Source organism: Crinia signifera, chromosome 2, assembly GCF_055691185.1.
Source record: "Crinia signifera chromosome 2, ASM5569118v1, whole genome shotgun sequence".
Taxonomy (NCBI): Eukaryota; Metazoa; Chordata; class Amphibia; order Anura; family Myobatrachidae; genus Crinia; species Crinia signifera.
In genome coordinates this window covers 153,479,933-153,746,445 of record NC_139218.1, presented here as the reverse complement: position 1 = coordinate 153,746,445, position 266,513 = coordinate 153,479,933, and the positions used below count along the sequence as shown (strand labels likewise).

Here is a 266,513-nt window from a genome sequence, read left to right as displayed (position 1 = left end):
TGTCAGGTCATGTGACAATAAAGCGTCCCAACAAATCTGTCGGTGTTATTAATGCAGCTGTAGTAGTATTAATGCCTGCGCCTTTTGTGGCACCCCAGCCACTAGGATATGGTAGTGGCTAGATCCCCTTTGCCGGGAGGACCTTTCTCATCATGAACTGGGGCCACATCTTTTTGGCATGGGGAATTTTAATAATTGTAACAGTGCCCCAAGCGTGGTGAGCACTGCAGCTAAAATAAAAAAAACCTACACCAAACCTGGATTATAGCAGGGTTGCCTAACCTTTCGCAATGTCCAGGAGGCTCCCCAAAATCAAGTCCACCTCATGGCCCCCCAGAAAGTGGGTCAAGTCCCCACATTGCTGCCAGTCTCCCACAATCCGCTGGGCGACAATGACCCGTTACGTCTGGGATTGCAAGGTGGTCTTAGTGGCCACAATAACATGATCGCACTGGCCACGCTACCAAACTGCAGCCATGCCCCCACATTTTGATTGGCCCATGCTCCAGTCAGTCAATTAAAACATAGTTTGTTACCATTGATGGTTGGGTGCAGTATCGCCATCTATGGCAACCATTGATGGTAACTTCACAGATGCCCATCCCTACACCATGTTACCATCATAGCTCCGCCCCACCCCATTCTCATCACCATCATGGATCTGCCCCATTCAACATCCACCATCACCTGACAACACATCAAGGCATACCTCCCAACTTTTGAAGTTGGGAGGTCGGGACGTTCGCGCGGCAAAGCCGCGCGCGCTCCCGAAAAGGGGGCGTGGCCTCAAGAAAAGGGAGCGTGTCCTCACGGGGTGACGCGGACTCCGGCCACGCCCCCGTTTTCGCCGGCGCTGAATAGACGCTGTGCGCATGCGCACAGCGTCTATTCTCGGCAAGCTGGGAAGCCGGGACTGCGGTAAGCAGTACCGGGACGGAGGGACATCGGCCGTAAATCGGGAATGTCCCGCCGAATCCGGGACGGTTGGGAGGTATGCATCAAGGTCCTTTGGGCGAAGAGTAGGGTGACCAACTCATACCTTTAATCCGGGACACATAATAATTACACAGGTTCTGTGGCTGGCTTTCACCTGGTTTTAAACTGCCACACCTCAAGACTCCATTTCACCTGGTTTTAAACTGCCACAGAACCTGTGTAATTAATATGTGTCCCGGATTAAAGGGATGAGTTGGTCACCCTAGCGAAGAGGAACTAATTTCAGTCCAGTACTGGGGCACAAAAGGGTTGAATGTGACTTATAACTTCATTGTCTTTTTTATTATTATTATTATTATTATTATTTATAATAATAATAAAGAGTTTCCATGTATTTATAGATAGATTCGAAACATCAAAAATGTTTATTTTCTTTTTTTTGGGTTGATATGGTAAACATTTCATCTTTGTGTGCAAAGGGGTACATTTACTAAAGCCCTGTACACACACACATCGATTTGCTTTTGATTCGATGTTGAGTCGATTTTCTATTAGATCTGGCATTAGATCTTTCCATTCGATTTGGCATTAGATCTGTATTAGATATCGAATTCGATATACATTCATGGTACATTGTACACATTCGATTTACTCGATCGAATCGATATTTCCTTGGCTGCACAGTAAATTTTTCTGTTCGATTTTGTTAAAACGGAAGCGCGCATCGATTCGAATGTAGATCGAACCTGACACAAAAAACATTTGATTTTGCTTCTATAAGCAAAATCGAATCGAAAATTGTGAAAAATCGATGCAAGTGTTCAGGGCTTAAGATGTGAGTTCTATTGGAGATGGGATGTTGTCCATAGCAATAGGGGTTTCATGTGCCTTGCAAGGGGTTATGGTGTCATTGCCAGGGGGTTTACTTGATTGTTGCCAGGGGGCTTACATCCTCGTTGCCAGAGGGTTATGGGGGGATTCTCTAAAACAGAAATGTTGGTAAAAACCCCGTTATCAGGGTTTTTATCGCATTTCTGTATGCTCTGTGCCTCCTCCCCGGTGTAACCGCTGCGGAAGGAATCGCCAGCAAAAGCTGGCAATTCCCTACAGAAGCCTATGGGCTTCTTACCGCATGCCCTGCGGCCGCATCGCAATGGACAGCTCTTATCGCAAAAGCTGTCCCTTGTGTTAATGATTGCATATGTTAGAGCAGTGGTAGCCAACCCTAGCCCTCGAAAGTTACCAACAGTTCACATTTTCCAGACAACCTAGCTGCTGCACAGCTGCACTCATTAACCACTGACACATTTTAAAAGATCCACAGGTGGAGCTAATTAGCTCCCTTGTGATTCTGTGAGGAGACTGTTGGTAGCTCTCGAGTACTAGGGTTGGCTACCCCAGTATTAGAGCATATGCGGTCATTAAGAATGTGGTGGCCAGCAAAGGGGGGCAAACAGGGCTGTGGATGTTAGAACATCCCGCCCTATGTCCTTTTTGCCATTGGTTACATGCTCATTGCCAGATATGTACTTGTTGCCAGGGGGTTTATGTGGTCATTGCCAGAGGAGTTTAAATGCTCGTTGTCAGGGGAGTTTACATGCTCATTCCTTGGGGTTGCAGGGCCACAGTCTCCTAGAATCTGCCCTTCCAAGTAGCACTGGGCACTCTACACTTCCTTGACAGACGATAGAGGTGATGGAACACCTCTACCATCTGTCTCCTTTACTGCAGCGGCCATTTTTGGAGGGGCACAGGTCTCCGTCTGCATGTGAATAGAGACTTTGCACCCCTGCGGCACAGATTCCCCTGCCAGCCGCGTCTCTGGTCGCAGCGGAGGATAGTGGCAAAGATCCTTCTGTAAGGCAAGCTATCTAATCATCAGCTAGGTAAAAGAAAAATTGACTGACATCTGGAATTTCTGGATAGATGCTTACCTTGGTTGCAACATACAGTACATATTTTTGGAACCACCATCAATCTTCTGCACTGCAAGAGGTACAAAAAACTGCATCTGCTTGTTGCAAAATGTGGATGAACAGACCCGCTCATTACATATGCGCATATGTAACGAGTGGACCCGCTCATTAAATATGCACTGCGCTGTCTCAGTGCTACTGTCTGTCCTGTTCTCCACTGATTTCACACTGCAAACCTGCTTGAGACCCGGTATTTACTGCAGTGTGAAAGGGGTTTAAAACGGTAATATACCGTTTTTCACCTGAAATGTGAAAGGGGTCAAGTGGCTCAGACCCGGTTTAATTACTGTTTTAAAATACCGGGTCTTAAACGTTTTGGCAATGTGAAAGCAGCATTATACGGATTCAGTATGAAATCCCGACGGTCGGGATCCCGGCGTTCAAAATCCCGACCCCGGAATCCCGACCGCCGAAATCCCGACAAGGGGGGGACGTGCATCGTCCCCCCTTGCGGGCTCGATGCGCTCGCCACACAGCGGGCCCGGTGCCTCGCTACGCTCGGCACGCTAATTTTTTCTCCCTCCAGGGGTGTCGTGGACACCCACGGAGGGAGAAACTATCGGGATTTCGGCGGTCGGGATTCCGCCGTTGGGATTCTGGACGCCGGGATTTAAACTGCATCCCCATTATACTAATCTCAGCACCCTGTTTTGTTTTTATTTTGTTTTTTTTATTAGTTTATGTGGGTTTTATTACAGACAAAAAAAGTAAATATATTGGGGGGAAATTTACTAAGATGGGAGTTCTATTTCACATGGAATGTTGCTATGGACACCCAATCAGAATAGATAATATCTGATTGGTTGCCCAGAGTAACATCCCATGTGAAATAAAGAAATAAAACTCCCATCTTAGTAAATTCCCCCCACTGTGTCATTCATGAACAGGTAAGGAGTTCATGGTTGACAATGGTCATTTTAATACAAGCAAGGAAAAGCATGGAAAGTACTGCTGTATGACTACTGGTTGACTAGCTCGGATGCAAACTCGTACCCCTTTCGAGTCCACCAGAGTCCACCCTGCAAGTGGCAGGCCGCCCCCCCCCCCCCCATTCGCATTGCCTGCGAATGGATGCTTTACATAAACATCCATTTGCAGGCCGAGGGGGGGGGGGGGGGGGGGGGGGGACTCCCACATCTTTCGATGATCTCCGACCGTCGAAAGATGTGGTGCTTGCACGCATATATATATAAAGTGACTCTCAGGTCACTTATATATGCCAAAACAAAAACACAAGCACTGAGCTGAAATAGTAAAGAACAAGTTTATTCAAACCGTCCTCAGGATACAGTGAAAATATGTACAATGTCCTCCTTAAATACCAGTACACCCAGTGACTGAGTGCACGTAATGACAGTTGTCATTTGCCTTTCTTATGAAGACACGTGAGTGCCGCATCTCCTGATTATATATATATATATATATATATATATGTGTCCAGAGTCTGCCGGCACTCTATTGTACTTGAAACAGCATGCCCCCGGTGCCAGAGATGAGGCACATGTAGTAATCCAATACACCCGGTGGGGTGAAGAAACGGCACTCAGGAGACGGTTTTAATTGCATTTCAAAACCGTCTCCTGAGTGCCGTTTCTTCACCCCACCGGGTGTATTGGACTACTCTATATATATATATATATATATATATATATATATATATATATATATATATCAGTAGAATGAAGGCGGCACTCACACAGTCTCTTTGAAGAAATAAAAATCCTTTATTCAGCGGTCCTACGCCGTTACGGAATCACCTCCGTCATCAGGGACACAAAGCATGTACATATACATAGGCAATAAATACCCAACAATCCAACATTAACCCGCCCCCCATGTCCCACCCGATTGGCTGATCCAACAGCCTCCCCGGCACGAAGCGCGCCACACACACCTGTCAACGCAAATCACATCAGACGCAGGACACCCGGATCACAGCAGGCAGCGCGCAAGACTCTCACACTGACCTGCGCTTCCGCCCACGTGACCGGAGCGTCCCCCCATCAGATAGGCTTGACAGGCTGCGTGTCATCACCCCGCAACAGGAAGCTGAAGTCCCAGATCAAAACGGTTTCTATGGAAACAACAAACAATAATAAAACATCGTAAAAAACATGTTTAAAACCATCTAAAATGATTTGAAAGAAAACACGCAGCATCACAGTAACACAATAATCTCTGGTAATGTAGTACGGTATCCAATATTAGATTATACCTTCATAGTAATCAATACATAATACGATCACTGAAAGTCAGCGGTCTGACAATATCCCAGAACAACCATAAAGCATATACCATGGTATGACAAATGATCTTATGACAAATCATCAAATTTGGCTATGCTGATAAATAAATAAATAAATATGTACAGGAAAAACATAAAAAGAAGTTAGATTAGAGAAATAGAAAAACCTATGTACCATCCAGGAGAGTCAAAGAAAACACTGGAGCCCCAGCGTTTCATTTAGACCCCCCGGGGACATGGTTCCTAATGCAAAAATCCAACGACTCTCCTTTTGAAGTAAGATCTTGTTCCTATTACCCCCTATTATCAGCTGTTAAATCCCAAAACGGTTCCCGCCAATAATAAACTGGATAAACGGGTACCTTGGGTTAATCGCTATACCATCGGCTCTGAGAAGAAAACTAAGAGGGTTAAAAATTTATGGCCATTGGTGTCTTCTGACAGTGATTTACCCCTGTTACAGAAATCCAAGATACTCCCTAGTTATACTAGGGGTCGGAGTATCAAGGACAGGGTAGTTAAATATGACATAACTGGTTGGGACAAAGCCCCCCCTGCCCAGAATTTTCTCTCTAGAAAAAATGGTTGTTTCAGGTGCTTGGGTTGCACCACGTGCAGGTCCATGTCAGTTGGGAGTTTTTTTACCCATCCGCACAAAGGGAATAAAATCTTCATCAAATTTCCCCTGACGTGTTCTTCTGTTTACATTATCTACACTTTGACCTGCCCTTGTGGACTGACCTATGTTGGGAAGACCCAACGCTCCTTTAAAGAGCGTATGGCCCAACATAGGTCAGCCATACAACAAGCCCTGGCTAGTGGCCACAGTGATCAGCCTGTGGCCAGGCATTGTTCGATTTTTAAACATAATGTTGCTAGTATTCGTACTATGATTATAGATCATGTTCCATCACCAATCAGAGGGGGTAATAGGAACAAGATCTTACTTCAAAAGGAGAGTCGTTGGATTTTTGCATTAGGAACCATGTCCCCGGGGGGTCTAAATGAAACGCTGGGGCTCCAGTGTTTTCTTTGACTCTCCTGGATGGTACATAGGTTTTTCTATTTCTCTAATCTAACTTCTTTTTATGTTTTTCCTGTACATATTTATTTATTTATTTATCAGCATAGCCAAATTTGATGATTTGTCATAAGATCATTTGTCATACCATGGTATATGCTTTATGGTTGTTCTGGGATATTGTCAGACCGCTGACTTTCAGTGATCGTATTATGTATTGATTACTATGAAGGTATAATCTAATATTGGATACCGTACTACATTACCAGAGATTATTGTGTTACTGTGATGCTGCGTGTTTTCTTTCAAATCATTTTAGATGGTTTTAAACATGTTTTTTACGATGTTTTATTATTGTTTGTTGTTTCCATAGAAACCGTTTTGATCTGGGACTTCAGCTTCCTGTTGCGGGGTGATGACACGCAGCCTGTCAAGCCTATCTGATGGGGGGACGCTCCGGTCACGTGGGCGGAAGCGCAGGTCAGTGTGAGAGTCTTGCGCGCTGCCTGCTGTGATCCGGGTGTCCTGCGTCTGATGTGATTTGCGTTGACAGGTGTGTGTGGCGCGCTTCGTGCCGGGGAGGCTGTTGGATCAGCCAATCGGGTGGGACATGGGGGGCGGGTTAATGTTGGATTGTTGGGTATTTATTGCCTATGTATATGTACATGCTTTGTGTCCCTGATGACGGAGGTGATTCCGTAACGGCGTAGGACCGCTGAATAAAGGATTTTTATTTCTTCAAAGAGACTGTGTGAGTGCCGCCTTCATTCTACTGATATACAATAGGATTCTGTGGAGTTCTCGTGGATGGCACCGCAGCAAGCTACTTTTCTAACAAGTTGAGTGCCGGGTGTTCCTGTGTCTACATATGACAGTCTGTGGCTCCTTTATACCACGGATGTCTCTCCAAGGCACCTATAATTGAATACTTGTTTGAATAACAAGTCTCCCTGTGTCCGGGACTGTTTTATGGGAATAAGTGGATTGTGACGTTCATTGCAAGCACTTTCCTGTTTTTGATTGTGAAACCAGCATCCACACTATAAGATGTCTGCAAGTCAGCGGTTGGACGAGGCCCTGGACTTCATGAGGCTCAATCTGAGTGAAACTGTAAGTCTTAGTGACATTGATGCAGAAGCAATATTGTCCAAACAACAATTTGAGGATGTGTCATTACCATTAACCCCTGAAGTTCTGTATAGCCAATTATTACGGCTTAAACAAAAGGAATGTGACTTTATGTGCCACAGTGTCAGTTTATCTGATTATTACCGACGGAAACAGATTCCCAGGGGTTTTAGAATTAAAAATACTCCAACGATAGGCAGATACAACATCGCCTTTTGCCGTCGCTGGATAGGTGTGTTAAACAAATGTTCGCATGATTTACTCCTGCTGGTGATTGAAGAAGCTACCAGGGAGCAAAAAGATCTGCAGCAGCAAATTACCACCTTTGAAACGGCACATTCCATTACATTATCACAGGACTCTCAGACTAATTGGCTTGACAAGATCAATGTACAGTTGGAAAAATATAAGTATGATCTGATTGCTTTTAAAAAGGAAAAAGTTAAAAAAGTACAGCTGGACTATGATCAGAGAAGGGTCTACCCATGGTTAAATGCCGGGAACCAGCAGGATGGTACAAGGGCTCAGTATGGCCGTAGAAAACCGTATAGGTTCCAGCAGTCTAACTACGGATCCAGTACCTCCCAAAGTGAGGGTGAATCATCTTGCTCTAATTCCAATGCCGCAGGGATCCCTTTAGGGGTACCCAACCCGGCCGCAGCCAACAAACGCGGCGGAAGAGGACGCGGCGGGCAGGGCAAAACTGCCGCCAGAGCAAGCACTCGCCCTCCGAGAAAAGTGAATGCCTAGTCTTCAATCTCTCAAGCAGCCCATTATCAGCAACTGAGACCGAAGTCCTGACAAAAGGGTTGTCGTTTGTCCCAACAGTCAAGCCCGATCCCTTCCAGTGGAAGGTTGATACCTACAAGCTGCATCGGACTTTACGACTAAAGGACCATTTTGGGAAAACCACCCCTTCAGCCCAGGTTGTGAAAAAAGTGGTTCTACCTGAGCAGCTGAAAAAAATTGCACCCCGTTCAAGATTCGATCCCCCCTCTATTAATCCCTCTATAAGGACATTTACAAGGATGGTGGACCAGCTGGGAAAAGAGGAGTCGGTTCCAGTTGGCATAAGGTATAACCTTTCACTTACCCAACAACTAGCCTTAGACAGTTTGTCTAAGAGGAGGGACATTATTATTCGTAATGCGGATAAGGGGGGTGCGGTGATTGTTCAGGACTTAACTGATTATAGAACTGAATGCATAAAACAACTTAGTGATGTTAGAACTTACTTACCACTTAGTAATAATCCAACAGTAAAGTTTAAACATGAACTTGATTGCATTCTGAAATTGGCTGTTGATGATGGGGTTATTGATGTTGAATTGAAACAGGCATTAATGGTAGAGTATCCTGTAGTGCCTTTGTTTTACACCCTACCGAAGGTGCACAAGGACCCTGCGCACCCCCCTGGGCGTCCAATTATATCATCTAGGGGGTCCTTGATGCACCCGGTAGCGGTGTATTTGGATTCTATTTTAAATCCTTGCATACAGAGATTGAGTACCTACCTAAGAGATACTACGTCCTTGTTATCCATCCTTGCTGGTCTCTCAGGTCACGATACCCTTGAGGGTGATTGGGTGATGTGTACGGCGGACGTTACAAGCCTCTACACCTGTATCCCCCATGATGCAGGTGTGGAGGCTGTGCGTGCGCTAATCACTAATGATGAGGAGTATGATGGCCCACCTGTGGAATTTTTCATATGTCTGCTGACTTTTATTTTGACCAAAAATTACTTTCTTTTTGAAGGAAAATACTATTTACAGGTGGCTGGCTGTGCCATGGGGTCCGCTGTGGCCCCGGCATATGCCAACGCCTTTATGCATCATATCGAACAAAGCCTTTTCTTTAAAGATGGTACCCTGAGGTCTGAAGTACTGTTGTATAAGCGGTACATTGACGATCTGCTGATCTTCTGGGGTAGTGACAAATCTGACCTTGAACAGTTGTTTTCTGACCACAACCACAGTGGCAGTGTGGTTGGGTTCACCTACACTATGAGTACTGAGCGTGTGGAATTCCTGGATGTCGCAATCGCAAGGAGGGGTGCTGTTATTGGCACTTCTCTCTTTGTGAAGGCGACAGACAGGAATACCCTTCTGAGGAATGAAAGCTTCCATCCTACTCCATTGCGCAAGGGGCTCCCGTATTCCCAATTATTACGTGTGCGGAGAATTACATCTGATTTAGAGGAATTACCGGGTGCCCTTCAAGCAATGGTAGACAAGTTTGTGTCGAGGGGATACCCCAGAACTGAAATGGAGGTCCTCAAAAACAAGGTTATGCACATACCCAGGGATCAGCTGTTAAATCCCAAAACGGTTCCCGCCAATAATAAACTGGATAAACGGGTACCTTGGGTTAATCGCTATACCATCGGCTCTGAGAAGAAAACTAAGAGGGTTACAAATTTATGGCCATTGGTGTCTTCTGACAGTGATTTACCCCTGTTACAGAAATCCAAGATACTCCCTAGTTATACTAGGGGTCGGAGTATCAAGGACAGGGTAGTTAAATATGACATAACTGGTTGGGACAAAGCCCCCCCTGCCCAGAATTTTCTCTCTAGAAAAAATGGTTGTTTCAGGTGCTTGGGTTGCACCACGTGCAGGTCCATGTCAGTTGGGAGTTTTTTTACCCATCCGCACAAAGGGAATAAAATCTTCATCAAATTTCCCCTGACGTGTTCTTCTGTTTACATTATCTACACTTTGACCTGCCCTTGTGGACTGACCTATGTTGGGAAGACCCAACGCTCCTTTAAAGAGCGTATGGCCCAACATAGGTCAGCCATACAACAAGCCCTGGCTAGTGGCCACAGTGATCAGCCTGTGGCCAGGCATTGTTCGATTTTTAAACATAATGTTGCTAGTATTCGTACTATGATTATAGATCATGTTCCATCACTAATCAGAGGGGGTAATAGGAACAAGATCTTACTTCAAAAGGAGAGTCGTTGGATTTTTGCATTAAGAACCATGTCCCCGGGGGGTCTAAATGAAACGCTGGGGCTCCAGTGTTTTCTTTGACTCTCCTGGATGGTACATAGGTTTTTCTATTTCTCTAATCTAACTTCTTTTTATGTTTTTCCTGTACATATTTATTTATTTATTTATCAGCATAGCCAAATTTGATGATTTGTCATAAGATCATTTGTCATACCATGGTATATGCTTTATGGTTGTTCTGGGATATTGTCAGACCGCTGACTTTCAGTGATCGTATTATGTATTGATTACTATGAAGGTATAATCTAATATTGGATACCGTACTACATTACCAGAGATTATTGTGTTACTGTGATGCTGCGTGTTTTCTTTCAAATCATTTTAGATGGTTTTAAACATGTTTTTTACGATGTTTTATTATTGTTTGTTGTTTCCATAGAAACCGTTTTGATCTGGGACTTCAGCTTCCTGTTGCGGGGTGATGACACGCAGCCTGTCAAGCCTATCTGATGGGGGGACGCTCCGGTCACGTGGGCGGAAGCGCAGGTCAGTGTGAGAGTCTTGCGCGCTGCCTGCTGTGATCCGGGTGTCCTGCGTCTGATGTGATTTGCGTTGACAGGTGTGTGTGGCGCGCTTCGTGCCGGGGAGGCTGTTGGATCAGCCAATCGGGTGGGACATGGGGGGCGGGTTAATGTTGGATTGTTGGGTATTTATTGCCTATGTATATGTACATGCTTTGTGTCCCTGATGACGGAGGTGATTCCGTAACGGCGTAGGACCGCTGAATAAAGGATTTTTATTTCTTCAAAGAGACTGTGTGAGTGCCGCCTTCATTCTACTGATATACAATAGGATTCTGTGGAGTTCTCGTGGATGGCACCGCAGCAAGCTACTTTTCTAACAAGTTGAGTGCAGGGTGTTCCTGTGTCTATATATATATATATATATAATATCTCATGGCTATAGTGACAAGCGGGGCCCCACATCGCTATGGGGCCTACACATACACACAGTGATGTGTGCTTATTTTCTAAGCAATCTACTCAAATCTCTTAGAAAATAGGCTAAATTCACTACGTGTTTAGGCCCTATTCTGATACAGTGCCCATACAGGGTGTGATGATCACACCCGTTATGGGCTGGATCGCATCGAAACGCATGCAATTCGATCAGAAGACAGTACAAAAAGTATGTGCAGCACATACTTTTTGTACTGTGCGATGAGATGCCCATGGGAGCACGCATTGCACAGTGCATGGGCACCTTAAGAACATTTACTGTAAAGAAGCTGAATAGGGAAATGAAACAGCCAATTCAGCAAGAGCCAAGATAAGGGAGACAAAGTTCAAAAAATAAAGAATAACTCATTGGGCGGGATTCTCTTATAACCCTGGCTGCACATCACCGGCACTCGCAGTGTTAATAATCGCATATTCAGTAACATAGGCGATTATTAATGCAAAAGCGATGGCCGGCGATGTGCTGTGGGTCCCCCTCCTTCCCTGAACCCTTACCCACTGTTGCCAGAGGGTTATGGGGGGATTCTCTAAAACAGAAATGTTGGTAAAAACCCCGTTATCAGGGTTTTTACCGCATTTCTGTATGCTCTGTGCCCCCTCCGCAGTGTAACCGATGCGGAGGGAATCGCCAGCAAAAGCTGGCAATTCCCTACAGAAGCCTATGGGCTTCTTACCGCATGCCCTGCGGCCGCATCGCAATGGACAGCTCTTATCGCAAGAGCTGTCCCTTGCGTTAATGATTGCATATGTTAGAGCAGTGGTAGCCAACCCTAGCCCTCGAAAGTTACCAACAGTTCACATTTTCCAGACAACCTAGCTGCTGCACAGCTGCACTCATTAACCACTGACACATTTTAAAAGATCCACAGGTGGAGCTAATTAGCTCCCTTGTGATTCTGTGAGGAGACTGTTGGTAGCTCTCGAGTACTAGGGTTGGCTACCCCAGTATTAGAGCATATGCGGTCATTAAGAATGTGGTGGCCGGCAAAGGGGGGCAAACAGGGCTGTGGATGTTAGAACATCCCGCCCTATGTCCTTTTTGCCATTGGTTACATGCTCATTGCCAGATATGTGCTTGTTGCCAGGGGGTTTATGTGGTCATTGCCAGAGGAGTTTAAATGCTCGTTGTCAGGGGAGTTTACATGCTCATTCCTTGGGGTTGCAGGGCCACAGTCTCCCAGAATCTGCCCTTCCAAGTAGCACTGGGCACTCTACACTTCCTTGACAGACGATAGAGGTGATGGAACACCTCTACCATCTGTCTCCTTTACTGCAGCGGCCATTTTTGGAGGGGCACAGGGTCTCCGTCTGCATGTGAATAGAGACTTTGCACCCCTGCGGCACAGATTCCCCTGCCAGCCGCGTCTCTGGTCGCAGCGGAGGAGAGTGGCAAAGATCCTTCTGTAAGGCAAGCTATCTAATCATCAGCTAGGTAAAAGAAAAATTGGGAAAAAGGAATGTTATTCACTAGGAATAGTCAGGCGCCTTGCAATGAGCTGGTTCTCCGAGTAGAGCAGCTGCTTGGTTGTGGGGGTAGTCACTCCCCACTTGAGAATGCAAAGGGACGGAAAGACTCACACTAGGTGAGTCAAGCAGCGCTCAAATCAATGAAATGATACCAGAAATTTAAAAAGGTATAACAATTTTTTACTGTTTCTTTAAAAACACATGTAAATACAATACACAAATAAAATCAATTTATAATGACATAATGGATAAAGGGGGGGAATAAAAGTAAATTGGAATGAATGTAAAAAATGCAAATGAATTTGAACGAAAGTCCCGCCTCAATGGACACAAAAGAGTATACTGTGTCGACACTTTTGAAGAAACAATGGGTAAGTGCACGTTACCAACAATGAGTAGTAGATCCCTTGGATGAGGGTGGTACTGGGGGTCCTCTCGATGTTTGCGGAGATGTTAGATGCCGCTGGAGGTTACCGCTTGATGTTAACCAGACCTTTTTGTAGTTGGGGTGAGAGACTGGTGTGTTTGTCTCAATCACCAAGGTTGTCTGGAGCGATTCCACCCAGATAGTATTTCAAATAGTGGGATGAGGAAGTGGCTTCCGTGCCGGGTAGCAGTCCACGCTGGTGTAGATGTTGTTAACCAGGGGTTTGACATGCACGGTGTCCGCCAAATAATAAGTGCCAATTGGAGTGAACAACAGAAGTGATGTCCAGGTCTGTCAAAGTGTCACAGTGGTGTCCAGAGGTGGGGGGCAATCACCTAACGGGTTTCACTGCGTCCTGCAGCTTTATCAAAAGCTTTGATAACCTCCAGCGGCATCTAACATCTCCGCAAACATCGAGAGGACCCCCAGTACCACCCTCATCCAAGGGATCTACTACTCATTGTTGGTAACGTGCACTTACCCATTGTTTCTTCAAAAGTGTCGACACAGTATACTCTTTTGTGTCCATTGAGGCAGGACTTTTGTTCAAATTCATTTGCATTTTTTACATTCATTCCAATTTACTTTTATTCCCCCCCTTTATCCATTATGTCATTATAAATTGATTTTATTTGTGTATTGTATTTACATGTGTTTTTAAAGAAACAGTAAAAAATTGTTATACCTTTTTAAATTTCTGGTATCATTTCATTGATTTGAGCGCTGCTTGACTCACCTAGTGTGAGTCTTTCCGTCCCTTTGCGTAAAAGAAAAATTGACTGACATCTGGAATTTCTGGATAGATGCTTACCTTGGTTGCAACATACAGTACATATTTTTGGAACCACCATCAATCTTCTGCACTGCAAGAGGTACAAAAAACTGCATCTGCTTTTTGCAAAATGTGGATGAACAGACCCGCTCATTACATATGCGCATATGTAACGAGTGGACCCGCTCATTAAATATGCACTGCGCTGTCTCAGTGCTACTGTCTGTCCTGTTCTCCACTGATTTCACACTGCAAACCTGCTTGAGACCCGGTATTTACTGCAGTGTGAAAGGGGTTTAAAACGGTAATATACCGTTTTTCACCTGAAATGTGAAAGGGGTCAAGTGGCTCAGACCCGGTTTAATTTCTGTTTTAAAATACCGGGTCTTAAACGTTTTGGCAATGTGAAAGCAGCATTATACGGATTCAGTATGAAATCCCGGCGGTCGGGATCCCGGCGTTCAAAATCCCGACCCCGGAATCCCGACCGCCGAAATCCCGACAAGGGGGGGGACGTGGATCGTCCCCCCTTGCGGGCTCGCTGCGCTCGCCACACAGCGGGCCCGCTGCGCTCGCCACACAGCGGGCCCGGTGCCTCGCTACGCTCGGCACGCTAATTTTTTCTCCCTCCAGGGGTGTCGTGGACACCCACGGAGGGAGAAACTGTCGGGATTTCGGCGGTTGGGATTCTGGACGCCGGGATTTAAACTGCATCCCCAATATACTAATCTCAGCACCCTGTTTTGTTTTTATTTTGTTTTTTTTATTAGTTTATGTGGGTTTTATTACAGACAAAAAAAGTAAATATATTGGGGGGAAATTTACTAAGATGGGAGTTCAATTTCACATGGAATGTTGCTATGGACACCCAATCAGAATAGATAATATCTGATTGGTTGCCCAGAGTAACATCCTATGTGAAATAAAGAAATAAAACTCCCATCTTAGTAAATTTCCCCCACTGTGTCATTCATGAACAGATAAGGAGTTCATGGTTGACAATGGTCATTTTAATACAAGCAAGGAAAAGCATGGAAAGTACTGCTGTATGACTACTGGTTGACTAGCTCGGATGCAAATTCGTACCCCTTTCGAGTCCACCAGAGTCCACCCTGCAAGTGGCAGGCCGCCCCCCCCCCCCCATTCGCATTGCCTGCGAATGGATGCTTTACATAAACATCCATTCGCAGGCCGGGGGGGGGGAACTCCCACATCTTTCGATGATCTCCGACCGTCGAAAGATGTGGTGCTTGCACGCATATATAAAGTGACTCTCAGGTCACTTATATATGCCAAAACAAAAACACAAGCACTGAGCTGAAATAGTAAAGAACAAGTTAATATAAAATTCATTATAAATTATATTCATAATAAAAAGCAAATGCATGCAATCTGATATATAGTAAAATGACAAGATAGATCCTCTCAAGGGGATATTTATGTTAATGCAGGTAAGATATCTCCTGGGGAAAATTATACCCCTTCTTGGTAAAACTGAAGTCCCAATAAGATGTTTAGCAGATACTGTAGTTAGATAATGAATATGAAGCAGTTCATGCACAAGCTTAGGAGTTGTTAATAAGCACAGAAAAACAGCTGTTAGTTGTTAGTTTAGCCTGCATGGGCTATAGTAATTGCGGTACTCTTTACCTAGAAGGGCGCCCACGATGTTCATCGCAATTGTCGGGTGTAAAATTGCGCTCATCGCGGTGATTGAGGCATCGCGGGTACTATTTGCGGGCCAAGATCACCGCGATGCCTCAACTTTCTAATCGGCAGCATGTAAAATCGCGGTGATTGAGGCATCGCGGGTGTTATTTTGGTGGACAAGATGCCCGCGATCACCGCGATGGCAGTGATTCCTCAACTTTTTCGTCGGCCCCATTGTAAAATCGCGGTGATTGAGGCATCGCGGGTGTTATTTTGTGCACAAGATGCCCGCGATGACCGCGATTTCCAGCCACACTCACATCTGTAATGGGTTCAAATGACCCTTTAATGACCCTAATTCTGCATGGTAACATCTGTAATAGGTGGAATGGCCCTTAGTCTGCCTAGCTACATCTGCCCTAGGTCCGTCTGCCTAGTTACTCATGTTGACACCATCCTCCTGTCTGAGGCCAACCCCCTGTGTCTGCATAGTGACAGATGTTTATAGGACAATAACAACAAAGGGTACATCCCACTGCCTCAGACCGCCCCCCTGTGACAGTTTAAAAGACCTTGATTTTGTGGGGAATTTTGGGTACTTATGTAGTATCTGGGCTGCCGATTTTTTGATTGTATGCCTTAAGTTAAGGCATACAATCAGATGCGATGCGATGCGATATCGCATCGCATCGCATCCGATATCGGATGCGATATCGGATGCGATGACCCGATTTTTCCATAGGAATCAATGTTAAAATGATTCCTATGGAAAAATGGGTCCTTTTCATACCCCTACTATCCAAGTGGGCATGGAGTTGGATATAAACCTGTGGCGAGCGTAGCGAGCCACCGAGCCCGAAGCGTGGCGAGCGAAGCGAGCCCCGCGAGGGGACGGTATTCGTCCCCTCGCGGGGCTCGCTTCGCTCGCCACGCTTCGGGCTCGGTGGCTCGCTACGCTCGCCACAGGTTTATATCCAACTCCATGCCCACTTGGATAGTAGGGGTATGAAAAGGACCCATTTTTCCCATTGAATTCCATGTTAAAATGGACTCAGTCCATTTTAACATTGATTCCTATGGAAAAATCGGGTCATCGCATCGCATCGCATCGCATCGAATCGCATGGTCGCATGCGATGCGATGCGATCTCCCGATCCGACCCGATTTAGAAATCGGCAGCCCAGATACTACATAAGTACCGAATTTTGTTGGTTGAGAGGAGCTGTGGTTTGAGAGAGAGAGATTTGCGTTTTGATTGATTATTACTGATTCCTGAGAGCCTGCTGCTGATTCCAGTGTTGCTGCTGCTGTTCATTCTGCTGCTGAGTCACCGTGATTACAGAGACTGTGCTGCTGTTTCTATTGGTGACTGAGGCCCTGCTGCTAATTCGGCCTTCTGCTGTTTCTGTCATGGCCATGGCATCTGGATCTGGAGTGAACATGTACTCCCTGCCTCAGACGGAGGCTATCCGATTCCTCCAGGAGCATCACCTGTTGCCCAAGGAAGCTACCTGCAGCAATGGGCATGCCATGAAGCTAAGCGAGAAGGAGGTGATGTGGCGCTGCCACGTGAGAGCCTGCCGCCAGAAGATCAGTCTCTGCGCTGGCCTCTTCATTCCTGGGTGCCGGATGTCGCTTGTGAACATCATCAGGTTCATCTTCAACTGGTCCGAGGAGTTGACTTCCGGCGACTACTGTGAGCGGCACCTTGGCATCTCCCCCAAGACAACGGTACTGTACAATAAGTACATGAGGGAGGCGTGCCTCATGGACTTGATGGCTCAGCCCCAGCGCCGCATTGGAGGGCCCGACAAAATAGTCGAGGTCGACGAGACTCTGTTTGTCCGCCGCAAGTCCCATGTCGGCCGTGTGCTACCCCAGCAGTGGGTGTTTGGGGGCATCTGCCGGGAAACTGGGCAGTGCTTTGCCACAAAAGTGGCCACCCAGGACGCCCCCACTTTATTGGCTGCCATTGTGGAGCATGTGGAGCCGGGCTCCACCATATACAGTGATTGCTGGAGGGCCTATAATACAGAACAGCTGGAGGCGGCAGGCTTCCAGCACGCTCAAGTTAATCATAGGTTTAACTTTGTGGACCCCACAACAGGGGTGCACACCCAGAACATTGAGCGCATGTGGGGGGCGGCGAAATGGCGCAATAAACGCCACCGGGGTACTGCCAGACATTTGCTGGAAGGCTATCTACAAGAATTTATGTGGAGAAAGAGCATAGGTATGAACCAAACTTTTGAGCGTATTTTACACGCCTTAACATTGTTAGAGAAAGATGACTGAAAAACTATGGACTTTAAACTTGTAAAGCTGTTTTTTTTATGCTACTGTTTGTTTGCATTTCAATGTTATCTATTTTTTATTCAAGTAAATTACTGCCTTTTATTCAAACTTGTCTTTACTGAGTCAGTTGAGTGATTTTGCATGTATGAGTGAATTTGCACACACACCTGAATTAGGCCCATTTCCTGCTCTCACCCCCAAAAAAGTAGTTAGATTCCCTGGTATCTTAAGCAGTGTTCACCCATAATGTTGCACCCCTTAGCCATATTTTGTCCCTGTAATTAATCATGTATCACCCCCTTAGCCGTATTGGGTCCCTAAAATAGTTCATGAATCACCCCTAGCTGTATTGGGTCCCTGTAATTTTTTGCTAATTGTACATTTGGCCCAAATCATTTGCTGACACCTCTCACACTGCTTATGTGTGACAGAGGATCACAGCAATCTCATTTTAGTATATCACCACTTGCCTTATAGTGGCCCTGTAATTATTGTCCTGTAATTATTGCCCCCCTCGAAATTACACCTGCTGTCACCTCTCACACTGTTTCTGTGTGACAGAGGTTCACAGAAATGTGATTCCATCATCATTTTAGGCCAGTTAACATTGAAATCGCGGTCATCGCGGGCATCTCGGGCATTGAGCTGTGTAATGTACACCACAATGCCTGGGATGCCCGCGATGACCGCGATTTCATGCACTTTTAGCACTAGTAAAGTAACATTGAAATCGCGGGCATCGCGGGTATTGAGTTGTGCATTGTACACCTCAATGCCCGCGATTCCCGCGATGCCCGCGATTTCATCCAGTAATGTCACTCAAACTGAAAAAATGCATGTAGGGAAGGCAGGAAGTGTCCCAGCATGCATTTCACTCACTACAGAGCGCGCAATCGCTTCCACACCCTGCCCCTGAGCACATGTAAGTGGCCTGTGGCGTTTTTGGATAAATTTTGGGGGGGGAGAGGGGGACAGGGGGGGAGAGGAGGGGGGAGAGGGAGGGGGGGAGAGGGGGGGGAGAGGGAGGGGGGGAGAGGGGGGAGGGGGTGGGAGGGGGCAGATGGCTTGTGTGGAAGAAGGGTAGAAGGGGGTCCCAGTGGCAGTTGGAGGGGTGTGGATCATTGGAACTAATGTCATTTGGTCGACCCCAGTAGGTCGAATGTGTGAAAAGGTTGACATGGGTTTATGTCGACCTTCCGACTATGTCGACTGCCATTAGGTCGACTGGGGTTAGGTCGAATTGCTCTTTTTGGGGTTTTTTGGGCCGAAATGTCAACAGTGTTGACATGGACACTGTTGACATAGTGAATCGGACCCTCGCATCGCTCGCTTTGCTCGCCACATCTTTAATAACCTCCTCCACGCCCTAGTGGATGGTAGGGCATGAACCACCTCCTGTCGGCACATGTCAGCACCAAAAAAACCCAAAAAGAGCAATTCCACCTAAGCCCAGTCGACCTAATGGCAGTCGACATAAACCCATGTCAACCTTTTCACACATTCGACCTAGTGGGGTCGACCAAATGACATTCGAACTAATGTCATTCGATAAAATGACCGCATCCCATATTATCAGTGAGTGACTTATGTTGCTATATGGTATTGCACATAGCAACCAATGTAAGTCTGTTAAAATTACAGTGGATAACACTGGTTGCTATGCGAAATAGCGCATAGCAACATACGTCACCTGCATATATTATGTTTGTGACAATTGTTGCTATGCACGCTTGCACATAGCAACCAGCATTTTACACTGTGATTTAACATTGAAACGGTGGTTGCTATGTGTAAAAAGCCATAGCAACATATGTCACCGACTGATTATAAGTCGGTGACATATGTTGCTATGGCTTTTTACACATAGCAACCACCGTTTCAATGTTAATTTACAGTGTAAAATGCTGGTTGCTATGTGCAAGCGTGCATAGCAACACTTGTCACAGACATAATATATGCAGGTGACGTATGTTGCTATGCGCTATTTCGCATAGCAACCAGTGTTATCCACTGTAATTTTAACAGACTTACATTGGTTGCTATGTGCAATACCATATAGCAACATAAGTCACTCACCGATAATATGGTGACGTACATTGCCATGTGCTAGTGCACATCGCAAGCGGTGTTAAAAACGGTGGTTGCTATGTGTAAAAAGCCATAGCAACATATGTCACCGACTTATAATCAGTCGGTGACATATGTTGCTATGGCTTTTTACACATAGCAACCACCATTTTTAACACCGCTTGCGATGTGCACTAGCACATGGCAATGTACGTCACCATATTATCGGTGAGTGACTTATGTTGCTATATGGTATTGCACATAGCAACCAATGTAAGTCTGTTAAAATTACAGTGGATACACTGTAAATTAACATTGAAACGGTGGTTGCTATGTGTAAAAAAGCCATAGCAACATATGTCACCGACTGATAATCAGTGGATTTCTATGTCATTGGATTTTGATTAATGAAGTTTTTTTTATTTTTTTGGGGAATTGCAGTTGCTGTTATTGCTGGATTTTAGAAAAAAAAGAAAAATAAACCCTGTTATCGCCCTAATAAGGTAAGTCGTGCTTAAATTGTTCTTCTAATTAATTTGTAAATGTAACCCAAATGCCTTTTTTCCCCAGTGTACCACCCCCACTATCCACGCGGACCCGAAGCGTGGCGAGCGCAGCGAGCCCCGCGTCCTCCGACCTTTTCATACCCCCACTATCCACGTCGGCGTGGAGTTGAGAATAGAATAGTGTGGCGAGCGCAGCGAGCCCGAAGCGTGGCGAGCGCAGCGAGCCCCGCGAGGGGACGCGGATACCTTCACAGGTAAGCGCGTCCCTCCGCGGGCTTCACTGGTATCTGTGGTCGTATTGCAGTGAAGCCCGCGAAGGGACGCGCTTACCTGTGAAGGTATCCGCGTGCGCTCGCCACGCTTCGGGCTCGGTGGCTCGCTGCGCTCGCCACACTATTCTATTCTCAACTCCACGCCGACGTGGATAGTGGGGGTATGAAAAGGTCGGAGGACGCGTACCGCCGCCGCTCGCCACGCTTCGGGTCCGCGTGGATAGTGGCTGTGGATTTTTATGTCATTGAATTTGGATTATTGATGGTTTTTTTTGGGGGGTTTGTTATTGCAGTTGCTGTCAATCGCCAGCTTCTGGCTTTTGGAATTTGCCCTGTGGCCAATTCAACGCCCCGAAATAAGGTAAATTGTGCTTCTAATTAAATTGTAAATGTGTCCTAAATGCCTTTTTTCCCCAGTGTACCACGCCCACTATCCACACGGACCCGAAGCATGGCGAGCGCAGCGAGCCCCGCGATGGGTGGCGGTACGCGTCCTCCGACCTTTTCATACCCCCACTATCCACGTCGGCGTGGAGTTGAGAATAGAATAGTGTGGCGAGCGCAGCGAGCCACCGAGCCCGAAGAGTGGCGAGCGCAGCGAGCCCCGCGAGGGGACGCGGATACCTTCACAGGTAAGCGCGTCCCTTCGCTGGTATCTGTGGTCGTATTGCAGTGAAGCCCGCGAAGGGACGCGCTTACCTGTGAAGGTATCCGCTGCGCTCGCCACGCTTCGGGCTCGGTGGCTCGCTGCGCTCGCCACACTATTCTATTCTCAACTCCACACCGACGTGGATAGTGGGGGTATGAAAAGGTCGGAGGACGCGTACCGCCGCCGCTCGCCACGCTTCGGGTCCGCGTGGATAGTGGCTGTGGATTTTTATGTCATTGAATTTGGATTAATGATGGGGTTTTGTTTGGGGTTTGTTATTGCAGTTGCTGTCAATCGCCAGCTTCTGGCTTTTGGAATTTGCCCTGTGGCCAATTCAACGCCCCGAAATAAGGTAAATTGTGCTTCTAATTAAATTGTAAATGTGTCCTAAATGCCTTTTTTCCCCAGTGTACCACGCCCACTATCCACGCGGACCCGAAGCGTGGCGAGCCCCGCGAGGGGCGGCGGTACGCGTCCTCCGACCTTTTCATACCCCCACTATCCACGTCGGCGTGGAGTTGAGAATAGAATAGTGTGGCGAGCGTAGCGAGCCACTGAGCCCGAAGCGTGGCGAGCGCAGCGAGCCCCGCGAGGGGACGTGGATACCTTCACAGGTAAGCGCGTCCCTTCGCGGGCTTCACTGGTATCTGTGGTCGTATTGCAGTGAAGCCCGCGAAGGGACGCGCTTACCTGTGAAGGTATCCGCGTCCCCTCGCGGGGCTCGCTGCGCTCGCCACGCTTCGGGCTCGGTGGCTCGCTGCGCTCGCCACACTATTCTATTCTCAACTCCACGCCAACGTGGATAGTGGGTGTATGAAAAGGTCGGAGGACGCGTACCGCCGCCGCTCGCCACGCTTCGGGTCCGCGTGGATAGTGGCTGTGGATTTTTATGTCATTGAATTTGGATTAATGATGGGGTTTTGTTTGGGGTTTGTTATTGCAGTTGCTGTCAATCGCCAGCTTCTGGCTTTTGGAATTTGCCCTGTGGCCAATTCAACGCCCCGAAATAAGGTAAATTGTGCTTCTAATTAACTTGTAAATGTGTCCTAAATGCCTTTTTTCCCCAGTGTACCACTCCCACTATCCACGCGGACCCGAAGCGTGGCGAGCGCAGCGAGCCCCGCGAGGGGCGGCGGTACGCGTCCTCCGACCTTTTCATACCCCCACTATCCACGTCGGCGTGGAGTTGAGAATAGAATAGTGTGGCGAGCGCAGCGAGCCACCGAGCCCGAAAAGTGGCGAGCGCAGCGAGCCCCGCGAGGGGACGCGGATACCTTCACAGGTAAGCGCGTCCCTTCGCGGGCTTCACTGGTATCTGTGGTCGTATTGCAGTGAAGCCCGCGAAGGGACGCGCTTACCTGTGAAGGTATCCGCGTGCGCTCGCCACGCTTCGGGCTCGGTGGCTTGCTGCGCTCGCCACACTATTCTATTCTCAACTCCACGCCGACGTGGATAGTGGGGGTATGAAAAGGTCGGAGGACGCGTACCGCCGCCGCTCGCCACGCTTCGGGTCCGCGTGGATAGTGGCTGTGGATTTTTATGTAATTGAATTTGGATTATTGATGGGGTTTTTTTGGGTTTGTTATTGCAGTTGCTGTCAATCGCCAGCTTTTGCCATTGACATTTGGCCTGTGGCCAATTGAACGCCCCGAAATAAGGTAAATTGTGCTTCTAATTAACTTGTAAATGTGTCCTAAATGCCTTTTTTCCCCAGTGTACCACGCCCACTATCCACACGGACCTCGGGGGGAGGGGGAGAGGGGGGCATATGGTTTGTGGGGAACAAGGGTAGGAGGGGGTCCTAGGGGCAGTTGGAGTGGGCCAGAGGAGTAGGAGAGATGGCCAGGGGTAATCAATGTCAGTATAATAAAAATTGCACATAACACTGCTTGCGATGTGCAGTAGCACATGGCAATGTACGTCACCATATTATCGGTGAGTGACTTATGTTGCTATATGGTATTGCACATAGCAACCAATGTAAGTCTGTTAAAATTACAGTGGATAACACTGGTTGCTATGCGAAATAGCGCATAGCAACATACGTCACCTGCATATATTATGTTTGTGACAAGTGTTGCTATGCACGCTTGCACATAGCAACCAGCATTTTACACTGTGAATTAACATTGAAACGGTGGTTGCTATGTGTAAAAAGCCATAGCAACATATGTCACCGACTGATAATCAGTGGATTTCTATGTCATTTGATTTTGATTAATGATGTTTTTTTTATTTTTTTGGGGAATTGAAGTTGCTGTAATCGGTGGAATTGAAGAAAAAAAAAGACAAATAAACGCCGTTATCCCCCGAATAAGGTAAGTCGTGCTTAAATTGTTCTTCTAATTAATTTGTAAATGTAACCCAAATGCCTTTTTTTCCCAGGGTACCACCCCCACTATCCACGCGCACCCGAAGCGTGGTGAGCGCAGGGAGCCCGCGAGGGGCGACGGTACGCGTCCTCCGACCTTTTCATGCCCTACTATCCACGTCGGCGTGGAGTTGAGAATATAATAGTGTGGCGAGCGCAGCGAGCCACCGAGGCCCGAAGCGTGGCGAGCGCAGCGAGCCCCGTGAGGGGACGCGGATACCTTTACAGGTAAGCGCGTCCCTTCAACGGCTTCACTGGTAACTGTGCTCGTATTGCAGTGAAGCCCGCGAAGGGACGCGCTTACCTGTGAAGGTATCTGCGTCCCCTCGCGGGGCTCGCTGCGCTCGCCACGCTTCGGGCCTTGGTGGCTCGCTGCGCTCGCCACACTATTCTATTCTCAACTCCACGCCGACGTGGATAGTAGGGGTATGAAAAGGTAGGAGGACGCGTACCGCCGCCGCTCGCCACGCTTCGGGTGCGCGTGGATAGTGGGGGTGGTATACTAGAAAATGTGAATGATTTTTGGTGAAAATGGTATCGCCTCACATCAGATGCCATGGGAGTTGTGCCATTTGATGTGATGCGATACCATTTTGACATACCGTATAGACATCAATTACTTATAGATGGTTTTGTTTGTGTTTTTGTTTTACAGCAATGTCTCAGCGAGAACTAACCAACGGTTTCATGGCGAAGGTCATTGATTTGTATAAGGAGAATAGGTGCCTCTGGGAGATGAAACATCCGGATTACTACAACAAGGCGAAGAGGAATGAGGCGTATCGGAAAATGGTGGCTCTTGTACGCAAACGGGTACCTAATGCAGACGTCGCCTGGGTACAGAAGAGGATGACGAATATGCGGACAGTTATGGTGAAGGAGATGAAGCGAGTACGGCAGTCTCAGAGTTCCGGAGCCGATGCTGATGACGTCTACGTGCCGAAATTATGGTACTACGAGCGGATGAAGTTTATCTTGGAGCAGAGAGAACAGAGTGGAACAGGGGGAAGTGATACGGAGGACACCTCTTCGTCCGTTGCAGCGGAGAGTGTGGACGTTGTAAGTATTTCCTGAAAAATGTCTTGCATGTAAGTGACTGTGAAATGTCATGTTATTAACATTTTCCCTTTTTTTCCCCTTTCTAGGAAGTTCCCCCTGAGACAGAGCAGGAGCCTGTGGCAGTTGCAGAGGGGGACAGTACTCCAATGACGGAGAGCACTGCACCTGCTATCCCGAGGAGGCGTCCCAGAAGACAGCTGTCCAGCACTGCTCGTAATGTCCAAGGGCATGCTAGCACGTCGGCACCGGAGGCACCGCAAATTGACGATTGCCAAATTTTTAGTAATAACCTTGCCGTGGAAATGCGGGGCATGGCGCCAGACCAGCTCCATGAGTGTAAGAGGTTGGTATATGAGAAGTCTCTCTAGTGCATGCAATATAGAGCCAACTGCCAACGTCGTATGGCAAGCAGCCCAAATGCCCAATTACCCCTATCACTACCCTTCGTACAGTGCGTCGGGTTATGCTCCGCCTCCTCCTGCCCCTGTTATGTACGCGCCGAGGCCCCCTTTGCCACCAGTCACAGACCCTTCGTCTTTGCCTGGGACTATTTCAAGTGCTCTGTTGAGCACACAAAGTCCCCACCCAGGTGAAGAGCGCCATTAATTAGTGATTTGGTTTTAATTGGTTTTTAAATTATTGTGCCTTGCAGCAATGCCCTTGTTCCACTCTGTTTGTTATTTGCTCCATGATGAACTTTGTTGCTCGTAGGCCATAATTTCGGTTACTGATGGTCGCAGTATCGGACTCCTGGACTTTGAGCTGTCCGTACTTGTTTTGCACCTTCACCATGGACTGTTCCGCATATTTGCATTTTCTTCTGTACCCAGTGCATGTTTGCATTAGGGTGCCTTTTTGCGTATTGAGCCCCATTTTTTGTATGCCTCATTCCGATTTGCCTTGTTGTAATCCAGTTCCTCCCAAGAGGCATCTATTCTCCTATACTTTCAATGACCTTCGCCCAGACCTTCCCCCCCCCCCATTCTTAAAAAAAAAAAAAAAAAAGTATTTTATACTAAATTAAGAAAATAATATATTTTATTTAAAAATAAAAAAATAAGTCATAATTTGAAATTCTTAACCTGTGTCGTGTCTTATTTCATTGTGTTATAATTAAGGAATGCCAATTAATTTGATTTGTTTTTTTATTGTATTTTGTTGATTTTTTGCGCACCCATCGCGGTGATTGCAGGCACATGATGGCCGTGGTCACCCGTGATGCAACCGGCCGCCATGTCCCCGCAATCACGGTGATATGTGCGCAGTTTGCCATGTAATTTGATGTGTTTTTTTATTGTATTTTGGTGCTTTTTTGCGCACCCATTGCGGTGATTGCAGGCACATGATGGCCGTGGTCACCCGTGATGCAACCGGCCGCCATGTCCCCGCAATCACAGTGATATGTGCGCGGTTTGCCAAGTAATTTGATGTGTTTTTTTATTGTATTTTGGTGCTTTTTTGCGCACCCATTGCGGTGATTGCAGGCACATGACGGCCGTGGTCACCCGTGATGCAACCGGACGCCATGTGCCCGCAATCACGGCGATATGTGCGCGGTTTGCCATGTAATTTGATGTGTTTTTTTATAGAATTTTGTTGCTTTTTCCGCAACTATCGCGGTGATTGCAGGCACATGACGGCCATGGTCACCCATGATGCAACCAGCCGCCATGTGCCCGCAATCACCGCGATATCTGCGCAGTTCTAATGTTAAATCATCGCGATATGTGTGCGTTTTTACTGTACAATCACCGCAACAGGTGTGCGGTTTGATTGTTATCTATGACATTTAAGTGTTAGGTGGAATTTTCATGTATTTTTGTATTTTTCACACTTTTTCAATTGAGGGATGCCATGTCATTTGCTGTTTTTTTCCTTTTTTTCACTTGTCTTTTTCCCACAGCCAGAAATCGCGGTCATCGCGGGTACATTATTGTGCGCCCTCGATGCGAGCGACATCGCGATGACCGCGATGATTGATCAATCGCGGTCGTCGCGGGTACATTGTTGTCCACCCGCGATGCTAGCGACATCGCGACCGACGCGATAATTGATCGCGTCGTTAGCATCGCGGGTGGCCACTAATGTACCCGCGACGACCGCGATGGGCGCCCTTCTAGGTAAAGAGTACCGTAATTGCTTCTTTGGACTAAATGCCAGCACATAGGTATAGATGTTTATAATTACCACTGCTTGTATGAAGTTTAGTGGTCACAGCAATATTCAGGCACTGCTATGTGGTAGGTACAGGTGGCCACCTGTTATTTTGGAGATGGTGGTGGGCTCCTGGCTACTCCTGGTTAGCACTCAAAACTGGCCTTATCAGGGCCCGCCCATCGAAAGGGATTCTCCAACACAACTGACAAACTGGTACCAAAAAAGAGCAATATAACCAACACGTTTCTCCACCTTTTTAACGTCAGCGGCTTCCTCAGAGATTGGTATGTATGTGTCCACATTCGGGAGGAACTGGGCAGGCAGCTGACATCCGGTGATATCAGCTGCCCGCCACAGGCACTAAAGTCACCCGGTGATTTCCATGGGATGCTGGGTGTTCCCATGGGCAAGTACCCTGGCCTGCCACCCGCAATGCACTCAGCTCATGCATATTGCAAAAACATCGGACATGTGCGATTGCATACCCACAGCCAAACGGACATGAATAAGGTCCGTAATGTGTTATTATTCCAAAAAATTATTAGTCCTTTGTGGCACTACATTTACAAAAGTTTGTGTTGTGTTGAAAGTTTTGCATTACGTTTAATCGATTACATACAAATCTGTAAATAATTAGACATAGATATGTGTTTGGAATAGTCTCAGATTAGCCCAGTGAGATAATGGAAATATATATGGGAATATATGGGGCCACCAGTATGGATAAGCTCGAGAGTCTTGAGAACTCTGGGCTGACCAGAGAAGGAGAAGCAGGAGCCCAGGACAGTAACTTTGGCCGAAGCTCCGGTGACACTAAAATTTTGTTAATGGTGACACAAGGGTCACATGGGTGGCCGCAAAGGCACTGATGATTTGACGTTGGTCATAAATCATCGATGGACCAGGACAGTGCATCTGCCTTCACATTATGGGAGCCAGGATGGAAAAGAATCTTGAAATTAAAACATAAAAAGAATAAGGACCAACGAACTTGGCATGGATTTAAGCACTGGGCTGCTACATGATCCATGTAGATGGTCACTGGGAAATTGCTCCCTCCAACAGATATCTCCACTCTTCTAATACTAACTTGGTTGTCAATAGCTCTTGGTAACCAGTGGAATAATTCTTCTCAGCAGGGAGGAATTTTCGCGAGTAGAAACTGCTAGGAAGCGGTTTCCCATTATTGGTGGTTTGGGAGAATACAGCACCAACACCAACATTAAAGGCATCAACTTCGAGAGAGGAAAGGCCTATCAAAGTAAGGCTTCTTTAGACCAAACTGCAGGGTTGGCACCTTTCCTGGGTGAGGGCTGTAATCGGAGAGATCAGTGTGGAGAATCCTTTAATACATTTTCTATAATAATTGGCAAAGTCAATAAATGGGAATGCATGCATAGACCAGCTAGCAGGAAGGGGAAGATTGGGCAGCGCGAACACTATATACCTGGGCGCAGGCTGTAGTTTGGTCGTAGCTAGACAGAGCAAATGAAAGTCCAGTAGGGATGGATACATACCATAAGTACAGCCTGAGATGGGGCGTTTGATGACATGGAGGAGGTGACACAGGATGCTTAGAGGTTTCTAGGTGATGAATTAGAATGCGTATAAGAGTGCGCATAAGGTGTTAAAATGGGTATGCTAAAATTGTGAATATTCCTGATTATAATATAACAAGGCGATGAGAGACTGATTGTGGGGAAGGGTCAATTTGACAAGAGGGAAGGTGGTAATAACTGGTGGATTTGAAAGGGGTCAAAAGATGAGTATTATGTAATAGTCCACCTGAATGTGTAAAACAAGATTAGAGCTGTACAGAAAAGAACTGCGAGGATGTGGTGGATGGTAGTTTGTAGCTAATGGGTATAGAGGTGTCACGGACCAGTCTTGCTGTATTCCCGGTAATGACCTGGGTGACCCAGTGGAGGGAGCAGGGAACTGGAAGCTAGGTGGACTTAGGTATCGGTAACTCATGAAATGGGATCTTCTGCTGGTGACAAAGAGAATTGGCGAGACCCATGGCAGAGGTGCAGAGTCTAACTTGCCAGTGGTTTTAACCAGTGATCCCTGCAGGGTATATCTTGCCATGCCTGACAGGCAGCTCGTGACCCTCTGCCCGGGATTCTTAGTGACAGACTGGGATGGCGCTCAGGGAAACACGTAGTGAAGATGCTTGTGGAGTACTTTAACCATCGATGGTGGGTCGATGGCTCTAAATGCTGTATAACAATGCTGGGAGTAACTGGGATACACATAGGGATAACTGAAGGGAGACAACAATGGAGTGGAGCTGGGTACCAATGATGTGGCCTAAAAGCCAGTCGATAGCAATCTATGATGTGGCCTGGGAGATGACCGATGGTATCCGGTGATGCTGGCTGGGAGCCGACCAACGGTATTCAGTGATGTGGCCTGGGAGCTGACCGATGGTACTCGGACTGGGATCCAAATGCATGGTCTGGGAGCCAGGAAGGACACTCGGTATGGGAACCGATAGGTATCCAGAGACTACTGTGCTGAGAGTCCTGAGATGTACTCAGAGGGCTGGATACCACCAGAGATGGCAGTAGTGGAGTCTTCTGGTAGCAGTGTAATAACCAGGTAAGCAGGCAGGTAAACAGCAGGACAGAGGTAACTGGATCTCTATAGAAGCCTGGAGCCTTGGAAGCAAATGCTGGAGAACTTGCAGGGGAATGGACAAGGCAAGGAGGACTCTGGGAGGCTTGCTTACATCCCTTCAGGTGGCTGCTGAACCAGGAAATACACCTGGGGTTTTCCTGGATCATGTGACTAGGCTGGAGACAGTGGACAGGTTTTGTGACACAGAGACAACATGCCAGTAAATGCAGAGTCCACCAGCAGCCGATCTGCAGCGCACCGTTAAGTGGTGCACACAAGCAGCACAAGAACTGGGTTAATTGTGGAAGATGCAGCCAGCACCAATGCAGATAACTCCTCGAAGTTAGGCAGATGGGGATGTTGACCATACATAAGTTAAAACAGAGTAGCTGGTAGCTATGTGATACCTAAAATTATGGGCAAGCTAACCCAATTGTCTTGTGAAGAAGAGACATACAAGAGGAGGAATGCTTCAAGGTCTTGGTTGACCCTCTTCGTTTGCCTGTTGGACTGAGTGTGGTACGATATGGAGAAATTCCAGATGCCAATGGAAGGCATTCCATCTTAGCTGCGGCCAGGGCAACTATTTTGTTTTGTTCCTGCCCAAAGAGGACGTCCCCAGCAAAGGCTAAATCATCCAGAGCTCATTTGGACTCTATAACAGAGTATGTGTCTGGATAACACTGAGACCGCAGAGATCGTTGCTGACAATTGGCCCGCATCCATCATGGCTTCTGTGAGATAAACACAGTGCAATCATCTGAAACGTCTGTTGGGAGGTTCAGCTTCAATCACTTTTAGCAAGTCCTGAACTGCCCTAGCTGTCCAGGTTGTTGCAATTGTAGGTCTATTAATCGCACCTGCCAAGCTAAAGATTGACTTTAGACACTGTTCCAACCGTCTGTCTGTGACATCCTTTAACAAAGTTGCAGAAGTGACTGGCAGCACTGAAGGCTTAACCAGTCGAGTCATGTGGGAGTCCACCCGTGGTGGGTTTTCCCATAATTTGTAATCCTTGACCAGTACGGGATACCTGACAGTTACTCTTTTCGGGATTGGGCATTTTTTCCCCGGTGTTTTACATAATCCTGTTCTGATCTCCATTAGGTGATCAGTGTGAGGGAACTCTGCCCTGATAACCCTGCGGGACTTAAAAAAAGCCACCTTTTGTGCTACCGGTACTGGTCCATCCTCCTCTGAGAGGAGGACCCTCTTATGGCTGTTATAAACTCTGAGACATTAACTGTGTCGGTAGTTACCTCCCCAGTGTCGGGTTACCTGTCTGAGGATTCTGCCCCATCATCATCAGCTTCCCCCTCTGACGACTCTGTGGTATCTATCATCAGGGTTTACGGAGAAGGCCTTTTTGAACCCTGAGCCTGTGCAGGCAGCATTTTTTGAGCTGCTAAGGACTGTCAGGGACAGCATGGTGTCCAACAGGGAATTGACCCATGGCAGGGTACCTTGCACTATCGGTGCAGGCGGTGGTGGTTCTGGACCCGCAACGAGTGTCAGCCTGTCCAATAAAGTACTCAGTAACTGAGTAAAAGCCACCAAGGAGACTGTTGGGCCTGGGGGACTGATAATGGTGGTACCGGAATTTGGCATTTAGCACACAGGCCATCCTGCTCCCCCTCCTTGTCAGAAACTCCTGCTGCGCATGAAGTGCATGAACGCATTAATGGAGATTCTGCTGGCTGGAGTTCCTAACTAGCCATGTTTAGCAGCTAACACTTGGAACCCCCGGGAAAGAAAATACAGTAGAAATCAGCACATTAGGTCACACACACATTAAGTAGAAGTTAGACCACACAAACTACTGTAAATTGCACTATGTCCAATACGCTATGAACCAGAGGCAGTGTAGGACAGTGAGCACTTTAAAAACCTGTCAGCAGGTGATGTTTTTACAGGGTAGGGGCGCACAGCAATCCAGGAGTCTGCACAGCAGTGAAGATGTCTGCCAACTTATGTGAGGAGACTGATGGAGCAAATCTGCAGCTACTGGCACTCAGCATTGAGGTGAACTGGCACCTAAAGCTGGGAGGAGGGGTTACAGGCCACACCGCCTACCCTATGCTGGACTTCCCCCACCGGTACAATGGAGCTTGATTTTAAAATGGAGGACAGTATCCCCTATGGGTGTTGTCTCCAGCCTGTGCCCCTTTATGCGGGTGGGCTAGTGGAATCCCCGTTGTTGTGGGCAGTGTCCACGCCAGCGCTGTGACCTGCTCCCACAGAGTACATAGCAAGAACAGCTTACCCTCCCACGGTCCAGCCACTAAGGTATACCTGGAAGGTATGGAGTCCAGCGGTGCTGCGCTGGGACCTTCTTCCTTCCACTCTGCCTGTATATGCCCCACAAGGTGACAGGAGGTAATGGAAGCAGGCGGTGGTGCTGGAGCGACAGCGCTGCAGTCATGCTGACTATGGTGCTATATCGCTCAGTCTAAAAAATAAAAAAAAAATTTAAATAAAAGAAAAAAGCTTGGGATTGCATACTAGCAATCCCTGGAAAGAAAAACTGGTGCACCTGCTTCCTGCAGGCCCCAACAAAAAAACCTGACTAATACCCCTTTTACCTTACATGTATTCCGCGTCCGCTCGCCACGCTTCGGGCTCGGTGGCTCGCTGCGCTCGTCACACTATATAAATTCATCTCCACGCCAACGTGGATAGTGGGGGTATGAAAAGGTTGGGAGGACGCGTTCTGCCGCCGCTCGCCACGCTTCGGGGGTGCCTAAATCTCACTGCACCTCATACAAATGTATAGCAAAGTCAATGGCATCGCATCCTATAAAATCGCATGCGATTTTGCGATGCATCGCACCCGCGGCCAGAGTGAAGTGAATAAATTACATGGCGAAATCACGTTGCATGCGATGCGATTTCTTACGCAAAATCGCCTGCTAAGCAATTTGCCGGGTCACACCCTTGTTTTGGACACAGGTCTGTCCCTGGAGCAACCGGGCATTTGCGATGACCTCAGGAAGGGGGCAGGGTGGAGCATCATCAGGGGGTAGAGGGGGAGGCAGTGATTGGAGCAGACACTACCTCCTTTCTATAGTGTAAACAGGACCTGGGTTGCTCGACCCAGGTCACCTGTTCACACTGCACATCAACCGAGGATCAACCCTTTTTTTTTTTTAAGAGATGAGCGGGTTCGGATCCTAGAGATCCGAACTCCCACAAACTTACCTGATCCGAGGCTGGATCCCACCATCTTTCAGAGTCCAAATCGAGGATAAACGGTCATCACCCCGCGTCGGATTCTCACGAGACCTGGGGATATATAGTTCCCAGCAGTCAGCGCCATTTTCAAACAGGCTGGTGATTTCAGACAGCACGGATGTGAGGGGGAAACCTGCTGGGGGGGGGTGGGGGGGAATGATTAATGCATAGAGGGGGGTGCATTATTTTAATAAAAAAAAAAATCAAAGCAAAAATAAATGTTTTTTAATTACTGCTGCCAGTGCCCAGGGTGCCCGCATGTGTGCTGCATCAGTCCAGGGGTGCCCACATGTGTACTGTATCCATCCAGGGGTGCCCACATGTGCTGTATTTGTCCAAGGGTGCCCACATTTGTGCTATATCAGTCCAGGGGTGCCCGCATATGTACTGTATCCATCTAGGGGTGCCCGCATTTGTACTGTATTCGTCCAGGGGTGCCCGCATTTGTACTGTATTCGTCCAGGGGTGCCCACATGTGTGCTGTGTCAGTCCAGGGGTGCCCGCATGTGTACTGTATCCACCCAGGGGTGCCCACATGTGTGCTGTATTTGTCCATGGGTGCCCACATTTGTGCTGTATCAGTCCAGGGGTGCCATTATGTGTACTGTATCCATCGAGGGGTTGCCACATGTGTGGTGTATTTGTCCAGGGGTGCCCACATGTGTGCTATATCAGTCCAGGGGTGCCCGCATGTGTGCCGTATAATTCCAGGGGTGCCACCATGTGTCCCGTATCAGACCAGGGGAGCTGCCCTTTTTTTTTAATGAAAATTAAAATAAGGTATTTTTTTGTTTTTGTTACTGCAAGGGCTGTAAAATGCGCTGTAGTCCAAGAGTGCTGTATAATTCATGGGGTGTTGCTAAGTCTGCCGTATAATTCCAGGTGTGCTGCTCTTTTTTATAATTAAAAGAAATTACTGCAGGAATTTGTCTGCCATATAATTCCATGCCTGCCGCCATGTGTGCCGTATTAGTCCAGGGGTACCGCCATCTGTGCCGTATAATTCCATGTGTGCTGTATCAGGTCAGGTATGCCCGCATGTGTGACGCATAATTCCTAGGGTGAGCCAAGTGTGTCATATAATTCATGGGTTGCTGCAAAGTCTGCTGTATAATTCATGGGGTGCTGCTAAGTGTGCTGTCACAGTCCAGGGGTGATGCTAAGTGTGCCGTATCAGTCCAGGGGTGAGCCAAGTGTGCTGTATAATTTATGGGGTGCTGCTAAGTCTGCTGTATCAATCCAGGGGTGCTGCCATTTTTTTATTAAAAGAATAACTTTTTACTGCAGAAGTGTCACTATATGTACCGTATAATTCCATGTGTGCTGTGTCAGTCCAGGGGTTCCGCCATCTGTGCCGTATAATACAATGTGCGCCCATCATGTGTGCTGTATCAGGTCAGGGGTGCCACCATCTGTGCCGTATAATTCCTGGGGTAAGCCAAGTCTGCCGTATAATTCATGGGGTGCTGCCAAGTGTGCTGTATTAGTCCAGGGGTGATGCTAAGTGTGCCATATCAGTCCAGGGGTGATGCAAAGTGTGCCATATCAGTCCAGGGGTGAGCCAAGTCTGCCAAATAATTCCTGGGGTGAGCCAAGTCTGCCGTATAATTCATGGGGTGCTGCTAAGTGTGCCATATCAGTCCAGGGGTATTGCTAAGTGTGCCATATCAGTCCTGGGGTGCTATTAAGTGTGCCGTATCAGTCTAGTGTTTGTGCCGCCCACTTGTGTCGCTTATCATAGTTATCCAACTACTTCTGTGCAACCTTTTGGCCTAAAAATAATATTGTGAGGTGTTCAGAATAGACTGGAAATGAGTGGAGATGAATGCTATTTAGGTTAATAATGGCGTAGGAGCAAAAAAAAAATCAGAACCCAAAACCCAAAAACAAAACGTTTAGGGGGTGTTTTGGCAAAACCCATTAGAACCCAAAACCTGAAGGGGTACTTGTTTCCTAGCACGGCCACAATCGCGGCCATCGGGTGTCATTTTTAGTGGTCTGCGACGCGACCGACGCGATGCCCCCGATTTTCCCATTGAAATGCATTAAAAAAAGGCAAAATCGCGTCGGTCGCGTCGTATGTGGCTAAAAAAGGCTTAAATGGTCCAGATGCGATGCCCCCGATTTCCCCATAGGGAACAATGTTAAATGCCTCAATTTAGCCGCGATGCCCCTGATTTCCCATAGGAAACAATGATAAATGACTCAATTTCACAAAATCATCATAGGGAACAAAGGTAAATGGGCCAGAAACCCCCCAAAACACCCGTGAACAGTGAAATGTCCCCACAAAAGTAGTTGACGTCACCCCACGATCAACGCGAACCCGAAGCGTGGCAAGCGCAGCGAGCCCGCGAGGGGCGGCGGTACGCGTCCTCCGACCTTTTCATACCCCCACTATCCACGTCGGCGTGGAGTTGAGAATAGAATAGTGTGGCGAGCGCAGCGAGCCACCGAGCCCGAAGCGTGGCGAGCGTAGCGAGCCCCGAGAGGGGACGCGGATACCTTCACAGGTAAACGCGTCCCTTCGCGGGCTTCACAGGTATCCGCGTCCGCTCGCCACGCTTCGGGTTCGGTGGCTCGCTGCGCTCGCCACACTTTTCTATTCTCAACTCCACGACGACGTGGATAGTGGGGGTATGAAAAGGTCGGAGGACGCGTACCGCCGCCCCTCGCGGGCTCGCTGCGCTCGCCACGCTTCGGGTTCACGTTGATCGTGGGGTGGTGTCAACTACTTTTGGGGGGACATTTCACTGTTCAGGGGTGTTTTTGGGGTTTTCTGGCCCCTTTACCATTGTTCCCTATGATGATTTGGGTAAATTGAGCCATTTAACATTTATTCCTATGGGAAATAGGGGGCATCGCGGCTAAATTGAGGCATTTAACATTGTTCACTATGGGGAAATCGCGGGCATCGCGTCGGTACCATCGTATGCACTAAAAAATCGGGTGCGATGGTACCGACGCGATGCCATTACCATTGTTCCCTATGATGATTTGGGTAAATTGAGCCATTTAACATTGATTCCTATGGGAAATCGGGGGCATCGCGGCTAAATTGAGGCATTTAACATTGTTCACTATGGGGAAATCATGATCGTGGGCATCGTGAGGAAAAATCGGGGGGCATCGCGGCCATCGCATGTACTAAAAAATCGGGTGCGATGGTACCGACGCGATGCCCCCCGATTTTTCCTCACGATGCCCACGATCAAGATCGTTGTGGCCGTGCTAGGAAACAAGTACCCCTGAAGATAATCAGAACCCAAAACCCGAAAAGTGGCCGGGTTTCTGGACCTGGGTAATCTGAAAAGGTCCTTTCATACCACACGTCGACCTGGCAACAACCTGGCTCAGACTCGGTTTATTTGTGTGATGCGAAAGGGTATTATATATGATAACATGCTAAGACAAACATTCGTAATGCCAGTGCTGACTTCTCAATTATAAAGAAGGTTTTCCTTTCTATGAAATAAATTAACTTTAATAAATAATATAATGTTTTACAAGCAAAATTCTGTGGACATTAAACTGGCCCAGTGTTGTTAATATACTTTTAGAGTTGTTTGTTTATACTGATGTACATATATTATAGTGCATTAAATTATTTGTTGTAAAGACCAGGAAAGCCAATACTACTCATATTTTATGACTCTGCTGTACAAATCTATCCTTCTTCCCCTCCTCTGCCTCCTCTTTTTTCTTTCTCCCTCATAACCCTCTGGTATTCCTCTCCCTTCTCCACTTACCATATCCACACAGCAGGGTACAGAAGGGGCTTCTCTTGTTGATGGGCATTTTGGGCCAAATTAACTAAGCTTCAAAATGAATAAAATGGAGAGTGATAAACAACCAATCAACTCCTTTCATTTTTTCAAACATAGTCTGTGACATGGCAGGTAGGAGCTGATCGGCTGGCTGTTTTTCACTCTCCATTTTATCACTTTTGAAGCTTAGAGCATCTGGCCCTTGGCTGGTCCTCGAACAGTCTCAACTGCAGCAAAAGAGCTAGAGTCCTGAAATGCAGCTTCTTTTTGTCAGTGACTGGCTGGGAGCATGCCACAGTAATGTCACCTTGCAGCGAATGAGTGAAACTCAATCCATGCACAGCTGGAACAGTTTCACAGGACTGGATATGCAATTGGATCCAAGGAGTTAAGTATTATCCAAGGATTGGATCCAATTATCCATTGGATCCAAGGAGTTAAGTATTGGCCCAGCCCAATCCAAACTGTATTGAATTTCATGACTGAGATTTAATGATTAGAATGATAACATCGGATATTTTTGAGACTCAAAAACATCCTGGATTTACTAGTGTATTTAAATTCAGGCGAGATGCATAAAACATTGCATTTTGCATTCCATACATCCAGCCACTCTTCACATTCATATATGCCCTATATTCAAGAAACTAATCAGAAAATATCCGCTTTAGTTATACTTCCATTCAAGTAACTGTGGGAATCAGATAAGGAAACCTTATATAAATATGTGAGACAAACTGGATCACACTTCACCTGTCAAAAGCTTAACACTTTACAAGCAAAAACAAAAAATATAAATTAATTACCCTACAAATAATAGGAAAAAATGGAAATTCTATTAATGCCATAGAGTTCTCTACCTCACGTTGCTCAAGTTCTTACATCATTTTCCAGTAAGACAAATGTTCAAACATACCATGGAACATGATAACATGTCCATTTTCTTTTCTTGCAACACACAAAACATCAGCAGATCAGACTACCATAATGGCAATAAACATTAAAAACATACGTATACTTTTAGACAATAAAACTTTCTCAAAAGTATGATTGATTTACTCTATACATGTATATTAAACAAAATGTCAAAATAACATCACAAAAATATTTGTGGAGTATCCAAATGCTTTCTTGAATGGATAATACAAGCTACAAGCAATTGTGTCTGTATTATTGTTCTTGTTGAATGGTTGATGTCAGGATCCTCCAGTCCTTGGTGGGTTGTTCCGGAGATCATGCCACATTTTGACTAAAGGCTCCCTCTTCTTCCATACAAGTTCATGGCCATATAAGGCATACCAACTGCAACATATTTCAGGGAAAACATGCATGTTATAAAAAAAATAATAATTAAATTCTAATAATTATAACTCAGAATATATTTACAACTTTATCTGTAATTGACTAATGTTCTTAGGCAACTTAATTTTTAACACACACATATATATATATATATATATATATATATATACTGTATATGTTGTTCATTCTAGCACCCGCTATCTTTGAAAACCCATGTAGTGTCACTGTCTATTGTGGTGTTTCTAGCAAAGGTCCGGTTTGCATATCAGTGCTGATATACAGACCACACTGTGCTAGAAGCACTACAGAAGACAGTGACACCCCAGGCAGGGAAGAGGAACTGCATGGGTTTCAAATATGGCGGGTGCTAGAATGAACACTATATATATATATATACACATATATATATACACATATATATATATATATATATATATATATATGTCGGTAAGTTCTGGCACTCACTAATAAAGTTTATCTGCGTCCGTTGCCTTCCGTTCAATTAGGAGTGTAGGACCTCCACAGGTAGCAGCAAGGGCACGGCGGCACTCGGACAATGAAACAGTCAGACACAGAGTGTAGATGCCAACGTTTCAAAGAGGTTTACTCTTTTTCATCAGGGCAATGCATACAAAAATAACTCACCATTTTATGTGTTCCCCATCACCACGTTTCCTGTCTGCGCCGCGCGGCTACACGCCGGTCACGGCCCACTTTGATGACGTCACCCAGTGCCCGTCACCAGATTAAAAAACTTTATGCGGCTGTCAGAATGTAAACAATATACATAATCAAGATGCATGAATACTTTGTTCATAAGCCAAAAACACATTGTATGATTCGATAAGGAACAGCAATAAAACTATATAGGCGTCAATTATAAAAAAGCATGATTATAAAAGCACATTAATGAAAAGGCACAATCACAACCAGCGCAATCATAAAAAACAGCTTAAACCCAGGGTTTCATTTAACCCCTTAGGGCTGAGTGAATCTAACTTAAAGATCCACTCTGCCTCCCTCTGCAGAAGGATCTGGGATATGTTACCACCTCTATCAAGTGGAGGGATGTGGTCTATTATTTTTTGTTTAAATGCAGTAGGTGAATGCCCCATGAGTGCATAATGCCTGGCGACGGGCTGTTCACTACTGCCAGTAAGCACAGCTGAACGTAAGGCTTGCCTGTGTTGTGCCATCCGTGTCTTAAATTGGCAGTCGGTTTTGCCGACATAAAACTTACCACACGGGCAAAAAAAAACGTAGACCACGTATTTTGTAGAACAGGTAAGTCTGTGCTTAATGGGAAAAACTTCATTTTTAAAAGGATGCTTGATACTGTCACCAGTCCACATATACCCACACGTAACGCAACCTGTGCATTTTACACATCCTAATTTAGCTGTGCCAAAGAAAGGATTAGTAACTTGTTTGTCAAAATTGGTAATGTCACTGTGGACTAAGAAATTTCGGAGGTTGCGCCCCCGAGAATAACTGGTGACAAGTTTTTTGTCAGACAGACCAGGGAGTTCACTATCTGAGGAGACTATTGGCCAATATGATTTAATGGCCCCATGTGCCAGACTACTACCAGTGTTGAACCGATTGGCCCAAAATATTCTGTTATTATTCTTTTTAAGGGTTTTAGCCCGAGGGATTTTTAAAACTCTATTTTTAGTGGCCAGAAGTGCATTATAGTCCTAACCCCTATCAAGGAACTTTTGAATCATGATATCCAATTGTCTATTTAAATCATGATCATCGCTACAGATCCGACGGACCCGCAACATCTGGGAATACGGTAATCCTTTAGCTACAGATGCTGGATGAAAACTATTCGGGGATAATAACATATTCCTGTCTGTCGGTTTGACAAAAAGTGATGTGCTCAAACATCCATCCTTAATAGAAATGCGCACATCCAAAAAATCGATAGAGCTATAAGAATGGTTACAAGTGAGCTTGATTGGACTAGTACTAGCATTCTGTCGGTTTATCACATCAAGGAGGGCCTCTTCTGTGCCTTTCCATAATAAAATCATATCATCGATATATCGAGAATAATATACGATGTTGTCACTAACCGATGTATCGGTGAAAAAAATGTCCCTTTCAACAGCCATCATATAGGCGTTCGCATACGATGGGGCCACTGAGGACCCCATCGCACACCCAGAGACTTGGAGGAAAAATCGATTATCAAAAAAGAAATAGTTTTTGGTTAAAACCATTTCTAAAAGGTCACAGAAGAAGCTCACCTCAGGTCCATTCCCTGATTTGTGGCTGTCGACACACACTCTGTCTACACAATGGACAACACGTTTGAGAGAGTGACGCTGGATGCAGCTGATTCGCATTCTTATTCTGATTTGGACGCTGACAAAATTATATTCAAAGAAAAAGTGTTTTCAGCCCCGGAAAATACCTCTGCAGCAGACCTGTATCATGAGCTGATTAAGCTCAGGAAACGTGAACTTGATTTCTATTACCACGCTGCTACACTGTCAGAGTACTTTACTGAAAAGAAAATCCCGAGAGGGTTCCGCATTGCAAACATCCCTACAATCGGGAGGCACAATGTTCAATTCTGCAGGAAATGGTGTGCCATTTTAAATAAGTGCTCGTTCGACTTGCTCTTATTGGTGGTGGAAGAATCCACGAGAGAGCTTAACGCCACTAAGGAGAAGATTGTGAGCTTTGAGGGCACACATAAGAACACTTTGGCAAGCGACCCCTCTGAAAAATGGCTTGAGAAATTACAGGCCCAAATTGATATCTATAAACGGGACTTACTCAAATATAAAAGAGAAAAATTCAGTAAAGTAAAAAATGACTATGAGACACAGAATGTATACGGGTGGTTAACTGGCAATTCGAGTCATGGGAATTCCAATCGTTTTAGGAATCGACGCAGAGCCAGAAGAGGACCGTATTCTGGATCCTCCGTAGAATCGGCTGACTCTGCCAGTGAGATTGATCAACGCCGCAGGGGTGCCTCAAATAAAAAGAGAGTGATCCCTTTAGCGGTACGTACCCGAGCACAAGTGTCCGGAGACGGGGACCCTGTCGGAGGGGAGGACAGTGGAAGCGCATCCAGGGCTCGCAAACCCCCTGTGAACAAGAAGTGATCTTTAACCTGTCCTCCACCCCTCTGACTCAGGTAGAGAAAGATGTTCTACAGCGAGGATTGACATTTGTTCCTACCACGAGATTTGATCCTTTCCTGTGGAAAACAGAGACGTTTAAACTGAACAGACAATTAAAACTCCAGGAATATTATGGATCTCGGGACACTACTCCATCAGCTGAACGCCTACCTGTAGAACTTTCTAAATTGGCCCCTAAGTCTAAGTTTGATCCTCCCTCACTTAATAATTCAATTAAAACCTTTGTACGCATGGTAGAATCTTCCATTGATCCGTTGGATGAGGTCATTGTCTCACGACATCCCAATTTAAACAAGGATGAATTTTCTGCTTTAAAATCCCTCAGTAACAGGCGTGACATAGTTATTCGAGCCGCAGATAAAGGCGGCTCGATTGTTATACAAGATTTATCTGATTATAGGTTGGAGATACAGCGTCAACTCGCTGATTCTGCAACCTATAAACCTTTGTCCGCCGATCCCACTCCCGTTTTTAAAAGAGAGTTGGATACATATTTGTCAGCAGTTGTTGATTCTGGGGTGATAAACAAGAAAGTGAAGGCTTTATTGACATGTGACTTCCCACTCAAACCACTGTTATACACACTCCCAAAGGTGCACAAGCGGCTGGAGCACCCCCCTGGTAGACCCATCATTTCTGCCAGGGGGTCACTGTTTCAGACCGTATCTGCATACTTGGATGTGTATTTACAGCCGGTTGTTCAAGGCTCCGCCTTTTCATTGAAAGATACCACTGCATTACTTACTGCATTGAATTCTTTACCCATGATTCCATCTAATTGTATACTTTGCAGCATCGATGTTAATGCACTATATACAAGTATCCCCCATGTAGAAGGGATAGCTGCCACGCGTCAGTTAATTACCTGTGATTCATTGTACTCTGGACCTGAGGTGAGCTTCTTCTGTGACCTTTTAGAAATGGTTTTAACCAAAAACTATTTCTTTTTTGATAATCGATTTTTCCTCCAAGTCTCTGGGTGTGCGATGGGGTCCTCAGTGGCCCCATCGTATGCGAACGCCTATATGATGGCTGTTGAAAGGGACATTTTTTTCACCGATACATCGGTTAGTGACAACATCGTATATTATTCTCGATATATCGATGATATGATTTTATTATGGAAAGGCACAGAAGAGGCCCTCCTTGATGTGATAAACCGACAGAATGCTAGTACTAGTCCAATCAAGCTCACTTGTAACCATTCTTATAGCTCTATCGATTTTTTGGATGTGCGCATTTCTATTAAGGATGGATGTTTGAGCACATCACTTTTTGTCAAACCGACAGACAGGAATATGTTATTATCCCCGAATAGTTTTCATCCAGCATCTGTAGCTAAAGGATTACCGTATTCCCAGATGTTGCGGGTCCGTCGGATCTGTAGCGATGATCATGATTTAAATAGACAATTGGATATCATGATTCAAAAGTTCCTTGATAGGGGTTATGACTATAATGCACTTCTGGCCACTAAAAATAGAGTTTTAAAAATCCCTCGGGCTAAAACCCTTAGAAACAAAAATGAAAAGAATAATAACAACAGAATATTTTGGGCCAATCGGTTCAACACTGGTAGTAGTCTGGCACATGGGGCCATTAAATCATATTGGCCAATAGTCTCCTCAGATAGTGAACTCCCTGGTCTGTCTGACAAAAAACTTGTCACCAGTTATTCTCGGGGGCGCAACCTCCGAGATTTCTTAGTCCACAGTTAAAATTACCAATTTTGACAAACAAGTTACTAATCCTTTCTTTGGCACAGCTAAATTAGGATGTATAAAATGCACAGGTTGCATTACGTGTGGGTATATGTGGACTGGTGACAGTATCAAGCATCCTTTTAAAAATGAAGTTTTTCCCATTAAGCACAGACTTACCTGTTCTACAAAATACGTGGTCTACGTTTTGGTTTGCCCGTGTGGTAAGTTTTATGTCGGCAAAACCGACTGCCAATTTAAGACACGGATGGCACAACACAGGCAAGCCTTACGTTTAGCTGTGCTTACTGGCAGTAGTGAACAGCCCGTCGCCAGGCATTATGCACTCATGGGGCATTCACCTACTGCATTTAAACACAAAATAATAGACCACATCCCTCCACTTGATAGAGGTGGTAACAGATCCCAGATCCTTCTGCAGAGGGAGGCAGAGTGGATCTTTAAGTTAGATTCACTCAGCCCTAAGGGGTTAAATGAAACCCTGGGTTTAAGCTGTTTTTTATGATTGCGCTGGTTGTGATTGTGCCTTTTCATTAATGTGCTCTTATAATCATGCTTTTTTATAATTGACGCCTATATAGTTTTATTGCTGTTCCTTATCGAATCATACAATGTGTTTTTGGCTTATGAACAAAGTATTCATGCATCTTGATTATGTATATTGTTTACATTCTGACAGCCGCATAAAGTTTTTTAATCTGGTGACGGGCACTGGGTGACGTCATCAAAGTGGGCCGTGACCGGCGTGTAGCCGCACGGCGCAGACAGGAAACGTGGTGATGGGGAACACATAAAATGGTGAGTTATTTTTGTATGCATTGCCCTGATGAAAAAGAGTAAACCTCTTTGAAACGTTGGCATCTACACTCTGTGTCTGACTGTTTCATTGTCCGAGTGCCGCCGTGCCCTTGCTGCTATATATATATATATATATATATATATATATATATATATATATATATATATATATATATATATATATATATATATATATATATATATATATATATATATTACAGAAAATCCTGGCACTCAAAAGTTTAACGGACAGCGACTTGGGTTGCCTCTCCAATCCAAAAAAGGATGAATGTAGCAAACGGGCAGGATGGCACTCCCAAGATTGAGCAATATAATTGCTCAATCTTGGGAGTGCCATCCTGCCCGTTTGCTATATATATATATATATATATATATATATATATATATATATATATATATATATATATATATATATATATGTCACTCTGAGATTTAAAAAAACTGATAAAGGCTTTATTCACCAAAAGGCAATCCGACAATTGTTTTCGAGCGTTACTGCTCGTCCTCAGGGATAACCACACAATCAAACAGTGCATGTATTTATACCCACAAATATCAACTCCTCCTCCACCTTCGATTAAGAGAATCTGTCTCACCTGTGTACGCCGCTCCGGACAGCCACGTTCTGTACCAGCGAGCGGTAGACGAGCGGCGCGTGACGTCATCAGGCACTCGCCGTGTATCGGCATTGCCTGGTGACCACCACGCCGGACTCGTTCCGTCCACTTTGCTGTATTAGAGACGTGCGCCGTGTCAGAGTCAGCGCTAGTGGACAATTCATTGTATACTATACAGAAACACAAAAGTGACTATACAAAAAATTTAGATATTACATTAAAAACATACATACAATACAGGACAAGGTTACTTATATACATTACAAGGGCTTGGTCCGATATGATTAACAATAAGCAGTACTTATTTTCTAGTGTCATAACATCCATTAAGCTGCAGTAAATGCTATATTTAATTTTAGGTATAATGAAAGAACATTACAGTACTGTCATATAGGGAGAGAGAGGAATAAGATAAACGGTTGTATGCACGCTACTTATGCTATAGTCTCAAAGAGTAGTTAGTGAAACAATATTAATATAATTTAGCTTCTACACATATATTGTTAACCGCTATATTACTAATGCCTCACTACTCGTAAATACATCATTCATTAGCATTAGACTACAAAAAGCAATGTAATCCTCACATCTCGTTGAGTTCCCACTCTACCTGTAGGAGGCGCTTCCCCCGATCTCCACCCCTATTGAATACAGGGATGTGATCTACTATTTTAGATCTGATGCTGGAAATGCTGTGACCAAACTGGGCACAGTGTCTGGCCACTGGTTGGTCACTTGTGCCAGACTCTATAGCTGCTTGTATCGCTGAGCGATGGTTCGCCATCCTTTCTTTAAATTGACTCTCTGTCTTGCCCACGTAGAATAAACCACATGGACAAGACAGAACATATACAACAAAGCGAGTGGTGCAAGTGACAGAGTTTCTGATGGACAGTTTTTTACATGTGTATGGATGTGAGATGGTATTGCCAGTAAGCATGGCACTACAGGTAGTGCGGCCAATACATTTGTGACACCCAGCCGGGCGAGACATTAAATGCTTGGGTACAGTAGGTTTAGTTCGTTCTGATACATCTAGTCTAACCAATAAATCCTTAAGGTTTCTATCACGGGAATAGGTGGGCATAACGCTGCTATTCATTAGTCCAGTTAGTTCTTTATCGGTATTGATGATAGGCCAATATTTCTTTACCTGTTTGGTGATATTATTGCTAGACAAGGAGTATCTATTAACCCAAGGTAATCTTACAGGAGTTCTTATTTCATCTTTTCTGTTCTTAGATTTCAAGGCCTCCTCCCTTGAAGTGGCCTTAACCCTTTCCTTTGCTATCTGCAATTCACCAATGGGGTACCCTCTTTCTAAAAATTTGGACACCATGAGGTCAAGGTCCTGTTCTAATTGACCCGGGTCACTCGTTATTCTCTTGACCCTCAACATCTGGGAATAGGGTAACCCACGACGAAGAGGGACAGGGTGGAAGCTGTCGTGTTACGATCAGTGTCCTTCACAAAAATAGAAGTTGATATGTCCCCCTCCATCCAACTTGATCTTCACGTCCAGGAAGTTCACCTCCTCACTGCTGAGTACATATGTGAACTTTACTGGACTATCCGACCCGTTGTGTGAGGTGAGCATTTCAACTAGTTCGCTTGCCTGACCAGACCAAAAAATGAGTAAGTCGTCAATATAGTGTAAATACAGCAGGACCTTGCCCGCCACTGGTTCCTGCTGTAGTAGGCCACTCTCTACCTGGCACATGTAGGCATTGGCGTACGATGGGGCCACATTGGACCCCATCACACAGCCAAGGCGCTGTAGGTACATGCGGCTGTCGAATAGGAAATCATTTCTGGTCAGAACAAGCATCAACAATTTAATGAACAAGTCAACAGGAGGGCCAGCATACATGCTGCTGGAAGAAATCAGCCTTTCTACTGCAGATATGCCTTCAACATGCGGAATGCACGTATACAGACTTGTAACATCAGTACTGCACATAATGGTATGTGCAGGTAATGTCCCCAAGTCTGTCAACCGCTTAATCAACATGGTGGTATCCTTCAAATAAGATTGGGTGTGTTGTATACATGGATTTAGATAGGCATCAAAAAAGTTGAAATAGGTTGATAGAGCGACGCCCTGGCAGATATGATAGGTCTGCCAGGGGGGTCTACCAGCCTTTTATGTCTTTTCGGCAATGTGTAATATAGAGGTATCACAGGATATTTAACACATAAGGCTTTGCATAATTCATGGAAAATAATACCATCAGCTACTGCAAGTGATAATACTTTATCTAATTCAGATTTGTAATTTACAGTAGGATCACCATCCAACAATTCATAAACCATAGCATCATTTAGTTGACGTTTGCATTCGATTACATAGGCAGATAGGTCTTGGGACTACAACAGCCCCACCCTTATCCGCACTACTAATGATAATATCTTTACGCTTATGAAGGGAATTTAGAGTCTCTTTCTTCAAGGGATAAGTTATGGTATTTAGAGTCCATTTTACCACACCTATTTCCTGTCTGTTCCATAATGAGCATAAAGGATTTAATTGATGCATTTTTTGTCTTGGGATCGAACGCTGATTTAGGTTGTAGTCTCCTTAGTTGGATGGGGATGTCTGTATTTGTGGTACTCATAGATTGTTGTTGGGAGAAATGTTCTTTAATCCGTAGTGACCGTCCAAATTTGAAACAGTCAACTTGCCACTGAAAGTCATCATGCTTGGTACTAGGTACAAAGGACAAACCTTTTGCCAATAATTGTGTCTCAATTTGGGTCAGTGCTGTACTTGATAAATTGAATACCAGGTCATCCGCTATGATTTGGCTTTGCGACCTCTTTTGCCTTTGGTTTTGCTTGCTACGTCTGGTGCGTTTATAGGAGGTTTTTTGTGTGAAGCCCTTGTGTTTACTCCTAAAGGGTGGGCACCCGAGGTAGTGGGAGTTTGTGCATCAGATTCGCTAGCGGAGGTACTGGTACCCTCATAATCAGTGTATGGGCGTCTAAATTTACGTTGACCAAAGGGGGCTCTCTTGTATGTATTATCAGGATTAGAGGTACTTAACCAAGTATACACATGGTTTTGCTCATAGTCCAACTGTACCTTTCTCCTCTTCTCCCTTTTAAATTTTACCAGATCTTTTCTATATTGGTCTAGGTCTTTCTCCAATTTAGCACACCAATTAACTTGTGTATCTTGAGCTAGCACAGGTTTATGCATATTCTCAAATTCAAGCACTTTACTTCTAATATTGCCAAGTTATTTAGTAGATTCATCAATTACACGCAAGAGTAAGTCCATAGCACACTTATTCAAGATACTTACCCACCTTTTGCAAAAGGCGGGATTTTGACAGCCAATAGTTGGGGTATTCCTCACCCGGAAGCCTCGGGGTATCTGCTTGTCTTTAAAGTATTCGGATAAGGTGGAAGCATGATAAGTGTAATCCAATTCTCTTTTTTTCATAAAGTACCAGTCTCTGTATAAATCACCATTCTCAATGATAGCCACATGAGTTTGGGTAGTAACTGCTTGCAGGATTAATTCTGCGTCGGCGTCAGAGAAGCTAATACAGTCACCAGTGTCAATTTGACTGAATATGACACCTGGCTTGACACTAGAAAATAAGTACTGTTGCACGCCGCCGTCCGGGCTGCGATGCACCCGGAGAGACGGCGGATGGACGGCGGATGCTGCACTCAAGCCTCCTTCTGACGCGGAGCGTCGGGACGTTGCTAGGCAACGTCCTCGAGCTTTCGCCCGGCGGCAGATGACGCGCGCGCCTGACGTCAGTCAGGCGGTGCGAAATTCAAATAAATAGCCGGCGTCTGCTGGGCACAGACGCCGGTTATAGCTTGAGCTTTCCTAAGCCCATTGCTTTCTGCCCAGTTGCAGACAGCACTGCTTTCCGGTCCTGGTGTCTTCAGTGTCTGCTTCTCCCAGCCTTCCCTGGAGCGTCCTGTCAGTATCCTGCTTCTACCAGAAGACCTGCTTCAGCCTGAGCCTGCGTTTGGCCCACTGTCTCCATCTTCTCGTGGGTCACGTAAGTGCTCCAGTGGAGCCTCGGTCTATCTTTCTTTCTCCAGTGGCCGTGCCCCTCCGTGGGTTCATTCTTTTCTCTTTACATAAACCTCCCGTGGCCGTCGTGGCCGTGCCCCTCCGTGGGTTCAGTATTCTCTTTCCATTTACCTCCTGTGGCCCGCCGTGGCCGTGTCCTTCAGTGGGTTTATTCTTTTACCGTCTTTATTGTACCCTTCTTGTCTTTATTAGCATCTTTCAGGTAGGGAGTATCCTCTACTGCCATCCTGGTTTTGAGGAGTCGCCGTTCCTGGGGCGACTCCTCTTCCCATTTAATTGTGTCTGCGACTTGGTCGCATCCCAGTTTGGCCTGGTGCCGGCAGTCAGGGGTCAACTCCCAGCTAGGCCCTGTAGTTAGCAGTCCTCTTGGGTACCCTGTGGCGATCGTTTACCCCTTGTCCATACATAAGACCTGGCTGCATCGGGGTCGGAGCGGGCCTAACTCGCTCCTTCGGACGCGGCGGCCACAGGTGAAGCCTAGCTCTGCAGGGGTTTACCATCTGCCTCAGGGACTCAATAGAGTTAGAGTAGCTTCCGCTGTGGCCGTCCTAACCGGCGGTCCCGGCTACGGGCTCACGCCTGACCACCTGCATACATCCGCCAACCGTTGCTCCTTGTGCCATAGTAGGCATCGTAACATTATAACCGGCCTTAAAAATAAAAGACAGGCTATATTTGGTCTTATATCTCCTTCTGTTATTTCTTGGGTGATTTTGTATTATGAGTACCACTCCCTTGACTTTTTCTGATCAGCTCCAGGGGCTTACTCAGATGGTGCGAGAATTATCTTTAAAAGTAGCATCTCAAGAGCAAAGGATGCGGCCCCCAGAGTCAGGAGGTTCAGACCCCAAAATGAACCTACCAGATCGGTTCTCTGGGGATCGCAAGACCTTCTTTAATTTCAGAGAGAGCTGTAAACTGTATTTTAGGCTCAAACAGCGTTCTTTCACGTCTGAGGCCCAGCGTATTGGTCTAGTAATATCTTTACTCCAGGGTGACCCCCAGACCTGGGCCTTTAGACTGCCTTCTGACAGCCCAGCTTTGACCTCGCTAGACAGTTTTTTTAGTTCTCTTGGGTTCTTATATGATGACCCCGACCGTGAAGCCTCAGCAGAAACTCATCTTAGGGCCCTTAAACAAGGGAAAGACCCAGCTGAGGCTTACTGTACAGAGTTCCGCCGATGGGCAAATGACTGCGGATGGAACGATCCAGCTTTACGCAGCCAATTTCGTTGTGGTCTGGCCGACAAAATAAAGGATTGCCTCATTCAATACCCAGCGCCTAAAACTCTGGATAAATTAATGGAATTAGCCATTAAAATTGACCGTCGCTTCCGTGAGCAGAGGTCTGAACGGGGCTTTCTCACCCGGGTGGTTCCCTATGTCCCGGTGACCCCTGAGGAAAGCGAGGAACCCATGCAACTTGGGGCAGCTCGCATTTCCCCGGATTTCCCCGGAGGAAAGAGCTCGCTGACTGAGTTCAGGACTTTGCCTATACTGTGGGTGCAAGGGTCACATTCTGAGAAATTGTCCCAATAGGCCAGTAAAAGGCCGGGCCAAGTGAACGAAGAGAGGGTTCACTTCGGCCTTCAGCTATTTTCCTCTCTAGATTCATTATTAGTACCTGGGTGTATATCCTTTCAAGGATACAATTTTTCTGGGTCTGTTTTCATTGATAGTGGTGCGGCTGGTAACTTCCTAGACGCTGCCATCGCCCAGAGTTTGGGGATTCCCCAACTTCGGCTTCCTGTTCCCATCACCCTACGGGGTTTAGATGGTGGAGTGCTCTCCAATGGGGCCATCTTATTTCAGACTCCTCCTCTGCAGTTGACCATTGGTCTTTTTCACCAGGAGGAGATTACTTTCCTTCTGTGCCCATCGTGTTGGGTTTCCCCTGGTTGAAAAAACACAATCCCATCATTGATTGGCACCTGGGAGAAATTGCCCATTGGAGTCCCACTTGTCAGCAACAGTGCCTTCAGATTTAACTCCCCGTAAATTCCACTTCTTTAGCAGGGGTCCCCGTCCCCTACCAAGATTTTTTAGATGTTTTTTCAAAGGGCAAGGCCGACAGTTTGCCGCCACACCGGCCATACGACTGTGCCATCCAGTTGGTTCCCAACGCTCCACTACCCAAGTGCAGGCTTTATGCCTTATCTGTCCCGGAGACTAAGGCTATGGATGAGTACATCCAAGAGAGTCTTTCAAAGGGTTTTATTCGGCCCTCTAAATCACCTCTCAGTGCCGGTTTCTTTTTTGTGGCAAAAAAGACGGTTCTTTGAGGCCATGCATAGATTTCCGTGCCCTCAACAAGATTACGGTGAAGAACACCTATCCCCTTCCTTTGATTACAGTTCTATTTGACCAACTTCGATCTGCTAACATTTTTTCCAAAATCGATCTTAGGGGGGCTTATAACCTCATTAGAATCAAGGAAGGGGACGAATGGAAAACGGCATTCAGTACTCAGACGGGGCACTACGAGTACCTGGTAATGCCGTTCGGCCTCTCCAATGCCCCAGCCGTTTTCCAGGATTTTATCAATGACGTCCTTCGGGAATTCTTGGGTAAATTTGTAGTTGTTTATTTGGACGATATCTTTATTTTTTCCCGGGACTTGGACTCGCATAGGGCACAACTGCGCCAGGTTTTGCAGAAGTTACGGGAAAACCAGTTATTCGCGAAGCTTGAAAAATGCGCATTTGTGGTGACCCAGGTTTCTTTTTTGGGGTATATAATCTCCTCCCGAGGGTTCCAAATGGACCCCAAGAAATTACAAGCCATTGTGGATTGGGTTCGGCCCACTAATTTAAAAGCGGTCCAGCGGTTCCTTGGGTTCGCTAATTATTATAGGCGTTTTATTCATGCCTTTTCGTCCATTGTGGCACCCTTGGTGGCTCTGACCAAAAAAGGGGCGGATCCATCAGTATGGAGTCCTCAAGTAGAACAGGCTTTTGAGACTTTGAAGCAGGCCTTCATTTCTGCCCCAGTTCTTAAGCACCCCAATCCCGATCTACCATTTGTGGTAGAAGTCGACGCCTCTGAAGTAGGGGCTGGGGCGGTTCTCTCGCAGAGAGATCCTGCAACACTACAGTTCCACCCTTGTGCCTATATGTCCCGAAAATTTTGTCAGGCAGAGTCCAATTATGACGTAGGCAACAGAGAATTACTCGCCATTAAGTGGGCATTCGACGAATGGCGACAGTGGCTGGAAGGAGCGGCCCATCAGATTCTTGTCTTGACTGACCATAAGAACCTGCAATACATTGAGTCAGCCAAAAGACTGAACTCTCGCCAAGCCCGGTGGGCTCTCTTCTTTATGCGGTTTCATTTCATTATCTCATATAGACCTGGATCTAAAAACATCAGAGCAGACGCTCTTTCTAGATGTTTCCTCCCTCAACAGGAGAGTAGAGTTAAGTTGGGCCCATCATTCCCACATCCTGTATTCATGCTGGAGTGAGTCAAACCTTGGAGCGAGGGTCTTCTCCGCCAAGCTCCAGCCCAAACTCCAGAGAACAAGTTGTTCGTTCCTCCATCTCTAAGACGCAGAGTCCTGGCTGAATGCCATAACTCCAAAATTGCGGGTCATCCAGGAGTATTTAAGACACTTGCTCTTCTGTCTCGTGTAGTCTGGTGGAAAGGGACGGCCAGGGACAGCAAGGATTTTGTACTGTCTTGTCTGGATTGTGCCCAACACAAGGTCCCGCGTTCTCGACCCTTAGGAGAATTGTTGCCTCTGTCCGTTGCCTGCAGGCCTTGGTCTCATCTGGCCATGGATTTTATTGTTGGTCTTCCGATCTCTTCCCAGTGTCAGGTCATCTGGGTAGTCATCGATAGATTTTCCAAGATGGCACACTTTGTGGCCTTGAGACAATTACCTTTGGCTAGGGAATTGGCCACTTTGTTTCTCCAGCACATTTTTCGTTTGCATGGATTTCCCAGTGATATAGTTTCTGACCGTGGTCCACAGTTTGTGGCACAGTTCTGGAGACTGTTCTGTGCAGCCTTAAAAGTAAAAACCAGTCTCACTTCCGCATTTCATCCACAGGCCAATGGGCAAACGGAACGTCTCAATCAGTCTCTTAAACAGTACTTGAGGGTCTTTGTTTCCAAGCTGCAAAATGATTGGGTCAGTTTCCTGCCATTAGCTGAATTTGCGTATAATAACGCATATCATTCAGCCTCTAAAAACTTACCCTTCTTTACGGTCTATGGATTCCATCCACGAGCCAACTCCTTGGGACCTGATAACCCCGGTTCTTCTTCATCAGCTGCCTCTCGACTTAGAGTCATATGGAAAAAGGTCCATTTGGCTCTTAAGGAAGCCTCTTTCAGAGAGAAGGTATTTTCTGACAAATCTAGACGTCCTTGCCGTTTTAAAGTTGGTGACTGGGTGTGGCTATCCACCCGTAATATAAAGCTTCACCAACCATCAGCAAGATTAGGGCCTCGGTTCATTGGTCCTTTCCAGATTGTCAGGAGGGTTAATCCGGTAGCGTTCCGTCTTTCCATACCTAAGTCCCTCAAAATTGCAAGTACCTTCCATGCTTCGCTTCTCAAGCCAGTGGTCTTTTCTCAAAAATTTCCACGCAGACTGAGGAATGGCTCCGCTCCGGTGATGGTGATGATGCAGGGGCAACAGGAGTTCTGTGTGAAGAAAATCCTCGATCCCAGACTCATGAGAGGTTCTCTGCAGTTTCTTGTACACTGGAGGGGGTTCGGTCCCGAGGAAAGGTCTTGGGTTTCCGGTAGGGATTTGCATTCACCCAACCTGAAAAGGGTTTTTTTCCGGCAATTTCCCAATAAACCCGGTGGTAAAGGGTTGTTAACCCTTCCTCAAGGGGGGGGGGTACTGTTGCACGCCGCCGTCCGGGCTGCGATGGCCCGGACGGACGGTGGATGCTGCACTCAGTGACGCGGCCGGGGACGTTGCCCGGCAGCGTCCCAAGCCTCCTTCTGACGCGGAGCGTCGGGACGTTGCTAGGCAACGTCCTCGAGCTTCCGCCCGGCGGCAGATGACGCGCGCGCCTGATGTTAGTCAGGCGGCGTGAAATTCAAATAAATAGCCGGCGTCTGCTGGGCACAGACGCCGGTTATAGCTTGAGCTTTCCTAAGCCCATTGCTTTCTGCCCAGTTGCAGACAGCACTGCTTTCCGGTCCCCGTGGCTTCCCAGCCCACAAGTCCTGTGTCCAGCTCCTGGTGTCTTCAGTGTCTGCTTCTCCCAGCCTTCCCTGGAGCGTCCTGTCAGTATCCTGCTTCTACCAGAAGACCTGCTTCAGCCTGAGCCTGCGTTTGGCCCACTGTCTCCATCTTCTCGTGGGTCACGTAAGTGCTCCAGTGGAGCCTCGGTCTATCTTTCTTTCTCCAGTGGCCATGCCCCTCCGTGGGTTCAGTATTCTCTTTCCATTTACCTCCTGTGGCCCGCCGTGGCCGTGTCCTTCAGTGGGTTTATTCTTTTACCGTCTTTATTGTACCCTTCTTGTCTTTATTAGCATCTTTCAGGTAGGGAGTATCCTCTATTGCCATCCTGGTTTTGAGGAGTCGCCGTTCCTGGGGCGTAGCCTGCTGGGGACTCCTCTTCCCATTTAATTGTTTTTGCGACTTGGTCGCATCCCGGTTTGGCCTGGTGCCGGCAGTCAGGGGTCAACTCCCAGCTAGACCCTGTAGTTAGCAGTCCTCTTGGGTACCCTGTGGCGATCGTTTACCCCTTGTCCATACATAAGACCTGGCTGCATTGGGGTCGGAGCGGGCCTAACTCGCTCCTTCGGACGCGGCAGCCACAGGTGAAGCCTAGCTCTGCAGGGGTTTACCATCTGCCTCAGGGACTCAATAGAGTTAGAGTGCGCTCATTGATGACAGACTGAGGTTTTAAAAATATATATAATATTTAATTATACAAATAGCATGCTGTAATAAACATATAAAAATACAAGGAACAAGGTACACAATATAAAAGAAGGGGAAGGGGGAGGGCAAGAATATTTGAAAATAGCTGCGTCCACTGTTAGAGTGATATCACCTGAGTTAGAGTCCACAGTCCAGTGGGTAACCGTTGAAATGAGGAGCGAATAGATGTATCAAAAAACTGGCCGCAGCGGTACTCGAATAGGATTTTCTTCCGATTGCAGTAGGGGGTAGCGATCCTCCCAACTTGGATAAGAAATATTGGTTGAGTGTCCGCTGTTGGACCCTGGGTGGGTATTAGACAGGCGGCTTGCCTTCAAGAGGTGAGTGCCTCACTCCAGGTCGATAGGGCCAGTGGTGGTAGGCAGGTGAAAAACTCCAAACGGTTCTCAGTGGAAATGGGTAGTAGTGGCAGGCAGCGTTTTGTGGTGGGCAGTTAGTAGCCTGGGCCAACGCGTTTCACTGCACAGAGCAGCTTTTTCAAGGTGGTTTGAGACAGGCAGGGATGGGGGTATTTATACCTGAAGTACTCAGGTGAATCATGTGCACCTGTGTGCAAAACAATCAATTAAGCATAGTATAAAAACAGTTAATAACATACCTCATGATGAGCAGGAGACAGACCCAAACGAAAAGGCAGTACATAGGTCTGTCTCCTGCTCATCATGAGGTATGTTATTAACTGTTTTTATACTATGCTTAATTGATTGTTTTGCACACAGGTGCACATGATTCACCTGAGTACTTCAGGTATAAATACCCCCATCCCTGCCTGTCTCAAACCACCTTGAAAAAGCTGCTCTGTGCAGTGAAACGCGTTGGCCCAGGCTCCTAACTGCCCACCACAAAACGCTGCCTGCCACTACTACCCATTTCCACTGAGAACCGTTTGGAGTTTTTCACCTGCCTACCACCACTGGCCCTATTGACCTGGAGTGAGGCACTCACCTCTTGAAGGCAAGCCGCCTGTCTAATACCCACCCAGGGTCCAACAGCGGACACTCAACCAATATTTCTTATCCAAGTTGGGAGGATCGCTACCCCCTACTGCAATCGGAAGAAAATCCTATTCGAGTACCGCCGCGGCCAGTTTTTTTATACATCTATTCGCTCCTCATTTCAACGGTTACCCACTGGACTGTGGACTCTAACTCAGGTGATATCACTCTAACAGTGGACGCAGCTATTTTCAAATATTCTTGCCCTCCCCCTTCCCCTTCTTTTATATTGTGTACCTTGTACCTTGTATTTTTATATGTTTATTACAGCATGCTATTTGTATAATTAAATATTATATATATTTTTAAAACCTCAGTCTGTCATCAATGAGCGCAGTCTACCACCTTTTCTCTGCATATTTTCCATAGGGATTGACACCCCCTTTTTTTTGACAGCCGCTAGCAGAAGCCACTCATACAGGCGCCCCTACAGTTACCCCGGTAACTGATACCCCAATTTTTTCAATAGAGTTAGAGTAGCTTCCGGTGTGTCCGTCCTAACCGGCAGTCCCGGCTACGGGCTCACGCCAGACCACCTGCATACATCCACCAACCGTTGCTCCTTGTGCCATAGTAGGCATAGTAACAAGTACTGCTTATTGTTAATCATATCGGACCAAGCCCTTGTAATGTATATATGTAACCTTGTCCTGTATTATATGTATGTTTTTAATGTAATATCTAAATTTTTTGTATGTTTCTGTATACTGTAGTATACAATGAATTGTCCACTAGCGCTGACTCTGACACGGCGCACGTCTCTAATACAGCAGAGTGGACGGAACGAGTCCCGCGTGGTGGTCGCCAGGCAACACCGATACATGGTGAGTGCCTGATGACGTCACACGTCGCTCGTCTACCGCTTGCTGGTACAGAACATGGCTGTCTGGAGCGGCGTACACAGGTGAGACAGATTCTCTTAATCGAAGGTGGAGTTGATATTTGTGGGTATAAATACATGCACTGTTTGATTATGTGGTTATCCCTGAGGACGAGCAGTAACGCTCGAAACAATTGTCGGATTGCCTGTTGGTGAATAAAGCCTTTATCTGTTTTTGAAAATCTCTGAGTGACGCCTCTGCTTCGAGCTACACGATATCTATTGGGTTTTTACATCCTAGGAAGGCACCGGTGTGAGTTTGGCAAGTACAAGTGGGGAGTGCCGGTTTTCCTGTTTCTGTGTGTATATATATATATATATATATATATATATATATATATATAAATACATATATATATATCTCCAATGTACCCCCCCTGTGCTGGAGGAACAGCAGACGGCACTCAGCGGGCTTTCAGTGAAATAAACAGGTGTCTTTATTCAGATCGACGTTTGCCATCCTTAAGGAAAAAGCCATGGGGCTTTGAAACGTCGATCTGAATAAAGACACCTGTTTATTTCACTGAAAGCCCGCTGAGTACCGCCTGCTGTTCCTTCTGCACAGGGGGGTACATTGGTTATATGTTATACTGAGGAAGGCACCGGTGGCAGCATTGGTCATGCACATTGGAGTGCCGGGCATACAAGCAATATATATATATATATATATATATATATATATATATATATAATTTTTTTTTTATAGGAACAAATGTCAAAAGTGAAATTTTCTTTACACAAAATTACGTTGCCACCAAATGTTACCGTCAGGTAGGATAATTTTGGTATGGAGTATTTGCTTAAGTCAATTTGGAGGAGGAAAAAAATCAAAGAACTTCATTAAATCTATTGGTTTTCTTTTACAAATTAAGCAAATGATAGAAGGCTTACTTTCAAATCTTACTGAGACATGCCAAAAGCCATGGAACAGCGGTATATAATGGTAGGTGATGCAAGCATACTGCAATACCCAGACCTGCATCTGTCATAACCTGATATCTCAGGTATCAGTTTGACCACCAACTAGTCTACTGTGGCAAGGTAATGTTAATTATCGGTGTTCAAACAGGGTATGATAGGGGGCTTCAGATGAATGGGATATTCCATTTCCAAAGTTGTGCCTACATTCAACTTATTCAAACTATGGTGTCATGTATACTGAGAGCACACCGAGAAAGACATTACTACTCATCATAAACAGACCAAGAGTGCTTAATAATCATGACCTGCAGCATCTGGCCAGAACTGCCTGTGGTAACAGGCTCAAACCAATATCCAGCAGGTCAGTGCATATCCCACAGGTCTAGGCAGCGTTCTTTAGCTTCCATGGGATATGGGAGCAGAAGACTTAACACTACAACATCGGGTACATCCCTTTATCTGGGCTTATAATGTCGCTAATTGGACCCTGGAGGACTGGTAACATGACGCTAGGTCCAATGAGTCACGGTTTCAATTGATGCAGGCTGATGGTTATAAATAAGGCACCATGTAGACTGGTGGCAACTCCATAAAGGTGTGTTATTACGTTATTTATGTAGAAGGGGTTGGGTCCGCTGGTTCATCAGAATACATAGTTTATTGGTAAATACTACTTTGCATTGCTTGATGACACAGATACAGCCTTTAATGGACTTCATGTCCCCTTACAAGGATGGACAATTTCAACAAGATTATGTCAACAGTCCCAAATTGTTCAGAAGGGAGCTGTGGAATCTATCCAGACGGCATGGTTCAACAATGCTCAGTTGTCTTTAATTCACTTTGCGAAGTTGAGTTGCTGCACTTCACCGGACGTGCATGATACTAGGCATCTATCCCATGACTTTTGGCCCTTCAGATTATATTACCTCATTTGTTTCAGCCATGGATTAAACAGTTTTGTTTTTGATTATTTTCATCTATTTGACATGAATGAAAATAAACCTTTTATCATGGGTTTTTGTCAATGGAGCTACCTCTGACCGTATTTGGGTTGCTAAAGGTACCGGCATCGATGTCCTTTTCCAAACTCATGTTTGCACTTGTCATGGAGCCTCTGGCAAGGACATTACATAACATGTAACATGTCCATGGGACTCATACAGGTTTATATAAATCCCCCTTTACAACCTGGTTTCTGCGGAATACCATTACCTTAATGATATCACAAGTGATACCAGTTTTCCTCAATTTTCAGACATTCGCGATGCAATGGCAATTCCATCCACAGAATTCTTTTGATACGTGCAAATTTGGCACTCTGATTAAAAAATTACCTCAGTCCTCACTACTAAACCTTTAGCATCCTTTGATTACGTTTGCTGGAAACAATCATCCACAAAGGGTCTGATTTAGAATATTTATAGATTTTTTGGCGAGGAATCAGGTTCTACTCAATATCCACAGAATGTTCTAGGACAGGATCCCGAGGATTGGGACCAAATTTGGGACAATGCTTCCACCTCTATATGTGTGAAGATGAAGGAAAATGTATATAAATTGCTGTATTGGTGGTATTATTTAACTTCCCAATTAAAAACCATGAAAACTTCGGATAGGTGCTTGAGGGGTTGCATGAATGAGGGTACCTTTTACATATCTTGTGGCCCTGTCCCGAAACGTGCCAATATTTAACGAGAAATGATCTTACTCTCTCGCCTATTCTACAAAACAATTCCTTCTGATCACAAATACTTCCTACTTCCCTTAATGCCCACCACTCTCACCCAGCACCAAAATTAACTGTTCCATCATATAAGTTCTCTTTGACTTGTCAATCCACCGGCAGAGAGGCACTCCATCTGACTGGAATATGCAAGCGTCTTACACGCACGTCTTAGTCACTCGGCAGCGTGGATGGAAACCCTGCCTGTCTCTGCTTCAGGGAGACAAGCAAGGTTAGGGGGGTGCAGGAAGGCATCTGGGACCAATGTATAGCGTCAGTGAGTGACAGGGAAGTGGCAGAGAGCTCCATTGGAACGTGGTGCGCACGCGCCCCCTTCAGGTGGATGGCAGAGGCTGGCAGCCCCCGGTTGAATGAGTCATCCTCCATCTGTAGTTTTAAATGTATGATTGTACCTTTCCACAAAGCTATCCATTTCTTTACAACTTTCAGACCCCTTGCATTAAGTTGGTGGTAAAGTTTGTCCCTTGGACAGTAAGACTCTTTATTTTAGACCTCTTTGTTAATACTACTTAACTGGACCTTAGAATTATTCCTTGTGCCACCAGGATTAGACATGTCAGCGATTCTAACCCTCTCAGCATTACTATGGCCATCAGCATGCAGTGTCACATTAGTACTGACAGGTACATCAGGATTAGTAGGCACATTAGTATAAGAAGGATCAACAACATTAGCATGAGTTCGAACATCAACACATTAGGAACAGTATTATGAAAAGATATTTTCCCACCAAAGTATTACAAGCAAGTCAGTCTCTGTGATTTTAGTCTTTACCCGAGACAGAAACAAATCTGGGGAGAAGAGGGTTGCTACAGGCAACAGTTCCTCCAGCACAACAAGAGACTGGAAATGGTGCCAGTCCCAACCTATTAGCACAGGGGGCATTAAGCATGGACACACACCCAAATGTAGTTTGGCAGTCTTTCCCCTAATTATCAAAGGGACCATGGCAACAGGAAAAGCTTAAACATCTCCACACAGACAGATGTGGACTAGTTTGTTGGGAAACAACAACTCAGTGGACAATACATTCCTTTGTGTCAGGGTTGTAACAGAGCCAGGGTCCACCAAGCTCTTAACCAGTCTCAGGCCTCAGCTTAACTACATACTGGACAAAATATAGTAATTTTTTAAGTATTTACTGTAGGTCTGATTTAATTTTCTTTTTAAAATAAATATTTCAATAATTTCTGTAATGGATTTTGTTTCAAATCAAACAAGATTTATCACATTTTAGCATTTAATTTTTTATTAAGAAAGTCAACAAAGCTAATAAAACACAGAAAATTGTACAATTTACTGGAAAAAAATATTTCTTACATTCCAAAGAGAGCTCCTCCTAGATGAGCTGCATGGTCAAACAATTTCCATCCCAGGAACAGACCAGCAGAATCCAAAGCAATGATTACTTTGATAGCCTAGAAAAGAAAGACATACAGAGTAAGAATTTACTAAAGCACATAACTTTAAATACTCAAAAACTCCCTAAAGGCCATTACACACTGGGCGACTTTGAGCTGAAAGTCGCTTAAAACAGCAGGTTTGAGCGGCTTTCAGCTCAAAGCCGCCCAGTGTGTATGCCCCGGCAATGAGTGGCGAGCGCTGCTGCATCATTGACGGGAAAGCCGCTCTTCTGCTGGTTATACCAGCAGATTAGCGGCTTTGAGGAGGGATATGCAAAGCCATCCTCCCCCCTCCGTTGGCGCCGGGCAGGGGGAAAGCCGCTCAGCGTGTATGCACCGAGCGGCTTTCCCCAGCAATGAACGCGATCATCGCTGTCCATACACGCTGGGCACCCAGTGTGTATGGACCTTAAAAAAATGTTTTAAAGTAGTAATTATTATTTAATATTATGGTCAAGTCTACCTCTAAAGAACATACACTGCAAAAATATATCAAAATGCAAGCATTCAAAATACAGATGTGTAATAAAAGTAGAATCTCCACTGGTGGTGGACAGAATATGGGTAAGAAGAGTGTAGTGTGACTACTGTAGGTATAGTGTCTATGGATATCAACCCTTAGAGAGTGTGGGGAAATTGCCCATACAGTACCTACTAGATTGTGTTAAATTATAACTAAAGGCTGATTGGTTGCTGTGGACAACTTCACTTCATATAATTTCTAAGGTTTGATACCTTTCCCTCTATAAAGCTTTTGAAAGCTATGCGTAGGTGGCAGGAGTTATTAATTTTTTTTTTTTAAATCATAAGGTTGCTTTAGAAATGCTTGATTGTAAACTCTCGCTATATGACCCTATATGACCTTGAAGTAACAAGTTATCGTGAATCATCTGGGTTTCTTTTATCTCATGTAATGAAAACATTTATCCGCTATTAGCTGTAGCTTTTATTGGTAACATATGCCCATCCATGTATGTGTCACCGTACTTACAGTAGTTGTATTAATGTTATTCTGCTTATGGCATTAATGCAAGACATCTCTATAATTTCATACAAAAAAATTCCAGATTATGAATGCTCCTGTTATAAAGTCTGTCACTCAAAAGTAATCAAATAAAAAGAAATAACAGCGCTTATCGTAGTGACTGGTTTAAAAAAACAAAACAAAAAAAACATGACTTTAATCTAAGCAATTTGTCAAGTCTGTGGTTTGTGTCTGGCTCTGATCAGCAAGAAACAGTGAGGCTGGAGTAAAACTAAACTGCGGAGGTTTAATGTAGTTTTTCCACATATACAGATATGCACAAATAATTATGAATGGAAACTGAAGGCGTATATAGAAATTAGAGTTCAATTAGATCAGTCACTGGAATAGATGAATAGCGCAGAAGATGACCAGGGTACTTGCGTGTGTGGTAGTAACTGATCGTGGGGATCCGAATCATCAGGAAACGATGCAGAGTATCAGAATTGGCTGGAACCTGATAGAGAATAGCAGAACTCAGCTGGAGCAACAGGTGATAGTAGGAACTAGCGCAGTTAAAACATGTTGTCAGCAATCGATGGTGGTATGCAGGCTTGGCAACGGAGTGCACAGCTGGTCAGGGTTCTAAGGATAATTCTAGAGGATGATGAACTCAATTCCAATGGTGATCAATAAAAGTTGGAAATCCCAGAGTGGGATACTGATGGGAACACCAGAAAAGGGGGATCCCAATGTGCCAGGAAGCATGGTGTCAGAAGCAAATGCAGCAGGGAGATGCTGATATTGATTCCGGCAATCAGTGGAGATATCACAGGTGAGGAATACTGGAGACAGGATTCAGCTGGAACTTAATGATGCCCGGCGATGCAGGTGTAACTTTGATCACAGGATTTCATTGAAGAGATGAAAATTAGTCTGGATACAACAAAGCACTGATGATTTTCCCTGAAGAGTTTTACAGGACTCGGTGTGCTCTGATAGCTTGTTGTGGTTGCTAGGTTACAGTCTGCAGCGGATAGGCTAAGAACCCACATGTGACTAGAATCAACATGGCCGCACCCACAATTGAATCTGGTGGGAAGACTTTGAGGTCCAAACAGGCCTGCGGCTTGTGACAATGGGATGCTGCTACAATGGAGAGTTGCAAGAGACATCTGTCTGGGAGTGTGGAGCATGCTGTGCCACTGCCAGGACAGCGGCAGCAGTTGACCTTGATGAATGGGGTTCTGGCTTCACAGGAAAGCCAAAATCACACTTCCCATTTCATAATTGTACTGGCATGCGCCTGGTCCCTCTGTCTCCTGGGGATAGATGTTATGCCATCATATTAACAGCTCTTCTGTGAATTCCCCCTTATCACACACACACACGGCAGGACACTGCTGCCCACAGTTGACGCAGCGGAGACAGTGCCAAAAAATTGGACTGCCCTGCGAAAATCAGGACAGTTGGGAGGTGTTAAAAGGATAATTGGAGATATTGCATACAGCAGCCACTCATATTCTAACTATTTATATAGACATTCTATAAAATAATAGACCAAATCTGATTGCTTTTACTCTATAGAAAGTTTGATCCATAACCTTCATGATGATAAAGAAAATTGCAAACTCCAATTTGGACGTTATACAGAAATAACAAGATGTATTTGAGGGTAAGGTAATGTATAAAAGATTTTAACTAAATATAAAACCGAAAGAAACCGATTTTCATTTATAGCACTATAAGAAAATGGCAACTTTAGTAAAAGATTTATTAAACCCCTGAGAGAACTTCAAATAGCCAGCACTTAACCGCCAAGTTACAGGCTGTGTTTAAAAAATGCAAAACAAGTATACAAGCCAATTGATCGTGCGCTAAATAAAGCAGCTTAGGGTTAACAGACAATGGAGAACCACTCCACATACAAATACAAGGTACTTGTTTCCTATCTGGGCACCCAGGTTTTCTACGTACGGCACCGTAATGAAATCGGATCGCATCGCATCGTACACATACACGATATTGAACGATGCGATGCGATGCGATTCGATTTCCCATAGGAAACAATGTGAAATGGCTCAATTTAGCCAAATTCTCATAGGAACAATAGTAAATGGGCCAAAAACACCCCTGAACATTGAAATGTCCCCCCAAAAGTAGTTTACGCCACCCCGCCATCAACGTGAACCCGAAGCGTGGCGAGCGCAGCGAGCCCGCGAGGGGCAGCGGTACGCGTCCTCCGACCTTTTCATGCCCTACTATCCACTAGGGCGTGGAGTGAGAATAGAATAGTGTGGCGAGCGCAGCGAGCCACCGAGCCCGAAGCGTGGCGAGCGCAGCGAGCCCCGCGAGGGGACGCGGATACCTTCACAGTTACGCGCGTCCCCTCGCGGGCGACGCGGACACCTGGGAAGCCCGCGAAGGGACGCGTTTACCTGTGAAGGTATCCGCGTGCGCTCGCCACGCTTCGGGCTCGCTGCGCTCGCCACACTATTCTATTCTCACTCCACGCCGACGTGGATAGTAGGGCATGAAAAGGTCGGAGGACGCGTACCGCCGCCCCTCGCGGGCTCGCTGCGCTCGCCACGCTTCGGGTTCACGTTGATGGCAGGGTGGCGTCAACTACTTTTCGCCACGCTTCGGGTTCACGTTGATGGCGGGGTGGCGTCAACTACTTTTGGGGGGACATTTCAATGTTCAGGGGTGTTTTTGGCCCATTTACTATTGTTCCTATGATAATTTGGCTAAATTGAGCCATTTAACATTGTTTCCTATGGGAAATCGAATCGTATCGCATCGAATAGTATCGCATCGCATCGTTCAATATCGTGTATGTGTACGATGCGATGCGATCCGATTTCTCTACGGAGAATAGCATGGTGCGCAATTAACTTAGTGGGCGCCCAGATAGGAAACAAGTACCAAATACAATACCAACGGATGTCTGATTGTTCCCAGAGCGCTTAGAAATTATGACTTTTCTCTCAAGTGAGTGGAATGACCCCCAAAAAAGAAAAAGAGCAGAATAGTGTGATATTGTTACACTTCCATCAATACATATAGGATAAAGTGATTTTCAACTCGTACCAAATGTGTATGTCTACTCTGGTTATAGACAAAAATGCTTGAAGGTGGGGAATATATGTTCCACAATGGATCCTCCTCCTCTTATTTGCCCAGTGAAGTGGATATACACTCAAATGAATAAGAGAAACAATTTATGGGGCAGCATGTTTTAATAAGAACAAGTTAAAACAGAGTGACACTGGTGGATATAATCAAAGGACTCTCACCATGATATGAAAGAAAGCTTCATTAACAGTGGGTACGATGGAAAAATTTTAGAACAAACCATCACAGATGTAGAGCAACTCAAAAGAGAGGAATTATTGGTAACTAAAAACAAAAAGAGAGATAACAGAATAACCACATGGATCGGTTCAAATGGTCTTTCACTACCAATTTCACATCTCAACACCAAAAAGTGAAAATAATTTTTAAAAAACACTGGGGCCTCCTCAAAAAGGAACCCATAATAGGAGACAAAATTCCAAAAGAGCCCAGCCTCATTTTTAGACGTGCCCCTAATCTAAAGAAAAAATTCGTACAAAGCATGTGTCCCAACTCCCCCAAAAAATCATCAGTCACTTCAAGGGGTTTTTACCGTTGTGGAAATTGCATGGGGTGTAAAAACATTCCGAAAACGTTCGGTATGAAACTTGAGAACCTTGACATTAACGGGAAACCATTTAAAATTAAAGATTTTCTGACATGTCACTCATCGAATGTGATTTATGCAGTGGAGTGTAGTGTTCAAAATTCTATATTGGGAGGACCACCCGTCCATTCAAGGTTAGATTAGGTAAGCACCTAAGGAATGTACGCAAAGGCTTAGAGACACATGCTCTCTCAGCCCATTTTAAATCTTGCCATCAATGTGACATAAGAGGTATTAAAATTTTTATGTGTTACAGAAAGTTGTTCCAAATATAAGAGGAGACGATTTTATAAAAAAATTAGCAAAGTGTGAGATGTCCTCAATTTTTAACTATAAAACTCTTATACCGAATGGGTTAAATAAGGACTTTGAGACCAAATGGTTCTTGTAATTTGCTTTTTATTAAAATGCATTTTATTACATTGTGTTTAAGGTATAATAGTATTGTTTCTATGCACTTATTTTTAATTCTTTATTTTTTGAGGGAAATGTCGTCTTCTTATACCTTCAAAAATAATCCCTCCCACTATGGGTTGTGACGCAAGCAAAAAAATTACCATGCTAATACCATTCCCCATTGAATGAAGGAGGTGGATAATGGACAATATTCTTAATGGAACGCAAGCGCCACCTTGCTAAACATCTTCCGGTATACAAGTTGGAAACTACTGCATGGAACACAAACATCATATCCTCTTCCGGCGTCAGGCAGGAAACCGGAAGTACGGCGCTTCCGAGACGCGGACACAGACGGTCTTAATCGGAGACAGCTGGCATAAGGAGACGCCAAAAAATATGACATGGGTTATGACTGCACTTAAGTCTTCTCCCCTTAATAGTGTGTGAGGTTTTAGCCGGTAGGAAGTCTATGTCTGGAAATAGTTTTTTTCTTTGTCTCCCGGAAGGGGGTATTTATACCAGTGCTGCATCACTGGCCAACACACGCCTTGAGAAAGTATTGAAACCGGTCGGCCTGTGACTTGTGGACACGTAGGAGGATTTCAAGGGACTCAGCTCTGGCAACCAGCATCCAGGGATGCCTGTCTAAACATCTTATGCAATATTTGTCTGCATTTTAGCTGTAGACAAATTGTCATGGTGAGAGTCCTTTGATTATATCCACCAGTCACTCTGTTTTAACTTGTTCTTATTAAAACATACTGCACCATAAATCGTTTCTCTTATCCATTTGAGTGTATATCACCTTCATTGGGCAAATAAGAGGAGGATCCCTTGGTGGAACATATATTCCCCTCAATCAAGCGTTTTAGTCTACAATCAGATTAGACATACACATTTGGTACGAGTTGAAAATCACTTTATCCTATATGTATTGATGGAAGTTTAACAATATCACACTATTCTGCTCTTTTTCTTTTTTGGGGGTCATTCCACTCACTTGAGAGAAAAGTCATCATTTCTAAGCGCTCTGGGAACAATCAGACATCTGTTGGTATTGTGTTTAAAAAATGACAGTAAGTAGCTAGTTGCTTGGTACTTAATCTGGCAGCCATATTCAGCATTGGACTTGAAGGTGCCAGTCCAGCTTATCCTAAAACCATTGGTAAAGGAGTTAAAAACAATAGCATTAGTATATGATTGGTGTCTGTGTAGAAGATGGAGAAATTTCTGTGGAGGAAGCAAGGTAATTTTGCAAGAAACTGAATAACAACTATAACTAAATAAAATATTAAAATGTTCCATGGCTGTAACACTACAGACTTAGCATCCCTATGGGTTGATCAGATGTCTCCTGGCTCATCCTCAACTTCTGTTGCTACTTGATGGTGACATGTCCCATAGTTGGCCTCCTCTTATCAAAGAAGCTCTGCTCATCTACTTGGAAGTCAGGGTTGGGACTCGGATATTCTCCTATGTAGCTCCCATAAACTCCCTGAACAGGTGGACCTACAATTTAGGAGGTCATGGAGCATTTTAGGCGTGCTGAAAATCGCCCATGTCTATAATACTGAGGACCTTAAGTCACTTCTGCAGCTACAGTAGGACTTCCCAATACACAACTTTTTAGATACTTTCAGCTCCGCCATGCCCTAGCGGCACAATTTGAGGGAGCCCTGCCGGTCTTACAGGATTATTTGACCAAAAAAATTGGTCCTTATGCTTGGACAGAGACACCATGTCTCCAGAGTTTTACTCAAACCTGGTCAAGGTGTTTCACAATACAGCCTTACCTAGACTGAGGACCCTATGGGTGGCAGATCTGGGGGATATCTTGGAAGAGAAATAGCAAGAGGCACTAGGCACATGAAAATACATACTTATGTACTTATCTCCACTAGCCTCCAAACTTTCAAGCGTTCCCTGAAAACTCACCTCTTCAGGCAAGCCTATCATATTTAAATTCTACACACATAACCCTCTGGGGCAGTTATGTATTATATAGCTTCCCTTCTGGACTTGTAACTTGGTGGGACTGCTATGCCATTACTGATGCCTGTCCTTGTGTTTCCCTCCTATATCTCTTTAGATTGTAAGCTTGCAGTAGGGCCCTCTAAAGTCTAAAGGGCCCCCAAGTCTGTCTGTTGTTACCCAGTTTGTTTTATCACTTTGTTTTTTCACTGTCACTTGTTTTTTCACTGTCTACTATTGTAAAGCGCAACGGAATCTGCTGCGCTATATAAGAAACTGTAAATAAATAATCTAGAAATGGCGAACGTAGCTTTCATAATATTTGGGACCGTTGGCTCGACTCTCTGTATGTCATTTAACCAGAAACCCATGCCCAGTAAGTCACACATAGAGTTTATATAATCAAAAGGCTGCCATTAGATCCATGCCATTTTTAAAATATAATTTAATAAATTATTTTTTATGGTATGTATTATGTCTTTTTACCTTTGGAATATGTGATTTCTCCCTGGCGCATTCAACTGAGACAATGACCACTATAAGTATATAATGTCTAAATGTTTTATTTTTCTTTATGCATGTCCATTTTCTTTTTTGTTGTACTTATTTCTATAAACTCAATAAAAAACTACTGAATACAAAAAAAAAAAAAACGATTCATATGTGTCCTAAAGCAGGGGTAGGGAACCTTTTTTGTGCCAAGGGCCGTTTGTATGTGAAAAAATCGTTCGGGGGCCATATGTAAAAATGTATCTTACTAATTGTCCTCCTGAAGCCATCCCACGCTCCGGCGGCTGCCGCTGAATAGGACCGACAGTCTCCTGCTTCTTTTGATTAAGAGGAATCTCGCAAGAACTACCGATCTCTCTCGAGAATTCCCCTGCTCTTGACTCCCGGCAGAGCCGCCAGGCGGGTCAACCAGACCGGCTACGGTGGCCGCAGCAAGCAGGTATGCATTGATGGAGAAAAATGCCTACAAAAAAGTTTCAAAGCTACGCTAATGATGTACTGTGCACTAATTAAACAAATTTATAGAGATTGATTTCCCCAGCATTCTACAAACATCTTATTGTAAAAACACAAGATAGATATACAGTGCTTTGCAAAAGTTTTAGGTAGGTGTGAAAAAATGTAAGAATCAATTACAAAAATCATAGTGAATGAGAAGAGATGGTAACAGAATATAAATCTAAATAAAATAAATATTTGGTGTGTCCACCATTAGTATTCAAAATAGCATCCATTCTTCAGGCACACTTGTACACAGTTTATGAAGGAATTCGGCAGGAGATTGTTCAAAACATCTTCTGCGGATGTAGGCTTGCTGAAATACTTTTCTCTTTATGTAAACCCAGACTTGATGATGTCAAGATCAGGGCTCAATGGTGGCCATATTATTACTTCCAAAACTATTTGTTCTTTATACTGATGATAGTTCTTAATGACATTGACTGTATGTTTGGGGTTACCTTGCTGCAGAATACATTTTGAGTTGATCAGATGCCTCCCTGATGGTATTGCATGTGGATAAGGACCTGCCTGTATTTTTCAGAATTAAGAACACTATTTATCCTGACCAGATTCTCAACTTAACCCTTTGAGGGCCAAGTGAATTTGTCAAAATAGATGTGAAAATGGACAAGCTTTTTATTAATCATAATGACCTGTAATCTATACCTTACTGTATATAGGAAATACGTTTTTTTCACATTTTTTATTTGAATTTATATAACAAATGTGAGCGATATTGGCATTTTTAGCAGATATTTACACATATCTTACAGAGATATTAGCACTCAAAGGGTTAAGTTGCTGAAATGTATCCCCTCCACCACGAATCAATGTTACCTGCAGTCACTCATTATTGTTCCTCTCTACAAACCCCTTCTGTTAAAGACACCTGCTGCCATTTTTCTGTAACCCAGTTCTTGTTTACTTGCATAGTTGGCTCAATTGACCTTGTTTCCATTTCTAACATTCAGCTTTTTGGCTGCAATTCTTCCATGAAGATCACTTCTGACCAGACTTCTTTGACCAGTAGACAGAGTAATAATAATTACCCACTTTCATGGGGACTTTAATGGGGGCATTCTCCAATTGCTTTATCAATTTACACCTACTGTATTTGTGGGAAACTGACTCTGGATCTATCCTAGCCTATCACAATCAAGATCTACATTCTCCTAACCATCTGGGAACTACAGGGAGTGCTAACCATTGGAGCACTGCTAGAGGATGACAGGCATATTGCCTATAAGGTCTTCAATAGGAAACCAGGTCTTCAATAGGATTGTAATCTTACCTGGAGTCTGATCCTCAAAGGACTGAGCAAGTGAGCTTATACACTTGCTGATATATTATAAGTAGATCAGCTGTACCATCAGCTGGTGTGTACACCTGAGATATCCATGAACCATGTCGTTCACAGATATATCACATCAGTCGTTCAGCACGGCAGACGCAGACATATCATTGCATCTGCAGATGTTACAGGTGTCCTATCAACTAAATGATATATCAACTGCAAAATTCATTAAATATGATACAAGTCTGTTGGTCACACGTATCAGGCAGACAATTAATAAGGGTCTATGAACAAGATTGTTTGTACATAAAGCTAATATATTTTTAGATCAATATGCGAGTTAGACGTTCAACATAACATTAGAAGCAACAGCTAAACAAATGTTGTTATTTCTACTGTACACGGTTCAGGTGGTGAACATCTATGTCTATCACAGTATTTCACATGTGCATAGAGTAGTAGTTTTTAGTGTTTTAAAATGCATAATGTACAAAAATTCCTACCCAAACGCTTAAGCTTTATTGTACTATGTATAACAACACAGTAAAAAGAGCTTTCAGAATGTATACTTACATTTCCTGCAGTAAATGTGAGCATGGGGAGGAAAATAATGGCTAATTTAGCCTCAGGCATCTTGGTACACACCATCGCCAGGATCGTCATGATTGCTCCAGACTGAGAACACAGAAAGAGGTTTCGTAAGAATAAGTAGAGATTATTATCACTCCAAATTTATGGTCATTTTTTTGTCTAACAGCATATATACCCATGGCACAATGTTAAAACTTCTTTCATTCAATCCTAGGTATACTGATAATTTTGTGAAATGACCCACAGGAATAAAAATTCCTTACCTATGCAAGGGTATCACTTATGAAAGTCCATACAGTTGGCTGTGCATGTAAATATCCAAACAATAAAAATTATACTCTTGAGAACTCTGTTTCTTATAAATACACAATGCCAGCCCTTACAGTAGGTTAGTGCACAAATCCTCTAGAGAAAGACAGTTTATTTTTCACAGAGACCACACACTTACTGTATGTAAGCTAGATCCTCCATCTTCCCTGTCATTTGAGTTTCTGTCCATTTTTGAGCTAAATGGAAGTGTGAGCCAGTTCAGAAAATACTGGGATGGTCACAAGCCACTTTGGGGTCAAGATCCACAGTTTGAGAACCTCTGATCTAGTACCTGGAGCATTGGCTCTTTTGTGACAAGAGTCTCTGCAGCATCTTCTAACTTGTTCTATTTACTGGAGCCCTCTAATTCTAGTACACTGTTTGGTCATTATCCTACAAAACACAAGTATGGCAAATAAGGAGTGGACTTTAACCTAATGAGGCTATTTTTATTCTATATGTTACCGGCAACATGTGAAGGTCGGCAATGTATACAATGCCAAAAAAGCAGTCGGTAAAGTATGAAATGATGCTTATTAAACACATGTCCTAGGCATTCTGTACTTGTCATTCTTTACAATGCCTGGGTATTGTACAGTATGTAATGCCTAGGAAAAGTGTTTAATAAGCATCATTTCATACTTTACCGACTGCTTTTTTGGCATTGTGTACAATGCCTAGGTATTGTATACATTGCCGACCTTCACATATTGCCGGTAACATATAGAATAAAAATAGCCTCATTAGGTTAAAGTCCACTCCTTATTTGCCATACTTGTGTTTTAAGGAATGGGCCAAAAACCCAAGTTTCACACTTTGCCTGAAAACCTTCGGCATTCGATACAATACCTAGGGATTCTATACATTGCCGAAGTTAAACAACTTTGCCGATAACATATATATGCACAGTAGTATTATTGATATTTTTTATGTTATTTCTATTTGTCAATGTTTGTTTTGTGTATGTGCTTATTATTATTATTATTATTATATGTTATGTGCATTAAATGTTTTTATATTATTGCTTACAGTGTCTATGATGCATTGGTAGCTCTCCCATTTCCATTTTTTACAGATGTAACATGTGCAGAGAGAATTAGATTTGGGTGGGGGTTTTACTTCAAAGTGAGATCTATATTGCAGTGTAAAAATAAAGCAGCCAGTATTTACCCTGCACAGAAACAAAATAACTCACCCAAATCTAATTCTCTCTGCACATTTGTCATCTGCCCCCCTGCAACTAGAATAAGGCCCATTATGCCAAACCAGCAATACCCCTGACACATTATGCCACACAATGCATTGCCAGTGCTAAAATATGCTGCAAACCCTGACAATATGTCACACACTGTAATGCCCATGACACAATATTCTACCCATTGCAATGCCCCTAACATATGCCATACACAGCAATGCCCCAGACACAATATGCCACACACAGCAACACCCCTGACACATTATGCCACACAATGCATTGCCAGTGCTAAAATATGCTGCAAACCGGAATGACCCTGACAATATGCCACACACTGTAATGCTCCTGACACAATATGCTGCACACTGTAATGCCCATGACACAATATTCTACCCATTGCAATGCCCCTAACATATGCCATACACAGCAATGCCCCAGACACAATATGCCACACACAGCAACACCCCTGACACATTATGCCACACAATGCAATGCTTGTGCCAAAATATGCCAAACATGACACAATATGCTGCAAACTGGAATGCCCCTGAAAATATGCTGCACACTAATTTTATTTATTTACAGTTTCTTAAATAGCACAGCAGATTCTGTTACGATTTACAATAGTAGACAGTGAAAAAACAAACTGGGTAACAACAGACAGACTTGGAGGTAGGAGGGCCCTGCTGCAAGCTTACAATCTATAGGAATATAGGACCGAAACACAAGGACAGGCACCAGTAATAGCATAGCAGTCCCACCAAGTCCAGAAGGGAAGCTAAATAATACATAAGTGCATCAGAGGGTTATGCGTGTAGAACTTAAATATGATAGGCTTGCATGAAGAGGTGAGTGTTCAGGGAACACTTGAAAGTTTGGACATAACTGTTGCTGTCGACACTCCTCAAATGAGTTTGTGTTGATTTCCACTTGATTACCCCTTACACAATATGCTGAACACTGTAATGCCCATGACACAACATGCCACACACTGCAATGCTCATGACAAAATATGCCACAAACTGCAATGTTCATGACCAGTGGCGTAGTTTTGGGCGCCTCCCCTGCCGTTATCGGGGGGCGCCCCCCCCCCGCGCCGCCGCGCCGCCAAGCACCCCCACCCCCCGCCACCCATGCAAATCACCCCCCCAATCCCCCGCAGCCTTACCTATTGCGCTGGTCCCGGCGGCTCCGTACAGCAGACAGTTTCAGAGAACTGTGTGCTATATGTGGGCGGCTATTTTGTGGTGGTCCTCAGCAGAAGAACGGAGCCGCTGGGTCCAGCGAGATAGGTAAGTCTTCGGGGGATTGGGGGGGTGTCACTATAGCACCGCAGCCCCAGCCGCCACCACCTGCACAGCGCCCCCCCCCCCCCCCCCGCGGTGGCAGGGGCTGCGGTGCTATAGTTACGCCGCTGCTCTTGACACAATATGTCGCAATGCCCCTGACATAATACTCCACACACTGTAATGCCCTTAACACAATATACCACACACCACAATGCCCCTGACACAATATGCTGCACAGTGTAATGCCCGACACAATATGCTGCACACTGCAATGCCCTTGACACATTATGCCCCACAGTAAGGCTGCTAATCAATTATTAATTACCGTCTCTTTGCCAGGGGTACAATGCTTGTTGCCAGGGGGTTACATTGTATAAGATGCAGCTTACACATGAAGCCACCTGAATAGCCACTTAAACATAAAGCTCCCTGTAGTGCCACTTACACATTATGTCACCTACAGTGCCACTTACACATAATATCGCCTACAGTGCCACTTACACATGATGGCTCTTGTAGTGAATGACCCCTGCAGTGCTTACAAATAATGCACCCCGTAGTGCCACTTCATAAAGCCCCTTGTTGTGCAGCTTCATAAGGCCCCCTCTTAGGTTCACTCTGATGTTGACGCTGGCCAATGAGAGGAGGAGGAGAGAGGAGCACAGGCTACTCCTTTCCATCGGGCGGCCAATTGAACTATGGCACCTGCTCTTGAGCCAATCGGAGCTTGCGACCCGGCAGCACAATCACAATCACAGTGGCTGTTGGTACACGAGTTCTGAATGGCTCATGATGTAGTGCCACATTTTGAACTGACCACTTCTCGCTGAATGCCGGAGAAGCCTTCGCTCCTTTGCATGGTGCTCCATGGTGGCACCCCATTGAAGGGTGACAGCTGGTGCTACAGGCTTTAGAGGTATGGGGGGGCTATCCAGGTCACTGTGGTGATCTACCAGTAGCTCACAACTAATGGATTGGCGACCACTGCTTTAGTGTGTATGCACTATAACTTTAACAATGCAGAACAATCCTGACTATCTGTTTAACGCCAGCATGTTCCTAGATGTGGTTGCTGAAAGTGTGTTCAGTATCGTTCAGTGTGTATGCATTATATAGTTTATCAAGGCTATTCCGGCAGTTCAATGGAAAATAGTTAACGATATTGTTCATGAGCTATATTATTTAAGGTGTAATGCTTTAGTAATGCCTGTTAAATTGAGTCTCTACTTTTGTATGAAGTAGTGGCTCCCAATTCAGAAGATCTGCCCTGAATGGTATTATCAAGGGTTCTTCGATTGCCATTTCTGGGGGTTAAAAAGGACTTAGTCCATCTGGGTGCAATGCAGCTGTTAAGGCGGAAGTTCACTGTCTACACAAGTAGTCTGATGCAGCTTGGCAGACAAGTGGAAATCAATAGCAGCTTCTTTACTTAGTGGGTGGCACCATCTTTAAAACCCTCTGGCCTAAGATTAGAAGAGGTGCAGTACTAATCGCAATACATGCTGAACTGGTAAGTAATTCATTTCCCCGGCATCCCTGTTCATATTACTGGCACTATATGCTTTATCCATACGGAGGGAGCCGTATTTACTGATCAGCCCTTCCACTGCACCAGGATATATGTCCTCTCACTTACTAAGCTTCCTGTGCAGCCTGTCAACTGCATTTTTCCAGGGGTTCCACCAAAATTTCCTTAAATCCCAGATATAATTAAGCTTCCCTAGTTTATAGGAAATAAACGATATAGTTTAATTATAAACTTTATAGTTTATAATTAAACTTCCCTACTCTACCTGGAGACATTTTGTAGATAACCATAATAGTCAAGGGTTAGCTTTGTTACAAACAGTAATTCTTTTAGGTTGAATGTGGCATGGTGTGTGGTAAGGAATAGTATGGATGCCTGTTAATGCAATGGTTACAGTTGCCATTACTTTAGTCACATTAATGCAAAGCATAATAATTCATAAAAATACATACAGCTCCAAGAGATGGGCCGAAGCGTCCTGTGGCTATTTTGCAGACATAGCTTACAAATGATGACACTACTCCTTTAAAACAAAATGAAAAAATTAACCAATGAAAAACACAAACTGCATTAATGGAGCAATATAAATAGAATATTGAATACAGTGAAAACAAAGCTTGTTTTTAAAAATGTTCATGGGAACTAAATTATCTCATACAGTATAGGATATAAGATAAAAAAAAACATTTCTATAAACATAATACAGTATGGCAAAACTAAACCATTGCGTATTGTGACAAGGATCACATACAGTTAGCAGGTGATTGGCTGGACGTTTATCTCTCCTTATCAGCCTTGGATTTATCTCTTGTTAACCCCTTGAGTGGTGGGTTTTGCTGGGGCAGGACAAACCTACCAGGGCAGGTTTGTCCTGCCCCAGCAAAAACCACCACAGGAATTTGGAAGCCCCCCTCCCTCACCTCTGCTCCGGCATTAGTACACCGGAGGTGCCGCTGCTGCCCGCGCTTCCTTAGCCGGCCACCTGTCACATTCAGCAGTGACGTCGGCGGCAGGCTGGGGGATGTTCGCGGCGGCTCGGGAGGACTTGGATGTCTGAGCGCTCCCGAGTCCCCCCGACCATACCCGAGCCTGCCGCCGACGTCACTGTAAAATGAGTGACGGGCGGCTGGTGGGCGGGTCAGGAGAGCTCCGGCATTCCGATCGCCGGGGCAAAGGTGATGGGGGGGGGGGGGGGGGGGGGGCGCGCGAGGGGACTGCAGGTTTGTGGCGGGGGGTGGGCTCTAGAGGTGCTGTGCCAGTGGTGCACACCTGGACACCACTGGCGCGCACCTATTGTATATTAGTGGTATGCCCGGAGATTTTCCAGGACAGCCCGCTGCAGCAGCGCAGCTGAGCCCGGAAAATCTCCGGGCGTACCACTCAAGGGGTTAAAGCTTAATACATCTGCCTCTTTGATCTTTATTTTATTAGGCAGGTCAAAGCATACCAGATGAATTCCATAGGCAAGCATACAGGTAATCACAGCATAAACAGACTCTTTCAAATGCTCTAGTTGTCCCTACCATAGCCCACACCCCGGGCCTATCGCTTGGGCAGCTAATCCACCATCAAGAGCATTTTCACTCTGCCCTTGAAACACTTATATCAGGAAATCACAGTATTCTCATGTGGAGATATATTGTCTCTGGCAAATATGTAGTGTCTTACTTGCCATGAAAATTGTACATACTGTACATACCTACAGTGTGAAAATGGGATTTTTGTACTTACATCCTATTCTTGCAGTCTATTGGGCCAACCCTGGAATTATATTGTGGTATAGTGTGTGGTGACAAGATCTTGGGCACTTGGGCTGAAAGGCTGAGACCTAAAACTTGAGAGTTTAGGTATAAACTCCCTATAAGACTGTCACAGACAAATAACAACCTACTCAAGATAAAAAAAGGTGCACTGTAGAAAACAACTTCACTCAAGATCAGCCAATGTAAGTCTTCCAAACTGAGTGGTGATTATTGGCCAATATTGGTTGTTCATTTAAGATAATGGACTTAACCATATGGTCAGAAAACAAGTAACTAAAACGATCATGGCTTTAACAGCCATACCATTAACACCAGCTGAGTAAAAGGCATTGAATGTTCCATACATAAAACTCAAAAAGTGGAGTCAAGTTTACTAGGGCCAAAAAGAAAATTTGGACAGATACTTGTTTGTGGGTTTACCATGACCACTACGGATCCTCTATAGAGAGTTTTGCACCATTGTAAAAACATAGTAGTTGTTCATTTCTGGCATTGAACAATAAAAAAAAAAAAAAGATTCCAGCATCATCATCCACTGAGCCGGTTTACTGATTATACAAAATTATATATCTGCTTAAGAATTCTGGACTTTTATTTCAATCCAATCCTTCCAATTTCCACGCACAGCGCTCTTTATTGAGAGGACCCCCACGCAAAAGTAGTCCAATTGGACTGGGACACCTCCAGCGGATACAAGGAACCTTCCACCATATTGCACCAAGCTCTTTTTGCATTCAGAGAGGATCCCCACGATTCAGCCAATCCATAAGGGACAGGGACACCTCCAGCAATCATCTTGGTTTTCAAATTCGGTTCCACCAACTTGGATACATATTGGACTTGGACAGCTATCGTCCGGAGCAGATTTACATTTCACTGACAGGTCCCACTGAGTGTTTTTAACCATTTTTTTATTCATCAATTTCTGAATTATATTCATATTTATTTATTTATTATTCATGCGATATTGTACTTTTTCTTTATTAAATAATGTTATTTTGTATATGATTCACTCATCATTGAAATACGAGCGCTGCACAATCCAACCTTTTTTCTCCGTATAATCTTGTGGGATCTGACTAATCCCCATTGCAGCAGCTCTTTTGAGGTCAAACAGCCCTGGTAAGCGCTCTATACAGTTTTTTTACTGTTCCTTACATTCCACAGCATGCCCTGCAACAGTTTAAGCATGGGTAAATATCAAAATAAAGGTAGAGCATGTTGGTATGTGTAGTTCTACAGCTGGAGGGACACCTATTGCATACCCCTGATCTAGAGCCTGGCCATCTGCAGTCTGTTTAGAAAAGTTTCAGGTTCAGCATGGATCAAAAGAAACAGCCCAGATTCTGCAACTAGAAAAAAAGAGAGAGTCACATCTCTTTCTAAAGCTACCAGGACTAGCTCCACATACTGTAAATGCAGAGAGCCCATGAGATATCCAATGAGGCCTCCTCTGGAGAAAAGTCCGGTACCTGAAAAGAAGGGACCATGGACTCCTGGTGAAACTTCGAATGCCAACTTAGAAAAGTAGTTCAAACATGTCCCATGAATAACCCTGTCCACATGGAAAACCAGGAAAGAGGAGCAATAAAACAAAAAGCTCAAGTCTAGCACTCACCAGGCCAATGCTATGGCAAGAAGGAAGACAGACTTCCACATAATACAACAAATGTCCAAGGAGTTTAAGGGCTCAAAGGTAGCTTTAAGAACCAAGGACAGGTTCTATGGAACCACTGGAAGTACAAACAGAGGCTGCACGTGCAGGACACCCTGTATGAAAGGCCAAACATCAGGCACCATTGCAATTTGTCTCTGGAAGAGAAAAGAAAGGGCTGAAACCTGAACTTGCAAAATGTAACACATGGTCCCATATACAGACACACCTTCATAAATGACAGGACTAACAAGGAGTTAAAATATCTGTGGTTAAACACTCTAGCCAAACACCAGTTGAAGTCCTTCAAACCCAGTGACAAATTCTGGTAGAAAGTGTATGTGGAGAGCTCCTTAGCTCTCAGGACAGACGTCTCATGAGCCACCCAGTCAAACCACAACAGGCCAGATCCAAAAGGAAACAAGAGCCCGGAGACAGAAGATCTGGCCAAAGCGGAAGATGCAGATGGTTAAGCCAAGAATATCTGTGTACTAATCCCTTTGTAGCCAATTGGGAGATATGAAAATAACAGTGCAGCCTTCCAACTTCAATTTATGAAAGTCCTGCGGAATCATTGAGATTGGGGGTGGCATATATACATGAGTGAGAATGCCCTTTGAACAACTTAGGTGTTTACCAGAAGAGCTCCCAAATCCCTTATGCATGAGAAGTACCTTGGCAGCTTGTGATTGTATTAAGACATTATCATTGATATCAGGCAAGCCCTAACAAAGAAACAGGAGCTTGAAAGGCATCTAGATGTAGAGTCCAGTCGCCCGAGTGAATGTCCCAGTTTCAGACCACAGGGAGAATGTCTCCTTCACGGCGTTGCAACTGCTGCCCTGATAATTTACATAAATGATGGCTGATGCAATATCGGACTGCAGACACGAGGAGTGTCAGAGAGCTTGAAGACTGCTCTAAGTTCCAGAATGTTGATTGGTAGCAGATCTAATAAGCTAACCACCACACCCTGAAAAGTCTGTTCACAGGTCAATGTCTCACACCTTAAATGGCAATAAGGACCCAGACCTGTCTCCAAGAAGGAATAGCCACTATCCAGGTGGGATCCTTAGAGACACAAGAGGCAGTGACTGACCTTAAGAGAGGATGATCATCTATCAGATAGGATAATCCATCTAGAGAGCAGATCAGTAAAACTGGGCATACTCCCCATGTCGAGACTATATAACGACGACGATTTGCAAGCAACAGTGTATGATACTCCGTGATGAGGCAGAAATAATCAAATTTGACCCAATATGCTAAATTAGTATTTGAGTTTCTGTGCCATCGGCCGCAGGAGTGTTGGAGAAGTGTAAAAGAGACAAATACCAACATGACTAATACCAAGTGGGGGGGGGGGGGGGGGGGGGGGAGGGGGTGAGATGACTTGGCCCGAGGTAAAAACCTGAAAAACCTGATAAACCTGCACGGAGAACACGAGCCAATAGTGTCACCGTGTATTCAGGCAAAAACAGGACAAAATCCCTCGGGACCCTCACCACAACAGTGTATGATACTCCGTGATGAGGCAGAAATAATCAAATTTGACCCAAAGTTTGTCTGCATGAAGGAGATGAGTTCTGGGCCAGGTGAAGCCTTTCGACCAGATATTGCAGAATTTGGACTGCGACATCAAGACAACATGATCCATGGAAAGTCCCAATGGTAATGCCCAAACCTCGAATTGGTCCTTTTGAACAGCAAACCTGACAAAGTGTTGATAAATGAACTTGATGGTAACAAGTTAATAGGCATCCTGGATGTCTAAAGAGGACGTGAAGTCCCCCCCGGCTGCAAAACTAGAATGTTGTAGTGAATACTAACCAAAATTAAGGACCTGCAAGTACCTGTTGAGTGATTTAAGGTTAAGGATTGGTCAAAATCATATACTCATAATTAATGATTCCTTTTCTTCAAGAGACTCCCTGGCAGCAATTACTGTGGAATTACTTCCCATACTCCTATATCTGGACAGGAAGATTTTTTTCCAATGGACTGCCCATCTGGTGTATATAGTCCAGCTATTAAGGGAGGGTATTTTAAAGGTTGCCATGGAGCCAACAGTATTACCGTTGAGCATAATTTCCAGTTTTCCTCTTCATTCACCAATGACAGACACTACTATAGGATATACCAAAACAGTACAAAGGGAAAGAAAATCCCCAGTCAAGACTTCAAGGTACATACTTATGCAAGTGCAATTGAATATTAAAATACAACATGCAGTACTTGATTTCCAAGTGGGTGTTCATATTTAAAGCATAAAGGACTCCAAGCTGTTGATGGACAGATGACTTACAGACACTTGAGCCTTATTTGCTGCATGAAATCAATACTGTCATAGTTGAGAGTAGCTTCAGGACTTCTGGTACCTTTCTCATAATGCAGATAAATAATATACTAATCCATCCACCACCAATGGTTTGTTCAGTTTCTACACCAACTTACTTTATTCCTGCTGGAAAAAAAAAATGAACGAACGAACATGTGATCCATTTCCAGCAATTCTCTCATTATCATCAGATATTGGTATGACAACAACTGGCATAAACAAGTTATATTTTTTTTCCCCATCAAAGTTAGGTTGGAGAAAAAAAAATGGAAGGCAATGTGATTTCCCAATTCAGATAGAATGAGGATACTAATTTCTGCAAATAGGCTGAATCGGTTTTGATCATAAACCCTGGCCTGAGCTTGCAATTTACTCTCCTAGCTGAGCTAATTTTAATAAAAAAAAAACACTTTCCAGATCAGGAATACGGTGTCCATGTCAACATACCGTAGGTCAAAAGACCCAATAAAACATGAAAACCTCATGTCGACCATAAGCTTGTGTTGACCTTCTGTCAATGTCGACCTAGGGTATGTCGACCATTCTTAGGTGTCTACCTAGTCAATTTCGACCAATCGTGGTCAAGCCAGTGACTTTGAACCTAGGCATTGTCTACAATCTATACCGCAACCGTGTTTTTTTTTTTTTTTTAGAGCTTGGGGGTTATAAATGATTTGTGCAAAGTTTCCTTCACAGCTAGACAGAATCTTGCAACAAAGCCATCTTTCGCTAGCTTTTGTCCAGGAAGATGCACAGAGTGTACACTTGAATTATTATTGTTGACAACACTAGCCCTTTTATCAAGTCATCTTGCAGAAGTGCTAAACCTGTGACATTTCATAAAATGGAGTTTAGAATTTGTACATGGACAGCATGGATGGTGTAACGTTTAGCATTGCTGACTCACAACACTGATGTCATGGGTTTGATTCCCACCATGGCCCTATATTATCCATGTGCTTGAGTGGGTTTACTCCGGGTACTCCGGTTTCCTCCCACAATCCAAAAATATACTGGTAGGTTAATTGGCTCCCAACCAAGTTAATCCTAGAATGCATGTGTGTGCTTTTACAAGTGGTAGGTAATATGGATTGTAAGCTCCACTGGGGCAGGGACTGATGTGAATGTTCAAATATTTTCTGTAAAGTGCTGTGAAATATGTGTGCGCCACATAAATAACTGGTTATAAATAAATAACATTTACCATATTTGATATTACGCTTATGAGGAGGCTTTGCCTGTATAGAGAGTGGAATTACTTGATCAAAGCATCCTTTTTATTTCAACAATTTCTTCTCAATCTCCATACTAGTAGGTGAAGCTCAGTAGACTTGAACAGAACAATGGCCACTGTAATAATATCCTGGAAAATTCTAAAATGGAAGATAATCCTGATTTTTTGCCCAGTAAGGTAGAATTGTTGCTACCTCCACATGCTTTGATTTTCTACAGACTTCTTGTTATTACAGGGAATAGTTAGGACACGCAGATGTAAACAGGCACCTTAATGAGAAACCATCTAATTCTTTTGTCTCTGGCAGCAGAGGCGGAAATACCATTGGTGCAGCAGGTGCATTGCACCAGGGCCCCTGAAGACTAAGGGGCCCGCTGCTGCCGCCAACTGCTGTGTGGCATATTGTGAACTTCAGTTGGAGAAGAAAAGGAGAGCCCAAAAATGTAGTTTTGCACCTGGGCCAAACACTCATAAGTTCCGACACATAAGTTCTGTCTGGCAGGCACGTTTGGAGAAAAAGCAAAGCAACATTATACCTCAAGTGTGTTACCAACAGATCTATCTCTGGGCAATCAAATTCCTATCAGGGTCTTGAACATTTAACCATTTTCCTGGAGGGACCCAATTTCTGTTGAACAAATATGCTGTAATCTTTTCTTCCACCACGCACAGACGGCTGACAGGAAATTCATGTGGTTTCTGCCCATACCATGATTTTGGTATTGTAAGGGTTAAGTAATCCAACACTTCCTTTTCTAGAAAAGGTTATTGGGAAAGAGGTTGCAACTCAAATAAAAACCTGAATGGCAACCCATGATATTTATGATTCCATTTAAGACTTCTGGATTCAGGAGAAGACATAGCACGTAAACACAAAAAAGTTTATCTCCCCAAGGTGTTCTCCGGCACCCAGAATTTCAAAACCATATAAAAAAAAAGTGGGATAATCCCACTTTTTGTTGTATATAGCACAGAATCAGCCCTGGTAGGTGTGCTGAATTATCTTCTCATGGCAGGAGACAGAGATGAGTGTTCAATCTTAATCCTTCTATCTCCTTGAAGCATTTGACATCATGGACCACATGATTCTAACTGAGCTCCTGAAGAAAAACTGTGGACTGAATGGTACAGTCCTTCATTGGTTCAAAACATTTCTCGCTAACAAGTCACAGAAAGCCTTTGGAACAACAACAGTTCAGTTGATTTTGATATGTGTAAAAGTTCTGTATCTTGACACCTACAGTAGCACCGCAAGCTCAGTATAAATAAACAAAAACAAACAAACAAACAATAGTTAAAGAAAGAAAATAAGAAAAAGCAACAAAGCTGCAGCCCCATTAAATGAAAACTGGATGCCTGTGGCTGGGGGTGGGGTATAGGGGAGAGGGAGAATAGGCTGCTGGGAAAGAAATGTTAGCCATTTTTTGTCCAGACTCCTACTCACTAGCCTACACACAGCACATAGCCTCTGTTCTCTATGGAAGAAAAAAAAGTTTAATTGTCTTGTAATGCAAAAAAAGAAAATAAAAATGTCTCAAAAGTGTATGGAAGGTATAAAAGTCTCAGTCACAAGGCATCAGTGTAGGAGAAAATCTTGCTAAGCATCCTAACAAAATTTCTGCTGATACTTCACCCAATCAAATTCAACTATTTTATTGCAGACTGGACTTTAATCTTACATTCTGCATTTGGCTCAAGAAAATATATTGCGTACAGTAGGTTTCATTGCAGTCCTATCCCTGGGTATACCCAATTAGTATAACAACAAGGGAATAGAGAGAGGTGGTCCTGTATGATTGCTCACAGTTCTCCCTTAGAATATGTGGTGGAACTGGTACCATTATACAAAACAGGATTGTTGCCCCAATTTCATAGACTAGCAATTCCCAAGATCTGCATCTTTGGGCACAAACTTCCTAGATGTGGTAGATGGGGTTCAACTGCCATTCTTAGTAAGCTTCATGTTATACAGATAGGCCGAATGCTGCGACCAATATTGATCGGATGGTGCAACAGGATCACAGATACATTCAGGAGACATCTATCTCCTACAAGATGCCCCTTGCTACATTAATGCAGAGCTACTTCCTTGAGGGTGTACAATACTGACCACATTGGTATCAGCCCCACAGTTCAACAATTGCTTCCTCACCCAAGGACAGGAACAATTATAACTTTTCTGGCCTTCTGAGGCCATGGAATACTATTATTGCAGATGATAATGAGCAAAACAAATACTGTTGGTATACATGATGTGTAATCTGGGCACTGCTGGTATAGAATGGGTAGTTCAAGTATAATTGAGTTGATACTGGTGGATTAGTTATTTGTGTTAAATAAATTGTTTAAGGGAACTATAATCTGGTAATTTTTAGCATCCTTTCAAAAATCTAAATTTTCATTCTCCCCTTCAATTAATTGATTTTCTCAAAGCTTGTCTGTACTTACTTTTGGTCATCAGCGACAACTACTGAACAAATGAGTCATGTTAAGAGAACTAATCGTTTTTTTTTTATTTTTATTTTTTTTGTGAAAGAATAAATTAATTTCTGAGAAGATGCCGATGCATGCTCACCTGCTGACATGTAGACCGCCAAAAACTGCTCCTGGCCAAGAAAAGAAACAATACTCGAGGAAAATGTCCATAGAACATACATATTTGCCGCCATATGGAAAAGAGAAAAGTGGCTAAATGTGGACAGAATCATAGGTAGACAGAGGTACTCTGTAAAGAAAAGAAATTTAAATGAAGCAAGTATACAAATAAACAAAAAAACAGACAATAAGGGGTATGTTCAATGCTGATCAGTCGAGAAGTGCCTATTGCTTGCCATCATAGCCTTAGTATTCAACTGACCCCCTGCACTCACCGTTTCCACCTCACTATTTCTAAAAAGCGAGGTGGAAACGGCATGTGTGGTTGTCAACACGACGAGGCTCACGCTATATGCAGCGGGTTAACTGCATTAACTGCGAACCTCACCATTCAGGGGGAATCCTCACCATTCTCTGATGGAGAGTATTTCCCCGGAACATAGAATAGGGAGAGCGGCCGGCAAGGGGGTTAAATGACGAGGATGGCTTGTTTTTAACAATCCTCACCAAAAACAAGCTATCCTTGCCATAAAAACTCCCTTGCCGGCCGCATTGAATACATGCCTATGAGGTAAATTCAATAAGATGTTTTTTTTTTTTTAATTCTTTTTATTGGATTTTCCTTCAACATAGAATTATGTATAGTGCTTGTCATATGAACATCAGACAGTTATGTCAGTGGGCAACACACCCGTCTAAATGAACCGACATATCAATTGTACTTTCATGAGTACAAGTGCATTGTATTATATGAAAAGGCTACAAAGCAGACTTAAATGCAAAACATAAGATTTTGTAAAATCTTCTTAATTAAACTGAATAACTGAATAACATCCAGAAAGTGTAACATAAAAACACAAAGACAAAACATGTAAGTGTTAGAGGCCACCTAAGCGGCGCTTGCCTGGCGCAGCCGGGTCCTGCAGTGCTGGTCCTGGCCGTTGCTAAGCAGCCAGGATGACGAGTCAATGCCGGTCCCGAACTTCCGGCCTGGTGTCACGGCAACAGTTGCTAGATGCTCAGCGCGTCTCTCCCTGCCAGCAGCACCTCTTCCCCAGTGGTTGCCTTGGCGACGGGGAAGCCAGGCAGCAGCAGGGAGGTAATTAGCAAGTACACCTGTGGCAGCATGCAGCTGCTCTCTGTTACTAATGGACACACAGGAAGCAGCCTTTATAAGGGATTCATTTGGGCTGCTCCAATGCCGGTTATAGAAGTGTTTGGAGACTGCTCTGATCTTGTGGTTATATCCGGTCCTGCTGGTTAACCTCTTGATACCTGAATCCCGGGAAGCTACCTCTGGCTACCTCCATGCTGCTCATTCCCTTCTCCCTTGCAAGCAAGCATCATCTAGCTTTTATTATATGGTTAATTGGCAGGGAGTTTAGCAGACATTCATAGTTAGCTGTGTGAGGTCAGCTTCTCAGTTTGGGCCTGTGCTTAGGCCATGGCTTTAGGCCACACAGTCCAGTGCATGTATATAGTTATTACTGATTGTCCGTGTCTCTATAGTCTGTTTGCATTTATTCTTGTTATCAGTCATTGCACCTTCCTTGTCTAAGTATTGCTCACTTTGTCATTGTGCAGTGCTCTGTCTCAGTTAGCCTGAGTTTATGTATCACAGTCCTTGCTTCTTGTACCCCTTCTTGTATCTAAGTCCATTCGTTTAGTTTAAAGTTAATTTCTGTAGGCAGTGTAGTTCCATGCTTGCAGCTCCCTACCGATAGCTGCCCGGGGGCCCTTGCGGTTAAGTCTACACTGCCACTTGCCGACGTAAGACCAGGTGGCATACAAGTACCGGTAGACGTATACAGTCTTATGGGGAAAGGGCTGTTATTGGCATGAGGGCTCGCTTGTGTGCTCTGTGGACCTAGGTGTCCTGGGTGGCTACCCAGAAGACATCCAGAGGCCCCTCGGCTGAAGACCTGCAGTCCAGTATCCAAAGTGGTCCTGCCCTTTCATCTGTTCCTTCACCCTCCAGGCGTTCCCCAGGAAAACCCTGCTAGGGTTCACCAACACTCCCTGGTGAGTGTACCAGTAAGAGAAAAAGAGAAGGAAAAGGGGGAGAGATGAGGTACTAACCAGTGAAGCCCAGATAACCAGCATATTAGTTGTCTACACAATATTTCTACACATAGCAATAGGTCAACTTGTAGCTGAAATGATCAACGTTTCAGATAACAGTTGTTTCATAAGGAACCATTCGGTGTGTTGAAATATCTTAAAAATATGAGTCTGAACATCAGGGTTAAGGTTGTCAATGTACATTCCCCATTTTTTTATAAAATGAGATAACCCCATTTTTCTGAGTTAGCGGAATCGGAAGCTGTTTTCAGTATAGTATTTGCAATAATTCACTCTGGACTTCCTCTATAGACGGCACCGAGGAAGATAACCAGTGTGATAAAATTAACTTTTTTTGCGACTGTTATTATGATTGTTGGTACAGGTATAAGCATAGTTTTCCCAGTTCACATTCATTAAAGTTAACCAATAGACAAGCCATATAGTTCAGGGAAACCTGTATGTGGAGAGAGCGATTAATATATGTTCCAAAAATGTTTGATGAAACCACATTCCCAAAAACAGTGAAAATATGAGGCCGAAGATATATGACACTTGGGGCATTGTCCAGAGTTGTTGGTGGAGAAATGTACATATCCTGCTGGGAATATATAGGCCATCTGGATAGAGCACAAATGTACTTCTTGTAGATACGCAGAACTGAGAATTTTCATGGTAAAACGTGAGCTTAATATTTTGCATGAAGGGAGTAGCGGAAAATTAGTCTGTTATATAGGCTATCCCATCTTGAATCCACTGTTATATTGGTCAGGATTGTATACAAAAATGTTATGTGGTATGGTTGCTTTGTGCAGGAAACCAATAGTTTGTGTAGTGATTTCAAGGGGTTGGGGGTTGTTTTGCATAGTATGCATCTCAGTAAGGGAAAGGAGATAATGGCGAAGTTGGAGGTACATGTAGAAATGCTTGGACTGTAGCCCATAGTCATCCTTTAATTTATTAAAGGAGAGGATCGTGCCGCCTGGGTCAAATACCTTTGAGGAGGCAGTTATGCCCTTGTCATGCCAAAGCTTAGTGAGAGACGAGGGAAAAGCCGGGCTCCCCCAAATTGGTATAAATTTGGAAGCTAAGGGGTTGCTGCGTAATGATTTGTTGACAAAAATCCATGAGAAGTATATATCATGGAATAGAGGGTTGTTTCGAATTTTAGGGGGTATGTCTGACGCTTTAGAGTGGAGGAGAGCACCTGGAGAGAAGGGGGCAGTAGTGCTTCGTCAAGTTTTATATCAGTGAAGAAACTAGTGCCGAGCAGCCAGTCAGCAATACATCTAAATTGTACCGCATGGTTATAAAATGAGAAGTCAGAGAGGCCGAGTAACAGGGTCGGAAATATCGGTCCCCCTTTCTGGGGACCGATAATTTTTTAAAAGCTAGTTTCGGTCTTTTTCCCCACCAGAGAAAGTTGGAGATCAATTTGTTCAGCTTCTTTACGTCCACTTTGATCAGACTAAGGGGCAGTTTTTGCATTAAGTAAAAGATTTTGGGGAAAACTATGGAGGGGAGGGACCAAATTATTATAGTTCGTATTAGCAAATGGCATACATCAAAGATTTTTGTTCAAACATCAGTAGTGCATGTTTCAAATAATTTATAAATATCATTCTTTAGAGACGGGGTTCGACTTTCAATGAATGGACCCCAAACCGCATAAAAGCGAGTGGAGTATTGGTGTGGCGGAGGACATCATAGCGATCAAAATACATATATTTTAAAAGTAAAGTCTCCACCTCCAAGATAGTGGGTATATGAGCTGTGATCCAGGCATTAAGAATTATCTTTTTAGCTACCGTGACCACTGGGGTCAGGATGGGAATCAAGTGCCGTTGGGGTGGGGTGAGGGACCACTCATCGAAATTTGCGAAAAGAAGAGGGATCGGATGCAAATGGAACTGTAGGTGGAAGTTACGGTTGAGAAAAAAGATAAGTTTAAACCAGAATTTCTTGATATACAGTATCTACAGCTCCAAAAGTTATGTAGGTAAGTTGCTGTTTGGTGTTTACACTTAGGGCACATTCCCATTTCTTCCAGTACATAATGGCTCCTTTGTTGCTGAGTAATGCAAGCCCTATGGAGCGTTTTAATATGTACCTCTTGCAGAATTGAGGCTTTCAGTATACGTACAGTATTATGATAATATTTATACAAGAGGGTATCATCCCCCACTGAAGGGATATCTTGCACCCATTTATGTGAAATCTTCTCCCATATGGCCCGACCGGCTTTTCAGACAGGGAGTTTTATAGGATTTTGGTTTTGTATTTGCCATTCTGAAATTTTGAAACCATGCTATATAATAGCTGATCTGCCTGGTCAGGGGAGCATAGTGCGGGAAGAGACTTGGCATAGTACGTTAGCTGGAAAAGAGCAAAGGAGCTGTCAATAGGGAGACCAAACTTATCCTGGATTGCAGAGGTTGCCAATAACCACCCCCAGGGTCAAATACCTGGGAAATGGCCTTGAGGCCCTTATATCGAAAACAGTGGAAAATGGAGCTGTCAATTCCTGGTGAGAACATCGGGTTTCCCCAAATGGGAAGCCAAGGTGATGTGCGAGGGTCGTGGCCCAGAGCAGTAAAGACCAACTACCAAGCTGTATGAATGTCTTTGAAAAGAAAGTTGTTGTAGATGTGTGTGGGAATATGGGTTTTAGGGGTGTGCAAAAGTGCACCTGGGGAGTATGGAGTAAACATTGCACTATCCACGTGGAAATCGGAGTAGTCACTTTTCTCCAGTAGCCATCCCAATGCGAATCTGCATAGGAGTGTTTTGGAATATTGTTTTAAATTTGGGATATTCAGACCTCCCATGGGTTTGGGAAAATATAATTTGTGCAGTGCTATTTTGTTTTTTTTTTGCCATTCCAGAGAAAGCGAGTTAGTAAAGAGTTTATCTTGAGAATGTCCCTTTTCTTCAATGGAGCATTTGCATGATGTAAATCAGCTTTGGTAGTATCATAGATTTTATGACTTCTGTTCTGCCTAACATTGATAATGGCAGATCTTTCCACGTAGTTAGTGATTTTGTTATGGATTGAATAATGGGATCATAGTTGAAAGGGTAAATTTGGCGTGGTGTCACAGCAATGTAAATCCCGAAGTATTTTAACTGTGGTTTCTGGATTTTTATGTTACATAGATTTACGTCGTCTGGGAAGGAAGGAGGCGTGCCTCTCAAGGTCATTAATTCTGATTTGTGAATATTTATTTTGTAACCAGAAAAGGAACCAAACTGTTGAATAATGTGGTAAGCATTGGATAAGGAGTGTTGTGGGGCTGTAAGTAATAATAACATATCGTCCGCAAACAGAGATACCCGCAGGTCAATAGATCCGATTTGAATTCCCTGGAATGTCGGCGACTGTCTGAGGGCAATCGCCACCGGCTCCAATGGCAGAGCAAATAGGAGGGGGGACAGGGGGCATCCCTGGCGAGTGCCTCTTAAAATTGGAAATGGATCTGAAAGAATACCATTGTAGAAAATCCTGGAAGCAGAGTTGTTATATAATGTATTTAGAGAGATTCATTTTTCTGGCAATGAGAATTTGCGTAGGGTGGTATAGAGGTGGTCCCAGTGGTTTTGGCCAACTGTTACCACTGACAAGGATCTGTCCAGTTTAACAAATGCCCAACTTATGCCTGCATATACTAGAAACAAGAACCTCAAAGATATTTTGGTAAAGTTAGATGTTAGATGTTACAGAAATAACTAAAAAAGTGACACCAGCCCACTTCATGACCAGACAACCAGGTTGTTACAAGTGTGTGGGGTGTACTACATGTAGTTCGATGATTACAGGTAGTTACATCACACACCCATACACAGGTAAAAAATTGAAAATTCATCATCCTGTCACTTGCACTAGTAAATTCGTTGTATATGTTCTGTCTTGCCCATGTGGCTTATACTATCAGAGCTGCCATCCGCACAGGTTCCAGTGAACAGCCAATGGCACGGCACTGTGCGCTGAAAGGCCACAGTGTCGCGAGCATTAGGTCCAAAATCATAGACCATGTGCCCCCTTCCATCAGAGGTGGCAATCGTGGTAAACGTCTGCTACAAATGGAGTGCAGATGGATCTTTAAATTAGAGACCCTTGCACCAAAAGGGTTAAATGAACAACTTGGACTGCACTGTTTCCTGTGAGATTTAATCAGTATATATTCATTGTGCAATGCTTTGTTTTTCAGCTTGCATGGATGCATTAATTCAATGTATGAAAATATTGTATATAAAAACATCGCGTAAGAATTTGTTTACTATAGTAGAATTTGAATGCATTGATTACCCGACATAGGGTGAATAGATAAATTGTATCTTAAATATATTAATGTATTGCGATGATTGTTCCAGAGTTTTGCTATGTTTTTAATGATGTTTGTATTGTATTGTTTCTTTGTATCATCTCTATTATGACACTGCACTTGGCACTTTAAATTACGTATCTACCTCCAATAGCGCACACAGGGGGGGGGGGTTCTGAGTTGCTGCTGCTGCCAGGCGGGGAGAGGACAGTCTGGTGTCCCCCTGCAGTCCTCCTGTTATGTCACCTATGGTAGGAGAGCACAGTACTCCTTCCCCCTCACTTCCCTGTGACTGGGCCGCCCACCAATCAAAGCTCGCTGGCCGGCTCCTGATTGGCTGCTGGCCCACGAGCTCTGATTGGCAGATGGCCCAGTCGCAAGAATGCACAATAAGGGGTAGGAGAGATGCGCGATGTGCGCTCTCCTCCCCTCAGAAGGAGAAGGGATTCAGGGAACTTGCAGCAGGGGGGACTGGGACAGACGGTGGATGGCGGGCAGCAGTGGGAGCAGGAGCCGCACTTTACAAGGGGGAGAGCCGCATGAGGCTCAAGAGCCACAGGTTGGCCACCACTGTTCTAGACCATCATAGGGAATATGCTATCTAAATTCTGAGCAATATAGGAATAAGCGGGAGTCCATCAATTAATTATATACTTCATTCAGTACTTGTTTCCTAGCACGGCGCCACCGATTTTAATTGTATGCAATCGGGTTGCAAAAATCGAGTCAATCGCATCGCATGCAACCAAACTGCATGCGATGCAATTGACCCGACCGACCAGATTGACCCATTTTTCATTGTATGCCCCCCCATTGTTAACGCCACGATCAACGTGAACCCGAAGCGTGGCGAGCGGCTGCGAGCCCGCGAGGGGCAGCAGTACGCGTCCTCCGACCTTTTCATACCCCCACTATCCACGGCGGCGTGGAGTTGATATTATATAGTGTGGCGAGCGCATCGAGCCACCGAGCCTGAAGTGTGGCAAGCCCCGCGATGCCCCGGGGATGCGCATTACTTCAGACGTATTACGCGTGCACTTGCCACGCTTCGGGCTCAGTGGCTCGCTGCGCTCGCCACACTATCCGATGTGGATAGTGGGGGGGTGAAAAGGTTGGAAAACGCGTACCGCTGCGCTCGCCACGCTTCGGGTTGGCGTTCATCATGGGGTGGCGTTAACAATGGGGGGGGGAGGGGGCATTTGGCATAGAAATTACCCATCAGGGTGGGTATATTATAATGGCATACAATGGACCCGATTTTACATAGGAATTTATGGACCTGATTTTACATTTGTCGGGAAACCTCAAAAAAAGCCAGAAAATCTGGTCCGTTGTGTCCCATCGCATACCTTAAGTTAAGGTATGCGTTGGGACCCGATGGGCGCCATGCTAGGAAACAAGTACCCTTCATTCTTTATTATCCATCAAAGAGCACAATTTTTATTATTCCGTTTTATTGTGTTCTCGTATTTAAACGGTTTGTGGAATTATTAATTTAATGATAAGTAAATATATTAATGTTATTATTCCCATTAATCCAAACTTTTCAGTGCTCCACCTTGTTTATCGACAAAACATGCCTAGATTTACAATCTTTTGAGCAGAGTTCAAGTTTTCCTTAGACACACAAAACACCACAAAAAAACTCTATAGCTCTAAAGACTGTAAATTTGTTAAAATTGTTTAAAGAAGATGTAAATTCATCTTGGAAGTAAACCAACTTTAACTAATTTTGGATCTCAGCTTGACAAATGACCCAATACACATAGCAAAAGCACTTCAGAATTTCTAAAAGTTGACACACAAGCACAAAAATAATTATCATAGCCACATACATTATACCAGGGGACCATCAATAGTTGTCGACCTAAGTACTGTCAACCTATCTACATGATACCACTGTGACATAATAAAAATACCTTATTTATTTATAACAAAATGATGCTTACGAGATGCAGGATTTGATGTGAAATATCGGATCATTGTGCGCTGCATAGCAGGGACTCTCCAGAGACAGAACACTAGTACGTTAGCTGCAATTAGGCCTGTGTAAAGATAAAGAAGATACAGCAAACACAAAAAGTAAAAAAAAAAGTCTTATACATTTGTCACAGGAGCTTGGTCTAGAAGAACAATTACCTGAAACAGTTCTCTGGCCATCGCTAAGCCCGTTCCACCACTCGTTCACCTACAGAGACATATGCATAGTCCATTATATCTGGTTCTGTTAGAAGATTCTTGCATCACAAAGCCTGGGAAATATTTACACAGATGGCTTTGTACTGCAGCGAGTTCAACAGACACAGGTAAGGCTTCCCAGCGTGTGCAGTCTCTCACACTGCACACTCAGCCAGTGCCAGTGCCAGCCAGTGCCAGTCACTGTCCGCCTGATAGCAGATGCCGTCACCAAGTCCTCTGTACTTGCTACGCCTGACCGGTTTCGTCACAATGTAGGACTTAGTCACCTCCTGACTGGCGGCGGAGCTGAGTGTGCAGTGTGAGAGACTGCACACGCTGGGAAGCCTTACCTGTGTCTGTTGGACTCGCTGCAGTACAAAGCCATCTTTGTCCTACCTGATGCCAATAAGCCGAGAAATTTTAACCCCCATGTATGTGAGCATTTATAACAGTAAAGAATTGTTGTACATCGTTTGTTGATGGTGCGCTTTCTCTTTTTTTCTTCTAAATATATATATATTATATATATATATATTACACTAAACATTGGCATTCACCTTCCCTAGTTTTGGGGTGCCCTATGGCTTGTGGTCACATTGTTTGAAATTGCAGGGGCTCTGCACTTACTAAATTAACTAGTATTAATAAATAGTGCAGATTTAGTTTATGTATTGGTTAATGCATTTAAGCCTGCAGCCCCCTTCACAGGACCCCACTTTTCTGCAGGTCCTAAAACTAGTGCTCAAAATTATTACAATAAACATAGCTATCACATTAATGTTTGATTTCAGACTTGCTATCTGGTGTCAGCAGACTATGCTTTTAAAGGTGAGGCAATTGCCAGAAGTATATATATAGACTGTGGCGGGTGTGGACGTAGCACTCCAGACATTGTAGTAATCCAAAAAAGTTTATTTGCAGACAAGCAACGTTTCAATGCATGTGCATTTTCGTCAGGCTCCTGACGAAATGCACAAATAAACTTTTTTGGATTACTACAATGTCTGGAGTGCTACGTCCACACCCGCCACAGTCTACATAACCTTTGACGGGGCACCCGACCAGCTACAGCAACAGGGCAGTGTGCTTGGCCACACCAAACAAGTATATATATATATATATATATATATATATATATATATATATATATATATATATATATATATAGCAGCGGGGAACCTGCTCTCGGTTATAATTTTGTATAAGGCTCCGATGCCTCTCTTGGACGGTTGGTCCCAATATAGTATTGAGGAAAGATGGCACTCATCAGACTTCCAGAAAGGTAAAACAGCAAGTTTTTATTCCGACATGTTTCGGCAAGACGCCGTCATCTGCGAACAATTGGAACACACTGGGGGAAATTTACTAAAGGAAATTTGTAAAAAAATCGGTGTATTTGTATCCAGAAATACACTTATTTTTTACATTTAATATCCCGAAAATATGTCAATTCGTATTCGTATTGATGTGCTATCAATACGAATTGCCGTATTTTCGGGACAGTAAATCTCAAAAATAACGGTATTTCTGGATACAAATACACCTATTTTTTACAAGTTTCCTTTAGTAAATTTCCCCCTATGCGGGAAATTTACAAAAAAAAATTTGGGTACTTGTTTCCTAGCACGGCCACAACGATCTTGATCTGGGGCATCGCAGGTAAAAAGAATTGCGTCGGTCGCATCGCATGCGGGCTAAAAAAATCGCATACGATGCGACCGACGCGATGCCCGCGATTTCCCATAGGGAACAATGTAAAATGCCTCAATTTAACCAAATCAACATAGAGAACAATGTCAAATGGGCCAGAGACCCCAAAAAACCCCCCTGACCAGTGAAATGCCCCCCCAAAAATAGTTAACGCCACCCCACGATCAACGTGAGCCCGAAGCATGGCGAGCGCAGCGAGCCCGCGAGGGGCGGCGGTATGCGTCCTCCGACCTTTTCATACCCCCACTATCCACATTGGCGTGGAGTTGAGAATAGATAGTGTGGCGAGCGCAGTGAGCCACCGAGCCTGAAGCGTGGCGAGCGCACGCGGATACTTTCACCGGTAAACGCGTTCCTTCGCGGGCTTCACAGGTATCCGCGTCCGCTCGCCACACTTCGGGCTCGGTGTCTCGCTGCGCTCGCCACACTATCTATTCTCAACTCCACGCCGACGTGGATAGTGGGGGTATGATAAGGTCGGAGGATGCATACCGCTGCGCTCGCCACGCTTCGGGTTCAACTTGATCGTGGGGTGGTGTTAACTATTTTTGGGGGGCCATTTCACTGGTCAGGGGGGTTTTTGGGGGTCTCTGGCCCATTTAACATTGTTCCCTATGTTGATTTGGTTAAATTGAGGCATTTTACATTGTTCCCTATGGGAAATCGCGGGCATCGCGTCGGTACCATCTTATGCTTTTTTTGGCCGCATAACCAACGCGATTTTGACTTTTTCAATGCATTTCAATGGGAAATCGCGGGCATCGCGTCGGTCGCATCGTAGACCATTAAAAATTACCCGCGATGCCCGAGATTGTGGCCGTGCTAGGAAACAAGTAACGAAATTTGTAAAAAAATAGGTGTATTTGTATCCAGAAATACACTTATTTTTGACATTTACTATCCCGAAAATACGGCAATTCGTATTCATATTGATAGCACATCAATACGAATTGCTGTATTTTCGCGATAGTAAATGTCAAAAATAAGTGTATTTCTGGATACAAATACACCTATTTTTTTACAAATTTCCTTTAGTAAATTTCCCCCTTACTATCCCGAAAATACGGCAATTCGTAGTCGTATTGATGTGCTATCAATACGACTACGAATTGCCGTATTTTCGGGATAGTAAATGTCAAAAATAAGTGTATTTCTGAATACAAATACACCTATTTTTTACAAATTTCCTTTAGTAAATTTCCCCCACTGAGTTGCACAAATTTATTCACATACAAAGACACCTTCACCAATCAGAGATTGGAAGAGCCTCCCCACGTCTCTCACCGCCCACCTGTGGATTAGTAGTAATCAGCACGTTCACAGGTGTCAGCCGTGAAGCAGCCCATGGGCTCAAACCAATATCTGTTACAAACAAAACAAATATGACCATTTAAAATAAAACAGTTGCATTGGATGATCTCAACTAATGACACAATAATGATTTATTAAAGATACAGCATACGGTCATATATCATTTGTCTAATTTATTATATCAAAAAACATTTACTTTATAATCACATCATGCCTGTTATCATAGTTCCGTTAGAGTAGAAATAAAGGCTATAGGGTGCGTGGCCTAGCAGCTATCTCGGACGGCCGCACGGTTTCCTGCTCCGGCCATCACTGCGGTTTTTGTTCTCTTGGGAGCCCATCCTGCGCCACCACAGTTGGGACTCCCCAGCTGTCCCCCGGATCCCGCTGTCTGCGGCCGCGGAGTCTAGCGGCTTCTGCGGCCGTTCTAATTGCTTCTGCGGCCTAGGCCCGTCCCCAAGCCGGGGCCTAAAGTTATCAGCGCTCCCCTGGGGCCTAAAGTTATCAGCGCTCCCCCGGCGCCAATCTCTGTGCAGCCGGAGCCCTCCGGTCCGGCGATCTTCCATACGGAGACCCCCCTGCCCAGCGGGGGCTCTGTTCCACCCGGGGGACCTCTCCTAACCTCCAGAGGCCACCCAGCGCTGCATCAACGTGGAGGCCTGGCTCTGCTGGGAGCAGTGGTGCGCCGGCGTCATGGGTCTACCTGCTGCCTCCCTTGGACCTGACATCCCCGTGGTGAGTCACATACCCCTGTGTTATGACCTGCTAGTTCCCTTGCATGGAGGAGTGAAGCACTTCTGGGACCTGTAGTGCGCACCTTGGGGTTAGATGCCCTGGGCGCGCTGTTGCGCCCCCCTGTGCCAGTAATAAGAGGCTTGCCCCAACTGGGGACCTTGGTGGAGCCCAAGACCTTGTAGTGCACAGGAGTTGGTGGTGCAAGTTGGCATTGGTAACCCCCCCCCCCCAGGGCTGTTAATATTCACCGGCCTGCCCAGGTGCTACTGACCCCTCCTCCATACTGCCCTCTACCATTCCTGCACCTTGCTATAATTATCTGAAGACCAATATACGTTTGGTCATCCACCAGTGTACAGGTATATCCTCTACATTACTGATTCCACCGGCCCCCCCGGACGCGGAAATTGGAGATTTCACTCGTACTTATTTCTACTCAAACCTCACTGATGTAATCGACGAGATGTAATCTTCAAACTACGCTTTCACCCGCCATGACTTTATTGCTTACTTAACTAATCAGCGTAAACTCTCAAGCTACTATCTAGCCCTTCCCCCGACTTGACCGCTGGGACCCGTCAAGGTATCCTCCCTCCAAAAGTATCCTTTCCTGCTAGGAATCCCACATCCGATTCCGCTAAAGCAGCCGGTAAATCCCCGCTGCAAACCCCCTTGGCGCCCTCCTCCCAATCTTCCCTCCTCCCATTGGAGCTTAACCCTGACTCCGATGCCTCCCTTACAGTGAAGACACTCTATCAAGCTCTATACGCGTTGAAGACCGAGCTGTCACAAGATCTCTCAGCCGCTCTCTGCGAAATCAAGACCGATGTCAGAGCTATCACAGAGCGCACCGACCACTTGGAAAAGAAACTAGAAGAGCTAGTTTCCACTCAAAATGACATTACAGCCCATGACCAACAACAAAGCGATCTGGAGGCCTTTAAAGATAAAATTGCAGATCTGGAGGATCGCTCCAGATGGAATATCATCAAAATCCGCGGGATTCCTGATTCAGTGTCAAATCCTGAACTTGAGGACTATGCCCTTTCTCTTTTCAGCAAGCTCCTACCTGATTTGGACCGCAAAGAGATGATGATCGATAGAATCCACCGACTGCCTCGACATTGCTCCATCCCCTCTTCGCTCCCCAGAGACACCCTTCTCAGAGTCCACTTCTTCGAAATGAAATAAACTATCCTGAAGGCAGCGAGAGAAGTTGCCGGCTCAGACACCCTCGGCTGTCTCCAGCTCTTCCCGGACTTTTCTGCTCTGACCCTAGCCAAACAAAGAGCCCTAATGTCACACGTAGCCGCGACGGAGCGCGGCGGGTACAGTACTCACCCGTCCGCGCCCGCCGCCGGCTAGCGTGTGCAGGCTCCGGTCTGCGGTGTGCGGGTAGCGGCAGCTCTGGGTAGGGATGGCAGCAGTAGTGGTGCCGGGAGGCCGGCGTCGCCATCTTGGTTGAGGGCAGGAGACAGATTGGCCCAGAGTGGAGGTTCCCTCCTCATCCTGTGCTGACAGCCAATGGCAGCCATCCCCTGGGGATATAGGGGATCTGCCTAGGCTGTTCAGTGTCAGTGCAATGAGTCTTTGGAGTCATTCACAACTCCTAGCTGATTCCCGGATCCTGGCTCTTTCTCTCCTGACTCTGGTGCCTTGCTCCCTGCATCTTGCTACAAGGAAGTTTTCTCCTGACACCAATGCTGCAAGTCCTACCCAGTGCTTGTTCCTGCTTGTGTCCCAGAATTACCCTGCACAGCTTCCCGCTGTCCTCCTTCATACAACTCATTCATTCCATCATCTTTCAGTCATCCGGATCCATTTCTTCTGTCATCAAATCAACCTCCTTCCGGATCCTCATCTATGTACTCTGGCTCACCAAGTATACGTTTCCAGATTTCCCTGCCCGTTATTAGTATTGTGCTGGACTCTATTTAATTTATTCCAACTGTCACTTAAAGAAGTATTTGAGTGAAGTTTATCATTTATGAAATCCGTTATTAAACCTGCACGTTTCAATCCTACTCCTCCTGGTCCGTCTCCGGTTCCTGTGCACCACACGACTCCATCCAGCCCTTTAGCCGTGACAGTTTGCACTGACCCGATGGAATCGGGTGAAGCACAGGCCTCCATGACGGATGTTCTTCAAGGCATCATGGCTCGATTGGAACAAGTAGAGACTACCCAGCGTCAAGTGGCTCAATTTCTCCAGACCTTGTCATCACCTCAGGCGGCCCCCTCAGTTTCAGCAGCACCAACCTCCGGAGCTTCGGCCCCTGCTGCTCCCCCTGGGCCAGCTGCTCCTCACCAGCTACACCTGTCAACCCCCAGTAAATATGACGGGTCCCCGAGGGGGTGTCGAGGATTCCTGAATCAATGTGACGTCCATTTTACCCTCCAGCCTTCCAATTTCCCCTCTCCCAAGACTCGGGTGGCTTACATCGTGTCCCTACTGGCGGGTCCAGCCCTGGAGTGGGTGTCCCCCCTTTGGGAGCGTGCGGATCCCATCCTTAATAACTATGAAGAATTTGTGGCCTCCTTCCGTCGCATCTTCGACGAGCCTGGCAGAGTGTCCTCCGCAGCCACGGAGATCCTAAGGATTCGTCAGGGCAGTCGCCCAGTGGGACAATATGTCGTACAATTTCAAACCCTGGCTTCCGAACTCAGATGGAACGAAGAGGCTCTCGTTTCTGCCTTCTGGAACGGCCTAGCCGGGCGCATCAAGGACGAGTTAGCAACTCGCGATTCTCCTTCCACCCTGGCTGAACTCATTTCATTATGTAACAAAGTCGATCTGCGACTCCAAGAACGCCAACTTGAGAGGAATCGCTCTGATCGCCTTCGCCCTCGATTTCCTTCCAATGTCGCACCAGCCTCCAAACCAACCCCGCCTCCTGCGGTGTCAACAGATGAGCCCATGCAAATCAACCGCTCCCGTCTCTCTCTCGAAGAGAAGTCCCGAAGACGGCGAGAGAATCTATGCATGTACTGTGGCTCCTCAGCTCACTTATTGGCTTCCTGCCCGCTGCGGCCGGGAAACGACCGCTCCTAATCTCCCCGAGGGAGGTCCGATTAGGAGTCTTGCTTCCATCTCCCTCTTCTTCTGATTCCACCATTCCGGTTACCCTTGTGTGTCCCCAAGGGAGAAAAAGAGTTCAGGCCCTATTGGACTCTGGAGCAGCGGGAAACTTCCTTTCTTCTTCTTTTGTTACCCAACATGCCCTGCCTGTGCAACCCCTGGATCACTCGCTGGTCCTCACTGCAGTGGATGGGAGTCGAATTCGTAGTGGACAAATCACCCATCAGACCACCCCGGTGACACTGCTCATAGGAGCTCTACATCAAGAGACCCTCGAATTCTTCATTCTTCCACAGTCCTCACACCAAATGGTCCTGGGCCTTCCCTGGCTCTCCAAACATAACCCACACATCGATTGGACCAATATGGAGGTCAAGGCCTGGGGAACAGATTGCCAGTCTACTTGCATTCCTCAGATCCTTCCGGTCTACCAGACCCATCCACAACGTGAGGGTAACTGTCCTTCATCCTCTTCAGCTCCACCCTTGTCGATACCCGCACCATATCGTTCATTTACAGATGTATTCAGTAAAGGTGGTGCCGACACCCTGCCTCCTCACCGTCCTTGGGACTGCCCGATAGAGCTGGTGGCCGGGAAATTCCCTTCTCGTGGCCGCATCTATCCCCTGTCGCTACCTGAGACTGAGGCCATGTCCTCGTACATTCAAGAGAACTTAAACAAAGGTTTCATTCGACCATCTACTTCTCCGGCCGGGGCCGGGTTTTTCTTTGTGAAAAAGAAAGATGGCGGTCTTCGGCCATGTATCGACTATAGGGGCCTGAACGACATCACCATTAAAAACCGCTATCCCTTACCCCTTATCGCAGAACTATTCGACAAGATCAGAGGGGCAGCAATCTTTACTAAATTGGACCTGCGAGGGGCCTACAATTTGATCCGGATCCGTCCAGGTGACGAGTGGAAGACGGCTTTTAACACGCGCGACGGCCACTATGAATACCTGGTGATGCCCTTCGGCCTTTGTAACGCCCCCGCTGTCTTCCAACAGTTTGTAAATGATATCTTTCGGGACTTGCTGTACCACTCCATCGTAGTCTATCTAGACGATATACTCATCTTCTCTCCAAATCTCCAACTTCACAGACAGACAGTGTCCGAAGTCCTACGACGTCTTCGCCAAAATCAACTGTTCTGCAAGTTGGAGAAGTGCGTTTTTGAGGTCACGTCCATTCCATTCTTGGGTCACATTCTCTCCGCCACTGGACCCAGAGAAGGTGAGAGCCATCCAAGACTGGGCAGCCCCCACAACACTCAAAGGAATTCAGAGATTCCTAGGGTTCTCAAACTATTACCGGCGATTTATCCGGAACTTCTCTACTATCGCTGCTCCCCTCACTGCTCTCACTTGCAAGGGAGCTGATCCAAGCGGATGGTCGCCAGAAGCATCCTCTGCCTTCCAGCAGTTAAAGAGAGCATTCATGACGGCACCAATCCTCCTCCAACCAGACCTCGACAGGCCCTTCATTCTCGAGGTGGACGCATCCTCGGAAGGGATCGGGGCCATCTTGTCACAAAAAGGTGAGGATCAAGAATTACACCCTTGTGCCTTCCTCTCCAAAAAATTCCTCCCAGCAGAGAAGAATTACCCCATCGGGGAACAGGAGTTGCTTGCAGTCAAAACTGCGTTAGAGGAGTGGCGATACCTTCTGGAGGGGGCACGACATAAGATCACCGTGTATTCAGACCACAAAAATCTGTCCTTTCTTAAACAGGCTCAGTGCCTTACTGCCCGCCAAGCCCGTTGGGCCATGTTTTTTGAACGCTTTGATTTCCAAATTAAATTCCGACCTGGAACCACGAATACTAAGGCAGACGCTCTATCCCGCTCCTTTGAGACGACCTCTGACCTAGAGACACCTCCTCGTCCAATCCTCGATCCGCTGGTCTTCGCCCAAGTAACCGTACAGCCATCTCCTCCTCCAGGTAAAACGTTCGTTCCCCCCGAACTTCGCAAGAAAATATTGTCATGGGCACATTCTTCCCGCTTCGCAGGGCACGCAGGAGCACAAAAGACCTTGATGTTCCTGTCACGTTCTTATTGGAGGCCTTTATCCGACTGTTTGTCTCGTCTTCCCAAGATGACTGGGTGGATCTTCTCCCGTGGGCAGAATATATGCATAACAACTCCTATCACTCTTCCTCCGGAACCACCCCCTTCTTTACAGTATTCGGCAAACATCCACGATCTCCGGATTTCTCAGAATTATCCTCTTCCGAAGTTCCTGCAGCAACCACTTCATTACAACGCTTTGCTAAAATCTGGTCGGATGTCCACACCGCTCTTCTTAAATCTTCCGCCCGATACAAGAGGATGGCAGACAGGAAAAGAAGGGCAGCGCCCAGATTGAAAGTCGGAGACCGGGTATGGCTGTCTACCCGCCATATACGCCTCCGTCTGCCCTCTATGAAGCTGGCTCCCCGGTTCATTGGGCCATACCCTATCATCCAAGTCATTAATCCTGTCGCTTATAGACTTCAACTTCCTCCTTCCCTAAGGATTTCGAATTCCTTCCATGTGTCCCTCCTCAAGCCTTTAAGGTTGAACTCTTATCAAAAGAAGATTCCCAAACCGCCCAAGATTAACTCCGAAAGTGGGGCTGAATTCGAGGTAAGACGCATTATAGACTCTCGTTGCCGCAATTCTCGTACCCAGTATCTGGTGGAATGGGTTGGGTTTGGTCCCGAAGAGAACTCTTGGGTGGATTCCATTGATTTGCACGCTCCAAAACTGGTAAAGCAATTTCTCCAGAGAAATCCGCACAAGGCCCATAGGCGCCCTGGGGTCACCCTGAAAAGGGGGGGTACTGTCACACGTAGCCGCGACGGAGCGCGGCGGGTACAGTACTCACCCGTCCGCGCCCGCCGCCGGCTAGCGTGTGCAGGCTCCGGTCTGCGGTGTGCGGGTAGCGGCAGCTCTGGGTAGGGATGGCAGCAGTAGTGGTGCCGGGAGGCCGGCGTCGCCATCTTGGTTGAGGGCAGGAGACAGATTGGCCCAGAGTGGAGGTTCCCTCCTCATCCTGTGCTGACAGCCAATGGCAGCCATCCCCTGGGGATATAGGGGATCTGCCTAGGCTGTTCAGTGTCAGTGCAATGAGTCTTTGGAGTCATTCACAACTCCTAGCTGATTCCCGGATCCTGGCTCTTTCTCTCCTGACTCTGGTGCCTTGCTCCCTGCATCTTGCTACAAGGAAGTTTTCTCCTGACACCAATGCTGCAAGTCCTACCTAGTGCTTGTTCCTGCTTGTGTCCCAGAATTACCCTGCACAGCTTCCCGCTGTCCTCCTTCATACAACTCATTCATTCCATCATCTTTCAGTCATCCGGATCCATTTCTTCTGTCATCAAATCAACCTCCTTCCGGATCCTCATCTATGTACTCTGGCTCACCAAGTATACGTTTCCAGATTTCCCTGCCCGTTATTAGTATTGTGCTGGACTCTATTTAATTTATTCCAACTGTCACTTAAAGAAGTATTTGAGTGAAGTTTATCATTTATGAAATCCGTTATTAAACCTGCACGTTTCAATCCTACTCCTCCTGGTCCGTCTCCGGTTCCTGTGCACCACACGACTCCATCCAGCCCTTTAGCCGTGACACCTAACTCCCATCACTGTGGATTTACGATCCCACGATATCCCATACAAGTGGCTCTTTCCTGTGAAGTTGATCATCTCCTATGAAGGCTCATCCTACACAGTCTCCTCACTAGATGCAGGTGCCAAGCTTCTTATGGACTGTTGAACCCCATCCAGGCTAAAAGAAGCGCGCCCCTCCTAAACCAGAATGGTCGCCACCTGAACTCTGGCGGATGTAATACCTCCATGCCATTGGATCTGTAGTCGACCCTCCCTACACTTCTTTACACTGTTGGTTCACCATTTTACTATGGTCCGTGAGTTGCTTTGTCTTTATGTCCTCAATTCATAGCTTGAGAACCCTTTTCCTCTTTCGCTTTCTCGAATATTTGTAACTTTTACGCTGAAGTTTATACACTCTCTCTCCCTCTAAAAGTTCATAAGTTCATGTTTGATTTTGACTTGTCTGCCTTGATTTTTGACTTGTCTTTTACTGTAATATTCACGGGTGGTGGCGCTAGGCCACATGGTTTCCCAATCCACCGTACTACTGCAAGTTCCTTTTCCCCCTGCAGTAGTCATCCTATCCCGATGTTTTTTTTTTCTTCCCTTCTTAAATGCCTTTTCTCACCCCCTCCCCTCAATCACCTCCTTTACTACCCCAATAAGGAAAGGCACACGGCCTCTCCCCAACTGTCACACACCCCATCCATCTCATCTCTTACACTCTATCGCCCTACAATTCTTCCTGATTGGTACAGTTAATGTCCCTCAAAGTTAAGGGGTTGAACTCCCCCAATAAAAGGCGATTAGCGCTTAGATACTTTGCTAAACAGAAGGCTGACATTATCTCACTTCAAGAGACCCATTTCTCCTCCCTACACCCCCCCCCCTCCGGTACTTAAAGATTCCCTTTACCCTACCAGATATTTTGCTAATGGCCCCTTCAAAAGGAACAGAGTTACAATCCCTGATAGCAGATAAGAACGGATGATATCTTATTCTAGTTGGAACCCTAGAGGGTAAACCCGTCACTTTAGTCTCCATCTATGCCCCCAATTTGAATCAGATCTCATTTCTCTGTAAACTCTGTACAGAATTTCAGAAGGTCCGCAAAGGCTCATTCTTCCTAATGGGTAACTTTAATTTAGTTTTAGACCCTAAACTTGATAAGTCCTCCAATCCCCCCGACCTCCTCCATCTCCTTTACTTTCCTGGCATTCCAGAACTCGTTGTCAGAATATGACTTATATGACATATGGTGCACGCATAACCCGTTGAGCCGTGAATATACTTACCACTCCCCAGTGCCCAATACATATTCCAGAATCGACTATATCCTATCAGACAAATGGTCCCTACAATTAGCCAAAATTAGTGATATCCTTCCCATTACCTGGTCAGACCATGGTCCGATCACCGTCAAATGGAACATATCCCACCAATTACCTTCCTCTCACCCCTGGAGACTCTCCCCCTATCTACTAACTGAACCTACCTCCAAAAACATTATTGCGGACACTATTCAACTTGTTCCAACATTGCAATTCCCCCTCAGACACATCCACCCTAACTTACTGGTGTTCTTTAAAAGCAGTAACTAGAGGAGCAGCCATCCAGGCAGGCACTTGCCTTAAGAAAGTTCAGCAACAAAAGTTAGATGAACTTGATTCCAAAATAAGAGATCTGAAAACTCAAATTAAAACTAGACCCTCAAAAACCCTCCAGAAACAATTCGCTATGGTCAGGTCCAACCTTCAGAAACTCCTCCTGGCCCATACACAAGCTGCCCTAAGCAGGCTTAAACAGAAGTTTTACCTGCTGGGCAACAGATCTGGCAAACTCCTTGCCTGTAAGCTCCGTGTTCAACAAGCCAGAAATAGAATCCAATATCTTAGGATGCCCTCAAACTCAAAGATCACAACCCGTCCGACATATCTAACCAATTTGCCTCATTCTACTCCCAATTCTATAATCTTTCTGCTGACACCTCCACTCCCCAACCCACTCTTTCGTCGATCAACTCCTTCCTAGCCAACCTGAACCTTCCCTCCATTAATGAAGAACAGCTCCAAACTGTAAATGCCCCATGGTCCCTAACAGAAATCCTCAATACCATTAAATTCCTTCCCAAGAACAAGACCCCTGGCCCCCACTGCTTCACCAATGACTTTTACACCTAGTTCCCTGATCTTCTGGCCCCTGACCTTCTCCTGGTATACAATAGCATTACTGCTTGTGGCACTATACCAGAGGAAATGTTGAATCTCCTAGGCTAAGCACCAAACAGTCTATTCTCTGACCCCACAGACAGACAGGACATGTGTTTCGCTTAGTTTAGCTTCTTCAAGTTGACCAGTCAGCTTGAAGAAGCTAAACTAAGCGAAACACGTGTTCTGTCTGTCTGTAGGGTCAGAATAGACTGTTTGGTGCTTAGCCTAGGAGATTCATTTTCCATATGTAATATTGTGTTACCAGATGTTTGTGTGTTCCCACCTGAGCAACTGACACGTGGCGTACCTACCAATACAGGGCATACCTGATCTATGAACCTCAGCATATACCCCATACCAGTTATATCCTAAATATCAGATTGGTGTAGCCATACATGACAAATGAGGTGTCATATTTAATGTGTCCACCGGAGGGCACTGCTGCTCCATACTGCAATCTCTAGAGATATTATACAATAATAGGTGTATGTTTTAACCTCCAGTCACAGTGCTAATGGGGTTTAAATAGACAAATGTGGTGAATTCAGGCAACAACCTGAGACTGTATTTTGATAAACACACAGTACCTATCCCAGAAAGGGAGCCGCTCTACACTATTAAAATCCAATCAAAGGCAACTCTATTTGAAGTGTGATTTGGCTAAGATCACCATTGTAATATCCAAATTACTGTTTTAATAACTTATAAATTGGGGTACAACATATATCACCCACCTTAAAGGTGTGATCTTGACGTGGCAATACATAGAATTAATTGAGTGTCATTTATTGCCCTGTCCAGCAGAGGACACTGTTGTTCTACCCTCCCAACTCTTGACATATATCAGCAGATACTATAAATGCGACCAGTGTCTAAAGTGTAATATCGGAAACAACAAGCATTTTCTTACACATTAAATTGTTGAAGATCATAAGTGTGATATTATAACACTGTTAGGAACACACCCTGGTGGGGAATATACCCCTGTATGTATCTAGGCACCGGCAGTCTATGGCTCTCTCTACCTACATTTTAAATCTTTAAAATCACAGATCTTTTCTTTCAAAAACACCATTGTTTGTGTGTCAATGTGTATTTTTAACCCCTTATTTTCGCTTCATGTGCTTCTCTCCTTATCCTGTATTTACCTAATAAAGATAAAAGGAGCCGCCACTTTTTAAACAAAAAAGGAATTTTGCCAAGAAATATTCTATCACTGTAAGGAGTGCATCCAATACAAACCTTTTTTCTTCTTCTTTCCTCCGAACTAGATATTGGGCAAGTATTACCGGAGGCCCAGTGGAAACATATCTATGCCTCTTCATACTCCATGTCCAGATGTTTAAACTACTCCGAGATGCACGTTAAGCTTCTACATAGGTTATATCTCACTTTGGACAGATTACGTACCATCTGGCCCTCCTGCTCGAACTTCCGTTGGCGCCAATGTGGTGAGGTTGGCCATCAGTTCCACTTTTTTTGGTACTGCCCGAAGATTCTCCTCTTCTGAAAAGCAGTCTTTGACCTCATTAACAAAGTGCTACTTATATCTCTCTCGCCCTCACCCCTTATAGCTCTCCTAAACTGTTTCGTCTTCTCAGTTCCCTCTCCCCTCCACTACGGCTTAGGCCATATTTGCTTCGCTGCCCGAACAGTGCTTGCACAGCATTGGAAACGAGACCCCCCCTTCCATCCCCCTAGTGGTGCGGAAAGCCCACTCACACTTTCTACTCGAGACGGGCCTCTCCCTCACCCATTCTCCTATGACCTCCTCCTAACCCGCTGGAACCCCTGGAAGGTTTTCACCATGGCCGGTGAAGGGGCTGATATTATAATTCAAGAACAGACCGATTCTCCCTCAGTTCCCTGAATTTAGTATTCTAGTCCTTTCTCTCCTGAATACTCAAGTTGCACATGGTCAATTAATTTAATCCATAGACTAGCAACTGTGCTAGTCTACGGACTAAATTAATTGACCACGTCCCTCCGCTTAAGAGGGGTGGCGAGAGGGGTAAAGCTCTATTGAGATTATAAAGCAGATGGATACTTACTCTAGATGCACTGGCACCTAAAGGTCTTAATGAAAAGCCAGGATTGCATTGCTTCCTATAGCCTTTATTTCTACTCTAACGGAACGATGTTAATTTCATGTATGTCTCTTTTTGGTAGTAATTCTTGACAACAGGCATGATGTGATTATAAAGTAAATGTTTTTTCATACAATAAATTAGACAAATGATATATGACAGTATGCTGTATCTTTAATAATTCATTATTGTGTCATTAGTTGAGATTCATCCAATGCAACGGTTTTATTTTAAACGGTTATATTTGTTTTGTTTGTAACAGATATTGGTTGGAGCCCACGGGCTACTTCAACAGCTGACACCTGTGAACGTGCTGATTTGTACTAATCCATAGGTGGGCGTCGTTGTGAATAAAGACCTGTTGATTTTATCAAATTTAATCCTTTTTGATAAAGTGGCGAGTGCACATATCTCTATTTAACCTGTTTGTATAAACAAACTTTTGTTTAAAAAGAAAAAAAGAAAACAAATTTGCTCCTATGCAAATACCATTGTATTTAAGCTAGTGGAAAAGTGGTATTTGTCTGATCAATACGGTGTATATCTATCTATCTATCTATATACATATATAGATATATATATATATATATATATATATAGATATATCTATATCCGTAGGGGGAATATCCAGAGAGCGCACTCACCAGACTTGAAAAAGTTAAAACTCCAATACTTTAATTCATCCTGTTAAAAATGCATCACAATAGTCGACGTTTCGGGTCCTTGCACGACCCTTTTTCAAGACCTCGAAGTAGTCAGGTTCACTCGCTCGCCATGCTTCGGGCTCAGTGCCTCGATGCGCTCGGCACACTATTATATTCTCCCTCCAGGCCGTAGTGGAGGGTAGGGAATGAAATACCACCTGTTGATACGTCAGCTCAAACTTTGGTAAAAATAAATAAAATAAAAGTCATGTCGACCTTTTGACCATGTCAACCGTTTGGATGTTGACCTATTGACCCTGTCGACCTTTAAACCCTGTCAACCTATTGTCTGTCGACCTTTGAACCCTGTCAACCTTTTGACTGTCGACCTTTGAACCTAGTCAACCTTTTGACTGTCGACCAATTGTGGTCGATCTAGTATCAATCTATGTTCAGTCCGGATACTGAAAAGGCTAAAGAAGTCCACAATTCAGATTCTCTTTGACCTGTATAATCACAAGTGGGGCTGGCCTGCTTCAAATCATTCTTGGGTCTGGCGGTTCCACTTGACTATGTAACAAGCTTACTCTGCAATAGCTTTTCCTGCCTTTGTCGAGGGATGGCTCATTTCACTGGTAGGTGGGGGATTCTTGGGTATCTCAGTGTGGTACTTTAACAAAGCAGCTTTAAATCGGCAGCTACGTGGTTCTCTGCCCATACTTAGTTTTTATGCATTTCACAGCTTTGCACCTTCAGACGCAGCCTCAGAAGTGTCCCCACCCTTTAGGTAACAGCTTGAAATGTCTCAATGTTCCCTCTGTCTCCTAGTGGATGGAAGAAAAAGGGATTTAGGTTCTTACCTTATTAAATCCTTTTCTTCTAGTCCATAGGGGGGAACTCGCAGTGTATAGTTTCTAATGTACCGGTTATCTGGACAGGACACCTTTCCTGTGAGTATGTTTGCATACATCCTTCTCCCTCTACATTTCCTCGCTCCTGCCATGGACTTGCTAACTTAATTGGCTGGTGGCAGAATATAGTGGATGGAGGCTGCTGGGAAAAATATTGTAACCAGTTGGTGACCAGACCCTCTCCAGGCTATACTCAATGTTCCCTGTGTCCCCATGTAAAAGGATTTAACAAGGTAAGAACATAAATCCTCTTATAACAAAGCTGTTTAGTTAATGTATGCATGCAACAAAAAGTATATTAAGCAACTACTGTACCCGCTTCCTTAGGTCTCCATGTTTTGGAGGCTGTAACTTCTCCAGCCAATCTGCTTGAATTTCATCTAGATAACTCTTCATCCGATTTTTTAATGTCTCATACTGCCAAATAGCAGCAACTCCAAAAGAGCAACCTGAAAACTGATCATTCATATTCTGTATAAAACAGTATACCAATTAACTTAAAACCTACTCAAAATGTGTCTTGTACATTAAAGAAGCATAAAAGTAAACATACATTAGACAGATAAATTATGGTACTAATTTCTATTAACATTTAGAGCATTTAAGCCACATTTTTTTCATAAATCACTTGTCAGGTTATCAATTACACACGTGTATAGGACCATTATATATAAATGGAAGTCTAGGCTATAAATCCATAACAATATAGTAAATTGTCATAGGAAACTAAAGTAACTGCAGTTTATAGCTGGGTACACTATGTGATATCATCTAATAAAGCAGATTGGCCCAAAATATCAAGCACATGGTCTAATGTGTTTCCCCTACTGCGTGCTCTCTCAGCTCATTTCCCTGATCGTCTCCTTGGGCGTGCAGCATGGTTCAATGTGAAAACCCAGGCAAACAATAGCATACATGGAAAAAATATATCTTTCAGTGCGTACAGGACGGCTGATGTATCTTTACATCGGCCGTCCCATCCGCTGGGTACACACATTGTGAAGTGTGTATCCAGCTTGATGTTTGAGAGCTGTACTTCAGATAAACACAATGCATATAAAACAAAGCTGTAGACAGATTATTATTAAATTATATAAAATACAACTAAGAAATTACACTGTTTTGCTAAACTGCACTAAGTTTGTAATGTAAGCAGTTACATACTTTTTACATTTTTGCTTCCAGTACTACAGCCATCTATGAGGGTTATTCAAAACAGATCACTGTTGTGCGAATGTGCAAGATGATGGATTAAAAAAATGGGTACTTGTTTCCTAGCACAGCGTCAGCGATAAAAATTGTATCCATCGGGACCTAAAAAAATCACATGCGATGGACGCGATTTTTACATTGGAACCAATGTAAAATGTCCCTGACACCCGATTTTACATTGGCCCCGATGTTAAATGCCCCCCAGACCCCAATTTTCATTGTATCCCCACCCTTATGGGTCAAATGCCCCCCCATTGTTAACGCCACCCCACGATTAACGTCAACCCAAAGCGTAGCGAGTGCACCGAGCCCGCGAGGGGCGGCGGTATGCGTCCTCCGACCTTTTCATACCCCCACTATCCACGTCGGTGTGGAGTTGATTTTATATAGTGTGGCGAGCGCAGCGAGCCACCGAACCCGAAGCGTGGCGAGTGTAGCGAGCCCCGCGAGGGGACGCGCAGAACTTCACAGGTATTACGCGTCGCCACGCTTCCGGCTCGGTGGCTCGCCACACTATATAAAATCAACTCCGACGTAGATAGTGGGGGTATGAAAAGGTCGGAGGACGGGTACCGCTGCGCTCGCCATGCTTCGGGTGGGGTGGTGTTAACGATGGGGGGCATTTTACATACAAATTAACCATCAGGGTGGGTATACAATCAAAAATCGGTCCATTGGGCCATTTAACATTGTTCCCTATGTAAAATCGGATCCATCGCATCGGTCACATTGTACGCAGAATTTTACAGCCGGTGTACTGTGGTCCTCAATAAATGTTCCCATGGACTTAATGTTAAAGCTTGCTGAAAAAAACAAACAACAAAAAAACCCTTTGACACAAAATTATTGGACAATGTAAAAAGTAGTGTACACACGGTGTGATTCAGGGTCAATTTCTATCCGATTTAGACTATAGTCTAAATCGAACAGAAAGTTAGTCTGAATCACAAATGTACAGCCACATTTAATGCCTATGTGATCCTGATGCATGTCACTGCGCTCAAAATCGAAACGTAAAAAGTTAAGAGTGATTATGCGAAGTATAAAGTATACAGTTGGGCCTACAGAATCAGACTGTGCAAGGGATCAGTCATCCAGCAGTACACAAAGGTCCACTTTAAGAGTAGTTACAAGGGCTAGAAGGGCCCCACCAGGAGAAAGGCCACCCGCTGAGTAATAAGTACCTGTGTTGAAGAATGAAGACGAAAATTTTTCACACAAATATTTATTTGTTTTTCAACATAATACACTTTTCCCAATGTCCCTGCCATTTCTTTAAACCCTCTAAAAAATACAATTTGTCAAACTGATTTTCCCGCGAGCCACGTTTTCAGGACAGGGAACAAAAAGAAGTCACATGGACAAGGCAACAATTGATAGTGCAGTTTATGCTATTTGGCCGCAACAATTCCAGATGAGGGAGCTGGTGCATTTTCGTGGTGGGAAAAAAAACTAACCTATGATCAATCTGAAATTTGGTATAGCGTTGTTTGAAAGATGGTAGTACACGATAGTAATACCAACTTTTCTCAGCAACGCCACCTGTCTTCAAACACAGGTACTTATTGATCCACACATATATATCCACTCTCCTTTCCATATAGATGTTAGCCAGGCTCGGGTCACAAGTTGTCCTCATCGCAGTCACGCATATCTGCAGAAACCCCTTGTTATAGTTACATAGGGGCAGATGTATTAAGCCTTAACAAGAGATAAATGCAAGGGTGATAAGGAGAGATAAACATCCAGCCAATCAGCTCCTTACAGACTTTTTTCAAACACAGGTGGTAACATGGCAGTTAGCAGGTAATTGGCTGGATGTTTATCTCTCCTCATCACCCTTGGATTTATCTCTTGTTAAAGCTTAATACATCTGCCCCATAGTATTTTAAGGCTGAATAAATACTCATGTCCATCCAGTTCAACCTTGGTGTATTAGCTTCATCCCTTGCTATATATGTAATGTATACCGATGTGATTTAAGGACAGATTCTGATTATTGTTTGCACCCCTGTATGTTTTTAACCAATAGATGTTTGTCCAACCTTATTTTAAATGTATTTATTGTGTCTGCCGACATCACATCTCCCAGAAGAGAGTTCCATAGTTTGGCTGCCCTGACTAACAAAATGTTTTTGTCTAGCGGAACAAAATCTTCTTTCCTCTAATCTAAACTCGTGTCCCTGTGTCCTTGAGTCCTTCCTTACAGTAAAAAGTGCATCTGACTGTTCCTTATATTGGCCTCTGATATATTTGTACATGTTTAGCATGTCCCCCCTTAAACGCCCCTTTCTAGCATAAACAATTCTAAATGGTTCAATCTCACTTCATAGCTTAAATTATCTAATCCCTTTATTAGTTTTGTTGCTCTTCTTTGGACTTTTTCCAGTTCTAGGATGTCCTTTTTATAGTGCGGGGCCCAGAATTGTACTATATATTCTAGATGTGGTCTAACCAATGCTTTGTACAGTGGCATAATTGCATTTGAGTTCCTAGTCTCCATACCCCTTTTTTATGCATGCTAGTATCCTGTTCGAATTATTTGTTGCTATATGACAAGGATGGGGAACCTTCGGCCCTCCAGCTGTTGTTGAACTACACATCCCAGAATGCTTTGCTACTGTTTTAGCATGGCCAAATAGCAAAGATGAAGCAGTGCATACTGGGATGTGTAGTTAAGTAACAGCTGGAGGGCCAAAGGTTCCCCATCCCTGCTATATGACATTGAGCCCTACACCCCAGCTTGTTATCTATTTGGACTCCTAGGTCTTTTTCAAGTTCTGAACTACCCAGTGCCTCCCCGCTTAGGTTATACTTAGCACATTGGTTATGTTTCCCTAGACGCATAATCTTGCATTTATTAGACAAAGATGGAAACATTGCTGAGTATACGCACCCCAATATCATTAATAAATATATTAAATAAAAGGGGCCCTAGCACCGACCCCTGTGGCACTCCACTTAATATTGGTATCATATTTGATACTGTGCCATTTACGACCACCCTCTGTTCTCTATTACTCAGCCAGTTCCTTACCCATCTACAAATGCTTTCCGCTAGTCCCAGATTTTCCATTTTATTTATCAATCTCTCACGTGGAACCGTGTCAAAAGCCATAGCAAAATCTAGGAAGACCACGTCTACTGCATTTCCATTATCAATGTTGTTGCTGACATCCTCATAAAAGCCTAGTAAATTTGTTTGTAATGAACGATTCTTCACAAACCCATGTTGGTTAATACTAATTAGCTTGTGAAGCCCTAAATATTTTTGAAAACCATGCCTTATAAATCCCACAAATATTTTACCCACTATTTATGTTAAGCTCAGAAGTCTGTAGTTAGCTGGGTCATCCCATTTTCCTTTTTTAAATATTGATACTACCTCTGCTATTCTCCAGTCTTTTGGTACCATACAGATGATAATGAGTTCTCAAAAACCTAATACAGTGGTGTTTCTAATTCCTCCCTTAATTCCATTAATACCCTAGGATGAATCCCGTCAGGGCCTGGGGATTTGTTTGTTTTGATTTTACTGAGCCGTAATGTCATCTTATCTGTCGTGAAATTTATTTTAAGATCTGGTTTGCTCGTCCCATTTGTGGTACCTGTATGCTCCACTGTCTGCTCTTCCCTAGTAAACACTGATGAGAAAAACTCATTTAACAATTCTGCTTTTCCCTTATCCTCTGTAAAGCTATTACCGTTAATACTGGTTAATGGGCCTATGTTCTCTTTGATTACTCGTTTACTATTGATGTATTTAAAAAAAACGTCTTGGGATTGGTTTTGCTGTATGTGGCTATGTGCTCTTCGCTTTACCTTTTAGCTATTTTGATTACCCCTTTACAAATTTTGTTTGATTCTTTGTACTTGCTGAACGTCTCCTCATTCATGTTATCCTTGTAAAATGTAAATGCTCTTGTCTTATTGTTAATTGCTCTCCTTACTTTTTTGTCCAACCATGGTGGCTTTTTCTTATTGAATTTGCCCTTATTGCCTTTAGTGACATATTATTAAGCACATTTTTTAGTGTATCCCACTTTTCTTCTGCATTTCCCCCCTCAAATAACACTTCCCAATCTATTTATTTTAAAGAGTCCCTGAATAAATCAAAGTTAGCTTTTCTAAAATTTTATATTTTAGCTGGTCCTGTATGCTGTAGTTTACAGAAGTTGATTTCCAGTGAAACCATATTATGGTCACGGTTACTCAGAAGTCCTATTACTTTGGTATTTGAAACTAAATCTACATTGTTCATGAATACTAAATCCAAAAACGTCCCATTATGAATTGGTTATAAACTGATCCTTGAGTAAGTTTAGGAACCCACTGCTTTTTGCTGACTTAAATGTCCCATTTGTCCAGTCAATTTCTGGAAGGTTAAAATCCCCCAGAAATGTCTAGGAAATCTCTTGGTCTCCATTTTCAACATTCCCCTTTTCTACCGCTAGTTGGCAATTTAGAATTTCAACGGGGAACCGCTGCACTACCTTTCACTGCTTGGCGCTCACACAGTATTTTGAATATCCGTAACCACCTAAACTCTAATACACCACTTTCATTTGATGGGGCGAAGGAAAAATTTAACATTAGCCCTACCCATGGTTTTTTCTATGCCCAAGCTGTTCATTATATACAGACAGTACTACCTAAATTACAAGACGCTGATTATACCAACCCTATGGACTCACTTATACGTATAGGCTCCTACTCTACGTCTTTAATTTATTCACGAATCCGAGTTGAGATAGATCCTGAGACTGAATTACCACAAATCGACAGATGGGCTTCCCAGATTGCTTCCATTTCATCTGAACAGATAGTTGAAACCTTTAGTGCATCTTTGAGGCTTATTCCAGCAAGTTCTTATCAGGAAATGACATATAAGATGTTCCACCGGGCATATCTATCCCCCAAAAGGAGACATTTAATGGGTATATCTGACACTGCAGGTTGCACCAAATGTCTTGCCACAGAGGCCGACATAATGCATTGCTTTTGGGAATGCCCTCCTATTCGACAATTCTGGTCCGACCTACACATATATGGCATCACAGTCCTAGGCATCCCATTTAGCTGCACGGCTCCTTGGGCAATCTTTGGCTATCTAGCAGATCAATCAGGCATACCCAAAAAGGAAAAAAATAATAATAATGATCCTGTCAGCCTTAAGCCGTAAAGCAATCCTGCAACAATGGATCCATGATGTGGGAGCCACTCTACCCATGGCTACCTCCCATTTAATCTTTTTGTTTACAATGGATTGGCTTGAGACCTCCCAGTACAAAGAAACCTTAACACCTGCTCTGTTTTGATGCTGGAATAAATTTATCCAGACCCTACCCCCTGCAACTAAACTTGCTCTAAGGCAATGTTTTCAATCTACAATCTGGTACTCCAATCAACTCCTTGGCAATAAAGACCTTATTCCCATATAAGACTATTTTAATTCCCTTACTCTACGACTCCGATACCCCCCCCTCTTTCCTTATTTCTCTTTCTTCACCCTTTCCCTCCTCTTCTTCTTACTCGAGCCTCTTCTATGGATGGATTGCCCCATGGATGGATCGGCGGCCTTAGGAACCGGGTAGTCGGCAGTGGTTTGTTTTATTGAAGTTGTCTATATTGTTTGTCCTCTGTTTTGGACAAAAGCCAGTTTGGCTACACTACTACACACACACACACACATCTTTCTAGGTGAAACACAGAATATGACAAATTATTGTTATAAGGTTATACGATATACGCATAAACTAAATCTGTTGTGAGCCGCACAGCCTACTTCTCACAAGATAGATCATCACTCTAGATGTGTGTGGGTTGCCCTCATGATTCGAGCTGTTATATTAAGTTAGAAAAAAGTTACTTGAAGCTTCTCATTGCTTTAGACCATTACAAGACATACATGTACAATTTATTGTTTGACCACTCTTGTGCATTATATGTGTATACACTTTCATTGTATATTGTCTCATTACTTTAGCTTCAATAAAATATATATTGAAAAAAAAAAATCCCCCAGAAATAATACCTGCCCCTGATCTGCCGATTTCTTTATTTGGTTTAAAAGTAGAGACTCATCCCTTTCATTAATGTTCGGCGGTCTATAGCATACTTCAATTAAAATGTTATTAGATTTTGTATTATTTTCGGTTAACTCTACCCACACGGCCTCAGTATTATCTTCATCTATCCCCGAGCTCATCACCTTCTCAGATGGTTTTAAGTTAGTTCTTACATAAAAGCAACCCCCCCCCCCGCCCCTTTTTATTTTCCCTGTCTTTTCTGAAAAGGGTATATCCCTCCATGTTTAAAGCCCAATTGTGTCAATTCTATTGAGGGGTGATTTTGTTCAAGATGTGCTAATGATTTCTTACTAAATCTAGTTCTTCTTCCCAACCCCCCCTTCTCCAACCTCCAATCTCTTGCTTAACCGTTCCTTATTACTTTGTCTTTCACACCCATAGTTTCTATTTGAACCCACCTCCTTAAGTCTAGTCTGAGCTGACAATGTAGCAGCAGCGGCGTCGCAGCAGAGTGCCAGTGCCCAGGGTTGTGGGGCGCATGTGGCACTGCCGCCCTGTGGTGCCAGGTCCCGCGCGTCATTTCCGCCCCGGTGGGCGACATCAGTTCTGCCCCGCGGCATTCCCCTGCAGCCACCTGGCAGTTGCTATATCTACAGGAGACACCGAGCAGTGTGCGCTCGTCCCCCTCATGTTATTAGGGTTGGGGGGCTGGTGCTTGTGGCAGCAGATGATTGGCTACAGCATCCCTTTTAAGGGATACGGCCTCTCAGCCCTGCCGGTGATATTGCCTAGTTTAGGTAATGACTTGCCCCTCTGCAGGTCCCTGTCTGTGGCAGTCAGTTCCTGTGCCCTGTCAGCCAGTTACTGCCCTTCCCAGGCTGCCTCTTTCCACCTGCAGCTGCTAAAAGTCTGCTGGTCCCTTTATTCCAATGTGAGGTCATGAAAGTGCTCCATTGTAGCCTGGTTCTGTATTATCTTTATTCTCAGTATCTTGCAATTACTTAGTTATTTTTGTTATTCTCATTCGCTTGGGATTCTCTTTGTTCTGTTCTTCCATGGCGTGGCGAGGCACTCAGAACGTTATGTTGGATCTAGGGGGTAGGTGTGTACTTGCACTGCTGACAATTTATTTGATGAATTTAACACTCTATTTTGCCAGACAATTGTGCAGAGAAATGAATGAAGGACACACTGCTTGAATAGTACAAAATTTATATGTAAAAGGATAAAAAAGCTTACAATACACAATACATAAATAATTACACATATAGAAATAAGCAAAAATAAGAAAATAAAAATATATAAAGGTAACAATAGGATTAATATCAATATAGTGGGCTTGTTGGAGTAAATACCATATGATATGGTTTTGAGAATTGGACTGGACGTATAGTTTGGGAGCTCCGCTTTTTAAATATATTTCAAGTGCGTTTATAGCAGCAATTGTAAAAGTCCAAAAAGTTTATTGTATGGTGATGAATTAGTGGATTAGTATCCAGATAGAGTTATTGTTAGTAGTATGAGTAGTTGAAACGCTGGATGTATGGACGAATTTAGCATGTGAATTTACATGCATCCAGAGATAAGTAACCAAGTAATGCTGGTAATTGCGATGGTATAGTAATACAGAGCGGGGCTCTGGTTGTATCTCACCCCTTATAGACACGTTGTCAGCTGGTTGCTCCTGATCGAGGGGGCGGCTGGAGTAGGTATCGTGCGGGGCGCTTCAATGCGCCGTCAGCCAGCGCTCACTCCTCCGGCAGCAGGAGCGTCCAAGTAGTGCAGACGCTGTGGATGATGTTAGGGTGAGAGCCCTGCAGGATGAACGGGGTGAACGAGAGCTGGAAATGCACAGCGGTCTCGTATGCGGTAGCCTGTAGCCCAGGTGCGTCCGTGGTCTGGTGACGTCAACGCGTTTCGTCTCCCGAATCAAATGGAGACTTTCTCAAGACGGATCCGATCCGTCTTGAGAAAGTCTCCATTTGATTCGGGAGACGAAACGCGTTGACGTCACCAGACCACGGACGCACCTGGGCTACAGGCTACCGCATACGAGACCGCTGTGCATTTCCAGCTCTCGTTCACCCCGTTCATCCTGCAGGGCTCTCACCCTAACATCATCCACAGCGTCTGCACTACTTGGACGCTCCTGCTGCCGGAGGAGTGAGCGCTGGCTGACGGCGCATTGAAGCACCCCGCACGATACCTACTCCAGCCGCCCCCTCGATCAGGAGCAACCAGCTGACAACGTGTCTATAAGGGGTGAGATACAACCAGAGCCCCGCTCTGTATTACTATACCATCGCAATTACCAGCATTACTTGGTTACTTATCTCTGGATGCATGTAAATTCACATGCTAAATTCGTCCATACATCCAGCGTTTCAACTACTCATACTACTAACAATAACTCTATCTGGATACTAATCCACTAATTCATCACCATACAATAAACTTTTTGGACTTTTACAATTGCTGCTATAAACGCACTTGAAATATATTTAAAAAGCGGAGCTCCCAAACTATACGTCCAGTCCAATTCTCAAAACCATATCATATGGTATTTACTCCAACAAGCCCACTATATTGATATTAATCCTATTGTTACCTTTATATATTTTTATTTTCTTATTTTTGCTTATTTCTATATGTGTAATTATTTATGTATTGTGTATTGTAAGCTTTTTTATCCTTTTACATATACATTTTTTACTATTCAAGCAGTGTGTCCTTCATTCATTTCTCTGCACAATTGTCTGGCAAAATAGAGTGTTAAATTCATCAAATAAATTGTCAGCAGTGCAAGTACACACCTACCCCCTAGATCCAACTTTGCTACTTTCTATTGTGGGTTGAGGCAATCCCACAGGTGTTGTGTGCAGCAGCAGCAGACAATTGAGCAATTAAGCACTATAGCGTGATTATATTAACTCTTTATAAAGCGCCGGGGACCTTGCTAAACTGGGATTTGGCTGTTTAGCCACTCACAGCAAGTAAGGAAACATTTTTTTGTTCTACTCAGAACGTTATATCTTTGGTCGTTTTGGGTACCGTTGTTTGTACTCCTGTTTACGCTATCCCGTTACTATTCAGTATTCTCAGAGTAGGTGTTGTTGGACGTACCCCAGTTCTTGTGTCTTTTGTGTCTGAGACTAGGTCGCCTTTCCCCGTTCTTGGCCTGGTGCTGTTAGGTAGGTTGTTTTTTCCAGGCATGCCCCTGTAGTTAGATCTCCTTTTGATCCCTTGCCTCTGACGATCGCTGATTCCTTGTCCCCTCCTAAGACCTGGTTGCACCGGAGTTGGGGCGGACCTAATTCGCCCCTTTAAATGTGGCGATTATAGGTGAAGCCTTAGTTCCTGCAGGTATCAGCTATCAGTCAGAGGGGGTCAACAGGGATAGTGCAGGGTGCCTTAGTTGTGACCATTCTAAACAGCAGTTCTGCTGTGGGTTCACGCCCCAAATCAAAAACATTACTCGTATTTGTTACATCACTCCTCAAAAAACTCACATAAACAAAATATTTGTGTATAAGTACAAAACAAACATTTACGAAAACTTCAAACTTCTTCTTGGAGGCATGTTTCCACCATCTGAATACCTTTCCCATGCGGTATCGAGGTGTATAAATCTTTAACATCAATCGAAACTAAAATGTTCCTCCGACTCAAGTGTTTTTAACAGTTGTACAAGGTGCATGGAGTCCCTTATGTACGTTTCTAATAGTGGAATATAGTTTTTAATAAACGTATCCACATACGATTTCACCCACACAATTTCACTTAAAAGAAACTTTTTTATAATTTTATAAAACCCCAGCTGTTTTGCTCTTTATTTACAGACCTATAGGCGACCTTACTTGTAAACAGTCAGTGTCAAAACAGCACTATTGAAAGTGATATGATTATTCGTGATAAACTGGTGTCTTGGCTAGTACAATAAATATTATACCTAATTAGGGAATTTCAGAGGGTTGGGTCACACTGAGTGAGGATTCCTTATCCTTTTTAATACACTGTCTGTGTTTTATGTTTATCACTGCGTGTCTATATTTCGCTACATTTTAAAATATTCCCAATAAAGGTTACATTGTATCTTAATATGTTCTCTAGTGCACCACAAAGAGACATACTTTTCTTTTCCCTGCAAGTTAATGTATGGATCTTATTTTTGGTTCCCTTCTGGGAAGTCCCATTTCCCCTCCTTCTCCAGGTCTTCTTTTTAGACTTATTGGGGTCTTTTGAGCAGTACTTTGTGTGGCATGGCCATACTCTAAAAATCACTACTGCTACCAATTTTAATTCTGAGATCGCCGCAGTTTGAATCTATTATTATGAACCCACCCTCTGGGTTCATGTTGGGTCTGTTTCAATAACTCATTGGGGCTAGTATACCCGGAGGGTTTTGATTTCTATAAACTTTACGCCATTTTGTATCAACTCTCGGGCTGTTATTTCCCCTATTATCATAATTGTATGTTCTATCTATGGCGATTATCATAAGATGCCATTTTTTATGTGGCAGTGCTTCTTGTTTACGGGTCACATTCCAAGACCGGGTTTGATTATTATCAATTATCATAATCATTTTGATCAATTTCTGTTCTTGCGCATGCCAAGAATTCTTTACCATTGTTTGATGAAATGTCAGTAGAAGTGAGGGTTTTTGTCTACTCGTTGTCGTTCCCGTAATCAGGAATACAGACATACGGTTCAAAGTGCTTTTATATACAGTGTGCAACTCGTGGGAAAAAGGGGGGGGGGGTTTGTCCCGCCAGGTGAGGACGTCATTGGCTGTGAGCCGCCTCACTGGTGAAACATTATCTTTACTAGCCACCACAAAGTGTTAAACAGTGACCTACTGTGAGGGTCAAATACAAAAAATGAATATATACATGTGCCGTTTCAATAAGTTAAAGAAAGTCAATTAATGTATGCATATTTTACATATATATTCAAACTTAGAGTGCAGTTTTTACAAAAACGAAAAAGAAAATACATGTATTGCACGGCATAATTGTTGTCAAACTCCCGGCCGGGATTACGTAACAAGCTTACATTTAATTAAATCAATTTGTTTCAATCATGTTAATTAGTATCAAGTAACTAGTAACATTTTGGCATAGCAACTATTCAGATACATATTGTAGCGGTTACTAACAACAATGATCTTGTTAAAAGAACAGGAGCAGTAAGATCCATATTAGATTGAGAGTTTAGAGAAAGCATGTTAAGGATAAATGTTCATTGAGACCTCTAGGGTGTACTGTATTAAGCTGAAAAATCCACCTTGTTTCTCTTTGTAGAAGCATTTTATTCCTGTCCCCCCCTCTGAGACTAGGGGGGATATGATCGATCATTTTGTAGCGAAGTTGCGCTAATGAGTGGCCTCTCTTTCTAAAAAAATATTTTACCTGTATGGGGGTGGTAGAAGCTGTCACCCATTTCAAGGTGTGTGCAGTGCCAGATTAAGTCTTTGGGGGCCAGGGGTACTTTAGCCAGGTGGGTCTCCTTGCACTTGTCTTACTGGCCGCACACTGTCAAAACACAGAGTAAAGGCAGTATAAACTTGGTCAATGGGTAACTGCATATATATATATATATATATATATATATATAGGGGTGCGCTTAATGAACCACTTAGTGGCTATACATACAATAAGTAAAAAACGTGTTTTTCATAAAAGCAGAACAGCATTTATTATGGGTTCATCCAACATTAAAAGACTCTTTCATTTGTTCAGAATTTTTCAGATGTGTGCCACATACACTGTAAATCCGCGGCCCAACGCGTTTCGTCCCTTAGGACTTCATCAGGGGCAGTGAATCAATCTATGTAAGTGGTAAAACATGCCGTTACATATAGATAAAAAACATAGTAAAGTTTACACAAATGGTAATCCATAAACAGAAATTCAGAAGAATATTTTAAAAAAATTCACATAAAAAAATATAATATCTCTAGAGAGGGGTATAGTTCATTCCAGAAGGTGTGGGGGAGGAAATGGAGTTTATTCAAGAGGATGAGGAGGAGGAGGAGATGGACAAATAGGTAGGTTGAGCATTTACAATAATAAATGTCACATACCTATTTTAGGAGAGATCACCAACTTTATTTGTGGGTGAGATTTAGATTTCTTTTTATGAGAGGCTTTGACTGAAATTGCCTATACAAACAGACATAAATATATTTAATATTTGATATTCTAATAAATGGTTTAATACCACATCAGTCGTAAAAACAATTAGCCTACCAATTAGAATGAATAAGGATCTTCCGGCTTAGACAACTTTGTTCCAATAAGGAAGGTTAAGTACCGCTTCTAAAATAAAAAGGGCCTTACGTTGAAAAATTCCTCTTAGCTACCGATGAAAATATGTAAGATATATACTATAAATATGTAAGATATAAAGGATGGATAGCCTACCGGGATAGGTGTGGACTTCTTTGACCAAAGAGCAGGGTTTACACAGATCAATACATAAATGATAGTGTAGGTTTCTTCAGGTTTCTAGCGGGTGTGTTAATAACCTTTAAAGTGAGATAAAATAGACACCTAACTATTGTTCCTTAAATGAGGGCAAAAATAAGCCTACAGTGTATGTATAAAATTGAATTGACATACCCTTTAGGGTGGATGGATGAATTTCAACACCAGCAGTGGGATCACATATACAAAGACATTAGGGTATCCCTCCGTTCACAGAAGGATGCAATTTCTATGATGTAACCAAATTCAAACATTACAATGACATATTGGGATAGGTATAAGTCAACAATGTGTATAAATCACAAAATTAACGTACCCTTTAGGGTGGGCAGAAGGACTTCAGCACCAATACAAAGGAAAATTAGGTATCCCTCTGTTCACAAATAAATGCAATTTCTATGGTGCAACCAAAATTACATGTTACAATAACATATTTAGTTTCCTACGTTACAATGACATATTTAGTCTCCTACATATATGGAGTCTCAGGGAGCGCAACCTTACCTAAAAGCGTATAGACCAAGTATCACAGGGTCTCCAGAGGTAAATGCACAAAAGGCTGGATAGGGCACCTTAATAGACCAAATATAAATTTAGTAAATAGCAATAATCATCACCATCTCCTGTATAAGGGGTCTCAAGGAGTGTGACCTTACCAAAAAAGACGTGTCAACCGAGTATCACGGAGTCTCCAGGAGCCTGTGTACTCATGGCTGAATGGAGCCCCTTAATATACCTCTCTGATCGTGACCTCACTTCCTGTCAGGAAAAAAGGGGGCCCCTTTTTTCCTGACAGGAAGTGAGGTCACGATCAGAGAGGTATGTGACATTTATTATTGTAAATGCTCAACCTAACTATTTGTCCATCTCCTCCTCCTCCTCTTGAATAAACTCCATTTCCTCCCCCACACCTTCTGGAATGAACTATAACCCTCTCTAGAGATATTATATTTTTTTATGTGAATTTTTTTAAAATATTCTTCTGAATTTCTGTTTATGGATTACCATTTGTGTAAACTTTACTATGTTTTTTATCTATATGTAACGGCATGTTTTACCACTTACATAGATTGATTCACTGCCCCTGATGAAGTCCTAAGGGACGAAACGCGTTGGACCGCGGATTTACAGTGTATGTGGCACACATCTGAAAAATTCTGAACAAATGAAAGAGTCTTTTAATGTTGGATGAACCCATAATAAATGCTGTTCTGCTTTTATGAAAAACACGTTTTTTACTTATGGTATGTATAGCCAGTGGTTCATTAAGCGCACCCCTATTTCTTCTTTTTCTATTTCTTCCCCCTTGTACCTTCACTGACAGCAGGGTACTATAGAGGTGCTGCTCGTCGAAGCGCATTATAGGGGCCACTACTTTTTCTCTATATATATATATTGGGTGATTAAATATATATATATATATATATATATATATGCAATCACCCAATAGTTATTTGGCGCCTTTAACAATTTCAAAGGGATTGTCCGTAATCTCCGACTCAATTAGGAAGAGGCTTTGTTCATCCACAAGATGTGTTTTTATTAAAAATGTTTTTTCGGATGTCAACAGTACATATAAATTCCAACGCGATCGTCAGAAATGACTTCATCAGGGGAATAATAACAGGTCTATTTTTTCAGTTGGAATAAGACTCCATATTCTTTATCTGAAACCATTCAGATATCCAGCACTGCAGGAGACAGAGCTCCAGGCTTAAGGCTTGTCATTTCTGAAGCCACATATCGGGATTGGCATCACCACACAATTGATTGGTAATTTTATACAATTGTGTAGTTTCTGGAAGGATATCCAAATCTTTGCAATTTTTTTTTAAAGAATATGGAGTCTTATTCCAACTGAAAAAATAGACCTGTTATTATACCCCTGATGAAGTCATTTCTGACGAAACGCGTTGGGTTTATATGTACTGTTGACATCCGAAAAAACTTTTTTTTTATATAAAAATACATCTTGTGGATGAACAAAGCCTCTTCCTAATTAAAAAGTCGGAGATTACGGACAATCCCTTTAAAATTGTTAAAGGAACCAAATCACTATTGGGTGGTATGTTTTTGTGTTAATTCCCTAACCCTCTGGGAATTTAGTGATTGGGATGCCTCATTTATTTGTGTATAATCTATCAATTAATAACAGCGCGTAGTGGAATATTATATATATATCTATATATATCTATATATATCTATATATATATCTATATATATATATATATATATATATATATATATATATATATATATATATATAATGTCGGTGAATAATAGGCGTCACTCCGGGGCTTAGTATCAACCAAATTTTATGTGAAAAAGCGGTGTCACGGTCAACGCCGTTTCGGATAAACCGTCATCAGGACCATACCACTCCTTGTGATACAGGAGTGCCGGACATTGCATCATATCATTATATATATATATATATATATATATATATATATATATATATATATATATATATATATATATATATATATATATATATATATATATATATATATATATAGTCCAGGAATCTGCACACTGTGGAGCAGAACGGCGAGCACTCGCCAATCACAAAAATCAGATGGTTTGTGAAATCCAAGATAATAAATAATCAGTTTATTAAGGAGTCAACAGATTCCAGCAAAGACACAAAGGTATATTTGTGTGACAGCTCCGACGTTTCGGTCCAAATCATGGACCATTATCAAGGAGCCTAAGGCACACAAAAAGAAAATACACATGGCATAAATACACTTCAGTATAAAACAGACAGTGCATTAAGTACAATAGGATATAAGTAGGAGCTTACATAGTCATCATAGGAGCATGGTAGTCAGCGTTGAAGAAAAGGTCTGCCAGGTAAGTCAGATCCAGAGTCAGCTACCAACTAAGCGCTGTCCAGGTCCCGCTATTTATGTGTTTAAAAAAATGGGTGGGAGGCATGCAGCGTGCGCGCCGAATTAGCCTGTGTGACAGGCTGCTGGTACGCGCGCTGATTTCCGGAAAAACCGGAAGCTGTCAGTGGAACGCATATGGAACGCACAGCTTCCGGGTAGTCCGGGGCTGTGTGGCCAATGCGTGCATGCATAGAGAAATGCGCTGTGGTAAAATATTAATAATGCGATTGCCAGTATTGGACCGGTGGCTGTATAATTGCCACTGTGACTGGCGGAGTATAGAGGATAAAACAGATAACGCGCAATATGTAGATAGCGGGGGCTGATTATGGGTAAAGGCAGTGGAAAGAGGTAAAGTAAGGAGTGCTAAACGGAAAGAGATATATACAAAAAAAACGGCAAATGAAAGCCGGTGTGCAGGACCAGGGGTGCAAAACCCAAGGGATATAAGGGTGAGACCAAGCAATGCGGGGTGATAGAGAATGAGGTCACCCAGTTAATAAAATGTCGCTGTGTGTCAGCGGTGATCTGTCTACTGAGGTCATATGTCGACAGCTGTGATGGTGACATAATATACACAAATGATATGCAACAATAATAATGACCAAGTAGGAGGACAGGAGCGTACCAATATTCAGATATAATGATAGTATATTAAACGATCGCACCGGGTCAATGGAAGGATATACATATATATGTATATATATATATACATATAAGTATATACATGCAAATATAAACATATATATACACCCACACATCCATCACGATGTGTGCATCAGTGTATACATCAGATCAAGCGAAGTAGCTCAGAGGAGTAGAGAGATACATGCATAAAAGAGTATACATATAAAGGTCCATAATAAAATGAAATAAATAGAATGTAAAAGGGGAACACAAAGGGGAACATATATACTTAGAGAATAGGAATAATCATGATTGTTTTAGAAAAATCGACAGTGGGTTGTTCTCGTTAAGTCCACGGGGTGCAATAGTGTCCAATCGATAGATCCAGCGGCTCTCAAGTTTGCGCAGTTGGAGTCCCCTGTCGCCACCTCGGGGTGAGGGTGGTACCCAGTCTATGAGTCGGCAGCGTAGGTTTGAGTTTTGGTGGCCTGCCGCGAGGAAATGGCGTGGTATGGGCAAATCAGCTTTTTTAGTCTCGAGGGCAGAGCGAATAGAGTTCCTGTGGTTCGCCATCCTTTCTCGGAATTTCCTGGTGGTCATTCCTACGTAAGCCAAACCACAGGGGCAATTCAACAAATAAATGATGTGGTCCATCTGGCAGTGGAGGCGGTATTTGATTTTGATGGGCTTACCGGAATGGGGATGCGGAAAAGTTGGGCCGGGGGTCATGCTGCTGCAGGTTGTACATCCAGTGCAGCGGAAGCATCCAGGGCGTTTGGAGTGGAGCCAGGTCGGGTTGCTCTCGGGTGAGGGGCTCAACATTGGACGCATGAGAAGTTGTTTTAGATTGGGTCCTCGTTTGTGGGCAATCATTGGTGGACCGAATTGTTGAAGTTTCAGGGTTTTGTCAGACGAGATGATGGGCCAATGTTTCTTCAGACTTCGCTGAACATTGGAGGAGACATGGTCATATTGGTTCACAAATACCATCCTTGATGGGCTCTTATCTGTAGTGGGTGTGTTGGGTCGTGGAGAAAGCATATTCGTCCTGGCCTTACCAAGGCACCGACCCAGGGTGGTTGCTGAGTATCCTCGCTGGGTGAATCGATCGGTCATCTCTTGGAGTTGTACTTCCATGGTGTCATGGTTGGAGTTATTTCGGATAACCCGCATGTACTGGGAGATGGGTAGGTGCTCCTTCAGAGCTGGGGGGTGCTGGCTCGTGGTTGATAGCAGCGTGTTCCGGTCAGTGGGCTTTCTGAACAGGCTGGTTTGAAGGGTGCCTTCATTTATGCAGATGTTGATATCAAGAAAATTGATGGATTGGTTGTCGGCAAGATGAGTGAATTTGATGGGGCTGTTGAGTAAATTCAACGAGTTCACCATCTGGTGGAATGCTTCAGTGGTGTCAGACCATATCAGGAACACATCGTCGATGAAGCGTTTGTAGAAAAGGATCTGGTGGCCATAGTGTGGCATGATGTGGGTGTCCTCATAGTCAGACATATATAGACAGGCATATGACGGAGCCAGGTTAGAACCCATTGCGGTCCCGGATACCTGTATGTAATACTTTTTCTGGTAGAGGAAGTGGTTACACTTGAGTATAGCTTCTGCCAAATCAACCAAGAAGTTGGTGGGGGGATCCAGTGTTGGTCTCGCCTCGAGTCTGTTTCTCAATACTCTCAGGCCATCAGTGTGTGGTATAACAGTGTAAAGCGAACACACATCCATAGTTGCTAGTAAGATCGGGCTGGTTGAGAAGTTGATGGATTTAAGTTTCTCGATAAAGTCGGAGGTGTCTCTCACATACGTAGTGCCAGCGGTGACCATCGGTTGCAGGAAGCTGTCTACAAAAATTGCTAGAGGCTGTAGAAGTGAGAGTCTGGCAGAGATAATTGGTCTGCCTGGTGGGTGAGAGTGAGACTTATGGATCTTTGGCAGGGTGTATATTATGGGACACACCGGGAAGTCTACCGTCAAGTAGTCGTGGGTTTCTTTGGTGATCCATTTATTATTCAGCGCATCGAGAAGGAGTTTGTCAATTCTCCTTTTAAACTCAGGGATGGGGTTCTGGGGTACCAGTTGGTAGGTCTCAGTGTCGGTCAGTTGGCGTTGTACCTCAGCATGGTAGTCAGACCAGTTTTGTACCACCACCGCCCCACCCTTGTCGGCTGGGCGAATCACCAAGTCAGGGTCATTTTTCAGGGCCTTTAGTGCTGCCCGTTCGGCTTGGGTCAAGTTGTCATATTTAGGCTTGAGAGGTGACCGTAAGATGTCGTTTTCAACAAGTCTGGTGAAGGTCTTAATGCTGGGGTTGAGGGAGGTGGGATCAAACACTGATGGTTTATGAAAGGTTGATCTGGGGGTAGTAGAGGTGGTGCCAGCGAATTGCTCATGGAGCCGTAATTTCCGGCTGAATTTGTACATATCAATGGTCGTTTCGAAATTGTCGTGGGGACAAGTAGGGACGAATGACAAGCCCTTGGCTAGTAGCGAGGTCATGGCTGGGGTCAGGGGAGTGTCAGATAGATTGAATACTAGGTCAGTACTGGTTTCCTGACCCGTTTTCCCAATTCTGCCGCACCGGGGGTGAGGTCTATGCCCCTTCCTCGTCCTTTTGGTGGTTTGCGAGCTTTGGAGGTGTTGCCAGGGTCTGACCCTAAAAAATCAGACTGTGTGCCAGATTGCTCAGTGTCTGAGGCCGATGTGGAGGAGCCCGTATTAAAGCGATATGGGTTGGGTTGGCGCCTGGGTCTATAGGGTCTCTGCGTGCGACCACTACCGGAGTCTCCAGCTAGCCACCTGTATACGGAGTGGTTCTGGTAGTCGGAGGTTACCACAGTTAATTTATTGCGCTTAAATGAGATCAATTCTTGTTTTAAACAAGAAATTGATGAATTTGGTGTGGCACACTTACCAGCCATCAAAAGCGACAAATCTTGCAATCTGTTAGAAAAAATACGAACCCAGGTGGACACTTACAAACAAGAATTGATCTCATTTAAGCGCAATAAATTAACTGTGGTAACCTCCGACTACCAGAACCACTCCGTATACAGGTGGCTAGCTGGAGACTCCGGTAGTGGTCGCACGCAGAGACCCTATAGACCCAGGCGCCAACCCAACCCATATCGCTTTAATACGGGCTCCTCCACATCGGCCTCAGACACTGAGCAATCTGGCACACAGTCTGATTTTTTAGGGTCAGACCCTGGCAACACCTCCAAAGCTCGCAAACCACCAAGAGGACGAGGAAGGGGCATAGACCTCACCCCCGGTGCGGCAGAATTGGGAAAACGGGTCAGGAAACCAGTACTGACCTAGTATTCAATCTATCTGACACTCCCCTGACCCCAGCCATGACCTCGCTACTAGCCAAGGGCTTGTCATTCGTCCCTACTTGTCCCCACGACAATTTCGAAACGACCATTGATATGTACAAATTCAGCCGGAAATTACGGCTCCATGAGCAATTCGCTGGCACCACCTCTACTACCCCCAGATCAACCTTTCATAAACCATCAGTGTTTGATCCCACCTCCCTCAACCCCAGCATTAAGACCTTCACCAGACTTGTTGAAAACGACATCTTACGGTCACCTCTCAAGCCTAAATATGACAACTTGACCCAAGCCGAACGGGCAGCACTAAAGGCCCTGAAAAATGACCCTGACTTGGTGATTCGCCCAGCCGACAAGGGTGGGGCGGTGGTGGTACAAAACTGGTCTGACTACCATGCTGAGGTACAACGCCAACTGACCGACACTGAGACCTACCAACTGGTACCCCAGAACCCCATCCCTGAGTTTAAAAGGAGAATTGACAAACTCCTTCTCGATGCGCTGAATAATAAATGGATCACCAAAGAAACCCACGACTACTTGACGGTAGACTTCCCGGTGTGTCCCATAATATACACCCTGCCAAAGATCCATAAGTCTCACTCTCACCCACCAGGCAGACCAATTATCTCTGCCAGACTCTCACTTCTACAGCCTCTAGCAATTTTTGTAGACAGCTTCCTGCAACCGATGGTCACCGCTGGCACTACGTATGTGAGAGACACCTCCGACTTTATCGAGAAACTTAAATCCATCAACTTCTCAACCAGCCCGATCTTACTAGCAACTATGGATGTGTGTTCGCTTTACACTGTTATACCACACACTGATGGCCTGAGAGTATTGAGAAACAGACTCGAGGCGAGACCAACACTGGATCCCCCCACCAACTTCTTGGTTGATTTGGCAGAAGCTATACTCAAGTGTAACCACTTCCTCTACCAGAAAAAGTATTACATACAGGTATCCGGGACCGCAATGGGTTCTAACCTGGCTCCGTCATATGCCTGTCTATATATGTCTGACTATGAGGACACCCACATCATGCCACACTATGGCCACCAGATCCTTTTCTACAAACGCTTCATCGACGATGTGTTCCTGATATGGTCTGACACCACTGAAGCATTCCACCAGATGGTGAACTCGTTGAATTTACTCAACAGCCCCATCAAATTCACTCATCTTGCCGACAACCAATCCATCAATTTTCTTGATATCAACATCTGCATAAATGAAGGCACCCTTCAAACCAGCCTGTTCAGAAAGCCCACTGACCGGAACACGCTGCTATCAACCACGAGCCAGCACCCCCCAGCTCTGAAGGAGCACCTACCCATCTCCCAGTACATGCGGGTTATCCGAAATAACTCCAACCATGACACCATGGAAGTACAACTCCAAGAGATGACCGATCGATTCACCCAGCGAGGATACTCAGCAACCACCCTGGGTCGGTGCCTTGGTAAGGCCAGGACGAATATGCTTTCTCCACGACCCAACACACCCACTACAGATAAGAGCCCATCAAGGATGGTATTTGTGAACCAATATGACCATGTCTCCTCCAATGTTCAGCGAAGTCTGAAGAAACATTGGCCCATCATCTCGTCTGACAAAACCCTGAAACTTCAACAATTCGGTCCACCAATGATTGCCCACAAACGAGGACCCAATCTAAAACAACTTCTCATGCGTCCAATGTTGAGCCCCTCACCCGAGAGCAACCCGACCTGGCTCCACTCCAAACGCCCTGGATGCTTCCGCTGCACTGGATGTACAACCTGCAGCAGCATGACCCCCGGCCCAACTTTTCCGCATCCCCATTCCGGTAAGCCCATCAAAATCAAATACCGCCTCCACTGCCAGATGGACCACATCATTTATTTGTTGAATTGCCCCTGTGGTTTGGCTTACGTAGGAATGACCACCAGGAAATTCCGAGAAAGGATGGCGAACCACAGGAACTCTATTCGCTCTGCCCTCGAGACTAAAAAAGCTGATTTGCCCATACCACGCCATTTCCTCGCGGCAGGCCACCAAAACTCAAACCTACGCTGCCGACTCATAGACTGGGTACCACCCTCACCCCGAGGTGGCGACAGGGGACTCCAACTGCGCAAACTTGAGAGCCGCTGGATCTATCGATTGGACACTATTGCACCCCGTGGACTTAACGAGAACAACCCACTGTCGATTTTTCTAAAACAATCATGATTATTCCTATTCTCTAAGTATATATGTTCCCCTTTTACATTCTATTTATTTCATTTTATTATGGACCTTTATATGTATACTCTTTTATGCATGTATCTCTCTACTCCTCTGAGCTACTTCGCTTGATCTGATGTATACACTGATGCACACATCGTGATGGATGTGTGGGTGTATATATATGTTTATATTTGCATGTATATACTTATATGTATATATATATATACATATATATGTATATCCTTCCATTGACCCGGTGCGATCGTTTAATATACTATCATTATATCTGAATATTGGTACGCTCCTGTCCTCCTACTTGGTCATTATTATTGTTGCATATCATTTGTGTATATTATGTCACCATCACAGCTGTCGACATATGACCTCAGTAGACAGATCACCGCTGACACACAGCGACATTTTATTAACTGGGTGACCTCATTCTCTATCACCCCGCATTGCTTGGTCTCACCCTTATATCCCTTGGGTTTTGCACCCCTGGTCCTGCACACCGGCTTTCATTTGCCGTTTTTTTTTTTTTTTTTGTATATATCTCTTTCCGTTTAGCACTCCTTACTTTACCTCTTTCCACTGCCTTTACCCATAATCAGCCCCCGCTATCTACATATTGCGCGTTATCTGTTTTATCCTCTATACTCCGCCAGTCACAGTGGCAATTATACAGCCACCGGTCCAATACTGGCAATCGCATTATTAATATTTTACCACAGCGCATTTCTCTATGTATGCACGCATTGGCCACACAGCCCCGGACTACCCGGAAGCTGTGCGTTCCATATGCGTTCCACTGACAGCTTCCGGTTTTTCCGGAAATCAGCGCGCGTACCAGCAGCCTGTCACACAGGCTAATTCGGCGCGCACGCTGCATGCCTCCCACCCATTTTTTTAAACACATAAATAGCGGGACCTGGACAGCGCTTAGTTGGTAGCTGACTCTGGATCTGACTTACCTGGCAGACCTTTTCTTCAACGCTGACTACCATGCTCCTATGATGACTATGTAAGCTCCTACTTATATCCTATTGTACTTAATGCACTGTCTGTTTTATACTGAAGTGTATTTATGCCATGTGTATTTTCTTTTTGTGTGCCTTAGGCTCCTTGATAATGGTCCATGATTTGGACCGAAACGTCGGAGCTGTCACACAAATATACCTTTGTGTCTTTGCTGGAATCTGTTGACTCCTTAATAAACTGATTATTTATTATCTTGGATTTCACAAACCATCTGATTTTTGTGATTGGCGAGTGCTCGCCGTTCTGCTCCACAGTGTGCAGATTCCTGGACTATTTTTTGAGTGTACACCCTCCCGGGTTTACACTTTTGGTTGGGCACCCCATTGTTGTTTCCTTCTGGGTGAGAGTGCGGTCTTTACCTGTATTTATATATATATATATATATATATATATACACACACACACACACACACACACCATATGAAAAGCCTGTTTGTCCCTCTGCACCTTGCTCTGTAGGAGACCTCACAGTCCTAGTGCTGCCTTTGATTAAAAACCCACCCATGACTAAGCTGCTGCTGCTGTTCTCCATGGGCATGTAATGAGCTCCATCAAATAGAGCTCAGCACAAACCTCTCAGCCTCTGCCCTCTGGTTTAAAGTATCAAGTATTTAAAGTATCTGGTTTAAAGACTTAGTCAACTCCCAGTAATGCACTGCACACTTGTGCAATCAGTGTGCCTTGGCTCCCGATGCTCAGCACCATTAATCATTGTCACATTGGCAGATAGGTGAAGCTGCAGCACTACCCCACTCCCATGCACAAAACCTTAAGCTAGGAAAAAACAACATTTTTTTTAAATACATGCCAACCCCAGGGGGCCCCTAGCTAGTGGGCGGCCCTGGGGCACTGACCCCTTGTGCCTCCATTATAATCCGGCCCTGGGTATGTACATGCTGTACATTTGTAAACCACCATTTTTCTAGTTAGAAAATGCTGGTCTGGTGTCGGTTTATATCCAGTTATATCCGTGTGCATGATGTAATGTTTTATGTTTATGCCCCTCTTGAAGCACGACATGAGAGGTCTGCTACTGAGAGAGGACAGATTGGGGTCTTTTTGTATTAACGACCAATGCTTCTTAGCTATTTTATTCAGTGTGGTACTCGCTGATGTGTAGGCGTTAACCCACACTACTGGTTCCGTGGCCGTATCAGGTATAGTTTTAGGCTTAGAACTTCTAGGCGCTGTTAACACTTTCTGCATATCCTGCATAAGGGTTTTAGGTACTTGTGAGTTATCTGGGCGCCCGATTTCTAAATCGGGTCGGATCGGGCACATCGCATCGCATCGCATGCGACCATCGGATGCGATGCGATGACCCGATTTTTCCATAGGAATCAATGTTAAAATGGACTGAGTCCATTTTAACATGGAATTCAATGGGAAAAAGGGGTTCTTTTCATACCCCTACTATCCAAGTGGGCATGGAGTTGGATATAAACCTGTGGCGAGCGTAGCGAGCCACCGAGCCCGAAGCGTGGCGAGCGTAGCGAGCCCCGCGAGGGGACACAGAATACCGTACGCTCGCCACGCTTCGGGCTCGGTGGCTCGCTACGCTCGCCACAGGTTTATATCCAACTCCATGCCCACTTGGATAGTAGGGGTATGAAAAGGACCCCTTTTTCCATAGGAATCATTTTAACATTGATTCCTATGGAAAAATCGGGTCATCGCATCCGATGGTCGCATGCGATGCGATGCGATATCGCATCGCATCTGATTGTATGCCTTAACTTAAGGCATACAATCAAAAAATCGGGCGCCCAGATAACTCACAAGTACCGGGTTTTATTTTGGTATCCCCGTTGCAGGATTTTTTGTTTCATTTTACACATCTGTTGTTGCTCATCTATTGGGTCGCTACAGATTCTATGTACTCGCAAGAATTGCAAGTAGGGCAGGTCTCTTAAGAGAGCGAGGGTGGAAGCTGCTAGCTTCTAGAAGTGTTACAATCAGTGGGTTTGGTATAATGGCTGGTATTCAGTTCTGTATTATTTTTAGTTACAGTGACATCAAGGAAATGGATGGATTTATCATTTATTTTAAAAGGTAAATTTTATATTCTCATCCTAAGTGTTCATTTCATTTATCATTTTAGTGAACTCATTTTTACCACCCACCCAAATGATGAACACATCATCTATATAGCATGTGTAAAAGTATTTTTCTTGTGCAAAAGAGACATTTTTCCACCTGAAACATAAAATAATTTGCATAGGCCAGTGCCACACAACTGCCCATGGCACAGCCCTGTACCTGTTTAAAGAAGAGACCATCATATAGAAAATAGTTTTTGTCCAATGCCATATATAACAATTGAATAAAGAATGGGATATGCGGTCCTTTATACACATTTGAGGATTCAAGGAGTTGTTGCACTGCCTGTGTGCCACGATCTATGGGAATGTTAGTGGGATTCATCTAATCTGCTCAGAGTGCTTATATTAAAAACATACCAATAGAAGGACCGTGTTAGCGCCGCTGTCTACGCCCACCACATGCAGGGGGATAGACACAGAGCGCACCATCGGTGTTCACGGCGCTTGCCCCTGCCAGCCCAGTGGACAACGCATCACTTCCGGTCATTGGACCACACAGAGTCTGGCCGTGGAGCACACGTCCATGACTACTGTAAGAGCCTTCCCAAAGTACAACTAAAGCGGCAGACCGATAACAATATCATGATGCACAAATCAAAGTAACCACTAATATATGTTGCTGTATATCTGACATACTGATGGCGGGTGAAAGGAGCTCCACATTTTAAGAAAATCCAAGCTGGAATAAGTCCCAACACCACAGCCTCCATAATAAACAGTGAATAAATATAAAAGGAGTTTTTTTTATGAAAAAAGAAGAAAGAAAGAAAAGGGTACAAGGGATAAGTAAGATAATAATGTGTGATGTCTTACATACCAAAACACCCCCAATTTTTTTTTTTTGCTTAAACCAGAAATAAGGAATTTGGTACTCACCGATAATTCCCTTTCTCCAAGGCAGCAGGGGACACTGCAGTCATCATGTGTGGGATAGTATGGTGTACTGGAGGAGTCGGCACTTTAAAAAAATTTGTGGCTGGCTCCTCCCCCCTCTATCCCCAACCAGACCTCAGTCTTAAAAAACTGTGTCCTGAGAGAGGAAGATGATAGGGCAAGCACCCGACAGGAGGAGGATACTTTCACTCAAAGAGAAAACAGAGATTAGAATCCAACACACATTTCAAAACAGTAAATAGGTATCAAAAGACACACATATACATATAAGAATATAGAAGTAGAGTGAGCTTCTAAGAAGACATACAACAGGCATGTTCACTCTTTTGGTCAAAAAAACAGAAACCAGGAATGGCAGGAAGACTAGCGCTGGGAGGGCGTGCAGTGTCCCCTGCTGCCTTGGAGAAAGGGAATTATCGGTGAGTACCAAATTCCTTATTTCTCCCTCGGCCAGCAGGGGACACTGCAGTCATCACGTGTGGGAATAATACCCAAGCACTACTCCCGGGTGGGAGAGCCCTGGGATTCCCACTGCCCTTCCAAAGGATGTCTCAGAGCTGGCGAAGGTATCAAACCTATAAAACCGAGCAAAAGTATTTGCACCGGCCCAAGTGGCCGCCCTGCACACCTGTGCCAGGGAAACACCCCTAGCCAGGGCCCAGGACGTGCTGACCGACCTTGTGGAATGAGCAGATATGCCAGGCGGAGCCTGTCTTTGTGCCTGTACATAAGCTTCCTTAATGGTCAAGCAAAGCCAACGGGCCAGCGTCTGTTTAGAGGCTGACCATCCTCTTTTTTCAGCTCCATAAAGAACAAAGAGATTTTCTGATTTTCGTAAATCAGCCGTACGTTTCAGATAGATTCGTAGAGCACGGACTACATCCAGCAACTTAGATTCTCCAGAGAGAACTGGAATTACAATAGGTTCATTCACGTGAAAAGCCGAAACCACCTTCGGCAAAAAATCCTTGCAGGTCCTCAGTTCAGCTCTATCTTCATGGAAGATCAAGAAGGGGGCCCGGCAAGATAGAGCCCCCAACTCTGATACCCGACGCGCAGGTACAAAAAGCATGTCGCGCCCGAAAGGAAGGCCTTCCACAGCTTTTTTGATCTCTGGTTCCGCCTGCCATGAACGCAGCCACACTGAGCGCCTGGCCACCACCGCAGAGGCCGAAGCCTTAGCTCCCAAAATAGAAATATCAGAGGCTGCCTCACCTATGTAGGATGAAGCATCCCTGATGCACTCTGCTAAGGGGAGAAGTTCATCTCGAGGGGTGTTCTGTTCTAAACCAGTAATAAGATCAGAGGCCCATTCTCCATTACTCTCGCTACCCAAGCGGATGCCAGAGAAGGGCGTAACAGAACTGCTACATTTGTATAAATGTTCTTAAGAGAACTATCCAAACGCCTATCCTGTGATTCTTTTAGGGATACTGCTCCAGGAATAGGGAGCGTAGTTTTCTTAGATAGGCGGGAAAGGGACACATCTGGAGTGGGAGGTGTCTCCCATTTTTCCCTGGATACATCAGAGAAGGGGAAAAGGACCTTCAATCTCCTAGACATCTGAAACTTTTTGTCAGGAGACTTCCAGACTTTTAAAAGAGGATCATCTAACTCCTCTGAGTCTGGGAAAGTTAGGGGCTGCTTTTGAACCCTGCCAAAAATGGACACCTGAGGGGGTGCCGAGGTATCGGCAATGTGAAAAGTGTCACGGATCTCCCTGATCAGACCTCCTCTGGAAGGTCATCCCCAGCGGGGTCCTGAACCAGATCTGGAGGCAATTTCCCCTCTTCTAAGGGGATATAATCATCTGTGTCGTCTGCAACGACTATGGCCGGCAGCGCCCTTCTCTTTACCTGAGGTGAAGAGGGTCTAGCCTGGGAGTAGGACGACACAGACTGTTTTAGGGAGTCAACGGACTGAATAAGGGATGAAGCCCATAGGGGTTCAGATGTAGCTAGTTGAGACAGATGAGAGTGAAACACTTCCCTGTCCTTTCTAGAAGCTTAGTATACAGTAGATTGTGTGGTGCGCTATCATACAGCAGCTGGCACAAGGTTTTGTCAGGCCCAATGCTAAGTATAAGGAAAAAGAGAATATGTGCCAGCGCTGGCTGTAATAATTCAATAGTACACGGTTCTCAAAAAGGTATAACAATTTATTATGACATAAAAACAATAATAATGATAAAAGAGATGAATCACTTTAAGCGCAACAGTCCAAAGCAGTGGGTATAATACCTCAATAGATAAATGAATATCTTGATGATTGTAGCTGCTTGGATGATATAAAAATAAAAATAATGCTGTATATTACCATCCCATTTGTGCCTGGTCAATGGTGGGAGCCAGGATCTGTGACGCAGTGTCCATAGAGAGTGTCCTATAATTTCAAGGACTCAGGATATCCCAGTGTGGTGTCCTCTTGAATGGTAACTGGATGATTAGGAATAGAGCTGTATCCCATAAGAATTTTGAATCCAGAAGATTTTGAAGAGGACCAACTGTGCTACCCATGCTGCTTGTGCTACCCATGCTGCTGTGAAAACCTCCATCCACCTATACCAAGTGACAAGTCCGCTCTCCCACAGTTGGTCCTCTTCAAAATCTTCTGGATTCAAAATTCTTATGGGATACAGCTCTATTCCTAATCATCCAGTTACCATTCAAGAGGACACCACACTGGGATATCCTGAGTCCTTGAAATTATAGGACACTTTCTATGGACACTGCGTCACAGATCCTGGCTCCCACCATTGACCAGGCACAAATGGGATGGTAATATACAGCATTATTTTTATTTTTATATCATCCAAGCAGCTACAATCATCAAGATATTCATTTATCTATTGAGGTATTATACCCACTGCTTTGGACTGTTGCGCTTAAAGTGATTCATCTCTTTTATCTTATATATTATTATTGTTTTTATGTCATAATAAATTGTTATACCTTTTTGAGAACCGTGTACTATTGAATTATTACAGCCAGCGCTGGCACATATTCTCTTTCCTTTCTAGAAGCTTCCATTTCAGCAGTAAAGCTAGAAAGGAGAGTCTGTAAAACATCCCCGGGGCTCGGAGGGGTAGGCTGAGACCCAGGGGATCTTGGAGCTACAGCAATCTGCACCCTTGCAGAAGCCTGTATTCTTGTATATCAAGGGCCGCACAAGGAAACACACTTGATATGCGGCGTGTACTGCTCCTTGCACTCTTTGCAAGTGTACACCTTTTTTTGCAGCCTTTGAAGAGGTAGCCCTTCCTGCCATACTGACTCAGTAAAGAAGTCCAAAAACAACAGAAAACCCCCTTAAACCAACACACAGTTTACAGACACAGGCACTCCTAGTACAGATTTTATAGTAAAAGGTAAGCCAGAGGCCTGAGTGTCGACAGGGAGAGGAGGAGCCAATCCTCCCCCCAATGTGTATTGTATAAGGGGACACCCCCGCTGACTGGTCCCAGGGGAAGTGCTGACGTCCGAGCAGGAGCCGGTACACCAGGTCTGCGGGGTCTGAAACTGCTGGAGCAGTGGAGAGAAGCTGCGCTCCGGACAATGGCGGCCGCCTTCAGGAGAAGCAGATGGGAAGCTCCGCCTCCCTGACGCGGACACTTCCCACGCCGATCTGTGGGCGGGAAATTTGAAGCCACAGCCGCGTCAGCGCTGCCAGCAACCGAAGATGGATGCGGCAGACTGACAGACTCTCCCCAGCCAGTGCGCTCTATTTCTGGCTGGCCCCCTTTGTTACTTTGTTCCTGAAGGAGGCAGGGGGAACGTAGCCCTGGACCCGAAAAACATGCCGCGTGCATCTGCAGCGGGTCCCCGGAGCGGGTGCTCCGGTGGCTTGGGTAGCAGAGGAACACTGCGTGCAGTGTCGACTGTACCCCTTCAGGATCCTCATCGCAGGCAGACCCGTCCTGTCTGCCTGTTCACTAAAATAAAGTCAATAAATAAATAAAAAAGAAATAAAAACCTAATCTCCCTAAGGAGACACTTGCCCAGGAGTCCGTCTCCTCCAGGCACTTTTTTAAGACTGAGGTATGGGTGGGGATAGAGGGGGAGGAGCCAGCGACATTAAAATTTTCTTAAAGTGCCGACTCCTCCAGTACACCATACTATCCCACACGTGATGACTGCAGTGTCCCCTGCTAGCCGAGGGAGAAAAAAGGCTATGGTTTTGAATATCGATAGTATCTTGAAAGATACAACTGATTTTTTAAAACAAATTGAAAAATTGGACATTGTACCTCCAAAATGTTTCCAATATTGACCATGTAGCAGGGGTTGAGGTGATCACATCGAATCCAACCTACAAGGGTCCTCCCACTGAATTTTTTTGTTGTTGATTGATTTCATACTTCGTAAAAAATATTTTTTGTTTGACAATTCTTTTTATTTGAGGTTAAAGGGCACGGCCATGGGCTTGAACATGGCCCAGGCCTATGCAAATTTATTTATGTATGATTATGAAATTTCTTATATTTTGAACACCTTTAGAATATTGTATGTGGTCTTATGTTAGATTTATAGATTATATATTTTTTTCCTTTGGATGGGGGCCCTGACCGGTTGAACTCGTTTATTACATTATCTTAATGGATTAACAAGTACCATTACATATAGGTTTAAATTTTTTGGGATGTAGATGTTAAGATTGTACAGAACAAACTTGGTACATCTATTTTTAAAAAAGTAACCAACACCAATTCAGTTCTACGGGCTGAGAGCTTCCCTCCAGCACCCTTGAAGCACGGATTACAATACTCCCAATTATTGAGGGTGGTAAGAATCACCTCTGACAGGATCCAACTTCCGCAAGCCTTACGTACGTACGTACGTTCATTCAACGAGGATATGACCGTACAGAGGTAGAATAATCCATAGCCAGATGTCTAACCTTGGATAGAGATGTTGTTGACACAACCAAAAAGAGACAAAAAATTGAGCAGGATCATTTTTCCGACGACTTTTTCCATTGCATCTCCAAAACTTATATAACTCATGTTACAGCACTGGCACATATTGGCTACCGATCCTGTGAGGAGTCAATTCTGTCAAGAAAAAACGCTTTTTGCATATAAACGCAGTAATAAACAAGTGAATTATACTTACCGATAATTCCATTTCTTCGTAGAGACCCATGGCAGCCATACTTAGGGATATTCCCCGTATTCCTAGGATTAGACAGGGTGATTTTTTTGAATAGGCTCCGCCCACCTGGGGTATATAGGTCGACCTCCTTCCCTTCCTCTGTGTCTTTTGAGTGTCTCCTTTAATAGTCTGGAGAAAAAAAAATCACAATTTTAGTAAGGGAGGGATCTTTCTTGTGGCTGCCAGGGGTCTCTACGAAGAAATGGAATTATCGGTAAGTATAATTCGTTTGTTTCTTCTACGATCCCATGGCAACCATACTTAGGGACATACCAAAGCAAGAAAGGGAGGGAGACTTATTTAATGCAACTTATTTATTTAAAGCACTCTTTAACACATTTTCCCCAAAGTGGGCTGAAGGAATGTCCAAAGCATAATGCTTTGTGAAGGTGTGTATCGATGACCAGGTAGCAGCCTGACATATTTCTGTCATAGATGCTTGAGCCTTCCTAGCCCATGATACTGCCATGGCTCTTGTCGAGTGTGCTTTGACGACTTGAGGAGCTGGCTTTCCTTCTTGTTCATAAATGAAAGTAATGAGACTTCTTATCCATCTGGCAAGTGTCTGTTTAGATGGAACCATTCCTTTTCTTGGACCCTCTGTTATTATAAATAGATGTTTTGATTTTCTAATACCTTGTACTCTTTAAAGATATATAGAAATGGCCCTGACCAAATCTAGTGAGTGTAATTCTTCTTCTTCAGGAGTAGAAGGATCCGCATAGAACGCTGGTAGAATGATTTCTTGATTGAGATGGAACTTTGATACGACCTTTGGTAAGAAGTCTGGATGTGTTCTCAACAATACTCTGTTTGGAAAACAAATCAAGTACGGTTCTTCTGACCATAACGCCTGAATTTCACTAACTCTTCTGGCAAAGGTAATTGCGATTAAGAATAATAATTTCCAAGAAAGAAACTTCCAATCTGCTAATGACAATGGTTCAAAGGGTGGTCTCATCAAGAAAATGAGAACCACATTCAGATCCCAAGGCGCCACCATGGATTTCCTTGTGGGTCTGATCTTCTTAATAGCCTTACAGAATCTGATTACCAGGTCTTCTTTGGCTAATCTTCTGTCAAGTAAAACACTAAAGGCCCCCATACACTATGCGATTTTGGGACGATTTCATCCGATTTCGGCACTTTGTGCCGATAATCGGATGAAATCGGCCCAAAATCGTAGGTATGTGACATTTGATCCGATCCGATGCGCGGTCCCGTGCGCATCGAACCGGATCAGGGAGGTCGGACGGTCTGTACATACGATCACGTCCGACCTCCCTGTATGCATATGCCTGCCACCTGACAGGCATATGCATACAGACACCGGGGGAGTAGTGGGGGCGGCCAGCGGCAGCGGTGGCGGCCAGCGGTAGCGGCGGTGGGGACGGGAGGCGTGTGCGGTGAGCGCAGTGTACTTACACATAGCAGCAGCGGCGGGGACGGGACGCGCAGTGGCGGCTATTATATTTTTAAAATACTTGTCAAATGACCGGCCTCTCTCTGATTGGCCGGAGAGCTCTCAGCCAATCAGAGAGCGGCCGGTCATTTGACAAGTATTTTAAAAATATAATAGCCGCCACTGCGCGTCCCGTCCCCGCCGCTGCTGCTATGTGTAAGTACACTGCGCTCACCGCAAACGCCGCCCGCTGCCGCTGCCCGCCCCCACTACCGCCGCTGGCCGCTCCCACCACCGCTGCCCGTCCCCACTACTGCTCACCGCCCTGCAGCTCCCCGGGTTTTTTTTTACATGGGATAAATCGCATGCGATTTATCCCATGTAAAAATGGCACATCAAGTGCCAAATTGTATGTAAGCCTCCCGGGGAGCTGCCGGGCGGCTCGCAGGTAAATTGGGTCCAACTTGTCCCTAGGACAAGTCGGCCTAATGTATGGGGGCCTTAAGAGCTGCTATTTGACATTTTATAGTAGAAACTGCTAGTCCCATATGAAATTCTTCATAAAGGAATTGAAGTATTTTAGGAGTAGAGACCTCTGCCATTGGGACCGAGACTCCATTTCAGGATAAGAACTTACACCAAGTTCTATAGTAAGCCATAGACGATACTTTCTTTCTAGTTCTCAATAGTATTGCTATTACTTGTTCCGATACACCAGTCTGTCTTAGATGTTTCCTCTCAACTTCCAAGCCCTGAGACCAAATACGCCGGGATTGGGATGACATATTGGACCCTGTATCAGTAGATTCGATCTTATCGGTAATATCATAGGTTCTTCCACTGCCAACTTCAGGATCATCGGGAACCACGGCCTCCTGGGCCAGAATGGCAAGATTGCTATAACTGTTACTTTGTCTTCCAATATCTTCTTGAGTACTCTTCCTATCAGTGGGGTTGGAGGAAACAGATAACCTAGATGACAATCCCATTTGACTGAGAAGGCATCTGTCACTAGGGCTCCAGGTAGTTAGAATCTGCCATAGAATTTTTGTACCTTGCAGTTCATGTGGGTAGCCATGAAGTCTATTTCTGGTCTCCCCAACTTCTTTGTTACCATCTGGAAAACTGCTGGATTGAGTGCCCACTCTCCTGGCAGAATCTCTCTCCTGCTTAGGTAATCTTCAATTTCGTTCTCCTTTCCTGGAACATATATTGCTGAGAGTGACTTCAGATTCTTTTCCGCCCAAGGAATAATCTGCTTCATTACTTCCATGATGGAGCTGCTCTTGGTACCCCCTAGATGGTTCAGGTGTGCTACAACTGAGATATTGTCTGAGAAGACTTTTAATTGTTGGTTCTTCAAGTTTACTTTGAAGTGGCAAATTGCTCGCCACACTGCCAATGCTTCTCTGACATTTGAAGTTAGCTCGCTCTCTTCTTCTGACCATCTTCCTTGTATTGTGAGTTCTCCCATATGAGCACCCCACCCTGATAGACTTGCATCGGTGGTAAGGTTGACATATTGGAACAGCTGCAGACTTATCGACTTGACTTCTAGTTCTTGAGACCACAATCTCAACGACTCCTTCACTTCTCGTCCCAGAAACACTTTTACCTGATGTGTTCTTGACTTCTTCATATAAGGTAACATTTTCCATTGGAACACTCGCATCCTCCATTGTGCCCATGGTATTATTCCAATTGTTGATGACATCATTCCCAGCAATTGTAACGCATCCCTGACCACTGTCTTTTGGTCTTGAATCGTCTTCTGTACCAATTCTTGAATCCTTACACTCCTTTCTGGTGACAGAGATATCTGGAACTTGTAAGTGTCTATGATGACCCCCAGGAATTGTATTCTTTGAGATGGTATCATCTGACTTTTCTCGAAATTTATGATCCAGCCGTGTTTTGTCAGACACGCGATCACTTCTTTCAGATTGTATTTTACTTCTACGATTGAACTTCCTGCCATCAGGATATCGTCCAAGTATGGCCATACTTGGACTCTTCTTTCCCTTAATTGTGCTTTGAGTGTAACCAGGACCTTTAAGAATACTCTGGGAGAGGATGTCAGGCCGAATGGCAGGCAAGCAAATTGAAAGTGACGGCCGAACAGATGGAATCTTAAGAATTTCCTGTGTTCCTGAAAGATCTGTATATGATAGTATGTATCTTTTAGATCCAAGGAGACTAGGTATTCGTTCTTTTTTATTCCTATCAGTATAGCTGATAACGTTTCCATTCTGAAGCTTCTTTTTTCTAGGTAAAAGTTCAGATTTCTTAAGTCTAGGATAGACCTGAACCCTCCTGTAGACTTTGTGACCAGGAATAGGTTTGAGTAGAAACCGGTCTTCCATTGACTTTCTGGAACCGGTTCTACTGCTTTGATCCGCATAAGATTTTTCAATATCTTCATTAGTTCTATTCTTTCTTCTTGATTTGTTGGTGATCTTGATTTCATGAACTTGTTGTTTGGTATTGTTGATTGGAACTCCAAACGATAACCTTCTTTTATAATTGATAAGACCCATTTGTCCTTCACTGACCTCTCCCACTGGTCTGCAAATTCTAAGAGTCTTGCTCCTACTTGTAGGTGATCTAAATAGTCATTGCTTTCTATATCCTCTGGATGTGCCATGAAAGGAACCACGAAAAGAATTAGATCTTCTATTGTACTGTCTACCAGGACGATAGCTAGCCGCTTCTCTAAATTGGAACAGGAAACTTGTTCTTTTTATCTTGCGGAAGATGTAGGGACTTTCCGCCTGTCATTCTAAGGATAATTGTATCCAACTTTGTGCCAAAGAGAAAGTTTACTTCAAATGGCAGAGAAACTAGTCTGTTCTTTGAGTTCGCATCTGCGCTCCAATTTCTTAGCCAGAGGGCTCTTCTGGCCACTATTCCTGCAGGAATAGCTCCGGAAGAAGACGATACCATATCAAGCGATGCTTCACATATGTAACCAATAGCCTTCTGCATAATCTCCAGATTTATGAGGTATTGGCAAGATATTTTCTCCTCCATATCTTTATGCATTTCCGTACTCCATAGTACGGAAATGCTCTGGCTGAAGATGCTATTGCTATGGCCGCTTTTAAGGAAACAGAAGATGCCAAATTAGATCTTTTTAATGAATTTTCTACTCTCTTGTCCATCGAATCCTTAAAGGATGCACCGTCTTCAAGAGGAATTGTTGTCTTAGATGTTACTTCAGCTACCTCTGCATCTACCTTCGGTATCTCACACCAACTTGTTAGTTGTTCATCCTTAAAGGGATACATCTTCTCCATCCTTGGGCTTGTACCAGTTCTCTTATCTATTGAAGACCACTCCTTGGATATTTGCTCTTTCATTACCCGATGTACTGGAAAGTGTCTTCACTATAGAGTGGGCAGATTTCCACTGAGGTTTAGAGAGGTCACCCTCTCAGTTTCTCATGAGAAATGCCACAATTTGTCAGCTGCCATCCAGATGGAATGATGGGCTCTAAAGGTATTGTGGGTGAGCACCCTTGGTTTTTGGGGGTATTCGGAGGAATATGATCAACTGCTGTCCCCCATAGTCCTGTAGTCCCCCTGAATAGATTATGATCCAGTGCAGGGAGGTTACCACAGGCTATGGTGGATGAATGTGTTCACAGAAGTGATAAAAGAAGATATCTTCTTTTATCACTTCTGTGAACACACTCATCCACCATAGCCTGTGGTAACCTCCCTGCACTGGATCATAATCTATTCAGGGGGACTACAGGACTACGGGGGACAGCAGTTGATGGCATTTCTCATGAGAAACTGAGAGGGTGACCTCTCTAAACCTCAGTGGAAATCTGCCCACTCTATGCCATAGGTATATAAAGTGAGGGGGCAGCATCCTAAGTACAGGGTTAGTAAGAGATTTTCAATATCTATCCCTCAAAACCCATTGCAAATTGAGATTTCCCACAATACCTGACAAGCCCACTCCTGCGCAGTGGAAGCTAGCAAAGGTTTCTGGGTATTTTCTGATATACAAAGGGTGAGGTGACTCCCCTGCGACAAACAGAATCTCCCACCTTTGCCATAGGTATACAAAGTGCATTTTGAATATCTCTGAGCGGGGCAGCAAAGGGAGACTAACGCTTTATCCCTAAAACTACTCGGCCCCTCTCTCTCCTGTTACCTCCACTTTAGACCTGTACCCTACCATGGACTTACTCTGTGACTTTCTGCTGCAGGATAAAATACAGTAATTGTAGTAAATAAATACTTACATACATTGCATATTATACGTATTGACTGTCTAATATTATCACCAGGGGATACTCATCCTTAATGTAGCTGGAATTCATGCAACCAGCCTATAGCACTTCTAGTTCAATATTGGTATTGTTATATTTTTTCAATAACCACCACCTTGTGATATTTATACTCTCACATCTATTTGAAAACCATTATCCTGTGTTATCATATATTTGACTGTATTTGTCTCAAAAAGTATACATAAACCCTGAGATTGCCTGATAAAAACCTCTAACAGATCTTACAAATTGAATTAGACACAAAAGTTTCTTTCCCAAAAGGCCTTGTGTAACATTTTGGTCTGAAACATTGTTTAATCTCTGTATTTGTCTTACATAGAAGGAATCAGAGTACTATCAAATAAAGGTTTTTTCAAGGAACTGACTCCTGACAGGAGCCTTCTCCCCAGCGATCCAATAGATGAGCTAGGGACTTTCTGACAATCCCAGCACAGATTATATACTCTTTATCAACAAATGTGGTCCAATAGAAAGTGCTTTTCAATGTTTTTTGTGTGTCTATTGTGTGTTTAAATTGTATAAGTCTGTCTGGTACTTATTTTAACGGTAATTAGAAATAAAAGTAAATTTTTACTACACTCAAGTCCTTTGCTCTACACTAACTCTCAATCCTTATCTGTGATACCAGTGTATCTGACTACGATTACAAGGGGCGCCTCCGGGGTACCCCTGTGTGGCGTCTCTCCTTCCATATCTATATTACTCTCAATAAACTGAGATTACGTTTATAAATCTCTCCACAAGAGTGCCCCAGAAAAAGAGAGTCTTTCCTCTTTCTTGCTTGCAGTACCTCTTTTACTCTCAAGGGTGCATTTCCACCACAATTAATTTCAGGAGAATAACATTTCTTCTTATATTGAACAGATTGGTGGACTAACATATTCTTATTCCACATCTTACATAGCTGATAACAAATAGGCTTAACCTGTGCACCGGTCAATTCCCCTCACCCTTTTATGTGAACAAACAGAGTGTGTAAGAAGACAAGCATTTTGTTTGTTATTCATCTACTCGTTTCACATGGGTCCTTGAAAAAATGCTAAGGAGGCATTGAAACGTTGGACTACCACCATGTAACGGATGTATACTGTTATTCACTAAAATAATTTTTCATAAAGACCCTTTGAGTGCTGCAGTCCTTTCCCACACATCCATCTATATAGATAGATAGTTATATATATATTTAACAAAGAGAGAAATCCCGCACCAGATTTTAGTAGATAGGTCTTGGACTGTCTGTTCTCCAAAGAGATATATTCTTTTTGTTCTTATGGGATTGATACCCTTTGATAGTATTTGCTCATGTAGGTGCTACCCTTAACTTTATCAAATGCCTTGATAAAGCCTTTTAGGTGAAACGGCCGTAGGCTACTAGGGCCACTGTCCACATGTTAAATTGTGTTTGAGTGTCATATACAGTAGGTCCCCACTGTCACCTGAAAACAGTGCAGGACGGACAGCGGGAGACAGCGAGCGGCATCTAAATCACTCTGACAAGCCGGCTCACTGATTCTCCAGAACACTGTCCGTCTCTGCAAGAGGGGATATTACAGCAAGTCGCCACGGTACCTGCGAATAATACATTAGGCGGTACTGTTTACCTAGCAGTGGGTGCGATTGTAGCGATTTTACATAGGGAACAATGTTAAATTACCTTCCAATCAACCAGATCAACCCAATGGACCCGATTTTACATAGGGAACAATGTTAAATTCACTTCCAATCAACCAGATCAACCCAATGGCCCCGATTTTACATAGGGAACAATGTTAACAATGTTAAATTCCCTTCCAATCAACCAGATCGACCCAATGGACACAATTTTACATAGGGAACAATGTTAAATATCCCCCAGACCACAAATTGAATAGAATAACCACCCTGAAGTGTGAAATGGCCCCCCCCCCGGTCAACATCATCCCGAAGCATGGCGAGCGCAGTGAGCCCGCGAGGGGCGGCTCTACGCGTCCTCCGACCTTTTCATACCCCCACTATCCACGTCGGCGTGGAGTTAAGAATAGAAAGTGTGGCGAGCGCAGCGAGCCACCGAGCCCGAAGCGTGGCGAGCGCAGCGAGCCCCGCGAGGGGATGCGGAATACATGTTAAATAATACGCATGCACTCGCCACGCTTCGGGCTCGTAATCTGCGTGCGCTTACCACACTTTCTATTCTCAACTCCACGCCGATGTGGATAGTGGGGGTATGAAAAGGTCGGAGGACGCGTACCGCTGCGCTCGCCACGCTTCGGGATGACGTTGACGGCGGGGTGACGTTAACAAAGGGGGGGGGGGGGGCATTTCACACTTCAGGGTGGTTATTCAATTCAATTTGTGGTCTGGGGGCTATTTAACATTGTTCCCTATGTAAAATCGTGTCCATTGGGTTGATCTGGTTGATTGGAAGGGAATTTAACATTCTTCCCTATGTAAAAATCGGGTCCATTGGGTTGATCTGGTTGATTGGAAGGTAATTTAACATTACAAACACATAAGATGCATGCGATGCCTGCGATTTGCAGCAAGATACCCGCGATATAGATCGTGGGCGCCGTTCTGGGTAAACAGTACCCATTAGGCATATCTAAGCCTAAATCGCAGCTAGTTAGTACCAGGGCCCGCGGAGACTGCATGCTGCAGAATTAACAGCTACAGCATAGCAAATCTGAGGACGGCATAATATAAAAAGCCACTTATTCCTCAGGGGAGACCTGTACAAGTGATAACACTCCACACTGTGGCAAAAAACATACATACACATCAGAGACTCCTCTATTAAGAAAGTAACAAGAATATACAAAATAAATTGAACTATCAATCTACGAATTGTATGGTGTGTATGATAGTGTGAGATCTGACAATTTTGGAAAAAATTAATATTACAGTGGCAAAAAGGTAAAATAAGAATACACACTCTGACTGTCTGAATTAAAGTGTATTGGTTATTAAATAATAATAAAAGTACATTAAAGACACACAGAGAAGGGTGGTGTATATCTACAAAAAACACACAGGGACATTAAATCCTTAATTTGCAGGGATACAATGAGGCAGCTGTCTGACACTGTATTAATACACTTATTTAAATTTTTTGATCTCTCTCACATCTGTCGCTAACGTTTTAATATTTCACCTTTTTAATAGCAAAATCATTAAAAGTTATATTTTATAATTATCAAAAAAGGACGTCTTAGTGCACCCAGCAATACTTTCTTTTCTTTTGTGGTTGTGTAGTATGTATATATATATATATATATATATATATATACACAAATAGCGTGATGCCGGCACTCAGCTCCAAACTTTCCTCCTTAGGGCCCCGTGCCCTCGGTAAGGACCCGCAAGTCCGATAATATCTGTGGTGTGGCCGCGGCACTGGGGACTTCAAAAAACAAACGATACAGGAAGCTAGCTCTCTGTTAACGTTTCAGCCTTTAATCGCAGGCTTTTCTCAAAACAGCTGTTTTGAGAAAAGCCTGCGATTAAAGGCTGAAACGTTAACAGAGAGCTAGCTTCCTGTATCGTTTGTTTTTTGAAGTCCCCAGTGCCGCGGCCACACCACAGATATATATATATATATATATATATATATATATATATATATATATATAATCATCAGGAACAGGGACAGGGAGATGGGGAGAGGTCAGTCGCACAGGATTTATACAAAAAATATGCTTGGTGGACCCTCAGTACAATTCATATGGTTATTTCCAATTATGATCTCTGAAGGGTGTGCTACCACTGGACATGGAAGAAGGATTTATGAAGAAAAAGAGAAGAATGTCTCTATGTGGTGCACCTCAAAGTACAGAGTTTTAGCATAAAATTTAACCTTTATTAGATTGTTTAAAAAGAAGGCGAAATATTGACATACAGTGAAAACATATAACACAGACAGTTTAAATAAAAAGGATAAAGAATTTATGCTCGCTCAGTGTGGTCCAAAAACCCATACGATCCCCCTATCTGGGTTGTGTATCGTGTAACATTGCCAGTGAACAATGCTGACAAGCAAATTGAAACTTTATAATATATATGAGTGTTTAACACTTCACTCAATCGCTTGTCAGAAAATTGATTTGTGTATATATGGCTAGTAAATTGACTGGACCTGATTTAGGGTTGATTTTCTAAATAGCTTAGAACAGTGGTTCCCAAACTTTTTTGCATCACGGCACGGCAAGATTATCAGAATATTTGTAACGGCACCCCTAGGTGCAAAGTTTGCTACAGAGAATTTCAGAAAACAATATTAAATTAAATATGTTTTGCTTATATGTCATTCTTAGGTCCAGTTATGTAGATTCACTTCTATTTATCCACATATTTTAAAACTGGAAGCCACAAGCACTGATTTTGTCTAATACATTGACCATAAATAATTTGAATCGGTTCTGGACCACCAAACCGAGGCACACCTGCAAGTGCTCCGAGGCACCCCAGGGAGCCTAGGCGCACAGTTTGGGAACCCCTGGCTTAAAAGTCAAATGCGCTCTATTTAAACAGTGCTAATTGCCCCCACAGCATTTCATTCCAACTTAACCAAAGGAGAAACTAAAGCACTTAAAAACCTCAGCGACAACCACAGTATCGTTATACGCCCCGCCGACAAAGGTGGGGGTATCGTGGTTCAGAATTTAAGCACATACAAATCAGAAATTCTACGCCAGTTAGGAGACGGCAATAATTATAAAAAAACTGTATCATGACCCCACCGATACATATCAAAAGGAGCTGACCGATCTGCTCAAAGAAGCGGTTGACAAAAATTTTATCGACACCAAACTTAAAGATTCCTTACACACTGCTTACCCAATCTTGCCGATCCTCTACAGCGTCCCGAAAATCCACAAAAACGCTACACTTCCACCAGGACGTCCAATTATATCTGCTCAAGGCAGCTTATTTCAACCAGTCTCCCAATTACTTGATGTATTAATCCAACCACAAATGGTGGTTCAAGACACCCACCTCCTGGACACAACGAGTTTCTTAAACCGGATAAAACAACTCCCAGAACTCCCAAAATCAACAATAATGTGTACAATGGACGTTACATCTCTATACACCTCCATCCCCCATGACCAAGGGCTCTTGGTCATGAAAGATTTCCTTGATTCCCTGGGCTCTGAGTTCACATTTGATAAATTACTGTATCTACAACTCCTTGAACTGGTCCTCAGACGCAATTACTTCCGTTTTGATGGCCAGACTTGCCGGGTGTGCCATGGGATCGGCCGTGGCACCGGCGTATGCGAATGTTTTCATGATCACACAAGAACATATATTTTTACAGAACAAATCACTAACTGCAACATCATACTTCTGTGTCGATTCATCGATGATCTGTTCATGCTGTGGCAGGGCACGTCAGATCAATTCACCAACCTTATGACAGAAATGAACTCAATGCCCGGACCAATCAAGTTCACGTACACATGGAGCAATAAATCAATCAACTTTCTGGACGTAACGATCACCCTAAACAGTGGGATCATTAACACCACAGTCTTTTACAAAAGCACAGATCGCAATACACTTTTGCTTTCAAGCAGCCATCATCCCCCTCCATTGAAAAAGGGATTGGCTTTTTCACAAATGCTCAGAGTGGCACAAATTTGCAGTGATGCAGAATCCCTTCCAGCCCAACTGGATACCATTATCAAAAAATTTCATGAAAGAGGCTATCACCTTGCCACACTACAAGCATCCAAACAAAGAGTCCTTGGACTAAATCGAGACAATCTGTTAGTACCCAGAAGCACTAAAAAAGACAACACCAAAGTGTTCCCATGGTCCACCACTTTTGACACCACTTTTGACACCAATAGTAGCCTCATCCCTACCGCCAGCAAAGCATTGTGGCTAAAATTGGCGACAGACCCCAAACTGCCATGCTTCTCTTAAGTACGTCCTATGATGTGTTATAAAAGAGGCCGCAACCTTAAAGACCTACTGGTGCACACAGACATCACAGGCTTCAATGATAACAGACCAGCTACCCGTCAAACGAAGGCCCCAGGATGCTACAAATGCATCAAATGCACAACCTGTAACTATTTGGTCCAAAGAACCTCTTTTAAACACCCACATAGCAACAAAATGTATCAGGCATGTCCTCACATGCAGTACACGATACACGGTGTACATCATCATATGCCCTTGCGGACTATATTACGTCGGCATGTCAACCCGACAATTTAAGGAGAGGATGGCAGCCCACCGGTCCGCCATAAAGGCGGCCCTGGAAAAAAAGCCGATGGAACAACCGGTGGCCGTTCACTTTCATGATAAAGGACATACACTGGCCTCTTTGCACTACTACATCATAGACCACATACCACCATTGCCCAGACTAAACACCGTCTCGCCCAATGGACTTAACGAACGTATCATGTGGAATACATTGACATGACCAGATGGGTCAATAATTGCTCTCTATAAGGGAAGATGCCCCAATTCCCTGAGTAATGTCTTTACCAAGTTAGAAAGTGTTTTAGTGACCTGACAAGGTAACCAATATATTCAGCCCATATATTCATCCAATTATTAGTCCCTTTCCATAAAGTATGCTAAATTGGTTCTAAATTATTAATATATAACTGCATAGTGCAAAACCTGCAAATGCAGATTAGCACAAAAATGTTTGTCTTTTCTTAGAAATATGACACATAATTTGAGCCAGTACCAGCGCAATGCAGCGCTGTATTTCTTGCATAGCATGAATGCATTAACTCTTTATTCCCTGCAGAGTGTTTTTATATCTGTGTATGTATGTTTGTTTATTTTTCACAGCACGCATTAGTATCACTGTAATCTATATACATATACACACACACACATACACACACCTCATTGATCTTACAGTAACAAGAACTTACAGAATTACCTTCTGGGTGTTTCTTGTGTACCATGGACGTCGTTAGTCTTTACACTAACATCCCCCATACAGCAGGCATAGAATCAGTCCGCAGACTTTTATTCAGTAGCGATATTTATGATGGTCTGGATATAGCATTCTTTTGTCTTCTGCTGTCACTAATCCTGCAAGGTAATTGTTTTCTTTTCGATGGGAAATGGTATCTGCAAAGCAGGGGCTGCACAATGGGATCTTGCGCAGCCCCTGCGTTCGCTAATGGTTTCATGTTTGAGTTTGAGAGAGATATCTTCCTCAGTAACACTGAGATTTCCAAATATATTCATCTATTTTTCCACTATATAGATGATCTCCTCATGATTTGGTCGGGTAGCAAAACGGAGTTCATCAATCTGATGGCATGGAGTCTATCATTAAATTCACATATGAGATCAGTGAGACCTCTGTCCATTTTTTGGATGTTCAAATTAGATTGACTAATGGTGTCATTACCACAGGGCTTTATAAGAAACCCACCAACAGGAACACACTGTTACACACTAATAGCGCGCACGAAGCTTCTAAAAAGGGCATCCCCTTATCTCAACTCCAAAGGGTTCGACGAATCTGTGGGAACCCGTGGAAGCGGAGAAAGATATGGACCTCATGATATCCAAATTTCTTAACAGGGGATATTCATGGAAGGAACTCTCTAAAGCAAAGACCAGAGCATTGTCCATGCCACGCGAACAAACCCTGATGACTAAAATTCCCCCTACTCTTGGGAACGAAATCCCGTTTGTACAAGAATACAATTCCTCTAGTGAGGGCATTGTTAAAACCACCAGAAAACTTTGGCACATGATCCCGGCCGATCCTAACCTGAAGATGTTCTTACACACTTGCCCAGCTACCAGAGATCTCACAACCTTAAAGATTTTCTGGTACCCCGCATCCTCCAATTTTTTGGCACATAAACCAGTGTGTTACAGGTGCATTAATTGCACTACATGCAGCTTTCTTGGAACTGAGGATAACTTTTTACATCCGCATACTGGGGTTCGCATCCTCATTTGACATGTAGCACCACCCATGTCACTTACATAATACACTGCACGTGTGGTTTCCTATACGTAGGAAAGATCACAGGCCAGTTTAAAGAACAAATGGCAGGTCACAGGTCTCATAGAAGAAAAGCACTGGAGGGAAAGATTTCTATGAACATAAACATGGTCTGTCAACTCTTAGGTACAAAATGATAGATCATGTCCCAAAAATCCTTAAAGGTGGAGATCATAAGAAAAAGGTACTGCAAAGGGAAGCCTGGTGGCTTCACCGTCTTAACACGGTGGCTCCGACGTGTTTAAATGAAGCTTGTAGCTTCCTTCCCTTCATCTAACCCAATCTCTATATTTTTTGATATATGCCACGCTCTGTTATACTGATATAGTTTTATTTTATGCCAAAGTACCTTTCTTCATTCGATTTATTCTTTGTTTGCCAGTTATGATTTTCATGTAGCCTGTATGCTTTTTTCTGTTGGTTACTCAGTAGCACTGCTAGTTCTTTTTTAATGTAAATTCACTTTTATATGTTTACAGGTCGCCTAGCAACCCGACCCGTCCAGGCATACCGGCTGGTATGCCTTGCTGGCTAGTGACGTCATTGGGACCCGGACATGCGGCTGTGAGCTGGCAATGTCACGGTGTTCGGTGTTGGCTATAAAGGTATGTGTTTTTTATTGTATATTTGAGCTTGAAAAAGGTCATTAAAAGACCGAAACTTCGCCCCCAGACCCTGTTGTTGGTCTTGATTTGATTTCACTACAAGTCCCAGGAGTGCCTCCGATCTTATATTATATATAGGAACTACAGTATATACACACATACCTATGGATAGTGGTAAATGCTCAATTAGTTTAGTAGTACCACTCAGGTGCAGGCACTTACTCAGTATTAACCCCTCCCTTGCATGAACCGGAGTGGTATTACTAAACTAATTGAGCATCTACCACTATCCGTATGTATTTTGTGAGAGGCAGAAAGGAGCCTACATTAGGAGGAGATGCAGGTCCTTATATGCCACGGAGTAGTCTGGGGTTGCTCCAAGGTAGGTAGCTCTTAGTTTAGATATATCAAGTAAAAAGCCATTATCATGTGGCTCCTTCCTGGTTAATCGTAGACCCAATTTAGGGTAACGGTGGCATGGGTTGCGGTGCCCCTGGACTGGTTGGGCTGGGTGGCTCTAGTGCGGCACACCCTTACATTCTATTAACACTTTTTCCCCCCCTCACTAACACTATTTCTTTAATATTTTAATTACACTACATTTTTCTCTCTCTCTCTCTCTCTATACGTAGCTTTGGCTTCTTATAACTAATATTTATTAACACTATAGTTTTTCCACTGGTATGCCACTCTGGGCTTCCTAGCTTATGCTAGATTTTTGGGGTGCCGCACCCTGCACCTAGATATAGCGCTAGGTACCCCCAATATACAGAGAAGCCTTGACGTGGCTTGGGGGCATATCATACACCTGCGCAGGTATATGTAACCAATATCTCTGAATTCTATTATCATGTAGTGTTCAAGACTGGTTACTAATACTAGTGTTCATTCTAGCACCCACTATCTTTGACAACCCATGCAGTTCCTCTTCCCTGCCTGGGGTGTCACTGTCTGCTGTAGTGCTTCTAGCATAGTGTGGTCTGTATATTAGCACTGGTATGCAAACCAGACCTGTGCTAGAAACACCACAGCAGACAGCGACACCCCAGGCAGGGAACAGGGACTGCATGTGTTCTCAACGATAGCGGGTGCTAGAATGAACACTATAATACCATTCAGTGAGCTGGGGGAAACAATGTATTTTTTTCCTATACACACATACTTGTAAGCTACTAATTGTGAGGAACACTCTGGTTAATAATTAGCTGGTCCAGGACATCTCCAAAAGTTAATAAGCAACAGATATCTTACCAAGTAGCTAAAGGAGTCCCAATTTTGAAGAGCAGTGAATGTTCCTTTAAGAAGGCTCTTGGGGTGGTCCTAGTATAAGGCAATTAGAACCTGGATGACTGTAGCAAGTCTGTAGCCACGAGGAAACTCCTCCGCCTCTCCCTATTTCTGGTGCAAACACTGATCAGTCACCCGGCTAGAGAGGGGGATCCGCAGGAAGGGTGTCTGACCACTGCTGCTGTCAATAAAGGGAGCCCTATAGTGACTGAAAGCTCTCCATGGGCTCTGTGCAGGGCTTTCAGCTTTCCCCTGGCTCCCTACAGCAGCTGTCAGTACTTCGCATCAAAGGCCACAGCTACAGTATCAGCCTGATAGAACGATCGCTGCTGATGACTTCCTGGCGAGATGCCCGCTGTCCCCAGATCCTAAATTTTTTATAGTCGGAGCAGAATTGTCGGAAACGGACAGTGAATTGTCGAATTAGCGGCCACTTCTGACAAAAAACACGGTGATTCGTGAGTAACCAACATACTTCCCAACATGACCCATTCCAGGAGGGACAAGATGCTCTGTCCCTCCTGGAATGGGCCATGTTGGGAGGTATGAACCAATATTGAATAAACCCCTTTGTCTTAAATTCTAAATGTTATTACATTTACAAGATTGTTTGTTGCTGCTGAAATTGTTTCATCAAAATGCAAATTTAACACCATAAGCTTTTTAAATGTGTTATGAAAACTAATTCTAAAATTTTAAAGACATTTTGAACTGACTGCACACAAATCACTGCTATACTGCATTGTTATGGTTGGAATACAATTCTAAAATGTCCCCTGGCAGTGTTTAAAAAAAAAAAAAAGAAAAAAAAATTTCATGTTTTTGCCATGAACCTTCCTAATGGCCTGAAAATTTAGCTGTAAACTGCTTGGAATATATGAGCTTTAATTATAGGCAATGTACTATAATTTCATGTGTAGCTAGGGGTTTGTTTGCAGAGGGGCAAACAGTAGACAAAAAAAATGCTTAAAACTGAATATATAAATGAGGATAAATATATGTATGTCGTGTGATTAACTCAATAGCCCACTCCGGCGTGTATCATACTTAATTTATTTCATTGGGCGCATATCGTCATGTCAACATTGATGGTAGTACAATTCGATCATAGGCGAAACGAAAAGTTGATAGTCCCTCTCAAAAACAATACAAACTTAAATGCATTTATACAATTAACGGGACTGGTTACACTGTCAGCGATATTGTAAACACTGCTGTGTTACCTTTGTAGCTATTCATGCGGTGGAAATGATCCCTGGGTTACAGAGACACTTATTGCTAATGCAATAATCTCTGCTAATTAAACAACACACCCTTTATACTAAACCTGGTATTCCCCAGGGGTCTACCTCCTGGGTACTGTCCTGACCCTTCACTGCTTGGCTTCCAAGTTCGGAAGGTGTTGGGCAGTCCAGTGAGGTGTGATGGTATTTTGGGTGGAGGTTGAAAGTTGAGTGAACGGTTAACTACTGAATTAGCTAAACAAAATATGTAAGTATCAGGAAATGTAGGTTCCTGCTGTGTGACATATAATGGTCAACAGAAGGTAATAGAGGATAATACAAGTGGGTTCACACCGTGAGATGATGCTGCTTCATATTTATCAATGTGGCAATCTACAGCGAATAAAGAGTGCTGTAGGCCAATAGTATTTCCTAATAAATATTGGTGGTAGCTACAATGTGGAAATGCAGATGTTGATAGTTCTGAACAGACAGCAATTAGCGCAGTGTGAGGTTACAGGACTCGGTCTGTAGATGGCATGGCTCACTCTCCTGCAAATGTGATTACTTGCTCTGCAGTGGCAGCGGGGACTTAGCTAATGAATGCCGTGGCTACATTTACCAGGAATGGGGAGCAGAAGGTCCTTGAGGTAGTAAGTGCAGGCATATCACAGCCTCCGGGGGCTGGCTGCAGTCGCCGTTAACTCCTCGCTGTCCTCATTTATATATTCAGCTTTAAGCTCTTGTCATATATTCTAAAGGTATCCTATTAAAAGTTCAGTTTTAAATTAATTACATTTACAATCAAAGAGTGCAGCCAAAAAGCATTTTTTGTCTACTGTTTGCCTCTCTGCAAACAAACCCCTAGCTACACAGTCACGTTTACTGGATGCTGGGCGCACCACCAATTTACAACTACAAAAATTTATTGCTAAGTAGTCCTTAATATTGGTCTCTTATATCTACATTATCATTTTGGATAAGTCTGTGCGGCTCCTCCCATACCCCATCCGATTATAATTTCATGCTCAATAACTAGAAACTAAGATTATGATGGTTAGTAGCACTTTAATGAACACTTTTTAATTAGATAAATTATTTATAAAAGTAGTAAGAAAGTATTACATACCCCAACAGTGAAAAGAAAAGGCTTGTAAAGTTGTTTAAGCATGTTGGCACGCGTGGGGTAGATAGGTTCTGCCAAAGACGGTGTAAAGCTACTTTTAATTGTCTCATTGCCATTTCGAATCTCAGATTCAACTCTTTCTGGCTTCTTTGCAACCTTTCTGAATCCACTCCTCTGTTCAATCAGAAACCTAAATAATGTTAAAAAGTACAGAAGTTGGTTGCAGGAAACCTTAAAAGCATGAAAGGTGCAGAGAGAGGTCCTACAGATCCATCAGAAGACATTGATGACCAGCATGTTAAAATCCTGAATTTAGGCAGAATAGGCCAATTAAGGATCTTCAGCTTGTTGGATTTCCCTTATACCAATACTTAATAGTTCCTGTAGCTGATTAATGTATGAGCCCCTTCAAAAGGAAAGGTATAATCTGCTCAGACTACATTATCATGTTTTCCATAAATAGTATCTCTATATTTTATGAGATAAGCGTTGGAAAGCTCTAAAGTCAATAGGTCGACACCAAAAAGTCAACATGTAATAAATTGATAATGACAAGGGTCGACACAAGTAAAAGGCTGATATGACGATTGTCGACATGAGTTTTTCACAATTAAAAAATAAATAAAATTAATTAAATTTGGACATTTTCATACTTCATCATACACATGGACTACATGTGGGAACGTTTATGTGCGGTGAGCAAAGGCACCAGGCCCGAGGCATGGGGAACAAGGCAGACCATGGGCATGAGCTACACCAACTCCAATGTTGACCGGTGCAGACACTGACAACAAAAATGTTAAACATGCATGTTGACCTTTTCAGGTCTCAACTACTTACTTCCATATTGAATTTATTTATTAACAATTTCTTATATAGCACATACATATTCCGCAGCGCTTTACAGAAAATATTTGAACATTCACATCAGTCCCTGCCCCAGTGGAGCTTACAATCTATATTCCCTACCACATGTACACGCACACACAGACATTCTAGGATTAATTTTGTTAGGAGCCAAATAACCTACCAGTATATTTTTGGAATGTGGGAGGAAACCCGAGTACCCGAAGGAAACCCACGCAAGTATGGGGAGAATATACAAACTCAGCACAGTTAGAGCCATGGTGGGAATCAAACACATGACCTCAGCGCTGTGATGCAGTAATGCTAACCATTGCACCATCCATACTTCCCCGATGTCGACCTATTGACTGTATTTGACTTCCACTCCCCTATATGCTATATTTTTATAATGGGGAAGTGCACTTATACAGTATGTACAAAAAAGAAGAATAGGCAATTGTGTTTTTATGTAACCAAAGAAAATATTAAAACATAACTTTTATTACATGTTAAAAACTATTTGACCAGTGGGAAAATATTTATGCTTCATATTACAGTATGTCCAGGTGCCTGAACCATTCAGAGATGCATGTCAAGTTACTGCATAGATTGTATCTTACCCCCAGATAGATTACATAAGTTTTGGCCCTTCTAAATTTTGTTGGCGGAATTGCGGTGAGGTGGGTCATGTCCTCCATATTTTTTGGTCGTGTCCGCAAATTCTGGGAGGAAGTTTTTCAACTAATTAATATTGTTTTAAAACTTTCATTATGTCCTGATCCAGCGCCAGCTTTGCTACACATCTTCCCAACTACAGTCCCACCCCACCTCAGATATGTTCTCGGACACATTTGTATTGCAGCCCGAGCCACAACATCCCAATCATGGAAACAACCCACCCCTCCCCCTTTACTTAAAGTATTCCATAAAGTTCACTTCCTTTTCTCCATGAAAACTACGTATTTACCATACCCATCTTCAACTTCATTCCTCCTAGCAAAATGGTTCCCCTGGCATGAAGATGTGACTGATGGGGACGGGCACAATTCTTACCATGTACCTCTGATCCAGATCCACGACTGCCAACTTGAACACCTACCCTGATACCATCCCACACCTCACACATTACCCTCCGTTTCCCTTGTAGGGCCACCTTTGTTGCGGCTTGTTGTTCCTTTTCAAGTTGTAAATTACACGCCATGTGTTGTCTACTTGGATATGTTTAGTATTTATACGTCCTTTATATTTCTTGGACCCTCTGCTGGACTGTCTACTGGTAAACATGCCTTGTACTTCGATTTGATTTGATTTTATATCCCCTGTCCCTTTCCCCGTTTTCTTTCTGTATCCCTCCCCATTTAATTTTCTTAAAACAAAAAAGTTTTGTATTGTTAATTCGGTACTTGTTTCCTGGCACGGCGCCCATGATATTCAGTCGTATGGCATTGTATTCAATTTAAAATTGTATACCATTGTATATGGCATACAATGCAATGCGATGCGATTTTAAATTGTATAAGCACCCTAATGGGTTTTTTCAATGTTAAATGGTCCCCTATACGATTTTTAATTGTATATCAACGCCAACCCGAAGCGTGGCGAGCACAGCGAGCCCGCGAGGGGCGGCGGTATGCGTCCTCAGCCTTTTTATACCCCCACTATCCACGTCGGCGTGGAGTTGATTTTATATAGTGTGGCGAGCGCAGTGCATTACTTCACATGTATTCCGCTTCGGTGGCTCTACACACTATATAAAATCAACTCCATGCCGATGTGGATAGCGGTGGTATGAAAAGGTCAGAGGACGCGTACCGCTGCGCACGCCATGCTTCGGGTTGGCATTGATAGTACAGGTGGCGTGGGGGTGCTTTTAACATTGTAAGCAACTATTACGGTGCTTATAAAATTATTTATCTTATAGGGGGCACATTTAACATTGAAAACACCCATTAGGGTGCTTATACAATTTAAAATTGTATAACATTGTATATGCCATACAATGGCATAAAATTCGATGGTATACAATTTAAAATTGTATAACATCGGCTAACATCGCATCGCATACCATCGTATGCCTTATGGTATGCGATGCGATGGGCGCCGTGCTAGGAAACAAGTACCGTTGATTCTATATTCTGTCATTTTAGTTTTTTCAATAAAAAATTGATGGGAAAAAAAACTATTTGACCAGCAAAATATTATTATTATTATAACTGGGGAAAGTGTGAAAAACTGGGAAATATACCTTTAAACCTCTAAAGAAGATATTAGAAAGGGGTTTCTGAGCAATGTATTTTGAAATATCATCTTGTGTGTACATTCAATATCATTAACAAAGAGACCCATTAGAGCCACAGATCATTCCCTACCCAGATCAGCACTGCATGGGACAGGTATTTAGCCATGGTGATGCTACATACTGTACATATGCTTAGAGATAATCTGACTTAATTTTTGCATCACAGGAACATTGCTATCCCAACTTTCTTATACCTCTATAGTGCTGCTTTCACATTGCAAACCTGCTTTCAAACCGTTTTTTTTAAATGTTTCTTAAAACGGGTCTAATGCTGTGTACATACGGTGAGATTCCCTTGCTATTTGACTTAAGATTCGAGTGCTAGGCAATCTTTGCTATCTCTGTACTTTTTACATATAATTCTTGCTATCTGCATTAGATTTGCACTATATAGTCATTGCTGCCCTGTCTATCTGGGTTTCAATTTGTGCTGCCACGGGAGCACACATCAGGATCGCAAGGTAAAAAACCTGTTAAATCTGCATGCGATTTTGACTATATAGTCAAAATCTCATGCTGATTGTACCTGTGTATACACACCATAAAGCCAGTTAAACCCCTTTCACATGTTGTAACTGGTATATTACCATTTCACTACCGTTTTTGTACCATTCACATTGGTCGACGGTCATTAGGTCGACACCGTTGGGTCGACATGCTGGAAAGACGAGAGGTGTCTAGGTAGACATGGCAGAAGGTAGACATGAGTCTAGTTCGACACATGCGTTAGGTCGACATGGGTTTGGTCGACATTCAATAAGTCGACATGGGGTTTTTCACTGCTTTTTGAGCGGACATGCGCCCTACCATCCACTAGGGCGTGGTGGGAGAATAATAGTGTGCCGAGCGTAGCAAGGCACCGTGCCCAAAGCATGGCAAGTGCAGCGATCATGTTGCACATACAACAGTGTCCATGTCGACTGTGTCGACATTCGGGTAAAAAAAGTGAAAACCCCATGTCCACCTTTTGACTGTCGACCTAACCCATGTCGACCTAACGCATGTGTTCACCTTGTCCCCTGTCAACCTAGACTCATGTCGACCTTCTGCCATGTCGACATAGACACCTGTCCACCTTCCAGCATGTCGACCATCTTATGGTCGATGATCCCAACCCCTGCACAGTATGCACTGGTGTAATAAAAAAAGTCTCCTCTCTCTGCTCTTTACTTCCTGCTTGTGCCTGGTGAGATCACCTGTTCATGACTTGTAAATACCGTTTCAGAGCCAAAGAGAAAGAAATAGCAGCGCTAAAAACAATTGATGAGGAAATTGGATGATCTTTACAATAATAATAATTTAATATAAACATATATAAAAAAAACACACAGAAGCTTCTCTTTTTAAAAAGGGGGTTGATACACAACACTCTGAAAAAATGTGTTAGAATGCCCTAATGCCATATTATAACAACAATGACTGAGGAGAGTCCGTTCCTATTATGCCCAGGGTATTTTAAACTGGAAGTATAGTTACCACGCATTTTTGGATAGTTAGATTGGTGGTCTATAGTGTCCTTGAATCCAAGTGGTCGGCCCGATATGGCACAAATCACCGAAATCCACTGGAATAGATTTTGAGGACAGTTTGGTAAGTACCACAAGTATCCTGATGGTTACCGGTTATTTAGAAGGAGTGGTCATCAGGAGAGTCTTTCGGGTACCCCAATGGTGTAGTGTGGGGATGAGTTGAGGTGTAATCCTCTGCTGGGCTGGTTCGGACTTCAATCCAAGGTTCTTTAAAATGGCAAGATGGGCAACAGATGGGCAACAGCACTCCTGACGTGTTTCGCTGCGTCTAGCAGCTTTCTCAAAGGTCGTTTCAGAGCCATCTACACTACAAATGGATTGGCTCTGGAACGGGTAGGACCCTGCTTTTAACACATTTTGAATAACTGGTATTCCAAAACCAGTAAATTCTCTCTGGACCTTTCACATTACAGCTAGATCATTTTAAACCCCTTAAAAATTGGCAATATACCGTGTTTTAGCTGTAATGTGAAAGGGGTATTTTGCTTCACTCCTTTTTTGTCCCTTTATAAAGTTTATCCAATCTAGGGCCAACAAAACCTATATTCGCTTTAAAAAAAATTAAGCTGAGGCCAGCCCCTTCTCCCCTCACCCCCATCTCGGCTCGTCCCCCTCTCACCACACCCCACAATCTCACCCCCCTGTCATCTACTTCATCTTGCCCCGTAACAACGTGTTACCTCCCCCCTTGCCTCTCACACCTCAGTCATTGACCATATTAATAGACACAGACTGAATACAGAATGAAATACCTCAATTTTGGTAGAGGATTCAGCTTATGGTGTGCGTTAACCAGAGCAAATAGAATTTGCTAAGTGTATAGTGCCTTCTCCCTTATTCTGCTTTTCTTTATGTGCCAATGATTGCAGTGAACAAGTACAGAGAGAGTAAATGTTTGCCTGGGTATACAAAGGTGAAGGAAGACAGGCTCACATCTGCTTTCATTGTCATAACCCAAATCACTAAAGCTGGGTACGAAAACTGTATTGTAGACAAGGTTTCCAAACGATCTGGTGAGTGGCTGAATATGGTTGATAACTTAACAGGTATCATATAATATGGACGTACACAGGGCCAGATTTATTAAGCTCGGTGAAGTAATAAAAAGTGTCTGGTTTTTAATCAGCGGCCAATCAGCTCCTAACTGTGAAGTTACAGACTTGGTTTGAAAAATGACAGGTATGAGCTGATTGGCCGGTGATAAAAACCAGACACTTATCTCTTCACCAAGCTTGATAAATCTGCCCCTCAATTCCTTAGGAGTAAGAAAAAAGTGGGTCTCACTGAGGTATGCTGTGCATATCAGCTGTGATAGTAGACAGATTCAGTGGACACTGGAGGTTTATTCTGCTGCTGCCATTTTACACTGTTGCTTGTGGCCTTTCTGTCCAAAGGACAACTGGGGCTAAGCCTCATATATGAAGAAGAATGACGTTACCTCCTAATGAAAGTATACTAATAGCCTTTTGTATACAACACAAGACTATTACAGCTGAAGCTATTTCACCAACTTAATGCAGTCTGCAAACTTTAAGCAGGCATAACAGCGACTCCCCTCGGTTATAAATATTTCTACCCAATAAATTACTTTTTTTCACTTTACCAACTCTGGAAACATCTATTTACTTAAATTAAAACAGCCATTTGAAGAATTGATTGCTCAAAAAAATATATTTTTAGTTGTGTAACTATCTTTTGTGCATGTTATACATTTATTCCATTTTCAAATGCTGCAATTTCCAACAAGTTGTAAACTTTTGATTGATCTGAAAAATACAAAATGTTCAAAATCCAGCTTTTTGCCAAATTGAGGATATCCAACAGGTTGGGTTTTGACATTTTTTTTAATAGAAAGTAACCAGCACAATGCAGAATTGTGCCAATTGATTTTTTGATGTATAGGCTACATCACTTTTTAATTGTTTTATACATTGGTCCAGTATTCATCTTTCTATGTATATACATATGTGTCCAGATACATATTGATTCCTTAGTCATTAAACAACAATTCTAGTCAAGCTATGCCATGGCATGACATGGTAAACAAAATAATTTGATGGAAGAACTATCACGATGGCTCACAAATGCAAAATAGTGAGCCTTGCCAAGGCTTGATGTTATAGAGATTAATTTAGCTTTATATTAATATAGAATGGTCATTGGAAGAAAAAACATTTGTGGTGTTAAACCATCAAACATCGATGTCTACCCTACAAGGCATAATGGTCACTCACTTTTCAATAGCAACGGTCCTTTAATGAATGCATATACACAAACCTTTGTCCTTGAAACCAGTTTCTGCATGTAGATGCTCTCCATGTACAGAAAGCCAATGTCATTTTGATCCTCTATCAACAGGAGACTCAGAATACTCTTCCACTATGTAACCATATAGGTCTGCAATACAAAGCACATGAATTACCTACCAAGTGGTCATCACATTTGTCATTGTCAGAACAGTAACATCTATTAATGAAGAAAGTGAAAAAAGATTTGTTATTTTTTTTCCATACAGGGTCTATACATGTAGTAGTGAAAAGCGCTATATTAGAGGTAACAGGGCTTTTCACTGCTAAGTCCTTGCTGTGCTCTTACCCCCGCCACTGTTATAAGGTGAACAGACATATGCATATGCCTAGACACCTCCTCGCTACCACCTCCATGCCACTTTGTTCTGCCCACAACCTACTTTGGCTGCCGGCTCACCCTCCATCACCGCTCTGACCTGAGCCCCGCCAACATTACTACTGCCTTGACTCTTTCACATATGCATGCACAGTAAGAAAAAAAGTACAGAAGCTGAAGAAGGATAGAAGAAAAGACCCACCCGGGGAGAGCCTACTAGACAGAGCAAGGGAGAAAGAAAAGCTGTGGCAGCAAGGACAGTTTAGCAGCGGCAAATGGAAAGGGTGTGGCTTGGAGACAGACAGGGTGTGGCTTGGAGACAGACAGGGGTATTAGGAAGACAACGTCATACCCTCCAACATGAAAACCAGTACAGGGGTGTGTGGCCATAGACAGAGGGGCATGGTCATGGGTAAATGGGGCGTGGCCTTGACTCTTCCACTATATCTATCTCAATTTCTTTAAGTGTCCCATTCTAAAATAAATGCAGCACTGGCTGTCCCTACCTGGAGCAGTCAGTCCCGCCAGCTGTGCAAGATCATGCCAGAATATTGGCTGCTGTTAGTCCCCGCTGCCTGCCGGGTTCCCCATGCTGTTGCACATTTGGCCGCCCGTTGGTGACGTCACGCACCTACCTCTTTGAACCCGACGGTGGCTTGTAATGTAGCACAGTGTGGGGAGAGAAATCCAATTGGCCCCACAGTACACTGGGACTTGTCTCCCCCAACCTCAGTCTCTACCTGAGCAGGAGGAGGTGGGCCTGCTACGTCGGTTCGCCGTGCACCCTGGGAGATGTAGTCCTGGCCGGCCGCTCCCCCACGCTCCCTGGGGAGCAGTCGGCAGTGTTATGAACTACATCTCCCAATGTCCCTCAGTCAGCCAAAGCTGATGTATAGAAAAAACGTCCAATCAGTTTATTTTAGCCGGTACAAACCATTAAAAAATGGTACTGTACCATCTAAAACAGTACAGTTGGAGGGTATGAAACATTGCTGTATGAAGTGGCCCGACATATTCCAGGTCACTTCATTAATAAATAGGAGTAATACTTTCTAAGGACTTCCTGGGGATAATTTAGTAAAGCTTCTAAAAATGAAAAAGTGGTGATGTTGCCCATAGCAATGAAACAGATTCTCATTATTGCTCAGGCACACTGAGCAGGGGCATGCCAAACATGACAGAAGGGTTCTTAGAGTAAAGGAAGGAGACAAGGAGATACCGGCTTTCTTATGGTAGTTGCTAAATCCAAGTTCTAGGACCTTTTATGCCTAGGGGAGAAGCACAGCTGGTGGCCTCACACTCAGTGCCAAACTTCCCATTAGGCATGTGCCTAGGGGCAGCCCATGTTTGGGGGCTGCCCTTGGATTTGTAACAGTACTGTCAGCCTGAATTGTACCAGTAACTGCAAAATATACACTGTACTGTACCATAATCCATGATAAATAGAGTGTAAATGGATAGGACATGCAGATACTGCCCCTGTAAACTGTCCTACTTAGTAAATATGTACACATAATAAAAAATAAAAAGTGCCAGTTAGTGGCTTTTTTATTAATCCATTAACTTGTCTATTATGAAATGAGGCCTTAGTGTTCCCGCTAGGCTGTTATACCGTGGTGCTGCGCCCTGCCCGATTTTTAAAGGGCAAAATGCACCCTGCCCCTCCAGCAGCGCCCCGCTTAAAGAGCCTGCTGCCTGTCTTGCTGGTGTGCTCAGGGAAGCTCCATCACAATCTCAGCTGCACTTGGATTCCCCCACAGCTCAGGGTCTTGGGCGGGGCCAGGTCCGCCCCCCTTGCACAACGGTGGCAGCCTGGGCACACCCCCTTTAGTGACGCAGCAGCCCGGGCCCGCCCCCTTTACTGACGCGGTGAGCCGGTCCGCCCCCATTGCGCTGCCCCAAAAATTCCTAGAGAGAACACTAGGCCTTATAAGTAATCAATAAAAATATAAAAATTAGTTTAGGCAGGGGGGGAGGGCAGTATTGTTGCGCCTAGGGGCATCCTCGCCACTAAATCTGCCCCTGCTCACACTGTCACTATCCATGCCATCTATTGCCATTATACCATGTGGTGGGCGAAGCAGAGCGGAGTAAACCACCATGCCCAAAGGGTGGGTCTATGAGCTCCCATGTTTGGAATTTACTCCTCCTCCTCCTGTTGTACAGTGTCACGTGATTGTGACATTAAAGGTCCTTGCTCCAACTCGGATCTAGACTTGGTTGGCTTTTTTTTTTCTTTAAACCAGTGGTTCCCAAACTGTGGGGTAGATTTATTATCTGACGATCAGGGGAATATGCGCTATCCCCGTGCCTTATGGCAGGGGATAGCGCTTCCCTGATCTATGACACCCGCTGAGCTGGTGTCTAACGTGCGGCGCTGTGGGCAGGAGGCTTTCTGTGCTTCTATAAATCTCTCTCCAATCTTGACATAGAAATCCATTCTGTTAATGAAGCAAGCAGTGAAAAGCCCTTTTATCAAATAAAGGCTTTGCACTGCTACATTAATAGCCCACATAATTCGCTTTTTACCTTAAGAAGTAAAATATGAAAATGTATTTTTGCTATAGTAAACTAAATGCAAAACTTTTAAAAAATAAGTTATGTTAAAATAACTTATACAATTACAAAACATCAAGAAAACCAAACAATATATACGATAATCACTACCTTATGTAACATTCTATTGAAAACAAAGCATTACTGAAACCCATTATTATTGTATGCAGTTAAAGCACGAGGTGCTAAAGTAATTGCATAGGAGCCAAGTGTGAGACGAAATGGAAGATATTTCATACTGAAGGTTACACATCCATATCCATGCTGTCACCTTGTATCCCTCCTTACTTCCTCTACGACGAGTATTCCTGATCACTTATCTGAACTGTCCAACATCAAAACACCAATCACACTGTGCACCTCTTCCGTCAGCGGAAGAGAAGAGACGTCATATCCGTTTCCCCAGATGCACATACACTACACTCGCCTAACAGATTCAGAACAGAACTCATAAACAACGCTGGCGCTGCCCGTGCTTGTGCCGTGTCTTAATTGTTCGCGCTGCAAACTGCTAGATCGGAGTGAAAGATATATAAATATATACGAATCCAGAGCAGTAGATACTGTTGAATCGGGGAGATTTTGTAGCAACCAGTGAATTTTCGTTTTGAACAGATGCAGAGAATAAATCCATAATAGGGACGCACTAAAAGGAATGACGGTGGAATGACAGTCTGGTCTGCTTAAGAGGAATGCCATTAACTATAATGGGAGAAAATTTCATTTATATGTATATTTCAGAAATGATTACATGTATGCAGTATATTTTTAGTACACATCTTGCTGACACACATATGTTACCATAGGCGAATCTAGAATTATGGTAATGGAGGGTCCCAGATCTAGACATAATAGTAGGGGGACCTTTGCGCAGTGTAGCCGTGCTGCAAAAGGGGGCGTGGTCTCCTGATAAGGAGGCGTGGCATCACAAAAAGGGGTGTGGTATTACACTTTGTCCATTACACATTTTAGCAAACTCTGTAATATCCATTACACATAAAGCCACATGCCGTAATGCCAATTACACATAAGGCCACACACCATAATGCCCATTACACATTGTGCCACACACCATGATGCCAATTACATTCTATATAACAAACCGTAATGCCCATTACATATTTGCCACATAAGGGCTGCTTACCTATACGTGGTCATTGATAGGGGGTTCTTGCTTGATGGCACCATAATACCCATTACACATGATGCCGCACACCATAGTACCCATTACACATGATGCTGCACACCATAGTACCCATTACACATGATGCCGTACACCATAGTACCCATTACACATGATGCTGCACACATAATGTCCCCTACACATGATGCTGCACACATAATGCCGCTTACACATGATGCTGCACACCTTAATGCCCCTTACACATTAAGCCACAACATTATGAGTAATGCCCCCACATACCACCACTTGTAGCGTCCCTTAAGCAATGCCCCCAAAAGTGCCACTTACTGTAAATTTTTATATGAGCCTTCGCTGCTGCTGCAGGGAGAGATGGAGAGCAGTGCAGATGCTTCTATGAGGAGAGGAACAGAGCGCAGCGCAGAGCACGCTCCCACTCCCCACCTGGTGTCCCCTCTAGCCGAGTGGACATTTGAAATATTGTGCGCCCTGTTGTTGTGCGTGACGTCGGGGGAGCACACCGGGCGCCGGCACCACATGATTAAAGGGGGGGCGGGCTGAGGTGAAAGCGGGGAGAAGAATTGGAGCGGAAGCTGCAGGGGTGACAGTCATTGGGCAGTATTCAATGAGAATTTTGACGATGTGCAGCGAATCCTGTTTAGGATTCGCTGCACATTCGCCACTGCCCGCCGCGTTCAGGAGCCACGCCGGCTCCAGTATTCAACGAGTCAGGGGCTCACTGACCGGCGAATTTTAACTCCTGCGGCGATGCCGCAGGGAGCCTGAGGACGGCGGTAGGCAGGGAGATGGAAGTCTCCCTGCCTGCCCCAGAACGTTTGTGGGGGGGAGGTGGGCTCCCCGGGAGCCAGGCAGCACAGGCTGCCCCCCAGGATAGCCAACAGGGGACCAGGTATTCACTACACCCGATCATGCATATGTAATGATCGGGTGCAGTGAATATATGAATATCTAATGAGCGACTCGGCTCCCGGCCCCCTGCTGGCTGCTGTGTAAAAAAAAATATATATATTTTTTAAAATTAATTTTAGTGCACATATTTAGCGCATATTTTCCAAATATGCCCGGCTACACCCCTACTCTTATAAACATGTCACATAATGCGGAATGATGGCTGCCTCCTATGGAATTACGGCTATTTAATTCGCAATCCCTAAGTCAAAATGGCATTGAAACAGCTCCATTATGCAATATTAAAACCCTGATTTTACGATGATGCCCTTAGCGCACGCACTCATCATTTCAAAATATTCCCACCTACACCCCTACTTGTATAAACATGTCACATAACGAGGAATGACGGCTGCCTCCTATGGAATGACGGCCATCCCTAAGCCAAAATAACATTGAAACAGCTCCAATATGCTATATTAAGACCCTGATATTTACGATGATCCCCTTAGCTCACGCACTCATCCTCTTCCAAAAATGGCCATTGTGAGGATCCCGGGGTCATGCAGCTGCGCAGCGTGACATGCCTCTCGCATAGCCCCCTGGGTCCTTCCGAGTTCCAAAGATCGCACAGGAATAAACAATAGCAAAGGTACAAAAGTATTACCTTTATTTTACACACAGGTTAAACATGTAAAATCAGCAATTACAGTCTATATACAATATATACAGAAAGGCCATCAGTATTAGTCATGTTATCAGGACCTTACCACATTACCCCTCAGGTTAGCTTAAGATGGGCAGGACATGCCAGTCCACATCTCCCAACGCTGACTCTCACTCACATCTCTCTCCTCTCCCCCTGCAAACACCCACTTACATCCCAAAAGCACCCCTCTCCCCCTCCCTCAGGAATTCTTAACCCTTCCAATGCTGGGTGCAGTTGTAAGAATGTATTAGGGTCTCCTATTACCTTTCCAGGGGCTGATAAAATCGCTCCCTTCATCTGGCTTTGAAGCTTGTGTCAACACATGTATCCTGTCCCCCACCAGGGATTAGGCAAGGGGTTTCACACCTTCATGTGAACATATATTTTCTCTGGAGACTGACCCAAAGACCTTGGTATCATCCATCCTTAACCTCTTGTTATTTGGGGGGAAGTGTAAGCATAAGGGGGCAGTGTATTGGTCAGCTATAGTACCTGTTGTCTCTATTGCTAACTAGCCTGTATAGAGGCCCTTTGATCCCTGAAACAAAGACTATACACAAAATGAACAGATTCTAATCTAAGCATTTGGTTCATTCTAGCCAGACCATTTGTCTTCACATATACAGTTATTTTCAATATTTAAGTAATACCCATTTGGGAAGACTGCCATAATTAACGTCAGAGTCACAAGTTCTTATTCATGATACCATCGCAGTTTACTAAGAACAGGAATTGGAGGCAGTGACGTAACCACGGGCAACGTTGATCCTCCATTCCAGTTTTTCCTGTGCCCAGACAACTATCTTGTTGCCTTCATATGTGTATGTTACAGTATGGGATACAGTATAGAAAGCTTTGGGAATGTATTACAGTCATTTACATAACATGAGGGACTATTTACCTCCAGTAGCACACATCCTCAACCTAATGGAATAACCTGTTTGGATTATTCAGTATAACATCCTAATATTATCTGACATACAGTCCTGTGATGCCCCCTGTATACAGTAGTCTGTGGAATACAGCTCAGATGTGAATACAGTCAGTGATAATATCCGGTAATATCCGGGGCCACTCACCCAGAACCTATCCCTAAAGGACTACCCTGCACTGGAGTTTTTCTAAACAGGGGGACATAGGGATAATACTGGGCAGCAGTACCCCCACCTACTGGCTCCCGACCTAGGAACCCCCTCAATGTGCACACAGGCCCGCTCACCCACAATACCCTAAGGGCCCACCCATATTAAACGGGTGGCAGCCTGTCAGAGGTGTAGAAAGCACTTTTTGAAGAAGGGAGACCTCTTCAAGAAACACATGTATTAATTCCACCCTGACTGAGAGGTATATAAAGCTGGGCAGCAGCCGCCTGTCACTTAAGGGCCCGCAGAGCCATCTATATTTTCTCTGACAACCCCAAGGGGAGGTATTCCCCCACAATACCCACAAAAGCCCACCTAGGTGGCAGCTTGACCATTGGACGAGGGACCTGCCTGACGGGAAGGGAGACCTCCCTCGTTGAGACCAGGCCCCACAACCTTTTTTGCTCGGGTATATAAAGTCGGTTTGGGAGTACCTCACTACAACCCCAAGGGAATGTCAGATTATTCCATATCTCTCTCTGCCTTACCTCGGTCCACTTAATACCAGCACGTGAACAGTTGACATAGGAAGAGAGTGGCAAACCATTTTACCTCCCCACTTCACCCCAGGTCCCTACGGTTGAGTAAGGGGCATAAGATGTACAGACAATAAGACAAACACTAGCGGACACATTGTATTAATACCCCAAAAGTGTTTATACCTCTGCCCTAAAACATTAACTGTTTTGCTCTGCTGAATATTGAATACTGAATGTATTAAAATACTCCACATTGTTATATCTTGACATATATACTGGTACTAGAACAGTTAAACTGTGGATGTATACGCCCTCCGTGGCAGAAACAGGACCACAAATGTGAATGAAGATTTTTGGCATGTACTTATGACTAACACATTCTCTTCGCATCTAGGACTAATTGTGTCAGAATTATTGTTGCAAGACTTTAGCAACATATGTTGAATGTGTTAAAACCAATAGATACACTATCCATTTGAAACAGGTCCCTAGGCATACTAGACTTCTGGGACAGAATAGCTGCTTGGACAGACTGTGAGTGTGTGCAGCCAATTAAGGGGATACAATATTCGGTACAATTTCTTTCCCCGCTTAAACTGTTTCCAAGTTCTACTTTGCCATATATACGGAGATATACACGTATACTGTCGTTTACATGTTTGTCTATATCCATATGTACATATGTCTATGTCTTGCCTACATGTTTGTCTAGCCAATTTTTTATATGTATCTAATAAAAGCTATATTTTAATAATTTAACTTTACCCAAATCAGGAAAAAGAGGGAGCCCCGTTTAAGGTTCCCCTATCTTTTCTCCCGAATACACTATTACCTAGCATTTATCTAACAGCGCTAATATACAATTGTCCTCTTACATGAGGAGCAGCTATATGCCACTTAGGCAGTATAGTGGCAAGTGAAGAGTGTGGTTCACTCACTACCTACTTACATGATATCACTACATATTCAAAATATACAGATTATCATGAGTAATCTGAGTTAAAGAGTGCCCCAAAAAAAGAGAGAGTCTTTTTTCTCTGTTTTCTAATATCCGGTTATCGACAGCATTTTGCAACTCTCTTGCTGAAGTGCAGAAAGAGGCGGGCAAAAAATATGTAGCATAATGTGGGCGTGGCCTTGTTTGGTCACACAGCACCCCTCTTTTTTTTTACTGCCGCTGCGATTCAGCGACCACAGCTACCCAGTGTCCCTGCATATTGTTTATCCCTGGCCCTCCTGGGCTCAGCCATTCACAGTTTGGTGCACAACCTCCAGTATCCCCAGTACAGGGTTTTCCCCTGTCATGTGGGAATGTTTCCTCCTCGCCTTCCTTTTTGGTTGTTTCTCCTGTCTCCACCTCTGGCGCAACTGGAAGGTGCCTGATCTGCGTAGGCAGACCAGAATCAGGGAACCTAGCTGTGGACTCCGCTCTTAACAACAGCACTGATGTTGGCTGCAGGGGAGCGTGGGTAACGACAATGCATCTCCCCATGCTCTCCCCTCAAAAGCCTTTATAAAACTGTGACAGTGCCCCTGTAACGGTGTGGTGTAAGATGATACCTGAACCTGGAGCTGATGATGGCGGCAGCTTCTGGATTCCTCACGGCTTCTTCCGGAGAACCTGTGGCAGGGAAACGGCACAACCCAAGAAGAACCCACAAAAGACAAGGCTACTACAGTTAGCAGCAACAAATATTTATTTAGAAAATATATGAAAACCGGTTGCTGCAAGACATTCACGGCTATATGCAAAACAGTCACTTAATACTATGTAGTACTTAAAGCAGTAGATCATCAATACCAATACGAAAAGAGCAAAACATTCAAATCACAAATTACTACGTCACTACGGCACTTGCTACACATATGACACTTCAACACAATAAGTCCGCCAGGTGGCGCTATGAACCCTATATGCTGCACGGTAGTCCCTGGTGCAAACCACACAGTTATTACATTCAAATAACGGTCCCACGACGGTAATCCTCACAAGTAAACGGTAATCCCTACCTTAGTGTGCACACTACTATATAAAGGCCAGAAAATATTAATGGTCCCCTATAACGGGGTACAGGCGAGTCCCCGTTACCTAGGGCAACTCCATGCTAGACATACAACACAGGCTGTAGATATAGGCTTGGCGGGGGTGGCAAATCTGGCATGCAGCCAGAGGGGCGTTGCAGGTGTCTCTTGGCTGCTAATGTCGCAGGGGGATCAGCACCCCAATAACAGTTGTCCCCTATGCAGGGAAGAAGGACTCTCTGCGGTGTCTGGGTACATTAGAAGGGGGCACAGGTGAGGCCAAGGGGCATATAGCTTGCAGGCCAGCAGTGGGGAGCACACAATACCTGGAGACTCAGCTGCAGTTGCCAGCTCCTGCTGGTCACGACTCCTGGCTGGCCACTGCCTGTCTTGGGTGCTGTGCGGTCCTCTGGGTGACTCCCAGATGCGCTGCAATGTCCCTCTCTGCCTAGTTCTGTGCTGTAGGTCTCTGCAGTCACTCCTACAGGGCTCTATCTCCCTTCACATGCTGCTCACCCCTTCTTCTGGTCAGCAGTGCTGGCTGTCATTCACTGCTGGGTCCTTGCTCCCAGTTGGTTAGAGTTTTTAAGGCGCTATTGAAAAACATATATATATATATAATGTAAAATATAAATATAAGTATAAAGATAAAAGATATGTGTAACAATGTGCTTGCCTGTGGAAAAAAGAAGACGGTTAGAAGTTGAATGTATACAGCTCTTTTTAGAGTACTGTTAGGTTTTGCGTTTGTAACGGAGGCTCCGGGGATTGGCGCTTGGGTGAAACAGTTCTACACTTTCCCTACAATACCTCGCGGTTGTCTTGCGGGGATGTCCGTGCAGAGCTGTCACTCTCGATGTCTTCAGCGTCAGCTTCACCCGGCTTCTCCGTCCGATCGTGGTGACCGGAAGTTCGGGTAGCGTGTTTCCGGTCCTTCGTTACACGCTCCCGGCAATGTGTGTCCAACGCGTTTCAAGTTTAGCACTCTTCGTCAAGGATACAGAGCCCTTGCTGGGGCTGTCTTTTTATTCTAAAAAAACTTTATTTAAAATTTAAAAAATACAAAAGTCCGTCCCGGAAGTCATCTGCGGGAACGGAGGAAGTTGTCATCATTTTCGGCGGCAAGCACATGTTCTATATATATATGTGTTAAAGAAAGGGATTTAAATCTATATCTATATTTAAGCCAGCGGGAGTGAGAGTTTTTAATTCGTAGATCCATTTTGTCTCATTCTTTCGCAATTCTGTGACGATATCTCCTCCTCGCCAATGTGGTTTTACTTTTTGTATTGCAGCGAATTTTAGGCTTGATGGGTCCTTATTGTGATGTTTTGCGTAGTGGTCTGAAACACTATGAGTAGCTAAGCCTCTTTTTATGTTATGTATGTGTTCAGCCAGTCTTATCCTCATTTTTCGTTTTGTCTGGCCCACATATTGATGTTTACACGGGCATTCCAGTACATAAATGACTCCTATTGTTTCACAACTTGTTTGTTGTTTTAATCTATATTCTTTCTTTGTTTGATGGGAGACAATATTTTGGGTTGGTTTTGATAGTTTCTGTCCTGTTGTTCTGCATCCTATGCAGTTGAGGCACGGAAAAAAGCCTGGAGAGGTTGTTTTTCTTTTTTCTTGTTCCATTGGGATAAAACTACTTGTTAGTTCCTGATTCAGGGTTGTTGCTCGTCTGTATATTATTTTAGGCTTCTGTTGGATGATTTTCTTCAATTCCTGATCAAGTTGTAGTACGTGCCAATGTTTATTGAATATATCCTCTGTTTGTGGTTACTGCTGAATTGGGTAATGAATGTGATTTGAGGGTCTTGGTTTTCTGTTTCTTGTTTTTTATATTGAATCATCTGTTGTCTGTCCATTTGCTGTACTTTGATTCTATCTGCTTCTAGTGTGGATTCTTGATATCCCTTTTTTAGGAATTCTTGTTTGGCAGCCTTACTTTGTATATCATAGGTCTCTATTTCAGTACAGTTCCTCTTTATTCGTCTGAAGTTGCCATTGGGGATGTTTTGTACCCATTTTCTGTGGTGATTGCTGTTGTAGGGCAGAATGTTATTGCCATCTACTTGTTTCTTGTGGGTTCTTGTCATTATTGTATTGTTTTTTATGTAGAGCTCCAAATCCAAGAAGACTATTGTTTCTTTACTGGTTACCGTGGTGAACTCCAAACCATAGTTGTTTGTATTCAGATGTTCCTTGAAGAGTTCCAGGTCTTCCATTGGGCCGTCCCATATAAAGAGAACATCGTCTATATATCGATGCCAACTTCTGATGTTTTTATGGTAGAAGTTGTTTGACCAATTTTGCTCATTTTCCCATTGGGCCACAAAAAGATTTGCATATGATGGTGCGAAAGGGGTCCCCATCGCAGTTCCTTTTACTTGTACATAGAAGTCGCCTTCATACCAGAAGTAGTTGTTATTTAATATGAAATCAATCTGTGCCATTATAAAATTAATTTGTGCATTGGATATTTCTGTTGATGTGGATAGATGGTGTCTTGTTTTTTCACAACCGAGTTCGTGGTCTATACAGGTATACAAAGACTTCACATCACTGGTACAAAGAATGTATGACTGGTTCCACTCCATGTTATTCAGGATTTGAAGGACATGTGAGGTGTCCTTTAAATAGCTTTTCTGTTGTTTTACTATCGTCTGTAGAAACTTATCTATATACTTTGATAAGTGTGAGGATAGTGACCCTATTCCCGACACTATTGGTCGGCCGGGGGGGTTCCTCAGATCCTTGTGGATCTTCGGAAGGTGGTAAAATGTTGGTATCCGTGGGTTTTGAATATTGATAAAGTCGTGTTCCTTCTTTGTTAGTATTCCAGTTTCTAAACCTTCTTGTAATTGGTCTGTAAGTATTTTTTGGAATTTTTCAGTGGGATCTGTGATTAATTTTTTTAAGTTGTCTCATCTGATATTAATTTTTCAGCTTCTTTTTTATAGTCTGTACAGATATTTATCAATATTCAAAACCCACGGATACCAACATTTTACCACCTTCCGAAGATCCACAAGGATCTGAGGAACCCCCCCGGCCGACCAATAGTGTCGGGAATAGGGTCACTATCCTCAAACTTATCAAAGTATATAGATAAGTTTCTACAGCCGATAGTAAAACAACAGAAAAGCTATTTAAAGGACACCTCACATGTCCTTCAAATCCTGAATAACATAGAGTGGAACCAGTCATACATTCTTTGTACCAGTGATGTGAAGTCTTTGTATACCTGTATAGACCACGAACTCGGTTGTGAAAAAACAAGACACCATCTATCCACATCAACAGAAATATCCAATGCACAAATTAATTTTATAATGGCACAGATTGATTTCATATTAAATAACAACTACTTCTGGTATGAAGGCGACTTCTATGTACAAGTAAAAGGAACTGCGATGGGGACCCCTTTCGCACCATCATATGCAAATCTTTTTGTGGCCCAATGGGAAAATGAGCAAATTTGGTCAAACAACTTCTACCATAAAAACATCAGAAGTTGGCATCGATATATAGACGATGTTCTCTTTATATGGGACGGCCCAATGGAAGACCTGGAACTCTTCAAGGAACATCTGAATACAAACAACTATGGTTTGGAGTTCACCACGGTAACCAGTAAAGAAACAATAGTCTTCTTGGATTTGGAGATCTACATAAAAAACAATACAATAATGACAAGAACCCACAAGAAACAAGTAGATGGCAATAACATTCTGCCCTACAACAGCAATCACCACAGAAAATGGGTACAAAACATCCCCAATGGCAACTTCAGACGAATAAAGAGGAACTGTACTGAAATAGAGACCTATGATATACAAAGTAAGGCTGCCAAACAAGAATTCCTAAAAAAGGGATATCAAGAATCCACACTAGAAGCAGATAGAATCAAAGTACAGCAAATGGACAGACAACAGATGAATCAATATAAAAAACAAGAAACAGAAAACCAAGACCCTCAAATCACATTCATTACCCAATTCAGCAGTAACCACAAACAGATAGAGGATATATTCAATAAACATTGGCACGTACTACAACTTGATCAGGAATTGAAGAAAATCATCCAACAGAAGCCTAAAATAATATACAGACGAGCAACAACCCTGAATCAGGAACTAACAAGTAGTTTTATCCCAATGGAAAAAGAAAAACAACCTCTCCAGGCTTTTTTCCGTGCCTCAACTGCATAGGATGCAGAACAACAGGACAGAAACTATCAAAACCAACCCAAAATATTGTCTCCCATCAAACAAAGAAAGAATATAGATTAAAACAACAAACAAGTTGTGAAACAATAGGAGTCATTTATGTACTGGAATGCCCGTGTAAACATCAATATGTGGGCCAGACAAAACGAAAAATGAGGATAAGACTGGCTGAACACATACATAACATAAAAAGAGGCTTAGCTACTCATAGTGTTTCAGACCACTACGCAAAACATCACAATAAGGACCCATCAAGCCTAAAATTCGCTGCAATACAAAAAGTAAAACCACATTGGCGAGGAGGAGATATCGTCACAGAATTGCGAAAGAATGAGACAAAATGGATCTACGAATTAAAAACTCTCACTCCCGCTGGCTTAAATATAGATATAGATTTAAATCCCTTTCTTTAACATATATATACATATATAGAACATGTGCTTGCCGCCGAAAATGATGACAACTTCCTCCGTTCCCGCAGATGACTTCCGGGACGGACTTTTGTATTTTTTAAATTTTAAATAAAGTTTTTTTAGAATAAAAAGACAGCCCCAGCAAGAGCTCTGTATCCTTGATGAAGAGTGCTAAACTTGAAACGCGTTGGACACACATTGCCGGGAGCGTGTAACGAAGGACCGGAAACACGCTACCCGAACTTCCGGTCACCACGATCGGACGGAGAAGCCGGGTGAAGCTGACGCTGAAGACATCGAGAGTGACAGCTCTGCACGGACATCCCCGCAAGACAACCGCGAGGTATTGTAGGGAAAGTGTAGAACTGTTTCATCCAAGCGCCAATCCCCGGAGCCTCCGTTACAAACGCAAAACCTAACAGTACTCTAAAAAGAGCTGTATACATTCAACTTCTAACCGTCTTCTTTTTTCCACAGGCAAGCACATTGTTACACATATCTTTTATCTTTATACTTATATTTATATTTTACATTATATATATGTTTTATGTTTTTCAATAGCGCCTTAAAAACTCTAACCAATTCTATACCTTAACCCCTTCACGACATTTGACGTATATATACGTCATGGCCGGGAAGTACTTCCCGACCGTTGACGTATATATACGTCATGGCTTAAAACTGTCACTGCGTCTAGAGACGCAGTGACAGAGGGACGATGTCTGCTGTCCCTGACAGCAGACATGTCCCTGCATGCCCAGGGGGGGCTGCGATGCCGCCCCCCCGTCGGCGATCGCTGTGATTGGCTGTTCAGTGTGAACAGCCATTCACAGCGTTTTCTGTGTCACCGGCGAATAACGTACGCCGGTGACACGGGATCGGAGGTGATTGGTGCTGTAAAGTACAGCACCAATCACCGCGGGGTGTAAGGGTGACACTGGTGTCACCCCACCTCACCCCGCCCGCCCCCAAAGGCCGTGATTGGTTCGTCGGACCGACGGACCAATCACAGCCATGGAGGGGGGTTTAAACTAACGGTGACTGCACTGCAGACGCCATTCCGGTCTGGAATTGCGTGCAGTGCGGTCACCGTGCCCAGCTGCCGCGATATACTGACCAGAACCCCTCTAAATACTTACCTGATCACTGCCTGGATCTTGCTACTACTTGTGACGTCCTGTGCTGTGTTGTGCTGCTGCAGTGTCATCGAGTTAGAGAGAGAGAGATAGAGAGAGAGAGATAGAGAGGCCTAGTGACAGAGAGTGCTATATTTTGTGCTGCTGCAGTGTAATAGAGTTATAGATAGAGAGATAGAGAGAGATAGAGAGAGAGATAGAGAGATAGTGACAGATTGTGCTATATATTTTTTATATAACTGACTGCTGCCCCCCCTTTTGTGCTGATCAGTATAAATTAACTGATCAGCAACTTTTTGGGGGCGCAGGTTTTTTTTAATATATAGATATACCTGTCAGTGCTGCTGCTGCAGTGTCATAGAGTGATAGATAGTGAGAGATAGAGAGAGATAGTGACAGAGACTGCTATATTTTGTGTCAGCTGCCCCCCTTTTGTGCACCCCCAGCAACTTTTTGGGGGTGCAGGGGTTATTTTTCATATATATAACTGTCAGTGCTGCTGCTGCAGTGTCATAGAGTGATAGATAGTGAGAGATAGAGAGATAGAGAGAGATAGTGACAGAGAGTGATAGAGAGTGCTAAATTTTGTGTCTGCTGCCCCCGCCTTTTGTGCTGATCACTATATCTGAGGTGATCAGCAACTTTTTGGGGGTGCAGAGGTTTTTTTTTTTTTTATATATACCTGTCAGTTGCACCAAAGGTTGTGCACCTGCTGCCCCTCACTGGTAATCAGTGTCGCATCACTGATCACCTTTTTTTTTTTGTGGGTGCTGTGGGGTCTTTTTTTAATTTTTTTTTTACACACACTGTGATTTTGTGGGTGTCCTGTGGCCACTGTGCGCTGATCAGTGACGTACATCACTGATCAGCTTTTTCGGCACAGGGTTGATCTATTTTTTTTTTTTTTTGATCAAATTCCTGTTACCAGTAACACAAAAATAAAAATGGCATCCCAAATGTCATCCCAGTCATCCAGAAGAATGTATTCAGTGGAGGAGGCATATGCCATGCTTGCCTCTGACTCTGACACAGCCAGTGAGGCAAGCGGGGAATTTGAAGGATTCATCTTAAGCTCTTCTTCCTCCTCTGGTGATGAGGGACCCCCTCAAAGACGCCCCCGTAGAGCAGCTGAGACCCCCCCCCCAATAATTGATCTCGTATGGACCCCACCACCAGACAATTTTGAGCCCCAGGTTCCTGAGTTTTTGGCCATGCCAGGAATCCAATTTGATTCCACAGGTCTCAGAGAAATTGACTTTTTCAAATTATTTTTCTCTGATCATTTTATAAATTTAATGGTGGACCAAACTAATATATATGCCCAGCAGTTTATTGCTCAAAACCCCACGTCATCATTTGCTAGGTGGACCCCTGTAGATGCAGTAGAGATGATGACGTTTTGGGGTCTGGTGTTACATATGAGCATAGTAAAAAAGCCAGAAATTAGGCAATATTGGAGTACAGATGTTCTGTACAGCACCCCATTTTACCGTATGGCCATGCTCCGGGCTCGTTTTGAGGCAATCCATAAATTTATACATTACACCGATAATGCACAGTGCCCACCCAGAGATGATCCCACCTTTGACAGGCTATTCAAAGTCAGGCCGGTCATTGATCATTTCAGTGCCAAATTTGCAGAGCTATACATCCCTGATAAATGTATTAGTATCGACGAGTCCCTTATACATTTTAAAGGAAGGGTTAAATTCCGCCAGTACCTTCCCAGTAAGAGGGCAAGGTATGGCATAAAAATGTATAAGCTGTGTGAAAGCACCACAGGGTACACCCACAAGTTTAGGGTATATGAAGGGAAGGATTCAAGAATTGAACCGCCAGAATGCCCCCCCTCCCTCGTAGGTGTTAGTGGAAAAATTGTCTGGGATTTAATGCACCCCTTCCTGGATAAGGGTTATCACCTCTATGTGGATAACTTTTACACCAGCATCCCCCTGTTTAAGGCCCTTGGTTCAAGAGGTACAGCAGCTTGCGGTACTGTGCGCAAGAACCAAAGAGGCCTCCCCAAAACGCACATTGCCCAAGTACGAAGAAGGGGTGAAAGCAGGGGAATATGCACTGAAAATATGTTGTTGATCAAATATAAGGACAAGAGGGATGTCCTTATACTGACAACAATTCATAGAGACAGTACCACCTCCATCCCTGTACGAGGTACCAGTACCCACACCTCAAAACCAAATTGTATCCTAGATTACAATAAGTACATGGGCGGAGTGGATCTTTCAGATCAGGTACTGAAGCCGTACAGTGCCCTGCGGAAAACAAATATCTGGTACAAGAAGCTGGCCGTGTATATCATCCAGATGGCACTGTATAACGCTTACGTGCTATTCCGTTCTACCAGCCAGACGGGGACATTTATGTACTTTCAAGAGGAAGTCATAAAGGGCCTAATATTTGGGAATCAGCAGGTAGAGGGCCCCAGTACTTCTAGTACTGGCCCCCGTATTGTACCAGGGCAGCATTTTCCCAATGAAATCCCCTCCACTGCAAGAAAGGGCAGGACACAAAAAAGGTGCAAAGTTTGCTATAAAAAGGGAATAAGAAAGGAAACTATATTCCACTGTGAAACTTGCCCCGACAAACCCGGCCTATGTATAAAGGAGTGTTTCAAAATATACCACACATCTATGGATTATTAGGTTCATCATTTCACCGTGCTTCGGGGGTCTTGCTAATGCCACATAGCACCCACCATTCATTCCACCAGAATCTGAGCTGCAAAATCCAAAAATCACTCCTTCCCTTCTGAGTCCTGCCATGCACCCAACTGGTATTTTTTGGTCACATGTGAGGCATTGCCGTACTCTGGAGAAATGGGGGCACAGAGTTTGGGGTGCTTTGTCTCCTTCATTCCTTGTGAAAATGAAAATTTTTTAGCCAGAAGTACATTTTTGTGTAAAAAAATTTAATTTTTCATTTTCACTGCCCAGTTGTACCAAAATTGATGAAACCCCTGGGGGTTTGAAATGTACACTATACCCCTAGATGAATTCCCTGAGGGGTGTAGTTTGCAAAATGGGGTCACTTGTGGGGGGGTTCCACTGTATTGGTGCTTGGGGGGTCTTGCTAATGCGACATAGCACCCACCAAAATTCCACCAGAATCTGAGCTGCAAAATCCAAAAATCACTCCTTCCCTTCTAAGTCCTGCCATGCACCCAACTGGTATTTTTTGGTCACATGTGAGGCATTGCCGTACTCTGGAGAAATGGGGGCACAGATTTTGGGGTGCTTTGTCTCCTTCATTCCTTGTGAAAATGAAAAATTTTGAGCCAGAAGTACATTTTTGTGTAAAAAAATGTAATTTTTCATTTTCACTGCCCAGTTGTATCAAAATTGATGAAACCCCTGGGGGTTTGAAATGTACACTATACCCCTAGATGAATTCCCTGAGGGGTGTAGTTTGCAAAATGGGGTCACTTGTGGGGGGGTTCCACTGTATTGGTGCTTGGGGGGTCTTGCTAATGCGACATAGCACCCACCAAAATTCCACCAGAATCTGAGCTGCAAAATCCAAAAATCACTCCTTCCCTTCTAAGTCCTGCCATGCACCCAACTGGTATTTTTTGGTCACATGTGAGGCATTGCCGTACTCTGGAGAAATGGGGGCACAGATTTTGGGGTGCTTTGTCTCCTTCATTCCTTGTGAAAATGAAAAATTTTGAGCCAGAAATACATTTTTGTGTAAAAAAATGTAATTTTTCATTTTCACTGCCCAGTTGTATCAAAATTGATGAAACCCCTGGGGGTTTGAAATGTACACTATACCCCTAGATGAATTCCCTGAGGGGTGTAGTTTGCAAAATGGGGTCACTTGTGGGGGGGTTCCACTGTATTGGTGCTTGGGGGGTCTTGCTAATGCGACATAGCACCCACCAAAATTCCACCAGAATCTGAGCTGCAAAATCCAAAAATCACTCCTTCCCTTCTAAGTCCTGCCATGCACCCAACTGGTATTTTTTGGTCACATGTGAGGCATTGCCGTACTCTGGAGAAATGGGGGCACAGATTTTGGGGTGCTTTGTCTCCTTCATTCCTTGTGAAAATGAAAAATTTTGAGCCAGAAGTACATTTTTGTGTAAAAAAATGTAATTTTTCATTTTCACTGCCCAGTTGTATCAAAATTGATGAAACCCCTGGGGGTTTGAAATGTACACTATACCCCTAGATGAATTCCCTGAGGGGTGTAGTTTGCAAAATGGGGTCACTTGTGGGGGGGTTCCACTGTATTGGTGCTTGGGGGGTCTTGCTAATGCGACATAGCACCCACCAAAATTCCACCAGAATCTGAGCTGCAAAATCCAAAAATCACTCCTTCCCTTCTAAGTCCTGCCATGCACCCAACTGGTATTTTTTGGTCACATGTGAGGCATTGCCGTACTCTGGAGAAATGGGGGCACAGATTTTGGGGTGCTTTGTCTCCTTTATTCCTTGTGAAAATGAAAAATTTTGAGCCAGAAGTACATTTTTGTGTAAAAAAATGTAATTTTTCATTTTCACTGCCCAGTTGTATCAAAATTGATGAAACCCCTGGGGGTTTGAAATGTACACTATACCCCTAGATGAATTCCCTGAGGGGTGTACTTTGCAAAATGGGGTGACTTGTGGGGGGGTTCCACTGTATTGGTGCTTTGGGAGTCTTGCTAATGCAACATAGCACCCACCATTCATTCCACCAAAATCTGTGCTGCAAAATCCAAAAATCACTCCTTCCCTTCTGAGTCCTGCCATGCGCCCAACTGGTATTTTTTGGTCACATGTGAGGCATTGCCGTACTCGGGAGAAATTGGGGCACAGACTTTGGGGTGCTTTGTCTCCTTCTTTCCTTGTGAAAATGAAAAATCTTGAGCCAGAAGTGCATGTTTGTGTAAAAAAAAATGTAATTTTTCATTTTTACAGCCCAGTTGTACCAAAATTGGTGAAACCCCTGGGGGTTTGAAATGTACACTATACCCCTAGATGAATTCCCTGAGGGGTGTAGTTTGCAAAATGGGGTCACTTGTGGGGGGTTCCACTGTATTGGTGCAACATAGCACCCACCATTCATTCCACCAAAATCTGTGCTGCAAAATCCAAAAATCACTCCTTCCCTTCTGAGTCCTGCCATGCACCCAACTGGTATTTTTTGGACACATGTGAGGCATTGCCGTACTCGGGAGAAATTGGGGCACAGATTTTGGGGTGCTTTGTCTCCTTCATTCCTTGTGAAAATGAAAAATCTTGAGCCAGAACTGCATGTTTGTGTAAAAAAATGTAATTTTCCATTTTCACATCCCAGTTGTACCAAAATTGGTGAAACCCCTGGGGGTTTGAAATGTACACTATACCCCTAGATGAATTCCCTGAGGGGTGTAGATTGCAAAATGGGGTGACTTGTGGGGGAGGTTCCTAACTTTTAGCACTTATGGTGCCTAGAAACCTACATGGTGCCTAAAAAAAAATCTCATAAAAAGGAGGCTCCAAAATCAAGTAGGTGCTCCTTCTATTATGAAGCCTGTGGTTTGGTCAACGTGCACACTAGGGCCACATATAGGATATTTTTGAAAACAAAAGAATTGGGGGAATCAATTTTTAGTCACATTTCTCTAGTAAAATCTACTGTATTCGTTAGAAAAATGTATTAAAATTGAAACTCTGCAAAAAAAAAGAAATTTTGAAATTTCACCTACACTTTGTTTTAATTCCTGTGAAACACCTAAAGGGTTAACAAACTTCCAAAATGCTGTTTTGAATACTGTGAGGGGTGCAGTTTTTGAAATGGCATCATTTATGGGGGTGTCTCACATACAAGTCCCTCAAAGTCACATCAGAACTGAACTGGTCCCTAAAAAAATCAGTGTTTGAAATTTTCTTGAAAATTTGAGAATTTGCTAGTCATATTTGAAGCCTCCTAGTGTCCAAAAAAATGAAAAGGAGGTTGAAATAATGATTGCAACATAAAGTAGACATATGGTCTTTGTTAGTTATTAACTATTTTGAGTGGTATGATTATTTGTCTCACAAGCAGAAAATGTGACATTTTGCATATTGCTAAATTTTCCATTTTTTCACGATATTTTTCACAAAAAAAACACAGACTGTATCGACCCAAATTTACCACTAACTTGAAGTACAATGTGTCACGAGAAAACAGTCTCAAAATCACTGGGATAAGTAAAAGCAAAAAAAAGTTATCCCCACTTAAGTGAGACATGTCAGATTTGAAAAAAAAGGGCTCTGTCATGAAGGCACAAACTGGCTCTGTCATGAAGGGGTTAAATTAAGGCAGCTTAAATACCGCCAGCGCAGAAACATACACCAACTTCCTTGCTCCCAGTGCCTGGTGTCAGATGTGGGATTCTCTCTGTACTGCATCTCTGTCTGCATGCTTCCTGGCTCAGGATACAAGCTCTTCTCCCCTCTGCACACTTTCTCTCTCTCTCTCTCTCACACTGCTGCTTGGATCACCTCTGACCTCCCAGCTTCCTGTCTCATGTCCAGGGGAGCTGGGACACTAGCTGAGTCTGTTAACCCCTCACAGACCTGCAGCTTCCACAAGCAAAGGAGGTTTTCCTCTGAGCAGCATTGTCTGCAATTAAAATCTCTTTGGGGGCACAAGAGTACACCAGGGGTGGACTGCCACAAAACTCACCCCCTGTTCGAGAATGTTTTCTGGACCCTTACGTGAGGATCAAAGGTATAGAAAAGGTGGGGTGAAACTGCGCTTAAACTGAAATATGCAACAGGTGTAGGTAAAAAATATACAAATATTTATTAATATAAAATATTAATTATAAAACATATATATAAGGCGGGATTACATATCCCATAAAAACATGAGTACCATATGCGTTGTGTGAGGTTATAGTCACCCACAATGTGCTGCACAGTCCTGAGTCCGTTCCTAGATTGCCTCTATAGTATTGTCCCGATTCAGTTGGAAGAATGGCGATCTCCACGCCAGGGAGCTCCTTGATGTTTGGTAGGTGCTCTACCTGGGATTGGATGAAGGGGGCCAGGGAGCACTAGATGTCATTTAGGTGCTCTACCTGGTTGTAGATATTGTCGCCCCAAATATTAGATGGATGGTGGTGGGGACCAGGGAGCGCCAGATGTTGTTGTTAGGTGCTCTACCTGGTTAAAGCTGTAATAGCCCCAATTGTGAACTGGTGGGATGAAATTCCGAGGCTGGTTCGGTCACAGGATGGAAGTGATGACTGCAGATAGGCTGTGGGTGTCCTAGAGTCTCATTCACCGACGCGTTTCGCTGTATGAGCTTTATTAAGGTGATGCTTCTGGTATCATGAGGTAGTGTTTATATACCCTCTCTCATTAGAGACAATAGTTAACACCTGTTGCATATGAATTACTGGGAGCTAATCTCATAAACATTTTCCACATCTAAGGTTGTCATAGAGAATAGGAGACAAAACTATAACCATTGGTAACCTTCTTGTGTAAAAACGAGCATTACAAAGTACATAAAAATGAAGTTTATTAGTTTCTATAAGTCAGACCCGTTTCCGGATATCCGGAAACGTAATTTCCGGGTCAGGTGAACCGCACATGCGTTCCACCAGTCTTAAGTGTTCTAGCTGCTATTGCAGCTTATTGTGCCCTTAGTAAAAATGGCGCGGAGCGCACTTCCGGGTCCTGTACAGCGCGATATGCTGCTTCCCCGATTTTTTGAGCTTATACTGTGTGTTACCCAGTAAACTGTTCTCCTTTTGCGGAGAACGGGTGAAGGGAACTTTATGTTCTTATCTGCAGTGTCTCTTTACTCGGGGAGCGCATGTGCAGTTTTACATAATTACATTCGGGATATTTGTAGATTAATAATACCTAGATCCACTCAGTATAACATGCATATATAACATATTATTGGGCTTAACAGTTATAGAGGATATTCAATTTATGTTAGATGTTAGAAGTAGTTATTCATTATATTGGCTCTCTGCATATTATTTATATATTCAAGATGATAATCAAGCGCATGCATGATATTACAATCAAAAAACAGAACAGAACAAAAAAACAAAAAAAACAAATTAAATACAAAAGATTATATTTATATATACTCAAAAATGAATAATTAGAAGATAAATTGAATGTGTCCATAGTGGGATGATATTTTGATTAATACTATATGTATGGACATATATAGTATAATGGCACATATTTCCGACCTGTATAACACTATACCATTAGAATATATTTTAAACATAATATGATTTTAAATGATCAATATCATCAAATAAAAGAGACATTTCTTTTGGTGAGGTGATACTTTAGAATAATATGGGCAAGGACATTATAGAAAAGCATATTAAAGGATACTGGGAGGTTGCTATGCAACTAAAAAACGCCTTAGGCACCAAAAAAGATACAAAAAAGATACAAAAAAGATACCAATACAGGGAGGGAGAGGAAGGGATTGGGGGAGGGGACCGCATGGTATGTGGGTAGAATTTTCTAAACATAAGTTATTGGATGAGTAGATGGAAAAGGGGGACAGAGTGGGGATCCACATGGATAACACACATACAGGCTTCTGATGGAATCTACATCTACATCTATCGACCTGGGCATATTGCCTGTGCAGGATGTCTAAATTACTGTGTTCAGCTCTACGGCCTCATTCAGTCCCCCTGGATATATAGAGTCCATCCTGTACATCCAATATACCTCTTGCCTGCATAATGTCCTGTAACGGTCTCCCCCTCTCAGGGTCCTCTTAATGTGTTCTAGGCCCATTAATCTTAGGCTTTTTGGGTCCCCTGCATGGTGTTCATGAAAGTGTCGGGATACACTATGTGTTAATACATGTTTCATAATATTTCGCCTATGTTCTAGGAACCGAACCTTGATCTTCCTTGTAGTTCGTCCTACATAGAGGAGTTTGCATTCACAGCTCAACATATAGATGGTATAGCTTGTGTTGCAATTTATGAAGCTGTTGATTTTGACATTGTTGCCCTCTCTATCTTTTACATCATGGCAATTCCTATGTGCGATGTATTCACAGGTGGTGCACCTTGAAATACCACACTTAAAGAAACCTTTAGGTTGATTTCCAAGCCAGGTCGTGGGACCCTCTGCGTCTTGTGTTACTGTAATGGGTTTAAGGAAACTGGGGGCCAGGGAGCTTTTGATGGATTTATTTTTCTTAAATACAAACAATGGTTTGGAAGGGATGACGTCTGCCAAAAGATGATCCTGTTTAAGTATTCTATAGTTTCTTCCTATTATTTTTCTAATTTCATCCGAATGGCTATTAAATGTGGATACATAAGTTATTTGGTGGTTCTTTTCTACGGATAGTTTGGGTTTAATTTGGAGAAGTGTTGCTCTATCCAGAGCTGATACCTCCTCATATGCTTTTTTTGTCAGTTTTTCAGGATCAAAGGACCTTGCTTGTGGGGTCCACTTCGGCACCGCTACATGATGATTGAAGGGCCTTGCTGGTGGGATCCTTCTCCCCCACCTCCCAGGGCCTGAGCACACCCAGCACCCACCTGCCCTCAGCAGTAGGCAGCGGTCTGGGGGATTCTCCTTCACACAATGGCTTCAAAGGAGCAGGGAGTATCCACAATTCTCCCCATGCCCCCCCCCTCAAAAGCCCCCAAATACCCTTCACTTGGGTCGAACACCTCCCCCAGCTCTTTAAACAACAACTGCTGGGCCTCACCTGGGCAACCTTCCATCTTCTTCAGTGTGCACTGCTTCCCCAGCCTGGCCAGCCGAGGGACTGGTGGGGTGGCATTGTACGGCAGCACTGCTGGCATCTCCCTCACAGCCCCAGGTGCAAACTCACATTCTCTTACTTGTGCCATGCTGGGTGGTGGGGTGTCTTCCTCCGAAGCGCTGGGGGGTGATGAGCCATGCCTCTGACCATCCCCTCCATGTTTGCTTGCTTGGCTGCCTGTTTGCTGCAGCGGCTCCCCAGGCACATAATTACAGTCAGTCACAGTAGCATTGCACCCTGGCCTCTACTCCCTGCTCTGGCACCCCGGTCCCTGGTTGCTCCCCGGTCACGTACCTGCCTTCCGACTTCAGATCCTCATGGTCCTGATGGCTAAATAGGAACAGTACTGGATAATCCTCCTAGGGTGGTAGGGTGGCAGAGCACACGCCGGCCACCTTTCCTTCCATCTCCCCCTGCTGAATATGCTGGGGATCCTGGGGCAAGATACTCTCTTTCGCTGGACTGCTTGTGGTCGGGTAGGGGAGAAGTACTGCCCCCTCTGTTGCCTCCTCTGCTGGGGCACAATCATTGTAGACCCCCTGGCCGCTAGTTTCAGTCTCCCACATCTGCAAAAGGGAAGATGTACTGCCATTCTTCCTGGGGTGTCGGTTTTGTGTGCACCCACATCCTTTGGCTAGCAGCCTTCCCCAGCTTAGTACACTGGTCCGCTGCTTGGAGCAGTGGCTGACCACCACTTTGTACCTCCTGTGGCGAGGACTCAGCCATCACAGTCCCAGCCTCCAAGCTCTGCTCTGCTCTCGGGCCATTCTCTGATGCAGCCCCTCCCCTGTATACTGGCACTGCTCTGTCTATCATCGGCTCCATGTGCACCAGTCCATCATCACCATGTGGGACCACAGTTTCCAACTCCGCCACACTACTTGGCATGATGCAGGGGAAATAAATATCCTCTTTCAGATATCAATCTGCCACAATCACAGTCCCTGATGTTAGGGCTCCTTTAGAGTCCTTGGTCCCTGGTGCGATATCGCAGGGACCCTCCACAGCCGGTTCCTCATTTCCCAACTCACTGAATGGGAACATTTCCGTGTTTTCGCCCTGTGTCAGTGGGGGATCTAGTTCTGCGGCTCTCTGAGGATCGATAAGCTGCAGCAGCTGACGTTTCTCTGCCTCCCCCCACTGACACTGGTCCCGCCACGCTGGAGAATTCAGCTGCCCCTGTGCCAGGGCGACCCTCTCTGCGCATTCATAACAGTTAAATAGACACTGCAACTGCTCCTGGATGCTTCTCAGTTTTCCTGGACACAGGACCCAGTTCCTATACACGCTGAATGCATGTAGTGGGTCCTCTTGTTGCTCGTACACCCATCAGATAAGAGCGCAGTGTGAGTGTCTTATCCGCGCTCACACTGCGCAGTCGTAGCCTCCATTCTGCAATTAAGTCCTCCAGACTCTCCAAATTATGCACACCACAGTTCCTCTGCCTCCCCACCTGGGATCTCGGTAGTGGACCCCTCGGTCATCCACCCAGGTGGCACCATCAACTCCTCCTCCCTTTGGGTTCTCTTCGTGGGCTCCTTCCCAGGAACCACTCTACCTGGTGCTGGCATGCTGGCCTCAGCGATCCGGCTTCTATGTATTAGGTGATGCGTGGTGTTACTTAATTCTGTGACAAAAGCCTTCCTCGCCACAGTATGTAGCAGGTTTCCTGCGGCAGCCTCAAATACATACTGCTCAAATTCATCGGTCAGGTAAGCTGCTTTCTCCTCTGTAGTAGCTCCTGTCCATACATTAAGCCACCGACATGCTGCTTCCCAATCCTCCCAGAGGGGCTGCATCAGTGGGGATGGACTCCTCAGGTCCCATTCCTCAGCCAGACTCCTCCATGACTATTCCTCATCTATGAGCCTCACTGCTCTGGGCGACTTGGAGCACCTCTTGCCTCTTTTTAGACATTTCTTTCCTTTTCCTGGATCCATTTTCCACACGAGCTGCAATCATAGAGCTCGCTCAGCGTCACCTGCTGGACTCCCTTATGTCAGCTTCCGTTTCTGGACCACTGCACACTCCACCGTTCCCTTGCTTTCAGGGAATGTCCCCCTGGACAAGCTAGCACTTAAGCGGAATTCTTCCCTCGCTTAATGCCCTCACAAATGATCCTTTTTTTCTCCCCAGCATCCCTGTTAGGAACTATGGTTACCAGGTCTCTCAAACATGAGCTAATACTGGCCAATTACTGGCTTTTGTGTTTCCAGAGCCTGGTCGCATCATGATACGAGCCCATAGCTCTCCCTCCTTTGGGTGTGCGATCCCACTGCTTGCCACCAATTGTGAGGATCCCGGGGTCATGCAGCTGTGCAGCGTGACTTATGCCTCTCGCATAGTCCCCTGGGTCCTTCTGAGTTCCAAAGATCACACAGGAATACACAATAGCAAAGGTACAAAAGTATTACCTTTATTTACACATGGGTTAAACATGTAAAATCAGTAATTATGGTCTATATACAATATATAAAGAAAGGTCATCAGTATTAGTCATGTTATCAGGACCTTACCACATTACCCCTCAGGTTAGCTTCAGATGGAAAGGACATGCCAGTCCACAACTTCCAACGCTGACTCTCACTCACATCTCTCTCCTCTCCCCCTGCAAACACCCACTTACATCCCAAAAGCACCCCTCTCCCCCTCCCTCAGGAATTCTTAACCCTTCCAATGCTGGGTGCAGTTGTAAGAATGTAACAAGGTCTCCTGTTACCTGTCCAGGAGCTGATTAAATTGCTCCCTTCATCTGGTTTTGAAGCTTGTTTCAACACATGTATCCTGTCCCCCACCAGGGATTAGGTGAGGGGTTTCACACCTTCATGTGAACATATCTCTTCTCTGGAGACTGACCCATAGACCTTGAAGTCATCCATCCTTAGCCTCTTGTTATTTGGGGGGGAAGTGTAAGCATAATGGGGCAGTGTATTGGTCAGCTATAGTGCCTGTTGTCTCTATTGCTAACTAGCCTGTATAGAGGCCCTTTGATCCCTGAAACAAAGACTATACACAAAATGTACAAATTCTAATCTAAGCATTTGGTCCATTCTAGCCAGACCATTTGTCTCCACATATATAGTTATTTTCAATATTTAAGTAATACACATTTCGGAAGACATAATTAACGTCAGAGTCTATTATGCGATATTAAGACCCCAATTTTACGATGATCCCCTTAGCGCACACACTCATCTTTTTCCAAATATGCCCACCTACACCCCTACTCTTATAAACATGTCACATAATTGCAGAATGACGGCTGCCTCCTATGGAATTACGGCTATTTAATTTGCCATCCCTAGGCAAAATACCATTGAAACAGCTCCATTATGTTAGATTAAGACCCCGATTTTACGATAATCCCTTTAGCGCACGCACTCATCCTTTTCCAAATATGCCAAACTACACTGCTACTCTTAAAAAACATGTTCCATAATGCAGAATGAAGGCTGCCTCCTATGGAATGAAGGCCATTTAATTCACCATCCATAAGCCAATATGGCATTGAAACAGCTATATTATGCGATAATAAGACCATGATTTTACAATGATCCACTTAGCGCAAGCACTCATCGTTTTCCAAATATGCCTGCCTACACCCTTACTCTTTTAAACATGTCACATAGGTGCAGATTTATTAAGCTCGGTGAAGTGATAAAGTGTCTGTTTTTTTTCACCGGCCAATCAGCTCTTAACTGTAAGGACTCTGGGAGTATCCCCGGTACCCTAACTCCGTTGCCTCTGACTGGAATCGACGGACGTGTGCGGTGCTAGGCTTCACCTGGGCCCGTCTCGGCTGAAGGGCGAATTAGGTCCGCCCCACTCCGCTACAGGCAGGTCTTATGTATAGACAACACGTCCGCCGAGGCCAGGAGAGAGCAAGGGGACAACTAACTAAAACACCAGAAACGGGGAACTCCCAGAAACCCCAGGGGAGCAACAATGCTCAGCAGATGACACAAAATCAAAATAAGTGCACCGGAATCAATAGTGCCAATACAGGGTGTAGGTGTAACAATACACTGAGATGTAATAAGCAACTGTAACATATAAAGCAACAGACAGGTGGGTAATCCCCAACTTAGCTGAGAGATGTTTTGCAGCCGAGAAGTTGGGACACCGCAGCACAGACTTGCAGGACAACCCAGAACGGTTCACTGGATCACGGGGATGACACTCTGAGTACACGGTACATCAACAGACTGGACAGACGAGGGTTAACCAGCAGGGACCAGGAACACCACTGAACAGCACTTCAGGATCCAGGGAGCACAACAGACCGGCAGGGACACCGCAAGACTGGGATACAGACTGGACATCAACTGACTGGAAGCTGGACAGTGTGGAACTAAACAGTATGGAACTGAACGGTGCAACTGAATACTATAACTGGCACTGGAGTGTGTGAGCAGAGAGTCTTTATAGTGAGCACAATGTGGTGCTGATTACACATTGCCTAAAGGTGTGCACTGCAGGCTAGGAGCCTAATCAAGACACCTGAGTCCAGAACACACAGCACTGAAAGTAACCTGCAATGGCCCAGGCTGACCACTGGAGGCCACAAGCGAGTAAACACACACACAGGCTGGGATAAACCCAGGGAGCAGAATCCAGGGAGAACATGAAACTACACACAGAATATGTGAATCTGTGCATAACACAGATTCGCTGAAGGCGGATCCTAACAGTACCCCCCCTTGAAGAGGGGTCAAGGGACCCCAATACCAGGTTCTCCACTACATGGAGAATACCAAACCATGGCATGGGGGTATCAACAAACAAACAGGAACAAGCTGCGACTGCAGCTTGTAACAGTGCCCCCCTCTCAAAGGTGGCCTTCGGACACAACAAGACCAGACAAACAGATATGACACACAGGACAAAGCAAAAGGTCAGTGCTTATTCTTCTTTTTCCTTCTCTTTGAATGGCTCTGAAAGGAAGATAGAAAAGCACATCCTGCAGTCAAGGCAATAGGCTTAAACTCTTGTGCAAGCTCTCCAAACTCTTGAGGACTTTCGGTGGACAAGACAGATTTAGCAGAATTTGAGCAAGATTCTCTGGGACTAAATCTCTCAAAAACTGCATCACTAAATGCCCGGAAATCCTTAAGAAGGGGATCTTCAGAATTAATCAATTCGATCGCCCATTTGGAAGGCTTCCCTCTGAAGGAGTAGATCATATAGGACACAATATTATCAGAAGTGATACCTAAAAATGGTCTGGACTCCATAATGGAGACATAGTGGTTAGCGAGTGCAACAAATTGGGCTAAGTCCCCATCAAAGACTAGAGATGTAGAGATATCATCCAAAGAGTCACAATTGGCTTTATCATCACCTGACTGATAAGACTGCATAGCTGGGGTTATGGCACTTGAGGCTTTGATTTTAGGGACCTCGTTAGAGTCAGTGACAAACTGTGGCTGTGGGCCCCCACTTGGGGCTACCAACTCTGGCTGTGGGCCCCCACTTGGGGCTACCAACTGTGACTGTGGGCCCCCACTTGGGGCTACCAACTGTGACTGTGGGCCCCCACTTGGGGCTACAAACTGTGACTGTGGGCCCCCACTTGGGGCTACAAACTGTGACTGTTGGCCCCCACTTGGGGCTACAAATTGTGACTGTGGGCCCCCACTTGGGGCTACAAACTGTGACTGTGGGCCCCCACTTGGGGCTACAAACTGAGGCTTTGGGCCCCCACTCGGGGCTGCGGCCTCCGGGCCCCCACTCGGGGCTACGGCCTCGACACAGGCCTGAACCCCCTCTGGGGCGACACCGGCTTGAACCCCTTTTGGGGCGACACCGGCTTGAACCCCTTCTGGGGCGACACCGGCTTAAACCCCTCTCGGGGCTTCGGCCCTTGGGCCCCGGCATCTGACTGGCTTGGCGGGCCCCCGGCATCAGACTGGCTAGGCGGGCCCCCGGCATCAGACTGGCTCGGCGGGCCCCCGGCATCAGACTGGCTCGGCGGGCCCCCGGCATCAGACTGGCTCGGCGGGCCCCCGGCATCAGACTGGCTCGGCGGGCCCCCGGCATCAGACTGGCTCGGCGGGCCCCCGGCATCAGACTGGCTCGGCGGGCCCCCGGCATCAGACTGGCTCGGCGGGCCCCCGGCATCAGACTGGCTTGGCGGGCCCCCGGCATCTGAGTCAATCACCTGGGCTTTCCCCTTAAGGGTTTGCAACTCTGGCTTAATGTTAGCAGAAATACCATCATGCGGGGAGCACCTCCTCTGCTGATTCTTAAACTCAAAATGAGGTCTCCCAGCACTTAGACCAAAGGTATTAAACAAAGTGCTTTTACTGGGAGACTCAGAGCGCTCCTCTGCCACAGTGAAGACAGGCATAGATCTGACAACCTTCCCTGACTTGGCCAGAGGAGACACCCTATCGCCACCACCAGGCCTGCACAATCCGCAAGCTTGGAGATAGTGGCCTGAATCTCCACAGTACAAGCATAAATTCAGGTCTCTACGCCGCTGATGCTCCTCCAGCGAAAGCTTTGGCCGTAGAACACTTTTATGCTTCTCCTGAACCTCCGGGTATATGGACTCGCTGCCTAATAACTCCTTAGACAGGGTCTCATTAGGGGCTGAATTGACCCCAGTGACCTCGGGAAGGATCAGAAATATTTCAGTGAGGAGTTTTTGCAGCTGCAGTAGGGACTGCTGCAAAATCTCCAACCGCCCAGATTTAAAGGTATTGAACGCCAGATTTAGGGCCGCTAATGACTCTTGCATGGCCTGCATGATATGGCCGTGCAAGGTTACTGTGCAAAAGACTATGACACAACAACTGAGACAAGGCAAAAAATGCTGTGACAAGACAAGACTGTGACAAGGTAAGAAAAAAAAACTGCTGGACTGAGAGAGGGCAGAACTCAGCTCCAGAGTTATCTGTTATGGCCAGTTATAATGTAAGGACTCTGGGAGTATCCCCGGTACCCTAACTCCATTGCCTCTGACTGGAATCGACGGACGTGTGCGGTGCTAGGCTTCACCTGGGCCCGTCTCGGCTGAAGGGCGAATTAGGTCCGCCCCACTCCGCTACAGGCAGGTCTTATGTATAGACAACATGTCCGCCGAGGCCAGGAGAGAGCAAGGGGACAACTAACTAAAACACCAGAAACGGGGAACTCCCAGAAACCCCAGGGGAGCAACAATGCTCAGCAGATGACACAAAATCAAAATAAGTGCACCGGAATCAATAGTGCCAATACAGGGTGTAGGTGTAACAATACACTGAGATGTAATAAGCAACTGTAACATATAAAGCAATAGACAGGTGGGTAATCCCCAACTTAGCTGAGAGATGTTATGCAGCCGAGAAGTTGGGACACTGCAGCACAGACTTGCAGGACAACCCAGAACGGTTCACTGGATCACGGGGATGACACTCTGAGTACACGGTACATCAACAGACTGGACAGACGAGGGTTAACCAGCAGGGACCAGGAACACCACTGAACAGCACTTCAGGATCCAGGGAGCACAACAGACCGGCAGGGACACCGCAAGACTGGGATACAGACTGGACATCAACTGACTGGAAGCTGGACAGTGTGGAACTAAACAGTATGGAACTGAACGGTGCAACTGAATACTATAACTGGCACCGGAGTGTGTGAGCAGAGAGTCTTTATAGTGAGCACAATGTGGTGCTGATTACACATTGCCTAAAGGTGTGCACTGCAGGCTAGGAGCCTAATCAAGACACCTGAGTCCAGAACACACAGCACTGAAAGTAACCTGCAATGGCCCAGGCTGACCACTGGAGGCCACAAGCGAGTAAACACACACACAGGCTGGGATAAACCCAGGGAGCAGAATCCAGGGAGAACATGAAACTACACACAGAATATGTGAATCTGTGCATAACACAGATCCGCTGAAGGCGGATCCTAACATTAACTGTGAAGTTACAGGCTTGGTTTGAAAAATGACAGGTAGGAGCGGATTGGCCGGGGATAAAAACCGGACACTTTATCACTTCACGTGGTAGATTAATAAATCTACCACATAATGAGCAATGACAGCTGCCTCCTATGGAATGACGGCCATCCCTTAGCCAAAATAGCATTGAAACCGCTCCATTATGTGATATGAAGACCCTGATTTTACGATGATCCCCTTAGCACACGCGCTCATCCTTTTCAACGTATGCCTGCCTCCACCTTACTCTTATAAACATGTCACATAATGTGGAATGACAACTGCCTCCTGTGGAATGACAGCCATTTATTTTGCCATCCCTAACCCAAAATAGCATTGAAACAGCTCCATTATAAGATTTTAAGACCCCAATTTTACGATGATCCCCTCAGCGCACGCAAATATGCCTGCATACACCCCATCTCTTATGAAAATGTTGCATAATGAGGAACGACGGCTGCCTCCTATGGAATGTTAGCTATTTAATTTACCATTCCTAAGCCAAAATAGAATTGAAACAGCTCCATTATTCATTATTATCCCCTTAGCACACGCACTCATCCTTTTCCAAATATGCCTGCATACACCCCTACACTTATAAACATGTCACATAATGCAGAATTACGGCTGCCTCCTATGTAAAGAAGGTCATTTCATTTGCCATCCCTAAGCCAAAATAGCATTAAAACAGCTCTATTGTGCGATATTAAGATCCCTATTTTACGATGATACCCTCAGCGCACACACTTATCCTTTCCAAATATGCCTGCATACACCCCTACTCTTATAAACATGTCACATAATGCGGAATGATGGCTGCTTCCTATGGATAGGTAAGTATTAGTATGTGTGGGCTTTGTGTGTAATAAAGTTTTATTTTAAAAGTGTGTCAGTGTGTTTTGTGCACTATTTTTTTAACTGTGGAACTACAAGGCCTTGAAAAAGCTGTTCTGCGAAGCGCGTGCCGGCTAGCGGTGCGCAGACAGAGCCAGCTCTCCTTCACTCTTTATTATTTTTATTATTAGGATGTAATTTTGATTATCTGTGTGAGCTTCCGAATATATTTCACAGCCCTTATAAGGGTAGTGATATATAAGAGTCGCAAGTACCGGCTAAACCCGCTCTGTGATGTGCCCAGCCATTGAGCTCTGATTCCAGGCACAAACACTGGACGGGTAGCTGAGTGCTCTAAACCACTGAGTAGACCGGCATATATACGCTCCTATCTGATAAGCAGTGATCTCAGAGCTTTGCGATGAACATTACATCGCAATAGCCTAATAGATCCTGCTGATACAGTAACAGGATACTAATTAATAGCCGGGTCCACACAGGCTTTTAGCTGTAATCTCCACGTGCGGGCTCGCCAAGGAGTTAAGCTAGCCTGTATAACATTTATCCTAACACCCATCGCCTTCCCAGTTATTATCTGGGTAATAGGGTGACTAACTCTTTTTTTAATATTTCTTTATTAGCATTTTTTAAAAAGTATAACATAAACACAGCCAAACAACATTACAAATTTTGTCCGCTGATTCTTCAAAGTTTTTTCCATTACATTTACAAAAAGACAAAAAATAAAGAAGAAAAAAAAAACAAAAAAAAAAAAAACACTAGACAGACTTAGACAAAAATAAGTGCACATCATATGAAGTCAATTAATCCTGTCCTCCTAAGCTCCAAAAACCTTGATACCCCCTAGTATCAGAGTTCATGCTACTTCCTATTCTACTGCGCTTATTATACACAGTTCCGAAAGATCACGTGGCTAATAATTATTTATTTATCTTGCTTCTCGCTCCTTTAATGGGATATTATTCCAGGGCCCCTTAACCCAAACTAACATAGAAGTGAAAGGAGAAAAAAAAAAAAAAAAACAAAAAAAAAAACATATTTGTGCTTCCATGTATAGTGTACATTTTGACCAAAAACGAGAAGAAAGGAAAAAAAAAATCATAAGAGTACGAGAAATGTGTATTAATCCATTTTACTATCTATTATGTAGGTTTTTATTTCATTTTTATTTATTTCAATCTTTTATCCAAACTAATGTGTTAGTGTCAGTGTTAATTTCAATCAGTTATAAATATCGACGTTTTTAACGTATTTAATTTATTTATCATAAGTTCCTATGTGTTATATCGTAATGCTAACCATCCCCCCCAAATTTCATAAAATTTCGAAACTTGTTTTCTAGTGACGTATATGTTTTTTTTTGTGTTGAACCGTGCTATTAATTAAATTTATCCATTGTTGAGTGATTGGGCCCTCTCTCGCCATCCAGGAGCGTGCGATTATAACTTTTGCAAGTCCACATAGATTAATTAAAAGTTGTCTCTGAGCTGAGGTCAATAGATGTTCCGACCACACTCCCATCAAGAGACCCAGTTCATTTATATTCTGTTTAGGTATACCTAATGCTTCTATTGTTTCAATGACATCCCACCAAAATTTCTGCAAGTTACGGCATTGCCATATCAAATGCCAAAAGTCGCATACATTGTTTTCTCCTGGCATCCTACACTTCGGGCAAATAGTGCTTTGACTCTGTGAAAATTTATTCAATTTAACTGGGGTTAGATAAATACGATGGATAATATTAAACTGTATTTGTTGCACTTTGATAGACTGGGTGGTATGGCAATGTATCGACAGTGCCTTATTCCATGCATGCGGTGTCAGCTCCATGATATTATTCACCCATTTATGCCGTAGCCCCACAAGGATCTCACCCAGTTCACTATCTTGAATAAATTTATAACATTTTGAAATAGCTTTTGTTCTACTCAATTGTCTTATAAAAATCTTAAGTGGAGAGTCAACTAGCCTTACGTTATTTTGTAAAAAGAAGTGATTTAATGCGCTCCTCATTTGTAGGTACCTGAAAAACATGGTCTGAGGCAGTTGATATTCTAACTGTAATTGACCAAACGTTTTGAGCCCATTATCTGAAAATACCTGCCCAATTGTGTTTATACCATAATGAACCCATATCCGCTGTCCTTGACATTTGGCTATTTGGTGTAAGGAATCTAAGGTAAATATAAAGGTGTCGGGGTCTATTCCCTCGTAGCCCTTACTCTTATTTCCCCCATGCCAGATTCTTTTAGCCTGTTTCAATATGGGGGGTTCATTTACAAACCTACCCCTCCCCAATAATGCTTGAAGCGGCGTTAATCCATGAGTTGTCTCATGTATCAGCGCCAGTAATTCTACCTCTGCATCCTCTATATGTATCCAAGATCTTAATTGTGTCATTTGGGCGGCAAAATAATAAGCTTTAAAATCCGGCAATGAGAGTCCTCCTTCCTTTTTATCTTTAGTCAATGTTTTATATTTAATTCGCGGAGCCTTATTTTTCCAAATGAAAGAGGATATCACGGTATCAATCCGTTTGAAAACTTCATTAGGGATATACATCGGGGCCCTTTGCAGAACGTATAAAAATTTGGGAAGCATTATCATCTTAATGAGGTTCACTCGGCCAATCATAGTGAGTGAAAGTTTCAACCAGTTCTTACATTTCATTTTCAGTTGTATGATCAGAGGGTCAACATTATCTCTTATAAAGGCATCCACTTCATTGGAGATTACTATTCCCAAATACTTGAATCTTTCTGCAACTGGGATTCCCAAATCCAAATTAACCTGGGGAATCCCTTGCTTCTGAGACATAAGTAGATGGGATTTATTGCAATTCACCGTAAGACCCGATATACTACCGAATTCCCTCATGCATCTGATCACTGCTGGTATCTTTTCCTGGCAGTTAGCTGACCCTATTAAAAGATCATCTGCATATAAGGAGACCAGACAGGGTTGATATTCATCTATCCTATTTTTTTCCCCTAATTCTGTTCTCAGTTTGGAGGCAATTGGCTCAATGGCCAGCGCGAATAATAAGGGGGATAGCGGACAACCCTGTCTGGTCCCTCGTTTTAGGTGAAGAGAGTCTGAAACGTATCCATTGACCAATATCCGGGCTCTAGGGTTCTGATATAACAGAAAAACCCACCGTATATATCTAGGACCAAATCCCATTTTTTCCATGACACATTTGAGATACCCCCATTCAACTGAATCAAACGCTTTGTTTGCGTCGAAGGAGGCTATCCCAAACCTGCCCCCCACATATTTTTGCAATTGTATATATGAATAAACTCTTCGAATATTTATGGCAGTAGAGCATCTCTCCATAAATCCCGTTTGATCCCTGTGCACAACTTCTCGTATTACCTTGCCCAGTCTAATCGCCAGTATTTTTGCAAATATTTTAGCGTCAGTTGTAATTAAAGATATTGGGCGGTAGGAATCCACGACTGTGGGGTCTTTATCTGGTTTCAGTATAAGAGATATTATTGATTCTGTCATAGAGTCTGATAGACTTCCGTCCTCTTCCATCCCTTGTAGTGACATTAATAATTTTTGAGACAAAATATCACTACAGTGTCTATATATTTCTGATGGTAAGCCATCTATCCCAGTGGCTTTCCCTAAAGGTAAGTTTTTAATTACGCTCAAAACTTCATCTATAGTAAAAAATGCCTCAAGACTATCATGGCTTTCCTGGGAGAGTTTAGGGAAATTAATGTTATTAAAATATTGGTTGATTTCGTCCCCACCAGTTTTAGCTTTTGATTCATAAACCTCCGTAAAGTGCTCTACAAAGGTAGCCGCGATGTCCTGTGTTTTAGTGACCATCTCACCCGAACGGGTCCGAATGGCAGTTATTATTTTTGCAGGTTCATTAACTTTGGCTAAATATGCAAGGTATTTGCCTGCTCGATCATTATTCAGGTATATCTGATGGGATTGCTTTATTAACCTAAACGTGGCCATATTTTGTAAATGCTCGACCCATTTTTTTTGGGCATCTATCCAATTTAATTTTGAGGGGGTGTCCTTATCTCGAAGATAAATTTTTTCCTGTTCTAGCATATGAGCCTCTAGTGTAACCTCTTTCTGATGGTATCTCCCTTTAATTACCGATATTTTTTTGATAAGTAAACCTCTAAGGAAAGCCTTAAAGGTTTCCCATACACATGCTGGTTTTGCAGAGCCAATATTGTACCCAAAGAAACCCTCGATCTGAGGGATAAGATCATCATTTTGATCAAAAGCTTGTAACCATGAGGGGTGAAATCGCCAGTAGGTATAACCTCTATCCGTGTCAAAGTCCATTTGAACAACGACCGGAGAGTGGTCGGAGATTCCACGTGCTTTGTAATCTATATGGGATATGTATTTTAACAGATTTTGAGAGGCAAACACCATATCTATACGTGAAAATGTGTTATGGGAGGCCGAGTAGCATGAAAATTGCTGTTTATGTGGGTTTCTATTTCTCCACACATCATACCACCCAATTTCTGCTATGAAAGCTGCTATTCCCCTTTCATCTTTATAAACCCTTGTATCCTTTTTCCATCGATCTAATACTGGATCCAAAACAGCATTATAGTCCCCCACACACAAAACCATATTATCCGGACGTGAGGAGACAAAGTCTACTGCTTTATTAAGTATAGCATATGAGAATGGGGGGGGGACATAAACTGCTAGTATAGATACTCTGAATGAGTTAACAATCCCGTCAAGGAATATATAACGCCCCATCGTGTCAATTTCCGTCGAGATGCATTCAAATGCCACATTTTTTTTAATTAATACAGATACCCCTCGTGATGCAGATGTGAAAACTGAGTGATATGACCAACCAACCCATGGTCGTTTAAGGGCTAGTGTTTTCTCGTGGGTTAAATGGGTTTCTTGTAAACATATAATCTCTGCCTTCATGTTTTGGCAATGTTTAATCACTAGGGAGCGCTTTAGCTTATCGTTTAAGCCACGTGTATTCCAAGATATTAATCTCACCATGATTATTTTAGTTGTTCAATTCCTAACTTAGTGAGTTGACACTTAAGGAGGCATAATTGTGTCCCCATCTGAATGTGCACTACACAAAATACATCACAAAAGACGAAAAAAAAACACACACCCACCCTCCCTACCCTCCCTGTCTAGCCCACCCCTTTAGGCCGACCTTAATTCCCATCCCTCCTTCTGCAAATCCTATTTGCCTATCTTTTAACCTTACCCTAAGGCGTTTAACTATTAGTCACTTTCCCGGCGTGCCTGTCCCTCCGGAACAATGACTTATCAACACCGAACATTGGATAGGAGGGGGGAGGGAGCAAAGAAAGATTTCCATTATTGGTATCCCAATCCTGGTATTATTGGTATCCTGCTCCTCACCTCCTCTCCCCCCCCCCGCCCAGAACCCCCGCCTCCCGTCACGTCCTATTTCTGTATACCGTGGCAAACCATTATATTGTTATTATACCGGCCTATTCCAGTGTACCAAACAGGCTAATAATATAGCAAGAGATCAACATGTGTTACTGTCCATGTCCAGGAGCAGGACAAGCTATCCTGACCTCCCACCTTTCCAGTCCAACATTTAGAGCTTTAACACATATGAATTCTGTCCCCAGGTTATGAATCAGTCCGATTATTGATCCACTTTGTAAGTACATGATTTAGAGATAAATGCCCACTTATCTACCAGATAGCATGTACAAGACGTTCCCTTCAGAAGAGTAGTCAAAATATGGAGGGACCGAAAGAAATAGGCAGTAAATAAAATAAACAAAACAAACAAAAAAAAAAAAAAATAATATTACAATGTACCATGCAAGCCAATAATATAACAAGAGATCAACATGTCATACTGTCCAAGACCCGAAGCAGGACAAGCTATCCTGACCTCCCACTTTTCCAGTCCAACATTTAGAGCTTTAACACATAGGAATTCTGTCCCAGGGTTATAAATCAGTCCAATCATTGATCCACTTTGTAAGTACATGATTTAGAGACAAATACCCACTTATCTTCCAGATAGCATGTACAAGACGTTCCCTTCAGAAGAGCAGTCAAAATATGGAGGGACCGAAAGAAATAGGCAGTAAATAAAATATACCAAGAAAAAAAAAAAAAAAAAAAAAAATATAAAAAATAAAAAAAAATAGTATTCCAATGTACCATACAGGCCAATAATATAACAAGAGATCGACATGTCTTACTGTCCAAAACCCGAAGCAAGACAAACTATCCTGATCTCCCACTTTTCCAGTCCAACATTTAGAGCTTTAATACATCGGAATTCTGTCCCAAGGTTATGAATCAGTCCGATTATTGGTCCACTTTGTAAATACATAATTTAGAGACAAATGCCCACTTATCTTCCGGAAAGTATGTACAAGACGTTCCCTTCAAAAATGCAGTCCGAGTATGGGAGGACCGAAAGAAATGGGCAATAAAGAGAGAAAAAAAAAAAAAAAAAAAAAAAACCACACAGAATAATTCTCTTTCGATGATTATACCACCAGCAGCATTATGAGGTTACATTAATTCTTTGCCAGTTGTCTCGAGTCAGGATAGAATTTATCTATCCACATTGCAGCATCATTAGGGGTTGAAAAAAACCTGGTGATATCTTGGTCCACCACCCGCAATTTTGCCGGATATAACATTGAATACTTGATGTTTAAAACTCTCAGCCTTTCTTTAATATCCCGAAATTCTGCTCTCCCCTTCCTGACATCCAATGGGAGGTCGGGGAAGGCAGATATCTTTTTTCCATTATAGGAGAGTACCCCATCATTTCTGTCCACCCGCAGTATGGTATCTCTATCTTTTGATTGCAGCACCCTCACAATCAAGGTACGTGGTGGGCCACCTGGTATCGGGGGTCTGGCGGGAACCCGATGGGCTCTTTCAATAGAAAATAACGGGGACATAGCTTCTCTGCCAACACACTTAGCTAACCAGTCTTCAATAAATTTTTCGGGACAATTTCCCTCGATTTTCTCCTCAAACCCAACAAATCTGATATTATTTCGGCGTGATCGCCCTTCCATATCCACTACTTTTGCGTTTAGCTCGGATATTTTAGCTGTTAAGGATTTAATTTGAGTTTGCATGGGAAGGATGGCATCCTCAGTATTTGATATCCTGGCTTCAGCTTCTAATACCCTATCACGGGTTTTTTGAGCATCGTCCCTTAGAAGCATAACGTCAGATTGCAGACTATGCATTTGTTCAGACAGTCTAGATTCACAGGAATTAATGGCTTCTAAAACTTGTGTTAAAGTAACCTCTTGGGTTTGAGGGCTGGAGCTAGCTTTGGTGGGGGTACTTAAAGGAGTATTTTCTGTGGACGTTGAAGGGGCTTTAGACTGTGTACGGGCAAATTTCTCGAGTTTGGCGGCCGCCGCACTCTGCGTCGACTTCCCCATTTCTATAAACTGGTGTCGACAAAACAGTCCCGGGGCTAGTAAAAGCCTCAAATATATGTTCAATGAATTTATAAAGTCCTGCCCCTACAACTAGGTCACATAAATGGGTCCACTCCCCGTATCAGGCGGAAAGTCTTAAAGTATCAATAACTGCTTTACTTACGGAGCCTTTTGGACCGTTATGTGGCAACCAGTTTCTTTTCTGGCAAGCCGTCTACCCCTCTGCGTGATTTTTCTGTGGCCCAGAGTCACTGGATATGGCAGTGGTTCAGGAAGCCGATCCGGGGTCCCCGTCGGCGTGGAGCAGCGCCGCAGCTACCCAGCCGCAGCCGCCCTGTGCACTACGCGATATCACGCCGCTGTATCCCGGACGCCAGGGGATGATGTCACAGGCTGACCAGCGGCGTCTCACGTCTCGTCGTCCCTCACGGCTCCGCTTAGACTCCCCGGGTATACTGCTGAGGATCACAGTCAAAGACTATGCAGCCGACTCGTCCGTTCCACACCCGGTCAGGTAGAGCTATCTGGGAGGGGGAGGACAGGGAAGTTTCAGGCTCTCATCAGCGTTCCATTCCTCCGGAGGGACAAGCTTTCCTCCCTCACGTGCACGCCACCGTGACTCCGCCTATCTTAGGGTGACTAACTCAGTGCGTGCTCCCCATACATTGAGTAGGAACAGTGATATCACCTCCTATGTGGATACCAATGGTGAAAACATCTATTGTGATAACACACCAAACACCTTTGATACTCACACACACTAATCCGTCCTCATTACAGAAGTGAACATAGAGAGAGCAGCCTGTCTGCCACCTTTATTTTATTATTTGTGATTTCTTACTTTAATTGTTGTTTGTCTACTCTACCTATCTTTTAAACATTTCGCAGTATTTCTTAAAGCATACCTAATAAAAGTATAAATTTTAATTAAGATAGGTGCACCCGTATAAACAGGACATTCCTGTTTTTCTCTTTCTGGAATAAGGTATACCATCTAATAAGGTATACCACATAATGGATTGTTTAGTATACCATCCTATTACTGTCCGGCATACAGTCCAGTGATGTCCCCTGTATGGATTCAGTATGAAATCCCGGAGGTCGGGATCCCGGCGTTCAAAATCCCGACGCCGGAATCCCGACCGCCGAAATCCCGACAAGTGGGGGATGTGGATAGCCCCCCCCCCCTTGCGGGCTCGCTGTGCTCGCCACGCAGCGGGCCCGGTGCCTCGCTACGCTTGGCACACTAATTTATTCTCCCTCCGAGGGTGTCGTGGACACCCACGGAGGGAGAAAGTGTCAGGATTTCGGCGGTCGGGATTTCGGCAGTCGGGATTCTGGCGTCGGGATTGTGAACGCCGGGATCCCGACCGCCGGGATTTTAACTGCATCCCCCCTGTATACAGTAGTCTGGGGAATACAGCTCACATGTGCATACAGTCAGTGATAATATCCGGTTATCGCCTGCATTTTGCAATTCTCTTGCTGAAGCACAGAAAAATACGTAGCGGAATGCTGTCGTGGTCACGTTCCGTCACACAGCCCCCTTATTTTTTACCGCCGATTCAGCGACCAACGATACCCAGTGTGTACTGTTTCTACCTGGCCCTCCTGGGCTAAGCCACTCATAGTTTGGAGAGCAACCTCTAGTATCCCCCGGTACAGGGTTTTCCCCTGTCATGTGGGAATCTTTACTCCTCGCCTTCGTTTGTGGTTGTTCCTCCTCCCTCCACCTCTGGCGCAATGGGGAGGAACCCGATCTGCACACGCAGACCAGAATCCAGGAACCTAACTGTGGATTCAACTCTTAATGACAGCGCCGATGTTGTCTGGATTGGTGGGTAATGACAATGCTTCTCCCCATACTCCCCCTTCAAAAGCCTTTACAAAACTCATCCCCTGTTCTCGAATGTCTTCTGGACCCTTACGTGATGATCGAAGGGCCTTGCTTGGGGGATCCTTCACCCCCCACCTCCCAGGGCCTAAGCACACTCTGCACCCACCTGCCCTCAGCATTAGGCAGTGGTACAGGGAATTCTCCTTCCCATAATGGCTGCAGGGGAGCAGGAAGTATCCACAAATCTTTTCATACTTCTCCCTCAAAAGCCTTTACAAGCCCCACCCTCGGTTCCAGACCATCCTCTGCACCCTTACATGAGGATCGAAGGGCCTTGCTGGTGGGGTCCACCTCACCCACATCCTCAGTGGTAGGCAGTGGTCCAGGGAATCCTCCTGCACTTAACGGCTGCAGGGGAGCAAGGAGTAACAGCAATTCTCCTCGTGCTCCCCCGTCAAAAGCATTTACAAGCTTAACCCCCTGTTCCAGACCCTCTTCTGCACCCCTACATGAGGACTGAAGGGCCTTGCTGGTGGGATGCTTCTCTCCCACCTCCCAGGGCCTGAGCACACCCAGCACCCACCTGCCCTCAGCAGTAGGCAGCGGTCCGGTGGAGTTTCCTTCACAAAATGGCTGCAGGGGAGCAGGAAATATCTGCAATTCTTCCCATGCTTCCCCCTAAAAAGCCCCCTCAAACCCCTCACTTGGTCCGAACACCCCCACCCGCCCTTTAAACAACAACTGCTTGGCCTCACCTGGGCGACCTTCCATCTTCCTCAGTGTGCACTGCTTCCCAAGCCTGGCCGGCCAAGGGACTGATGGGGTGGCACAGTACAACGGCTCTTCTGGTATCTACCTCACCGCCCCAGGTGCATACTCACATTCTCTTACTTGTGCCATGCTGGGTGGTGAGGTATCTTTCTCCGAGGCGCAGGGGGTGAGGAGCCATGCCTCTGACCATCCTTTCCATGTGTGCTTGCTTGTCTGCCTGTTTGCTGCAGTGGCACGCTGGGCACATAATTAAAGTCAATCACTCTTGCAGGGGACTCACAATAGCGCTGCACCCCTGAATCTAATCCCTGCTCTGATCTGGCAATCGCAGGCTCTGGCAACCCGGTCCCTGGTCGATCTCCCGGTCACATACCTGCCTTCTGACTTCAGATCCTCATGGTCCTGATGGATAAATGGGTACTGGATAATCAGTACTGGATAATCCTCCTGGGGTGGTAGGGTGGCAGAGCACACGCCGGACACCTTTCCTTTCATCTCCCACTGCTGAATATGCTGGGGATCCTGGGGCAAGATGCCCTCTTTCGCTGGACTGCTTGTGGCCAGATAGGGGAGAAGTACTACCCCCTCTGCTGGGGCACAACCATTGTAGACCCCCTGGCCACTAGTTTCAAAGTCTCCATCTCCCACATCTGTAACAGGGAAGATGTACTGCCGTTCTTCCTGGGGTGCCGGTTTTGTGTGCAACCCCATCCTTTGGCTAGCAGCCCTCCCCAGCTTAGTACACTGGTCAGCTGCTTGGAGCAGTGGCTGACCACCACTTTCTGCCTCCTGTTGCAAGGACTCAGCCATTACAGTCGCATCCTCTCAGCTCTGCTCTGTGGCTATTCTCTCAGGCAGCCCCTGCCCTGTATAGTGGCACTGCTCCGTCTATCACGGGCTCCAAGTGCACCAGTCCATCATCACCATGTGGGACCACAGCGTCCAGCTCCGCCACACTAACTGGCACGATGTATGGGGAATAAATATCCTCTTCTCAACATCTATCTGCCACAATCACAGTCCATGATGTTACGGCTCCTTTTGAGTCCTGGGTCCCTGGTGCAATATCACAAAGACCCTCCACAGCTAGTTTCTCATTTCCCAACTCACTGAATGGGAACACTTCTGTGTTTTCTACCTGTGTCAGTGGGGGATCTAGTTCTGTGGCTCTCTGAGGGTGTATAAGCTGCAGCAGCTGCCATTCCTCTGCCTCCCCCCGCTGACACTGATCCAGCCACTCTGGAGACTTCAGCTGCCCCTGTGCCAGGGCAACCCTCTCTGCGTTCTCAGTGAAGGAGACACTGCAACTGCTCCTGGACACTTCTCAGTTCTCCCGGACACAAGACCTAGTTCCTATACACACTGAATGCATGTAGTGGGTCCTCTTGTTGCTTGTACACCAATCGGATAAGAGTGCAGTGTGAGCGGCCTTTGGGGGGTGTGCTGCATCGTAGCCTCCATTCTGCAATTAGGTCCTCCAGACTCATTCTTGCTAATGGATCTCCAAATTCTGCACGCCACATTTCCTCTGCCTCCCCACCTGGGATCTCTATAGTGAACCCCTCGGTCATCCACCCAGGTGGCACCATCAACTCCTCCTCCCTCTGGGTTCTTTTTGTGGGCTCCTTACCAGGAACCACTTTACCCGGTGCTGGCACGCTGGCCTCAGCAATCCGGCTTCTACGTATTAGCTGATGCATGTCGTTACTTACTTCTGTGACAAAAGCCTTCCATGCCACAGTATGTAGCAGGTTTCCTGCAGCAGCCTCAAGTACATACTGCTTAAATTCATCGGTCAGGTAAGCTGCTTTCTCCTCTGTAGTAGCTTCTGTCCATACATTAATACACCGACATGCTGCTTCCCAATCCTCCCAGAGAGACTTTATCATTGTGGATTGACTTTTCAGGTACCATTCCTCATCCATGAGCCTAACTGCTCTGGGGCGAGGCAGGGCCTTAATATGTTATGGAGAGCAAATAAAGCCCTTATGAAATGAGACTGATCAATCTAGTTAACCTTGAAAATAAGCCATTCTGATTGGTTTACATACTGTCACCCCACAGTTTTCTATTTTACAACTTTTGCTGGAAACATCATGCAATAGTCTTCAACCAGCAAGACAATTGGTCAAGAATGTTCTTGTTATCTACCATCTTTGGCTGGTTCTGTAGGTCTTTCATTAGCCTAGGGTGAGACAGGAACTTAATATGTTATGGAGAGCAAATAAAGGCCTTATGCAAATTAGTTTAGAAATGAGTCAATCTGATTGGGCAATCTAATTAACCTTGAAAATAAGCCATTCTGATTGGTTTACATACTGTCACCCCTCAGTTTTCTATTTTACAACTTTTGCTGGGACCACCATACAAAAGTCTTCAACCAGCAATACAAATGGTCAAGAAAGTTCTTGTTATCAACCATCTTTGGTTGGTTCTGTAGGTTTTAGCCTAGGGTGAGGCAGGACCTCAATAAGTTATGGAGAGCAAATAAAGCCCTTATGCAAATTAGTTTAGAATTGAGACCATCTGATTGGTTTATGCAATTTTCATTCAAAACAAGCCATTCTGATTTGTTTATGTACTGTCAGTCAACAGTTTTCTATTTTACAACTTTTGTTGGGACCATCATGCAATAGTCTTCAAAGCATCAAGACAATTGGTCAAGAACATTCTTGTTATCAACCATTTGTGGCTAGTTCTGTAGGTTTTCAATTAGAAAAGCAGAAACAGAGAAACTGTTTTTGTTGGGGCACTTCTTGTTATTTAAAGATATTAGACTAAAATCATTTATTCAATTTTGGATAAAAAGACATACAAAACATATAACACTAAAGACATACAAATACGGCTGTTAGATGTCCACTCTGTGTAAGAGATATACTGTGGAGTTAAAGCCTATTTTAGATAGTTCAATAGCTAACCGTGCTTGATTGAGCGAAAAATACTTGTAATAATTCATTAATAATGGTAAAAATTACCCATTTTCAGAACCTAGATGTCCCCATTGGCTTAGAGATTTTTTGACACACTCAAAATCCTGACAGGTATAGAGAGTTACTGCTGTCGGCTACACGCCCTTTACCTGCCGATGAGTTTACTCAGAAGTAATAGTTGAGGCAGGGAAGGCTGATATTTACAGAAATCACATAAATTGTTTACAATAAAGAGTTATCACACATTCATGTGCGGGATAATTTGTTCATGTGTATCTATACACAAATTAAACACAGCATCAGACTGGACCGTCTGTCTGCCCTTGTTAAATCTATGAACAGGAGAGTGAGAGTGGGCGCTCTACCTCGGTTGCCGGCTGCTAAGTCTGGTTTGTCCAAACCCAGGGTAAGTTAAATAACAAGAAGGTGACTAGCGCTCAGGCTATAACTTGATAACGGAGATGATATCTAGTGTGGTACAGCTTGCGTGTAAAGCAGGGTTATAAATAACAACAGTGTGCCAGTATAATGAAAGCAAAGGTGTTTATTGTCATTTAGTAAAAAATGACATCCAATGGTGGGGGGTGGGGGTGGTGAGGGATGGGAGCCCTCTATAGGAGGGGTGTGGGGGGCTGGTGGTGGCTGCAAGAGCCAGAGTCCAGAGTCTTACAGTAAAAAGTAAAAAGTCACACAAGCACACTCCGTTTCACCTCCTGCGGTGAACACAGTCTGTGTGCTGGGTGGAGATGGATGCTGTGGAGATATTAGTGCACAGAGAAATTGTTTGGCTGAAGATGGTAGGTCACAGTCTTATCATAGGGTCATGGTAAGTGTCCAGGTGTCGCTCAGGTTAAAGAGCGTCCTCTCTGCTGGCCAAGCGGTGCACCTAACACTTACCTGATACCACTGATGTCCTCAATCCTTCCGTCCCTCGCCGCTTCGTCGCTGAGTGGACTGTATCCTGCTGGTGCCTGCACAGCCATGCAGATCACCAGTTAGTAACCGCGTCGCTTCAACAGAGACAGAAGTACTTCCGGGTCCCGCTGGCTTGCGTTCGCCGGGTGCTCCTGATCTCTGGAGTAACTCGGGCTGCACTCCCAGAGGGGAGGAGGCTTGTTGTAGATGGCTGTGTATGAGGTGCTGTCCAACGCGTTTCAACCCCGTTGGGGTCTTTTTCAAGGATAACTGAGCTGCTTTGCTGAAGTGTTTTTATGAGGGTTTGTTTGTGGGATACGCCCCTTGGAGGCGGGCGTCCATTGGGTGCTGTTGCTGTCCATCTGATGACAAGTGCTGATGAGCAGAGTTCATTGGTGCATATGATGAGAAGTGCTGATGAGCGGAGTTCATTGGTGCATGTGACTGCAGAGCATCAGGTGTGTGGATGCACCAGTAATCTGTATACAATCAGATTCATTAAGTGCTTTCAGGTGTGCTGGCTTATGGAAAAGGTCAACATATATTATGTAGAACTTGTGCCCATGTTAGTACGCTGAGAGTCAGATGCTGCATGATGTGTGGCAGTCTAGTGGCTCTACATGGAATCGCAAGTTCAGGAAGTGGTCGACATGGTGTGTGTCGACCTTATGTGTGTGTTAATGACGGAATGGGCTGGAAATGGGGGTACTGCTTGAAAGTGAACATGGGGGCTGTTGGGGAAATTGTGGGTGTTTTTGTTCACTTGAGTATAATCATGTTTACTGTTTAACCCTTGCTTGTGTATGTGCCGGGAGGAGCCAATCATCTCAAATGCTGGTCACCATATGTCATGTGGGTTATTTCTTGAGTGGCATTTATTTGGATATTGCACCTAGGTTGAAGTCTATGTTTAAGCCATTGGGTTTGAGAGTATTGAGTTGGTAGATCCAGAACATCTCTCTTTTATCCAGGGTGGCCGTGAAGTCCCCTCCCCTCCAATTTCTTTTGGGGGCCTCAATAGCTGTAAATTTCAGTCCTTTGGGGTCACAGTTGTGTCTGTCTTTGAAGTGTGAGGACACACTGTGTTGTTCATATCCCCTTTTTATGTTTCTAACATGTTCGTACATTCTGGTGCCCAGAGATCTAGTTGTTCTGCCTATGTACTCTATGTTGCAGGGGCATTTTATAAGATATATTACTCCAGTTGAGTTGCATGTCAGATGTTCCTTGTATTTAAATGTTTTATTCACAGTGGTTGAATGCCAGGTGGTGTTGGCCTTAGTGCTCATGTCTGACATACATTTGCACCCTGCGCATCTACCACAGTGAAAAAAACCTAAGCTGTTGGTCAGGGTGCTCTGGAAGGAGTTTGAGGGTTTGATATGATTTTTCGTCAGTTTTTGTTTAAGGTCAGGGGCTTTTCTGAAAACTACCTTGGGTTGATCTTGAATGAGTGTTTGATCTTGTTTTGATCTTCTTTTTCAGAAAAGCCCCTGACCTTAAACAAAAACTGACGAAAAATCATATCAAACCCTCAAACTCCTTCCAGAGCACCCTGACCAACAGCTTAGGTTTTTTTCACTGTGGTAGATGCGCAGGGTGCAAATGTATGTCAGACATGAGCACTAAGGCCAACACCACCTGGCATTCAACCACTGTGAATAAAACATTTAAATACAAGGAACATCTGACATGCAACTCAACTGGAGTAATATATCTTATAAAATGCCCCTGCAACATAGAGTACATAGGCAGAACAACTAGATCTCTGGGCACCAGAATGTACGAACATGTTAGAAACATAAAAAGGGGATATGAACAACACAGTGTGTCCTCACACTTCAAAGACAGACACAACTGTGACCCCAAAGGACTGAAATTTACAGCTATTGAGGCCCCCAAAAGAAATTGGAGGGGAGGGGACTTCACGGCCACCCTGGATAAAAGAGAGATGTTCTGGATCTACCAACTCAATACTCTCAAACCCAATGGCTTAAACATAGACTTCAACCTAGGTGCAATATCCAAATAAATGCCACTCAAGAAATAACCCACATGACATATGGTGACCAGCATTTGAGATGATTGGCTCCTCCCGGCACATACACAAGCAAAGGTTAAACAGTAAACATGATTATACTCAAGTGAACAAAAACACCCACAATTTCCCCAACAGCCCCCATGTTCACTTTCAAGCAGTACCCCCATTTCCAGCCCATTCCGTCATTAACACACACATAAGGTCGACACACACCATGTCGACCACTTCCTGAACTTGCGATTTCATGTAGAGCCACTAGACTGCCACACATCATGCAGCATCTGACTCTCAGCGTACTAACATGGGCACAAGTTCTACATAATATATGTTGACCTTTTCCATAAGCCAGCACACCTGAAAGCACTTAATGAATCTGATTGTATACAGATTACTGGTGCATCCACACACCTGATGCTCTGCAGTCACATGCACCAATGAACTCCGCTCATCAGCACTTCTCATCATATGCACCAATGAACTCTGCTCATCAGCACTTGTCATCAGATGGACAGCAACAGCACCCAATGGACGCCCGCCTCCAAGGGGCGTATCCCACAAACAAACCCTCATAAAAACACTTCAGCAAAGCAGCTCAGTTATCCTTGAAAAAGACCCCAGCGGGGTTGAAACACGTTGGACAGCACCTCATACACAGCCATCTACAACAAGCCTCCTCCCCTCTGGGAGTGCAGCCCGAGTTACTCCAGAGATCAGGAGCACCCGGCGAACGCAAGCCAGCGGGACCCGGAAGTACTTCTGTCTCTGTTGAAGCGACGCGGTTACTAACTGGTGATCTGCACGGCTGTGCAGGCACCAGCAGGATACAGTCCACTCAGCGACGAAGCGGCGAGGGACAGAAGGATTGAGGACATCAGTGGTATCAGGTAAGTGTTAGGTGCACCGCTTGGCCAGCAGAGAGGACGCTCTTTAACCTGAGCGACACCTGGACACTTACCATGACCCTATGATAAGACTGTGACCTACCATCTTCAGCCAAACGATTTCTCTGTGCACTAATATCTCCACAGCATCCATCTCCACCCAGCACACAGACTGTGTTCACCGCAGGAGGTGAAACGGAGTGTGCTTGTGTGACTTTTTACTTTTTACTGTAAGACTCTGGACTCTGGCTCTTGCAGCCACCACCAGCCCCCCACACCCCTCCTATAGAGGGCTCCCATCCCTCACCACCCCCACCCCCCACCATTGGATGTCATTTTTTACTAAATGACAATAAACACCTTTGCTTTCATTATACTGGCACACTGTTGTTATTTATAACCCTGCTTTACACGCAAGCTGTACCACACTAGATATCATCTCCGTTATCAAGTTATAGCCTGAGCGCTAGTCACCTTCTTCTTGTTAAATCTATGTCCAGAACACTAATTAATTTAGAATATAGTCCGCAGTATGTAGCTATCAATTGGATTGCAGTATATGTCAAAATAAACTCCAATTCATTTGTATTCTCTCAGAGTACAATTCAGGGTATATCACACAACATATAGATATATTAAGAGTATTTGCGCAGTGAAGCCTCTTTACACTTTATCCTAAATTATTGATAGTTTGCCCAGCATAAGACTATGTCTTTGTATTATCACACAAATCCTGCCCAGCATCAGATTGGAACCACCTGTCCACTGGTATCCAATTGTGTCTCAACTACCACATAACATTCAGCTATCTTATTAGGATATCAGAGTGTGACTAATAATTTTTTGCATATGTACTTAGAAATAAGTATACGGCATATAATCCTGCTGTAATCATAACATTAGTGTAATATTCGGGTTACATTACCACATTCCTTGTGTATGATTAAACAGAGCGCTGTCTGTCCAAAAGTTGGTTAGTGCAGGGAGAAGGCACGGAGGTCCCAGTATACTGTATTAACGGATTGTATTCTCTGTGTGGGGATAGTGAAAGGACCTGATGCTGTGGAGCAATGCTCGGAAATCAGTCCTTGTCTGTTAGCCTCTCCGGTGCCACTTGTCCGCTCACTGCTCTGGTATCAGCCGCTGTATCTGTGTGGACATCTGGGCAGGCACGGAGGTCCAAAGTACTTGTCTCCGTGCACTTGCTGCTGAAGTCTGTACACAGTCTCAGACCCGTGCTGTACTGCGGGGAGAGCGGGGGAATCCCAGTAAACTGCCCGTTGTGTAGATTTAGGACAAATAGGTGATCTGCGTCCCGGCGTCTCACAGGGCCGATTGCCTGTCAGAAATGTATGCCGCAATAGTTTAGAGATATGACGAAGGGGGGCACATCATGGAGGGTTTGCACTTTGCGCACAGTGCATTCCTTGTTAAACCAACGATATCGTTTCGCCAAAGAGCTTGTTCACGGTGAAGGAATTGGCGAGAGGGTTTGAATTTAAAAGGAAATGTCCCTAATTAATTGAGGCTGATTGGAGTGTTAATTCAATTATCTTAAATCGACGTTATTTCTCTTACTCCCACACAAACCAAATGGAATACTCAATGTTAAATACATTGTTATAAGAAAAAGACACTGAAAGAAATAATATACTGAAAGAAAGAATAATATACTGAAAGAAAGAATAATATTGAAAGAAAAATTATATATATATAGGAAAATATATACAAAAATATATACAAAGTAAAGAATTATATATGAAGAAATATATGTACACACATTGACTATTGTTATATAGTTTTTTGGAAGAATTTTTATGTAATGAGAATAAAATATGAAAAAATTATATAATACAATAATTTTTTTAATATGTAGGATAGACAGTATTCATGATATTAGGTTGATCATGAAATGAGAGGATAAGCCCATAAATGAGTGTGCTTATGACCGTGTCAATGGACTTTTTAATTAGGTAAGCAATATTATAGTTAAATTACAAACAAATGAGCTGTTAGAGAAAGAAGTCAATATCTCCCTCGGACTACCCTCAAGATATGTATTGGAAATAATGATTAATTGAATGTACTCTGATATTATTACAGTGGGTGAGTTTCATGGGTTGTCTTGTTTGTACTATCTGATATCTGTAATGCGCAAAAGAGCATGACAGATATCAGATAGTACAAACAAGACAATCCATGAAACTCACCCACTGTAATAATATCAGAGTACATTCAATTAATCATTATTTCCAATACATATCTTGAGGGTAGTCCGAGGGAGATATTGACTTATTTTAGTCTAATATCATTAAATGACAAGAAGTGCCCCAACAAAAAGAGTTTCTCTGTTTCCGCTTTTCCATATTCCAATCAAACTCTAGGGAGCACCACCAGATATAAAAATTATTTCCACATATATATTAAGCATGGATGGGGTTGCCATAGCAATTTAAATATATCCCCCCTCTCTTTTAAAAATTCTGGTTCTTTTGATTAACTTTACAGCCTGTGCGGAGTAACAAATCCTTTCTTTGTGGTTTTCAATTAGACTAGGGTGAGGAAGTACCTCAGTAAGTTATGGACAGAAAATAAATCCCTTATGCAAATTAGTTTAGAAGTAAGACCATCTGATTGGTTGATGCAATTCTCATTCAACATTAGCCATTCTGGTTGGTTTATGTACTGTCAGTCAACAGTTTTCTATTTTACAACTTTTTCATCATACAATAGTCTTTAACCAGCAAGACAATTGGTTAAGAATGTTGCTGTTATCAACCATTTGTGGCTAGATCTGTAGGTTTTCAATTATACTAGGGTGAAGAAGGACCTCAGTGAGATATGTAGATCAAATAATGCCCTTATGCAAATTAAATTAAAATTGAGACCATCTGATCGGTCTCCAAAAAAAGCCAATCAGATGGTCTCAATTGTAATTTAATTTGCATAAGGGCTTTATTTGATCTACATAACATAAGGAGGTCCTTCCTCACCCTAGTCTAATTGAAAACCAGCAGAACCAGCCACAGAGGGTTGATAACAAGAACATTCTTGACGAATTGTCTTGCTGGTTGAAGACTATTGCATGATGGTCCCAGCAAAAGTTGTGAAATAGAAAACTTTTGACTGACGGCACATAAACCAATCAATCAGAACGGCTTTTTTTGGATGACAATTGCTTCAACCATTCTGATTGGTTTATGATGATACGTCATAAACCAATCAGAATGATGGTACATCAGTCAAAAGTTTTCTATTTTACAACTTTTGGTGGGACCATCATGCAATAGTCTTCAACCAGCAAGACAATTGGTCAAGAATGTTCTTGTTATTAACCATCTGTGGCTGGTTCTGTAGGTTTTCAATTAGGGCGAGAAAGGACCTCAATAAGTTATGGAGAGCAAATAAAGCCCTTATGTAAATTAGTTTAGAAATGAGACCATCTGATTGGTTCATGTAATTCTGTAGAGTTTTATTTTAGGGATCATATATCTCTCTTATCCCAATAATGGTTATTGAGATTAAAATATTATATAAAATATATTTATTATATCTTGTATTGATATAACACATATATTTAACATCTGCAATTATATTCTAATAGACCTTACAATACAATATGCAGAGTACTTGTCATAATTTGATTCCCCAAATATGAGAGTTCGAGACTTGTAATTTTAGCTCCAATTGGAGGATTTTATTTATAGGCAAAACAAACCATACAGAATAATTTTAACACAGTAATTGATGTATATGCTATTATATATATATTTATATACGCCTCCTTGCTTATATTACATTAAACAATTGACAAACTTAGATTGCTACAAAACTAACATAAAATGACATACTTACAAGTTACATGGGTATAGCTACCTATGATTCACCTCACCTCCTGCCCATTGCTTATTTATTCCATTCTTTCTCTTGCTTCTCTCTCACATCTCTCCTCCTGACTCTCTGAATGGGTTTCTTGCTGACTGTCCGTGTGTCTGTGAGTGTCTGTGAGAGTGAATGTCTACTCTATCTCTCTCCTTATATCCCAAATACATGAATTGAAGTTCCCTGTTCTCATGACGTTATTGAATTTATGGATGCTAATGGTGACAGGGTCTCCTGCTTGTCTGGACTCTAGTGGTAATCTCCTTTGCGAGATCTCCTGTTCTGGTCTCTCCCTGTGCATCAATCTATTTTACACTCCTGTTGTCAAAATACAATAGTGTCTTGTCTGTCCTGCAATGTAACTTGGATGATGTACTATCCTTTCTACATTCTCCAGAAAGGAAACCAGATGGCTGGAGTCTGGCCTATAGTGTATACATTGCTTAATTAATAAATATAGATATATCTGGGGAGGGTAAGAACACTCTATCTGCCTAATTATTAAGCTATTCCTATTTTTATATACACATACATAATATATACTATGGTTAAAATCACATTACATTAATGATGGTATAAAACAATATCTATATGCCTATATGGTAACAGTCCCCCGCTTGTGACCATGAGAAATTATTTTGATTGGTCACACAGAAAAATACCATACTTGCTTCATATATATTTCCAAACTTTCTTTTTCAAACTATCCTAAACATAAATTAACCATTGGTATGAAATATCCTTCATTTAATTAACCTATTTTACCCTATAATAACTAAATTTGACCAGGGACAGAGGTTATTTATATTCAGTATTCATGAGGAAAATATTTTCATTGCTACAGACAGTTATATGCCACGCCACGGCTTGGCTTGTAGATCTTGTTTGGTCGATGTGTGAGGACACTTTCCTTGTACTGTTGCTCACAGTGATTTCCTGGCTGAGGGCTGTCACCTGTGTGGGTTGCAGTTCTTGGAGACACTTTACATTTGCAGTATGGTGGACGTAGAAGTAGAATTCTTCTTAGACACTTTACATTTGCAGTATGGTGGACGTAGAAGTAGAATTCTTCATAGAGGCTGTTGACTTGCTTGAAATGTTGCTTTACTTGTGTGGCCCTTGGAGTGCTGTGGTCTTGATAAATTTCTTCACCACAGTTTTGCAAAACACGGAGCCTTTGATAAGCCTCATTAATGCAGTCCTTAGCGAGTTTGCTTTGTATGTCCTTTACGATTATCGCTGTGATCGTGACAAGTGTCCTTGTGCGTCCTTTAAGATTATCGCGCTGCAATCATGATAAGTGTCCATGTCTCTCTTTAACCCCAACCTTGTTGTGTTGAACAAAACAGTTTGTGACGTTGAATACAGCAGTTGAAACTTTAACCAAGTATTTTTGCTTTACTTGTTGATAAGAACATTTATCTTCAGGCATTGGCAGGTAAATGTCTGGGGTAGATTCTAAAGGATCCCCTCCATTTATACTAAATTTCCTCACTGAATAACAATTTACCATTCAGTCTCTGATCTCTTACCTACCTTCCTATATACTATCTTATCTTAAACTAAATTAACCCTTCACCAACTAAATCCAATAACTAACAACAATATTTTGATTTGAGATACCTATGACAACATCCTATCAATACATATTTTGATTTAACGTATCTATGACAACATCCTATCAATACAACAAATTACCCTTATTTTGCTTCAAACAAATATTAAATATCTGTTAAGAATGGGTTTGACTATATCTGATTCCTTCCAGTGTTGTGTGATATGCAGCCATGTGCATATACAATAACTACAATATTCCATCTATGCTATTATTCATTCTCTTAGACTTGGTTAAGTCTGTATTAAGAGAATGATCCATCTCAACAACTAACAAAACGTTTCTCTTTTACAATTTGATGTAAGGCATACCATTCTTTGTCTGATATTTAAATTAGTTTGAAGCTTTTTAAGAAGGAAGCGTATATATAATCAGCATATACTCATATGAAGAAAAAATAAAATATTTACAAGGTATATACAATGACATAAGAATGAAGATCATATGTGTGAATTGATCGGCGATTAAAAAAATGTATGTACAAAAGGATTCTGCCTACTTGCAGTGGTGAAAATGATGCACACTGTAAATGGAATGTGCATGTGTCACAGTGTCCTGACAAACAAACAAACAAACAATGATTGCTGTAGTGAAGGGGTTAATGAACTTCTCCTGAATAAGAGAAAAGGGGATTTTGTCCATGTGTCCAGAAACAAATAATAGTTGCTGTAGTTAAACCTTTTCCTTCTCTGAAGGACTGAAGAAAGAAAAAGAAACTAATAAAAAAAGTCCTTTGATTTTTGTCCATGTGACAGTTTTTGGATTCTCCTTAGATGACAAACACAAGCTGTGCAAGGTACTGGCTCTTTGCATAATTGCAGCAATAAAAGGTTTAGTAGAGGTTGTTGTTGCGACTTGGGGCTTTCTTTAAAACTTTGCGTCCATCAGTAATAAGGCTGCTGTGCAGGACTAAAATTGAAACAAAAAGAAATACAATTACTATCATTGCTAGTGGTATGACATTGCTTTGTGCTATCTGCTGGTCCAACATTGCTGGCCATGTTTTCTGGTTTGTACCATTTCTCTCCTCTATGTAATAGTATATGTCACTGACAACATAAACTTTGCTGCAGGTATGATGTAGGTTACATTTAATCTGGATCTTGTATCCATTTAAACATGTGGCAGTTTCTTACACCACCCAATAACTAGATTTAATCTATAAAGTAAATGAACAATACTCCCTGTTGTCATTGCCAGTATGCATCTTTTCTCGATTTGCTTTTGGTGGTCCTGCGAGTTTCTTCAGTCTGGAAACTTGGAGCTTCTGAAAAATATACTTGTGTGGCGAAAAACTGGTTAAAAATGCTTGGTATGACTCGGGGGCTTCATGTTTGACCAAACCTAAAATAAAATGGTTAGGACTCCAGGACATATAAACATTCTCATCCTGGTGATGCTTTTTAGCATTCCTGTACTTCTGTGTGGTGTTCACAGATTGACACTCTGCATGTGGTCTCTCTAAGGGACTGTGGACATTTGCTCCACCACTAGATGTCTCTAACTGCTGTGTGGGGGTTACAGAGATGGTGGAACCTTTTGGGTGATCATGCATGCTCAAATTCATGCCATTGCTCAGCTCAGACATATTTGTGGCTGAATACATTTGCTCATTTAATTCTGTGACAACTTTACCTACAATTGGAGTGTGTGTATACAAGGTTATTGTCTGTTCCCCTTTCCATGAGGGCAACACAAGTTTCTTTGTCACAATGGGGGCTGTGAGAGTGGATTCTTTAGAATTACTCTCCTCATTGTACTGATCTCCCCCCTTAATCAAAACAGTGCAGGGGACATCTCGCATTGCTCCTGCTTTATTTGCAGTAATGTGTGCTTTGAGTATAGGTACATCGTGCACAGTATTACTTTCTCTCTCTATTACAGAGCCCTGATTAGCATCTGTGACCATTTCAGACTTTGTAGTCTGTTTGTGAATGAGCCCCTCTGTGGTCTCATCCCTGCTCCTAACACCTTTGCTGGGTGCTTCTGTGATCCCTTCATGAGAGATCTGGGCAGTTTGTTCACAATCTGCCAGAAAATGTACTTTTGTCTCAGAATTCTTCTGAGTACACTTCTTAACCTTTAGGGATTTTAAGAAGGAATTCACATTTGCATTCATTTTCAGGCATGCCCTCTTAAGACGTGAACCTGATTTATCTTTACATTCCTGCTTAACTTCTAAAGTCGCTGCTCTGTGCATTTTCCTAAATGCTACAGCAACTCTTTTCATTTTCAACATTGCACTTATTTTATAATGCTGTATTTATACTTTTGTACACAAGATATCCTCCCAATGAGAGTGTCCGGATTCTCAAAGTTAACTCTAATATCTGGTACTAATTATCATTTATTTGGAAATGCTCATTTCCACAGTTTATTTATTCTCGGCCTTTACAATTATAAAGTGCCTATTAGTAACATACCCCACTGTGATCTTGCAATGTGTCAGCAGGCTAACCAGCCTTTGTGCTGAGCCTAGTAAATATAGTATTAGTTAAAAATGTTTCTGAATAATGCCATATTATCAATATCTAAGCGTGCACTCCCAGATAATGGTAACAATGGAATATCAGTTCTATTTCACCAATACATTATTCTAGGTCTACAAACAATGCAAGATAAAAATACACAATAGTATTAAGTTTTCCTAGATACATCCTCACTGTGATTCTGTAGGTTAGGTAGCCAGCTTCACGCATCTGCTACTCCTTATAAATATTATAATCATACAATCAGATACCAAAATGTACAAGTCCCTTCGTGGTCGCCATTGTAGAGTTTTATTTTAGGGATCATATATCTCTCTTATCCCAATAATGGTTATTGAGATTAAAATATTATATAAAATATATTTATTATATCTTGTATTGATATAACACATATATTTAACATCTGCAATTATATTCTAATAGACCTTACAATACAATATGCAGAGTACTTGTCATAATTTGATTCCCCAAATATGAGAGTTCGAGACTTGTAATTTTAGCTCCAATTGGAGGATTTTATTTATAGGCAAAACAAACCATACAGAATAATTTTAACACAGTAATTGATGTATATGCTATTATATATATATTTATATACGCCTCCTTGCTTATATTACATTAAACAATTGACAAACTTAGATTGCTACAAAACTAACATAAAATGACATACTTACAAGTTACATGGGTATAGCTACCTATGATTCACCTCACCTCCTGCCCATTGCTTATTTATTCCATTCTTTCTCTTGCTTCTCTCTCACATCTCTCCTCCTGACTCTCTGAATGGGTTTCTTGCTGACTGTCCGTGTGTCTGTGAGTGTCTGTGAGAGTGAATGTCTACTCTATCTCTCTCCTTATATCCCAAATACATGAATTGAAGTTCCCTGTTCTCATGACGTTATTGAATTTATGGATGCTAATGGTGACAGGGTCTCCTGCTTGTCTGGACTCTAGTGGTAATCTCCTTTGCGAGATCTCCTGTTCTGGTCTCTCCCTGTGCATCAATCTATTTTACACTCCTGTTGTCAAAATACAATAGTGTCTTGTCTGTCCTGCAATGTAACTTGGATGATGTACTATCCTTTCTACATTCTCCAGAAAGGAAACCAGATGGCTGGAGTCTGGCCTATAGTGTATACATTGCTTAATTAATAAATATAGATATATCTGGGGAGGGTAAGAACACTCTATCTGCCTAATTATTAAGCTATTCCTATTTTTATATACACATACATAATATATACTATGGTTAAAATCACATTACATTAATGATGGTATAAAACAATATCTATATGCCTATATGGTAACAATTCTCATTCAAAATTAGCCATTCTGATTGGTTTATGTACTGTCAGTCAACAGTTTTCTATTTTACAACTTTTTCTGGGACCATCATGCAAACGTCTTCAACCAGCAAGACAATTGGTCAAGAATGTAACCACCAGTTTTCTATTTTACAACTTTTGCTGGGATCATCACGCAATAGCGTTCAACCAGCAAGACAACTTTTTTTTGAACCACTCAGTGGTATTATAACCATTCTGTTCCCAAAAGGAAACTTTGAAATCCACGCCTAGACTCCACAGCTAATAATACTTTATCATCAACGTGGTCTATATTTAACTTAAAAAGATGCACAGACAAATTAAAATTTGCATAATCCAAACCACTTTTTCCCTCCAAAACACATCAACCCCACCCCAAACAAAGCAATCAGTGGCCATTTTAGTCTGACACTTCTAAAGTCTCAAACATATGAGCTACAGTCTTTATAATTACAGGATTATTCAAAATCTCTTCTGTTGCCTCACAAAAATCTTCATTGTTCTTAATTCTTCGATAAGCAGAACTCAAAAGCTTCTCTTTTCCCTCTTCTGGAAATCCAGTAACTCTACATACAATCACCACTCTTTTTTTCTTCTTTACAACGTCATCCTTTACTTTTGCTTTCTTAACTTTTGCACTCCCCCCTGACAGATTTCCACTTTCTTCTCTTTTAGACTTTTTCTTTACCATTTCTTCCTCCATTTTCAAACTTTCTTGAACACTAACTTCAGACGACGTACAGCCACTAAAGGCCCATACACACTTGAAGACTTTCATTTCAAAAGACTTTGCCAAAATCTTTGATAGATATATCTGTCACCAAATTAGTGTGTACACACTGAGCTATTTTTCCTAAAAGAGCAAGAGGTGTTCAGGAGGTGAAAGACTTTACTGAAAATCTTTCATATAAAAGGCTATTTACATAATGGGCTGGGTTTGAATTCCAAGGGTGGGAGCAGGGGCCAATTTATTTCAGTGAATTTCTGTTTTTGGGGCCTGATTCAGAATTGATCGCTGGGCGGCGTATTTTCGGAGATATGCAATTTTCCATGCGATTTAATACCTGTTCATATCCCCACTATTCACTACGGCGTGGAGTCGAATTTATATAGTGTGGCGAGCGCAGCGAGCCACTGAGCCCGAAGCGTGGCGAGCGGACACGGATTACGGTACTTGTGTAGTTTGACGGCGACATCTGATATCGCATTCCGTGTCCCCTTGCGGCGCTCGCTATGCTCGCCATGCTTCGGGCTCAGTGTCTCCCTGTGCTCGCCACACTATATAAATTCAACTCCACGCCATAGCGGATAGTGGGGATATGAACAGGTATTAAATCGCATGCGATATCGCATGCGATTTAGTGGCGCCATGAAACTACATGAGTACCCGCCGGTCTATTGGATTATGTGTGTACGCAGCACGGGCTGTAAGATTAGCCAATTTCAGGGGCTTCTAGGCAAAAGGGGCGTGGCCAAAAGTATCTCAACCCTCAGCCATGTCGAGGTCTATACTATGAATGGTATTCTGGGCTTCTGGACCCAAAGGGGCGGGGCCTAACGAATTGAAACCCCCAATGCTATTTCAATGGGTTTAGAGGCTTCTAGGCAAAAGGGGCGTGGCCAAAAGTATCTCAACCCTCAGCCATGTCGAGGTCTATACTATGAATGGTATTCTGGGCTTCTGGACCCAAAGGGGCGGGGCCTAACGAATTTAAACCCCCAATGCTATTTCAATGGGTTTAGGGGCTTCTAGGCAAAAGGGGCGTGGCCAAAAGTACCTCAACCCTCAGCCATGTCGAGGTCTATACTATGAATGGTATTCTGGGCTTCTGGACCCAAAGGGGCGGGGCCTAACGAATTTAAACCCCCAATGCTATTTCAATGGGTTTAGGGGCTTCTAGGCAAAAGGGGCGTGGCCAAAAGTACCTCAACCCTCAGCCATGTCGAGGTCTATACTATGAATGGTATTCTGGGCTTCTGGACCCAAAGGGGCGGGGCCTAACGAATTTAAACCCCCAATGCTATTTCAATGGGTTTAGGGGCTTCTAGGCAAAAGGGGCATGGCCAAAAGTATCTCAACCCTCAGCCATGTCAAGGTCTATACTATGAATGGTATTCTGGGCTTCTGGACCCAAAGGGGCGGGGCCTAACGAATTTAAACCCCCAATGCTATTTCAATGGGTTTAGGGGCTTCTATGCAAAAGGGGCGTGGCCAAAAGTATCTCAACCCTCAGCCATGTCGAGGTCTATACTATGAATGGTATTCTGGGCTTCTGGACCCAAAGGGGCGGGGCCTAACGAATTTAAACACCCAATGCTATTTCAATGGGTTTAGGGGCTTCTAGGCAAAAGGGGTGTGGCCAAAAGTACCTCAACCCTCAGCCATGTCGAGGTCTATACTATGAATGGTATTCTGGGCTTCTGGACCCAAAGGGGCGGGGCCTACCGAATTTAAACCCCCAATGCTATTTTACTGGGTTTAGGGGCTTCTAGGCAAAAGGGGCGTGGCCAAAAGTACCTCAACCCTCAGCCATGTCGAGGTCTATACTATGAATGGTATTCTGGGCTTCTGGACCCAAAGGGGCGGGGCCTAACGAATTGAAACCCCCAATGCTATTTCAATGGGTTTAGGGGCTTCTAGGCAAAAGGGGCATGGCCAAAAGTACCTCAACCCTCAGCCATGTCGAGGTCTATACTATGAATAGTATTCTGGGCTTCTGGACCCAAAGGGGCGGGGCCTAACGAATTTAAACCCCCAATGCTATTTCAATGGGTTTAGGGGCTTCTAGGCAAAAGGGGCGTGGCCAAAAGTACCTCAACCATCAGCCATGTCGAGGTCTATACTATGAATGGTATTCTTGGCTTCTGGACCCAAAGGGGCTGGGCCTAACGAATTTAAACCCCCAATGCTATTTCAATGGGTTTAGGGGCTTCTAGGCAAAAGGGGCGTGGCCAAAAGTACCTCAACCCTCAGCCATGTCGAGGTCAATACTATGAATGGTATTCTGGGCTTCTGGACCCAAAGGGGCGGGGCCTAACGAATTTAAACCCCCAATGCTATTTCAATGGGTTTAGGGGCTTCTAGGCAAAAGGGGCGTGGCCAAAAGTACCTCAACCCTCAGCCATGTCAAGGTCTATACTATGAATGGTATTCTGGGCTTCTGGACCAAAAGGGGCGGGGCCTAACGAATTTAAACCCCCAATGCTATTTCAATGGGTTAAGGGGCTTCTAGGCAAAAGAGGCGTGGCCAAAAGTATCTCAACCCTCAGCCATGTCGAGGTCTATACTATGAATGGTATTCTGGGCTTCTGGACCCAAAGGGGTGGGGCCTAACGAATTTAAACCCCCAATGCTATTTCAATGGGTTTAGGGGCTTCTAGGCAAAAGGGGCGTGGCCAAAAGTACCACAACCCTCAGCCATGTCGAGGTCTATACTATGAATGGTATTCTGGGCTTCTGGACCCAAAGGGGCGGGGCCTAACGAATTTAAACCCCCAATGCTATTTCAATGGGTTTAGGGGCTTCTAGGCAAAAGGGGCGTGGCCAAAAGTATCTCAACCCTCAGCCATGTCGAGGTCAATACTATGAATGGTATTCTGGGCTTCTGGACCCAAAGGGGCGGGGCCTAACGAATTTAAACCCCCAATGCTATTTCAATGGGTTTAGGGGCTTCTAGGCAAAAGGGGCGTGGCCAAAAGTACCTAAACCCTCAGCCATGTCAAGGTCTATACTATGAATGGTATTCTGGGCTTCTGGACCAAAAGGGGCGGGGCCTAACGAATTTAAACCCCCAATGCTATTTCAATGGGTTTAGGGGCTTCTAGGCAAAAGAGGCGTGGCCAAAAGTATCTCAACCCTCAGCCATGTCGAGGTCTATACTATGAATGGTATTCTGGGCTTCTGGACCCAAAGGGGTGGGGCCTAACGAATTTAAACCCCCAATGCTATTTCAATGGGTTTAGGGGCTTCTAGGCAAAAGGGGCGTGGCCAAAAGTACCACAACCCTCAGCCATGTCGAGGTCTATACTATGAATGGTATTCTGGGCTTCTGGACCCAAAGGGGCGGGGCCTAACGAATTTAAACCCCCAATGCTATTTCAATGGGTTTAGGGGCTTCTAGGCAAAAGGGGCGTGGCCAAAAGTATCTCAACCCTCAGCCATGTCGAGGTCTATACCATGAATGGTATTCTGGGCTTCTGGACAGTAAGGGGCGGGGCCTAACGAATTTAAACCCCCAATGCTATTTCAATGGGTTTAGGGGCTTCTAGTCAAAAGGGGCGTGGCCAAAAGTATCTCAACCCTCAGCCATGTCGAGGTCTATACTATGAATGGTATTCTGGGCTTCTGGACCCAAAGGGGCGGGGCCTAACGAATTTAAACCCCCAATGCTATTTCAACGGGTTTAGGGGCTTCCAGTCAAAAGGGGCGTGGCCAAAAGTATCTCAACCCTCAGCCATGTCGAGGTCTATACTATGAATGGTATTCTGGGCTTCTGGACCCAAAGGGGCGGGGCCTAACGAATTTAAACCCCCAATGCTATTTCACTGGGTTTAGGGGCTTCTAGGCAAAAGGGGCGTGGCCTAAAGTATCTTAACCATCAGCCATGTCGAGGTCTATACTATGAATGGTATTTTGGGCTTCTGGACCCAAAGGGGCGGGGCCTAACGAATTTAAACCCCCCAATGCTATTTCAGTGGGTTTAGGGGCTTCTAGGCAAAAGGGGCGTGGCCAAAAGTATCTCAACCCTCAGCCATGTCGAGGTCTATACTATGAATGGTATTCTGTGCTTCTGGACCCAAAGGGGCGGGGCCTAACGAATTTAAACCCCCAATGCTATTTCAATGGGTTTAGGGGCTTCTAGGCAAAAGGGGCGTGGCCAAAAGTACCTCAACCCTCAGCCATGTTGAGGTCTGTACTATGAATGGTATTCTGGGCTTCTGGACCCAAAGGGGCGGGGCCTAACGAATTTAAACCCCCAATGTTATTTCAATGGGTTTAGGGGCTTCTAGGCAAAAGGGGCGTGGCCAAAAGTATCTCAACCCTCAGCCATGTCGAGGTCTATACTATGAATGGTATTCTGTGCTTCTGGACCCAAAGGGGCGGGGCCTAACGAATTTAAACCCCCAATGCTATTTCAATGGGTTTAGGGGCTTCTAGGCAAAAGGGGCGTGGCCAAAAGTATCTCAACCCTCAGCCATGTCGAGGTCTATACTATGAATGGTATTCTGGGCTTCTGGACCCAAAGGGGCGGGGCCTAACGAATTTAAACCCCCAATGCTATTTCAATGGGTTTAGGGGCTTCTAGGCAAAAAAGGCGTGGCCAAAAGTATCTCAACCCTCAGCCATGTCGAGGTCTATACTATGAATGGTATTCTGGGCTTCTGGACCCAAAGGGGCGGGGCCTAACGAATTTAAACCCCCAATGCTATTTCAATGGGTTTAGGGGCTTCTAGGCAAAAGGGGCGTGGCCAAAAGTATCTCAACCCTCAGCCATGTCGAGGTCTATACTATGAATGGTATTCTGGGCTTCTGGACCCAAAGGGGCGGGGCCTAACGAATTTAAACCCCCAATGCTATTTCAATGGGTTTAGGGGCTTCTAGGCAAAAAAGGCGTGGCCAAAAGTATCTCAACCCTCAGCCATGTCGAGGTCTATACTATGAATGGTATTCTGGGCTTCTGGACCCAAAGGGGCGGGGCCTAACGAATTTAAACCCCCAATGCTATTTCAATGGGTTTAGGGGCTTCTAGGCAAAAGGGGCGTGGCCAAAAGTATCTCAACCCTCAGCCATGTCGAGGTCTATACTATGAATGGTATTCTGGGTTTCTGGACCCAAAGGGGCGGGGCCTAACTAATTTAAACCCCCAATGCTATTTCAATGGGTTTAGTGGCTTCTATGCAAAAGGGGCGTGGCCAAAAGTATCTCAACCCTCAGCCATGTCGAGGTCTATACTATGAATGGTATTCTGGGCTCCTGGACCCAAAGGGGCGGGGCCTAACGAATTTAAACCCCCAATGCTATTTCAATGGGTTTAGGGGCTTCTAGGCAAAAGCGGCTGTTAGGTGTGGTCCTGCTTTCTCAGAGTGTTATAGAAAGGAAAGTAGTGTCCCATCTGGGTTTGTCCCAAATAGGATGGACCCTCCTGGGGAGGAAGATGTGGAGGAGTCCCAGGCTAAAATCCCTATGGTTCTGCCAAGTGGAAGAAAGCTGATTTCACCTGGTATGTTACCCCCTTTTCGGGGAAAAACTGCAGAGCATGAAAAGGTGTGTGATGTAACTCACCTGAGTGCACCTGTGACTGTGCTTACAGAGGAGAAAGTGCTGGTGCAGCCTGCAGTATCCAGTGTGGGAAACAAGCCAAGTAATGTGACAAAGACTCTGGCTGCTAACAGTGGAAAAAGGGTGTGTGATGTACTGTAACTCACCTAATTGCACCTGTGGCTGTGCATTGCAGAGGAGAAAGTGCTGGTGCAGCCTGCAGTATCCAGTGTGGGAAACAAGCATGGAAAGCCTTTGCAGCTGGAGCCTGCTGTGGGACCTTGTAGTTCTGGAGCAGATAAGTCTGTGGATTCCTGCATTGGTGGTGCAGCGGTGTCCGCAAATCAGCCTGATGTCCATGCCTGCAAAGGTAAAGCAACAGTTACTGGTGGGCCTGTCATTGGAGAGGTGATGGTGGGGCCAATTAATGTGACAAAGCCTCTGGCTGCTAACAGTGGAAAAAGGGTGTGTGATGTAACTCACCTAATTGCACCTGTGGCTGTGCATGCAGAGGAGAAAGTGCTGGTGCAGCCTGCAGTATCCAGTGTGGGAAGCAAGCATGGAAAGCCTCTGCAGCTGGAGCCTGCTGTAGGACCTTGTAGTTCTGGAGCAGATAAGTCTGTGGATTCCTGCATTGGTGGTGCAGCGGTGTCCGCAAATCAGCCTGATGTCCATGCCTGCAAAGGTAAAGCAACAGTTACTGGTGGGCCTGTCATTGGAGAGGTGATGGTGGGGCCAATTAATGTGACAAAGCCTCTGGCTGCTAACAGTGGAAAAAGGGTGTGTGATGTAACTCACCTGAGTGCACCTGTGGCTGTGCATGCAGAGGAGAAAGTGCTGGTGCAGCCTGCAGTATCCAGTGTGGGAAACAAGCATGGAAAGCCTCTGCAGCTGGAGCCTGCTGTGGGATCTTGTAGTTCTGGAGCAGATAAGTCTGTGGATTCCTGTATTGGTGGTGCAGCGGTGTCTGCAAATCAGCCTGATGTCCAAGCTTGCAAATTTAAAGCAACAGTGACTGGTGTGCCTGTCATTGGAGAGGTGATGGTGGGGCCAAATAATGTGACAAAGCCTCAGGCTGCTAACAGTGAAAAAAAGGTGTGTGATGTAACTCACCTAATTGTACCTGTGGCTGTACCTGATCCTGGAGAAATTGTGGCTGAACCTGTGGGCGATGTGGCTGCAGGAGTTGTGGTGCAGTCAGTATGCCCTGATGGGAACAGTGAGCAGCCTGTGTCATCCGAACCAGGTATAAGTAACTGTGTAAACATGACTGTCCTGGAGTCTGAAGTAAATATGTCCAGTCAGGAGGTGACTGAATCTTTGCTTGAGCTGCAGCTTCTAGAGGCTGATGTAAAAAGGGTTAATGAAGCTGTGCAAGCACAGTCTGAGCAGCAGTTCACAGTGGCTGAGTTATAAAAGGAAGTTTCAAGGCTTGGTAAATTGGTATCAGCAAAAAGGAAAAAACGTAATAGTGTCTCTAGCAGAATCAGAGGTGTTTATACGGCTGAACTTGTAGAGTTGGAAGATCGTTTGAAGGAGGTCAATAATCAATTGAAATCTTTATTGTTGCCGCTATGTGCAGAGGCCTCTGAATTACCTCCGACTGTGGTGGTGCAGGATATGATAATAGAGGATAAGGCAAATGATGTAGTAGATAATAATGAAAATGAATTGAGGGATGATCTGCGTGGGCAAATGGAGGTAGATGTAGAGCAAGGAGGGTCTGCTAATAATAAATTGATATCCGATGAAGTGATACAAATGGTGAGTGAAAGGAAAGAAAAAGTTTCTGTGGTAGGGGGTAAACCCCTTGGGGGGAAGGTTTCGGGGGCCAAGGGTGATAAAGTGGCACAGGGAATGCCGGCTTTAGAAAAATCTGATTTAAGTCCAGCACAATTTCAGGTTGTGGAAACGGTGTTTGGTAATCTGGAGGTTCCTGTGAGAGTAAGAGCTGCTTTGCAGCTTTTAGAGGGGGAGCAGAATAAAGGGGATAAGTCTGTTCCTGTGCAAAAAGGTTTAGCAGTGGTTCCATCTGTAACTAGGGTTGGGAGTGTAATTAGTGAAGCAACGAGGACTCCTGTGGTGCCAGGGGTAGTCTCGTATTTTGGGGCTGTAACAAGAACTGCTGCAAGGGCTGTTGGAAATAATCAGGTGGTGGCTCCAAATAGTTTTGTTCAAAGTACAAAGAGACGGAATGTGGTCCAGCTAAAGTGGACCAGTAGTGACACTCCGCCTCATAGGAATGATTTTTTGCAGGAGTTTTTGAAGACAGGGTTTGTGGTCAATGATATTTACGCCTGCATCCATCCCGTGGGGTCTAATGAATATGATTTGAGTTTTCAGACTTATAACGGCCTGCAGGCATTTTGGTCAAAATGGCCAGAGTTGAAGGTTAAGGCCCCATGGGTGAATTACACGGCTTATGCTGTGACTAGGAAGGAGACTGCTAAGGTGACCATTTTGTTTAGGAATGAGTCCCTAAGTGAATGTGATTTGACCTTTTGGCTTAGGAGGTTCGTGGAGTCTATTGTTGAGCCGTTAGTTAAGGTCCCTGGTGGTTTAGGAGTATGGGGGGGAGCCTGGTCGGCCACGGTTAAACTTAGACAAGGGATACATATTCCGTCTGCTGCCTACATAGGCACTGACCGTATTCAGTGTTTCTATGCGGGGCAACCCAGAATGTGCCATAGATGTGGTGATTTTCGTCATATCAGTAAAGATTGCCCCGCACAGAAATGTTCAAAGTGTAACAAGCTAGGCCATTCAGCTAGGGATTGTGATGTGATAATGTGCAATTTGTGTGGGTGTGAGGGTCACCCGTATAGTAGGTGCCCATCTGCTTTTCACAATACTCTGGTAGATAAGGAGATGGTGGCTGTGGCAGTGAGGGTTGAGAAAGAAATGGAGGATATGTCAGCAAGGGTTGGGAAAGAAATGCAAAGTGTGATTGCAGAGGCGGTACAAAGTGAGCTAAATGTACCTAGTGTGTCCCTTGAGAGGGTATCTACTGATAATAGGGTGTCCACTGAAGGGTCTGTGGAGCCTTTCAGGTGAGTGGTTGGGAAGAAGAAAGGTGGGAAGGGTAAGGGTCAGCCAGATGGGGGTTTGGTGCTGTCAAATCGGTTTGGGGCTTTCTCTAGTGATGAGGAAGAGGGGGAGGGGGAGAAAATTAGGGATAAAAACGGGGACCTGGTCTTAAGTTCTAGGGTAATGAGGCTGAGAAAAAGGGGGCCACGCGCAGTCTCTCCCTATCAGGCTGCCTCTTCCCTTGGTAAGGGGAAGGGGAAGGGAAGGAAGGAGGTTTCAAGCAGGGGTGAAGATTTTTTGGTAGAGGGGAGGAATGTGGAGTCGGAGGTAGTCACTGTGGAGAACATGTCACCAGAGCTTTGTGAGGAGGTGGAGGGGACAGAGAAGGTGGTACATACTGCCTCTGACTCGGATTCCTTGGTCCATCCTGTGGATCGAGGGCCTGAGGCTGAAGGGAATGGTGCTGGAGGAGTCACCCAAGCCTTCCTTTGGTAGTGGCACCTTTGGTGGTCCCAGATCCACCAGATCCTCCGGATCAACAGGGGACATTGGTCTCTAGTGGTTGCCCCGATGGGGTGGTGTTAAGTAAGGCTAGGGAGGCAGGTGTGGTCTCCCCCCAAATAGATGGTGAGGGCTCTGCCTCAGATGTGGAGTTGGAGGGGGAGTTTTTGCCATCTGGCGTGCAATGTAAGAGGTATGGTTCCTCAGATGAGGAGTCCCAAAGGCAGACAAAGAAGAAGTGAGTAAGGTCCTACTTCAATAACCCTGAAGGATGGCTCTCCAGCCCATTAAGTTTGCCACCTTAAACGTGGCCTCCATTCTTTCAGAGCGGGCTCGGCATTTGGCTTTTCAGTTTTTTAACGCCCTGGATGTGGATTTTTTGTTTTTGCAAGAGACCAGGGTGGGGCGGCTTGCAGATCTTCACAAGGCGAAAGCCGAGTGGAGGCGTGGGCCGTCATTCTGGTCTCTTGCTGCCGAGCCATACAGTGGGCTGGCAGTCTTTTTTACTGGTAAAGTGGTTGTCCAAGGGGTTATTGAGCTTCAAGTAGGCAGGTGTATGGTTTTGGATGTCAACCTGAAGGGACATGACCTAAGGCTGGTTAACATATATGGCCCCCACACTGCGAGGGATAGGAAGTGTCTTTTCGGGGAGATAAAGCCATATCTCTTCACTACCCGGCAGATAGTCTTTGGCGGTGATTTCAATACCGGGATTAGGCCAAAAGACAGGGGAGGTCCAAGGACAACTCTGGGTTCAGATTCCCGCTATCTAGCTAGTATGGTCAGGCAATCGGGTTTGGTTGATGTGCATGTTCGCCATTTGCCAGACCTCACGGGTTTCACCTTTTTTAGAGGTAGTTGTAGGAGTAGAATAGATAGGTTTTTTGTTAAGGAGAGTTCGAAAACTTCAGCCCCTCTGCTGAAGCCGGTAGAATTCTCCGATCACGTTTGTCTGTGTGCATCCTTGAGCGCCTCAGAGTCTCCTCAGAAGGGGCGGGGCCTTTGGCGCTTAAACTCTGAACTTCTGAAGGAGGAAGAGATTAGACAGTCTTTTAGAGACTTCCTTGAATCTCAGGAGTCCCTTTTGGAGGCGGGATGGAGTAGGTCAGAGTGGTGGGAGGTATGCAAAAAGAGAGCTTGCATCTTTTTTCGTGACCTTGTAGCCAAAAGAAATTTGATAAAGAGGAATGTCTACAATGCCTTGAGAAAGAGGTTGGATATCTTGATCTCTGAGCGAGGAGATAGTGGGGAAATCTCCCGAGTGAAGGCTCAGATGAAGGAGTATCAATATGACCGCTTTGCTTCCTTGGTTCTGGAGAGGGATTATGGTAAGTACCACTCGCCTGATCCTTACCAGAACTGCAGGAATTCGGTTAGTTGTAAGGAGGTGAGGGGGTTGTATGATGACCGGGGTGTCCTTCGGGAGGATAAGGGAGGCATTCTGGAAGTTGTGCAGTCCTTTTACTCCTGCCTTTTGTCTGAGAAGTCACTTATCAGAGAGAGGATGGATCGATTTCTGAGGGAGACGCCAGGTCTTGTGAGTCAAGGCAGCTCTCTGGGAGATGAGATAACAGTGGATGAGGTCAAGAAGGCTATAGACTCTTTGTCTATAAAGAAGTCCCCAGGTCCAGATGGTCTAACATCTGAGTTTTATAAGACCTTTCGTGACCTCTTGGCCCCACGTCTTGCGGAAGTATTTAACGAAAGCCTGGGTGAGGGTTTGCTCCCTCCTTTCATGAGATTGTCTGCTCTTATCTTACTTTCCAAGGGTAAGGATCCATCACGTATTGAGAACTGGCGCCCCATCGCCCTTCTTAATACGGATAGGAAGATTCTGGCGAAGGTACTCTTCAATAGACTGATGGAATTTTCCGGGTCTCTTCTTTCTCCCTCTCAGCACTGTACTGTGAAAGGCCGGAGCACCTTTAGTGCCGTCCTTGGCGTCCGGGAGGCTGTAGAGTGGTGCCGTGCTGAGGGGTGGGGAAAGTATCTACTGGCTTTGGATCAGTAAAAGGCTTTTGATAGGGTCAACCATGAGTACCTGTGGGCCCTTCTTGAATGGTACGGTCTTCCAGCAAGGGTGGTTGATTGGCTATGTGTTATCTACAGGCAAGCCGAGAGCTTCCCTCTGATAAATGGTTGGGTGGGCCCCACTTTTTCGGTCAATTCGGGTGTCAGACAGGGCTGCCCCTGAAGCCCCCTCTTATATGTCTTTGCTATCGACCCCTTCATTAGAAGGTTAGAGAGTGGCATTGTGAAGGGGGTCCAGCTGAGCCCGGATTGTTCTTTGGAAGTGGTGGCTTACGCAGACGATGTCACAGTGATTTTGTCAGATCCATCAGAGGCAGATGCTGTGGTGTCGGCTGTCCAAGAGTACTCGGAAGCCTCGGGTTCTCAGGTCAACCAGGAAAAGAGTGAAGTTTTCTGGATGGGGGAGGAAGGTCAGGAATTTGACCTTCCGGATGGCCTTCCCCAGGCGAGCCAGGAGATTAAAGTTTTAGGTATACGATTTGGTCCTGGCGATTATGCCACTCAAAATTGGGATCTTAGGCTGGAAGAAGCTGACCGGAAAGTGGAATGCTGGAAGAAATGGAAGCTGTCCCTTAGGGAAAGGGTGGACCTTATCAAAACCTATCTGATTCCGATTTTTCTGTATGTCAGTTATGTGTGCCTTTTGCCGGAATCTAGATGGACCAGGATTTCTGCTCTTTTTTTCCGGATGCTCTGGGGAAATAGACTGAATCCAGTAAAGAGAGCTGTTACCTACAGGTCGAGGAGGGAGGGAGTCCTGGGAATGGTCAACCCAGTGCTATTCCTTTTGACGACCTTTCTTAAGTTACATCTGGAAAGCCTCCAGTTAGAGGCTCCTCCTCGATGGGTAGAGGGCTTTAGAGTCTGGGTGTCTCCCTTCCTCAATGCATGGTTAGATGGAGGGAACGTAAAGAATATGCGAGTTAGACATGGTTACCTCCCGACCTACGTGACTTTGAGCTTGAAGGTGACAAAGCGTTGGGGCCTGGAGGTGGGGGAAGTCAAAAACTCCTCTAGAAGTGAGTTGGAGAGGAGAATTTTGAGGTCTCATTTCTGGGTACCGCTGTCGCTAAAAGACTGCCCAGGTAGTTTGTCTTCGGATGGGCTTGCTCTGGTTAACTCCCGGAGGATCCCTCTGAAATTTCAGGACATTACCTGGCTCTCTTTCCACGGAAAGCTCTACGTGAGAGGGAACTTGAAGTTTAGAAATGTCGATGATCGTGGTTGCCCACGTGAGGAGTGTCTAGGGGAGGAGGAGACAATGGACCATTTCTTACTCAAGTGCCCTTTCAATGTGGAAGTTTATAAGAGAGTGTCTAGTGCCATGGGTATCCCGTGCCTTTCGGGGCTTAGTTACCCTGAGTGGGCCTATGGGGCGTTCAAGAGGATTGGTCACTTTGAGTTATCCACTTTATTTCTAGTTAGCGTAGTGGTTAGATACTTCACGTGGAATGCACGGTGTCAGGTATCCCTCAGGCAAAAAGTCCTCTCCTGTGAGGTGGTGGTGTCAGGCATTCTGCACGAGGTGTGGAAGATTAGGGATTTGGAGAGGCGTCGGATGGAGGCTGTGGGGTGGTCCCGTTTGTGGCGTCACCTCAAGCCCCCTTGAGCAGGTGGCTGAAATTCTGGCGTCTTTCTGGCTTTGGCTTTTTCTGTCCTACACCCCCTTAGAATTGTTGATATATATATTCTTATATATGGCTTTACATACACCTGAGTGTGCCCCTCATTTCTTCTTTGTCTGTGTCTGTAAATAGGTTTTTGTGTATAGTGTTGCGTTTGAGTATATATTGTATATAGTAATTATGTACATTTTATGTATATACTGTATAGTTTGGTAACCCCTTTTTCAGTTGAACCCTAAGGACTTGAAGGGTTTCCTAATGTGGACTGGGAGAAATGGACTCTCTTTTTATTTGAAGCTGGGGTTTATTTTGTAATGCTGATGTTAAGCTATATGTTTGTGTGAAGTTATTCTGGTTGCAAATTTTCAATAAAATACTTAAATTCAATGGGTTTAGGGGCTTCTAGGCAAAAGGGGCGTGGCCAAAAGTATCTCAACCCTCAGCCATGTCGAGGTCTATACTATGAATGGTATTCTGGGCTTCTGGACCCAAAGGGGCGGGGCCTAACGAATTTAAACCCCCAATGCTATTTCAATGGGTTTAGGGGCTTCTAGGCAAAATGGGCGTGGCCAAAAGTATCTCAACCCTCAGCCATTTCAAGGTCTGTACTATGAATGGTATTCTGGGCTTCTGGACCCAAAGGGGCGGGGCCTAACGAATTTAAACCCCCAATGCTATTTCAATGGGTTTAGGGGCTTCTAGGCAAAAGGGGCATGGCAAAAAGTACCTCAACCCTCAGCCATGTCGAGGTCTATACTATGAATGGTATTCTGGGCTTCTGGACCCAAAGGGGCGGGGCCTAACGAATTTAAACCCCCAATGCTATTTCAATGGGTTTAGGGGCTTCTAGGCAAAAGGGGCGTGGCCAAAAGTACCTCAACCCTCAGCCATGTCGAGGTCTATACTATGAATGGTATTCTGGGCTTCTGGACCCAAAGGGGCGGGGCCTAACGAATTTAAACCCCCAATGCTATTTCAATGGGTTTAGGGGCTTCTAGGCAAAAGGGGCGTGGCCAAAAGTACCTCAACCCTCAGCCATGTCTAGGTCTATACTATGAATGGTATTCTGGGCTTCAAGCCCCAAAGGGGCGGGGCCTAACGAATTTAAACCCCCAATGCTATTTCAATGGGTTTAGGGGCTTCTAGGCAAAAGGGGCGTGGCCAAAAGTACCTCAACCCTCAGCCATGTCGAGGTCTATACTATGAATGGTATTCTGGGCTTCTGGACCCAAAGGGGCGGGGCCTAACGAATTTAAACCCCCAATGCTATTTCAATGGGTTTAGGGGCTTCTAGGCAAAAGGGGCGTGGCCAAAAGTACCTCAACCCTCAGCCATGTCTAGGTCTATACTATGAATGGTATTCTGGGCTTCAAGCCCCAAAGGGGCGGGGCCTAACGAATTTAAACCCCCAATGCTATTTCAATGGGTTTAGGGGCTTCTAGGCAAAAGGGGCGTGGCCAAAAGTACCTCAACCCTCAGCCATGTCGAGGTCTATACTATGAATGGTATTCTGGGCTTCTGGACCCAAAGGGGCGGGGCCTAACGAATTTAAACCCCCAATGCTATTTCAATGGGTTTAGGGGCTTCTAGGCAAAAGGGGCGTGGCCAAAAGTATCTCAACCCTCAGCCATGTCGAGGTCTATACTATGAATGGTATTCTGGGCTTCAGGACCCAAAGGGGCGGGGCCTAACGAATTTAAACCCCCAATGCTATTTCAATGGGTTTAGGGGCTTCTAGGCAAAAGGGGCGTGGCCAAAAGTACCTCAACCCTCAGCCATGTCGAGGTCTATACTATGAATGGTATTCTGGGCTTCTGGACCCAAAGGGGCGGGGCCTACCGAATTTAAACCCCCAATGCTATTTCAATGGGTTTAGGGGCTTCTAGGCAAAAGGGGCGTGGCCAAAAGTATCTCAACCATCAGCCATGTCGAGGTCTATACTATGAATGGTATTCTGGGCTTCTGGACCCAAAGGGGCGTGGCCTAACGAATTTAAACCCCCAATGCTATTTCAATGGGTTTAGGGGCTTCTAGGCAAAAAGGGCGTGGCCAAAAGTATCTCAACCTTCAGCCATGTCGAGGTCTATACTATGAATGGTATTCTGTGCTTCTGGACCCAAAGGGGCGGGGCCTAACGAATTTAAACCCCCAATGCTATTTCAATGGGTTTAGGGGCTTCTAGGCAAAAGGGGCGTGGCCAAAAGTACCTCAACCCTCAGCCATGTCGAGGTCTATACTATGAATGGTATTCTGGGCTTCTGGACTCAAAGGGGCGGGGCCTAACGAATTTAAACCCCCAATGCTATTTCAATGGGTTTAGGGGCTTCTAGGCAAAAGGGGCGTGGCCAAAAGTACCTCAACCCTCAGCCATGTCGAGGTCTATACTATGAATGGTATTCTGGGCTTCAGGACCCAAAGGGGCGGGGCCTAACGAATTTAAACCCCCAATGCTATTTCAATGGGTTTAGGGGCTTCTAGGCAAAAGGGGCGTGGCCAAAAGTACCTCAACCCTCAGCCATGTCGAGGTCTATACTATGAATGGTATTCTGGGCTTCAGGACCCAAAGGGGCGGGGCCTAACGAATTTAAACCCCCAATGCTATTTCAATGAATTTAGGGGCTTCTAGGCAAAAGGGGCGTGGCCAAAAGTATCTCAACCCTCAGCCATGTCGAGGTCTATACTATGAATGGTATTCTGGGCTTCTGGACCCAAAGGGGCGGGGCCTAACGAATTTAAACCCCCAATGCTATTTCAATGGGTTTAGGGGCTTCTAGGCAAAATGGGCGTGGCCAAAAGTATCTCAACCCTCAGCCATATCAAGGTCTGTACTATGAATGGTATTCTGGGCTTCTGGACCCAAAGGGGCGGGGCCTAACGAATTTAAACCCCCAATGCTATTTCAATGGGTTTAGGGGCTTCTAGGCAAAAGGGGCGTGGCCAAAAGTACCTCAACCCTCAGCCATGTCGAGGTCTATACTATGAATGGTATTCTGGGCTTCTGGACCCAAAGGGGCGGGGCCTAACGAATTTAAACCCCCAATGCTATTTCAATGGGTTTAGGGGCTTCTAGGCAAAAGGGGCGTGGCCAAAAGTACCTCAACCCTCAGCCATGTCTAGGTCTATACTATGAATGGTATTCTGGGCTTCAAGCCCCAAAGGGGCGGGGCCTAACGAATTTAAACCCCCAATGCTATTTCAATGGGTTTAGGGGCTTCTAGGCAAAAGGGGCGTGGCCAAAAGTACCTCAACCCTCAGCCATGTCGAGGTCTATACTATGAATGGTATTCTGGGCTTCTGGACCCAAAGGGGCGGGGCCTAACGAATTTAAACCCCCAATGCTATTTCAATGGGTTTCGGGGCTTCTAGGCAAAAGGGGCGTGGCCAAAAGTATCTCAACCCTCAGCCATGTCGAGGTCTATACTATGAATGGTATTCTGGGCTTCAGGACCCAAAGGGGCGGGGCCTAACGAATTTAAACCCCCAATGCTATTTCAATGGGTTTAGGGGCTTCTAGGCAAAAGGGGCGTGGCCAAAAGTACCTCAACCCTCAGCCATGTCGAGGTCTATACTATGAATGGTATTCTGGGCTTCAGGACCCAAAGGGGCGGGGCCTAACGAATTTAAACCCCAATGCTATTTCAATGGGTTTAGGGGCTTCTAGGCAAAAGGGGCGTGGCCAAAAGTATCTCAACCCTCAGCCATGTCGAGGTCTATACTATGAATGGTATTCTGGGCTTCTGGACCCAAAGGGGCGGGGCCAAACGAATTTAAACCCCCAATGCTATTTCAATGGGTTTAGGGGCTTCTCGGCAAAAGGGGTGTGGCCAAAAGTACCTCAACCCTCAGCCATGTCGAGGTCTATACTATGAATGGTATTCTGGGCTTCTGGACCCAAAGGGGCGGGGCCTAACGAATTTAAACCCCCAATGCTATTTCAATGGGTTTAGGGGCTTCTAGGCAAAAGGGGCGTGGCCAAAAGTATCTCAACCCTCAGCCATGTCGAGGTCTGTACTATGAATGGTATTCTGGGCTTCTGGCCCCAAAGGGGCGGGGCCTAACGAATTTAAACCCCCAATGCTATTTCAATGGGTTTAGGGGCTTCTAGGCAAAAAGGGCGTGGCCAAAAGTACCTCAACCCTCAGCCATGTCGAGGTCTATACTATGAATGGTATTCTGGGCTTCTGGACCCAAAGGGGCGGGGCCTAGCGAATTTAAACCCCAATGCTATTTCAATGGGTTTAGGGGCTTCTAGGCAAAAGGGGCGTGGCCAAAAGTATCTCAACCCTCAGCCATGTCGAGGTCTATACTATGAATGGTATTCTGGGCTTCTGGACCCAAAGGGGCGGGGCCTAACGAATATAAACCCCCAATGCTATTTCAATGGGTTTAGGGGCTTCTAGGCAAAAGGGGCGTGGCCAAAAGTATCTCAACCCTCAGCCATGTCGAGGTCTGTACTATGAATGGTATTCTGGGCTTCTGGACCCAAAGGGGCGGGGCCTAACGAATTTAAACCCCAATGCTATTTCAATGGTTTTAGGGGCTTCTAGGCAAAAGGGGCGTGGCCAAAAGTACCTCAACCCTCAGCCATGTCGAGGTCTATACTATGAATGGTATTCTGGGCTTCTGGACCCAAAGGGGCGGGGCCTAACGAATTTAAACCCCCAATGCGATTTCAATGGGTTTAGGGGCTTCTAGGCAAAAGGGGCGTGGCCAAAAGTATCTCAACCCTCAGCCATGTCAAGGTCTATACTATGAATGGTATTCTGTGCTTCTGGACCCAAAGGGGAGGGGCCTAACGAATTTAAACCCCCAATGCTATTTCAATGGGTTTAGGGGCTTCTAGGCAAAAGGGGCATGGCCAAAAGTACCTCAACACTCAGCCATGTCGAGGTCTATACTATGAATGGTATTCTGGGCTTCTGGACCCAAAGGGGCGGGGCCTAACGAATTTAAACCCCCAATGCGATTTCAATGGGTTTAGGGGCTTCTAGGCAAAAGGGGCGTGGCCAAAAGTATCTCAACCCTCAGCCATGTCGAGGTCTATACTATGAATGGTATTCTGGGCTTCTGGACCCAAAGGGGCGGGGCCTACCGAATTTAAACCCCCAATGCTATTTCAATGGGTTTAGGGGCTTCTAGGCAAAAGGGGCGTGGCCAAAAGTATCTCAACCCTCAGCCATGTCGAGGTCTATACTATGAATGGTATTCTGTGCTTCTGGACCCAAAGGGGCGGGGCCTAACGAATTTAAACCCCCAATGCTATTTCAATGGGTTTAGGGGCTTCTAGGCAAAAGGGGCGTGGCCAAAAGTACCTCAACCCTCAGCCATGTCGAGGTCTATACTATGAATGGTATTCTGGGCTTCTGGACCCAAAGGGGGGGGGGGGGGGCTAACGAATTTAAACCCCCAATGCTATTTCAATGGGTTTAGGGGCTTCTAGGCAAAAGGGGCGTGGCCAAAAGTATCTCAACCCTCAGCCATGTCGAGGTCTATACTATGAATGGTATTCTGGGCTTCTGGACCCAAAGGGGCGGGGCCTAACGAATTTAAACCCCCAATGCTATTTCAATGGGTTTAGGGGCTTCTCGGCAAAAGGGGTGTGGCCAAAAGTACCTCAACCCTCAGCCATGTCGAGGTCTATACTATGAATGGTATTATGGGCTTCTGGACCCAAAGGGGCGGGGCCTAACGAATTTAAACCCCCAATGCTATTTCAATGGGTTTAGGGGCTTCTAGGCAAAAGAGGCGTGGCCAAAAGTATCTCAACCCTCAGCCATGTCGAGGTCTGTACTATGAATGGTATTCTGGGCTTCTGGCCCCAAAGGGGCGGGGCCTAACGAATTTAAACCCCCAATGCTATTTCAATGGGTTTAGGGGCTTCTAGGCAAAAAGGGCGTGGCCAAAAGTACCTCAACCCTCAGCCATGTCGAGGTCTATACTATGAATGGTATTCTGGGCTTCTGGACCCAAAGGGGCGGGGCCTAGCGAATTTAAACCCCAATGCTATTTCAATGGGTTTAGGGGCTTCTAGGCAAAAGGGGCGTGGCCAAAAGTATCTCAACCCTCAGCCATGTCGAGGTCTATACTATGAATGGTATTCTGGGCTTCTGGACCCAAAGGGGCGGGGCCTAACGAATTTAAACCCCCAATGCTATTTCAATGGGTTTAGGGGCTTCTAGGCAAAAGGGGCGTGGCCAAAAGTACCTCAACCCTCAGCCATGTCGAGGTCTATACTATGAATGGTATTCTGTGCTTCTGGACCCAAAGGGGCGGGGCCTAACGAATTTAAACCCCCAATGCTATTTCAATGGGTTTAGGGGCTTCTAGGCAAAAGGGACATGGCCAAAAGTACCTCAACCCTCAGCTATGTCGAGGTCTATACTATGAATGGTATTCTGGGCTTCAAGCCCCAAAGGGGCGGGGCCTAATGAATTTAAACCCCCAATGCTATTTCAATGGGTTTAGGGGCTTCTAGGCAAAAGGGGCAGGGCCAAAAGTACCTCAACCCTCAGCCATGTCGAGGTCTATACTATGAATGGTATTCTGGGCTTCTGGACCCAAAGGGGCGGGGCCTAACGAATTTAAACCCCCAATGCTATTTCAATGGGTTTAGGGGCTTCTAGGCAAAAGGGGCGTGGCCAAAAGTACCTCAACCCTCAGCCATGTCGAGGTCTATACTATGAATGGTATTCTGTGCTTCTGGACCCAAAGGGGCGGGGCCTAACGAATTTAAACCCCCAATGCTATTTCAATGGGTTTAGGGGCTTCTCGGCAAAAGGGGTGTGGCCAAAAGTATCTCAACCCTCAGCCATGTCGAGGTCTATACTATGAATGGTATTCTGGGCTTCTGGACCCAAAGGGGCGGGGCCTAACGAATTTAAACCCCCAATGCTATTTCAATGGGTTTAGGGGCTTCTCGGCAAAAGGGGTGTGGCCAAAAGTATCTCAACCCTCAGCCATGTCGAGGTCTGTACTATGAATGGTATTCTGGGCTTCTGGACCCAAAGGGGCGGGGCCTAACGAATTTAAACCCCAATGCTATTTCAATGGTTTTAGGGGCTTCTAGGCAAAAGGGGCGTGGCCAAAAGTACCTCAACCCTCAGCCATGTCGAGGTCTATACTATGAATGGTATTCTGGGCTTCTGGACCCAAAGGGGCGGGGCCTAACGAATATAAACCCCCAATGCTATTTCAATGGGTTTAGGGGCTTCTAGGCAAAAGGGGCGTGGCCAAAAGTATCTCAACCCTCAGCCATGTCGAGGTCTGTACTATGAATGGTATTCTGGGCTTCTGGACCCAAAGGGGCGGGGCCTAACGAATTTAAACCCCAAATGCGATTTCAATGGGTTTAGGGGCTTCTAGGCAAAAGGGGCGTGGCCAAAAGTATCTCAACCATCAGCCATGTCGAGGTCTATACTATGAATGGTATTCTGGGCTTCTGGACCCAAAGGGGCGTGGCCTAACGAATTTAAACCCCCAATGCGATTTCAATGGGTTTAGGGGCTTCTAGGCAAAAGGGGCGTGGCCAAAAGTATCTCAACCCTCAGCCATGTCGAGGTCTATACTATGAATGGTATTCTGGGCTTCTGGACCCAAAGGGGAGGGGCCTACCGAATTTAAACCCCCAATGCTATTTCAATGGGTTTAGGGGCTTCTAGGCAAAAGGGGCGTGGCCAAAAGTATCTCAACCATCAGCCATGTCGAGGTCTATACTATGAATGGTATTCTGGGCTTCTGGACCCAAAGGGGCGTGGCCTAACGAATTTAAACCCCCAATGCTATTTCAATGGGTTTAGGGGCTTCTAGCAAAAGGGGCGTGGCCAAAAGTATCTCAACCCTCAGCCATGTCGAGGTCTATACTATGAATGGTATTCTGTGCTTCTGGACCCAAAGGGGCGGGGCCTAACGAATTTAAACCCCCAATGCTATTTCAATGGGTTTAGGGGCTTCTAGGCAAAAGGGGCATGGCCAAAAGTACCTCAACCCTCAGCCATGTCGAGGTCTATACTATGAATGGTATTCTGGGCTTCTGGACCCAAAGGGGCGGGGCCTAGCGAATTTAAACCCCAATGCTATTTCAATGGGTTTAGGGGCTTCTAGGCAAAAGGGGCGTGGCCAAAAGTATCTCAACCCTCAGCCATGTCGAGGTCTATACTATGAATGGTATTCTGGGCTTCTGGACCCAAAGGGGCGGGGCCTAACGAATATAAACCCCCAATGCTATTTCAATGGGTTTAGGGGCTTCTAGGCAAAAGGGGCGTGGCCAAAAGTATCTCAACCCTCAGCCATGTCGAGGTCTGTACTATGAATGGTATTCTGGGCTTCTGGACCCAAAGGGGCGGGGCCTAACGAATTTAAACCCCAATGCTATTTCAATGGGTTTAGGGGCTTCTAGGCAAAAGGGGCGTGGCCAAAAGTATCTCAACCCTCAGCCATGTCGAGGTCTGTACTATGAATGGTATTCTGGGCTTCTGGACCCAAAGGGGCGGAGCCTAACGAATTTAAACCCCAATGCTATTTCAATGGTTTTAGGGGCTTCTAGGCAAAAGGGGCGTGGCCAAAAGTACCTCAACCCTCAGCCATGTCGAGGTCTATACAATGAATGGTATTCTGGGCTTCTGGACCCAAAGGGGCGGGGCCTAACGAATATAAACCCCCAATGCTATTTCAATGGGTTTAGGGGCTTCTAGGCAAAAGGGGTGTGGCCAAAAGTATCTCAACCCTCAGCCATGTCGAGGTCTGTACTATGAATGGTATTCTGGGCTTCTGGACCCAAAGGGGCGGGGCCTAACGAATTTAAACCCCCAATGCGATTTCAATGGGTTTAGGGGCTTCTAGGCAAAAGGGGCGTGGCCAAAAGTATCTCAACCCTCAGCCATGTCGAGGTCTATACTATGAATGGTATTCTGGGCTTCTGGACCCAAAGGGGAGGGGCCTACCGAATTTAAACCCCCAATGCTATTTCAATGGGTTTAGGGGCTTCTAGGCAAAAGGGGCGTGGCCAAAAGTATCTCAACCATCAGCCATGTCGAGGTCTATACTATGAATGGTATTCTGGGCTTCTGGACCCAAAGGGGCGTGGCCTAACGAATTTAAACCCCCAATGCTATTTCAATGGGTTTAGGGGCTTCTAGCAAAAGGGGCGTGGCCAAAAGTATCTCAACCCTCAGCCATGTCGAGGTCTATACTATGAATGGTATTCTGTGCTTCTGGACCCAAAGGGGCGGGGCCTAACGAATTTAAACCCCCAATGCTATTTCAATGGGTTTAGGGGTTTATAGGCAAAAGGGGCATGGCCAAAAGTACCTCAACCCTCAGCCATGTCGAGGTCTATACTATGAATGGTATTCTGGGCTTCTGGACCCAAAGGGGCGGGGCCTAACGAATTTAAACCCCCAATGCGATTTCAATGTGTTTAGGGGCTTCTAGGCAAAAGGGGCGTGGCCAAAAGTATCTCAACCCTCAGCCATGTCGAGGTCTATACTATGAATGGTATTCTGGGCTTCTGGACCCAAAGGGGCGGGGCCTAACGAATTTAAACCCCCAATGCTATTACAATGGGTTTAGGGGCTTCTCGGCAAAAGGGGTGTGGCCAAAAGTATCTCAACCCTCAGCCATGTCGAGGTCTGTACTATGAATGGTATTCTGGGCTTCTGGACCCAAAGGGGCGGGGCCTAACGAATTTAAACCCCAATGCTATTTCAATGGTTTTAGGGGTTTCTAGGCAAAAGGGGCGTGGCCAAAAGTATCTCAACCCTCAGCCATGTCGAGGTCTGTACTATGAATGGTATTCTGGGCTTCTGGACCCAAAGGGGCGTGGCCTAACGAATTTAAACCCCCAATGCGATTTCAATGGGTTTAGGGGCTTCTAGGCAAAAGGGGCGTGGCCAAAAGTATCTCAACCCTCAGCCATGTCGAGGTCTATACTATGAATGGTATTCTGGGCTTCTGGACCCAAAGGGGAGGGGCCTACCGAATTTAAACCCCCAATGCTATTTCAATGGGTTTAGGGGCTTCTAGGCAAAAGGGGCGTGGCCAAAAGTATCTCAACCATCAGCCATGTCGAGGTCTATACTATGAATGGTATTCTGGGCTTCTGGACCCAAAGGGGCGTGGCCTAACGAATTTAAACCCCCAATGCGATTTCAATGGGTTTAGGGGCTTCTAGGCAAAAGGGGCGTGGCCAAAAGTATCTCAACCCTCAGCCATGTCGAGGTCTATACTATGAATGGTATTCTGGGCTTCTGGACCCAAAGGGGAGGGGCCTACCGAATTTAAACCCCCAATGCTATTTCAATGGGTTTAGGGGCTTCTAGGCAAAAGGGGCGTGGCCAAAAGTATCTCAACCATCAGCCATGTCGAGGTCTATACTATGAATGGTATTCTGGGCTTCTGGACCCAAAGGGGCGTGGCCTAACGAATTTAAACCCCCAATGCTATTTCAATGGGTTTAGGGGCTTCTAGCAAAAGGGGCGTGGCCAAAAGTATCTCAACCCTCAGCCATGTCGAGGTCTATACTATGAATGGTATTCTGTGCTTCTGGACCCAAAGGGGCGGGGCCTAACGAATTTAAACCCCCAATGCTATTTCAATGGGTTTAGGGGCTTCTAGGCAAAAGGGGCATGGCCAAAAGTACCTCAACCCTCAGCCATGTCGAGGTCTATACTATGAATGGTATTCTGGGCTTCTGGACCCAAAGGGGCGGGGCCTAGCGAATTTAAACCCCAATGCTATTTCAATGGGTTTAGGGGCTTCTAGGCAAAAGGGGCGTGGCCAAAAGTATCTCAACCCTCAGCCATAACGAGGTCTATACTATGAATGGTATTCTGGGCTTCTGGACCCAAAGGGGCGGGGACTAACGAATATAAACCCCCAATGCTATTTCAATGGGTTTAGGGGCTTCTAGGCAAAAGGGGCGTGGCCAAAAGTATCTCAACCCTCAGCCATGTCGAGGTCTGTACTATGAATGGTATTCTGGGCTTCTGGACCCAAAGGGGCGGGGCCTAACGAATTTAAACCCCAATGCTATTTCAATGGTTTTAGGGGCTTCTAGGCAAAAGGGGCGTGGCCAAAATTATCTCAACCCTCAGCCATGTCGAGGTCTATACTATGAATGGTATTCTGGGCTTCTGGACCCAAAGGGGCGGGGCCTAACGAATATAAACCCCCAATGCTATTTCAATGGGTTTAGGGGCTTCTAGGCAAAAGGGGCGTGGCCAAAAGTATCTCAACCCTCAGCCATGTCGAGGTCTGTACTATGAATGGTATTCTGGGCTTCTGGACCCAAAGGGGCGGGGCCTAACGAATTTAAACCCCAATGCTATTTCAATGGTTTTAGGGGCTTCTAGGCAAAAGGGGCGTGGCCAAAAGTACCTCAACCCTCAGCCATGTCGAGGTCTATACTATGAATGGTATTCTGGGCTTCTGGACCCAAAGGGGCGGGGCCTAACGAATATAAACCCCCAATGCTATTTCAATGGGTTTAGGGGCTTCTAGGCAAAAGGGGCGTGGCCAAAAGTATCTCAACCCTCAGCCATGTCGAGGTCTGTACTATGAATGGTATTCTGGGCTTCTGGACCCAAAGGGGCGGGGCCTAACGAATTTAAACCCCCAATGCGATTTCAATGGGTTTAGGGGCTTCTAGGCAAAAGGGGCGTGGCCAAAAGTATCTCAACCCTCAGCCATGTCGAGGTCTATACTATGAATGGTATTCTGGGCTTCTGGACCCAAAGGGGAGGGGCCTACAGAATTTAAACCCCCAATGCTATTTCAATGGGTTTAGGGGCTTCTAGGCAAAAGGGGCGTGGCCAAAAGTATCTCAACCATCAGCCATGTCGAGGTCTATACTATGAATGGTATTCTGGGCTTCTGGACCCAAAGGGGCGTGGCCTAACGAATTTAAACCCCCAATGCTATTTCAATGGGTTTAGGGGCTTCTAGCAAAAGGGGCGTGGCCAAAAGTATCTCAACCCTCAGCCATGTCGAGGTCTATACTATGAATGGTATTCTGTGCTTCTGGACCCAAAGGGGCGGGGCCTAACGAATTTAAACCCCCAATGCTATTTCAATGGGTTTAGGGGCTTCTAGGCAAAAGGGGCATGGCCAAAAGTACCTCAACCCTCAGCCATGTCGAGGTCTATACTATGAATGGTATTCTGGGCTTCTGGACCCAAAGGGGCGGGGCCTAACGAATTTAAACCCCCAATGCGATTTCAATGGGTTTAGGGGCTTCTAGGCAAAAGGGGCGTGGCCAAAAGTATCTCAACCCTCAGCCATTTCGAGGTCTATACTATGAATGGTATTCTGGGCTTCTGGACCCAAAGGGGCGGGGCCTACCGAATTTAAACCCCCAATGCTATTTCAATGGGTTTAGGGGCTTCTCTGCAAAAGGGGTGTGGCCAAAAGTATCTCAACCCTCAGCCATGTCGAGGTCTGTACTATGAATGATATTCTGGGCTTCTGGACCCAAAGGGGCGGGGCCTAACGAATTTAAACCCCAATGCTATTTCAATGGTTTTAGGGGCTTCTAGGCAAAAGGGGCGTGGCCAAAAGTATCTCAACCCTCAGCCATGTCGAGGTCTATACTATGAATGGTATTCTGGGCTTCTGGACCCAAAGGGGAGGGGCCTACCGAATTTAAACCCCCAATGCTATTTCAATGGGTTTAGGGGCTTCTAGGCAAAAGGGGCGTGGCCAAAAGTATCTCAACCATCAGCCATGTCGAGGTCTATACTATGAATGGTATTCTGGGCTTCTGGACCCAAAGGGGCGTGGCCTAACGAATTTAAACCCCCAATGCTATTTCAAAGGGTTTAGGGGCTTCTAGCAAAAGGGGCGTGGCCAAAAGTATCTCAACCCTCAGCCATGTCGAGGTCTATACTATGAATGGTATTCTGTGCTTCTGGACCCAAAGGGGCGGGCCTAACGAATTTAAACCCCCAATGCTATTTCAATGGGTTTAGGGGCTTCTAGGCAAAAGGGGCATGGCCAAAAGTACCTCAACCCTCAGCCATGTCGAGGTCTATACTATGAATGGTATTCTGGGCTTCTGGACCCAAAGGGGCGGGGCCTAACGAATTTAAACCCCCAATGCGATTTCAATGGGTTTAGGGGCTTCTAGGCAAAAGGGGCGTGGCCAAAAGTATCTCAACCCTCAGCCATTTCGAGGTCTATACTATGAATGGTATTCTGGGCTTCTGGACCCAAAGGGGCGGGGCCTACCGAATTTAAACCCCCAATGCTATTTCAATGGGTTTAGGGGCTTCTAGGCAAAAGGGGCGTGGCCAAAAGTATCTCAACCATCAGCCATGTCGAGGTCTATACTATGAATGGTATTCTGGGCTTCTGGACCCAAAGGGGCGTGGCCTAACGAATTTAAACCCCCAATGCTATTTCAATGAGTTTAGGGGCTTCTAGGCAAAAAGGGCATGGCCAAAAGTATCTCAACCCTCAGCCATGTCGAGGTCTATACTATGAATGGTATTCTGTGCTTCTGGACCCAAAGGGGCGGGGCCTAACGAATTTAAACCCCCAATGCTATTTCAATGGGTTTAGGGGCTTCTAGGCAAAAGGGACATGGCCAAAAGTACCTCAACCCTCAGCTATGTCGAGGTCTATACTATGAATGGTATTCTGGGCTTCAAGCCCCAAAGGGGCGGGGCCTAACGAATTTAAACCCCCAATGCTATTTCAATGGGTTTAGGGGCTTCTAGGCAAAAGGGGCGTGGCCAAAAGTACCTCAACCCTCAGCCATGTCGAGGTCTATACTTTGAATGGTATTCTGGGCTTCTGGACCCAAAGGGGCGGGGCCTAACGAATTTAAACCCCCAATGCTATTTCAATGGGTTTAGGGGCTTCTAGGCAAAAGGGGCGTGGCCAAAAGTACCTCAACCCTCAGCCATGTCGAGGTCTATACTATGAATGGTATTCTGTGCTTCTGGACCCAAAGGGGCGGGGCCTAACGAATTTAAACCCCCAATGCTATTTCAATGGGTTTAGGGGCTTCTCGGCAAAAGGGGTGTGGCCAAAAGTATCTCAACCCTCAGCCATGTCGAGGTCTATACTATGAATGGTATTCTGGGCTTCTGGACCCAAAGGGGCGGGGCCTAACGAATTTAAACCCCCAATGCTATTTCAATGGGTTTAGGGGCTTCTCGGCAAAAGGGGTGTGGCCAAAAGTATCTCAACCCTCAGCCATGTCGAGGTCTGTACTATGAATGGTATTCTGGGCTTCTGGACCCAAAGGGGCGGGGCCTAACGAATTTAAACCCCAATGCTATTTCAATGGTTTTAGGGGCTTCTAGGCAAAAGGGGCGTGGCCAAAAGTACCTCAACCCTCAGCCATGTCGAGGTCTATACTATGAATGGTATTCTGGGCTTCTGGACCCAAAGGGGCGGGGCCTAACGAATATAAACCCCCAATGCTATTTCAATGGGTTTAGGGGCTTCTAGGCAAAAGGGGCGTGGCCAAAAGTATCTCAACCCTCAGCCATGTCGAGGTCTGTACTATGAATGGTATTCTGGGCTTCTGGACCCAAAGGGGCGTGGCCTAACGAATTTAAACCCCCAATGCGATTTCAATGGGTTTAGGGGCTTCTAGGCAAAAGGGGCGTGGCCAAAAGTATCTCAACCCTCAGCCATGTCGAGGTCTATACTATGAATGGTATTCTGGGCTTCTGGACCCAAAGGGGAGGGGCCTAACGAATTTAAACCCCCAATGCTATTTCAATGGGTTTAGGGGCTTCTCGGCAAAAGGGGTGTGGCCAAAAGTACCTCAACCCTCAGCCATGTCGAGGTCTATACTATGAATGGTATTATGGGCTTCTGGACCCAAAGGGGCGGGGCCTAACGAATTTAAACCCCCAATGCTATTTCAATGGGTTTAGGGGCTTCTAGGCAAAAGAGGCGTGGCCAAAAGTATCTCAACCCTCAGCCATGTCGAGGTCTGTACTATGAATGGTATTCTGGGCTTCTGGCCCCAAAGGGGCGGGGCCTAACGAATTTAAACCCCCAATGCTATTTCAATGGGTTTAGGGGCTTCTAGGCAAAAAGGGCGTGGCCAAAAGTACCTCAACCCTCAGCCATGTCGAGGTCTATACTATGAATGGTATTCTGGGCTTCTGGACCCAAAGGGGCGGGGCCTAGCGAATTTAAACCCCAATGCTATTTCAATGGGTTTAGGGGCTTCTAGGCAAAAGGGGCGTGGCCAAAAGTATCTCAACCCTCAGCCATGTCGAGGTCTATACTATGAATGGTATTCTGGGCTTCTGGACCCAAAGGGGCGGGGCCTAACGAATTTAAACCCCCAATGCTATTTCAATGGGTTTAGGGGCTTCTAGGCAAAAGGGGCGTGGCCAAAAGTACCTCAACCCTCAGCCATGTCGAGGTCTATACTATGAATGGTATTCTGTGCTTCTGGACCCAAAGGGGCGGGGCCTAACGAATTTAAACCCCCAATGCTATTTCAATGGGTTTAGGGGCTTCTAGGCAAAAGGGACATGGCCAAAAGTACCTCAACCCTCAGCTATGTCGAGGTCTATACTATGAATGGTATTCTGGGCTTCAAGCCCCAAAGGGGCGGGGCCTAATGAATTTAAACCCCCAATGCTATTTCAATGGGTTTAGGGGCTTCTAGGCAAAAGGGGCAGGGCCAAAAGTACCTCAACCCTCAGCCATGTCGAGGTCTATACTATGAATGGTATTCTGGGCTTCTGGACCCAAAGGGGCGGGGCCTAACGAATTTAAACCCCCAATGCTATTTCAATGGGTTTAGGGGCTTCTAGGCAAAAGGGGCGTGGCCAAAAGTACCTCAACCCTCAGCCATGTCGAGGTCTATACTATGAATGGTATTCTGTGCTTCTGGACCCAAAGGGGCGGGGCCTAACGAATTTAAACCCCCAATGCTATTTCAATGGGTTTAGGGGCTTCTCGGCAAAAGGGGTGTGGCCAAAAGTATCTCAACCCTCAGCCATGTCGAGGTCTATACTATGAATGGTATTCTGGGCTTCTGGACCCAAAGGGGCGGGGCCTAACGAATTTAAACCCCCAATGCTATTTCAATGGGTTTAGGGGCTTCTCGGCAAAAGGGGTGTGGCCAAAAGTATCTCAACCCTCAGCCATGTCGAGGTCTGTACTATGAATGGTATTCTGGGCTTCTGGACCCAAAGGGGCGGGGCCTAACGAATTTAAACCCCAATGCTATTTCAATGGTTTTAGGGGCTTCTAGGCAAAAGGGGCGTGGCCAAAAGTACCTCAACCCTCAGCCATGTCGAGGTCTATACTATGAATGGTATTCTGGGCTTCTGGACCCAAAGGGGCGGGGCCTAACGAATATAAACCCCCAATGCTATTTCAATGGGTTTAGGGGCTTCTAGGCAAAAGGGGCGTGGCCAAAAGTATCTCAACCCTCAGCCATGTCGAGGTCTGTACTATGAATGGTATTCTGGGCTTCTGGACCCAAAGGGGCGGGGCCTAACGAATTTAAACCCCAAATGCGATTTCAATGGGTTTAGGGGCTTCTAGGCAAAAGGGGCGTGGCCAAAAGTATCTCAACCCTCAGCCATGTCGAGGTCTATACTATGAATGGTATTCTGGGCTTCTGGACCCAAAGGGGAGGGGCCTACCAAATTTAAACCCCCAATGCTATTTCAATGGGTTTAGGGGCTTCTAGGCAAAAGGGGCGTGGCCAAAAGTATCTCAACCATCAGCCATGTCGAGGTCTATACTATAAATGGTATTCTGGGCTTCTGGACCCAAAGGGGCGTGGCCTAACGAATTTAAACCCCCAATGCTATTTCAATGGGTTTAGGGGCTTCTAGCAAAAGGGGCGTGGCCAAAAGTATCTCAACCCTCAGCCATGTCGAGGTCTATACTATGAATGGTATTCTGTGCTTCTGGACCCAAAGGGGCGGGGCCTAACGAATTTAAACCCCCAATGCTATTTCAATGGGTTTAGGGGCTTCTAGGCAAAAGGGGCATGGCCAAAAGTACCTCAACCCTCAGCCATGTCGAGGTCTATACTATGAATGGTATTCTGGGCTTCTGGACCCAAAGGGGCGGGGCCTAGCGAATTTAAACCCCAATGCTATTTCAATGGGTTTAGGGGCTTCTAGGCAAAAGGGGCGTGGCCAAAAGTATCTCAACCCTCAGCCATGTCGAGGTCTATACTATGAATGGTATTCTGGGCTTCTGGACCCAAAGGGGCGGGGCCTAACGAATATAAACCCCCAATGCTATTTCAATGGGTTTAGGGGCTTCTAGGCAAAAGGGGCGTGGCCAAAAGTATCTCAACCCTCAGCCATGTCGAGGTCTGTACTATGAATGGTATTCTGGGCTTCTGGACCCAAAGGGGCGGGGCCTAACGAATTTAAACCCCAATGCTATTTCAATGGGTTTAGGGGCTTCTAGGCAAAAGGGGCGTGGCCAAAAGTATCTCAACCCTCAGCCATGTCGAGGTCTGTACTATGAATGGTATTCTGGGCTTCTGGACCCAAAGGGGCGGAGCCTAACGAATTTAAACCCCAATGCTATTTCAATGGTTTTAGGGGCTTCTAGGCAAAAGGGGCGTGGCCAAAAGTACCTCAACCCTCAGCCATGTCGAGGTCTATACAATGAATGGTATTCTGGGCTTCTGGACCCAAAGGGGCGGGGCCTAACGAATATAAACCCCCAATGCTATTTCAATGGGTTTAGGGGCTTCTAGGCAAAAGGGGCGTGGCCAAAAGTATCTCAACCCTCAGCCATGTCGAGGTCTGTACTATGAATGGTATTCTGGGCTTCTGGACCCAAAGGGGCGGGGCCTAACGAATTTAAACCCCCAATGCGATTTCAATGGGTTTAGGGGCTTCTAGGCAAAAGGGGCGTGGCCAAAAGTATCTCAACCCTCAGCCATGTCGAGGTCTATACTATGAATGGTATTCTGGGCTTCTGGACCCAAAGGGGAGGGGCCTACCGAATTTAAACCCCCAATGCTATTTCAATGGGTTTAGGGGCTTCTAGGCAAAAGGGGCGTGGCCAAAAGTATCTCAACCATCAGCCATGTCGAGGTCTATACTATGAATGGTATTCTGGGCTTCTGGACCCAAAGGGGCGTGGCCTAACGAATTTAAACCCCCAATGCTATTTCAATGGGTTTAGGGGCTTCTAGCAAAAGGGGCGTGGCCAAAAGTATCTCAACCCTCAGCCATGTCGAGGTCTATACTATGAATGGTATTCTGTGCTTCTGGACCCAAAGGGGCGGGGCCTAACGAATTTAAACCCCCAATGCTATTTCAATGGGTTTAGGGGTTTATAGGCAAAAGGGGCATGGCCAAAAGTACCTCAACCCTCAGCCATGTCGAGGTCTATACTATGAATGGTATTCTGGGCTTCTGGACCCAAAGGGGCGGGGCCTAACGAATTTAAACCCCCAATGCGATTTCAATGTGTTTAGGGGCTTCTAGGCAAAAGGGGCGTGGCCAAAAGTATCTCAACCCTCAGCCATGTCGAGGTCTATACTATGAATGGTATTCTGGGCTTCTGGACCCAAAGGGGCGGGGCCTAACGAATTTAAACCCCCAATGCTATTTCAATGGGTTTAGGGGCTTCTCGGCAAAAGGGGTGTGGCCAAAAGTATCTCAACCCTCAGCCATGTCGAGGTCTGTACTATGAATGGTATTCTGGGCTTCTGGACCCAAAGGGGCGGGGCCTAACGAATTTAAACCCCAATGCTATTTCAATGGTTTTAGGGGCTTCTAGGCAAAAGGGGCGTGGCCAAAAGTATCTCAACCCTCAGCCATGTCGAGGTCTGTACTATGAATGGTATTCTGGGCTTCTGGACCCAAAGGGGCGTGGCCTAACGAATTTAAACCCCCAATGCGATTTCAATGGGTTTAGGGGCTTCTAGGCAAAAGGGGCGTGGCCAAAAGTATCTCAACCCTCAGCCATGTCGAGGTCTATACTATGAATGGTATTCTGGGCTTCTGGACCCAAAGGGGAGGGGCCTACCGAATTTAAACCCCCAATGCTATTTCAATGGGTTTAGGGGCTTCTAGGCAAAAGGGGCGTGGCCAAAAGTATCTCAACCATCAGCCATGTCGAGGTCTATACTATGAATGGTATTCTGGGCTTCTGGACCCAAAGGGGCGTGGCCTAACGAATTTAAACCCCCAATGCGATTTCAATGGGTTTAGGGGCTTCTAGGCAAAAGGGGCGTGGCCAAAAGTATCTCAACCCTCAGCCATGTCGAGGTCTATACTATGAATGGTATTCTGGGCTTCTGGACCCAAAGGGGAGGGGCCTACCGAATTTAAACCCCCAATGCTATTTCAATGGGTTTAGGGGCTTCTAGGCAAAAGGGGCGTGGCCAAAAGTATCTCAACCATCAGCCATGTCGAGGTCTATACTATGAATGGTATTCTGGGCTTCTGGACCCAAAGGGGCGTGGCCTAACGAATTTAAACCCCCAATGCTATTTCAATGGGTTTAGGGGCTTCTAGCAAAAGGGGCGTGGCCAAAAGTATCTCAACCCTCAGCCATGTCGAGGTCTATACTATGAATGGTATTCTGTGCTTCTGGACCCAAAGGGGCGGGGCCTAACGAATTTAAACCCCCAATGCTATTTCAATGGGTTTAGGGGCTTCTAGGCAAAAGGGGCATGGCCAAAAGTACCTCAACCCTCAGCCATGTCGAGGTCTATACTATGAATGGTATTCTGGGCTTCTGGACCCAAAGGGGCGGGGCCTAGCGAATTTAAACCCCAATGCTATTTCAATGGGTTTAGGGGCTTCTAGGCAAAAGGGGCGTGGCCAAAAGTATCTCAACCCTCAGCCATAACGAGGTCTATACTATGAATGGTATTCTGGGCTTCTGGACCCAAAGGGGCGGGGACTAACGAATATAAACCCCCAATGCTATTTCAATGGGTTTAGGGGCTTCTAGGCAAAAGGGGCGTGGCCAAAAGTATCTCAACCCTCAGCCATGTCGAGGTCTGTACTATGAATGGTATTCTGGGCTTCTGGACCCAAAGGGGCGGGGCCTAACGAATTTAAACCCCAATGCTATTTCAATGGTTTTAGGGGCTTCTAGGCAAAAGGGGCGTGGCCAAAATTATCTCAACCCTCAGCCATGTCGAGGTCTATACTATGAATGGTATTCTGGGCTTCTGGACCCAAAGGGGCGGGGCCTAACGAATATAAACCCCCAATGCTATTTCAATGGGTTTAGGGGCTTCTAGGCAAAAGGGGCGTGGCCAAAAGTATCTCAACCCTCAGCCATGTCGAGGTCTGTACTATGAATGGTATTCTGGGCTTCTGGACCCAAAGGGGCGGGGCCTAACGAATTTAAACCCCAATGCTATTTCAATGGTTTTAGGGGCTTCTAGGCAAAAGGGGCGTGGCCAAAAGTACCTCAACCCTCAGCCATGTCGAGGTCTATACTATGAATGGTATTCTGGGCTTCTGGACCCAAAGGGGCGGGGCCTAACGAATATAAACCCCCAATGCTATTTCAATGGGTTTAGGGGCTTCTAGGCAAAAGGGGCGTGGCCAAAAGTATCTCAACCCTCAGCCATGTCGAGGTCTGTACTATGAATGGTATTCTGGGCTTCTGGACCCAAAGGGGCGGGGCCTAACGAATTTAAACCCCCAATGCGATTTCAATGGGTTTAGGGGCTTCTAGGCAAAAGGGGCGTGGCCAAAAGTATCTCAACCCTCAGCCATGTCGAGGTCTATACTATGAATGGTATTCTGGGCTTCTGGACCCAAAGGGGAGGGGCCTACAGAATTTAAACCCCCAATGCTATTTCAATGGGTTTAGGGGCTTCTAGGCAAAAGGGGCGTGGCCAAAAGTATCTCAACCATCAGCCATGTCGAGGTCTATACTATGAATGGTATTCTGGGCTTCTGGACCCAAAGGGGCGTGGCCTAACGAATTTAAACCCCCAATGCTATTTCAATGGGTTTAGGGGCTTCTAGCAAAAGGGGCGTGGCCAAAAGTATCTCAACCCTCAGCCATGTCGAGGTCTATACTATGAATGGTATTCTGTGCTTCTGGACCCAAAGGGGCGGGGCCTAACGAATTTAAACCCCCAATGCTATTTCAATGGGTTTAGGGGCTTCTAGGCAAAAGGGGCATGGCCAAAAGTACCTCAACCCTCAGCCATGTCGAGGTCTATACTATGAATGGTATTCTGGGCTTCTGGACCCAAAGGGGCGGGGCCTAACGAATTTAAACCCCCAATGCGATTTCAATGGGTTTAGGGGCTTCTAGGCAAAAGGGGCGTGGCCAAAAGTATCTCAACCCTCAGCCATTTCGAGGTCTATACTATGAATGGTATTCTGGGCTTCTGGACCCAAAGGGGCGGGGCCTACCGAATTTAAACCCCCAATGCTATTTCAATGGGTTTAGGGGCTTCTCTGCAAAAGGGGTGTGGCCAAAAGTATCTCAACCCTCAGCCATGTCGAGGTCTGTACTATGAATGATATTCTGGGCTTCTGGACCCAAAGGGGCGGGGCCTAACGAATTTAAACCCCAATGCTATTTCAATGGTTTTAGGGGCTTCTAGGCAAAAGGGGCGTGGCCAAAAGTATCTCAACCCTCAGCCATGTCGAGGTCTATACTATGAATGGTATTCTGGGCTTCTGGACCCAAAGGGGAGGGGCCTACCGAATTTAAACCCCCAATGCTATTTCAATGGGTTTAGGGGCTTCTAGGCAAAAGGGGCGTGGCCAAAAGTATCTCAACCATCAGCCATGTCGAGGTCTATACTATGAATGGTATTCTGGGCTTCTGGACCCAAAGGGGCGTGGCCTAACGAATTTAAACCCCCAATGCTATTTCAAAGGGTTTAGGGGCTTCTAGCAAAAGGGGCGTGGCCAAAAGTATCTCAACCCTCAGCCATGTCGAGGTCTATACTATGAATGGTATTCTGTGCTTCTGGACCCAAAGGGGCGGGCCTAACGAATTTAAACCCCCAATGCTATTTCAATGGGTTTAGGGGCTTCTAGGCAAAAGGGGCATGGCCAAAAGTACCTCAACCCTCAGCCATGTCGAGGTCTATACTATGAATGGTATTCTGGGCTTCTGGACCCAAAGGGGCGGGGCCTAACGAATTTAAACCCCCAATGCGATTTCAATGGGTTTAGGGGCTTCTAGGCAAAAGGGGCGTGGCCAAAAGTATCTCAACCCTCAGCCATTTCGAGGTCTATACTATGAATGGTATTCTGGGCTTCTGGACCCAAAGGGGCGGGGCCTACCGAATTTAAACCCCCAATGCTATTTCAATGGGTTTAGGGGCTTCTAGGCAAAAGGGGCGTGGCCAAAAGTATCTCAACCATCAGCCATGTCGAGTTCTATACTATGAATGGTATTCTGGGCTTCTGGACCCAAAGGGGCGTGGCCTAACGAATTTAAACCCCCAATGCTATTTCAATGGGTTTAGGGGCTTCTAGGCAAAAAGGGCATGGCCAAAAGTATCTCAACCCTCAGCCATGTCGAGGTCTATACTATGAATGGTATTCTGTGCTTCTGGACCCAAAGGGGCGGGGCCTAACGAATTTAAACCCCCAATGCTATTTCAATGGGTTTAGGGGCTTCTAGGCAAAAGGGACATGGCCAAAAGTACCTCAACCCTCAGCTATGTCGAGGTCTATACTATGAATGGTATTCTGGGCTTCAAGCCCCAAAGGGGCGGGGCCTAACGAATTTAAACCCCCAATGCTATTTCAATGGGTTTAGGGGCTTCTAGGCAAAAGGGGCGTGGCCAAAAGTACCTCAACCCTCAGCCATGTCGAGGTCTATACTTTGAATGGTATTCTGGGCTTCTGGACCCAAAGGGGCGGGGCCTAACGAATTTAAACCCCCAATGCTATTTCAATGGGTTTAGGGGCTTCTAGGCAAAAGGGGCGTGGCCAAAAGTACCTCAACCCTCAGCCATGTCGAGGTCTATACTATGAATGGTATTCTGTGCTTCTGGACCCAAAGGGGCGGGGCCTAACGAATTTAAACCCCCAATGCTATTTCAATGGGTTTAGGGGCTTCTCGGCAAAAGGGGTGTGGCCAAAAGTATCTCAACCCTCAGCCATGTCGAGGTCTATACTATGAATGGTATTCTGGGCTTCTGGACCCAAAGGGGCGGGGCCTAACGAATTTAAACCCCCAATGCTATTTCAATGGGTTTAGGGGCTTCTCGGCAAAAGGGGTGTGGCCAAAAGTATCTCAACCCTCAGCCATGTCGAGGTCTGTACTATGAATGGTATTCTGGGCTTCTGGACCCAAAGGGGCGGGGCCTAACGAATTTAAACCCCAATGCTATTTCAATGGTTTTAGGGGCTTCTAGGCAAAAGGGGCGTGGCCAAAAGTACCTCAACCCTCAGCCATGTCGAGGTCTATACTATGAATGGTATTCTGGGCTTCTGGACCCAAAGGGGCGGGGCCTAACGAATATAAACCCCCAATGCTATTTCAATGGGTTTAGGGGCTTCTAGGCAAAAGGGGCGTGGCCAAAAGTATCTCAACCCTCAGCCATGTCGAGGTCTGTACTATGAATGGTATTCTGGGCTTCTGGACCCAAAGGGGCGTGGCCTAACGAATTTAAACCCCCAATGCGATTTCAATGGGTTTAGGGGCTTCTAGGCAAAAGGGGCGTGGCCAAAAGTATCTCAACCCTCAGCCATGTCGAGGTCTATACTATGAATGGTATTCTGGGCTTCTGGACCCAAAGGGGAGGGGCCTACCGAATTTAAACCCCCAATGCTATTTCAATGGGTTTAGGGGCTTCTAGGCAAAAGGGGCGTGGCCAAAAGTATCTCAACCATCAGCCATGTCGAGGTCTATACTATGAATGGTATTCTGGGCTTCTGGACCCAAAGGGGCGTGGCCTAACGAATTTAAACCCCCAATGCGATTTCAATGGGTTTAGGGGCTTCTAGGCAAAAGGGGCGTGGCCAAAAGTATCTCAACCCTCAGCCATGTCGAGGTCTATACTATGAATGGTATTCTGGGCTTCTGGACCCAAAGGGGAGGGGCCTACCGAATTTAAACCCCCAATGCTATTTCAATGGGTTTAGGGGCTTCTAGGCAAAAGGGGCGTGGCCAAAAGTATCTCAACCATCAGCCATGTCGAGGTCTATACTATGAATGGTATTCTGGGCTTCTGGACCCAAAGGGGCGTGGCCTAACGAATTTAAACCCCCAATGCTATTTCAATGGGTTTAGGGGCTTCTAGGCAAAAGGGGCATGGCCAAAAGTACCTCAACCCTCAGCCATGTCGAGGTCTATACTATGAATGGTATTCTGGGCTTCTGGACCCAAAGGGGCGGGGCCTAACGAATTTAAACCCCCAATGCTATTTCAATGGGTTTAGGGGCTTCTAGGCAAAAGGGGCGTGGCCAAAAGTATCTCAACCCTCAGCCATTTCGAGGTCTATACTATGAATGGTATTCTGGGCTTCTGGACCCAAAGGGGCGGGGCCTACCGAATTTAAACCCCCAATGCTATTTCAATGGGTTTAGGGGCTTCTCTGCAAAAGGGGTGTGGCCAAAAGTATCTCAACCCTCAGCCATGTCGAGGTCTGTACTATGAATGATATTCTGGGCTTCTGGACCCAAAGGGGCGGGGCCTAACGAATTTAAACCCCAATGCTATTTCAATGGTTTTAGGGGCTTCTAGGCAAAAGGGGCGTGGCCAAAAGTATCTCAACCCTCAGCCATGTCGAGGTCTATACTATGAATGGTATTCTGGGCTTCTGGACCCAAAGGGGAGGGGCCTACCGAATTTAAACCCCCAATGCTATTTCAATGGGTTTAGGGGCTTCTAGGCAAAAGGGGCGTGGCCAAAAGTATCTCAACCATCAGCCATGTCGAGGTCTATACTATGAATGGTATTCTGGGCTTCTGGACCCAAAGGGGCGTGGCCTAACGAATTTAAACCCCCAATGCTATTTCAATGGGTTTAGGGGCTTCTAGGCAAAAGGGGCATGGCCAAAAGTACCTCAACCCTCAGCCATGTCGAGGTCTATACTATGAATGGTATTCTGGGCTTCTGGACCCAAAGGGGCGGGGCCTAACGAATTTAAACCCCCAATGCTATTTCAATGGGTTTAGGGGCTTCTAGGCAAAAGGGGCGTGGCCAAAAGTATCTCAACCCTCAGCCATTTCGAGGTCTATACTATGAATGGTATTCTGGGCTTCTGGACCCAAAGGGGCGGGGCCTACCGAATTTAAACCCCCAATGCTATTTCAATGGGTTTAGGGGCTTCTAGGCAAAAGGGGCGTGGCCAAAAGTATCTCAACCATCAGCCATGTCGAGGTCTATACTATGAATGGTATTCTGGGCTTCTGGACCCAAAGGGGCGTGGCCTAACGAATTTAAACCCCCAATGCTATTTCAATGGGTTTAGGGGCTTCTAGGCAAAAAGGGCATGGCCAAAAGTATCTCAACCCTCAGCCATGTCGAGGTCTGTACTATGAATGGTATTCTGGGCTTCTGGACCCAAAGGGGCGGGGCCTAACGAATTTAAACCCCAATGCTATTTCAATGGTTTTAGGGGCTTCTAGGCAAAAGGGGCGTGGCCAAAAGTACCTCAACCCTCAGCCATGTCGAGGTCTATACTATGAATGGTATTCTGGGCTTCTGGACCCAAAGGGGCGGGGCCTAACGAATATAAACCCCCAATGCTATTTCAATGGGTTTAGGGGCTTCTAGGCAAAAGGGGCGTGGCCAAAAGTATCTCAACCCTCAGCCATGTCGAGGTCTGTACTATGAATGGTATTCTGGGCTTCTGGACCCAAAGGGGCGGGGCCTAACGAATTTAAACCCCCAATGCGATTTCAATGGGTTAAGGGGCTTCTAGGCAAAAGGGGCGTGGCCAAAAGTATCTCAACCCTCAGCCATGTCGAGGTCTATACTATGAATGGTATTCTGGGCTTCTGGACCCAAAGGGGAGGGGCCTACAGAATTTAAACCCCCAATGCTATTTCAATGGGTTTAGGGGCTTCTAGGCAAAAGGGGCGTGGCCAAAAGTATCTCAACCATCAGCCATGTCGAGGTCTATACTATGAATGGTATTCTGGGCTTCTGGACCCAAAGGGGCGTGGCCTAACGAATTTAAACCCCCAATGCTATTTCAATGGGTTTAGGGGCTTCTAGCAAAAGGGGCGTGGCCAAAAGTATCTCAACCCTCAGCCATGTCGAGGTCTATACTATGAATGGTATTCTGTGCTTCTGGACCCAAAGGGGCGGGGCCTAACGAATTTAAACCCCCAATGCTATTTCAATGGGTTTAGGGGCTTCTAGGCAAAAGGGGCATGGCCAAAAGTACCTCAACCCTCAGCCATGTCGAGGTCTATACTATGAATGGTATTCTGGGCTTCTGGACCCAAAGGGGCGGGGCCTAACGAATTTAAACCCCCAATGCGATTTCAATGGGTTTAGGGGCTTCTAGGCAAAAGGGGCGTGGCCAAAAGTATCTCAACCCTCAGCCATTTCGAGGTCTATACTATGAATGGTATTCTGGGCTTCTGGACCCAAAGGGGCGGGGCCTACCGAATTTAAACCCCCAATGCTATTTCAATGGGTTTAGGGGCTTCTCTGCAAAAGGGGTGTGGCCAAAAGTATCTCAACCCTCAGCCATGTCGAGGTCTGTACTATGAATGGTATTCTGGGCTTCTGGACCCAAAGGGGCGGGGCCTAACGAATTTAAACCCCAATGCTATTTCAATGGTTTTAGGGGCTTCTAGGCAAAAGGGGCGTGGCCAAAAGTATCTCAACCCTCAGCCATGTCGAGGTCTATACTATGAATGGTATTCTGGGCTTCTGGACCCAAAGGGGCGGGGCCTAACGAATTTAAACCCCCAATGCTATTTCAATGGGTTTAGGGGCTTCTAGGCAAAAGGGGCATGGCCAAAAGTACCTCAACCCTCAGCCATGTCGAGGTCTATACTATGAATGGTATTCTGGGCTTCTGGACCCAAAGGGGCGGGGCCTAACGAATTTAAACCCCCAATGCGATTTCAATGGGTTTAGGGGCTTCTAGGCAAAAGGGGCGTGGCCAAAAGTATCTCAACCCTCAGCCATTTCGAGGTCTATACTATGAATGGTATTCTGGGCTTCTGGACCCAAAGGGGCGGGGCCTACCGAATTTAAACCCCCAATGCTATTTCAATGGGTTTAGGGGCTTCTAGGCAAAAGGGGCGTGGCCAAAAGTATCTCAACCATCAGCCATGTCGAGGTCTATACTATGAATGGTATTCTGGGCTTCTGGACCCAAAGGGGCGTGGCCTAACGAATTTAAACCCCCAATGCTATTTCAATGGGTTTAGGGGCTTCTAGGCAAAAAGGGCATGGCCAAAAGTATCTCAACCCTCAGCCATGTCGAGGTCTATACTATGAATGGTATTCTGTGCTTCTGGACCCAAAGGGGCGGGGCCTAACGAATTTAAACCCCCAATGCTATTTCAATGGGTTTAGGGGCTTCTAGGCAAAAGGGACATGGCCAAAAGTACCTCAACCCTCAGCTATGTCGAGGTCTATACTATGAATGGTATTCTGGGCTTCAAGCCCCAAAGGGGCGGGGCCTAACGAATTTAAACCCCCAATGCTATTTCAATGGGTTTAGGGGCTTCTAGGCAAAAGGG

The 266,513-nt window shown here is 44.7% G+C and overlaps 2 protein-coding genes and 1 long non-coding RNA gene across 9 annotated transcripts in view; 2 read left to right on the top strand and 1 right to left on the bottom strand.

Annotated features, from left to right (window-relative positions):
* Positions 1-21,088, top strand: part of LOC146060187 (uncharacterized) — a 30,934-nt gene extending 9,846 nt beyond the window's left edge. Inside the window, exons 2-3 of the long non-coding RNA XR_014470389.1 lie at positions 20,402-20,463; positions 21,032-21,088. This is a non-coding gene — a long non-coding RNA (uncharacterized LOC146060187). The remainder of the gene's footprint in view (positions 1-20,401; positions 20,464-21,031) is intronic.
* Positions 21,089-23,638: 2,550 nt separating this feature from the next.
* On the top strand, positions 23,639-25,789 carry LOC146058911 (uncharacterized). The gene is made up of 3 exons (XM_083171112.1): positions 23,639-23,705; positions 24,414-24,817; positions 24,904-25,789. Exons 2-3 carry the CDS (start codon positions 24,416-24,418, stop codon positions 25,183-25,185), a joined length of 684 nt encoding a protein of 227 aa, XP_083027238.1. The 5' UTR covers positions 23,639-23,705; positions 24,414-24,415; the 3' UTR covers positions 25,186-25,789.
* A 10,491-nt stretch (positions 25,790-36,280) lies between these two features.
* PARL (presenilin associated rhomboid like) lies at positions 36,281-169,026 on the bottom strand. Of its 7 annotated transcripts, none has more exons than XM_083173140.1 (11): positions 168,876-169,026; positions 165,701-165,820; positions 158,753-158,939; positions 109,149-109,289; positions 92,507-92,555; positions 92,317-92,412; positions 83,965-84,114; positions 74,853-74,923; positions 70,062-70,163; positions 60,046-60,143; positions 36,281-37,893 (listed from the first exon to the last, which is right to left on the bottom strand). In XM_083173140.1, exons 2-11 carry the CDS (start codon positions 165,760-165,762, stop codon positions 37,788-37,790), a joined length of 1,062 nt encoding a protein of 353 aa, XP_083029266.1. In that variant the 5' UTR covers positions 165,763-165,820; positions 168,876-169,026; the 3' UTR covers positions 36,281-37,787. The 7 variants fall into 7 exon arrangements, with proteins under 7 accessions (XP_083029266.1, XP_083029268.1, XP_083029267.1 ...); XM_083173142.1 differs by having other exon boundaries at positions 168,893-169,002; XM_083173141.1 differs by having other exon boundaries at positions 165,701-165,822; positions 168,898-169,000.
* Between the last annotated feature and the right edge of the window lie 97,487 nt (positions 169,027-266,513).

Coding starts and splice junctions, on each gene's coding strand:
- LOC146058911 (XM_083171112.1), top strand. CDS start 24,416: ATGTCTCAGCGAGAACTAACCAACGGTTTCATGGCGAAGGTCATTGAT. Junction 24,818..24,903: donor CAGCGGAGAGTGTGGACGTT/GTAAGTATTTCC, acceptor TCCCCTTTCTAG/GAAGTTCCCCCTGAGACAGA.
- PARL (XM_083173140.1), bottom strand. CDS start 165,762: ATGACATTGGCTTTCTGTACATGGAGAGCATCTACATGCAGAAACTGG. Junction 92,413..92,506: donor TGGCCAGAGAACTGTTTCAG/GTAATTGTTCTT, acceptor ATCTTTACACAG/GCCTAATTGCAGCTAACGTA. Junction 74,924..83,964: donor GGCGGTCTACATGTCAGCAG/GTGAGCATGCAT, acceptor TTTGTTTTAAAG/GAGTAGTGTCATCATTTGTA.